This window comes from Oryctolagus cuniculus, chromosome 4 (assembly GCF_051225735.1).
Source record: "Oryctolagus cuniculus isolate XC-2025 breed Fujian yellow rabbit chromosome 4, ASM5122573v1, whole genome shotgun sequence".
Taxonomy (NCBI): domain Eukaryota; kingdom Metazoa; phylum Chordata; class Mammalia; order Lagomorpha; family Leporidae; genus Oryctolagus; species Oryctolagus cuniculus.
The window spans coordinates 31,107,973-31,396,330 of NC_142870.1; the positions used below are offsets into that span (position 1 = coordinate 31,107,973).

At 37.5% G+C, this 288,358-nt stretch overlaps 1 protein-coding gene, 1 long non-coding RNA gene and 1 pseudogene across 16 annotated transcripts; 1 reads left to right on the forward strand and 2 right to left on the reverse strand.

The window, feature by feature from the left end:
* Window positions 1–17,146: 17,146 nt before the first annotated feature.
* USP25 (ubiquitin specific peptidase 25) lies at window positions 17,147–177,378 on the reverse strand. Of its 15 annotated transcripts, none has more exons than XM_017347187.4 (27): window positions 176,895–177,124; window positions 145,003–145,080; window positions 142,301–142,445; window positions 138,321–138,404; window positions 127,222–127,345; window positions 116,164–116,326; window positions 111,433–111,519; window positions 97,702–97,839; window positions 93,953–94,029; window positions 90,212–90,285; window positions 85,089–85,237; window positions 73,918–74,045; window positions 73,146–73,241; window positions 71,848–72,009; window positions 69,131–69,357; window positions 64,294–64,364; window positions 62,936–63,164; window positions 61,804–62,004; window positions 54,265–54,404; window positions 45,857–45,970; window positions 42,643–42,738; window positions 29,922–30,100; window positions 27,550–27,628; window positions 23,781–23,860; window positions 19,643–19,766; window positions 18,073–18,268; window positions 17,147–17,752 (listed from the first exon to the last, which is right to left on the reverse strand). In XM_017347187.4, exons 1-27 carry the CDS (start codon window positions 176,937–176,939, stop codon window positions 17,580–17,582), a joined length of 3,459 nt encoding a protein of 1,152 aa, XP_017202676.1. In that variant the 5' UTR covers window positions 176,940–177,124; the 3' UTR covers window positions 17,147–17,579. The 15 variants fall into 15 exon arrangements, 14 of the variants coding, with proteins under 14 accessions (XP_017202676.1, XP_017202677.1, XP_089186764.1 ...); XM_017347188.4 differs by having other exon boundaries at window positions 17,147–17,931; window positions 176,895–177,074; XM_089330638.1 differs by lacking the exon at window positions 138,321–138,404 and adding an exon at window positions 130,613–130,740 and having other exon boundaries at window positions 176,895–177,010.
* Window positions 177,379–180,079: 2,701 nt separating this feature from the next.
* On the reverse strand, window positions 180,080–184,807 carry LOC149126942 (uncharacterized). Its single transcript, XR_016232072.1, has 3 exons — window positions 183,823–184,807; window positions 182,249–182,436; window positions 180,080–182,120 (listed from the first exon to the last, which is right to left on the reverse strand). It is a non-coding gene; the product is annotated as an uncharacterized LOC149126942 (long non-coding RNA).
* Window positions 184,808–233,043: 48,236 nt separating this feature from the next.
* On the forward strand, window positions 233,044–233,294 carry LOC108177927 (small ribosomal subunit protein eS27 pseudogene; annotated as a pseudogene).
* The last annotated feature ends 55,064 nt before the right edge of the window (window positions 233,295–288,358 follow it).

Genomic DNA, 288,358 nt, shown 5'->3' on the forward strand with positions numbered 1-288,358 from the left:
CCACTTGCTGGCCTGAATTAAGTTTGATGGGTCCAAAGATCTGATGTACAGTGGGAGGAGAATCTGTTAATTGAAAGAAATATAAAATTAGATAAGAAATTTAATGGCGTATGAAATTATAAAAATATGACAGGAGTCGGCATTGTGTCATAGTGGGCTAAGCCTCCCGCTGTGGCACCAGCGTTCCCATATGGGTGCTGATTCCAGTCCCGGCTGCACCTTTTCTGACTCAGTTCTCTGCTATGGCCTGGGGAAGCAGTAGAGGATGGCCAACGTGCTCCACCAGTGAGTTGGGGAGACCTGGGAGAAGCTCCTGGCTCCTGGCTTTGGATCAGCCCAGCTCCGGCCACTGCAGCCATTCGGAGAGCAAACCAGCAAATGGAAGGCCTTTCTCTCTGACTCTCCCTCTCTTTCTATAACTCTACCTCTCAAATAAATAAAACCTTTTAAAAATGAAAAATGTCAACCAATATCATTAAACATAGTCATCTCTATACATTTTGCTTACATTTTTAACTGCACCCCTTATGTAAAATGATTTTGTAATGAGGTGAGACTACAAAAATGATTGTTATCCTTTTTGCATGGTTGGTCAAAATGGATTCACGCTTTCTTGATTGGACCACTGAGAATACTGTTTGTTTTCTTTCCAGGCTAAGGAATGTATCAGAACACTTACTATTTTGTCCAATATAAGTGTCTTGTTCATGCAAATGTTTTCCAGTACATGATCAGAGACAGAAGTCCCCATTGAACTCTTGGAGCTGCTCAATGTGTGTCTATCCCATCACTGAAACAACTCTTGCCAAGACCTCTGATGATTGTCTTGACTGACTCTGTATAAGTAATCACTTCCTGCTTCCAGAATTCTGCAGGACAAGGGACATCAGACCTCCCTCCTTCATCTGATATTCCCTGTTTCCTTAGAAACAATCACGCTCCTCAGAACTCAGTGTAGGGCCTTCCTTCCCTCCTTGTATCTTGTCTCCTTATATGATATCACGAGATTTTTTTGGATATAAATGTATATGATTTGATGATTCTGAAAGTTATGTATTCAATCCTGGTGGCTTTATAAGAGACAGATAAAAGCAGATGTGCACATTCCCTGTCCCTTGTACGGGGTGTTCTGCACTGCGTTGGTATTCTGTCAGCAATAGGCCAACTTCAATGTGCCAAACTGTGATAAATGAATCCCCTTTAAATATAGAACAAAGTTATATATCCAAGATATATAATACTAAGATCCAAATTGGTAACTTCAACTGTAAACTTACACACAGTAAAAATTGACACATGAAATCATATACAATTAGAAGTCCAGGGAACTCGAGGTACCCATTTTCAAATTCATTTCCTCACACCTGTAAGAAAAAACATGATTCCTAACCTATAATCTTTTTCTTTGCTCTTCCTACCCATGGATGCATTCTTGCATACTTTGCTTCTATGTGTGAGGTGTTAAAGATATGAAATTGTACTTCACAAAGTTCATGAAAAGAAATACAATTAAAAGATAAGCTCGAGTACAATAATCCTTGAAATCCATGAAGATTTTTCAGAACACATCTTCCACAACCTTTTTGAAGACAACACATCCTATTACAATTTTGCTTCATTCACTCCTAACATTCAGCCATGTTGGCACTATATGTAGCTACGCTTTGCTCCTTTTAATTGCTACATAGTATTCCATTATATGAATGGCTCATCAGTTTAGTACTGATAGACATCTGCTTCCAGTTTTATTAAGAACATCGCCCCTAAGAACATTTGGTACATATAAGCTGATAAACATGTACCTAGACAGAAATTGCTGAATAATGTACTCAAGTCAGCCTTTTAAAAATGGTGCTAAACACATTTCCAAAGTGATTGCTGTATCTTACAAAACTGCCTTTATAATTGGAGTGCTTCCATTGGTGTTATTCATTGGGGGGGGGGCAATCTTATATACATTTTGTGGTATCCCCTCGTGGTTTTACTTTGCATTTTCCTGAATGCTAACAGGGCTAAGCCTTTTTCTATGTTTATTAGTGATTTGGATAATTTTTTGTGATGCACCTCTTCAGGGCCACTTCTGTTATCATGTGTTTTGTATTGTGTGTGTGTTTTTTCTGCTTCATATCTGCTGTTCTTTACTCTGCCACCTCCTCCTATCTTCCATGCTTGCAAAAAACTTTTCAGAAACTTTTCTATGTGTATTTTATGGTATATGTGAATTTATTCTAACATAATTTCGTTGAATATGAAGTCTACGGATTTTTTGGTAGTTATCTTGTTTTCACTGTTCTTTATAAAAACAATCTGGGGACACTGGAGAATGCGTGGCATAATTATCTTACCCACATCCACTCTTTACATAATTTTTATTAGCAAATTCATTTTGCATGTTGCAAATACCTTCTTCCACTAAATTTTCACCCTCTTTGGGGGAATCCTCTGGAGGACAGAATTCATAATTTTATCTGGTTATTAAATATTTCCCTCAAATGCAGTTTTATTCTGTGTGAAAAATTCATTGTTATTCTAGGGTCTTAAAGATACTTTATATGGTATGAGATTTACAGATTTCTGTGACTTAATCACCATAGAATAGCTGGTATCTGAATCATCAGTAACCATAAAACAAGATAAAAATATATGAAGCAATTCTTCAGTGCTTGGACAATGCATACCACAAGGGTGCAATATTTAAGAGTAAGAAATGTATCAGCTAAGTCTTCTTCCTACAGATATTTTCAAAATATGAGCTAGGGGAAGTACAACCCAAGTAAAAAGCAGTTGTTTTACCAGATGAAATTGCTAGGACCAGTAGTGGGATAGTGAAGTTCCAAAGTATGTTAGCCTTATGCAATTTTTATGTTTCTAACAAATTATCTAGATTTCCAAGAAATTAAATGACAGGACTTCTAAGTTCACTGAAAAAAATGGTTAAAGGATAAAAATGAAAATATAATCTTTAATTCAAAACATAAGCTCAACTAAATTCAAGACACCAGCCATTTAATTCATTGATGAAGAACTGAATGTGTTAAGAACTAAACGCTATCAGTGAGTTTTGAAGAAAAATGAATGTTCTTCAAAGAACTTTTAACATAAGGAAATAAAAAGTCAAAAGGAGCCACATGAGGATGGTAAGGTGGCTGCCTAATGATTTCTAAAAGAAACTTTTGCAAAGGTGTCACTGTTTGATGCTATGTATAGGTATTGTGGTGGTGGCAAAGGACTCTCTCGTGAACTTTTTCTAGGTGCTTTTCTGCTAAAGCTTTGCTAATTTTCTCAGAATACTCTAGTAAGCACATTATCATTCATACTGCTCCACAGTCAGCAAGCAAAATGATTTGAACATCTCCAAAAACAAAAAAACCTCCTGCTATGATGTTTGCCCTTTTGAGATTTGAGAGATGAGACACAGATAGAGAAATATCTTCAATCTGGTGGTTCAACCATAGAGAAATATCTTCAGTCTGGTGGTTCAATCCCTAAATAGCACAACAGCTAGGTCTGGGCCAGGCTGAAGACAGGAACCTGGAACTCCATCCAGATTTCTCATGTGGGTGGCAGAGGTCCAAGCATTTGAGCTATCTTCAAAGGCACACTGACAAGAAGCTGGGTTAGAAGTAGAGCAGGTGAGACTCATTTAGATTGCCTGATAAAGGGTGCCAAAGTCACAAGCAACACAGGCCCCACCTTTGCTCTCGATCAGCACATTTCTGCTTTGATTAGACCAGTTCCTCTTCTTGGAAGTCATTGCCTTATATTGTGTCATCTTCAGGATCAGACTAGGGAAAGCCATATTTCATCTCTGGTTAGAATTATTTAGAAAAACATTTCAGGCTTGAACTTTCATTTGAAAATTTTCATGGGAAGTGTTTGAAGCTGATTTAGGTGCATTTTTTTTAAAGATTTTATTTATTGATTTTAGAGGTAGAGTTACAAACAGAGACAGGGAGAGACAAAGAGAAAGGTCTTCATCCACTGTTCACTCTTAAATGGCTGCAACAGACAGAGCTGGGCTGATCTGAAGCCAGGAGCTTCTTCTGAGTCTCCCACGTGGGTTCAGGGGCCAAACAACTTGGGCCATTTTCCAATGCCCTCCCAAGCCATAAGCAGAGAGCTGGATCAGAAGAGGAGCAGCCAGGAAATAGTGCTGCAGTACTACACCACAGCACCAGCACCAAGGAGCAGTATTTCATGATACAGAAAGCTAACCCCATTTTTTTCAGCCACAATTAGGTTTACCAATTAACCAACTAAGATGTCTATGGCGTTGGCTATTGTTTCTGCTGCTGTCAGTTCTCTTCAATTAAGGATTGAACTAGATTGACCTTTTTTTCCCTTGCACATTGATGTGGGTTGCTTGCCATTGTGGGTTTAATCAACAATCTCATCACTCTATTTGTCTATTTATCTATTTGTAAACTAAGGATTTCTTCAGGAAATTGGCCCTATAAACATGAATGATTTCAGTATTTGCCAGCCATGCTTCACTATCAATTTGATGTTTGTTCTCGCATCAAGTTTAGCAGAATTCATATCACTGAGAAGGGCTCTTCAAAAACCAAATGCTTATTCTTCTTAGTACATCAAACTAGATTTCAGATGTTACAAAAAGTTAGCAAAAATTTAGTTTGCTGTACAAGTTCTGAATCCATACCTAGTTTTTTGCAAAATATGCCTTTTCCATGAACTTTGTGAAGTTCCCTTGTATGACTACTATGAAAAGCATTTCCATCAATTTTTAACATATTTTAGCCCTTGCTAGTTAAAATATTAGGTTAATTTTACATGTCCATCTGCAAGTGTGAACATAGCATAATTTTAATAATTATTTTAAGGGTTTGAGACAGTTATAGTTAATACCTTATTTTCTTACTAGCACTCCAAAAGCAGGGCCAAACAAGACATTGTTATGTTGACATATCATTTTTAAATTAATATTTTTCAATAAACTAATTCTTGTGTTTTTTTAAAAAAATAAACACAGAATAGTAGTTACTAGCAGCTGGGATGGATTGAAGAGATAGGGGGAGTTTGGATAACAGGTACCAAATCAGTGAGAATGAAGGACTAACTTCCTGGTGTTAAAAGCATAGTGGGAAAACTACAGTTCACAATAATGTAATATGAACCAGTTTAAAAAAAAAGGAGCACCAAGCTTCCAACCATAAAGTAATGTCAAAGAAGGGGAAATTGTGACTACCCTTATCTGATCAGTACACCCTAACACACATATTGAAATGGAAGTCAGTCTGGAGATTCCTCAGAAACCTGAAGATAACCCTACCGTTCAACCCAGCCATCCCACTCCTTGGAATTTACCCAAAGGAATTTAAATTGGCAAACAAAAATCAGTCTGCACCCTAATGTTTATTGCAGCTCAATTCACAATAGCTAAGACCTGGAACCAACCTAAATGCCCATCAACGGTAGACTGGATAAAGAAATTATGGGACATGTACTCTTTAGAATACTATACCGCAGTAAGAAACAACGAAATCCAGTCATTTGCAACAAAATGGAGGAATCTGGAACACATCATGCTGAGTGAAATAAGCCAGTCCCAAAGGGACAAATACCATATGTTCTCCCTGATCGGTGACAACTGACTGACCACCAAAAAGGAAACCTGTTGAAGTGAAATGGACACTATGGGAAACGGTGACTTGATCAGCATAGCCCTGTTAATGAACAACTTAATACATTATCCCTCTTAGTAGTTTTTTTGTCTGTTCTACTTAATATGACTGGTTTAATTCTGAAATTAATACACAGTTATTCTTAAGTGTTGAAAATTAATTGAAATGTGATCCCTGTTAAACATAAGAGTGGGAATAAGAGAGGGAAGAGATGTATAATTTGGGACATGCTCAAGCTGACTTGCCCCAAATGGTAGAGTTAGAAACATACCAGGGGATTCCACTTCAATCCCATCAAGGTGGCATGTACCAATGCCATCTCACTATTCCAAGTGATCAATTTCAGTTCACAATTATCATAATGAAAGGACTAAGAGTCAAAGGGAGCACATAAACAAGTCTAGTACCTGCTAACACTAACCGATAGAATAAATAAAGGGGAGAGTGATCCAACATGGGAAGTGAGATACTCAGCAGACTCATAGAATGGCAGATGTCCTAAATAGCACTCTGGCCTCAGAATCAGCCCTAAAGGCACTCGGATCTGGCTGAAAAGCCCATGAGAGTATTTCAGGCATGGAAAGCCAAGACACTCTGGCAAAAGATCTCTGTGAGTGAGATCCCAGTGGAAAGAACAGGTCTTCAAAGAAGGAGGTACCTTTCTCTGAAGGGAGGAGAGAACCTCCACTTTGACTATGACCTGGTCTAAACAAGATAAGACTCGGAGAACTCAGAGGGCTTCCATAGCCTTGGAAACTCATGACTGGAGCATAGGGAGATTACTGATGCCATAGAAAGGAGTGTCAATTGGTAAAGTCAACAACAGGAGTCACTGTGCACTTACTCCTCATGTAGGATCTCTGTCCTTAATGTGCTGTGCATTGAGATTTAATGCTATAACGAGTACTCAAACAATATATTTCACTTTGTGTTTCTATGGGGGTGCAAACTGTTGAAATCTTTACTTACTGCATACTAAACTGATCTTCTGTTAAAAAAAAAAAAGAAAGAAATTATCAATTCCCAACTTGACTCTCACTGGGATTAAACATGACAATAGGTCTGATCTGATTTCATCATCATTTTAAAAAATCATCTATTATTTTTCACTTTATGTTTCTATGTGGGAGCAAACTGTTGAAATCCTTACTTAATGTATACTAAGCTGATCTTCTGTATATTAAGATAATTGAAAATGAATCTTGATGTGAATGGAAGGGGAGAGGGAGTGGGGAAGGGGAGAGGGAGTGGGAAAGGGGAGGGTTGTGGGTGGGAGGGACGGTATGGGGGGGAAGCCATTGTAATCCATAAGTCGTACTTTGGAAATTTATATTCATTAAATAAAAGTTAAAAAAAATCATACTTAGTGAAATAAGCCAGTTCCAAAAGGACAAATACCACATATTCTCCCTGACCTGTGATAAAAATAGAGCACCTAAAAGGTAATCTATAGAGGAGAAGTTGACACTTTGAGAAGAAATGACTATGAACAACCCTTATCTCAACTGTTGAAGAACAGGTTTTTTTTTTCATACTATTTGTTTAACTCTTTACTTAACATAGAGTTAATCATATATGTACAAAGTTAATTGAAAATAGATGTTATTAAAAAACAAGTATATGAAGATAAGTGAAAATGAATCTTGATGTGAATGGAAGGGGAGAGGGAGCGGGAAAGGGGAGGGTTGCGAGTGGGAGGGAAGTTATGGGGGGGGGAAGCCATTGTACTCCATAAGCTGTACTTTGGAAATTTATATTCATTAAATAAAAGTTAAAAAAAAACAAGAATGGGAATAGGAAAGGAGAAAGAGGTGTGGGAGAGTGGGTGGGAGGGCGGGTATGGTGGGAAGAATCACCATGTTCCTAAAGTTTAATTATGACATGTATGAAGTTTGTATTCCTTAAATAAAAGATTTCTGGGGAATAAAAAAAAAAAAGAAATGTCACACTGTGATCCATAAATAGTTAATAAAAATATTAAAAAGAATTCTAAAGTGGCAAATGCCAATGCCCAAACAAGAGTTTCTAGAGGTTCTTAATGTTTTGAGCGTGAAAATTTCCGCAAATCCCAAAGCTTGAGAGTAAAGTCCTACACTGGCAAAGTTCAATTTGGGAACACTGTTTCTTAAGGAGGGCAAAGGAGCTCATTCATAAATGCATTAATACATTAAGAAGCCTAGAATCAACTAAAGAAAAATAAATTATTTAAAGTGAAATATCTATGCTTACAGATATATATATACACACACACACACACACACACACACACACACACATATATATATATATACACTTGCTGAGGGACATGAGCAGGGTGGTAAACTTTTTTTATCTTAGTAATATTAAATACTGTAAAACATCAACATTTCTTCATATATCCTATATGCTACCTATACAGACTTACAGTTATAATGAGAATGTGAATAATATTTTTGTGTCAACAAAGACTAAATAGTTATAAAACATTATAAATAGTTATAAAATAAAGTATTCCAGAAAATTCTGAAAGAAATGAGTAATGAGTGTGCATGTGTTGGGGAATAATACTTGACCTATTAGTTATGAAAGTGTGCATTATATATAAAACATTTTTAAAAAATGTTTAAACCAAATGCAGCCATAGTAATCAAATTATTGATAGTAGCTTAATAGACAAATGGAATTGAATAGAGCACTTATAAATATCAAATGCAAAATTACCTAGTAGAGGTTATATTTTACATCAGTGGGGAGAGAGGAACTATTGTTTAGTGATATGCCAACTAGATAACACTGTCAGAAAAAGTAGACTCTCAAGTGAATATAACATAACTGTCAACTACATTAAAGACTGACACTAAAAATGAAACATAAAAGGATAATAAATGTATCAGGAGAAAACATGGGTATTTTTATTATCCTGGCCACAGAAAATTCTTTCTTAACATTATGCCAAAGGCAGAAATTAATTAGCAGGTCAGTAGACTCAATTGTGTTAAAAAAAAAAAAAAAAGATACCAATAGAGAGGCTTAAATGACAGTAGAGAAAACATAAGCAATGTGTGTAATACAGGAATAATAATACCCCCCCAAACAACAAATTTATGAACTACACAAAAAAGTGTAAAGGTTATAAATGACTAGTTAACTACATGAGAACTACAAACAGGGAACTAAAACATTGAAATATAAGCACTAAAAAAATAATGCCTAGAAAACAATGTGGTGAAGTGGGTTAAGCCACTGCTTGCAGTGGCCACATCCCTTATCAGAGCGCTGGTTGGAGCCCTGGCTACTCAGTTTCTCATCCAGCTTCCTACTGTGCATGCTGGGAGGCAGCAGATGACAGCTCAAGACCCGGATGGAGTTCTGGGCTCTTGGCTTCAGCTTGGCACAGGTTGTGTCCATTGTAGGCATATGAGGAGTAAACCAGCAGATGAAAGCTCCCTTGATCACTCACGCTCTCTCTCTGCCTTTCAAACAGATGAAAATAAGTGCTAAAAAAAGAGAAAGTGAACTTTTGGTTATCACTTAAAATAGCATATGTGTGCACATACACACAAAGATGTCCAGAGATATCAACATGAAAATATTAACAGTGCCTAACTCTGGATAATAGATGGATTTGTACAGATTATTTACATGTCATTAAATTTTACTTACATACTATCCGACAGATTGTATGGCATATTGCAGGCAATGAATTTGTGAACATATAAACACAAATTCCTGATTATAATAAAGTATTAAATAACATCAATAAAACATCTAGGTTGATAGGAGCAAAAGAATTTCCATCAGAACTGGCACACTTATTTTTGAGGCCCCCAAACCAGTCTGCATAAACTCCTGAGCAGCTAGGTTTAGCATAAAACAATCTTCGAAGGAAGCTACTGTGTTAGTCACCTATCACATCTCAGCTCCAAGTGCACATTTCTATCCTCTATTTTGTCATGATGAGTTTGGGACTGGGCAAACTACATCTCCCTGACCCCTTGCTGCCTGTTAGGCTCTGCCAGTAAAAACTACTACAGGTAAGTGGGAAAGCAGAAAGAAACAAGATCTACCTCTTTGCTTTTGATTGCTAATGCAATCAGTGCTGATCTAACAAAGGCAGTTATTCTAGTCTTCAACTGCTTTCTGAACTTCTAGAGCTATCTCCAAAGCATCTCTCAGAATACCACGAGAAGCCAGGTGGGAAACCTCAGAGGTTTCAGGAACAGTGAATAAATGCTTCTTTTTTGGAGCTCCCTGTACTGGTAATTTTTTCCCTTTTGTATTCCTACCACTATAACTAATAGCTGTTTCCTCTGATGATGGTCTCTGGGCAACCTTCTAATTCCTCTGTTGAAATACCTGATGTGGGGTCTCCTGATTGGACACACTCTGTCAGCAGTCCTATTTGAACAGCAGACATAATAGTTAATGACAAAAATTGAGATATTAATGCTGAAGTCCAATTTGTTCAGGTTAACACTCTGGAGGGTGTCCGAATGTTAAAGCAATGTCAATACAGAAAGATGCTCATACTAGCAATGGATTGGAATGCATTATTGCCAATGCAATAATGGAAATGTTTTAACATGTGCTGGACAACACAGTAGCCAGTGTAATATGGTAGTTACATGTGGCTACTCAACAATATGAATAAGCAATAATTTTTAATATCAATTGGACTTAAATTGTTAGTGTTCACTGTATTACACAGCATAGGCCTAGGCTGACTGGATGGCAGGAGAATCTACAAGAATGGACTTCCAATTCTGTTATAGGCACTAGGGCTAGAAAAACAAGATAGGCATCCTCTCTCTAAAGGACTTCAGTCCAGCAATGGCAGACAGACATGTAAAAGAAAACTGCTTTGAAAATATTACACCAACAATGTGGAATATGGATTACAGAGACTGTTTCAAAGACAGGTTACTCGAGGACAAACGCTGTAGCCTAAATCGAGTGATGAGAACTCTTCAACCACAGTAGTGAGGAAAGGTATTAAAAAGTAAAGTTGACACTGGGATTAAACATGACAATAGGTCTGTTCTGATTTCATCATCATTTAAAAAATCATCTATTATTTTTCACTTTATGTTTGTGTGGGAGCAAACTGTTGAAATCTTTACTTAATGTATGCTAAATTGATCTGTATATAAAGAGATTCGAAAATGAATCTTGATGTGAATGGAAGGGGAGAGGGAGTGGGAAAGGGGAGGGATGCAGGTGGGAGGGACGTTATTGGGGGGACGCCATTGTAATCCATAAGCCGTACTTTGGAAATTTATATTCATTAAATAAAAGTTAAAAAAAAAAGTAAAGTTGAAAATAACTCCTCATTTCTGGATTCTTAATCCTACTAATGGAATATAAGAAAACCAGCTTTGGGGAAAAGTGATTAGGTTGAATGTACAAAGCCCCAAGTGCTGGGAAACACCCAGATGCCTAGGTGGAACAGACAACAGGAATTATCTAAGGGTCTAGAATTCACAGAGGAGGTTGGTCAGACAACGTGGACTCATCAGTCAGGTGGACACACTAGGAAAGCACAATCATCCAGAAGGCGAGGAGAGGGACAAGTGGGGCTAAGCACCATATCAAAGACAATATTAGAGATTTACAAAGAAGGAAACAAGAATGCAGGTGACTGTGAAAGTAGACCGGAGAGGCCTGAGGAGGTCCAAGATCCTGAAAACCAGAAGTGGGGGTAATAAACAGTAACTGTGAAAACGCTAACAATTATTGAACATCATTGTGTGGCAGGTCTTTTTAAGTGTTCTACATAGAAGTCTATATAATCTTTAAAAGGATCCTCTAAGGTAGATGAAAAAACTGAAGCACAAAACAAGTTAAATCTCTCACTCAAGTGAATCACACGGAGTAGGCAGCAGAGCCAGCATATGAGCCCAGGAAGTCTGGCTTCACAGACTGAACTCTCAACCATTCAGAAGAAAAAGACTGAAATATTCGCAGCAGCTTTCGTTGGAGAACATGACAAAATGAGCATTATCTATAGCTAAGGAAATGTAATTATAAGCAAAGGTAAGCCCTCTAACTTCTCATGTGACTCACAATAATGCAAAAGGCAAATCCTCCATGCTACATTAGTGAGGCTCAGTTTCTTAAAATTGGAGGAACAACTAAACCAAATGTTCTCAAACCATATTTTTTAAAAAGACATCTGAAAAAAAAACATACCTAAGTATTTCTTTGTGAAGCTCCTCATATGCTTTGGATGCACAACCCGGTAAAGAATATGGGTCAAACTCTCGATTACTCAAAAAGCAAAAGAATAATTTGCTAACAAACTTGTTGTACAGGCTTTTGGCTAGTAAACAGTTAAAAAAAGTGATTTTCTGGATTAGTTCTGTAAAAGAACATATACCCTCCCCCCAAAAAAATAACGGGTGTATTTTTAATTAATTTTAATTTTTGTAAGTTCATTTTACACTGCCTGATTTTAGTTACATTTTCTTCATAATATTGGGTTCCCAAAAATGCTCACTCCTGATCATGTCCTCATTGATTACAAAGAAGCTAAGATTACAGGTAGGGAAGAAGGAAGTTGAAGGGAAGATCCAATCTCATATCCCCACCCAATTTTCATGAAAAGATCTTCCATTGTGCCAGGAGCTTTCAGTAAATAGGAGGTGAAGGAAGGCGGTAGAGGTATGAAATAGAATTTTTCAAAATGTCTGTAGAAAGCCAAAATAAGTTTTGCTACAAAAACATTCATAATCCATGCACTTTTTAAAAATACACATATTTCCATGAACTGTTTGAAAGGCGCTTGTAACTGATAACTACACATGCAATGAATGAGGGGATTTCAAAATTTGGTGTGTGCGCTCATGAGTCAACTCAATTGTATAAAGTTCCCTAAATCATGACTCACTTTTGTTAACATCAGTGTTGTGGCACACATTTTCTTCTTCATTCTAACTCACTCCTATCAAAACTAATCGGAAAAAGAAGTGCAGTGTAAAGTACAGGGAGAAGAGAGAGAGAGAAGGATGTGTAAAACAGGTGGTGATTTTCATTAAAGCAATGGTCTTTCTTGTCCTCAGCTAAGAAAGGCCACCATGATTTACATTAATATGCTACATAAGGTTATCTAAACATGGAAAAATCTCTCTAGGTTGTGGATGGAGTGGAGGACAGACAAAGGTCACGGGGCAGTTTAGAATAAACATACTAGCAAACAAACATATTCACGGTATAATGTAAGCAGAAACTGAAGTCAACACATGAACAAGTACTATGAGTCAACATGAACTATTTTCATCCATTCAACAAAGATATGTTCAATGAAAATACAGAACTGACTACATGCATTGTGATCAATGTTTAACTAGGATTGCTGCAATTTTAATATAGTTTTTAGAATAAATGAAAGTTTAAAAAAAGGCAGATGCAAGAGCAGAACTAGAGAACTGGCACTGTGTCTGGAAACTAAAGCAAAGATGCTAACAATCACATTGTCATTCTGGAAGGCCAGTTTATAACCTACTAGGCAGTCACATACTGCACTGCTCTTGTACCCAGAGGAGATACTTTTCCCCACTTGATGCTTGTGGACAGTACTGAACTCTGTTTTTCTTCTATGGTAATTTAATTTGTAATGAGCACAGTAAGAAATTTACTTTTTCACTTCAAACAAGGACTTTATGACTTCTCTTTGGTATGTCGGCATCAGTCCTTTGGGGCTATTATTAAAGAAAATATGGGTAACTTGAATACAAACAGCACTGTAACACCATGACAGAACAAGATGACCACTAAGCAACTAACAGGCGGGCAGTCTATACCAGCCTTGTAGAGTGTGAATATGAGTAACATCCCAGGGGAGACAGAGTTGGACACTGCAAGATTTCATCAAACTGCTCCAAACAGCACCAAATTTAAACTGGAATTTTCCATTTAATATTTGCAGACTGTGGTTGAACACTGAAATCGTTGAAAGTAAAAACATGGAAAGCAGAAATGTGGATGGAAGTGAAGAGGCTAGTCTGCTGATACAAATTATGTGTCCCCAAATTCAGATGCTGAAACTAACTCCCATGTGACTGTCTTTGTAAATGGTGTCTTTAAAGAGGTAATTAAAGGTAAATGAAGTCTTACTGGCCTACAGCCAAGAAAAGAAGGTTTGGGGGAAACCAATCCTGCTAGCACCTTAATCTTATTCTGCTATCCAGAACTGTGAGAAAACAAATGTCTGTTCTTAAAGATGCCAAATCTATAATATTTTGTTATGGTATCACTAGTAAACTCATGTGCACAATTTAGGTAAAATTATAATGGGTGGGGCAGGCAGTGGCATAGTGAGTTTGGCCTTCACCGGGGACCTGCATATCCCAATTGGAGTGCTGGTTCTAATCTTCACTCCCTTGCTTCCTACTAGCCTCTTCCTGGAAATGCATTCTGGGAGGCAGTGAATGATGGTTCAAGTACTTGGATACCTGCCTCTCACTCCAGATGGAGGTCCTGGCTAGTGGCTTCAGTCAGGCCCAGCCCTGGATCTTGTGAACATTTGGAAAGTGAATCAACAGATGGTGATCTCTGACTCTATGTCTCTGCCTTTCTAGTAGAGGAAAATAAATCAAACATTTAAAAAATGGCAAGACCTAGAGGACACTCCTGGCTCCTGGCTTCGGATTGGCGCAGCTCTGGCCATTGCTGCCAACTGGGAAGTGAACCAGGGGTTGGAAGACCTCTCCCTCTACCCTCCCCCACTTCTCCTCTCTGTGTAACTCTTTCAAATAAATAAATCTTTCAAAAAATAGTATTCCCACGTATTTTTCCACACTATATATCCACTGTCCCAAACATCCAAGTCACTGCACTTTCAGCAAGACCCAGGGTTGATATCAAGTGTTAATCATAAGACAAGGTAACTGAATTTCTGAACAAGCAGATACAGGAGAAAACCAGTATTATGCTCAAATAAAACTACAACTAAACCAAAAACACATATGGTCATTTCCTTGCCATTTTAAGTGAGAGAAATATGGAAAAGCTTCCAAAAACAAAGGATGTGAAATGAATGGAAATTAATCAGCATGTTTATGGTGCACTCATCTGAGGGACCTTTTAAAACGCAATCCACCTGACAAGTTTCTGATTGTGTAGTTCTGAAGCAGGGCTCAGGGATTTTCAGTTCTGATTCCAGAATGCTGCTGAAGGGCTGCTCTGGAGACCACACTTGGAGAACTAGTTAATGTTGTAGGAGAATCACTGCATTTTAATGAACGTGAGAAGTATTAGAAGAGCCCCACAGGTTCATGCATGGGCACCGGGCTCCCTAAACCATTACTGATAATCAGCTCCCTGAGGTCTTATGCTGAATTTATTTGAACTCTAACCCAAATTATTTCAAAATGCAATTGGGTGCGGGATAGGGAAAGGAGGAGAAAAGGAACCTAATTTGAGTATTCATATTTCAAAAATCCAAAATATTCCAAAATATGAAATTTTTTGAGCAGCAATGAAATGTCCCAGTGGAAAATTCCACCCATGAAACTTTGTTTCAAGCACAATATTAAAAATATTGTACAAAATTACCTTCAAACTATGCATATAAGGTGAATAAGAAATAAATTTTGTGTTTAGACTTGGGTCTCATCCGTCAGACAACTCATTATTTATATGCAAAAGAGAAAACAAAACACCAGGGCTAGTGCTGTGGCAGTGCCAGCATCCTATATGGGTGCAGGTTTGAGACCTGGCTGCTCCACTTCTGATCCAGATCCCTGGGAAAACAGTAGAAGATGGTCAAGTACTTGGGCTCCTTTACCCACATGGGGGAAATGGAAGAAGCTCCTGGTTCCTGGCTTCGGTCTGGCCCAACCATGGCTGTTGTGGCCATTTGAGGAGTGAACCAGCGAATGGAAGATCAATCCATCAATCTCTCTTTCCTTCTCTCTCACCCTCTCTGCCTTTCAAGGAAAAAACAAAACAAAACAAAAAACCCAAGCACTTCTTCTGGTCCCAAGTATTTTGGATAAGATACTCAACCTGCAATATGTAGTGAAAACCAGAGTTACTGAAACTAAAGTGAAACCTGTCATAAACAACAGTTCTGTGAGCTTCTAATTCTTAAATTAATAGTTACAAACTATACTTAACCCAGTTAATTATGTAAAGAAATTTTACTCACCTAGTCTTAATACTACTTAGAAAGCCAGTATGAAAACAAGTTGTTTCCCCAGGTCTTAAAGAGATCACTTCTCTAAATGAGTTCAGACTAGTTATTAGGAATGAACAACCTGGCTTTCAAGTAAAGTAAATTCAGTAACAATACATACCTTTATCGCAAAAGCCACATGATTCTTGGATGAAACTTTTCAAAGCAGTAATTTCATATGGTATCTGAGAGCTTTCTGTCTCAGCAGTCAATTATACACACAACACAATTTTACACTTATGGCAAAATATCATAAAACAATGAAGTTACTTTACAAAAGTTGTAATGATACATATGATATTTCTAAACTTTAAACAGGAATTGAAACCCCTTGTAGAATTCTTCTCAGTAGGGAACTTAAAACCTAAAACCCAAACATCTTGATGGCTACAATATGAAACTTTTAACTTTACAACGGGAAAACAACCAAGTCCTTTTCACAAATATCTTAGCAGTACATCAATACCTTTATAAAGAACATCATATAATAGCTGGACATTTTTTGTTCTTCTTCCATCCTGGAACTTTGTAAGAGGCACTAATAGAAAGCACTAGGTTTTGGCAATGCTGTATCAAGCATATACAAAATATAGTGACATATTTTACTATGCTAACAAAGTATCATAAAGAAATTGTTATAAATCAAAAATAGGTTGTTAACATTACTTTTAAATCATTGATTTTGATTTTCAGTCACAATATTAACTTCATTAAAGAGCACTTTTCATCTACAAAATGTTCTATAGTTGTTTCCTTTGTGTAACAGAAATAAAAGCAATTAAGATACTCATAATTTCTAATTAAACAATATCAACTTCATTTCACAGCACTGATTAATGAACATTTTCAATTAAAGTGGTATACAATTTACAAAAATAGAATGATTATATAATGCAAAACATTGTCTTCCATGTCACAGGAAGAATATATATATATGTATGATTTAGTGTGTATACATATTTCACTGAAGTTTCACAAAAAGCCATTATTCAAGTACTTTTCTCAGGTTTCACCTGAAGTAATCATCTTGCTATTTTACTTGTGAATACATAAAAAAAAAAGGTCAACCTAAGAAAAGGTTAAAAGTTTCAGTGTAGCTTGACTTAAAAATCATCTGCTTATTTCAATGAAATATAGCTGAATTCAAAACAGATTTAAGTGCCATACCAAGTTTAACAACTTAGTAAAAATATATATACTTAAATGTCAAATACTCAGTAAATTTCCTATGTGCTGTCATAAGAGACAAATTAAGATGGTATTAATCTATTCATCGCCCGTCTTAATCCCCAAAATTCATGTTATGACTAAAATAAAACACTAATATACAATATACCTGCTTACAAACACATAGGTAGCCATAAATAAAACTTTATTCTTTAATTTCATTTACAAGCTACCAAATATGTATCGTACACAGTGCTGAACACTTAAATGGCTGTAATTGTGGAAGGATCCAGACTAAATGAAAAGCTGTTGATAAAGAAAAGATAAAAGCAAAGTAACACTGTACCAGAAGGTGGCAAAAGCATAGTTTTGCCTTCATAAAATCAATTAGATTCGTAATTACACATCAGTTGTGGTTAAAACAAAGTCTGAGTGCCATGCGATTCTCAGCTTTATTGTCTATCATCTGGCTAAAGTCTGTATACTCATCTTGTCTCTTGCGGTTATTAAAATAAAAAAGTTAAAAACTATAGCAGCAACAAGCAAACCCTGTGACAGGAAGGCAAGGGTTAAGAACTAAAAAAGTTTATACAGTGTATTGAAGGAAAGTGTGCAGTTTATCTTCCATCAGCAGGAGTTCGACTGAGGGACAACATGATTCGGGCAAATCGCTCGCAGAGTTCATGCGTGGAATATGCAGGTAACTTGGGCGGCTCGTGGAAACCTTTAATTTCCGTTGAACAATCAAGCAATTTGGGCAGAAAATCCGTCAGCTTTTCTTGGAGGTTTGCTGCAAAAACAAATTACTAAATGTAACTAACGATAGAAACTATCAGATGAGTGTCTTCATCAATTTGATTTATTCACTTGTAGGGGTTAGCTGATATTTCCTTTCCAACAAAGGAAAACAACTGCCATTTGGGGGACTCAGTGAAAATATGAATGGCAATGGTACTGTGCACTGTTCAGCTGGAAAATAAGAAAAAACATTAACAATGGTAAATGTGGAAATAATACAGAAAATTTAAAAATAGTAAGAATGCATAACACCTATTTTAACTGCTTTTAATATCTACAACTCGGGTGCCCACCAGCATTTCTTAAACTTACATTCCATTTCTTGTCCAAGGTAGGAACACCATCGATTCCTCATATCTTCCACAGCGAGGATATCCTTCTCTTCCATTTCATCCACCAGTAATAAGGGCAAAAATGGGACAATAAACTCATTCATGATGGTCAGACCATGGTTTACTTCTCGATCCTCTCCAGATTCAAACAGTTCTGCAGCTTGCTCATTTAATTTCTTAATGCAATGAGAAAAAGAATGTTTTGTTTTATAATTATATAAAAATTTCTACCTGCAAGTCTTAATACTGAAAAGAACATAGTAAGTTCACAAAGAGTATCAGGACAAATAGTGGTCAGTAAAAGCAATCTCAGTCTCATCTAGCACTCAGATACTCTTAGACAAAGATTCGCATACAGCAACAACAGAAACAAAAGCAAAAATGGTGACAGTGTTGTGTTTTTAAATTTCATGTTCGACTGAGATTAGTTTGATCAGCACTACAAGGGCTTGGCCATTTTAACTTCCCAGATATTAATTAACTTCCTTCAATTCGGAAATTTATAAGATATGTGTGTGTGTGTGTGTGTGTGTGTGTGTGTGTATTTGACTTATTTTATTTATTTAAAAGGCAGAGTTACTGAGAGCAGGAGAAACAGAGTGCTCTTCCATTTTCTGGTACAGCCCCCAAGTGTTCCCAAAGGCTAGGGCTGGGCAAGGCTGAAGCCAGGAGCCAGGAGCTACAATATAAATAGAGTGATGTTAATAGTTTGCTGAGAATGGAATCTGATTTGAAAAAAATCTCAAGATGGAATGTGTGATTAAATCCATGAAGGTGGCTCACTTAGGGATCATGAATAAAGTTTCCCAGGCATCTATGGTTAAGTAAATTGTTGCAAAAATATTGTTCAGTGTGAATCAATGCTATAATTAGTACTCAAACAGTATTTTATACTTTATGTTCTGTGTGGTGCAAACTGTTGAAATCTTTACTTTATACTAAATTGATCTTCTGTATATAAAGATAATTGAAAATGAATCTTGATGTGAATGGAATGGGAGAGGGAGCGGGAGATGGCAGGGTTGTGGGCGGGAGGGAAGTTATGGGGGGGAAAAAGCCATTGTAATCCATAAGCTGTACTTTGGAAATTTATATTTGCTAAATAAAAGTTAAAAAAAAGAGAAATGTTTAAAACTTATTAATGATAGTATTTTGGCAAATAGTAAATATATTTGAGGAAAGCAACTACAAAATCACCAGCTGCAAGAAAGGATAGAATATGATAATGAATGTTTTGATATTATGTACAGAAAACAAATACCATTTATAATGTCTCAAAGAGACATTATTTATTATCAAGAATATCTCCAAATTTATTTGTTTTCAAGAATATTTCCAAATGCTCTATGTCACTCTTCCTCTCCCACTAAAAAAGACATGGTAACGTGACAGAAATGTAAAAAATGTGATCCCTTCTTATGAACATTTCTGGTTTATGAGCTGCAACAATATATACAGATCTACAAGCATAATCAGTCACATAGATTAGTTGGAAAAACCTTCCCAATGTAAGAGAAAATGCCAAACGTATTTTGCATGCATTAACTTACTAGTAAACATTCTCTTCTATAATGTGATATCAGTTCTTCATCATGTCCTCTGTACAGGCCTTTGGATAATAGTTCCTTGTTATTCTGATAAGCACAGATGAGGAACAGCAACGAATCTATGTAACTTACAAATTAAAAAGAAATACAGTATTACTATCTCATCTTTATAAAAAAGTCAACTAATTTATAAAATATTTTAAGTACACACATACATTTTAGACATCTAAAACATAATTAAGTCACCTGATGCACTTTATGCCTGAGTGCATCTTTGTGTTTAGTAACAATGATTTCTGAAACCAGAAGACAGTTATATTTTAAAAATAAAATGAAATAGGAGCTATGATTGGTCATTCCTTCTTCAGTACCAATTTTCATACTGAGGTCTATGTAAACTAGAAATCAGGCCTGATGTCAGAGCCAACAATCTATTCATTTAAAGGATATCATTATTTTTGCATGAAGTGAGGAACAAATTATTTTATGATCACAAACACCATCTGGTTCATTCAGTGACTGTTTCTGTATGTTTTTTTCTGTATGAAGACACAGTTCTAGTCATTGAGAAAATGCAAGATAGAAAGGAGAATATCAAAAGGAGGTGGAGAAAGTAAAAAGGAGGAAAAAATAATCTAAAAATTAAGAAAAAGTCTGACAGGAGTAGGCTCCTGTGTTATATTAATACAGATAAACCTAGATGTTAAAGAGTTCAAACATGTATAAAAGTGAAGAGAAAATGTATAACACAATATTGTTTGCCTTTAAAATAATTATCTTGTCCTAATATGCTAGAGAAAAAAATACAGCCCTGTTTGGTTATAATCGAAATACAAAAAATATTTTAAGGTATCTCCTTTGTCTTAGCTCTAGGAACACTAACTTATCTGCTCACAGACTGACAGAGAAAAATGTAAATCCCAAGTAAAATAAACACAATTTTGAAACTCTAGGCTACCCTGTCAATTAGTGTTATACTTTTTATTTCATGTGCTTATCTATAAAAACATATCCATTTTATAACTCAAATGTTAAAATAATCTGAAATTTAATGTATATATTGAAGATAAATAAAATCGCACACACAAACTATCATTATAAGTAAATTTAATCATTTTTGAAAATAGCTTTTTTGTAAGAATTTCATTTTAAGGAAAATTTCATATGAAATTTTATGTTTAATAATGATTATATTTAGTAAACATCCTCAAAGATTGTGTTTTATTTACCAAAAAGAAAGTGAGTGTAATATTAAATGCTGTTTCACACATTAGTTTGTTACTTAATAAATAACTTGCACATCTATCTTGTCTTTGTACAGCTATTAAGTTTCCTGTTAAAAAGATCTTCCTGAATGACATTTATATCTGGCCTTGTAGACTTAAATAATCTTTACAATAACAGTTCAGACACCATGAATTTGTTCCAATTTTCTACTGAGGTAATACAAAATGTTCCATATTTCAACAATCTTTAAAGATCTAATAAACATATTTTCTTATTCATTTATTTATTTATTTTGACAGGCAGAATGGACAGTGAGAGAGACAGAGAGAAAGGTCTTCCTTTTTCTGTTGGTTCACCACCCAATGGCCGCTGCAGCTGGTGCGCTGTGGCCAGTGCGCTGTGGCCGGCGCACCGCGCTGATCCGAAGCCAGGAGCCAGGTGCTTTTCCTGATCTCCCATGTGGGTGCAGGGCCCAAGGACTTGGGCCATCCTCCACTGCACTCCCGGGCCACAGCAGAGAGCTGGCCTGGAAGAGGGGCAACCGGGACAGAATCCAGCGCCCCGACCGGGACCAGAACCCGGTGTGCAGGCGCCGCAGGCAGAGGATTAGCCTAGTGAGCCGTGGTGCGGGCCCTAATAAACATATTTTCAAATAAATTCAGCTTAAGGTTCAGAAGTCCTGTTACATTATTAAGTAAATTAATATCTCATAACCTTTTTTTAAATTTGAGAGACAGACACACTCTTGCTATTTTCCACTTACACCACTGTAAAACTCTGGTTTCTAAAAACATGGTTTCTCTTCACTATTCCTAGAGTTGACAAGCGCCTATCAGTGAGTACTCAATTCAGGGCTTTTAGCTGCTAAATTTCCATTAAAAAAAGTTTGATAGAAGCTTCTGGCAATATTTTATACATGGAGAGCTATGGTACCTGCTATATTTGTGATAGTAAAACTGATAAATCTTTTTCAGATATTCCATAATATTACTTGTCACCACTCCAAATATCTAATTGATCGTTCCAGGTTGATAAACACTATACCAAAATACTGACTTGCTGAACAAGTATGTGTTTGATAACTGGAATTAAATTATGAAATCAAAATATGCTTCACATTATCTTAAAGTCTTCAAATAAATGTTAACTAGGAACAACTAAAACAGAAGCTATACAAGTAGCCACAAAGTAAGATATTATTAAGATATTATTGAGTGATATAAGTGAAGTACAAGAATACGGGCGTCTCCATATTAATTTATCTCCCTGTAGTTATTTTTGTGAGGTGTGACCTTAACCAAGTTACTACCTTTCTGTGGAATCTAGTTTTTTATCTGTAAAATTGAAATGTCTTTTTGATCTTAGACACTCTATTCAATCATAGAATCATATTAATATTTTCTTCACATCAGCACAAGTCTCAGAAGCCCTGAAAGTAAACTTGAATATTTCTATTAAAGAAATAAAGCCCTGACTAAAACAGTAACTTAAATAAGGAGCAATTAATCAGTTAAATCTATTTCAAACACCAAAATGAATTATCTCATAAAGAACACAAGAACCAAGATTTCAATAACTTGTATCTAAGTATTTGGAAACCAAATCAAAATGTTATTTTTCTTTTTGTGTGATTACATGTAAAATCTTGATAATCATAATAATATAGCTAGTATTGTGCTCTGGAACAGTTCTGTCCAACATATTTTTGACAGTGGTGTATGGAAATTGTTTTTCTTTTCATGAAGATTTATTTTATTTATTTGAAAGAGTTACAGAGAGAGGTAAAGACAGAGAGAGAGAGAGAGAGAGAGAGAGAGAGAGAGAGAGAGATCTTCCATCTGCTGGTTGACTCCCCAAACAGCCACAATGGCTGGAGCTCAGGTGATCCAAAACCAGGAGCCATGAGCTTCTTCTGGGTCTCCTACATGGGTGCAGGGGCCCAAGCCCTTGAACCATCTTTCACTGCTTTGCCAGGCACATTAGCAGGGAGCTGGATCAGAAGTAGAGCAGATGGGATGCTGGTTCTGCAGGCCAGGGCTTTAACCTGTTGCGCCACAGTGTCAGTTCCCTGGAAATGTGTTTTATATCTATATGTCTACTGAACATCTGATATGTGGCTATTACATTTGAAAAACTGAATTTTTCACTTTAATGGCTTTAAGTTGTTACATATGGTTGGTGGCCACCATGTTGGGCAGTATGACTCCAAAAGAAAATAATCCATTCTATCACTTAAAAAAAAAATCATTACCCAAGTAGGGGTTTCCTTTACTTTATCAAAAGCAGAAAGTATTCAATAGTCCTTCTACTTGGCTGCAACTAGATACTGTCTTGAAAAAAAATAGGATTTTTCTAAGAAAAAAATTCATTAGTCAATTAATACAAAAGAATGTGAAATATGTTGATGTGTAAGTAAACAATCCAAAACAGAAAGTCAAATCCATCCTTTCTTCTTAATAACTGGAGTTGTAATGATACTATGGTTAAGAGAGTAGAAACCCCGGGCTAGCGCCATGGCTCACTTGGCTAATCCTCCGCCTGCAGCGCCGGAATCCCATATGGGTGCCGGGTTCTAGTCCCAGCTGCTCCTCTTCCAGGCCAGCTCTCTGCTGTGGCCCCGGAGTGCAGTGGAGGATGGTCCAAGTCCTTGGGCCCTGCACCTGCATGGGAGACCAGGAGAAGCACCTGGCTCCTGGCTTCAGATCAGCACAATACACTGGCCGCAGCACGCCGGCTGCGGCGGCCATTGGAGGGTGAGCCAATGGCAAAAAGGAAGACCTTTCTCTCTGTCTCTCTCACTATCCACTCTGCCTGTCAAAAAAAAAATTATTTAAAAGTGCAAAGATGATATCATATCTCAACACAATTGTCTGAAAAGCAAGCTCTTTTTTCATACTTGTTCATTTTACCTTACCTTTCTCTCTGAAAGTTTTCAAGTCCAATTATAAGATACATAGTGGTTTCCCTGAATTTCCTATAATCCTGATGCCACTCCTATAGAAAATATTCAAAAAATCCGGAGTAAGATTTTAAACATTTTAATGAAACTTTTCATAAACTTAACATATTGTGCTATTTGAATCAGTAGAAATACAGGACTTCAAAATGAATATAAACTACATCTAAATCAAATTTTCTGATATAAGATACATATTAACATGATTAAATTATTAGGCATTACTGAATTAGATAAGATCTTACTAGAAAAGTCAATAGAAATACAAAGGCAGCATAATCAATTAGGTTGTCTTCCTTTCAAAATTTCTTCAGCATAAAATCCTATTATTAGAATTTTAATAGAGTACAAGCCAGGTTTCCTTTATCTAAAATGCGTGGAAATAGACGCACTTGAAGCCATGGAGTTTTTCTACATTGACTGAGCATCTTTAATCCCACTTGAGCATCCTGCATCCCTAATTTGAAAATCTGGACTCTGATGTGCTCCAAAATCTAAAACATTTTGAGTGCCATGTAAGTGCTCAAAAAGTTTTGCACTTCAGAATATGTATCAACATCACACTGAAGGGAGGCTGTGAATGAATTTATCACTTTAATACTGACTTGAATAGTGTTGATACAGAATTTTAAGAAACTAAAGATACTGTAATACATTTAGCCTTTTACTTGGCCAAACTTATGAGAAACTTTATTTTAAATGTGGTAGCTGAGTAGTTTAGGAGAAAGGATAGCTGCTCTTCCTATTTCACTGCTCTTGCCTCCCCAAAAAACAAGTATAGGTCACGTAACAGAACAGATTCTGAGATGATACCCTATAACCCTTGAAGATAACAAGACTTTAACTTAATGAAGAAGAAATTTGATACAATAAAAACAAGTGAAATACAATATAGGATTAATCTAAAAGAGAATATTGATCATGAAGTGTTAAAGCATATATGTACACACATTACAGCCAATGAAAAGAATAAGTAGACAAGTTTCTTGGCCAACTATATTCTCCTTTAATATGAGCTATTTAAATTTTTATTTAATTTTAATTTTTAATGTATTTTATTAATATTTATTTATTTGAAAGTCAGAGTTACAGAAAGGAGACGACAGAGTGAAAGATCTTCCATCTGCTGGTTCACTCCCTAAATGGCCACAACAGCAAGGACTGGGCCAGCCTGAAGCCAGGAGCTTCTTCCAGGTCTCCCAGGTGGGTGCAGGGGCCCAAGCATGTGGGCCATCCTCTGGTGCTATCCCAGGACATTAGCAGAGAGCTGGATCAGAAGTGGACAGTTGGGACTCAAACCTATGCCCATATGGGATACTGGGGCTGCAGACCAGGCCCAGGTTTAAACCCATAATTTTTAAGGGTTTAAAATGCATCTACTGAGATGCTGAACATATTCCTTCCTAAACCTTTTAATGCAAATATTTATCTCTTTAATAATTTATTTATTTATTTGAAAGAGTGGTAGAAACAGGCAGAGGCAGAGAGGCGAGAAGGAGGAGAGAGGTTAAGAGAGGATTAAGGAAGGAGAGGGAGAGAGGATCATCTCTCTACTGATTCATTCACAAAATATCTGCAACAGCCAAGGATGGGCAAGGAAAAGCCAGGAACCAGGAACTCCATATTGTTCTCCAAGCGTGTCAGGTGCCCAAAAAGTTGGGCCATCTTCAGCTGCTTTCCCAGGCAGATCAGCAGGAAGCTAGATTGGAAACTAAGCAGCCAAGACTGGAATTGAGACCCTGGCACTCCAATATAGATGCTGGCACAATAAACAGCAGCTTAACCAGCTGTGCCGCATCACAGGCCCAATAATTTACCTACTCTTATGCTAATATTAAAAAGCTCTAATGGTTAAGACAGTGAGTCCAGATTTCTAGCAGAACAAGCCCGTTCACAGTTGTCTTCAAGAATGTCTTGGCAGATTAGGATCTTTTCATTTCTATAAAATTTTTTGAACAGACTATCAAACTCTACAAAACATCTTGCTAGCATTTTCATGTGGAATGCACAGAATTTATAAATCATTTGTAAGAAAATGACATCTGTAACAACATCCAGTTTCCCAAACATCATTATTCACATACACAAACCCCTCCCTCAATCCTTTTTAGATCTTTTTTAATGTCTTCCAGTAAGCTTTGCAATTTTCTCCATTGCTGTCATAAAGATCTTTTGTTAAATTTATTTCTATGTACTTCTTAGTTTCAAGGTGTTATTGGGTCATTTTTAGAAGTTTCATTTTCTAATTATATGTTACTGGTATATAGAAACCAAATTAATATTTGGCATTGATTTGCACACTTCCTAGCTCTCTAATCCTAATAAATTTAGCTATAGATTTTCTTTGAATTTATAGATATAAAATCTACAAATAATGAGTTTTTCCTTTTCCAATTTTTTTACTTTTTGCTTACTATTCCTGTTGTCTTACTATGTCTTTCCTGATCACAAAAGTAGTTTCAAGGTTCACAATTCTATATGTTTACTGTACTTGTTTATTTTTTATTTTAGACATGCTTTTAAATGGATTAGTTATGTTACACTACAGGTTAGCTAGGAGTTTTCATAAAATATTGAGTGTTTATTTCTCTTCTTTGTTACTGTAATAAAATACACTGACTACTTAAGAAAATCCAAAATAACAATTTATAAATAGGAGTAATCAAAGTCATTCAGGAAATCAGCTTAAGTCTATAAATTAAAAACACAATGTATAATGTTAAAATGTAAAAGCTTGAAGAAATACTGGTCAATTCCAATTAAGTGCTAAAATCAGAACCAAAGGAAATGCAGAGAATTTTATCACATAAATGGCGTGTAAGCATTTGCACAAATGCCTCTGTGTGTGCTCTCTGTCTCTCACTCGCTCTCTCACATCCAACACTGTCTCATATGCCAAAAATATATGGCATAAAACATATGTAGCCAAAGCAAATCTCTAAATTCTAGTAAAAAATAAATGAATCATATTGAAAGAAAAAATACAGCATGCCTTTATTGCAGTATAGTAGTTAAGTATACAGTTCTGTCAGCCAAATTATAAACTTCTAGCTGTGAAACCCATAGATAGCTTCACCTCTCTATGCCTCATTTTCTTGGGTATAAAACAGAACTAAGGATACTAGCTACCTCATGGTACTATCTTAAATAAATCAACTAATACACAAAAAGTTTAAAAGACTATTTGGTACACAGTAAATAAATGTTAATAAATATTAGCTGTTGTTATAATGTAACAGCAATTTCAAAATGAACAATATAATTTGTTACATTATTTTTAAGGTAGAAGAGTTCATTAGGAAAGCAGTTGGGGGCAGGTTTTTTGCACAGTGGTTGACTGCTTAGAAAATTTGTATCCCACACTGGAGTCCTGAGTCTGAGAACCCAGCTCTGCTCCCAGTTCCAGTTTCCTGCTAATGCACACTCTGGAAGGAAGCAAGTGAAGGCTCAGATAACTGGGTTCCTGCCACACCCAAGGAAGACCTGATTGGTTCCAAACTCCCAGCTTTGGCCTGGCTATTGTGAGAATTTGGGGAAAAAAAGTTTTGTTTTTGGTTTTAACAATTAACAAATTGATCCTAAAATCATTTGTAGAAATATTAATAATCTGAATATTGACTTAGAATTTTTACTTTTCATGAATAACTGATTCCAACTTAGTTGTGCTGAAATGAAAGGAACATCAGTGAACTATCAAACTAGTTCAGCCTCTCAAAAAGCAAATTACCTCATATTCTTCCAAATTCACTTCTTCAGGTTTTATCATTTCAAGTTTGGCTTGAGCCACTTTCATTATATTGTGACACCTTCAAATTAAAAAAAAATACATTTTTAAATCAAAAGGAAAACCCATAAAACCAAATTCATGTTACACAAAACTAAATTAATGAACATACATAAAAGTGAAATCTATTATTATGGAACTTTTTTTTTTAGAAAATTCTCATACAAGCTTATGTGAAATATCTTTCTTGGACTAGTACTAAATATTTACAAATAAGACTGCATCAATAATTAAATTCAAATGTACTGCATCATAATTACATGTGGTTTTTGAAGTATATTTTGTTACTATAGCTTACATAGTGAAAAAAATCAAACATTTTTTATGATTACTAAGCAAATACAAAGTGTACTGTATTTTTTTTTAGCAGGTGGTTTTTTTTAAGATTTTATTTGAACGATGGAGTTACAAAGAAAGCACAAGAGTCAGAGATCTCTCTCATTGGCTGGTTCACTCCCAAATAGCTACAATGATGGCGGCTTCACCCATGTCTTCACACCATGGCTATAGGGGCCCCAGCACTTGAGCTGTCTTCCACTGCTTTCTCGATGCATTAGCAGGGGGCTGGATCAGAAGTGAAACAGCTGGGACAAAAACCAGAACCTATATGGGATACCAGCATATGTATTTTCTTTATCTCCCAAATAGCTGTATACTTAAATTTAAAAAACAAAAACAAAACAGAAAAAAAATCACAAAATGTGCCTATCTTTTCAGGTAATAATGGAAACATTCCAATACATTTATGATCATAATCATTCCTAATGAATTCCTACCAAATATATTTAAGGAAGGCATTTGGCCTAGTGGTTGGGACATACACATCCCATTTCAAAGTACATGGATCAACATCTGGTTCTGGATCCTGATGCCAGTTTCTTAAACCTGAGAGGCAGCAGTGATGGTTCAAGTAATTGGATTCCTGTCACCAGTGTGGGAGAACTGGATCGAGTTCCCAGCTCTGTGCTTTGGGTACCCACCCCCAGTTCCTGCCATTGCAGGCATGTGGGGTATGAACAAGTGGATGGGGGAATGCTCACACTTGCTCCCTCTGTGTGTATGTGTGTGTATTTCTCTGCTTCTCAAATATTTAAAAAGAAAAAAAGGAATGTGCTGCAAAATATATTTAATTAACCACATGCACCTAAATACGGTAAATACAAGAGACATCAAATATCTAAAACGTTAACCACTTGAGGTCCTCACAACAGACAATTCCAAAGGACTGCAAAATCAATGTGATTACTTCCTTAACCTCTTCCCTAAATTTAGCAGTCTATAATCACTAGAACATAGTGTACTGACAGTCCAGAGAATGAGGTCATAATCAGTCTTACTCCTGATTTCCCTGGCAATTATATATGACCAAATAGGTACAGTTCATACTGCTACTAACACAAATAGAAACAGCCAACATTTAGTGAGTGCTCAAGTGTATACTAGATACTGTTCTATTTGCTTGTATCCTTTCATACAAAACTACACTGCAGGGATCCTAGATACTTTGTGTCTCATAGTCTCCTCAGCTCCACACTTTAAACTCAGTATATGAGAATAATTTATTCCAAAATTGAAAAACAGTTACAAGGAACTTCAAGACTGCATATGAATGTTTCTTGTATATTAAAATAACTTTCATTATTTTGGACTTTTTCCTGAAGTCTAATGTCTTTAATGTCATACATTCTAATTAGATTACATTTTAATATTTAACATTAGTAGTTTTATAGTAGTTAAGAGAAAATATGTCGGGGTGAGCCAAGTTAATTTCATCATTATAAGCTTTCTCTTTATGCCAAAAAATTTAATTATTTCTATATATGATTAAAAATTTTTCTCCAGTGATTCTTACAGAAGGGTGATTTTTGCATTCACAGGAGTCATTTGGTAATACTAGGAGACATTCTGGGCAGTCATAACTTGGGGGAAGCTACTAGAATCTAAAAGGTGGATATCAAGCATGTTGCTAAATGTCCTACAAACAAAGGTACTACTCCCCAACAATGGAGTAGTACAAGACTTAAAATGTCCAAATTACATAGGCTAAGAAATCACTTTTTTTCCTCTGAAATACAGTCTCATTAAGTTAATGATTACAAGATTCACAACTAATCTAAATTATTTTTCAGTTCAAACTTTTAAAGGCTTTGATTACTGACTCCAAAGAAATAAGAAAGCAAATTAAAAAGGTAAAATTTTGTGCTGTATTTATTGAGTTTGTGCATGCATAAAATAAACATAAAAATTACAATGGGGATCTGCAAAAAAGTGAGAATCTGAGCATGTGAATTAGATATTTTATATTTTCACATTACCTTTCATCAAAACTCAAATTTCTATCTCCAAATTGTTCCAGCAAGGTTTTCTCAATGATTTTCTTTGGTGCCTGGTTCTGGATAAAGTAGACCACTACGTGATGTAAACGATAATCTGTTTCTGGGGGGGTGTCTTCTTGGGCCAACTTAACCAACCGTGAATATTCCAACTTAATTGCCTAGAAAATCAAACAACAACCACAATGTTGGTCAATTTTAATAATTAAATTCCTTCAATATTATACATTTAATTCCTCTTGCATTCAAATTTATTTTATAAAGCATTGCAAACAAATCCATAGAACTAAGAATAGTTGCAAATAATTTTCTAAAGAACTGACCAGGTGGGTCCTTCTTTGTTCATTTACCATATATTCATTTGGTTTCCACACACTGAAGTGGTAAAATAACAACTCTAAGCTTTCAATGTGATTAATTTTGTGAAATTCATCAGAACCTTGTCAAAGTCTATTCAGAGGCATCAACAGATGGACATGGTAAGTTCTCCTGTCTCTTTCTAGCATTTGGTTTACCCAAATTCTAGAACTGAAATACAGCACCCTAGAATATCCTTAAATCAAAGAAAATGGCTGAATCTTAAATGAATAGTAATACTACCATAATTAGCTTTTAGTTGAAGGGCCCACAAATAAGGGATGAAACAGCAAGTCCTGAGGTTGTAGTTATAATTCCTCCTTGCTTCAACAGTACTTGAATTTTATTTATAATAAATTTATAATAAATTTATTAATTATTATAAATTTATAATAAATAATAAATAAATTTATAATAATGAGGACACAGTATTATCAGCTTGATGTTTGGGCTTATTCTTTATAAACAAACAGCACATTTACAATTTTAATGGCAAATAATAAACACTAATACATGTTTCCACACATTAGGAAAATTCTTGACTACATAGAAATATATGATTTATGCATATAATTCCATTTTACAAGAATCCTATAAAAAGATAATGTTTTTAAGAATATTAATATTCTAGCTATATTAACCATAACATATTTTGAGCTTCATGGGAAGCAAATTTAAAAAAATCTACTCAGAGAAGGAGTTTTTTTAAATGCACTCATTTCTTAGGTAATTCTTGGCCATTCATATGCTCCCATCTCTGTGGCTGTATTTTTCAGAAGGAAGGAAAAAGTAGTAAACACTAAGTGAAATATTCTGGTTATTTAATATCATATTTCATCAAAAGGAAGGCTAATAAATCCTTTGCATACCATATTACCACTATGAAGAGAACTGTTTTTATAGTGAACACAAAATGCTCTGACTTTGAAAAAGTATAGCTTTTATTCTGGATATACATATTTTCCCAAAGTCTTAACTGCTGTGGTTAATTAGCACACACAAACATTTACTTAAAGCCCTTTAAAGTTTTTATTTTTCTAATTTGGAAAAAAAAAGAAACAGGTTCATTTTAGTAACCAAAATATAAAAAAACTTAAGAATAAATCTACACACTTAACAAACAATAACTGTTTTTTGTTATGTCCCTTAGATAATGATTGTTAAAAACTATGAGATGATTTTTAGACAACAAATATTTCACATACCATGCTTTCCATCAAAGTTTATATAATCCAAATAACATTTTACTGCCTCCATTAATATAACACTGCTTTACATACAAGTAATCATTAAGTGGCTACCACCCTACCTTCAAAATAAAAACTGGGATTTTTTTTAAGTAAACAGAAAATTCAACTTCTTACATGCTAGGATTATATGTTTACCTCTTGATTTTTCTAAAGATTCTCCTAATTTCCTCAAGTGAATGCCAAAATCACAGTACTTTTCAATGGATGGGTTAAACCAGCAGAGGCAGACAGGCACCTCTAAATTTCTAGCAGGAATTTCTCAAACACCACACACATACAAAACACTTTTGCCTGCATAAATGCACTCTCAGCTGTTTTTTATGAACTTCCTTAAAAAATTTTATGACTTAAAATATGCTGGAATGATGTCTATTCAAATTCCCAACAGATGTTCCACATTGCTGTATTAGCAGAGCTGTAGAAATCTGCCATTATGAGTACAGTATGTTAAGCTTGTATTATACTATCTCCTCGGTGTCCTTAAAATTGCAATTGTTCATTTTTGATGCCTACATTTAAATTAATGTAGATATTACAACAAAACCACAATAACTTTTCAACATGAAATGTGTGATACTTGTCAGTAGGTGATGGAACTATTTGTATTTAGTTTAACTTTTTCATCACGTCTTTAATCAGACCGAACCCTACCCTGGGCAGTCTTACTTCCTCCTCTTCAGTCAGGAGCTTCTTCCACATAGGTTAACTCTGTCTCCCAGCAAATGCACACATGCCTTTGTTTCCTAAGTTTTCTCCAAGTGTTAAGTTCCTACTTGTTCATTTCCCATCTATCTATAGATGACCCCATTAAACTATTTTAAATTGCTCTTTTGAAATATTTTTTAGTTCTAAAGATCCAAATTATTTTTATCTAAACATTTTCCTACTTTTCTAAATTATTTTATAAAACCAAATCTTACATTTATGACTTTCTATAGATTTTACTTTGATATAACTATACATAAACACTAGAGAATATAAAATATCCCAATGTATAGTATTTCCTGGATGCAGTAAGATCTAAGAACAACTAAGTTAAGATTCAGAAAGGTACACAGACTACTAATTAATGGTGGCATAAAACAAGGCCTATAATCATTTAAGTATAATACTCATTTCTGAATGTGTGTATGTATACAAAAATGCATTAAAATGTTCATGGACCATTTTAAAAAAATGACAGTGTGCCAGGAGATGAACAAAGACTAATTACAAATTACAGAGGACTGAAATCACAAATACCATATATCATTTTACCACAATGCAATGCAAATAGGAATTAAAAATAAAAGACAACTGCCAAGCTAACACTTGGGAATTTTTTTTTATTTCAGAAACAACTTTATTCACAACACAAATTTTTAAAAAATGCCTGCCCCCAGAAATGAACTAAACACACACACACATACACACACATACACACAATTCATCTCACACCTCCCTGCACCCACTTCTTCCCATTCTCTCCAAATAAGAAGAAAAAAAAGGCAAAAGGGAAAAACAGAAAAACAAAACCCACACAAAACAAGGTAGCACATTTCTCCAGGGGAAAGGGGAATTTACACTCAAGCTGCAGGGAGCTGAACAGAGGTCTTCAGGCTACAGAGACCTGCAGACTCTCAGATCAGAAAAACAAAAGAAAAGGAAATAGAAAGCCAGGCAATCTGCAGCGGCAGAAAGCCAGAAACACAGAAAGGCTAGCTGGGTGGCAGACCTGGCAGTACAGGAGCAGGCAGGAGGGGGCTGTGAAAGGCAGGGAGAACACAGAGCGAAGGGAAGAAGCAGAACAGTTGGGTGTCCTTCCAGAGACAACTGGGTAACAAAAACCCTCTTAACAACCTTCGCCCAGATAGCCTTGAGCAGCCTCCAAGAGTGAAGGGAGCCAGGGAAACATGGGCTGCAGAATCCCAGAGTGAATGAGCAGCCCTTTGCCTGCCTCCCTGGGTTCTTCCCTACTAGCCAAGGCAGCTTCCTCCTCAACAGGTACTGGATTCTCCCTCCTTCCAGTTTTTTAGGTATTTTTCCCCCTTCTTTCCCCTCTCTAATACACACAATTTTTTTTTTTCTTTAGTAAGGGGAATACCGTAATGTTGCTTGGCCTACTGCCTGTGGATGTGACCACAGTGCCTGCTGTTAATAAACCCACTGTACAATGCAGAGCCAAGAACTGTTAGCTGGTGGTCCTGACGCTGCCAGCAAGCACATGCGAATTAGTCTTGTGCTGACACCTAGTCTGTGGGTTTGCTTTCGGACCACCTTGACTTGTCTTCCTATAAACAGGGGCTCATCTAAGGCCAGGGAAGCCCTCAACGCCTCTCTGAGAACTCTCTATACGCAAACCCTCTGAACTCTAGGGAGTATGGTTACACAGTTGCTTGAACCACAGCCATGAGAGTGAGCTTCCAGCTCCTGCTATTGCACTGGAGTCCACACTGCCAACAGAGCGGGAACCAGTGCCAGCTTCCGTCCTCTCCTCCAGACATGATCCCTCGGCCAGCACGGCATGGAGGCACACTCACAGTCATCTGCTTCTCTACCTCCTTTGGTAGCTCCTTTAGCTTCTCAGCTTCCTCCTCCACAAGGACTTTGATGGCTCCCAGCCCGCATCTTCAATGGCGATGTCCCCTGGGTCTCTCTCAGTCTCAGCTCCTCCCTATTCCTCCTGGCTGCCAGGGTCTCTGGAGCCAGGCCTACCCACCCATCCTTGAGTATAGGATGGTGCCACCACCCTGGAGCCCTGACTGCTTGCAGCCCACACTGATTCTGCCGCTGCTACCATCACCATTGCCAACACTTAGGAATTTAAAACTGACGTTCTAAATTATTCTTACTATATCAATATTGCGAATACAAGTTAGCAAACCTACAGGAATGGCAGCCAAAGTAAAATTGTGCCTTGAATTATGTAGAATAAAATATACTTCAACAATTTAGAAAAACAGAAAATAAACTAAAATAAAATAGGAGAAATAATGTGACAAACTGGTAGTCAAAGGTTTTTTCTTTCCAAAAGAAATTGTATGGAAGATCAAGAAGAGGGAGGTAACTCAACAGCAAAAATAAGCGATGTAAAAATACGTAAGTACAAAAAGTCTTAAAATTAAATAATACAATTTTATCAATAAACTATAGTATCTCACTTAAATAAATGATCACTTAGAAAAATACAAGTTACCAGAACTGCTTTAAGAGACAGAAGAAAAGAAGCTTCAACTGAACCACAGAACATATACAACTGCCCCTAGAACTGCAACCAACAAAAGATTCAGGCCTATATTGTTTTACAGATGTACTGTGAAGGCAAATCTTCAAGGACTAGAAAACTTCTACATCTAAATTAACCCAGAGCCCAAAAAAAGAGAAAGCTGCCAGTCCAGCGCTGTGGCATAGAGTAAAGCTGCTGGCATCCCACGGCGCACTAACCGTGGTGCACTAGGTTAATCCTCCACCTGCGGTGCCACCATCCCATAGGGGCACCGGGTTCTAGTCCCAGCTGCTCCTCTTCCAGGCCAGCTCTCTGCTGTGGCCAGGGAGGGCAGTGGAGGATGGCCCAAGTGCTTGGGACCCTGCACCCGCATGGAAGACCAGGAGAAGCACCTGGCTCCTGGCTTTGTATCGGAGTAGCTACGGCCCTTGCAGCCACTTGGGGAGTGAACCGACAGAAGAAAGACCTTTCTCTCTGTTTCTCTCTCTCACTATCTGTAACTCTACGTCTCAAATAAATAAATAAAAATCTTAAAAAAAAATTTAGGAGAATTCTTAATATGGGCGCTGGTTTGAATCCTGGCTGCTCCACTTTCCATACAGCTCTCTGCTAATGCACCTGGGAAAGCAGTGGAAGATGGTCCAAGTACTTGGGCCCCCACACCCACATGGGAGACCCAGAAGTTATTGGCTCCTGGCTGCAGACTGGCCCAGCTCCAGAAATTTTGGCCATTTGGGGAGTGAACACATAGATGGAAGATCTTTCTCTGTCTTCCCCACTCTCTCTCTGTAATTCGTTCAAATAAATAAATAAATCTTTAATAAAAATAGCTCATTTAATAATGAGACTTCCATAATCTAAATATCAAAAATTGACAAATATATTTAAAAAATATAGATCACTAAAGATAAATTTTGTCTACGTAAAATTACAAAGCCTTACTTAAAAATATAAATGAGAATGATAAAAGTGAAAAAACTCATGATGTTCTTTTTGGGGAAGAATCAAAATAGTTAAACAAAAACACACCATTGTTCACCTCAATCTAAATTACTATGTTAGTATAATGCCAACACAATTAAGTTCTTAAAGTTTCTAGGATTTAACAACTAATTCCAAAGAATCATCAAAACAGAATAAGGGGCTTGACAAACTTTTTTTTATATAAAAGAACATAAACTAGCAAGTATCCTTCCTAAAATAGAAAGAGCACATAAGTTAAATTTATTTATTGTTCAAAAATTTGTAAAAAAAAAAAAAAAAGATTGATGGAAAACAGAGATCTAATACAAATCCTCTGTAAACAAAGTTCTAATATGCGGTAAAAATGCCATTCAAATCAATGTGAAAAGGATACAATGGTAAAAATTTTATTTGGGGATTCTTTGGAGACTTTCTCCTTGGGGAAAACTGAAATCCCATACCTAAATAATCTAAACAAAAAGTAAAATCATGAAAGTAGAATTAAATATTTGTATAATTTTGGATGTGATTGTATAGTCCCAAACCACAAAGAAAATATTGCCATATTTTACAAGCTAAAAAAAATTCTTCACAGGACTCCAAAAGTAAATTCATATAAGATAAATTATAAACCATAAAATATAAATTGCAAATTATAACTGGGCTGGTAACTTCCTGAATCAGAGTTTAACCTGGGCAAATTCATTTACAATGATCTAAATTTCAATCTCCAACTTTGCTTTTTAGCTGACAGGTTCATCACAGGGTTTTATCCCTAACAAACAGAGTATTAAAAAATTGGTCTAGTTTTAATGCATCAGGAAATCCATATTTAAAAGTACTTAAACAGGCACAGAGTTGAAAAGGTTTCTCTCAGTGAAAAGTTAATGTAAAACAAACTTGATTTTTTGGTAATGTGCAGTTCAGAAGACATACAAAAATTATTTTTTCAATGTATAATAAACCAAAACTAGTAAGTACAAATATAAAATACAGTAAATTTAAATCAGGGGAAATACAAAGACAGGAGAACCATCATATGTCATATGCTGTGCTATGGACATATTCTGTGAATTAATACCAGATGCAGACAATGATTAGAATCAATTGCCAGAAAAACAGAATATATAAATATCTAAATAATTGTGTAAGGAACCAAAAAAAATATGTTGAAAGATATACCACCCAAAAAAGGGGGTGAACTCTTTGAGTTTATGTGTGAGTTCTAACTTACTGTTATGTAATAAGTAATTTCCTATGCTAACTACACTAGACCTGAAGAGAAACAGGAAGGCTGTCAAACTCACTTAACCTAACATGGCCATGGTAGTAAATCTGATGAAAAGAGCACACTCACAAAAAACTAAACACCAAATTAATTTTAACATAGAATGCAGAATGCCCCCCACCAAACACTAGTGAGCTAATTTTAAATAGTATATATTTGAGTTTATAAAATAAAAACTAAGAAAAATATACTTAGTAAATAGCAAGGAAGATTTATATAAACTAGGGATAAAGTAGACCTTTTAACAGTGCAATGAAATTCGAAGATTCATAAAACAAGAGAGAGAATTGAGAACATAATGTTAAAAAATTTATTAATAAAAAAGGTATCATAAACTAATTCAGACAGAAATGACACACTGGAGAAAAACACAGACACTTGTCCATAAAGAGGAAATGTAGTAAAGGAAAGTATATCTATACCATGGAATATTAATATAAATGAGAGTACCTGTATACCACAGAATAGTAAATGGGGCTAGTAAAGATAATATTATAGGTATGCTATCTTAATTTTTTTTATTATTATTATTTTTGACAGGCAGAGTGGACAGTGAGAGAGAGAGACAGAGAGAAAGGTCTTCCTTTGCCGTTGGTTCACCCTCCAATGGCCGCCACGGCCGGCGCGCTGCGGCCGGCGGTATGCTATCTTAATTTTAAGAAAGATATTTCTGAGTGATAGAAGGTAGAAAATTATATGAATAGTAAAATCAAGAATATTTCTCTATAGATGAATATTATTATTTTACAAAACAAGAACAGGAAAGATTTATGATGCTAACAGTGGTTATGACAGGGCAGTGGCAGATACTGCCATTCTAAGTTTTATTGTTTTATATTTTTGTTACTAGATGCATTTTATATGTATTATTTTTGGTTTTTATATGATGAATTTTTAAACAATCTTTTATCAATAGTCTATTATCAACTAGAATTTCCCAAATACTAACCATTTACCTTTATCAAAATACACATTACAAACAGCTATTTATATAAATTTACACAAAAATATACTCAATTATAGATAAAAATGTACACAGACATAAATAATAAACACAAATACAATAAAGAGACAAAAGTTACAAGGTTTTGTAATTGAGCTGTTTGATTAAGCACAAGGGAGATCAACATAACCCACTCATGTATTACACAGTAGTGAGTATGGATATTAATGTGCTGTGTACTTCACTATGAAAAATAAAAAACAAACTAGAAGGTAGGATTTTGGATATTTTCATTATAATGAAGTATTAAATGATCCTTTGCCCTGAATGGAGATTACACAATTTATATGTGTACCAATGTATCACACAGTACCCCACTGGTATATACATATCTGTTCAAATTGTTTAAATAAAAGTATTTTAAAAACCAAAAACAATAAGACTCCCACCGCTTTTCTAGATGGCTATTCAGAGGGGCTGCAGTCACCAGAATGGTTCTAAAAGTCGCTCCCTTTCTGGGGGAGATTTGCACCTGCAGTTCAAGTACACAGCTAGTGTGAACAGGCTCTCTCTGAGGCTCCCCTTTAACATTTTCACAAGAAAATGATACTGGGGCTAATACTTGCCCCAGACAGAGATTGCCACAGATCTTCTTCTGGTAACTGTTATCTGAGAAATTTTATCTGCATAATAGGACAACCTTTATTCACTTTGTTTTCCTTTCCTCAATCTCCTATACTTGAAGTGGTTCACTCTCCAAATGGCTGCAATGGCTGGAACTTTGTTGATCTGAAGCCAGGAGCCAGAAGCTTCCTCCCGTCTTCTGTGTGCGTGCAGTGGCCCAAGCACTTGGGCCATCCTCTACTGCTTTCCCAGGCCATAGCAGAGAGCTGGATGGGAAGAGGAACAGCCGGACTAGAACCAGAGCCCATAAGGGATGCTGGCTCTGCAGATGGAGGATTAACCTACTGCACCATGGCACCGGCCCCTAAAACTGCTTTCTTACTGCACATCAAAATCAGAAGGTGACCCAAAATATGTGACATACAGAAAATACATGAAGGTAAACATGCAAAGTCAATCTAGGATGACAGAGGAAGTCTTGAATTACTAGCTATCCTTTAGGAGTAAAGAAAAACCAATCTAGATCAGAAAACATCACAAAGCTTTGGTACAGGCTCCCCAAAATGGTTCAACTGGTAGTGGTTGAGTAAGATGCCATTTAAGCAACTGGTGGAGAGGTGAACCAATGATACACATAGAAAACTAAGCAAATGAAAAACTAAGCAACTAACTCCAAATAATAGCTAATGGGGCCGGCGCCGTGGCTCACTAGGCTAATCCTCCACCTAGCGGTGCTGGTACACTGGGTTCTAGTCCCAGTCAGGGCGCCAGATTCTGTCCCGGTTGCCCCTCTTCCAGGCCAGCTCTCTGCTGTGGCCCGGAAGGCAGTGGAGGATGGCCCAAGTGCTTGGGCCCTGCACCCCATGGGAGACCAGGAGAAGCACCTGGCTCCTGCCTTCGGATAGGCGCGGTGCGCCAGCCGCAGCGCGCCAGCCAGCGGCCATTGGAGGGTGAACCAACGGCAAAAGGAAGACCTTTCTCTCTGTCTCTCTCTATCCACTCTGCCTGTCAACAACAACAACAACAACAAAAAAAAAAAACAATAGCTAATGGGAAAAGTGGAAGTGACATTTACAGTTTAGCTCAATTCCTACTGCAATTCTAGATTTCTGATATAATAAAAGCTACAAGATGTGTGTGTTGTGTGTTTGTTATACAGATGACTGGAACGTGTGGATGAGTGTACAAAGAGCAGAAGAGGATCATCATTCATGTTACACAGAAGAGAATTCACAAGGACTGTAAAAACTAAGAATCATAAAAAAAAAATCTATTCAAAGATATGCAATTAAAGGCAAAAGCATTAACAAAATAATTGAAAGCTGTTATCACTGGGGGAGGAGGGTGGGTGATAGTGATCTTTCAAAGTATATGCAGATATTAATTGAATAAAAACAAAATTTCCAATTAGACATAAAGATAACCAACTTAACCATAAATGACAATGGCATTGTATACTGTCCATAACTTTTCATTATAAAACAAATGAAAACATCAGAAGACTTTGGTTATATCTCGCTATTCTCTCCTAGCCTGTAGGGTTTCTGATGAGAAGTCTGCTGTAAGTCTAATTGGAGCTCCTCTGAAAGTAATCTGACATTTCTCTCTTGCACATTTTAGAATCTTTTATGTTTCACTGTGGTGAGTTTGATTACAACGTGTCATGGTGAGGATCTCTTTTGGTCATGTTTGTTGGGGGTTCTATGTGCTTCCTGTACTTGGATGTTTCTTTCTCCAAACCTGGGAAGTTTTCTGCTAGTATCTCACAAAAAGGCCTTCTAATCCTTTCTCTCTCTCCATGCCTTCAGGAACTCCTAGAACCCGAATGCTGGGTTTTTAAATAGTATCCTGTAGATTCCCAACAATATTTTTTAGATTTCTAATTTCCTCTTCTTTTCTTTGGTTTGACTGTATACTTTCCTGTGTTCTGTCTCCTAAGTCTGATATTCTCTCTTCTACCTCACTGAGTCTGTTTTTAAGGCTCTCAAGTGTGTTTTTCATTTGTTCTATTGAATTCTTCATTTCATTTTGATTTCTCTTTAATATCTCAATTTCATGTTCTACTAAATTCCTCATTTCATTTTGATCCCTCCTTAAGATTTCATTTTCATGAGAGAGATTTTCTGTCCTGTCCTGTATGGATTTCTGTAGCTCATTCATTTTTTTTGATAACTTCTAAATGTTCTTATCATAAATTTTTTGAAATCTGTATCTTGCATTTCTTCTATCTGATCATCTTCATAATATTGTATTGGAGTCTCATGTTCATTTGGGAGCGTCATGATGTCTTCCTTGTTCTTATTTCCTTGGTTTCTGCGTTTTTTGTTTGGCATTGTGGAGATATTCTTTGGTTTCTTCTTCTTTTTTTTTTTTTTCCTCACAGAGGTGGCTTTTCTTGTTACACTATGACTCTAGAGTAAGTGGTCTGCTTTTGGTGAATCTCTAGAGGCTTGTGGTGATTGTGGCCAGAGAGCTCTGTTCAGTTCTTCAGGGTTAAGGGTGTGCCAAAAGTGACACACCCAGGTTTGGCTTGGTTAATCTTCTCTCTCTCTCTTTTTTTTTTTTTTTTTGAATTCAGAAGGGAAGTAATTCCACTCAGCTGAGCTCTTCTCCTTGATGGCAATCAGTGCCTGAGCGCTAGCCCCAGTGGGTATATTTGTCTGCTCTGTCCCAAGGACGATCTGTGCAGTCTTCAGTGTAAGCTCAGATTCCCCTGCAATGTCTCACTGGGTAGCCAAAGCTGCCCAAATCTGTGGCGTCTCCTACTGAGACTACTCACATCTCAGCCACACTGTTGAGTTCTCCCACACACCCTCAGTTTTTTTTTTTCCCCCCACAGTCCTAGTTCGTAAGCTCCACACATTCACTAGGTCTTAGTCTCCTGTTATTTCTCCCCACCAGAGTCAGGTGTTTCTGCTTGACTGAGGGCAGGTACAGCCCTGAGCTGGCACAGCTGTTACATATGTCCAAAATGGCACCTGCTCTCTTGTCTTGCTCGCTTTTGTAAGGTGAGTGGAGAGAGAGAATCATGTCCATACTGGTCTAGTTTCCCCCACAGGGCTTCAAGCCTCATTCCCTCTAGGCTCTTCCTGCTGCTTTTCTGCCAGTGTTTCAGGCTACTGAGTTTCTGCCTCACCTCCCTTTCCAGTGCTTTCTCAGCAGCTGGGGTCCCGAGCCATGGGCGCCTATGCCCTCTAATTCCGGAAGAGTTCCTCTGCAGTTTTTTCCCCTAACTCTTCCCTGAGACTACAGTATCTCCACTTTTATTAAACTATCTTTTCCTGGACTATCAGTGCACTCCCTCCCTATTCCGCCATCCTGGAGCTGCCTCCTTGTTAGGTTGTTTTTAAAAAAGTAAAAAATAAAAAGCACTGGAAAGAGGAAAGTAGTGAAAAAACATTGAAGATTTTTGGTTAATCTAAGTAAAATGACAAAACATACATGATGCTTTCATCTTTCTAATATGTAAAAGATAATAATGTAATACTGTCATAGAACTAAAGAGAAGTGGTCATGGAATGCACATTGGCATGACACTCTCCTAAGCCTTAAATATAAAAATTAATTATGATGAAGACATATGAATAGAGTAAGAAGCATAAAAGTATAATAAATTATCAAATCATTTTTAAAAAGTTCAATGAAGTAAGCAATTTAGTGTCAAGTGATAATAAAAGTAGAGGAAAATGTCATATTCACCAATGGTCTGAAGAGGAGCAAATAAACTATTGTCAGAAGCAATTACTAAGTTCCTAGTCTTTTTCATCAATAACCTTATTACCTTCAAATATAAAATACAATTCAAATTTCTGCTATCAAATTAGAGGCAAATTATTCGGGAAATTCAAGTAAAATGCTTTGCTTTTCCTTAATCATCTTAATTAAAAGAATCATGTCTTAGATTCATGAATAAAAGAAGAAACTCCCAGAAAAACAGGTGGCCATATCTAAGATAGGAAAATAAATTACATTAAGAAACCAAATTTAATTAAAAGAAATAAAACATATTAAGAACCATAACTTATGAAAAAAAAAAGAAGCAGCAGCAAATAAGATGAAAATGTGAATAGTACCTTAAAGAACCCTGCTTCAGGGCCACACCTGTCATATACATTCCTGGATTTACCTATCGCCATGATAATACCTTGCATGTTCGGTGTCAGCATGATCTGCCACAGGGATTTAAAGTAACAGTTTTTGAACAGTTAACATAAATTAAAATTTAAAATCAAAATAATTTCATCACATGCAAGTTAAAACACTTTTGTTATCTACTATTAATAAATCCAATGATGTATATATTTTTAAGTAGCAAAAGTTAGCCAGTATGCATGTAGGCATCTTTCAAATTCATCCATGCACTGCAGGCTCATAGGTGCAAACTGCAAAAAGGCAACTCTCTCTCAACAGGGAAATTTAAAAAGGCACTCCCTTTTGGACAAATAAATGAGAAAAATGTGTTTTCCTCTCAGAGAACTATTCAGAGGAAGAAGCATTCCTTTTTTACCAAAAAGGTGCTTCTTCCTCAAGGCTTGGGGACCTCAGCACAAGACCAACTGAATCCCATTTCTCCCTCTGAAGTGAGGCACTCCCACAGAACTGTACAACCTGTACAGCAGTGAGCAGCAGTCCTGTATCCACATAAGTCACATTTAAAATTCCAAGACACATGCACTGTTGAACTGTCACTTCAATAAATTAAAACAAAACAAACAACTCTGCCAATAGCATAAGCATTTGCACAAAATAGTGTTATATGATTAACCTCATTTCTACTTTTTTTTCCCTAAATGCAAGAAAGCTTACCCTAAAACAAGAACTTGGGCACTTGTTCAAAAAATTTCAATCTTAGGGACTATACTTTGGCACAGTAGATTAGGCTGCCACTCAGGATGCCCACCCACGACCTATTTTTGAAAGCCTCAATCAAGTCCCACCTCATCTTCTGAACCAGCTTTCTGCTAATGTACCTGGGAGGCAGTTGATGGCTCAAGCACTTGGATCCCTGCCACCCTCATGGGAGTCCTTGGTCAAGGTCATGGTTCCTGGCTTCTGCCTGGCCCAGTCCTGGCTGTTGCACACATGAGGAGAGTGAACCAGCAAACAAAAGATTTCTTTTTCTGTTTATCTCTTTCTTTCTGTCCTTGGGTCTTTCAAATAGTATTTTAAAAATTAATAGTTTATCAAAATACACTAGTTTCAATCATTTTCAAGAGCCAACATGGTAATAAAAGTTAATAGGAACAATGTATAAAGGTTAAATTTGATACATATGAATTATTTGTATATTAGCTTACTAAACGTTTATATCAAAATATCTACAAAATGAAATAGCTTGAAGCACTATGAAGTTATAACAATCAAGAGATCAAAAAGGCTTCCATAGTCTTGGAAACTCATGACAAGAGCCTAGGGTGATTACTGATGCCATAAACAAGAGTGTCAATTTGTTAAGTCAACAACAAGAGTCACTGTGCACTTACTCCTCATGTAGGATCTCTGTCCTTAATGTGCTATACATTGTGGTTTAATGCTATAACTAGTACTCAAACAGTATTTTTCACTTTGTGTTTCTACGTGGGTGCAAAGTGTTGAAATCTTTACTTAATATATACTAAACTGATCTTCTGTATATAAAGAGAATTGAAAATGAATCTTGATGTGAATGGAAGGGGAGAGGGAGTGGGAAAGGGGAGGGTTGCGGGTGGGAGGGAAGTTATGGGGGGGGAAGCCATTCTAATCCATAAGCTGTACTTTGGAAATTTATATTCATTAAATAAAAGTTAAAAAAAAACAATCAAGAGATTGCATTATTACCATTACTCATAGTATTTATTTTGTATTATAGACCAAAGGTCATGATATATCAAACACTGTCTGCTTAGGAAAATCCCTCTGACTAGTTCTTATTCCACAAATGTGCTTCTGAGTCTCTTCATGGATGATGGTTTCCTACACTGGCACAGTGGTATTACAATCTTTATGACACTTCTGATTTTGGTGACTAAGTAAGTCAGTTCATGATTAAAAAGTATTTATATGTGTGTGTCTACAAATATAAATTCTATAGTAATTATAACCTTAGAATAAATCTGCAAAAATATTATCTGGAAGAAGTATCATATATATTCAGTCTCATTCATACCCACAAAATTATAAAATCCAATAAACATTTTTTCCAAATCACTCCTCTTCTACATAACACAGTTTTCTCTTTTGTTACTTTTGAGAAAGAGCTTTACTGAAACTCCCTAGAATATGGAAAAATCAGCAGGAAGAAAACCAGAAAATAGCTATTCTGATGACAAACTGATGGACCAGGACATCATATCTTGCAGATTTGGTAAGAAGTCTATAAGGAGAAACAAAAATGCCTCCATACTGCCGGAAAACTAAGTAGATGAGAATTAAGCTGAGTGAAGAGACAAGAAGAAACAAGATAGAAGTGCCACAGTGTGTAAAACACCTGTAGATGGTGAGAAACAGACCATTTCACTCACATTCACATGTGTATAGGTACTAGCAAAAATATCAGTTTTCCATCGTCATGATGCATGACGTACTGGTAGGTAAGGGTGCACAAAGTCTTACAACACATAATGCAAGCAAAAGAAGAAACACTTGTTTTGAATGTAAAATTCTTTACTATTTGGCCGGCACCGTGGCTCACTTGGCTAATCCTCCGCCTGTGGCACCAGGATCCTGGGTTCTAGTCCTGGTTGGGGCACCAGATTCTGTCCGGGTTGCTCCTCTTCCAGTCCAGCTCTCTGCTGTGGCCCGAGAAGACAGTGGAGGATGGCCCAAATTCTTGGGCCCTGCACCTTCATGGGAGACCAGGAGAAGCTCCTGGCTCCTGGCTTTGGATTGGTGCAGTGCACCGGCCATAGCGGCCATTTGGGGGGGTTAACCAATGGAAAGAAGACCTTTCTCTCTGTCTCTCTCACTAACTCTGCCTGTCAAAAAAAAAAAAAATCTTTACTATTTAATCAAACAAATATTACTGTACAATCTATGAACATGAGAGTAAACTGACCCTACTTCTAAATAAAAGAATTAACTCCAGAAATATAAAATTATTCTTTTGACATATTCTATAAGCTTTCTTCTTAAATTTTCATTTGAAATCCAAGTTCTGTTAGTAATTAGGAAGGTAATTTCACATCATGGGTAGAAAGCTGAATGTTATGCAGCAACAGAAAGAAGTGTGAGGGTGCAGGCATGCCACAGTATTTGTATTAAATTACAAAAACTAAGCAAGAACAGCACAGAGGACTATATTAAAGGTACCTCATCATCATAACCCCCCTCCTTTGATTCAATCATAAATTTTCCTATATGAGGAATCGCCACCTCTAGAACTCGCTGGTTAGAAATTGGTTGGCTTGTGGTATTTTCAGGTTTCTGTAGAAGAAAATTATTGGTATGAACATTAGAAATGAAAACAATGAATGAGGGAATCAAGATTAAGCCCATAGAAACATAAATCTTAGTAAACTGCCTGCATTTGCTAGGTATAAAACTAACTACAAATGGAAACAAAAATCAAATACATTATTCCAGAGGCAATATAAAAATCTATAATGCTCCTCTACTCCTCAAACACTTAAAACTAGAAGTATTTTGAATTCCAAACACTTAAAAAATAATAAATATTTCAGGTGTAATTCCTATTATCTGTCCAGCTGACAATTTTATTATTAACATCCAATAATGCCAGAAAGCCTTTCTTGGTATATCAATATGACCTCTTCTAAACTCAAGAGTCTGTAGGTTATTTTGCTTATGGTTTTACCTTTCTATCTTTCCAAGTAACTAACATGTATCCAGTCACAATTGATACTGTAGTGTGTGTAACCCCCTCTATTCCAGTACAGTACATGAATCATTTAATCATTAGCATCCACTGAATTCTTGTTGGGAATAAAAAAAAAAAAGCTGTTGGTAATGACTTAGATTTGTTCCTTTTTTCTTAAATTCCATGCATTACACTAATTCACACTAACAGGAAGTAATTGCAAAATTTAGAAAAGCTCTCTCAAAAACTCAAAAATGATTCATTCAAAATACTGTTCAGACTCTGTATAGTTTTAGGAGGGCAAAAAATGCTAGTGAAAAACTGAGTTACTAAACTTGAAATCCATGCATATGAAGTATTCAAAAAGTTCACTAAACTCTATATTATGAAAAACTATATGCATTGATTTCAAGAATCTTTTTGAAGATTTATTTATTTGTAAGTCAGAGTTACACAAAGAGAAGGAGATGCAGAGGCAGAAAGAGAGAAGTCTTCCATCAGCTGGCTCACTCCCCAACTGGCTGCAATGGCCTTAGCTGTGTGGATCCAAAGCCAGCTGCCAGGAGCTTCTTCTAGGTCTCCCACATGGATAGAGGGGCCAAGGGACTTGCGCCATCTTCTACTACTTTCCCAGGCTATAGCAAAGAGCTGGATCGGAAGTAAAGCAGCCAGGCCTCAAACCAGCGTCCATATGGGATGCCAAAACTGCAGGCAGTGGCCTAATCCGCTACGTCACAGTGCTGGCCCCAATTTCAAGAATTTTTTGAGAAACACTTTAATTCCTTTTTGCTTGCAAACTTTCTAAAGAACCCTCATTTTACTGAACAGATTTATAACTTGCATATCCACTGTTTATCTATAAACAAATGTCAAAAGTAGAAGGAGTGTCAAAGCCACAGGCTTCAGTAATTTTACTTTGCATCATAAAAAATTTTCCTAAGCAATGAAAAACTTATTTTTCCATGAAATGAGTAAAATTTAAAAGAAAAAATAAAGGAGTTTACTTGCATTTGAAGTATACTTAAGTTTTAGTGATATAAACATTTTCCAACTTTTCTGAAGTATACACGCAGAACAACATTAATGAAATAATAAAAGAAAATTGATGGCCAAGGTTGGTATAGCCCTTTTGAAAAGAAATGTTACTTTTGACCATAATATATTTGGGAAAAGTTTTCTTTACTTATCGAATCCTCTCTTAAAGTCCTCACATTTTCTTGAAGGAAGAACCAACCTATGTGCTTGCTAGGATCAGGACCAGAATATTCAGCTAACCTATCTATGATACATAATAGTTATTTTATTAATGACAGTATGACCAATATCATTATACTATTCTATTGTGTTACTTGAACTTGCTTATATTTGAATAATTGTAATCCAACATTACTACAACATATATTCCATAGAGATATAGTTGGTCCATGACATTTAATTAAGCATTTTTAATGTTTCTGGCTTAACAAAGAAAAATTGTGGTAGGACTCAGTCCACAAGAATGACTCTAAGCAGGCAAATAAGTCTGCTGGAGTTTGTGGTGATGATTTTTTTTATTAGCAATCCAATATAATATCTATTATCTTAAGAACAGAAAATAAAAATTTAAGGCAAACTGCAACTAGAAAATATAATACTTACAAAACAATACTCTCTTAGGAAAAAATTACAATTAGGGAAAATGTTTTATAAGACTTTCCAGGTACAAGAGTTTGAGTTTCAAAACATGAAATCTGAAAAATTATATGAGTATCTTGATTTCTTTGTAGATTCTGGTTATCAAGCCTTTATCAGTTGCATAGTTTGCAAATATATTTTCCCATTCTGTCAGCTGTCTCTTCACTTTCCTGACTGTTTCTTTCTCAGTACAGAAACTTCTCAATTTACCAGAATCTACAAAGAAATCAAGAAACTCCACAAGATCAAAACAAACAACCCACTTAAGAGATGGACCAAGGACCTCAATAGACATTTTTGAAAAGAGGAAATCCAAATGGCCAACAGACACATGAAAAAATGTTCAAGATCACTAGCAATCAGGGAAATGCAAATCAAAAACCACAATGAGGTTCCACCTCACCCCAGTTAGAATGGCTCACATTCAGAAATCTACCAACAATAGATGCTGGAGAGGATGTGGGGAAAAAGGGACACTAACCCACTGTTGGTGGGAATGCAAACTGGTTAAGCCACTATGGAAGTCAGTCTGGAGATTCCTCAGAAACCTGAAGATAACCCTACCATTCAACCCAGCCATCCCATTCCTTGGAATTTACCCAAAGGAAATTAAATTGGCAAACAAACAAGCTGTCTGCACATTAATGTTTATTGCAGCTCAATTCACAATAGCTAAGACCTGGAACCAACTCAAATGCCCATCAACAGTAGACTGGATAAAGAAATTATGGGACATGTACTCTATAGAATACTATACAGCAGTCAAAAACAACGAAACCCAGTCATTTGCAACAAGATGGAGGAATTTGGAAAACATCATGCTGAGTGAATTAAGCCAGTCCCAAAGGAACAAATAGCATATGTTCTCCCTGATTGGCAACAACTAACTGAGCACCAAAGGGGAAACTTGTTGAAGTGAAATGGACACTGTGAGAAACAGTGACTTGATCAGCTCTTGTCCTGATGGTTGATGTACAATGTAATACTTTATCCATTTTAGTATTTTTTTTTTGTTCTAGTACCATTGGTTGAAATCTGTAAGTAACACACAATTATTCTTAGGTGTTTAAATTTTAACTGAAAAGTGATCCCTGATAGGAATTTGGAAAACATTATGCTGAGTGAAATAAGCCAATCACAAAGGGACAAATACCAGTTGTTCTCCCTGATAGGTGACAACTAACTGAGAACCAAAAAGGAAACCTGTTAAAGTGAAATGAACACTATAAGAAACGGTGACTTGATCAGCCCTCACCCTGACTGTTGATGAGCAGCTTAATATGTTATCCCTCTTAGTATCTTTTTTGTTTGTTCTACTTAATACTTTTGGTAAAATACTATAATCAATACACAATTCTTCTTAAGTACTGAAACTTAACTGAAAAGTGATCACTGTTAAATGTAAGAGTGGGAATAAGAGAGGGAAGAGATGTGCAATTCGGGACATGCTCAAGCTGACTTACCTCAAACGGTAGAGTTAGAAACATACCAGGGGATTCCAATTCATCCCCATCAAGGTGGCATGTACCAATGCCATCTCACTAGTCCCAGTGATCAATTTCTGTTCACAATTGATCATAATGATAGGACTAAGAACCAAAGGGATCACATAAACAAGAATAGTGTCTGCAAATACCAGCTGATAGAATCAAAAAGGGAGAGAATGATCCAACATGGGAAGTGAGATACACAGCAGACCCATAGAATGGCTAATGTCCTAACAGCACTCTGGCCTCATAATCAGCCCTTAAGGCATGCGGATCTGGCTGAAATGCCCATGAGAGTATTTCAGGCATGGAAAGCCAAGACACTCTGGGGGGGGGGGGGGGGGGACCTAAATGAAAGATCTCCACGAGTGAGATCCCAGTGGAAAGAACGGGTCATCAAAGAAGGAGGTACCTTTCTCTGAAGGGAGGAGAGAACTTCCACTTTGACCATGGCCTTGTCTAAATATGATCAGAGTCAGTGAACTCAGGGGGCTTCCATAGCCTTGGCAGCTCATGACAAGAGCCTAAGGTGATTACTGATGCCATAAACAAGAGTGTCAATTTGTTAAGTCAACAACAAGAGTCACTGTGCACTTACTCCTCATGTAGGATCTTTGTCCTTAGTGTGCTGTACATTGAGATTTAATGCTATAACTAGTACTCAAACAGTATTTTTCACTTTATGTTTCTGTGTGGGAGCAAACTGTTGAAATCTTTACTTCATGTATGCTAAACTGATCTTCTGTATATAAAGAGAATTGAAAATGAATCTTGATGTGAATGGAAGGGGAGAGGGAGTGGATAAGGGGAGGGTTGCGGGTTGGAGGGATGTTATGTGGGGGAAGCCATTGTAATCCATATTCTGTACTTTGGAAATTTATATTCATTAAATAAAAGTTAAAAATAATTATATGAGTAAAAGTTGAAAAAGACAAGACTTTCACTCTATAATAATTCTGCAGTATTCATCAAATTTTGCTATCCTGAGATATAATAAAAATCTTGCATATAAGGAATTTCCAGATTCAATGAAGTAAAGTGCATGATTATCTTTCCTTTATTTTCAGGGCTTATATGATGACTACATTAAGATTGACATTTGAAGTAAGTTAAAAACAAGTTTGTCGATTTGTTGCAAAAATAATGAAAATACAATGATTATTAATTTCCTGAAATCTGTGAATCATAAAAAGTGATTTCATAAGAATGTTAGAAAGCAATGTAACTGGGACCAGTGCTGTGGCGTAACGAGTAAAGATGCCATCTGCAGTGCTATCATTCCATATGGGTGCCGGTTCAAGACCCGGCTGCTCCACTTCTGATCCAGCTCCCTACTAATGCTCCTGGGAAAGCAGTAGAAGATGGCCCAAGTCCTTGGGCCCCTGAGCCCATGTGGGAGACCCGGAAGAAGCTCCTGGCTCCTGACTTCAGATTGCCACAGCTCTGGCCATTGTAGCCATCTGAGGAATGAACTAGGGGATGGAAGACACTTCTCTCTCTCTGTCTCTAACTCTTTCAAATAAATAAATAATTGTTTAAAAAAAAAGCTATATAACTGTAATCCCTCTTTCCACATTAATATGCCATACGTTTTAACCCATTCAACCAAGGGGAATGTATTATAAGGCAATAGCCTGATATATGGAAATGTTTTACTTCTAGCAGCCTATTTATAATAATGTAAAAGTAAAAACAAATATACAATGGGGGAATTGGTAAATAAATAAGAATTCAATACTCACTGGAATAATAATTGGCCATTAAACATTGTTTTGCTGAGTTTATAACATGGAAAGTGGTTATAAGGTTAAGGGAATAAATGAAGAAAAGGTAACATAAAATTTTATGTGTAGTAACCCATCTACAAAAATAAATCCCAATCCTATGTACAAAAAACTAAAGAGTGAAAAAATAACATACCAACATATTAAAAATTATTAACTTTGATTGGTGAATGGGATTATTCAAGATTCTTTCTTGGAGTCTACTTTAATGTACTTTTAAAAAATATCATGAAGTATTTACAGTTAAAGATACCCTTCTAAAAGGTCAGCTGACTGAACACTGGGAGAATGTCTACAATTTCTATAGTTCCAAGCCATCCAGGAAATTCTTCTTAGGCTAACTAGTGGCTTAATCTGGTGTCTCTTTGTGAAATGTTTAGACTTGAAGTAACACAAGGAAACAGCTTACTTAGTGCTTACTACATGCCATGACAGACACTCCCAAAAATGTTCTTTAGGGACAGATACTTAGTCTGGCAGTTTAGATGCCAGTTTTAATGGCAACATCCTATAAGGTAGTGTCTGGGTTTGAATTCCGGCTCAGCTACTGATTCCAGCTTCCTGCTGGTACAGACCCTGGAAAGCAGCAGCAGCAGTGATGGCCCAAGTGACTGAGACCATGCCACCAACCTGGGAGATCTAGACTGAGTTCTCCACTCCTAGGCTTGGCCTAGCCCAGCTTCACCTGTTGGAGGTATCTGGGGAGAAAAACCACCAGATGGCAGATTTCTGTCAGTTTCTTTCTGCCTCATAAATAATCAAACAATTGTTGGAAAATTATCTCCATTAAGCCCACAATCACTTCCACTTTATGGAAAGAAAACTTGGGTTTAAAGAAACTAAGCTAATTATTCAAGGCTACATTGTTCTAAGAAATAAAATCAAGATTCAAAAACTCAGAAGTATTGGTTCCTATAGTCTGAAGACTCTTTTTTAATACGCATTTCAATTTCTAATGTATGTCATGTTGAAATGAGGAAACACAATATGAAGTGGTTATTGTGATCCTAAGCAACTGATCACAGTGCTAAGAACCAAAGGTGACATTGGATAGACACAGCTAACACACTTTTCAGACATGCTATCAAATTTAAAGACAAGGAGATCAACAACGTATGCTACTCTGCAAAACAAGTGCTATAGAAAATACGTACACTTCTTGTCTATCATATTCATTCTCTGACATTCTACTTTCTCAAGGTAAAATGAGGATAGGATCCTAGCTTATAATATCATATTCATATTGGCTGGCGCCGCGGCTCACTAGGCTAATCCTCCGCCTTGCGGCGCCGGCACACCGGGTTCTAGTCCCGGTCGGGGCACCGGATTCTGTCCCGGTTGCCCCTCTTCCAGGCCAGCTCTCTGCTGTGGCCAGGGAGTGCAGTGGAGGATGGCCCAAGTCCTTGGGCCCTGCATCCCATGGGAGACCAGGAAAAGCACCTGGCTCCTGCCACTGGATCAGCGCAGTGCGCCGGCCGCAGCGCGCCGGCCGCGGCGGCCATTGGAGGGTGAACCAACGGCAAAAGGAAGACCTTTCTCTCTTTCTCTCTCTCATTGTCCACTCTGCCTGTCAAAAAAATCAAAAAAAAAATCATATTCATATTAAGAAAATGGAGTAATGAAATTAAAGTGTTGATTTCTATAAATTACATATGACTAGCCAAATCAAAAAAAGATTCATTAAACTAGGTAATGCTAATGGTTTTCTGATATCAGCTAAAAGGATGACATTTAGTAAAGATAATGCAGGCTCTAGCAAATGAAAGTAATAAGTATCAAAATCCCTGCAAATTCATTTTTTATACTAAGCAAAAGTAGTTCTGCCTTGTACCTACTCCTCTCTCCTTTTTCCTTCCTTAAGTTTTCTTCTTCCTATTCTTCCAAGAAGCAGACCTCCCAGAACCATACAAAGCATTTTCCAAGAAAAGTCCTAGAGTTAGCAGATGTACATTTCAATTTCATTTATAGTGTCAAGGGCATTTGCAAAACTTGAAACATAAAAAAAAATTTACATTAATATACTTTAAATGATAAAATGATAAATTAACACATTTTCAAAAATTTTAAACAAAAATGAAGGAATGATTTCTAGTATTTAGTTCAAAAAATTTAGTTCATCAAAATATAATAGAATCCTAGTCATCGGAAATTTTGATAGTGGTTTTATATTAAAGGTCCCACTGTAATTAGCAGGTTACTGTTGGAATTGAGTTAATTCAGTAAGTAGAAAATAATGTGCTGTAAAATTATGATGTAACCTACTCTTCAGGAGGAGTCTCTTCAAATATTATAAGGAGTTATCATAAAACTCACATTTAGAGCTGTGTATGCTCACTAAATAAATGACAATAGCATCTGAATGGTTTTATAGCATCTCAGAATGTTATATTCACTGGTAATACAGTATGAAACCAACATGCTCAATTTACTGCTATAAAAAGACATATTTGAAAAACTATAATACAGTAAGATACTAATGACAATTTTTGCAAAGGAAAGTCTTCTGTCATGCATAAAGTATTTTACAACATTATCTTTACCTTGCTAATAACATTCTAACCTAGAGTATCTAGTTTTATTGTTAAACACATTTCATGGAATAATGAAAACTATCTGAAACTCCCAAATATTCCAATGTCATCAGATTATAGATGGAGGGAAGTGTAGGGATAGAAAAAATATTGCTTAATTTTATACTTCTTTTACAAATCAAATGGTTAATTTAGTTTAAGAGTATGATTCTTCATAATTCTATAACACTAAGATAGAAGCTTAAAACCATCTTTAAAATTAGAACTTAGGAAATGATACCCTAAGGGATTAGCTGATTTGCCCGTGTTCATGGATCACATTCATGGCAGAGCTGTCACTGGGGTCTGTCTCCTGACTCCCAGACAGTATGCTCTCTACTACACTTCAGGAATGCGTTCAGAGAGCCAAAAGAAAAGTTCTTACCGACTGCAAAACTGTTTCAGGACTTTTATCTTCATGCTCATGTGATGCCTTGGTAATTACTCGAATAGTTTCTTCTTTCAAGTGCTTTGAGAAATCACTTCTTGATGGCTGCTCTAGATATTCTGGTTCTCCTGCTTGTGCTTCATGAGAAAAGAGTCAATTGTACATCTAATATAAATCACAGAGTCTATACTAAGATAAATCTGTTATTTATTTCTACTTCTGAAGTTACACAATAACCAATTTTAGTCTTTCTATTTAATGTATATCATTCAACAGATGCACATCCCCCACCCCAGAATTTAGAAAACACCAATAAATAAATATAGAATGAAGTATACTCAAATAATTACTAAAAAAAGCACTCAATATAGTTTATGGCAAGGAATTCATAGTAAATTTTCCTCCCATGAGAAGTACCAAAATCTCATTTTAGAAAAACACCAGCAGTTTTACAGTACAGTAGTTGTTCTCCTCTGGCTACATCATCTTTTTTCACACCTACCTGACAAACCCTAACCCTGCATGAACCTAACATATCTTTGCTGAACCAGCCTCCAGTGGCTGAGTTTCGGCAAAAGAAAAGCAAGCACAGGTTGGCAAAGTAGAACCAGTATTAATTCATAACTTTAAATTCCAGCCATATGAACAGCATTCAAAAATGTATCACCAATTCCTACTTCTCATTTGAGCTCCAGACCCATGCATCCAACAATTTCCTAAGGAGACCCACTGGGTATTTCCCAGACAACCCTGACCAGGAAGGCTTTGCTTCAGTGGACCTCTGCCTTTCTCTATGCCCTCTTTGCCCAAAAATGGCCACACATAGCCTTTTTGCTCATACTTGTAACACACTGAAGGAGATGTGACCTTCCAATCTTCAGATCTTCCCACATATTTTTCCTTCTATCTGAATGCTCATCTATTCTTTCACTCTCTGCGTGTAGTAACTTCTAATCATCTTATTGTTTAAACAGTGTGGCTGATCATCCCATTTCTGGAGGAGGGGCCCCTGCCTTGGTACTATTGAGATTTTGGTCCTGTGAATCCAGCATGTCCTCATTAAATGACAGTAGTACTGCCACCTCACCTCTTGGTGCAGCAACCAAAAATGTCTCAAGTCTTAAATGCTGTGGGGCAAAATCAACTCCAGGATGAGAATCACTGTGCTAGAGCAAATTATACTTTCCTTCCCTTACAGCACTTCCCATACTTATGACTTCATTACTGCTATATTTGTTCAAAGATTGTAACTCCTGTTAGACTGTGAGATGCTCAACATCAAAGTTGCTATCTACCATTTGTATTGGTAGTTCTTTAACAGCTACCATGAGAGGTACACAGTAACTTAATGGTACAAATGAGCTAGTAACTAAATTAATTAATGGATATGAGGAATAAGCATGACCACTGAAACACTGTTCTATGTTACTGGGACCAACTGAGTCCTTGCTCAACCACCTGTTGACAAACAACTATCATCTTCTCCAGCATTTTATTTTAAACATCTTCAAAGTAAGTTATTATTAAAAAAGAAATCACATAATATCATAGTACATGGAAGGGCATTTATTTACACAGCAAATTTTAATTAAGCATCTACAGGCCAAGAGCTATGCTAAGCAGTGGGACTCCAGGTGCAACAAAAACCACCAGTTTCTGTCTCCATCAAGCTTATGGCCAACCATGGAAAAGTCAGTAACCAAATAATCACAAATATAAATGTGACAATAATAAGACAATACATTCCAGGGATGAATGGTGATTGGGTGGGAAGGGCAAATTAGATTGTGGGTTACAGGACAAAGTGAGCTCTAACCCAAACAACAAATGAGTTGTGTAGCCAGACGGAAGAATAAAGAGCCCATGAACAGCTGTGTGGCTGGGCAACAGGACAAGAATAGAAATATGGCAAGAGATGATGCAGGTAAGGCAAATCCACTAATACTGAGTCATTTAGATGTTTTAAGCAAAGGAAGTAAAGTTTTAAAAACAATGGCAATATGGAAAGTTTTAAAACCTTTATTCTGACCACATTGTGGAGAATAACATAACTAGAAGTAGTCAGTGTAAATAACAGAAGGTATTAGAACAAGATGGGAAGGAAAAAACAATGCTTTGGGATAAAATACAGCAAGGAGGTAGAGAGAATTTGCTAGATTCAAGGCATCTTTTAGACACAAAGGACTGGAGACTACGTGCAGATGACTTCCAAGTATTGTCATGAGTTAACAGGACAAAAGAGGTAAAATGAATGTAGATATGACAAGGAAAGAGCTTTGGACTGTGACATCGTTCAGTGTCCCTGCATGAAGGATAAAGCAAAGAAAAGCTTAAACCACTTCCAGTTTAGCAGTGCCATCTGCTTCTGGACAGTTTCACGACAGCTGGCTTAAACCAGCTGTTGCAGGACCTAACGGTTTTCTCTTCTGTTTGCCATACTTTGTCTCTTCTCACAATAATAAACAACATCAACAGCTGATAGTATGATCCAAACCTAATGCAATGAACAGCCAAGAAATCCATCTAATCTAACATTAGTCCAACCCACAGATACTTGGAGTTTATGCAAAATACCACCTTAGGAGCAAGAGTAATTTTAGCTGATCAACACAGGGAAATACACTTCAGCATATTAGGGCCGGGTTTCCACCCACATACAGGTTTGAATCCAAAAATCATATAAGTAGTAACAAATAATTTTGTTTAAATGTCAGATAGAACTATTTCTCTAGAGTTACTGTATACACATAAACTCACAGTAGGTTGGGTTGGCTCTGTGGTGTTAGAAGTTTAACCCTCTAGCCGGCGCCGTGGCTCAATAGGCTAATCCTCCACCTTGCGGCGCCGGCACACCGGGTTCTAGTCCCGGTTGGGGCGCCGGATTCTGTCCCGGTTGCCCCTCTTCCAGGCCAGCTCTCTGCTATGGCCAGGGAGTGCAGTGGAGGATGGCCCAGGTGCTTGGGCCCTGCACCCCATGGGAGACCAGGAAAAGCACCTGGCTCCTGGCTCCTGCCATCGGATCAGCACGGTGCGCCGGCTGCAGCGGCGGCCATTGGAGGGTGAACCAACGGCAAAGGAAGACCTTTCTCTCTCTGTCTCTCTCTCTCACTGTCCACTCTGCCTGTCAAAAAAAAAAAAAAAAAAAAAAAAAGTAAAAAGAAGTTTAACCCTCTGCCTGTGGTGTGGACATCCCAAAGGGGAGTGGGTTTGAGTCTTGAATGCTCCACTTCCAATCAAGCTCCCTGGTACTGTGCTTGGGAAAGCACCAAAAGATGGTCCAAGTCCATGGGCCCCTGTACCCATGTGGGAGACCCAGAAGAGGCCGCTGGGATCTAGCTTTGGAATGTCCCAGCTCCGGCCATTGTGACCATTTGCGGAGTGAACCAGCGGATGGAAGACCTCTCTCGCTGTCTCTTCCTCTCTCTGTATGTAACTCTGCCTCTCAAATAAATAGATTAACTTTTTAAAAAGTCACAGTAGGTAAACCTACAAAGATTCAACACACCTGGGAGATTAGAACAAGAAATTCAAACTGCATTCCCAACATGTTTATTGACCCTATGTCACTTTAAGTACTGTGCTATGTTTTAATTTATATAATTTACTCATTAAGGATCTCAATAAAATCAGGTAACTATGTACTCTATTGTAATATAATGTGCTAAATGCAATAACAAAGTTATGTACAAGGTTCTATAAAACCACTTTAGACTTAATACAAACACTTGGGATAATGTTGTATGTTAGTGAAGATTTTCTAGAAGAAACATGAACTGAGCAGAATCTTGAAGGATTTGTAGAGATTATCTTCAAGATGAGAAAGGAGAAGGCTCCAGGCAGAATTAAGAGCACATGCAAAAGCACTGTAAGGACAGATAAAAAAAATAGAATCCTTTATATTGGTAAGCAAGTGAAAATATAAGTACAACATAAAGAAGAATGTTATAAATTTAGTAGTGAAATTAGACCAGGATTGGAAGGAAACGGATAATAGCTGCTGTGGGGTGGTGAGCTGAGAAGAGTTCATAAAGACTCAGAAATATGAGGAAGATCTTTACCATACTGGTAACAGGAATATTTCTGCTACACAAGAGGGAATGAGGATTAATCTGGTTTAGGTGAATGAAGGAAATAGCCTTCTTTCCCCTCCCTCCCTTCCTCCCTCCCTCCTCCCTCTCCCTGGCAATTCTGATGCCTACATCTTTGGTAATGCGGTATGGCCTAGAAGTATCAATGGGACTGGAGGATTAATGCATATGCATTTCTTGGTCAAGACGACAAATACTAATTTGATCAAAAATTGGATATTAATCTTCTTATGTCACAGAATTATTGAAAAGATTTTTCAAGGAGGTAAAGAAAAAATCACTCTACTGGATTTTATGAGCAACATTTGCTTGTATTACTTCTATTCATCACTCATTATCCTCGTACACAACAGAGACTTAAATACACATTCTTTCTGAGGTCCTGGAAGTATAATACCAAATGAAACAAATTACTTTGAAACTATTTAGAGATGTAGGAAAAAGATGATTTGGGCATCAAAATAAAAATTTCTATACTAATGATGGTAGATAAATCATTCTAATAAAACATCAGCCTTACTCAATTGTGATATGCTAAATTCCCCTATAGCAGAGAATCGATTACTTAATTCAGTAATAGGTAGCAAACTTTTAATAGTAATCTTGTTTTCCAAATTTATAGACTTGGAATTCTATTGCTGTTAAGTCTCACAAAGTACATGTTTCCATCAGTTCTATAGAAGACACAATGTTCCCTTTTGAAAGACTATTTCCCCAGCTTTCAAAAAACCCAGCCTGGAAGAGAATTATCTTAACTCTCATATGTGAATTGACCACATCCACCTCTCTCTTAGTTAGCATGCCTCAGAAATATACCTGTACTCTCTTCATGTTTGCTTTACATAATAAAAAGATATATGAATATATATGACCAAAACCCAGTGGCAAACATTTTTAAAGTTATAAAACAGCATTTAAAGTATGGAGTGGGAAGTACTGTTCATGGGGGAAAAAAAGAAAAGGAAAGGAATGCAAGGCATGCAGTCTGTCCTTTTTACAGAGAATAATATGACACATGCAAAAAGTAAAAAAAAAGATGACAGACATAAAAAAACAGGACAAGGCTAATCTTTACCAGATAGGTGTACTGGTGGTGAGTATGAACTAGTTTGACTTAGTACAACAAAACAGTTAACTCTGTGAATTTGGAGAGTCTTATGATAAAAAACAAGATAAAGAGAGGAAGCTGCACAGAATTTATAACTTTGTTATACAAAATATAAGTATGCCAAGAATAGGAGCTTAATCAATAAACAAAGGATTCATTGTGAATGCTTAAGTACTACTTACTATCACTTACAGCAATGATGCAGTCCCTTCCATTCAGGGTAACAAGACAAGAACAATTCCATGAAAATGAAGTATGAAAACACTATGGGGAAAACAACATAGTGCCTCCATCTTGTGACAAGTTTTGGGGAGTGGTTTGGGACATATATCACAGAAGACAAAGGATGAAGTCATCCGGGGGTGGAATTGATTTAAAAATGCAAAGAACTATAATATAGTTACTACATGTGATTTGAGTCTAAATATCTCTTGATATCCACTGAAACTGTATTGTTGTGCACCCATAGCTGGACCCTGGATGTATGCATGGAAAAAAGCTAACTTTGAATAGTGGTAGAATTCACCAGTCACTGTGATAGTAGATTGTATGTTGTGTAAGTAGTGATATGTTAGCATCTTTGCTTGTATAATATCATTATTGTGGTCTTTTAAAAATTCTGATTTATTTATTTCAAGATCAAAATCAATGACTTTACATTCAATTTACATGAAAACCAAGTTACAAATCTGGACAGATCTGTGCATGCCATATTGTGGTACTGTGAATTTTCTATTAAAGGAATAATTCCGTCTTATAAAAATGATAATGCTAAAACCCACAAAAGTAATCCTGCATGGAAATCTGTTTATAAGAGGTGAAATTAAACAATCAAAATTCTGAATGGTTTCCTTAAATAAAAACAAAACACACACACCTTCTAAAAAGAAAAAAAATCAAAATGATCAGGTTTTTTTGTTGTTGTTAAAGACAAATGAGTTGGAGGAAAACATCTGGGTTTAATTTTTAGCTTCTTGTTTATTGAACTACTACAGGGAAACAACATTTTCTCTTTTACAGCAGGAAATATGCTGCTGTAAAATATATTCACAACTTAAATGATAAAATTATTCTTTCAAAAAATCAAGACATTCAATTTTTCATTTTGATAGAATATATTTCCCTCATTTTTATCCAGTGCTAATTTTAAAAACCATATTGCACTCATCAGCTAGTAGTTTATATGATAATGACATTTTCATATTTATTTTTGAGTATTTAGCACTCAAAAATATCTTACAGTTCTATAGATTTTCACTTGGAATATATCAAATACTTAATTTTGGCTAAAATCAAATAAATACTCTAAGTTAAAAGTGCTATTTTAGTATTATATAAAAACAGAAGGGTATATTAGCAGTATTATTTTGCTCCAATTTGAAGTTACTAGGTCAAGTTCTAATAGTGCCTTTGTTTTTGTTGCCTGATATCGTCACAGCTTTTTCTGTTTCTTGCCAAGAAGAGTCGATTACACTCAAGAGTAGGCAGGATAGGTAGAGCCAGCAGAATCATCTCATTTATCCAAAGATAAAAAAGTTGAGCATCATTAATCAGAAAATCCAAAATCTTTTTTAAAATTTTTTTTTTTTTTTTTTTTTTTTTTTACAGGCAGAGTTAGTAAGAGAGAGAGACAGAGAGAAAGGTCTTCCTTTTTCCGTTGGTTCACCCCCCAGAGTGGCTGCTATGGCCGGCACCGTGTTACACCGATCCGAAGCCAGGAGCCAGGTGCTTCCTCCTGGTCTCCCATGCGGGTGCAGGGCCCAAGCACTTGGGCCATCCTCCACTGCCTTTCTAGGCCACAGCAGAGAGCTGGACTGGAAGAGGAACAATCGGGACAGAATCCAGCGCCCCAACCGGGACTAGAACTCTGGGTGCCAGTGCCGCAGGTGGAGGATTAGCCTAGTGAGCCGCACGGCGCTGGCCAGAAAATCCAAAATCTAAAAAGCTCCAAAATTTGAAACAGTTACTGAGTGCCGATATGATGCTCAAAAAGTTTTCAAAATTTGAAATATCTGGCATTTCTCATTTTTGGATTTCAGATATTCAATCAGTAAAAGTTATGCCAATATTCCAGAATCTGAAAAACTACAAACAACTCCTAGTCCCAAGTACCTAGCACAAGGGTTGCTCAATATGTATATGCAGACAATGGTATCTGCCAAAGGGGAAAACAAAACTGTTAGCTGGGAATATCTCATTACTGATGATTTTGACTAACCTGTTCACACTTCCAGATGGCTAAAGATTTTTTTCCAGCAAGTATATCCAATTTTTATTACAAAATAATAATAAATATAATGATGTTGATAATTAAATACAGCTTAATAAAAATGGACAAACCTGTTGTCACAGAAGGCTCAGACTCCCTCAATTTCTGCGATGCTAAAAGTTTTTCCTGCAAAGCTTTCTGGGCAAGTTGTGCATCCCATTCTTCCAGTTCTTTTTCAAATCGCAGATTGTCTTCCTCAACAAAATCTCGCAAATCTGGTGGTAATGTTTCTATTCCAACAAGAGCCTGCCCAGTTTCTTTATTAAACTCCTCTGCAAATCATATTTCAAAAACTAGTATAAAATTAAGAATTAAAGGAAAAATGCAAAGTTCAAAATAAAATACATTTGAAATGGGATTTAAACTATGAATTGTATAGCAAATCAGTATTATTCAAAATTTTTCTAAAACATAAATGTTCAGAAAAACACAATATATACATATATATATCTGATAGTCCATTACAGGTAATGTTCTCAGATTTTTTTTAAGCTGAGTAAAAATGATATTAGACAAACTATTTTTTTGCTATTCTACATTGATAAAATAACATTTCCGTAATTGTAAGAAAAAAGTACATTTGATTACTCAGGAAATTAATCTTTTCATAACATAAGAAACAGTGACAACCTTATAAAGTGTGAAACAGAACTAAAATTGTTTTTCATCTGCAGCAGTTAAGTATAGCCATAAAAATATACAATTATGAAAACAAATCAACATAGCCAGATTTTTAAAAACATTACAAAAATACTATTTAAAGGATCTCCTAAACCTCTACTATACACACAATATCAACTTTACCTTTTCTATTATTAATGGATTGTCTAGCTGGTTTTGAGAATAGATACATACAAAAAGAAAGTTCATTTTATCAGTTTCAACAAACCTTTTATTAAGAGCTTCCCATATGCATATTAGAATAGAAGAAATAAAACAATTAAAATATAGTAAGACATGGAAGCTACCTGTGAGAAAATCAGAGTGAAATACACATCAAAGTCCACATGGAGTTCCAACAAGAAATGCCCAATACATGTATGCTACAAGAGTATAAGGAGAGACACTTTTCTGGAAGGTCAAGAAAAACTCTGTAGGGGAGATGACATCTAAACCAAATCTTATCAAATGAGCAGAACTGGGCAAAAAAGAATGCTACTTATTTAAAAGCCATATACCGCCCAAAATATTTCACATTCTTACCTTGTATTAAAAATTGTGCCTTATCATTTATGTACATCAAACAGTATGCGCTGGCATTTCTATAGCCACCAAAAGAGTCCCTCACTAACTCTTCCCATGATGACTTTGTCACAGCAATATCATTATACTTCATCCACCTGTTTTCACGATGATCAAAAATGTAAGCCCAGTAGTGCCCAGCATTAGCTTGGCCTTCGTGAACCAAAACAGCATGTAAGCGATAAGGAACCTAAATGTGGGGAAAAAAGAAAAGAAAGAAGAGAAGTTGATCTGTAATTACATTTCTATTATATAATAGTCCATAAAATCCACAAACTACATATTTGAAGGCAACCACATAATATATTTTTTAAAACAGAAGAAAACTAGATTAAAATTTTTTGAAGAATTAAACCAAAAAATTAAGCAAGAGAAGTTAAATGAGCTAAAGATATATAAAGTAGACAGGTATATATATAAGATGCTTTTTGAAAATCAAAATGTTATTTGTTGTATATATATTTATTGAACTCTTTCTTCTGAATAAAGAACTTATGGTAAACAGTTCATATACAATACATGATTTATCCAAATATTTATAATCATAAATTGACAGCTTATTAAATGAATTAGATAATGTATACCAGAAGTTAAAATGTAATGGAGACTTAGAGTTCCTCCCAAAATCTTGTTTCCTTAAACAATCATATTTCTTTTCTACTATAAAAGTTTAATAGTAAATAAGAACTTTTGGAGAAGCTTGATAAACTTGCGGCACAGTAGGTAAAGCCGCCATCCTATATGGGCACTGGTTCATGTTCCAGCTGCTGACTTCCAATCCAGCTCTCTGCTTATGGCCAAGAAAAAGCAGCAGAAAATGACCCAAGTGGTTGGACCCTGCTACCCATGTGAGAAACCAGGATGGAGCTTTGCCTAATCCTGAAGTGCACCTTTAGATGGAAGATCTCTCTCCTTGTCTCTTCCTCTCTGCCTACAACTTTCTCAAATAAATAAATCTTTAGAAACAATTTAAGAAATAAAAAGGAAAATGAAGTATGAGAATACAACTAAGTGAGGGAAATGTGTTCTAATCTTGTTAGAAAACTTTCTTCTTCATTCAGTTTTACTCTTAAATTATTAGTTATCCTTTTTCCTAACATGTTTATGTCATTTTACAACATAATTACCAAAATTTCATAGCAAAACATAATAAAGAATTAGGTCAAGATAAATACTATAATGATAAATTAAGATACATATGCATTCTCTCTCTGTCTCTCTCTCTCTCACTGTCCACTCTGCCTGTCAAAAATTAAAAATAAAAAAAAATACATATGCAAATACTGTTGACAATGATACTAGCTCAAAATCTCACTTACTTGGATCATAGACTTGTCAGAGTACATTAGTTCAATCGTTCGATGGATTCTGGATATGCTTTCCTGCAAATCTAAGGATATAAATCAGATATAAGCTAGTGATTACCATCAGTTGCATTTCTACTGAGACTTACAAACTAGGGACTAAATTTCTTCTTATAAGCATGGTAGAGGTACAAGAAAACTTTCCCCTAAAATTCTTTTAATAGCATCACATTTGGGAGTCCAATGTTGCAGCATAATCGCTTAAGCCACCATCTGCAACACTAGCATCCCATATAGGCACTAGTTTGGGTCCTGGCTGCTCCACTACTGATCTGGCTCCTTACTAATGCACCTGTGAAATCAGCAGAAGATGGCTCAAGTCCTTGGTTCCCTGCACCCACGTGGGAATCCAGGAAGAAGCTCCTGGCTATTGGCTTCAGCCTGGCCCAGCTCCAGTTGTTGCAACTATTTGGGGAGTGAAGCAGCGAATGGAAGATCTCACTCTATGTATCTCTAGCTCTCTCTCTCTCTCTCTGAAATTCTCTTTCAAATAAATAAAGTAAATCTTTAAAAAAAGATAACATTATATTTGGACACATTTGGAACCTGAATAAACTGAGATACAGTTCTCCTTAATAAAAGGCATACTGTGAATACATAATTAAATAACAAAATAGGAGCAGGGTTTGTGTGCATCAGGTTACCAGTGGGGAGATCTGCATCCCACATCAGAGATCGAGTTCTAGATCAAGCCTAGGCTCAAGGCTCACCTTCACTTCTCATACAGATTCCTGCTAATGTACCTGAGAGGCAATAGATGATGGCCTAAATAACTGGGTAAGTCATCCACATGGGCGATCCATTAAGAGCCACTGGCTCCAGCTTTAGACTGATTCAGGCCCAGCTATTGTAGGTATCTGGGGAACGACCCAGTGGATAGGAGAGCTCTGTCTTTTTCTCTCTGCTATTCTCCCTTTCAAATTAATACATAAAACATTAAAAAGTTAATAAAAATGTTATTCATCTAGAAAATATTCAGAGTCAATAAAATTGAACTTTTTCCCAAATCTACGTAAGCAGATCTCAGTAAGACTTAAAACTAAATCCCATTACATATTGATATAAAACAGGAAAACTTAAGGAGAAAATAACTTCACCACCTATCTTATGACTATGAGTATACATATATGAATGTAATATTATATAAAATAAAATTTTGGTATTTCCATTACCTATTGCTTCTATTTCTAATAAAAATTAATCTTATAAAATTATTCAGAGATTAGAATGTTCACAGCTATAATGTGCATAATAATTTTTAAAAGGGGGAGCTTATCTAAATATCTGTCAGTAGAGAAATGGATTATAATATAACCACACCATAGTGTGAGGCCATGGAACAGAATTTGGAAGAAACCATGAAAGACTATGAGAAAATATTACTAGCTTTAGAATGTGGAAAGACTTGTCTAGTGACTAGGAGTGGGTATTTTAGCCTAATGGTTTCAATCCCAGAATCCCACACTAGATTGCCTGGATTCAATTCCCAGCTCTACTTCCACACTACAGCTCCTGCTAATGCTGATCCTGAACAACAGCAGGGATGGTTCAGGTGATTGGGTTTCTGCAACCCAAATGAGAAAATTAATTTGCCTTTTCAGCTGTCAGCTTTGGCCCTGACCATTGCAGGCATTTGAGGAGTCTATTAGCAGATTTGAGTTCTCTCCCAGTCAGTCTCTCTCTCTCCCAAACTCTCTCCCTCTGTCTCAGCACCATAAAGGAAAAGATAAGACCCTCACACATAAAACTTATAAAATCTAAATTACCATAACTAAAGACAACATACATAAAGAAAATAAAGTGAAAAACTGACTGCATATACTATTGGACAAAGACTAATATCTATAATGCATTAAACTTTCTACTAAGCAGTAAGAAAAACACAATACAAAAAATTACCATGTTACAAATTAGAGATTTACATGACAATAAAAATAAACAACTACAATTTCACTCATCATTAAGGAAAGACAAATCAAGACACTGAAATATATTTTTACCATCAGACTACCAAAAATTAAAAAGCACCAGAGATAGGGTATTAGCTGGCAGCCTTTCTTATACACAGTTCACAGGACTGTAAACTGACTCAATGTTTTGAGGGGAAAATTTTTTAAAGATTTATTTATTGGGGCCGGCGCTGTGGCAAAGTGGGTAAAACAACCACCTGTAGTGCCGGCATCCCATATGGACGCTGGGTTGAGTCCCAGCTGCTCCTCTTCCAATCTAGCTCTCTGCTATGGCCTGGGAAAACAGTGGAAGATGGCCCAAGTCCTTGGGTCTCTACACCCCTGTCAGAGACCCAGAAGCAGCTCCTGGCTCCTGGCTTTGGATCGGCTCAGCTCCAGCCGTTATGGTCATTTGGGGAGTGAACCAGCAGATCAAAGATCTCTCTCTCTGCCTCTGCCTCTTTGGAACTCTGCCTTTCAAATAAAATAAATCTTTAAAAGCTAGTGTCACAGGAGGCAGCTTAACTGCTGCAACACAAAGGCCACCTTGAAAGAAAATTTTAAAACAGTTAATTCAAATTTAAGTTAAATAGATGAGAAATGGCACTTTTAAGAATATATCCTGAGGCCAGTGTTGTGGTGCAGTGGGTTCAGATTCATACTGAGATGTGGAAAATTCCATATGAGTGCCAAGAGTCCTGAATGCTTCACTTTGGATCCAGCACCCTCCTAATGAACCTGGGAAAGCAGCAGATGATGGCCCAAGTGCTTGGGTCCCTGTCAAACACTTGGAGATCAGACAGGGTTCTAGAACCCTGACTTCAGTCTGGTCCAGCCCCAGCCATTGCAGTCATCTTGGGAGTGAACAAGCAGATGGAAGACCTCTCTCACACTCTGTCTCCCTTCAGTTCTGTAATTCTGCCTTTCAATTAAATAATAATATTATATATAGATAGGTATGAAAACCTAGAGGATATAAGCATGTATGCAGAAGGCCAGGGAATGTTGATATGAAAATTAAATAAATTCTATCACACAAATATATTGGAGTACTACACAATAATTAAAAATAATGCTAACAGCTACTATCAACAAGGAGGAAAGTAAGGAAATAAATTTCCTAAGGAAAACCTTTCCTGACCTATAGTATTATATATGCAAAGCTTATCTATGACTGCCCCTCAAGCTTCTCAAACTTAAAAGGGACCAAAGTGAACTCATCATATTCCCACCTCCTCCCCAGAGGTGGGGTGGGGGAGGTCCATCACTTTGCTCAGGTGCATTGATCTCTATTTCGTTACCAACACCATTATGAACTAAGGAGATACTCCTGACTCCATCCTCTCTCATATCCATAGTCAACTGATCAATATCAGTAGTTTCTGAAGAGCAATGCAACTATTTCGGTTTTAAAAGCTTCCTAGCTTCCATCCTCTGAATTTAACCCCATAAAAATAATTGGCCATGCCTAGCAGAAAATTACCCCAACAGTTAGCAGTGTTTGCTAAACATTCTATGCTTAATTAATATTTGTTAATAAGTTCAAATACAAAAAAAAAATCTCAGGGGTCAGCATTGTGACATAGTAGCAACATCCTGGAACACTGGCATCCCATAAAGGCACTGGTTTTGAAACCCAGTGGAAAACTTCCAATCCAGCTCCCTGATGATGTGCTTGGGAAAGCAGTGGGGGATGGCCAAGTGCTTGGGTTCCTGCCTCCTAATGAAAGACCCATAGGAGGCTTCTGGCTCCTGGCTTCAGCCTGGCCCAGCCCTGTCTACTGTGGCCATTCAGGGAATGAACCAGAGGATGGAATATCCATCTCTCTTTCTCTGTCTATCCCTCTCTCTCTCTGTGACTCTGGCTTTCAAATACATTTAAAAATAAATAAATAATTCCTCATATATAGAAAATATTAAGGAAAATCTTTACAAGTAATAATGCTTGTTATTAATCATAATTCCCTATTTACTCACTTTTTACTTTGCTCTTTATTAATATAAAGTTGGTCACATAAAATTCAACAACCAGTATTGTCAATAAATTCCAATCTTGTAGTTCCCACATTTTTTTTCACAAACCAACAGAACTGTCATAACATAAGGGGATTATAACAAAGCATTTTGATAAATAAAAAAATTAATTCACAAAATCTATGATGAAGTATTAACATCATTTCATTTAAAACAAACATACATCTTTACAATAGGAAAGTGGGAAACATGTAAATTCAATATAAAGGAAATTTCTTCAAAGAAAGAACAGATTGGGAACTTAATACACATATACTCTATAGAGCATTGTCCTTATCTTTCTCATTTTGTTTTTTGCCAGTTAAAATTCTGTAACAGATTAACACTGTGTCCATAGGTCACAATTTGAAAGATTTGTTATAGCAGATTTAAAAATTAAAAATTTCCTTTCTAGTTCTTAAGACTAAAGAAAATTTCTCTTAACACGCTTCTTTGTTAAGCAAACATCAGGTGAAGGACAAAACAGATACATACAAACTTTGGTTCTGTATGACATTTTACCAACACAGAATCTGCAAATACCAGTTTGATATAAATTTAGAGCTCTAAACCAGAAAATCAGACCATCTGCTAAGTCATTAATCAGTTACCTAATCCAGGGAAAATCTTTTGGTTCCTATGAACCTGATATTAAGAATATAAAAGTGAGGAGTCACACTACTTCATCTTACATAAAACCTTTTCTCGGAAAAAAAAAAATGACTCTAATATTTAAATATGAAATCCAGAAGTGATTTTCTGTCTCAGTTTTAACATTATACACATCTGAGGTGACAGTAGCTATGCTACCACGACCAGAAGGTTCTTACCTCTGGTGTCATTTTCTATTTCTGTCCTCCAACGATGTAAACAGCTTTCTAGTACAGAAAGTTCTTCTTCTGTTATGTGCCTTGGAGCTGGATGCATGGGCAAATCTGGAGGTATCCGAGACTGGGTGAATGGTTTGTGTATCACTGATCTTGACGAAATGGCAGCAACTGATGCAGGTGATGTGCTTGGCAGTTCTGAAGAAGGGGCTCCCTGTGGCTCTGCTGTGCTATATTTTAAAAAGCATAAAATATTTGCTATCAAACTTTCAAACTGAAAATCTTGACAAAGATAATGCCAAACACACAGACATTAAATTAGCTCTAATTTGAAAAGGAAAACATTTTTAAAAATAAATAAATGGGGCCGGCGCCGCGGCTCAATAGGCTAATCCTCCGCCTAGCGGCGCCGGCACACCGGGTTCTAGTCCCGGTCGGGGCGCCGGATTCTGTCCCGGTTGCCCCTCTTCCAGGCCAGCCCTCTGCTGTGGCCAGGGAGTGCAGTGGAGGATGGCCCAGGTGCTTGGGCCCTGCACCCCATGGGAGACCAGGAAAAGCACCTGGCTCCTGGCTCCTGCCATTGGATCAGCGCGGTGCGCCGGCCGCAGCGCGCCGGCCGCGGCGGCCATTGGAGGGTGAACCAACGGCAAAGGAAGACCTTTCTCTCTGTCTCTCTCTCTCACTGTCCACTCTGCCTGTCAAAAAATAATAAAAAAAAAAAAAAAATAAATAAATAAATAAATAAATAAATGGAGTGATCTAATATCCTAATAAGATTCTTACAATATAAGGACTAAATTATTAAAAGGATGAAATTGTGGCTTTACAGTAAAAATAATTAATTTTTTTAAAAAATTGACAGCAAAAAAATCTACTGTGTGCTAAAATTATAAAGACCTCCAGACCTCCCCTTGCTAATACTTGCCAGCTCATATTAAAGAAACAGCAGCTCAATTCACAATAGCTAAGATATGGAATCAACTCAGATGCCCATCAACCAATGACTAAGAAAATGTTGTATACACACATGATGGAATATTACTCAAAAATAAGAATGAAAGAAATCCTGTCTTTTGCTACAAAACAGACGCAACTGGAAGCCATTATACTTAGTGAAATAAGGCAGTCCCAAAAAGACAAATACCATATGTTTTCCCTGATCTGTGGTGCACTTACAGAGTACAAAAAAATGTAATGTATATGAGCAAGACTGACATTCTGAGGCTTGTTTACAGCCCTTGTCTCTACTGTGATGGGACAGTGATTTTTTATTTTGAATTCTTCAATTAGTATAGGGTTAATCTTATGAGTATAAATTAAACTGAAAGTATATCATTGTAAAAATTATAAGAAAGAATAAAGAAGGAAGGAGGCAGGAGGGTGAGAAGTATCACTATGCTCCTAAATCTGTTTATATGAAATTTGTTCACCTTAAAAAATAAATTTAAAAATACAAAAAAATTATTTGAAAGGCAAAATTAAACAGACAGGGAGAGTCACACACAAAGAGTAAGATCTTCCATCTACTGGTTCACTCTCCAAATGGCTACAACAGCTATACCTGCGCCAACACAAAATCAGAAGCATGGATCCCAATTCAGGTCTCCCATGTGGGTGGCAAGGACCCAAGTATTTGGATCATCTTCTGTGGCTTTCCTAAAGGCATTAGCAGAGAGCTGGATCAAAGTGGAGCAGCCAGGACATGAAATGATGCTTATATGCGAGGCAGGCATCCCAGGCTCCAACTTTACCTACTGTGCCACAACATCAGCTTCACAAATTCCGATTTAATAGTATTATTTTCATGGATAAAGAAAGACTGAAACTGGGACAAGGGGTTTGGTGTAGCAGGATAACCACATCCATACTAGAATGCCTGGGTTCAAGTCCTGGGTTCACTTTTGATTCTAGGTTCTTATTTATTTATTTATTTTTTGGACAGGCAGAGTGGACAGTGAGAGAGAGAGACAAAGAGAAAGGTCTTCCTTTTCTGTTTGTTCACCCCCCTCCAATGGCCACTGCGGCCGGCACGCTGTGGCCGGCACACCACGCTGATCCGAAACCAGGAGCCAGGTGCTTCTCCTGGTCTCCTGTGCGGGTGCAGGGCCCAAGCACTTGGGCCATCCTCCACCGCACTCCCTGGCCACAGCAGAGAGCTGGCCTGGAAGAGGAGCAACCGAGACAGAATCCAGCGCCCCCACCAGGACTAGAACCCAGGGTGCCAGCACCATAGGCGGAGGATTAGCCAAGTGAGCCACGGCGCCGGCCATTCTAGGTTCTTATTAATAGGCATCCTGTGGGGCAGCCGGTAATGGTTCAATTTGATGGATACCTGCCACCCAGATGAAAGAAACAGATTGTGTTCCAGGTTCTCAGGCTCCAGCTTTTGCAGGATTTGGAGGATGAATCAATGAAATGTATCATTTCAGCTCCCTCCCTGCTTTTCAAATAATTTTCTAAAAAAAGTTGAAACTTACCTTACTATATACCAAAACAACTTGAAGTACAATTTTAAATTGAAAAAAATGATGAAAATGTAAATCTGTAATCACAAAATATACTTACATAATGAAATAAGAAAACCATCCAAAAGATGTACAATAAGTGAACCAAGACTTCGTTACAATAAACCACAGGATGTAATTACCTTTGAAGGCCTCATTATGTTATTACGCAATATAGGTAAGACAGATTTCTCTTTCATCAAGAAAACCTTTTACCTTGGTAATGTCTGTGCTGGTACAGAACCACTGGGTGGGGAAGTAGCATCAATATCATCAACTGGAGAGGTGCAAACAGGCTTACTTGAAGCAAATTCCAAAGCATACTGTAGAACATCTACCAACGGGAATCGCTTGGGACCTGAACCATAGCTTAAATATCTGTGAATTATAACAATATGAAGGCTTTTACTTATACATACAGTACATTTGGGTTTGCAAAAAATAATTCTTGTAAAATATGGTACACCACTTAAATAAATCATCCTCAAAAAGGAAATGCATTTGTTTTCAAACATCCAAGATATAATTAAATATCCTTCAAAAAAAGAAAAGGGATTAATATTGAATGTATTTATATATTCTAATAATTTCTAAATGCTGCTGTAAAATATGACTCAACAGGAAGATGAAAACTGACAGTCCTAATGCCTTCCTAAGACTGTTTTTATTTTTAGATCTGCCATTTGATCTCATGAACAAGGTAATGAGTTTCATTCTCTTCCTTTTAGCTCTGATCATTTTTTAATATGATGCTACTTTTCACGATTAAAAAGTGTTGAAATAAGATACATTACTTTGTATGAAAAATCTTAGGGTTTTAATTTGCAATCTAAAATTGAGAGAATACAAATTTGATCAGATGTTACAAACTGGAATCCCTCAGGCCACGTTTCTGCCAACAGACTTTGTCTTACCTGCATGACACTTAATAGTTTAGATTCTGAATTCTTTTAGAAGTAACCAGAAGCTACAGACAACAGTGAGACCATAGCTATGTATAAATGCTGTATGTCACTCCCTCTACACACAAATGTGCTCTCTTGACAACCCTGTACCAATCACTCTATACCTATGCCAATTCCCTCCTTTTAGTAAGCTTTTGTGAAGCAGAGAGGTATCTGAATTTGTATTCTCTGCAAAAGGAGAAAAATTCAGCTACCATTCATTTTAGTGGAAACCTCAAAAGTAACATTTAGTCATATGCTAAAAGAAAAGTCCCATACTAGATTCATTTAATTTTATTTCTATTTTCAACACCATATATTACCTGTTGACAATGATATATGTGATTTTAAATACTAAGTCTTCTAAATCTAATTATAGATTATTATAATTATCATAGTTCTCAGATAAAAAACTCAGAAATAAACTATTTAGCCAAAATCTTTTAAAAAGACAAGATCTATTTCTAGACTTGTAAGTCATTCAAGGTAAATTTAAAATTAAAAACCTAAACAGTCACCAATCCCATGACTTCCCATAGTTATCTCATAATTTCATAAAAGTTAAAATACCTTTCTAATCTTTGCTGTAATACTGTAAGATAATCTTTAAGTCTCTTGATCTCGTCTCTCTTAATTCTTGTTATTTCTCTGTTTCTGTGCATGTATCTATTAGGAGAAAAACAATAAATATTAACATTTCCAAGGACCTTATAATTAGGGACAATATTAAAACTAGCTACCACTAAAAAAGACTAATCCAGTTGAAATTTTGTAAGATATCAGATAATATAAACTAGCATTTTTATAAGATTTATTTATTTATCTTAAAGGTAGAATTATGAGAGGGAAAGCCAGAGAGAAAGAGATCTTCCAAGCGCTAGTTCACTCCCCAGTTGGCCATAGCAGCCTCGGTTGCACTGACCCAGGCCAGAGCCAGGAGCCAGAAGCTTCTCCTAGGCACCTGGGCCAACCTCCACTGCCTTTCCCAGGCCACTAGCAGGCAGCTAGACTGGAAGTGGAGCAGCCACGAGTTGAACCAGTGCCATATGGCCGACAGCTTTACACACTCTGCCACAACACCAGCCCCAAAAGAGCGTTTATTTTAAAATTCAATCAGAATTTTCGGATTACAAAAATATTTTATTTCCATATAATATTATGCCAGTAATTATATTTTTCTAACACAAAAATAAACTATCTCTTTGACAAATAGTATTAGTTTAATACTTAGTAAAGATTAATAATAAAAAAGCAAAATTAAGCAGAATTATCCTCTAACTATAAAAATTCTTCACTTGCCTACTAATTTCAAAACCAAGTCATATAGTGTATCAAACCATACCTGTCCAGATATAAAACTTGGGGAAACTCTAATTTGTTGTGAATTTTTTCTGGTCTTCCCAAGGCCTGGTTAAATTCAAATCTTGACAATTCAAATGTTAACACAGGTGGTAGTTCAGTAAACCAATGCTAAAAGAAAATAGAATAAGAAAATAGTCTTAATACCACCTTTCTGTTTCCTCCATTTCAGTTTTATGCAGAGGATGCTGACCTGACAATATTTAAAAACTTTCATTTCTTTATTTTCATTTTATTTGAAAGGCAGATTTTAGAGATATAGAGAGGGAAAGAGAGCACCTATTCACCAGTTCTTCCTGAAGCCAGTTGCCAAAATTCCCTCTCAGTTTCCCATATAGGTAGCAGGGACACCGTGAGTATTTGAACTATCACCTGTTGCCCACCAAAGTGCATGTAAGCAAGAAGCCGCATTCCAATATGGGCGTAGGCATCCAAAACAGTAACTTTAACTGCTGCATCCAACACTTGCCCCTCAGGATACATTTTTACTTGCATCATCACAAGCTGACAATCCAAACACTGGGCACATAATTTGGACAGATGTCAACTGCTGGGGCAGGTGCTTAGCCTAGTGATTAATATGTAAGCACTGTGTCCCAGCTTTGACGCCTGACCCCAGCATCCTACCAATGCAGACCCCCAGGAGGCAGCAGGTGATGGTTCCGGTAAGGAAAGATGGAGTGAGTTCCTAACTCCTGACTTTAGCCTGGCCCAGCCCAGGATGTTATAGGTATTTGGAGAGTGACCCAGCAGACTGGAGATAACCTGTATTTCTTTCTCTTTGGCTCTCTGCCTTTCAAATAGATAAGACAAATAAAAAAAAATAATAGGTGTGTGTGTCATCTATTCTTTTTAAATTCATATTAAGAATTAAAATAATACCCTATATGGCAAAAAGAAAAGTTTTTTTCACACATATACAGTAAATTTTGAAGTAAAAACAGATCATAAAACTTAACCATTGGTTTGACAAAGATATTAAAACAAAGTTTTACAAAACTATAGTTGCAGCAATACTGCAACATTTCTTTTTTGTTTGTTTTTCAAATTTTCACTCCCACATACAAGGGTAAACATGCGGTAGTTGCCTTTCTGAGTCTGGCTTATTTCACTCAACATGATGTCTTCTAGTAGTGTCCATTTTGCTGCAAAAATTTCATTCTTTTTATACCTATTTGCTATTTATTTAACCATTCATCTGATGATGGACACCTTGGTTGATTCCAGATTTTGGCCATTGTGAACAGTGCTGCTCTAAACATGGTAGTGCAGGTCTTTCTTTGATGCCATGTGTTCAAGTAAAAAGAAAAAGTTTTGATGGCTTAGAAAAATACTGATCTTCATTTCACAATATTCAACTCAAGTATACTCCAAAAATTCTTACCTTTCTATTTTATTACAACACTTAAAAATGTCATCACTAAAATTAAATAGGTATTTTCATTCATTGGATTCTAAAATGGTCATGGGAAATGAAATGACTCAAATAGTGATCTACTTTAAGACAGCACAATCATAAAATGTTATGTAATAAGTTTGTTATGAATGTGTTTACTCCACCTGCAATGCTAAGATTTTCATACACAAGACTAGAAGGATTTCATTTTCTTATTCTAAAGCTGTTGTGGACTAGATGAGAAAACCAAGCAACCACTAATTTTTAAAAATATAAATGGTACATTTAACAGCTCTACAACATTAATATTGTGATTATAGCAGTATACATTTAAAATTAAAGAAACACAAGAAATTTTATTAAAAAAAACTTTGTCACTCAACAGAAAAACTGTATTTACATCTCTGTAATTTTATTGGAATGCTATGCTTGTGAGAAAGAGGTCATGAAAAGTCAAACTAACACTTTTCCTCATTACCTCTAAACACATTAATTTTATTGTATTGTATAATGAACCAATAGAAGGAACATATTTCTGCACTTGCTGAATAAAGAGCTTACATAATCAGTATTGGCAGCATTAGTGTTCCTGATTTTATCTACAAAATTAAGAGATTTAAAGTGTTGAATATATCTGATTTTTGCATAAAGATTATACAAATATGGAAAAAACACGCAGACTAAAAGTGAAAGGATGGAAAAAGATAGTACATACTAACTGAGAGCAAAAAAGGAGATAGTATAGCCATCTTAATATCAGACAAAATAGACTTCAACACAAAAACTGTTAGAAGAGACAGAGAAGGGCAGTATGTAATGATTAAGGGATCAATTCAACAGGAAAATGTAATTATAATAAATGTACATGCACCCAAATACAGGGCACCTGTCTATTTAAAAGAAATGTTAATGGATCTAAAGGGAGCCATATACTCCAATACAATAGTAATGAGGGAATTCAATATCCCCTTTTCATCAATGCACAGAACAATCAACAAAGAAACCAAATGGACATAATGATAGCTACAGAACTTTCAACCCACATGCAGAATACACATCCTTCTCATCAGTGCATGGAACTTTCTCTAGGGTAGACCAAATGCTAGTCCACAAAGTAAGTCTTGGCAAATTAAAAAAAAAAAAAAAATCAAAATCACAACATGCATCTTCTCTGACCACAATGGAATGAAGCTGGAAACCAAAAACTCAAGAATATCTAGAACATATGCAAATACATGAACAACATGCTCCTGAATGAGCAGTAGGTCTCAGAAAAAAAAATCAAAAACTTTTTAGAAACAAATGAAGATTACAACATAGCAAAACTTTTGGTATACAGCAAAAGCATAGTTAAGTGGGAAATTTATAGTAACTGTTTGGATAAATTCCCAGAAACTGAAAAGGCACCAAATAAATGAGCAATCAATTTATGTCAAGGACCTAAAAACCAACAACAAACAAAACCCCAAATCAGTAGAAGGAAAGAAATAATTAAAATTAGTGAAAAAGTAAACAAAATTTAAACCAAAAAAATATATAAAGGATCAATGAAATGAAGAGCTTTTTTTTTGAAAAAATAAACAAAATTGAAACACCACTGACCCAACTAACCAAAGGAGGTGGGGGGAGGGAGAAGACTCAAATCAATAAAGTCAGAGATGAAAAAAGAAATATAAAAATAGATACCACAGAAATAAACAGAATCATCACATATTATTACAAAGAGCTATATGCCAACAAATCAGGAAACCTAGAAGAAACAGATGACTCCTGGACAAATACAACCTACCAATTTTGAGTCCTGAAGACATAGAAAACCTAAACAGACCACAACCAAACAGAGATTGAATCAGTAATAAAGACCTTCCCAACAAAGAATAGTCGAGAAACAGATGGCTTCACTACTGAATTCTACTAGACATTTAAAGAACCACCAATTTCAATTATTTACAAGCTATTCAAAACAATTCAAAGGGAGGGAAGCCTCTCAACCCCCTTATATGAAGCCAGCATCACCTAAATTTTTAAACCAGAAAAAGATACAACAGAGAAAGAGAACTATAGACCAATATCTCTGAAGAACATAGATGCAAAGATTCTTAACAAAATACGAGGTAATAGAATACAATCACACATCAGAAAGATTATTCCCCCAGACCAAGTAGGATTTATCCCTGGGATGCAGGGATCTTTCAGTATTAGCAAATCAATAAATGTGATACATCACATTAGCAAACTAAAGAACAAACACCTTATGATGATCTCAATAGATGCAGAGAAAGCAGCTGATAAAATATAACATCCTTTCACGATGAAAATCTTAAGCAAATTGGGTACAGAAGTAACATTCCTCAAAACAATCAAGGCAATCTATGACAAACCTACAGCCAGCATCCTATTGAATGGGGAACACTTGGAAGCATTCCCCCTAAAATCCAGAACCAGACAAGGATGCCCACTCTCATTACTGCTATTCAATATAGTCCTGGAGGTTTTAGCCAGGGCCATCAGGCAAGAAAAAGAAATCAAAGAGATACAAACTGGAACGGAACAACTCAACTACCCCTATTTGCAGAACACATGATTCTTTATATAGGGAAACCAAAAGACTCCATTCAAAGACTGCTGGAATTCATAAAAGAGGTTGGTAAAGAGGAAGGATATGAAATTAACACACAAAAAGCAACAGACTTGTTAAACAAGACAATGCCATGGCTAAGAAAGAACTTATAAGATCAACCCCTTTCATAATAACTTAAAAAAATACCTTGGAATAAATTTAAACATTATCTCTACAAATAAAATTATAAAACATTAAAGAAAAAAGAAATTATATATAAAAATTGTATATAAAAATGGAAAAATCTTCCATGTTCATGGATTAGAAGAATCAATATTATCAAAAAGGTCATACTACTGAAAGATTCAATAGGATCCCAATCAAAATAACAAGGACATTTTTCTCCTATCTAGGAAAAATGATGCTAAAATTCACATGGATTCAATGAAATCCCTATCAAAATTCAAGGAATTTCTTCTCAGATCTAGGAAAAATGCTAAAATTCACATGGAAACAAGACAGACCCTGGAATAGCTAAAGCAATCTTGTACAACAAAAACAAAGCTGCAGGCATCACAATACCAGATTTCAAGACATACTACAGGGCGGTTATAATCAAAACAGCCTGGTACTAGAAAAAAAAAAAAAAAAAAACAGATTTGTAGACCAATGGAACAGAAGAAAAACTCCAGAAATCAATGCACCTATCTACAATTATCTAATCTTTGACAAAAGAACTAAAAATCATATCCTAGAGCAAGGACTGTGTCTTCAAATAATGGTGCTGGGAAAATTGGATCTCTGCGTCCAAAAGTACAAAACAAGATGTTTACCTCATACCTTACACAAAAATCCACTCAAAATGGATTACAGACCTAAAGCTAGGAACCAATACCATCAAGTCATTAGAGAATACTGTGAAATCCCTGCAAAACACTGGCATAGGCACGACTTCTTGGAAAAGACCCCAGAACCACAGACAAACAAAACCAAAACTGACAAATGAGATTACTTCAAGCTGAGAAGCTTCTGCACTGCAAAAACAACACTCAGCATAGTGAAGAGGCGATCAAAAGAATGGGAAAAATTATTTGCAAACTATGCAAATGAAAAAGGATTAATACCCAGAATGTATAAAGAGCTTAAGAAACTAAACAACAACAAAACAAACAATCCAGTTAACAAATAGGCAAATGACCTGAACAGGCATTTTTCAAGAGAGGCCAATAGACACTTGAAATAATGATCAGGATCACCAGCCATCAGAGAAATGCAAATCAAAACACAGTGAGGTTTCACCTCACTCCAGTTAGAATGGGTCTCACACAAAAATCAACAAACAACAAATTCTTGTGAGGATATAGAGGAAAAGGTACTCTAATTGGTGGGAAAAGGTATCCTACTGGTGAGAATGTTAACTGGTACAGCCACTGGGGAAGACAGTATGGCCTGTAGATTCAGAAATCTGAATCTACGGGCCATATTCAGATTTCTGAATATACGGGCCACGGCTACAGTGCAGCAGGTAAAACAGCTGCCTACAGTGCCAGCATCCCATACGGGTGCCAGTTTGAGTGGCTGCTCCACTTCCAACTCAGCTCTCTGCTATGACCTGGGAAAGCAGTGGAAGATGGCTCAAGTCCTTGGACCCTGCACCCACATGGGTGAACCAGAAGAAGCTCCTGGCTTCAGATTGGCACAGCTCCAGCCATTGCGGTCATCGGGGAGTGAGCTGGTGAATGAAAGACCTCTCTCTGCCTCTGCCTCTGTGTAACTCTGCTTTTCAGATAAATAAATAAAGAAAAAAATCTGAATATAGATCTACCATATGACCCAGCCATCTCACTGGGAATTTACCCAAACAAAAAGAAATCACCATATGAAAGAGTGATTTGTACACCCATGTTTATAGCAGCACAATTCACAATAGCTAAGATATGAAATCAACCCAGATATCCATCAACTGAAGACTGGATAAAGAAAGTATAGTATATATACTCTATGGGATACTACACTACATTTAAAAAAAAAAAATGAAATCCTGTCGTTTGCAACAAAATGGATGCAACAGGAAACCATTATATTTAGTGAAATAAACCAGTCCCAAAATAACAAACACCAAATGTTCTCACTGATCTGTGGTAACTAATACAGTACCTAGAAGGTCATCTTATAGAAGTAAAATTGATACTTTGACTTGATTGTTGAGGAACAGTGTTTTTTTGTTTGTTTGTTTTTGTCTTCATATTATACTATTTGTTGAACTCTTTACTTAGTGTAGGGTTAACCTTATGAGTATAAAGTTAACTGAGGGCTAGTGCTATGGTGCAGTGGACTAAGCCTCCACCTGTGGTGCCAACATCCCATATGGGTGCCAGTTCATGTCCAAGCTGCTCCTCTTCCAATACAGCTCTCTGCTACAGCCTGGGAAAGCAGTATATGATGGCCCAAGGACTTGGGCCCCTGCACCCCTGTGGTAGAACCAGAAGCTCATGGTTCCTAGCTTCATATAGGCTAAGATCAGGCCATTGCAGGCATTTGGGGAGTGAGCCAGAGGATGGAAGGTCTTTCTCTGTCTATTCTTTATGTCTGTAACTCTAGGTCTCAAATAAATAGTATCATTTTTAAAAAGATGTATTTCTTTGGAAGAGAGTGACAGAGAGTAAGTGTGATGGAGAAACAGAGAAACATCTTTATCTACTGCTTCACTCCCCAAATGTGTGCAATGACCAGGGCTGTAGCATGTGGAAATTAGGAGCCAGGCCATTGCACCTGGGTCTCCCATATGGGTGACAGGGGCCCAAGTACTTGGGTCATCATCTCTTGCCTTCCCAGGCACATTAGCTGGCAGGTGAATCAGAAGCAGAGTAACCGGGACTTAACCCAGTGCTGCATTATGGGATTCTGGTTTTGCAAGCAGCAGCTTAGCCTGCAACACAACAAAACTAGTTTCCCTCACTTTAATTTTAAAAGATAAACTTCCCATATAACTTCTACACAAATCTAATACTCACATGGAAATTACTGCTTTCCTAATGGAGTTTTTAGAGTAAAAAACAAACAAACAAAAAAAACTTCTTCTAGAACTATACTATAATGTGGTACATATTTGCATAATATCCTATTATCCAAAGATTCCACTTCTAAATGTTGTTCATTCCTAAGGACACTGCATTATTCAGTTTTTCCTTATTCTACAATACCTGACAAGAACGTCTTGGGAAGAACAAAGGTTTATTTGAGTTTACACTGTCCAAATATCAAGTGATCCCTTGGTTCAAACATCTAGGGACAACCAAGGATGGTGGAGGGATAATCACATTGTGAGCAGCATGAAGGTACATGGAGGTACAGGGAATACACTTTTCATCCACCTCTATGTGGTCTATTTAAAGCTTCATGACTTGAATATGAGGCCCCACCCTTTTAACATAATCCAATCCAATCACTTTCCAAAGGCCAAAACCATCAGACCCCAGCACTGGATCAAGCCTCCACCCTAAACCACCAATCATTAGCATTAATCTATTATCTTTAACAAAAGATTTTTGAGCTCAAATGTTTGCATGAGTTTGGGGACCCAAATCCTGGTCAATTCATAGAAAGGATTTATGGAAGGGCAGTCATCAAAAAATTCTTTTTCTATTACCTTATGGAATTAAATAAATTCATTTTATAAATACAGACCATGTGCTATCACCCAAATTTTAAAAAGAATGGTGTAAAGTGCAAACTTACATGGAAGAAAGCAGGAAAAATACTGTTAAGTGAAAAATCTGTCTCAAAACAGTATGAACAGGCAGATACAAATATTTATATGTGCAAAGTAATAGACTAAAAGAATGTGCAACATATCACATACAGTGAATACTCACACCAGAAGTTAAGCATGTACTGTTTGAAATTATTTTCCTCCAAACTGCAATTTAAAAAGAGCTCTGAGTTTCCTGGGTAGCCTCACTCATCTCCAAATTGTATTCTGTTTAGTTAAAATTTTAAATTTATGATTTAAAAAACAGTTTTAAGTACATTCTTGTGCTGAATGTATTTTGGTCAACATTGGAGGGCATATCTGGTCAACAATGGAGGGCATATACACGAGATTATCATGGAGTTGAAAAATTCCTACCACTTAGTGATCTTATAGCATGATGACTTCATGGCATAGCACATTACTTACCTGTTTGTGCTGCTGCTGGTGTAAACAAACCTATTATACTGGCCAGTGATGTAAACTTACAGCCCATACAGGGCAGGCATTTGCTCCAGAGGTTGAGGAGGCTGAGATGCTCACACTCCACAGTGAAGGGTCTAGGTTTGATACCAGGCTCCAGCTCCTGACTCTGTCATCCTGTCACACAGTCCTTGGGAGGTAGCATTGAAGGCTCAAGTATTTGGGCTCCTGCTATCAATATGGGAGACCTGCATTGAATTCTTAGCTCCCAGCCTCTGCTTTAGCCCCAGAAATCAAGGGCATCTGGAGGGTAAAACTGATGGCAGCTTACTCATTCTCTCTGCCTCTCAAATTAAAAAAAAAATTATAGAACATGTATCTACTATACAATAGCTTATAATAATAACCAATAATTAATATTAGTTCTTATTCATGGGGTATATATATTCTTTCTACTTACCAAAAAAAATTTACTGTAAGACTGTATGGCATCTTAGGCCAATAGCAGCCTCACACATCTCATGTTTATCATATTTCTTAACTGCATTAAGAAACCTTGTGTAGTGATTGACTTACACTATCTAGCCTTGTATAAATACATGCCATGATTCTCAGCAATGAACCTCCAGAGTGTATCTCGATTACAACCACATTTCATATATTATTTCTTAAACTTATTTAGTTGCTTCTTGGTATAGCATTTCAAAAATTTATATTCATATAGACCACTAGATGTATTCCTTCATTTTATTTTACTTCCATTTTGTTTGAAACACAGACAGAGACAGACAGGTGGAGAGAGAAAAAGATCTTCATCCACTGGCTCACTCTCCAAATGCCTGCAACAATGGGTCTAGGCCAGGATGAAGCCAGGAGTATGGAATTCAATCCAAGTCCCCATGTGAGTGGCAGAGATCCAAGTAGTTGAGTCTTCATCTGAAGTGAGTTAGCAAAAAGTTGGATATGAAGTAGGACTCAAGCTAGGAACTCTGATATGGATGTGGGTGTCCGAAGCAGTATCTTAAGAACTGTGCGAAACACCCACCTCAAGACCACTGCATGTTTGGAGCAATTCTAGAGATTGAAGGTCTTCCTGTATTAGTTGGGTACAGCTATTTTAGCTAGAGTTGTTTGTTGTACCAAAGTAAAATCAACAATTATTAGCAAATAATAATGTGGAAAAAAAGCTAATATTTTCAGGGATTACTATAATTTAGAAATAGTCTAACCTATTATTTACTGGTCTTCAGAGACTCAAGAAGAAATAAAATAGTTATTCTGAAGAACATAATAAGACTATAAGTATGATTCAAACTTTTAAGATATTACATCCAATCATTGACAGTCTCTTAAACCACATTCCCTCACTGAAACTTCTATATCCAGCAAAACTGTAAAACTTGTAGTAAGAATCACAGGTGACCAAATATATCATCACTGCGATTGGTTAGAAACTACTAATTCATAAAAGATTACAGACCATTTTATTCCTTAGAATAAATGGGAAAACTCAGGCAGAAAATATATACTGTACCACAGATCACTTAGTGTGTGAAGCCAGCAAAAAAGGGAGAAAATAACATTCTAAATAAATAAATAAATTCAGGTTCTATACAGGATAACTAATTTTTAAAGCTAAGAATATTTTTAGAAAGATTATTTATCAATAGACCATATTGTATTTCACTTAAAAGCTGCTCTTCCAAAATAAGGAAAATGTTATTTCCTGGCTTCCTGGCCAATCCACTATCCTTTTATTTGACAGCAAGCATATCAGACAGACTTCAGGGAGTTTGTCTTCTTGCTTCCTAGGGAAATCTCAAAAACCCCAATGTTTAGAGATCCTTTTCTGTATCAATGAATCAGTTGATTTTAAATATTCTTAATTAAAGAATTGTATCAAATCATTCATGACGCTAGTGTCCAGGTTCCTATATCTCTACCCTAGATTCTGATTTGATAGCTTTGGAATGGGATATCAGCATCTACTGTGCATCACTAATTAGATCATCTATGATAGAGAAAAACTATTTCCAACAGATCCCCCTCTTCCTCTTACATAAAACACCCCTAAAAACCCAGCACATATTAATTTTTGGTACATTTGTTTGGTGATGGGGAAAGACAAAGAAGTGAGTATGCAACTGACAAGAAAGGGCTAATATATCTTTTTAAAAAAAATCTAGATGAACACAGTTTACTATCAAACAAGAACCTAGTCCCATTTTAGATGAACACAAAAGTATTATCACTTAATATTTATTAAACACCTGTTCAGTATAAAGACATTAGAAGTTTCTCTGATGAGCACTGAGATGTTTTATTCACTTATTTAATAAATATTTGTTATGTAATTCTACTTATAGTCATCACAGTATCGACTAGGGATATAGTGGTTAATGACACAGATGAGAACGCTTATCCTCAGGTACAGAGCTTACACCTAGGCAACTGTCAGCAACTGCTTAACAAGCTGCTTCCTCTTGTACTGTCAACACTCCTAGACAGGCAAATACATGAAAAAAATGTATATACATATGGAGCTAGGCAGACAGATGAAGAGACAGGGATGGGTAGATGGAAAGAGGCCAGCAGAAACAGATAAACAGGTTTACAAAATATGAGGTTTTTAAATTATTTTTTGGGAAAGCAATCCTTCCATTTGACCCTATGGAATCACACAGTAATTATACCCCCACCCCCCACTCACCCTGCCAAAAAACAAAGGAGTCAGGAGTTACCAATATAGGCCTAGACAAATTCTAACAGTATTTGGTATAAGTAGCATATACCTATGTAAAAAATCCACCCCAAATCAGTGTTTTTCTTTTCAGCTTCAAGGACTGCAATGCTGCTTATTCATGACTGCTCCTTGATTGAGAAGTCCAAAAATCTTTCCAAATGTATTTTTCTAAGTATCTTCTCAATCACTAGGTAACTACATAGTAAGGGCCTTATACTGTGCTTTATAGCACTGTAAGAGAGACCTGGGAAAAGAAGGAGATATGAAAACACTAAACTCACCTCTTGGCCTGATTTTCCTGAGTTCTCTGAGTGTAAAGACTCAATTTCTCCTTCAATCATTGCAGCTTCTAGGCACTCATGCAGATCTTTGAACCCATTGACCTGAAGTGGATACTGACCAAACATTTCAGTGTTTTCAAATTTTTTACCTATAGGAAGGGGTAAATTTAATTAAATTAATGTTCCTCAATATGGCTTTTTAGCACTGGAAAATAGGTGTATATACAGATTCTCTTCTGAACCTGAAACCCTGCTGATTATGTTCCAGAGAATATTGGATGCTTATGATCCAGAGAAGAGTGAAATGGTAGAATGTTCCTGCTTGTTCACACATGTAAATTTACAATCAGTCACAGATATTAATTACACACCATTATGGACATATGTAATTACACACTTATATATGTCTTTGTAGCTATTTTTACAAGAAGCACTTTCCAAGGACAAGATAAGGTGGTCAACATTGAGAAGTGAACAAGAAGGCATTATCCCTGAGCTGAGGAAACTCAGCTTCATTTGTAAGAAAAACATTACATATACACATTAACAGCAAGTATAGATAGGAGCAAATGTTTATTACTAGAAGTGCTGTGAAGGGTAGGGGGAGACAGAGTGCTGTGAGAGGTTATGAAAAGGAGAGCTTTCTTAGTCTTCAGGGGGAGGGTACAGCAGGGACAGACTTCCATGGCAAAGTGACATATAAGCTGAAACTTGAATGGTGAGCAGAAGTTGAAAAGAGCTTTAAAACTACAGAGAATTTGGCATGACTGAGGAACTAAAGTAGGTTAATTGTGCCTTGGAAGAGCACGAAGAAGTGACAATGAAAAATTAGGTAGGAGGTCGAGATCTACAAGGTTGTATAATGTTGTTAAGACTTCTTTTTTTTCAATATTATGAGTATAATGAAAAGTGAATGGACAATTAAATCTAAGAATAGGATCCTATTTGTGCTTCTGAAATAGCTTCATGGTCCCTGTAGGAAGCAAATGATAGACTGTTAAGAGACTACCGCAGGATCTATCCAGAAATAAAGGTAGTGTGAATAACAGTGTTAATAGTAAGAATATACAAAAACAAACACACATACTCATATACACCAGACTGCACACCAATAGGGCTTGACTGACTTGTAAACATTATTGGAGATAGAATAAGGAAGCTATCAAGAATGACACAAATTTTCTAGCAATATTGGATTGATTTTTTAAAAAAAAACTTTTGTTAAATTTATTTTCATCTACTTAAAAGGCAGAGTCACAGACAGAGACAGGGAGACTGATTTTCTTCTACTGTTCACTTCCCAATTGCCCACAATATCCAAGACTGGGTTCAAGCTGAAGCCTGAAGCACAGTACTCAATCTGGGTCTCCCACATGGAGAGCAATGTCTCTAGCACTTCTGCCATCATTTGATGCCTTCCAGAATATATCAGCAGGAAGCTGTGTGGGAAGTGGAGTAGCCAGGACTCCAACTGGTTCTCCATATGGGATGGGGATGTCCTAAGTGGCAGCTTAACCTACTATGCCACAACACCTGTCCCTGAATTGATTTTTACATACTGAAAGCAGTACTACTGAATGAAGAACAGATAATTTTTTTCCTTTAGTTTTGAGGTAGCAGTGTTGAAACTATTGGCTTGGAATGGTCCATGACATCTCAATTTGAGAAAAGAACTGGATATATGAGTCTATAGCTAAGATTAATATTTTGGCCTTAAGATATAAACGGCTGGAGAATTGCTGGCTTGTTGACAGCAGAAATTCAAGGCAAGGATGGGACTGCCAAGGGAGTGAAACAGGAAAACAAACAGAGTTGTCTCAAGGACCTCCTACTTTTAGATGCAAGAAGAGACTATAAATTTAACTTCCTCAGAGGAAGGGAAAAAGCCAAAAGAATGTTATCGCAGAACCACGTAAGTGTGCCTTTAAGAAAAGATAAAGGAAAGAAGGAGGAGGAGTGAAAAGATTAATAGCATTAATATTTGATAAAAGTTCAATATGAAAATTGAATGAGATCCAATGAATCTGATCACATGTAGAAAATCAATGACCTTGGAGACAATCCCTTTTAGTCAAGTTGTTGGCAGAAGCTAGAGTGGGGGCAGGTTAAATAAACTAGAAGTAAAAGGTTTCACCTTTTCACAAACTCCTCCCTTCAAAGGGGTTTGACTCTGTTACAGGAATGAACAGATAGCTCATTCATGGGAAAAATAAGAGTATGGGAAGGGATAGTGTTTTTTTGTCAACTTTAAGAGGTGAGACAACCTACCTGACTAAATACTGAGAATAAACAATGGCAAGGAAAGAGCTGCTGACACAGGGAGAGGGGGACAATGGAGTAAGATCTGCATGAGTGCAGGAGGAGATGGAAGGAATTCTGTGCACACACAAAAAGAACAGTCTGATATAAAACTATGTCATTCCTTTATTGTCTGCAGGGGCAAGTCAGAAGAATATCACACAGGTAGGAATAGATCTAGGCAATTGAACAAGAGATTCATATATTTGGGGAAGTCATTTTTAGGAAATATGATAAAAAATTACCACCATAAAATTAGATTCAAGGTCTTAGACAGGACTCATGGTTAAGTTTCATTAGTTTCACAGTAAATCCATGAAATATGAGGTGAGATCTTTCTCAGAATGATGAAGACACAGGGGCTGGCATTGTGGTGCAGTGGGCTAAACTACAGCTTGCCATGGTAGCATCCCATAGTGGAGGGCAGGGTGAAGTCTTGGCCTAGCCATGGCCATTATAGCTATTGAGCAGTGAACAAACAGATGGAGGATCTCTCTCTCTCTCATTCTGTGTGCGTGTGTGTGTGTGTGTGTGTGTGTCTGTCTGTCTCTCACTCTGTCATTCTGCCATTCAAATAAATATTAAAAAAAAGTATGGTGAAAATGAAGAAACAAAGAAGTTAGTGGAAACAATGAAAGAGTTGTTGCAGAAAAATGCAAGAAAGGCCAGTGATTTACACAAAACAAGTGGGGTTGCAACGTAGGGTGATAGGAGTGGGGGCTGTGGAGCTCAGCACAGTTGCCTCCCCACCCCCAATCTGAGGATCTGTGACTTGCCTTTCCATGCTGTCACCACTAATTTACGATCTGTTGCAGTTAGCCCATTTGTGTCACTTTTTCACAACAACAAGCAGGCACTCAGAACATGCAGAAAAATGCCAGTAGCTAATGAGAGTCAGAGTCTCATCAGGGAGATGCTGCCACAGGGAGTGAGGACAAGACATTTAGGTATTTACACAGTGATCTTAAGGATGAGCAAGGGAAGAAATACAGCAGAGCAAAGGCCTAAGAGAAACAAACTTGTAGAAGCCTCAACAGACCAGAAATTCTCAAGAGTTCAAGTGATTTTACAGTGCAGGTGCTTTAGCAACTGATAATCACCTGGATAGAGAACCACTGGTCTTAAAGACAGCATTAGGAAGATATATGAAAAAAAATGGCAAGAGCGAGCTATAAAATAAGTATTTTTATAAAACATAGTTTGAGTGGAAATCTATTGAAACCACTTTACACAGCACAACAGCTTTGAAGCAATTTACCAATACCAAGGACAAAGACTTCACGTCTGACAAATTATGTTCATTAGCAACCATTTCTAGGAATGCAATATAAGTAGATATGCTCAAGCAGGGACAACCTCACCAGAGCTACTCACAGCTTCAGAGAGTATTCTACCTCAAGTAAAATCAGAATGATAGTGTGGATGACCTGACATAACATACCATGTAAATATTCCACTTAGACAATGAATATTTAGCATTTGAACCAAACGAAAATGTACTGCATCTCAATATAAACTTTTAAATGTTTGACTACTTTTTTCTGAATCATTAACTATCAAATTGCATTTAAAAAAAACTTCATGGGGATCCATTTCTCATACAGGGAAAACAGTTTCCCAAATTTTTAAACTTTATATAATCTGGAAAAAATAATTTTTAAAAGTTGAAACATTTAGACAACTAGAGAAATATATGTTTTCAAAAGTTTATGCTTTGAGACTTACTATTACTACCATATCAAGTTTTGTCTAATGAGTCCATTTCCCTTCTCTTGTTAAGCAAAACCAAAGAAAAACCAGGTAGGCCCACATTTTAATTCTAGGTATTAGCATAGATGAAACTACCACTCTCAGTTGATTTTTCAAAAGACAGAATCTAAAACTTTCTTGAAAACTACTATCTAAAAAAGAGAACACTGGGGCTGGCATTGTAGTGCAGCAGATTTAAGCCATCCTCTAAAATGCTAGCATCCCCTGGGTGCCAGTTCAAATCCTGGCTGCTGTACTTCTGATCCAGAAACCTGCTAATGTGTCCAGGAAAGCAGCAGAAGACTGCCCAAGTGCTTGGGCCCCTGCCACCCATGTGGGAGATATAGATGGAGTTCCAAGTTCCTGGTTTCAGTCTGGCCCAGCCCCATCATCGTGGCCATTTTGGGAGTGTACCAGCAAAGGGAAGATAGATCAATCAAGCACTCTCTCTCCACCTCACTCTCTATAACTCTGCCTTTCAAATAAACAAACAAATCTTAAAAAAAGAGAGAGAATTCTGTGACACCTTGATTATGCTAATTTCAATATGAAAAAAAAAATAAAACTAAGCATCATCTCCAGCCCAGTATTCCACTGTAATACAGACTGTGTATCACTCATCTGAAAGGCCTGAGGCCAGACCTGTTTCAGATCTCAGGTTGTCCAAAATTATCATTATTTTGGAATGTGTACTAGACTTCACTAAGCATCGCAAAATCTGAAATCTGAAATACAAAATACTTCCAAATCTGTAACTCTTGGAATATCATTGTAGCAATTGTCCCAGTAATCTCTAAATTCCGACAATTTAGATTATCACAGAAGTTCTCTCCCTGGAAATAACATTTGGATAACACGATGTAAATATCAATTAGTAAGTGACAATGAATTCAGTACCTCCCTTTTCATTTACTCAAAATTGTGCAGAGTATTATTTAGAGTCATGCAACCAGATTTCCTAGAAATATTAAAACAATAACAAAAAACATTCAACAAATGCAGAATCATTAGCAAGATACAGGGAGTAATGGATAACAACAATCTATTTGTAATTTAAAGTAAATGGGTAACTATACCTTCAAGTACACCCACAGCTAGAAATCTTCCATAGAACAACTCTACCATGGGGTTCTTTGGCTTCTCTTCATCACTAAAGCAAGATAAGAAATATAAATATGGCGAGAATTAAGAGACCTATAAATAAGAGACTATAACAATTATGTAAATATCACACATGTGGTTCTCTTATTTACTGTGTCACCTTGGACAAAGAACTTATATTCTTCCATTTCTTCACACATCAACTGAAGATAATTATAGTAATTAAACTCACAGGACTATTATAAGAGTCAAAATGAGTTAGTATGTGGAATGAGATTAGAGAAAACATGACACAGTCTGGGCTCACAAAGTGCCTGCCACTCTGTTATCATCATAAATTTCAAACTCATATTTGAGTCTGTACAATACATGATTATCTGGACTTGCTGGGAAGGAGAAAAGGCAATATGAATCAGGATAATTTTATACAAATTGGTGGGGTTTTTTTGTTTTTTTGTTTTTTTTTTTTGACAGGCAGAGTTAGATTGTGAGAGAGAGAGAGAGAGAAAGAGAAAGGTCTTCCTTCCATTGGTTCACCCCCTAAATGGCCGTTACGGCCGGCATGCTGTGGCTAGTGCGCTGCACCAATCCGAAGCCAGGAGCCAGGCACTTCCTCCTGGTCTCCCATGCGGGTGCAGAGCCCAAGCACTTGGGCCATCCTCCACTGCCTTTCTGGGCCACAGCAGAGAGCTGGACTGGAAGAGGGGAAGAATCCAGCGCCCCAACCAGGACTAGAACCCGGTGTGCCAGCGCCACAGGCGGAGGATTAGCCAAGTGAGCCACAGCGCCGGCTTTATACAAACCTTTAATATGTTAGTCCCTGAGTTTACATAAAAGTGCATACAATCTTAAAACAACAGCCATCACCAATATCAGAACAGCTTCAAACCACACTAGCTAAAGAGCTGCTCCATCCTTCTTTGATACTTTGTTTCACTAGTAAAATTAATAGTTTAACTTTCCAAAATATTTAACATATTAACACTTTGGGTCAATGTTTTCCAAATGTTTTAATGTTACTGGTAAGCAGACAAAACATGAGGAGAACTCTGGGATAAAATGATATATTTGTCATATGATCAGAGAAATATGGTGAATGCTCCCAGATACCATACTCTAGCTTGCCGTGGCACACCAAATGGAAAGAAAGCTCTGCTCTAGATGATAAAATCATACTGGTTCAAAATCAATTTATCTCCACAAAAACAACAAACTGAAAATTACTGAGAAATAAACTAAGAAAAGGGAATTTTCCAAATGAGAATATTTTAGATAAAACAGAAAACTTCTACCTTCTTTTAAACATTTTAGAAAAAAGGGAATTAACTTTAATAATTACCAGAACTACAAAATATGACCAGGAACAAAAGAAATTTAATTTTAATAATAGATAGTAAGCAAGATCTCCTCAGTCAGAACAAATTCACACCTTCAGATAAAACAAGTAGTAAACAATAAAGCAGGAAGTTACAAATAAACAGCAACTATGGAATCCTGTGTTGAAGGTAGAGCACTATATAAAACACTCACAAAAAAACCTGGGTAGATCCGAGTGGATAAACTAAGAATTTCAGGGTAAAACAGTCCAGTAATTGAGAGCTTCAATGGGACACAGTTAACACAGGTAGGGACGCAGTGCTCATGCTCTCAGGGAACATATTCAATCTATTTTTGGCAGTTGAATTCTAAAGAAAAGTACAAGACAAGAGAAAAAACAACCATGCCAGCAAGTTTCCCAAGTAGAAGCAATTCCATAGTAAAACTCAGTGCCAGAAGCAGGCATTTAGCCTAGCAGTTAAGGTCACAGTTAAGCCATCAGTGTGCCTGGATTTGACTCTGAACTCCAGCTTCCCACCATTGTGGATCCGGGGAGGCAGCAGTGATGACTCAAATAACTGGATGCTAACAGGGGAGACGTGAATTGTATTCCTGGCTCCTGGCTTGGGCACCAGGAAACCCTCCCTCTTTGTGGGCATTTGGAAAGTGAACCAACAAAAGGGAGATACCTCCCTATCTGTCTGTCTTGACATACGCTCTCTTCTTCCCAACAAAACAAACACAGTGCCCCTAGCCATTATCACTCACATACACACACACACACACACACACACACACACAGATTTAGAAACAGATTCTATTTAATGTATCATGGCAGACGCCAACTGGGTCTCACTAAGAAACCACCAAGAGTTTTGGAGGACAGGAAAAAAGAGCACCTGATAACCAGGGAAGCCAGCAACATAAATTTCTAAACATTCCAAGAAGAAAGTAGCACAGTTTGCAAAAAGATGGAATTTTTTTTCCAATATTATAGTCTTAGTGCTAAGTTAGTTTCTTGAAAGATTTCTCTCAGCTTGGTTTAAGTTCACAGATAACTTTGTGCAAAGAACTGGTCCTTAACTCAGGTATCCTCTCAGAACTAAAACCAAGATGATTTTCTCAGTTTATGATATTATCCTAAGTTTCTGCTACTGTGTTTGGCAACAACTTGAGTAGAATTACACTAAGTGTTAGAAACAATATTATTGTTGGACTGATCACAGATTAAAGTCTTGGCTTTTGTTCCAAAATTCCAAAGGTAAAAGACAAATGTTAATCATGTGTGTCCTAATATTACCCTGAAATACCCTGAAACCTAAGGTTAATGAATATGAAATTTAACATTTTAAGTACTGAAGGAACTACACATGTATAAGTGAAAGTGCTGGCTGTAGAATCCAAACTCTATTCAGACACAGAAATTACATTCTTGTAGCTGTTACTACACTATCAGTCTGGGAAATGATTCTTTTCTTTGTTAGACCTCAAACACAGACTGCAAAAAACCTGATTTTCGCATATAATTTTTCTGAACTTTACCCTCAGAAGACCAAGGGTTCTATCACATAGAAATTTGACTTTTTTTCCTAAGGTTTGATAACAACAGGGAAGAGTGTGTCTATATTAAGTTTGGTAGCATCTCTGGATTGTTAACACCGAGTGATCAGAATATCTTTAATCTCACTGCAGAACACATTTATTGGACCTTGTTTGGACAATGAGATTGGCGATAAATTAAAAGCAGAAAAAGACAGGAAAGAAGTTCCAATCTGGATTTATAGCTTATATGCTAAATGTTTACTTAATTTCTTGTCAAAGAAAATGGTCCACCCACATTTCAAGGAAATACTCTAGGAACAATAGGTAGGTAGATATGAACAGAGTGGCCTCATGAGGGTGGAAGAAGGACTTCCCTGAAAAGTGTCTTGACTTTCTCCTCTATGGAGATGGGAAATGTTTTTTGAATAACTGAGGTTTTAATAAGTTAAGTATCATGGGCAGAAAATAAGCAGCAGTGAATGTAAGGAACAACTTCCCATCTCTGTCCTGTTTCCAGGTCAAGGTTCTTCATATCAATTAGTACCACTGGCATCTTTCCCTTTCACTAACCCAATCCTCCTAATGAAAAGTGATTATTGAATCTACGGAAAAGAAGTGGACCTGTAAGTTTAGCCCTTCCAGGAATCACATTTTAGATTTCTGACTTGATTCAGATCTTAAGTTAGAACCTAAAGCTACCCAGTATTCATGCCCACAAATTCCAAACATCTTGTCAATAATACAAATATTACTGGTATTCTCAAAGGCAGGATTGACAAGGACCAACATAGAGGGAAAACTGAGTGTTATTAACTGACTTCCCAAAAACCCCAGACTTAAACTTCATGGCAACTTACGTCTCCTCTTCAGCTTTCATTTGAAAGGCATCTTCTAACCAATCCAATAATTTATGTGTAAACTCACTCACGTCTTGCTGTGAAAAAAAAAAAATTCTTGTTGAAATTTGAGCTTGCTAATAAAAATACATGTTGCAACATAAAACCTATAGCCAGTCATAGAAATGCATAATTATCAACTCCCAACAGAAGTATCATGTAAAATATTTCATAAAAATGCAAGAAAATGTTGAAATTAAAAATTATAAAATAGTTTGAAAAAATCATCAATGTTATTGATTATTCATATTCATATTCATATTTAAACTTAGAAATTAGATTTAAAAAGTTAACCCCAACAGGAATTTGTAATGAATCTTTATAAAAAGAAAGACTTGTTACCAAAATGTTGTTCACTTTATTTAAATAAAAAAATCATTATTGGCTTCCCTCACAGAAGGAAGATTAAGACTTAAAGACAATTCCGTTTTTTAATTCAACTTATACATATAACCATTTAGGCCAAATGCAATTAAGACCTGTTTGCCTGGACATGTTAAGTACTCACTCCCTGACTACAGACTGGTTCATGAGCAAGCATATGCATCACCTCTCACTATCCCTTTCTTTGGTCTTTGAACCTCTATAACAGAAAAAAGAGGTTTTTGGCACCTACATTTATCAACTATCATTATTGTTTAAATAAAGTGAGTTATAACACAGAGGTTCAAAGAGAACATAAGGAAAAAATAAATCAACCCTAATGAGACTACTGAAAGATAATTTGTATAAGCAATGTGCCTTTACTCAACAAAATAGTCAACTGTAAAATGAACTTACTATCATATATTTTTCCAGCAAGACATTTTTCAAGAGCACGCAAACCAACCTATTCACCTTAAAAACCTTGAAACTAAGGTATAGGAAGCTTAAGTAAATTACTCCAAAGCAACATAGCCAAATAGGATTACAATCAGCAGGAAAATCAAAAAATAAATATCTAAACCACCAAATACTTTGTCCACCTAAGAACTCAGAATGTGATCATACATGAAATAAGGGTCTTTGCAGTTAGAAGGAAGGAAGGGATCTCCAGACGATACCATCTTGGATAATGACCAGTCCTAATTTAAAGGAAGGGTGTTTTCTTAAAAGAAAAAGGAAAATGAACACAGAATATACAGGGGAAAAGGCCATGTGAAGACAGGGAAACTGCAGTTATCCTGCCACGAGCCAGGGACTACCACAAGACACAGCTATCAAAGGGAACATGGCTCTGCCAGCTCCTTTATTTTGGAACTCTGGCCTCTAGAACTGCTATAGAATGCTTTTTATTGTTTTTAAGTCATTCACATTATGGTAACGGTTTTGCTATGGCTGCCTTAGAATAATACCGTAAAACAACTTTCATACCTTTCTGTAACTTTACTCATCTTCAAGATTCTATCTAATAGAAACAAACAGGTTTCCTACTTACCACAAACCCCTCTGGAAGAAGTTAATTACTGTCTTTTGAAGCAAGCATTCTAAAATTTACAATTATAAAATGAAATTTCTACCTACTTTTATCCAAATAATAAGGTATTTACTGTAACATTTTCTTTTAACCTAAATCAAAGGTATGATTAAAATTGACAGCATGACCACATATTAAAATGTCTCCCACAAGACTTGTGCATATCTCAAAACACAATACATTTGAAATATTTAGAGAAAACGTAAAATGTCAGTACAAATTCACTTTTTTAAAAAAAAAATCATGATCCAGGGTGTTCAGTTTGGCATTTAAGATGTCACTTGGTACACTTGAATCCAATGCAAGAAAGCTCAGTTTGAGCTCCATCCCCACTCTGGATTCCAGCTTCCTGCTAATGCATGCCCTGACAGACAGTAGGCGATGGCTGACATACAGTTCCAGCCACCCACATGGGAGATCAAGACTGAATTCCCAGCTTCTGGATTTGACCTGGACCAGCCGTAGCTGTGGCATGTATGTGGACTGTGAATCAGCAGATAGAATATTTATCTTTTAAATAAAATAAAATAAATAATTAAATGATGATGTTTACATCATTTATATATTTAAACTATGTTACAAATATGAATTTCAGATTCAAGAATAAGGAGAACAGAGAACAATTAAACCATTATCACCCTAAATGGATATATATCAACTTAAAAGACCACTAGAGAAAAAGAATCAAAAATGGGTACACTAGTTAGTCTACATTGTCAACTCAAAACAAAGTGGCACTCAGGAACACATTATAGCATGTCAACTACATGTCTCCATCTTGACTGTATTTCAAACAGAAAAAGCCCATACCTACATGAGAGGTATTCAAAAATTTCATAAAAATACATATTGTGAAAAATTATGCATGATTTGATTTGCATCAAACTATCATTTAACTCCATTTTCCACAACCATTTTGCTGTCCTATATGAATCCATATGAAGTTTATACTGTTTCACCTTTAAATATAAAAAAGATACCCTAAAGACCATCATACATCTATGGAAAGCCTCTACAAAAGACAACCAAGAAAAGCACAAGGAGAAAATAATTCCAGACAGAAATTACACTTGAGGGAAAAGGCAATCTTGCTGAAATTTAATCATATACTTAAGAGACACCGGAAAAGACAGTACACATTTAAAGGAAGAAAAGAATCCAAAATAAACAATGAAAACACATTTAAAATCATAACAAGTGACCTACAATGGTGGCCTGAGTTCCTTTTTAGGATTATGATTAATTTTCTGTTGGTGTTACTGTAACAGACAGTGGAAGTAACAAAGCTAAGTAGACAGTAAACGTAAGAGGCACCAGACCACTATTAGAATTATTAATCTTTAAGAAATATTCTGATATGAGTACCGTTTTTGTTCATTTATCTTCATCATACAAAGTAAACTTACAAAAAGGAAGAAAAAAGAAGCATTGGGAAGAAGGTGACAAAATCTTTTAGGACCCTCATCCAAATACCCTCTGCATGCATCCACCAGCCACCACAGGGACAAAAGGGGCTTTCAAAGAGTTAATGGAGAATGCATGTAATGGAAAAAACTGTGCATGAATTTAAAAAAAAAATGTGCAGCAAAATAAACTTTTTTTTTTTTTTGTGAGCTCTCAGAACTTTCCTTATATATCCAAGTAGTACAAAACCTACACAGAAAGCATAGTGGCATTTTGAACCTCTTCTCAAGTGATGCTTTGTCCTCTGCCCATTACTTCCCCACAGCCATCTTTTTAATACTATTTTTGTGCTACTTCACTTTTTTTAAATTTCTGACTTTTCAAATTATATATATGAAAATATCAGTTTGTTTATAATAATTTTCTATTTTTATAGGAAAATTCCAAATGTTATTTTCAGGAACTGGACAAAAAGGTACCAATGTAGCACTCTATAAAATAGAAAACAAACGCAACAATAATCAAGATTCTGTTGTTCAAAACTCTTTTAATTAAAGAAAAATACTCCCTGTCATCCAAGGCAGCAACTGGATCATCACACATCTGTTAAGATTTTCAACTACTCATTTGTGAACCTTCTTATTTTATCCACTATATTCACTTACCAACTTCAATCATAATATAAATTTCAATGCCATTTATTTCAACACTTTTAAATGGCATCAGGTTATTTTTAATGAAGCTTAAATTACTTAAATTTCATGCATTTTTTTTTTTTTGGAAAAGCTACTTAAAGATTAATCAGATTAAATAAAATACAACTGGCTGATAAAGAAGTATAAAAAGCTACCTGCTGTGAGTCATTTGATTTGAAGGCATCCTTAAGAATTTCAACTGCTCTTGATGGATCAACATATTTCCTTTTGGTACCAACAAGAAGTGCAAATAGATACCTCAGCTCTCGCATAAAAGGCAAATTCCGATGTTCCTATTTTTAAAAAATAAAAATAAAAAAGCTGAAGGGAAGATTAACAAAATTCTTATTGGTAAACATATTCATGTTAACAGTGTCCAAAATTTAAACTAACTGATACCGATTAGGGATGAATCCCGCACTCTGTACCACAACCAAAGAGAAAAGAATACTGATGTCATCTATGTGGCTCAAAAAAGTCAAACACACACAGCACAGGACCTATGCTAGGCTCACAATTTCAGCATAAATGGCACATATTCACAGCAAATCATTTCATTTCATAGTCAAGAGTATCTTCACTCAAGTCAGTTTATTATAGACCTTCCCACTCATCAAGGCCCAGTTGCCACTGCGGAGCGCAGCAAGGACAGACAGCCAGCATTCAGTGAGTGCTCACTCCCTGCCAGGCACTGCTCTGGACTACTTTACCCCAACAAACCCATCAATGCCAAAACTCTCCCTCCTACAGGGAACCTTTCTAGACCTCCCCAAGTTACCAATTCCTTTAAAGTTCCACATCTCCTGGGGGAATGCCTTTTAAAGAACAATGGATGGATCAACAACTGCCACTACATGTGATTATCCTAATTATTAGACTAATATTAGGACCTCACCTATTAATATTTAATAATTAAATTTATTTTAATCATTTATTATATTTCCACAAATCACTTGGTTATTTAATAATTATTATAGTTAATATGACTTAATTAAAAATTATTGTAGCTTCTTAATTATTTAAGCATTGCAATATATCAGACAAAATAGGAGGCTAATATATCATCCTCCAAGCAATCCTGAAATCTTTTTTTTTTAATTCACTTTCAAATATATATTTTTTTTATTTTTCTTAAACTTTTATTTAATGAATATAAATTTCCAAAGTACAGCTTATGGATTACAATGGCTTCCCCCCCATAACGTCCCTCCCACCCGCAACCCTCCCCTCTCCTACTCCCTCTCCCCTTTCATTCACATCAAGATTCATTTTCGATTCTCTTTATATATATAGATCAGTTTAGCATACATTAAGTAAAGATTTCAACAGTTTGCTCCCACACAGAAACATAAAGTGAAAAATACTGTTTGAGTACTAGTTATAGCATTAAATTGCAATCCTGAAATCTTAATTTTGCTCTTAATATTCTGTGAGCTTCTTAAAGACAAAGACTTCTGTATCTCTTGCACAGATTTTTGCTACACAAAGCAGGCATTCAATTCTTACTGGCTGATTTAACCATACCCTCCAGAAAAAACAAGAATAACTCACATTGCCAATCACTAACAATTTACTTTAAAACAAGATGATGACATAATTCACATTATTTAGAGAAATGCTTCATGACAACAAATCAGACAAGTAGTTCTAACATAGTTCTTGTAATAACAATTTAATAAACTTAAAAATACTATTTAAACATAAGAAAATTTTCCCAAGGTCACTGAATTGACATTCTCAACACTATGAAAGTACAGGAGTGTGTACATGTGTGGTATGTAACTGTCTTTATATAGCTGTTCAGAACATAATCCATATCAAAATAGTTGCTCTCAAAATACATCCAAAAAGACTCCTAAAAAGAATAGTTGAAGGGAATAAAATTAGTACCAAATACTTGTTATCTAATCCAAAGATTACATTCACCATAAAAATAATTACAAAGTGCACTAATTCTGAAATAAAAATACTCTTATATAAAACAGCTTTTAGTTATAATAAATTCCATAATGAATGACAGAGTTTAAATGCAAAAATTCTAAAATTAGAAAATTAATCCACATTTTTTCTCAGGTACTCCCTATTCCTCACCAACTACCACATATAAATAGGTTTTTAAATTAATACAATGAACTTTAACCCACAAAATAAGTTCCAGAAATAACTTTAACTTCCTAAGTTTCATCATTTATCACTGCAGCTAAGTCAATGCAGTTTGAGACAGTCCTTGCCAACTAATAAAGATGAAAGTAATGATTTTTGAAAATTGAGTAAAATTCTGCTGAGAAGCATATTTGAAAAGCAAAATTTAATATAATCAAACATTTCTGTCTCATCCCATTCTTGTGGCAAGAAATCATTTTTGGAATTTCAAAAGGCTAAGCTGTAAATAAAAGGAAGCTACTCAATTTAGCTAAATCATGAAAATAGCATCTTATAGAGAATTTGACCACTATTTTACTGTTTATAAAAGATTTGCTGAGGTATAACTGACATATACTACTTGTTATGATTTCAAAACTTTACACCAAATGAATTTACCTTTTAATTCTATTTCCACAAACTTTGGAGTATTCTTGTATACAGTACATTAAAAATGTACAATTTCTGACCTTTACACATGCATGAATCCATCAAAGAATTAACACATTCAAGATAACACATTTACTCCTGACCTACAAAAGTTTCTTCATCCCTTGGTCCCTTCCCTAATCATTCACAAGCAACCATACCTACTCTGCATTTTACAGAAATATATATAATTGAACCATATATTAAGTACTCATTTTAGTCTGGTTTCTTGTAATCAGCATAATTACATTTCACTCCATCCATATGGCTGTGTGTATTAATAATTCATTCCATTTTGTTGTTGTGTGGTATTCCATTTTATGAATATGGCACAATTTGTTTTTCCATATGCCTCTTCCAGCGCAGTAGTTATTGATGTACGAGACTTTGGACATATGCCTTCATTTCCCTAAGTAAAAATCTGAAGAGGAATGCACAGGCTAATAGTTGATATTTATAAGAAACTTTTTCAAAGGTATTATAAAGTTTTTTATATTTTCACTAATGGTGAAACAGAGTTCTAATTGCACATTGTACCAGGACACAGATATAGTCTACCTTCTTAACTTTATTTCTTCTAATGGGTATACTGCAGCATTTCTAGATTCACCTAGAATTTCCCCAATGACTCATGTTAAATAACAGTTCATACAGTTATTGACTATCTGCATATCTCTTCAAATAATTTTCTCTACATTAATAGGTTGCTTGTCTTCTTATTGACTTGTACAAGTTCTACATGTACTCTGCATACAATTCCTTTACTTGACATGAGTTTTATATTTTTTCTCCCTGTCTGTGGCTTGCCTTTTCTTCCTGTATGAATCTTCCAAATATTATTTAACTTTGATGCCAATTTCTTTTATGTTCTATGATGATTTTTTTACTTTATTTATTGCTTAAGTACACTCAAATTTTCTTCTATGTTTTTGTCAAAATTTTTATAATTTCAGTTCTTCCTTTCAGGTCTATCATCCATTAAGAATTATCTGATGTTAAAGAGTGTTAGAGGTCAAGGATTATTTCCCAATATGTGACTTCATTAACTGAAAGTATTTTACCCACTGAATTATAATGATAACTGTGATTAAAACAAGTTCACCTTGCATGTGTGTTTCTGTTTCTGGACTTTCTATTCTACCTCATTGTGTGTGTGTATAAATATATATAAAGTTTTTTTGGCTGATAACAGTGCTAACAGTATTTTCATCATTGTAACCTGGTAATCCCTTCTGCATTTTTTTCCTTTTTGAATTATCATTATTCTACATCATTTAAATTTCCATATGAATTTCAGAAACAGCTTGTCAATTTCTGTGAAAAGGACTGCTGAGATTATGGTCAGGATTATATTAAATCGATAGATTAAAACCTGGGGACAACTGATGTTAAAAATATGTCACAGAACATAACATACTCCTGTATCTCTATTATTATTATATTATTATTACTCTCAGCAAGATTTTGTACTTTTCTGTGTACAGGTTTTCCACATATACCTTTCATCTACTATCTTAGAGATAGTATACTTCATATTTTTATGGTATGATACACTTTTTTGTTAAAAGATTTATTTATTTGAAAGGCACAGTTACAGAGAGGCAGAGGCATAGAGAGAAGGAGAGGTCTTCAATCTGCTGGTTCACTCCCCAGATGGCCACAATGGCCAGAGCTGCACTGCCCAAAGCCAGGAGCTTATCCTGGTCTCCCATGAAGTGCAGGGGCCCAAGGACTTGGGCTACCTTCAACTGCTTTCCCAGGCCATAGCAGAGCTGGATAGGAAGTACAGCAGCCGTGACTCAAACTGGCGCCCATGTGGGATGCTGGCACTGCAGGCAGCGGCTTTACCTGCTATGCCACAGCGCCAGCCCCTTGTCTGATGCACCTTTAAAATTTAAATCCAAGACAATCAATGTGATACACCACATTAACAGACTGCAGAAGAAAAACCATATGAGTATCTCAATAGATGCCGAGAAAACATTTGATAAAATACAACACCCGTTCATGATGAAAACTCTAAGCAAACTGGGTTTGGAAGGAACATTCCTCAATAAAATCAAAGTAATTTATGAAAAACCCACAGCCAACATCCTATTGAATGGGGAAAAGTTGGAAGCATTTCCACTGAGATCTGGTACCAGACAGATCTCACCACTGCTATTCAATATAGTTCTGGAGGTTCTAGCCAGAGCTATTAGGCAAGAAAAAGAAATTAAAGGGATACAAATTGGGAAGGAAGAACTCAAACTATCCCTCTTTGCAGATGACATGATTCTTTATTTAGGGGACCCAAAGAACTCTACTAAGAGACTATTGGAACTCATAGAAGAGTTTGGTAAAGTAGCAGGGTATAAAATCAATGCACAAAAATCAACAGCCTTTGTATACACAGACAATCCCATGGCTGAGGAAGAACTTCTAAGATCAATCCCATTCACAATAGCTACAAAAACAATCAAATACCTTGGAATAAACTTAACCAAGGACGTTAAAGATCTCTACGATGAAAATTACAAAACCTTAAAGAAAGAAATAAAAGAGGATACCAAGAAATGGAAAAATCTTCCATGCTCCTGGATTGGAAGAATCAATATCATCAAAACGTCCATTCTCCCAAAAGCAATTTATAAATTCAATGCAATACCAATCAAGATACCGAAGACCTTCTACTCAGATCTGGAAAAAATGGTGCTGAAATTTATATGGAGGCACAAGAGACCTCAAATAGCTAAAGCAGTTTTGTACAACAAAAACAAAGCCGGAGGCATCACAATACCAGATTTCAGGACATACTACAGGGCAGTTGTAATCAAAAAAGCATGGTACTGGTACAGAAACAGATGGATAGACCAATGGAACAGAATTGAAACACTAGAAATCAACCCAAACATCTACAGCCAACTTATATTTGATCAAGGATCTAAAACTAATTCCTGGAGCAAGGACAGTCTATTCAATAAATAGTGCTGGGAAAATTGGATTTCCACGTGCAGAAGCATGAAGCAAGACCCCTACCTTACACCTTACACAAAAATCCACTCAACATGGATTAAAGACCTAAATCTACGACCTGACACCATCAAGTTATTAGAGAACATTGGAGAAACCCTTCAAGATATTGGCACAGGCAAAGAATTTCTGGAAAAGACCTGGGAGGCACAGGCAGTCAAAGCCAAAATCAACTATTGGGATTGCATCAAATTGAGAAGTTTCTGTACTGCAAAAGAAACAGTCAGGAGAGTGAAGAGACAACCGACAGAATGGGAAAAAATATTTGCAAACTATGCAACAGATAAAGGGTTAATAACCAGAATCTACAAAGAGATCAAGAAACTCCACAAAAACAAAACCAACAACCCACTTAAGAGATGGGCCAAGGACCTCAATAGACATTTTTCAAAAGAGCAAATCCAAATGGCCAACAGGCACATGAAAAAATGTTCAAGATCACTAGCAATCAGGGAAATGCAAATCAAAACCACAATGAGGTTTCACCTCACCCTGGTTAGAATGGCTCACATGCAGAAATCTACCAACAACAGATGCTGGCGAGGATGTGGGGAAAAAGGGACACTAACCCACTGTTGGTGGGAATGCAAACTGGTCAAGCCACTATGGAAGTCAGTCTGGAGATTCCTCAGAAACCTGAAGATAACCCTACCGTTCAACCCAGCCATCCCACTCCTTGGAATTTACCCAAAGGAATTTAAATTGGCAAACAAAAAAGAGGTCTGCACCCTAATGTTTATTGCAGCTCAATTCACAATAGCCAAGACCTGGAACCAACCTAAATGCTCATCAACGGTAGACTGGATAAAGAAATTATGGGACATGTACTCTTTAGAATACTATACCGCAGTAAGAAACAACGAAATCCAGTCATTTGCAACAAAATGGAGGAATCTGGAGCACATCATGCTGAGTGAAATAAGCCAGTCCCAAAGGGACAAATACCATATGTTCTCCCTGGTCGGTGACAACTAACAGAACACCAAAAAGGAAACCTGTTGAAGTGAAATGGACACTATGGGAAACGGTGACTTGATCAGCATAGCCCTGTTAATGAACAACTTAATACACTATCCCTCTTAGTAGTTTTTTTGTCTGTTCTACTTAATATGACTGGTTTAATTCTGTAATTTATACACAGTTATTCTTAAGTGTTGAAAATTAACTGAAATGTGATCCCTGTTAAACATAAGAGTGGGAATAAGAGAGGGAAGAGATGTATAATTTGGGACATGCTCAAGCCGACTTGCCCCAATTGGTAGAGTTAGAAACATACCAGGGGATTCCAATTCAATCCCATCAAGGTGGCATGTACCAATGCCATCTCACTATTCCAAGTGATCAATTTCAGTTCACAATTGATCATAATGAAAGGACTAAGAGTCAAAGGGAGCACATAAACAAGTCTAGTATCTGCTAACACTAACCGATAGAATAAATAAAGGGGAGAGTGCTCCAACATGGGAAGTGAGATACTCAGCAGACTCATAGAATGGCAGATGTCCTAAATAGCACTCTGGCCTCAGAATCAGCCCTAAAGGCATTCAGATCTGGCTGAAAAGCCCATGAGAGTATTTCAGGCATGGAAAGCCAAGACACTCTGGCAAAAGATCTCTGTGAGTGAGATCCCAGTGGAAAGAATGGGCCATCAAAGAAGGAGGTACCTTTCTCTGAAGGGAGGAGAGAACTTCCACTTTGACCATGGCCTTGTCTAAACAAGATAAGAATCGGAGAACTCAGAGGGCTTCCATAGCCTTGGAAACTCATGGCTGGTGCATAGGGAGATTACTGATGCCATGGACAGGAGTGTCAATTGGTAAAGTCAACAACAGGAGTCACTGTGCACTTACTCCTCATGTAGGATCTCTGTCCTTAATGTGCTGTGCATTGAGATTTAATGCTATAACGAGTACTCAAACAATATATTTCACTTTGTGTTTCTATGGGGGTGCAAACTGTTGAAATCTTTACTTAATGCATACTAAACTGATCCTCTGTAAAAAAAAAAAAAAAAAAAAAGAAAAGAAAAGAAATTATCAACTCCCAACTTGACTCTCACTGGGATTAAACATGACAATAGGTCTGATCTGATTTCATCACCATTTAAAAAAAATCATCTATTATTTTTCACTTCATGTTTCTGTGTGGGAGCAAACTGTTGAAATCCTTACTTAATGTATACTAAGCTGATCTTCTGTATATTAAGATAATCGAAAATGAATCTTGATGTGAATGGAAGGGGAGAGGGTGTGGGAAAGGGGAGGGTTGTGGGTGGGAGGGACGGTATGGGGGGGGAAGCCATTGTAATCCATAAATCGTACTTTGGAAATTTATATTCATTAAATAAAAGTTAAAATAAATAAATAAATAAATAAATCCAATTGTGTGTTGCTACTATTTAGAAATATGAGTACAAGTGATTTCTATATGTGAGTACTTCAAAAAGTTTACAGAAAATTTTGCTGCAAAAAAAAAAAAAACTGAAATCCATGAATATAAGGAGTCATCAAAAAGTTCATGAAAAAACCAAGCATGTATTCCAAACTTTTCCCCATAACATCTTTTAATTTCACTTTTCCATGAACTTTGTATGTTGACTGTGTATCATGTAACCTTATGTTTTATTGGTTCTAACATCTTTCTTTTTTTTGGATTTTCTGCATAGATGATCAACTCTTATAGTCACTGTTTATTTCTTCTTTTCCAGTCTGTGTGCTTCTGATTTCTTTTCTTGCTTATGGCACTGGTTAGAACTAAACTTCAATGTTTCAAGTCTGAAGGCTAGCAACTTGATTGCGGCTTGTGTGAGTTAAAACATTCAGTCTCTTAAGTACTACATTAAATGCGTATTTTTTTGTAAATGAGCTTTATCAAGATAGAGTGCCATGTTTTTTCTTCATACTATTTATTGAACTTTTTACTTAATAAGCTGAAAATAGATCTTTGCAAAAATTAAGAGTGGGAATAGGAGAGGGAAGAGGAAGAAGGGTAAGAGCATGGGTGGGAGGGAAATTAGGGTGGGAAGTACCATTATGTTCCTAAATCTGTATATAGGAAATACATGAAATTTGTATACCTTAAATAAAATTAAAAAAAGATAAAGTTCCTTTTTATTGCAGGTTTCTGGAAGATTTTTGCCTTAAACAGGCATTAACTTTTGTGAAATCCTTTTGCTTCATTAACTGAGACATCACACAGTTTTTCTTCTTTAGCCTGTTCACAGGGAGAATTATATTGATTGATTTCTGGATAAGTCAATTTTGTATTCCTGTATAACCTCCATTCTCCAAAAGTATTGGTGTGTGAGTGCATGTGTAGGGGCAGGAGCAGGGAGGAGGGTATATTTTGCAAGACTCAATTTTCTACAAACTTGCCACAACTTTTTATTCCCATATTCATGAGAAATATTGATCAGCAGTTTTCTTAGAATATATTTGCTACTCTTGGTTTAATCAAGGGTAATGCTGGTTTCATAGAAGGAGTTGCAAAGTTTTACCTCTTCAATTACGTTCTACAAAAATGTATGGAAACTGGTATTAAGTCTTCCTTACACGTTCACTGTAATTCCCTAGTAACATTATAGGATGTTGAATTTTTTGGAGGGCATTCCACTTTGTTTAATATAAGCCAATCTCAGGTTATCTATTTCTTCATCTGTGAACACTGATAGCTAATAGATTTTATAATACTTGTCTTTTGCTTATAATAACCCTTTATTCTTTTATTACCTATATAATACATAGTGATATACTCCTTTATCATTTTCTATATTTGTAATGCAGGTCTTTATTTTTTCATGCTCAGAAATTCAAGTTTCACCATCTGTGATCAAAAAGCAGCTTTGTGGGACCAGAGTTGTCACACAGAGGGTTAAGCTGCTACCTAAAATTCCAGTATCCCATGTGGGCACTAGTTCAAGTTCCAGCTGCTCTACTTCTGATCCAGCTCCCTGCTAATGTGCCTGGGTAAGCAGTGGAAGATGGCCCTAGTACCTGGGCACCTGGCATTTAAGAGGAAAACACAGATGGAGTTCCAGGCTCCAGGCTTTGGCATGGCCCCGCCAGGTCTGATGTGGCCATTTGGGGAGTGAACCAGCAGATAGAAGACCTCCAATTTCTGTGTGTTTCTTTTTCTCTGTAACTCTGCCTTTCAAATAAATAAAATTAAAAAAAAAAAAAAAAAAAAAAAAACAACTTTAGGTTCCATTAGTTTTCTCTATTGTTTTTCTGATATCTCATTCATTAATTTATACTTTTACCTATATTAATTCCCTTTCTTTGCAATCATTGTGCCTTTTCTTTTTTTTCAAATTCCCTGATGTGTAAGCTGCTGTCATTATTTTGAAATTATTTTTCTTTTCCAAGAAGGAACTTGTTTCATATATATTCCATGAGTCATTTGTCTTAGCTGCATCCCTCTAATTTTGATATTTCATGTTATAATTGCCATTCAGTTCAAAACATTCTAAAATATTATTTTTATTTATTCTTTGTCCCTTTAGTTTTGTGGGGTATATCATTTAGTTTAGTTTCACACTGTCTAGAAATTTTCTAGATATAATTCTGCTGTTGATTTCTACCTAATTCCACTGTAGTCAATATATTTTATATATTTTGAATCCCTTAAAATGAATTGAGAGTATTAAATCCAGTCATTATACCTTTATTACAGCTAAAGACAGAAACTCCAGAATGTCTCTTATATAAAATTCAAAATTGTTCCAGGATTACAGTATTATACTCAACTAAGCACATTCCTTTCTATATGATTCTCACTTCTAAGCAGTGGCAAGTGGAAAAAATAACATTTAATTTGAAATATTTATCCTAAATCAAGGTTAACTAATACAACCTTACAAATTAATCAGGCTTTAGCTAATTTCTAAGAGTTCCACTAAATATAATTTTATGCATCATCTTTTTCCCCTCAAATTTAATATATTTTACTAACAGTTTATTAAATTTAAGCCAAAAGGGTATCTGTCATATAGGAGGAATGATTAATATTAAAAAGTTAACAATATTTTCCAGTAATATCACGACTCCTAGACATTTAAGTTTATAAGCAGTTCAAATAAATGTGTATAAAAGTAGTTTCAATTTTTTTAACTTTCTTTTTTAAGATTCATTTTATTTATTTGAAAGACAGAATTACAGAGAGAGGTAGAGACAGAGAGAGAGGTCTTCCATCTGCAGGTTCACTCCCCAGGTGGCCACAACAGCTGGAGCTGCATCGATCCAAAGCCAGGAGCTTCTTCCTGGTCTCCCACATGGACTTGGGCCATCCTCCACTGCTTTCCCAGGCCACAGAAGAGAGATGGGTCAGAAGAGGAGCAGCTGGGACTCAAACCAGCACCCATATGGGATGCCGGTGCTTCAGGCCAGGGCTTTAAAAAGCTGCTCCACTTTTTTAATTTGAGAGGCAGTGAGACAGAAAGTGAGAGTTCTCCCACCTGATAGTTTCTTCCACAAAGGCCTACAACTTACATAAGTCAGACAAGGCGCTGAACCACTAAGCTGGGAACTCAACACAGGTCTCCCACATTGCAGGCAGGAACTCAATCACTTGTGCTATCACCACTGCAATTTTGGGTCTGCATTACTAGGGGGCTGGAACTGGGAGCCAGAGCCAAGTATCAAGTCCATTACTCCAATAGGAGACACGGGAACTCTAATTACTATCTTAACCATTAGAACAAACACCCAACAGATAGTTTCAATTTCTAAAGTAGTAATCAGTCTATGTGGCAAGCTTTAACTGCTAACAAAAACTATTCTGCTTGGGTGAGCATGCAAATGACATCACTGTGACTTGACTAAAATGATCCCAAGTCTATTCTGAATCTTAACACATTAGCTTTCAAACTCAAAGATGCAGTACATATTTCATGAGTCAGACATAAATTAAGTATAAATAAGTGACAAAACTCATACTGGAAATATAATCCTTCCATTACAAGAAATAAGATTTTCCAGAAAGGTGCTGTTGGTGAGAATTAATAATCTCCCTCAGGGCCAGAGTTCTGGCACAGTAGGCTAAGCCTCCACCTGCAGCACTGGCATTGCACATGGGCACCGGTTTGTGTTCTGGCTTCTCCTCTTCCAATCCAACTCTCTGCTTATGACCTGGGAAGGCAGTAGAAGATGGCCCAAGTGATTGGCCCCTGCACCAGTATGGGAGACCCACAAGAAGCTCCTGGCTTCAGATCAGCTCCACTCCAGCCTTTGCAGCCAACTGGGGAGTGAACCAGCAGATGGAAGACCTTTCTCTCTCTTTCTCCATCTCTCTGTCTATAACTCTATCTCTCAAATAAATGAAATATTTCAAAACAAACAAAAAAAGAATTTCCCTAGTATTCAGCAAACATTCTCACAACCTCAACTAGCACTGGTATATTAGCATGGATACATAACATTTTAAAGTAAGATTACAAAACTGACTTGATCTTATTAAACCCTATAAAAACAAATTAAAATTCTGTTCAGGAATGTGAAAGGTCAAGATAACATAATTACATAATTGGAAATAATAATTAGAAGTGCTATGCAAATACTTCAACTGAAATGAGATGACAGAAGAGTTGTTGATATTAGCCAAGTACTGTGATAGAGAGAGGCAATAATCCAAAAAGTTCTATGTAAAAACTGTAATGACTTTCTCTGGGACAATCAGGAGTTCTCTAGTAGCCTGGCTCCCTTTTGAAAAAGAGTTGTTTAGGGGCCAGTGCTGTGGCATAGTGGGTCAACACCCTGGCCTAAAGCACGGGCATTGCATATGGGCGCCAGTTCGAGACCCAGATGCTCCACTTCCGATCCAGCTCTCTGCTATGGCCTGGGAAAGCAGCAGAGGATGGCCCAAGTCCTTGTGCCCCTGCACACACATGGAAGACCAGGAAGAAGCTCCTGGCTCCTGGCTTCAGATCAATGCAGCTCCAGCCATTGCAGCCAATTGGGGAGTAAACCAGCAGGCAGAAGACCCTTCTCTCTCTCTCTCTCTCTCTCTCTCTCTCTCTCTCTCTCTCTGTGTGTGTGTGTGTGTGTGTAACTCTTTCAAATGAACAAATAAATCTTAAAAAACTTGAACTCTGTCTTTGCAACCAGTCAACTTTAGGGCCACAGGGATTCTTTTGGACAAGATCATTAATACCTTGCAACTAAGGAAATCAGCTCCATAATAAATTTTTCTCCATTAAGTATAAGTTTATGCACAGGTAAGTCTTACAATTTTCAAATGTGCTACCTTTAACAAAGTAATCAGGAATTCATTAACAATATCTGACATCTATGTGTCAGGGACTTTTAATCCCTTTAACGTGTTTTTTACCTCATTTTAAAAAAAATTCGTATTTATTTATTTATCTGACCGGCAGAAAGACAGAGACAGAGAGAAATACAGAGCAAGAGAAATAGAGACAGAGAGAGAGTAGGCCCCTACTTGGTGATTTACTTCCCTAATACCAGCATCAGCCCCCATCTGAGCCAGAGCCAAAGCCAGGAGCTAAGAAGTCAATCCACTGCTCTTACTTGGGTGGAAGGAACCCAACTACTTGAGCAATCACCACTGCCTCTGCCTCCTAGGACATGCATTAGCAGGAAGGAGTCAGAAGACGGATTTGGATGTCAAATTCAGGCACTACAATATGGGATGTGGATGCCCTAAATGGTATCTTAAACACGGAGCAAAACAGCCACATGACGTTTTACCTCATTTAAACCCCATGGGAAATCTGTGAAGTAATTGCTGCCATTACTTACATCAGACCCATAAGGAAACTGAAAATCGAGAGACTGAATGAGTTGCTTTAGGCCCACATCTACAACTCAAGCAATCCAATTCTAGCATCTGTATTGTCTGTTAGTTTATATTGTCTATTCCTAACTAGAAGGTATATCTAGATTTACATGCCAAAGAATACTAAACTAAATTTTTAAAGGGCTATTCTGAACAATCAATTGAAAGGAAATTTGATTTCCACACATTTTTCAGGGGACAACTGAGGACAGATCTTAGGCTGTAAATTACAACCTGTGACATTTACTAAAATTCTATGGTCCAAAAGTAGAGGAAAAAATTACTGAATTGACATGAAAACCTGAAACATCATTGTGATACTCAGGTGAAGAAAAACTGCTATTTACAACATATTAAAGACAAGAAGCTACTGTAATAATTGAGATTAGTGATTTGAGATTAAAATTGAAAGTTTCAGATTTAATAATACAAATCAATGCTTCCAAATCAAAGAGAGCAAAGCAAATATAAAGAACATGTATATTCTGTTCATACAGCTGTTATAATTTTACCTTTTGGTTGCGGGGTAAATCTTGGGCATTTGATGGAGGCTTGTAATTCAGAACTAATCTTCTAAATTCCAAAAGATTGAATAATGACTGAAAAAGAACAACAATTTAAGGGACTATTCTATGAATAAAATGAGAGAATTACTTTTGACAACTAAACCACTTATACACAGAACTGTTGAAATTTAGAAAAGCACTTTTCTCCCAGAGATTAAAAAACCACATTTCTTATATTGTATAATACTATTCTTTTTAATTAACAATATTAATTCTACTGAAACAAAATATATACACAAAAATCACCATGTATTGAATTATTAAAAGTTCTTTCTTAATATTACTATGGCTTAACAAGCAATCTCCTCAAATAAAAGTACTCAATGCAAAATCAAACTTTTTAGACATATTAACTCTACCATGAATTATCTAAAAAATACAAATAAATTTATTCACCAGATGCTAGAGATAAAATAAATAGTACCTCTATGCTCACAAAAATATACAATCTAGAAAGGTGATAAATATAAATATATATATTTATAAAAAAATGATACCAGATACAGTAAAATTGGTCACACCAAATTATAATGAACACATATGTACCTCTAAATAACTACTTCATTCACTAACACTCTACTGGAGAAAGCAGTAGCAGAAAATCAGTACTTAACAAATTTAAAAGAAAAGGATTTATTTATTTACTTGAAACATAGAGTTGAAAGAAACAGAGGGAGAGACAGAGAATCTTCCACCTGCAGGTTCATTCCCCAGATGGGTTCAATGGCCAGGGCTGAGCCACATAAAGCCAAGAGCTTTATCCAGGTCTCCCATATGGGTGACAGGGTTCCAAGCATTTGAGGCATCTTCCATGCTTTTCCCAGGCCATTATTAGGGAGCTGGATCAGAAGTGAAGCATCCGGGACACAAACTGGTGCCTATATGGGATGCCAGCATTGCAGGTGGTGACTCTATCCATTACACCATGACATCAGCCCCACAATCAGTACTTTCTACACAAAAGTCCCAACTAAAAAGAATAAAAATAATGCTCACTAGATAAGAGGTTGATGTCTAGCCCAAAGCTAATATTACTAGTGTCCAAAGATTATTTAAGTTATTCTCTGTATAATCTTCTTTTTGTGCTTATGGTCCCTTTCTGATATTCCGGTCCCCTTTTCTCCCAAAATATTAGTCTCAGTACCTAAAAGACCATATATGGAAGGTTACACCTTTTGTAGTCTTCCCTAGCTACCAGCCTAAAGTCAGAGGTTTACATTCCCAATAAACTTCTATAATTTTTAATGTACTCATAAGCAATAAATTCCCAAGGATTTCCTATAAGTCTAGCCAACTAAGTTAATTCCATCTGTGAGAAAATTTTACAATTTAAACATTATAGTACATTTATGTCATAGTTGGAACGAGTTTCAAATCACTTTGGAAAGCAATTAAAAACCCCAGTACTAATGCAGGGATTTTGCCCAATTTTCTTTCATAGTGAAAAGTTCCATTTATCATATAAGCTGCTGTACCTTAGTTTATATGTCAGAATTAGCAATAGAGAAAGAAAATGAAAGGAAAAAATATTCTAATTACTAATAAAAACAAAAAGCTACTTAATAGAGTCTAATAGCCTTTAAAATTACAACATAACAAAACTGCAAGTGATCTATAAGCAGATTTTTCTGCCAGCCTACAACTTCCCAAAATCTGAAGCTTACGTTTTCCACCTCCCCAAAAGATAGTTTCTTATTAGGCCATTATAATCTCAAATTTTAAGGTTAGAGGTTACTTCTCCTAGGCATTTAGATTTCTCAAAACAATAATAATAACTTCTAATACCATGTACTTGCCAATGAAATGATTTAAATATCTATTTAACTTAAAATTGTAAAAGTAGTAAAATTACATATTAAACTATTTTAAACTTAAACTTATTTTAAACTTACTTTAAATTAAACAATTTAGTGGAATATTAAGCCTATGACCATAATAAATTAAAAATGTTATATAAAAATTAAAAATATGAAAAAGTAGCACTTCCTCATGAGTCTTCTAGAATTATACCCTTTTTTATGTATGTATGCTCTCAAATTCAATGTAAAATATACTAATCTAGTCACAAACATAAAACTAGAAAAATTAGCTGTTTTTAACAAACAAGAAATTTTGAAGGAGACAAGCAATTTTAATAGTCTATTTCCTCTCCAACAAAAATGCCAAAATTTGAAACAGAAAGCAAAAGGATAGCAAACAGAATATAGATAGAAATAGATGAACAACTGTATTGTTTGAACTGAATTATGGGAAAAACTTCATTCTATTAAAACAAAACGTGGTGAGCCCTATAACTACTAATAACAATTTAGTTATCACTTCAAGCAGGCTTTTCTTATACACATGGTATGGAAAACAAAGAGCATGTATTCAAACTAGCAAATATTAATTATTCGCAAGTGCATTCTTTTTATACTTTTCAAAGAGAAACTTTCACTCGATGAGCCTCATTAACTGGCCACAGTGGCTTTGAGATAGCTCCTAGTCATGCACAGATAGGCAGCAAACCTATGCAAGGACACTCGGATCACAGACTTAAAGCTGTACTTCAAAGGGCCCATAAGCCTCCACTGTGGCGCTAGCATCCCACATAAGCACCAATTCCTGTCCCAGCTGTTCCTCTTCTGGTGAAGCTCTCTGCTTATGGCCTGGGAAAGAGGTGGAAGATAACACAAGTGCTTGGACCCCTGCATCCTACGTGGAAGAACCAAAAGAAACTCCTGGCCCCTGGCTTTGGATTAGGCCAGCTCCAGCCATTGTGGCCACTTGGGTAGTGAACCAGCAGATGGAAGACCTTTCCCTTTCTCTAACTCTGCCTCTTAAATAACTAAAATCTAAAAAAAAAAAAAAAAAAAAAAAAAAAAAAAAAAAAAAAAACTGTACTTCATATTTTGAAATGTCTAAATTATGAAATAAAAACCTCAAATATTGTAATTAAAGCGAGATAATCTATTAAGAAGATCTAAGAGATTTTAAGATATCAAAAAAAACCCTTAGGTATTTTTATGTCCTAAATGTGAATTAATAACACATAATCAAGGCCGGTAGCAAAAGTACTTCTACAGATGTGTTAATCCAGGTACTCTTTAACATATTAATATCTTGAAAAAACAAATAACATGTTACTTTATCAGTATGTACTATAACATATTAAAGAGTGAAGAATAGGGCCAGTGTTGTGGCACAGAGGGTTAAGCTGTGGTCTGCAGCACATATATCCCAACTGGGTGCCTGTTCAAGTCCAGTTGTTCCACTTCTGATCCAGCTCCCTGCTGATGTGCCCGGGAAGGCAGTGGAGGATGGCCCAGGGGATTGGGCCCCTCCACCAACATGAGAGACCTGAAGAAAGCTCCTGGCTTCGGCCAGGCCTAGCCCTGGCCTTTGCAGCCATTTGGGGAATGAACACTCTTTTTCTTTCTCTCTCTCTCTCTCTCTATTATATATATATATATATACACACACACACACACACATATATGACTTTCAAATAAATGAATACATAAATCTTTTTTAAAAAGTGAGGAATAAATCCCAAAATCCAAAATGAATCTAATCATAAATTATTTTTGCTAAATGCAAAAACGGGGTGGGGGGGCTCAACTGTTAATACTAAAGCAGAAAATTAAAATTATAAATTACTTTCATAGGGAAACAATGAAGCTTGTAGAAAATAAACTGAATAACCAAGTAGCTGTTTAATATCATATGAAAATATCATTCATTAGGCTAAGAAAGTGACAAAATGAAAAGATAGTTTGCATATAAAAAGAAATAGATCACCAACGACTTAAAAACCACTCATCTGGAAAACAAAATAATAAACTACAATTCAGTACATTACAAAAATAAACACAAAAATATGAGCAATAACTGATTTTTCTTAACAGTAATAAAAATTAAGGGCATATTACTACTCATAAATGGTTTTACTTAAAGTTTTATATTCTGATTATCAATGTCAACTAAAAGTAATAAAGAACTGACAACTGCCACTATCAAAAAATTTCTAAACAAAAATTATGATCAATATATTCAATGCATATTCCAAATAATTTAAACTATATAATATATAAACAATATAAATTATATAAACTATATATGCAAATATCTGTTATTTTAGATGCATTAGAAACATTTCATGAGGGGCTTCATAGTTAAGAAAATATGATATTCTTTATCAATATTTATTCTTTAGATCATTCTCACATATTCAATATGAATATTTGTAATTATATAACAAATACCTACTTCATATTAAAATATTATTTATGACTATAATTTTTTTATTATACAAAGAAATCTGATTATGACCACAAAAAGACAGTTCTGGTTTCACATTTGGGTTACAATGCTTCCCTAAATTTACAGGAAATATATAAAAAAAATTTCTTTCCAACTCAACAGCAACTCCTAATGGCAAGGAGAATGGACATACTAACTCCAAGCAAGTGAAAAGCATGGACATCTATTGCTGAAATTCCAATCTAGGATGATGACCAAAGCTGGGTTAAGGGATTCTGCAATCTCACTAGTTTATTAGGCAGCATATATCTTACTAGTTTATTAGACACCATATTATAAAAAGCCAGCTAAACTACCCAGCCTGAAAAAACACAACCCAAACCGAATGCCATTGCTCTAATATCCACCAAATGAAAGCTGCATGAAGATGCTTACCTGAATAACTGCACTAAACCAACAAGTATTGCCAACATTCTTTAATCCAACGGGAGCTTTGTCTTGCCTTTTTCTATCATAAGGGTTTCGAGAATCTCTCCAAACTTCAGTAGGTGTCCTCTTCAAACATGCTTTGTTTTCTGCTATACTGGCTTCAAGAACTCTTCAGAAATGGAAGAAAATGATAGAAAAAAAAACTTATTATATAATGTTGTGCTCTACACCACAGCATATGTAAATTCTAAGTATTTTGACTATATAAGTTCTGACTAATGTACTCGGGAAAATAATATTTAACACTAAATTTACTCAAATAGAGATTATTTTTCTTAACAAGAATAAAGTGGAAATACCAACAGATCAAGGCAAGTGTGGTATCTTTTCCTATGAAAAAGAAAATATCAAACACAAAAAGTTATATACATATTAAAAAAACATGTCAAATTATATTTCAACAAATAGAAGTTTAGTACCAAGAATATAGCACCTACATAAATTTTCTGAGTAGTTACTATATTGCAGTACATTTTAAAAATATAACATAATGACTACTTTTTTAACAATTACTTCAAATCATAAAAATTAAAAACTGAACAAATTATACTGTTACATCTCTGACCCTTAATTCCCCCCTCTATAAGAAAAAATTAAATGAGGTAAATTCTAGGGTTCCTTTCAGTCCCATGACTTTGACAGCTAAATAAAGAAAAATAGTAATTATATGTTCACTTCTTAACCCAAAATCTTGCCTAGGAAAAATTCTAATGAATACATGTCAGAGCAATAAACTTGTTCCAAATAAACTCAACTATTTTTAATATTTTAAATATCGAAACATGGCAAAAGTACTGCCACTTTGCTTAACAGATACTTCTATTCTATTGCTCATGAACATGCAACAACATACCTACAATCATTACAGGAAAACCTTAATTTCCACATATGAACTAACCAAGCATTTTGCCTTCTCAAGAAACTGGTTACTTACTATTCTAAATAAGGATAAATGATATCCAGATTTCTTAATTTGTCTGTGTGTGTATTAAATATCAAAACCTCAGTAAGATAAGAATAATTTTCCCAACTTTCTGGCTTTTTGAGAACATCTCATTCATGTTACACCACCTTTATTGTAAAATATCTGTCCTATCAGACTAATGTCAAAATAGTATTGTTTTGTATCAGCAGTATTTACAACATAACATCAGATACAATGTAATATGATTCCGAACATCACTGCATAAAAATGAGTAAAAATGTTAAAATGTAAAAATGAAAGTAAACTCATACACTTAAAAACCTAAAACTTTAACATCTCTGTGCCTCTAAGAATGTCCCAACATTAACAGCAGTCTGATATGGTAATGGTATGGTTTCAGATAGTTCTGGAGCTTCAAAGGGATGCACCTGGTGATGACCTTCCAGCCACAGAAGATGGCACAGCCTGAGATGGCACAGACCATCACAGCACAAGATAGGGATCCTGTATGCACATCTCTGGTTTATCTTTCTCTTCCTACGCAGCATCAGTATGTACTCACTGAACGCCAACATTCTGATAATCTTACCTAATCCTAACAGCCCCAAATGGCCCCACCTCCTTCACTGTAGTTGAACTAAGTTTCTACCCTCTTTATACTGCACAGTGGGAATTATACCTCAACACTTGAAGCCACGTGAACTGTGAATTGAATAAAACTCTTTATAAGGTCACTCAGCCTCACTTATTTTGGTATAGTAATACAAAACAGACTAACATATACTCTTTTTCAAAGACAAACTCTCCTATGAAATGTAACCTTTTTTCACTATAAGAGTAGGACAAATTTGTATATTTAGAAGTCTAGGTAAAATGAAATTTATATTTATTTCAGTAAAGAGAGATGAATGAGCCAAAATACAAAATAAATTCTGGAAACGGTAGAAGCAACACAACACATAGGAAAGAACAAGTGGTACAACTTATCACGAGATAGAAATGGTGCCCAGCAAATGATCAATACTGGTAGACATAAACAATAACTAATTTTATTCATATCACCACCTCCCCAACAACTCACCCCAGCCTCTGGTAACAACCATTCTATTCTCAAGTTTTATGAGATCACTTTTAAGATTCCATCAGTGATGTCACATGGTACTTCTCCTTCTGGGACTGAGCTATTTCACTTAACATACAACCTCCAGTTTCACCCATATTGTCACAAGTATCAGGGCTTCATCTTTCTTATGTCTGAATGTTATTCAATTTCATATATGTACTACATTTTCTTTATCCTTTCACCAGCTGATGGACACTTTAGCTGTCTCAATTTCTTGGGTATTGTGAATAGTGTTGCGATAAACATCGGACGGAGTGCTGATGTCTCTTTAATAGACTTGATCTCATGTCCTTTGGATACTCACGTACAGGGGAAATCTGAGATCATATGGTCGCTCTATTTTCAACATTTTTAGAAAACTGTATATTTTTCATAATAGCTGTACTAACATATTACAACAGAGTGCAATTTTTCCCTCTTCTTACGTCTTCAACAGCACTGGTTACCTTCTGTCTTTTTTATAGTAGTCATTCTAATTGGACTGAGAGGATACCTTACTTAGGTTTCAATTTCCATTTCCCTGTTAATTAGTAAAATTGGACATTTTTTCATGTACCTGTTCACCATTTGTCCATATTCCTTTTAAAAATGTCTTTTACCATCCATCCATTTTTAACTAAATTATTTGCTATTGAGTTTAGTTCCTTTAATAGTCTGGTTATTAGTCAGACATATAATTTAAAAATATGTTCTCCCAACCGAAGGCTGTCTCTCCACTCCCCACTTCCTATTTTTAAAATTTCAGGTTTTATGTAATCCCATATGTCTACCAGTTTTTGTTTCCTGAGCTTTTGAAGTCTTAGCCGTAAAATCCTTGCCTAATCTGAGGCCCTGATGTCCTCTTTATTGCTTACTTCTACCAACTTCATAGTTCTGTGTCTTAAATTTAGGTATTGAATGCATTTTGAGTTTGTTTTTAATACAGTGAGAAGAGTCTAATTTCATTCTTCTGCATGTGTATATCCAATTTTCACAGCAACATTTATTAAAGACTACTCTTTCTCCAATGTGTTTTCTGATCACTGCTCTGCAAACCAGATGACATTTAGGTATTATTCAGTAATTCTTCCATCTTCTGATGTTTTCTTTTACTTTTAGTGCCTTATTGGGTTTAAAAACTCCCATAAGCACTTATTTTATGTATGACAGGCATGGTGGTAATAAATTCTCTGAACTTTTGTCTGTCAGAGGATGTCTTTATCTCTCTTGTCCATATCTAAAATATAGCTTTGCTAGATATGGTATTCTTGTTTGGCAGTTTATCTCCTTTAGTATTATGTAAATTTCATCCCATTCTCTCCTCGTCTACAAAGATGATGCCAAGAAGGTTTGCAGTCCAGCAAATTGGAACACAGTTACGTGCTGTTTCTTGTCTCTTACATCTTTGAGAATCCTCTCTTAATTGTACATCTTAGCAAACTTGATTATGATGTGTCTTGGGGTAGACTTAAATTGAGTCGAATCTGGTTGTAACCTCTGTATGCCTATATCCAGATAGCTCTATCTTCCTCCAGGTTAAGGAAGTTCCCTGTTGTCTCTGAATATCCTTCCTACCCCATGGTATTTTCAAGTTTTTCTTGAGCCCTCAGTGAACTGAATATTGGCTCTTTTAATAATGCAGACTCAAAGTTCCCGTAGACTTCTTTATTCTACCACCTCCTTTTTTTTTTTTTTTTTTTTTTTTTTTTGCTTTTCTCCTCCAAAGTTCCAATAAGACTTCATTCCTCTTCATATGTTTTCTCATTTTTCTTCTGTGTATTTTCATACAGGCCTTCTCCAAGCTCACTAATACTTCCATCTGGTTTGGTCTTTTGATGACTTCTATAATTTTTAATTTCACTTAATGTACTTTTCAAGTCAAGAATTTGATTTTTTAAACTATTTCCATCTCTCTGTTAAGTTTACCTGTTAGAATATTGATCATCGTCCTATGTTAACTTGAAATTCACCGAATTTCCTTAAAATGGCTAATTTGAGTTCTGAATTTGAGAATTTGCAGGTATCAGTTGCTATCTAATGAGCTTCTGGCACCATATTTTGTTTACTAATTCTTGATATTTGATGTTATGCGTTTGCACCTGTACTTTGAAAGACTGAGAATTTTTTCCAGTATTCCTAATATGATTTTATATGTACATGTCCTAGAAATGCCAGGCAGTTTATTTTCTGTGATTCTATGGGCATTTCTGCTATTTCAGCACTAGATGGCACCCTAAGTTGAGCTTTGCCACAATTCCACCTTTGATCTGTTGCTACAGTTTCAGCACTAGATGACACTCCATTCCATGCTACAACTGATATCCAAACATCACTCTGTGAGGACTAGATTGGGGATAGAGATTGTGTGGCTTTAGCTTCTCACTTTAGCAGACCCAACAGCAAGCTCCAACACAAAGCCCTGAGCTCTCCTCCTTCCCTAACTCCAGGATCTAGGGTTTTATCCATTATCTGCCCAAACTTGGGGTAGAGGTGAAACAGGCAGTCCCTTGATCACTTGGCTAAGACCCTGTTTCATACTAGTATTTACCCTGCTGGGCATCGTCCTGTATGTATTTGAAGTATGCTTTTAATTCTTTCTCTACCCTCTAAGCAGGAGACAAGCAGATTGCAGGCTACACTGCATGGAGCTTAGGGAGGGAGGACTTGGGCCCCTCTTTTCTTCCTACTTCTAGAGTAGTCAACAGTCTGATAGTACTATACTCAATCCTGAATCTCCTTGCAGATGAAGCCCTCTCAATTATATTTTAACTACTACAGTAAAATACTAATAAAAAAAATCACTCTTCTTAATGCCAACAGATCAGATCACATATATCATAATGAGCAATCAATGGATGATAAGTTAATATCCATTAACTAGGGAAAACTTGAGGATATCTAATTTCTGCAAAGAATAAAACCCATGAATCACATTAGCTAATAATTAAGTGGGGCTCAGAGTAAAATTGGCTTGAGCAAAACTAGGTCTCATGTTCCCCCCACCAGGATCAACTACCCAACTCAAATCTACCACCCTACTATCACAATTCAATTTTTTTCCAGATCTCAGTAACACTGCTATTCAATCTAGTCTTGGAAGTTTTAGCCAGAGCCATTATGATGTGGGAAAAGTCATGGAGACAGATTAATCTCATGAGCTGGAGGCAATACCAACCCCAGCCCAATGTAATCCTATCATCAATCACATGACCCCTCCCCAATTAATTTCATGAGCTGGAGGCCATACCTACCCCAACCCCAGGTAATCCTATCATCAATCACATGACCCCTCCCCAAGATGCACCTCTCCTTACCTGGGACTTGGGGACAGTACTATATAACCACTCCCCTTTTCGAAGCTCATCAGGCAGGTGGGAAGGGGGCTCTCTTTCTATTTTGTGGACCCAGGACAAGCACAGCAGGGAATGAAATCCCCTCTTTTACCTTTCCTTGCTCACTCACCCTAAATGAAGCCCTCATGTGCCTTTGTATTCTTCTCATTTTAAATAAAGCTTACCATGCTGCATGCTGTGTTTGTGCCTGTACTTAGAAATTTTCTCTAAGAAGAGAGGGGCCGGCACTGTGGTGTAGTGGTTAATGCCACCACCTGCAGTGCTAGCATCCCATATGGGCGCTGGTTCAAGTCCCAGCTGCTCTACTTACGATCCAGCTCTCTGCTGTGCCCTGGGAAAGCAGTGGAAGGTGGCCCAAGTCCTTGAGCCCCTGCACCTGCGTGGGAGACCCCACAGAAGCTCCTGGCTCCTGGCTTTGAATCAGCGCAGCTCAGACCATTGCAGCCAGTTGTGGAGTGAACCAGACAGGAAGACCTCTCTCTTTCTCTGCCTCTCCTCTTCCCTCTGTGTAACTCTGATTTTCAAAGAAAAAATAAATACTAAAAAAAAAAAGGAAAAAGGCAAGAGCCTGGGATATTAATTTTGGCCCAACCTAGCCCACAAAAATTAGAAAAGAAAAAGAAATCAAAGGGATACAAACTGGAAAGGAGGAAGTCAAACAACCCCTATTTGCAGAGGACATGATTTTAAATATAGGGAAATCAAAAGACTCCACTAAGAGACTACTGGAACTCAGAAAAGAGGTTGGTAAAATATATAAAATTAACGCACAAAATTAATAGCCTTTGCATACACAGACAATGCCATTGCTGAGCTAGAAATTCTAAAAATAACTCCAATGACAAAAGCTACAAAAAAAATTTAACTATCTTAAAAGATCCCTATGATGAAAATTACAAAATATTTTTAAAAAGAAATAGAATAAGACACCAAAAAATGGGAAAAATCTTTCATGTTCATGGGTAGGAAAAATTAATATCATCAAAATGTCCATTATTTCACAAATCAATTTACAAATTAAATGTGATCCCTATCAAAATACCAATAACATTCTTCTCAGATCTAGAGAAAACGATGCCAAAAATCATATGGAAACACAGGAGACCCCAAATTGTTAATCTTATACAACAAGAACAAGCTGGAGGCATCACAATACCAGATTTCAAGACACACTACAAGGCAGTTCTAATCCACATACCTTCCTAATGCAGTTCGCCCTCAGAGCTGCTTCCTGAGTATTAGTCAAGATGAAAAGGAGTTATACGCACCTATTTGTAAAATTCCAAATTCTGCCCTGACTATTCCTGGACAAGATACTACTTCTTTCCCTCATTAGTAACTGTTTGTTGTTCTGGTTGGTAAATCTTTCTGGGGGGCTGCTTAAAACCTTAATTCCAGTTCACATGTCTAGATTCCAACTTGTAGAAATGAGTAATCTGGGCCGGCGCCGCGGCTCACTAGGCTAATCCTCCGCCTAGCGGCGCCGGCACACCAGGTTCTAGTCCCGGTCGGGGCGCCGGATTCTGTCCAGGTTGCCCCTCTTCCAGGCCAGCCCTCTGCTGTGGCCAGGGAGTGCAGTGGAGGATGGCCCAGGTGCTTGGACCCTGCACCCCATGGGAGACCAGGAAAAGCACCTGGCTCCTGGCTCCTGCCATCAGATCAGCGCGGTGCGCCGGCCGTAGCGCGCCAGCCGCGGCGGCCATTGGAGGGTGAACCAACGGCAAAAGGAAGACCTTTCTCTCTGTCTCTCTCTCACTGTCCACTCTGCCTGTCAAAAAAATTAAAAAAAAAAAATACTACTTTGTCAACTAATGAAGGAATACCAATTAACATAGCTCTAGACTACCTCTAATCATCTCTTTCAATTTTTCTACATATTTTCCATTTTAGCCAGGTGAGTTACAGGATAGTTAAATTTCTTCTGATGCATTTCCCATACTAATGGTGCCTTCTTTAACTGTTTCTAATCTGCTATTTAAGGCTGCATTTTGACTGTTGTTTTGTTTTGTTTTCACTTACTTGTTGCTCTAATTTTCATTTGCAAAATATATTTACTTTTTAAACATGTTAGTTTTTCTCACTTCCTTTAAAAAGCGAAGGCATTCTGGCACAAATCATTATATCTGAACACAGAGGTGCCTTTTTTCCTGCCTGTCATTTCTGCTGATTCTCATGGTGAGTTTTTCCTCATATATGCTTGCTAATTTTGATTAGCAGTGCTAGTAGAGCCTCAAGGGTTATTTCAGGGTATTCATTCAGGTCTAAGATAAAAATAACTTCCTGGCCGGTGCCACGGCTCACTTGGCTAATCCTCTGCCTGCAGCGCCGGCACCCAGGTTCTAGTCCCGGTTGGGGCGCCGGTTCTGTCTGGGTTGCTCCTCTTCCAGTCCAGCTCTCTGCTGTGGCCCAGGGAAGGCAGTGGAGGATGGCCCAGGTGCTTGGGCCCTGCACCTGCATGGGAGACCAGGAGGAAGCACCTGGTTCCTGCCGCGGATAGGCGCAGCGCTGGCCATAGAGGCCATTTTGGGGGGTGAACCAGCAGAAAAGGAAGACCTTTCTCTCTGCCTCTCTCCCACTGTCTAACTCTGCCTGTCAAAAAAAAAAAAAAAAAAAATCTTCCTAAGAATCTATTTTTGATTCAGCAAGGACCCAGAGATAACAAAATTCTAATACCATTTAACACTAAATTCCCAATTTGAGATTTATTGCACAACTAAAGTAACATAAATTTCAGCTGTAAAACCATGATATAAGCTCTCAGGGGGCAAGTCCCCACAGTTTTATCAAAATGACTATTCTAACTATCTCTATGGTACTCCAAAGTCTATGAAGGAAAGAAATGTTTACCATTTACCTTTATTGTATGGCATCCTCCTGTGTATCAATTAACAGAGGCATGATCTCCTATCCCTACCTTATACTGACAATGGTCTCTGACTTCTTTTGCCCCATTCATCAAGTATATCAAAAGTGAAGTTCAAGTTTATACACAAAGGCAAATACTAACAAGGGAAGAAGCAACTTTTAAATGCTTTGCAGTGAGCTCCTGCTTTCACTTTGGTTTTAGTCCTTGATCTCAGTTTTGATTATCTTAGCAAGCTTCTACTTTTAAGAATATTTTAAAATATTTTATATTCAATAAAAATCACATTCTTGTTTCCAGCAAACAGTCCTGATCACCATTTCTTGAAACAGATGGAGGTGAACTTTTTACAACTATCTTAATTACAGCTTAGCCTTACCTTCCACTAAGCTACTTTAAATTCATTTTATGAGGTAAGCCATTCTCATGGAAAAATAGGCCATAAACACAAACCAGTCATAATATAGTTTATTAGCAAGTTTCAACTATTCATACTTCACCTGTGCCTAGCAACAATAACCACGAAAGAACTGTAACAAACACTTCCAATTTGACTGTTGAAAAAGATCACATTTAACATGCATACTTTTAAAGTATACTTGATAAATCTTCCATAAAATAAATAAGTGCCTAAATAAAGTTTAAGATTGTAAAAGGATAAAATTATGTGTAATAAATTGTATTATTAATGTGTGACTGTGTGACTGCATATTAAATTATGTCTACTAAAATATAACAATAGTCAAAAAATTCCAAGATTTCACATAAGATTTTGCCATATGAACTGACTAAAAAGAGTTAAATTTACATTTTAGTATGATAACATAAATTTCTTCCTTAAAAACACATTTCTCTTTTGAATTTAGAATCTCTAGATTAATAAAGACCATAAGAATAAAAAATATCTCTGCCAAATGTTTAGCTAAAATTCTCACATCCTCTTTTCCTGCTATAAAGAGATTTACATATGTACTCACTAAATATACACAACATTATTTTGTTAATTGCAAATTATGAAATCCACAATCACAAAAATATATTTTGCAATGGCAAATTAATACAACTCTTTTACTTTTGGAAGGTATTTTAATGACACATCAAACTATACTAAATCTCTGTAATGTTATCTAGAATAAAAACATTTATTAAATATTTACTAATTTAAGATTAAATTTAAAGAACTAAGAACAAAGAAGAACATTATAAGATATTTTTCCAATTTGAAAAAACTATACATAAAATATATATAACATATACTGGTATACTACACTGAACTTAATAGCAGATTAGAAAGTCTTATCTTTCAATTTTAAAATTATATTTATTTTACTGTATAATTAGTTGTTTTCATTAGAAAACATGATATAAAACTTCTAATACTCAGAAGTATTAAGCTTCCAGACTTTCTTATATCCATTAACTTAATGTAAATTCATATATACATCTACTTTTAAAAATACTTAAATCAAGTATAATACCTTCTATTTTCTAACTTCTTTTTCACATAATAGATAACAATGTTCCTTAATTATTAAATCCAACTTGTATATTTTATGTTTAACACTATTTCCCCCAGAAAGTTTAACTATTGTCAAGTTTTATAATTATTCAAGAAAGTTATTCATTCCAATCAATATTTTAAAACAGACAAAACATATCCCAAATCCTTCAGACAAAAAGCCAAACTAAAATGTCCAAATATAGGCTGTTCATTTTTTGTTCTCATCTAAATTATTAGCATTAAACATCTGCCACAACTAAGAGAGGTATAATAAATTTATTAAGCATTTACACAATATAAAATCTTAAAAAGTAGCCTCAAAAGTAACATTTAAAGACTACAAAAAACATCAGTGAGAAGAAAAATTTTGTGGCTTGCTAAATAGCATTTTGAGGTAACTCCTACCCCCACAGTAATCTCAGATTATTTAAGAAGACATATATCATTGATATTATGCCAAAAGAAATTATCTGAGAAAGAGAAAGCTGGTGGTAACACACTGCTGCCAAACACCTCTATACAGTAAAAAAAAAAAAAAAAAAAAAAAATGTGGGGGAGGGCTATGTGCCAGGGCAAGGTTTAAACCAGTATTGTTTCATGATAAAACTAAATTTATTTAATCCTTAGGTGGGTTACACTAAAACATTTTGCTTATTAAATCAAAAAATTCTATCAAACATTTCATAACACACACACAAATACACATACAGATACATACAGATACAACCACACATATATAGATCAGTGGTATGTAAACTACAGTCAATAAAATAAATCCTGCTGGCAGCCTATTTCTGTCAATCAAAATTTATTAGAATATAGCATACTCATTATATTATGTATCAGCTGTAGCTGGTTTTACTTCAAGAACAGTTTTAACTATTTATGGCAGGAAACCTACAACCAACATAGCCAAAAATATTACTGGCTGTTTACAGTAAAAGTCTGCTGATTCCAACTACAAATTATTCCAAATAGAAGAATATATCCATGAAAGTCAGGGGAAAATGTTAAATATTAAAAGACATTTAAAATAATATTCTATTATGCCATTCCAAATTTTTAAAAATCCAAGCTTCATTTATAATCACAACTAAAATATAAAAACTTTGGTTACATAAATATACAAACTGTAAATACAGAAGCATCTTAATAGTTTGTTTAGAAAAACAGTGTATCTCATTGCCCCTTAAAAATAATTAAAGTCAATTATGCTATAAATAGTATTTACATTTGCTATTATACAAATTACGTTGTTACCTGCTAATGGCTTGCTCCTCATCAGTTATCCCAGTCTCCCTGAATGCCCTGTTTGATTCCGCCAAACTCAAGGCAATTGCTCTCTGAAGATCATCTTTATCATCTCCAGTAAGATCAATCACATCTGAAAAGCAAAACTATCTTCCTCAAAATTAAAAGTCAAACAGAATGAAAGGTAATTTTTATCATGGAGATTTATACAAAATATACTCTTTCAAGCCAAAGTCAGAACTACCGTACTTCTCTAGGTCTTCCATAAAAGACTATTTAACAACAACAAAAAAATACACTTTAATTGGTTACATTTGACAATAAAATAATACTCTTATCTATAAAATACACCTAAAGCATTAAGAACAGAAATATTTTTCTTTGCAAAAGAATCTCAATATTTACTGAGGTCTGCTGTTAAAGCTAATAAGGAAACGACTGAGAATGGTTTATCAACAAAAACAGAAGCAATACATTTACATTTAGATTTTGCAAAGCTAACAACTATATACACATTACATTCTGTCCATCCTACCAAATAGACATTATCTTTAAAATTATAATAATTAACAACTGAGTCCTCGGAAATTTATGCCAAACAGTAAATGGGGGTTAAGACTGATGCAATAGAGAAGAAAATGTGTAACGATCTTTCATGTCCTACTTTAAACCCATCTATATGCCATTTTAACTACTTAATACACAGTTATTTTAAGTGAAAACAAGATTCTCGTTTTACAAAAAGAAACACACAAAATGAAGAAAACTGTTCCTCTTCCAACAAAGCAGTTCTGGTTCTATAGATATTCTATTTCCTACGAAGAAAGGCTACACTACTATCACCCCTCAGTAAAACCACTTTGTAATCCAATTTTACATAATCCAAAAGGTGTTAATGATATATTCCCACTATAATTTAAACAAAAACAGAGACTATAGTATTCTATTTAGGCTGGGGAAGGGTACAAGGTTACAAACATATGATAAGAAAGAGAAAAAATATGTTAATAAACTTCTTTGGGACCCTTTGCTGCCTGGACATGTTTTATATTCATTTGGCTATCTGCATTTCAGACGTGTTAAATTTTTTTCTTTCCCACCACTTACAGATAAAGGGAGACTGTTTGGCTCAGCAGCTAAGACACCAGTTGGGTCACCCACACCCCATATCAGAGACTAGGTTCATCCCCCAGCTCCACACCTGATTCTAGATTACTGCCACTGCACACCCTGGGAGGCAGTGGACTCAAGGATTGGAGTCACTGCCACCCACACAGGAAGCCTGGATTGACCTGCTGGTTCGCTGCCCCCCCGCCTCGTTCTCTTCCCTACAAATAATTTTTAAATGGCTATAGGATTTTTAAAATAAGAAAATGGCAATATAAATTGGCCAATTTTTTTAAATTTATTTATTTATTTGAAAGTCAGAGTTACACAAAGAGAAGAAAGGCAGAGAGAGGGAGGTCTTCCATCCGATGGCTCACTCCCCAGATGGCTACAACGGCTGGAGCTGTGCCAATCCAAAGCCAGGAGCCAAAAGCCTCCATCGGGCCTCCCATGAGGGTGCAGGGGTCCAAGGACTTGGGCCATCCTCCACTGCTTTCCCAGGCCACAGCAGAGATGTACTGGAACAGGGGCACCCGGGCCTCGAACCAACACCCACATGGGATGCCAACGCCCACATGGGATGCCAGCGCTTCAGGCCAGGGTGTTAACCCGCTGCGCCACAGCGCCAGCCCCTAAACTGGTTAATTTAAATAGGTTACGCTGTATGCATATGTGGAAATACTATACTCCATAAAAATATGTAAGTATTATGGTAATCAAATACTTAAATAAAAAACTTTTTAAATGTTATTTTTTAAATAAATGTTATAAAACTATTTTTGTAAACAATATTACATGAGAAAAATAAACAAAAATGAGAGGATCAAGTGCTTCTATTTTGCCATTTGACTATAGGGTTTTATATAGATACTAGAATATGTCATAGTTTAGAAGAAAAAAAAGTTTATTGATGGTTTCAAGTCTGCTTTTACTTCTATACACACTTCTTTCTCCACATAGTAGCTTATGGGAATACTTCAAATATCAGAAAAAAACAGGGGCCAGCGCTCTGGCGTAGAGGGTTAGGCAGCAGCCTGCAGTACCGGCATCCCACGTGGGTGCTGGTTTGAGTCCCGGCTGTTCCACTTCCGATCCAGCTCTCTGCTATGGCCTGGGAAAGCAGTAGAAGATGGCCCAAGTCCTTGGGCCCCTGTACCCGCATGGGAGACCCGGAAGAAGATCCTGGCTTCTGGTTTCAGACTGGCACAGCTCTAGCCATGGCAGCCATCTGGGGAGTGAACCAGCAGATGGAAGAGCTCCCCCTCCCTCCCGCTCCCTCTCCCTCCCTCCCTCCCACTCTCACTGCCTCTCCTTCTCTCTCTGTGTAACTCTGACTTTCAAGTAAACAAATAAATCTTAAAAAAAAAAAAAAAAAAAAAAAAAAAGTAGTTGACCATAGAAAGCCTAACAAAAGTTGCTATAATAAAACCTCATGACAATATAGTAAGATTTGGGCTGGCATTGTGGCATAGCAGGTAAAGTTGCCACCTGCAGTGCCAGTACCCCATATGAGGCCAGTTTGAGACCCAGCTGTTCCACTTCCGATCCAGCTCTCTGCTATGGCCAGGAAAAGCAGTGGAGGATGGCCCAAGTCCTTGGGCCCCTGCAGCCACATGGGAGACCCGGAAGAAGCTCCTAGCCACTGGCTTCAGATTGGCACAGCTCCGGCCATTGCAGCCAATTGGGGAGTAAACCTCTTTCTCTCTGCCTCTCCTTCTCTCTCTAAATCTTTCAAATAAATAAACAAATCTTTTTTTAAAAATGTAATAAGGTTCAAGAAAAGTCATTCAAGTAAAATGTGGAACAAGTTATACAGAAAGTCACTGGAACAATGGTACATCATACATATGCCAGCAAGCCAAAGTTTTTGTGAGTCTGACTATACCACCCACGTGTACTCAGATCAGAGGTGAGTGGGATAAACCGAATGTATCTTTCCAGTTTAGCTTTTCAAACAGACGAAAATGATGCAAGTACTAGAGCATTTAGATGTACTAGATTCGAGTACTTATCAGCTTTAAAAGGGTAGGAGCTATTTTGGTTATTCAAATGACCAGAAGTTGAATAAGCAAAGCTGATAAGGAAAAAGAGAAGAAATAATTTGAAAGTCAGAGATACAGATGTTTAGAGATACAATAAATAAGCCTCTCAGCTAATTGACTCTCTCGATTCTCTCACCCTCCTGTGTGCCTTCTTCAACTATAGACACTGGAAAGATTCATAAAACAAAACAAAAACAAAACAAAAGTTCCTTCAGAAAAAACTTGAGGTTACATTAATTGGATGCACTAACATGAGATCTGGAAGGCAGAAACAAAGGGATTATTCTGGTGCTTCGGGCCGTTTTCTCCAGCATGACTGAACAGATGTCCCTTGTTCCACAGCAGCATTCCAGTATCCAATTTCCAGCTAGAGGGATCTCTAGAGAGAGAGCAGAAGTGGCAACTAGACTCTGCATTCCAATGCCCAGGCACAGCTCACTGGCAGTTGCCTAATCTTGGCTTCCTATTCCCTGAGCTGCTGCTACGGAGGGATGTTCTTGAACTCTGGATTCCAGATGCAGCCTTCCTGACTGCTGGTAGCAGGAGCAGTAACTCCCAGCTAGTCAGTCCTGCAGTGACCTGAGAGTCATTTCTGAAGGCTGAGCTGGAGATCCCACCCTCTGATCCTTCTGCTGATTTCTTAAGCTTCTTTCAAAATCCCTAGAGTGTTTTCTGTTTTATGACTAACCAAATCAGCTACAGCGAAAATTCTTATAAAAATGCCAACAACTTATATACAACAGTTTTTCACAATTTAGTAATTGTAGTTCAAACAATACAAAAGAAAGAAACAAGATGGGTCTTTAATATATTTCATAAAAGATAACAGGTTCTCAGAAATGAAGTGTAGTGTAAGATAGAGATAGAAAATGGTACACTAACATCAAATTAAAAATCTCTCTTAAATACAGTGGTCTTTCCGCCTCACTAGCAGTTAAGTGTGATCAACTGAATGCTTGGGGTCCCCAAGGCCTTTTGAGGAAGTTGATGCCTTAAGCAAAAAAAATATAATATTAAGGTGTTTTCTGTCCCTTCTATTTTGGTCACATCTGCACCAACACAGCAAAACAATAGTGGTTTTACCCACTGCAACTTAACACAAATCAAGGCAGCTGCATCATTATACAATTAATTCACAGTATTATTTGAAATTACACACACCATTTTGAAAAAGACAGTTTTATATATAAAGTTTTATATATAAGGGACTTCTGCTGTATCTCTGATATATGCTATTGCTAAATAAAAACACTAACTATTACAATGTTAGAGTTGTAATCGGAACTGATTTTTCCAGCTATGGGACACTACTTTGGCTTGAAAAACAAGCAACAAATTACATAATATGATTATTCACACTTCAGTTCTTGTTGACTATGAATAATATGGAATTTTCAAACAAAATTAGAATTTGGTAAAACTTGTTTTTGCTAGTGTAAGACTGATAGTTTTCCAATCCTTGAAGATTGTTTAATAAAGGCAGCATTGATACTAAGATTCGATTTTTTAGAATATAGTAGACAATCTTCCAACATTTGGAAGAAAATATTCTCCAAAGTACCAATCAATGCACAGTATTACAACACCATGTGGGGTTAAAAATTTATTCAAATACTAAGGTAGACCAATGAATTTTAATGTAACACAGTATGAAAAGGTCACTGGTATTGCCAAAGAATTACTGATGTGATTTCAAGTTTCACATTGCAACTAATCTCAAACAAATTAACAGCTGTCAAATTTTAACACAGTATTACAAAGAATATCCATTATTTCCCAGTCAGTCAGGATACTCGTTCTTGGGCAGGCATTTAGCCTAGGCACTAACACACCAGTTCAGATGCTTGCATCCCACATCAGAGTATGTGTGTCCAACACCTGGTTGTAGCTACTGATTCCAGCTTCATACTAACATAGACCCTTGGGAGTCAAAGGTGATAGCTAAAGTCATTAGGTTCTTGGCTTTGGAATAGAAACTCTGGATTAAGTCAATGGCTCAGCTAGGGCTTCAGCTCCAAGCCAGCTATGGTCAGGTATGTGGAGAGTAAACTAGTGGATGGGCGTTCATTCTCTCTCTCTCTCTGTCTCTCTTGCTCTCTCAAATAAATAACTGTAATTATAATCACTCTTTCATTTTATAAATCTATATTTAGACATTTTCTACACATACTTCAACCCAAACAATATTGCAACAGAAAGCAAACGGAAGCAGATCTGGTACTCTAGCTCTTCTAAGATAGAAATTAGAGATTTAAAACAACGTAAAATAACATCTTTCTCAATTACTGTTTCAGAAATATATTTTCACAAAAATATTTTATCTATTAAATGGATTGATATTTTCAAATGAATTAATATTCTAAGCTTTTCTCAGCTTTAATATCTCCCTAATATACTAAATTTTTAAATAGTAAGACAAAAACTCATTGAGGTCCTCAGTAACCTCAATTATTAGGACCGCAAAGGGATCCTGAGATCAAAAGTACAAGAATAACTATGCCACATACTTATACAAACTTCTTATAAAATGAATCATAACTGAGGATTATTTTCCTTTGCTTTTACAGTGAGATCTAGGAAGCTTTAATTAATTGGCAAAAGATAAAGATCCAGATAATATATGTGAAAACTGGGTATTTCTTCCTTCTCTGGGGAAAAAAAAATCAGAAGACCAGGCCACATGATTCCCACATGGCAATAACATGGTGATAAGCCAGTGTGTAGTGTTAGTAATAGCAGTCTTTTAGATAGAACATCCACTATTCATTTGCACTTGTTCCAAAGACTTGCTGATGTTTTACACTTAGCTACATAAATTCATATTACCTGCAAACATAAAAAATACTTTTACCTAATGCTGGTATAAAATAAAGCTGCTTGTAGCTGGGAACGACCACATTCAACGGCTCCAGCTACCCAGGCCTCTCCCAGCGTCTCCAATAGTCGAGGGGTTCAGTATTTAGCCATACCTATAATGTGATTGGGAATTTGAGCCTGCAACCCTAATATGGAGTAACATTAGTCTTTAGTGCTAGATAGGTTGGGAGATCAGAGACCACCAGTCCTTAACTGAAAAGAGGGAACATTTTCCTTTAAGAAATGAAGAAAATTTATTCAGTGTTTGTAATTACAATAATCTTTTCCATGATGTTCTCAATATTGCTTAAAGCTGATTCTTTCCATAAGACATTTTAGAACCACCTAGCAATCCTGAGAGAACATTATAATCTACCCATATGAAATTCATATGCTTTTAAAAGCAGATGTTAAGGAGGTAAAATTTTATTTCAATAGAGCTAATGTGCCTGGATGTCTTCTTTTTCTGAAATTAAAGCAACAATTATTTCCATAAAGCACACAAAGAATGCACAATTTTACAATGAAAATGAGCCCTCTGATTGTCTCACATGCTCACCAATGGAACGGAAAATAAGTATAGCTATAAACAAGTTCTAATAGGTTGAAAGCCAATTATAAGATTTAACCTTTGTAAATATTCTATTCAAATGCCAGAGGAAAGCTGTTTTTACAAATCCTTGGCTCTAGTATTAGTGAGTTCATACAGAATTCAATAGCACATATAGGGAAGCGTTAGTTGGATAACAGCTGAATACCATTTTATAAAAATCACATCAAAAAATCATAGTATCCAAATTAAAACATTTTTCCTGTAAAGTTAGAAATACATATATGAAAACATGATACTGTTACAAATCTTTCACTTTCCAAGGAATTATCCCTTGAGTAAAACTTATACCAACTATTAATCTGATAACTTCAAAATATATGCAGTCATCAGCACATGAATTCAAATGGATATATTTGTTCATAATTCATGAATCACTTTCCCAAAAAATATTTTATTTCATTACATGAGGTTTCTAAGTCAGATCACAAGTCTAATTTAATTGCAAAATACAAAAAGATATTGATGTTAGAAGGAAAAATGGAAGTTCTTCCCCTGTCCTTATCTACAGTGGCTAAGCCTAGGAAAAATACTGGTTTTGTTTTTGTTTAAATTAGCCAAGATGGGGCCGGAGCTGTAGCGTAGTGTGTAAAGCTGCCACTTGCAGTGCCAGCATCCCATATGAATACCGGTTCGAGTCCCGGCTGCTCCACTTCCAATCCAGCTCCCTGCTATGGCCTGGGAAAGCAGTGGTAGATGGCCAAAATCCTTAGGCCCCTGAATCCATGTGGGAAGGCCCGGAAGAAGCTCCTGGCTTCAGACTGGTGCAGCTCTGCCCGTGCAGCTCCGGCCATTGGGGCCAATTGAGGAGTAAATCAGCAGATGGAAGACCTCTCTTTCTCTCTCTCTCTCTCTGCCACTCCTTTTCTCTCTCTGTACTCTTTCAAATAAATAAATAAATCTTAAAAAAAATAATTAGCCAAGATTATTGTTACCACTAGCAAGGATTTCTACGTAGCAAAGTGACATAGGCAAAAAGACTGTGGAGTTGAGAGAGAAGTGCTGAACAAGAGTCTGACAAGAATTGCAATAATACTAAAAACCACGCAGGAGCAACTAAAGGAAAACCTGTACACACACAGGCTTTTAGAACTGTGAAATAAATAGTTGTTTAGGTAGATAAGGTGATGTATTTTAAAAAATGGTAACACTCAGGCCACTAGCAAGTTGGAGACACCCTTAAGACAGGAAGGACAAAAATGAACATGGGATGTTCAAAGATCAGAAAGAAGGGTATTGCCACTGCTATCCTCACTCACTCAGCTTCAACCTGGTTGCATCCTCAGTATTAATCTCAGAACACAAACCTACTCACATCTCATTGAGACTCAGCCCCTGTCATCACTCAGGCATCTGTAAAAATGTGACCTCAGACAAGAGACACTGCCTGATCACACATCTTCTATGCCCAACCTGAACCTCACCTCCTCTCTCTGCCCAGCTCCACTGCTCTTCACGAACCCCCTAACGTCAGACACTGTTTATGTATTGTTCACTGTCTGTCCTGCCCCTATGTTAACTGAGACTCCAAATGTTTTCTTTTCTTTTTTTTTTTTTTTTTAAAGGGAAAGGGTTTATTGGGGAACACCCTACAGACCGGAGTGAAGGAGCGGCGAAGGAAAAAGAGAGAAAGAGAATATAAGAGAGAAACAGAGAGGAGAGGAGCTAGCAAGGAGAGAAGATAGAGCAGAGCAGAGGAGAGAGGAGAGCAGAGCCAAGAAAGAAGAACCAGGAGCCAAGAGAGCAGGTGTTCAGGAACAGGCCCTTTTAAAACATTGCCTGAGGGCGGGCAGGGAAGCAGGAGCAGTGAATCCCATTAGGATGGGGGTGGAGCCTGGCTCAGGTAGCTAGGCCATGCAGCCACCTGGCTAAAACTGTGCCAGTTTCCTAACATTCCCCCCTTTTGTTTTTTATAAAGCAGGGTTTGTATGGGACTACACTAGTCCCAAAAGTCCAAGAGGGGTAGAGGGACAATGATCTGTCTTTAGAGCTACTTCCTGCTGACATGGGGCGATGATGTACTCTTCGTTGGCAAGGGGCAATGTCTCAGGCCGCTGTCTCCTGGGTGGGAAGCCGAGTACATCCCTGTAGCAACATTTGGTTGACCGCCTGGTTGCTTAAGGCCTTCGTTTGTTCCATTATAACCTACTGTAAACACTTAGACACTGTAGTATAAAAGACAGGGTGAGAATAGTAACCAATGATCCTAAGAGTAGCATTAACCAGGTAATGAGAGGATTTCAGAGAGGAAATGTGTGTGTGGGGGGGGGGGGGGGTCTCTGGACCCTTATGGGGACAGGATGTGCTTTCAGCTGATTCCAGCCAAGACTGGGAGAAAAGCCACTTAACTTTTGCAGGTAGTGGGGTTTGTCTGTAGAGAAATTTTGAACAATCATACAACATTAAATGGGGAAGAGGACCATCAGTACACACAGGTTGGGAGTAGAGCCATTGGTGGTAGAGTAGAGGCTATGGTTACAAAGGAATGAGGCTCAAGTGGGCTAGATACAGAGGACAGAGTTGTTAGAGAACCTAAGAGAGGTGCTGTCTAAGCTACAACTAAGTTTTCTGATTGAGAGGCAAATAGAACCTGACAGAAGGGGCTTGATAATAATCAGGTGGGCTTTAAAGCCTTGTAAATTATGAGGCTCAGACTCATCTATCTCTTCATATAGCCTACATCCTAATGGAGGTGTGAACCTCCTTGGGGAAGGCACCCTGTTGACTTAAATTACCCAGCTGGCCAGGTAAAGGCAGGTGGCTTCTCTAACAGGAAATTTACAGTTCTGCCTGCAATGTTGCTGACCCTGGTTGGCTGTCCCCTCAGCTGCAGTGGTCACTTTGGAAGCTGGGCTGAGTGAAGGGCTTTTCAGCTTAGAGCCATTGTGTCCAAATGTTTTCTAATGGCCTGCAAAAGCACCTGGTATGTATCAAGCAATTAGTAAACATTTGTTTAATAAATAGAGGATAATACCTAGACTATGGAACAGAAGTAAAAATGAGTGAGTCACCTTCACAGGGGCACTGTACACAATCCAACCAAACTTTTCTTTAGTAAGTGAAAGTATATATTGCATAATAAGATGTCATATTAAAAGAATACTTAGGGGCCGGCAGAGTGGTGCAGTGAGTTAAGCTAGCATTCTGGATGCTCTCATCCTGTATTAAGAGAGCTGCTTTGAGTTCCAGCTGTTCCACTTCTCATCCAGCTTCTTCCTGCAATGCACCTAGGGAGGCAGCAGATGATGGTTCAGATGTTTGGGCCTCTACCACCCAGACTGAGATCCAGGCTCTTGGTTTTGGACTGGCCCAGCCCTGGCTGTTGCAGGCATTTGGGAAGTGAACCAAACAATGGAAGATGGATTCATCAATCAATCTCTCTTATCTCTCTCCCTCTTGCAATTAAATGAAAATACTATAAAAACTTTAAAAAAAAAATACTTAACAAATAGCCTGGCAGTTACGACAACCAACACTTGGATGCTTGAGTCACACATCAGAACACATGGGTTCCATTCCTAGCAAATGTCCTTGGCCACCACTCTGTCCTAGAAGTCCTAAAACTAAAGAAAATTAAGTTGCACAAGTCATTCTATAGGTAATATCTACCAGAATGTTCATAATCCATTTCAAGAACCTAATTGCATCTAATCAATAAGAAATGTAGCATCACATTTTTAGGCTTAACCTTGATTTTGGTGAATCATCAAAACAGTTTTAAGCATCAGAAGTTTCTAAAGAAAAAAATTTCCATTGCATTTTTTTCCTTATCTGAAGTAACTTGTTTATGAAGTTACTTGTCTAATAAACTTGGGGAATGGTGAAAGTTCAGTGTTCAATTAATGAAACCCTTAGCTGGGAGGGTAGGGCAGTGGTGTGGTGCAGTGGGTTAGGCCCCTACTTGGGGCCCATCAGAGGGCCAGTTGGAGTCTCAGCTTCCTTTTTTCCCATGCAGCTTCCTGCTAATGTGCCTGGGAGGCATCAGATAAAGGCCAAGTATTTGGATTCTTGACACTCCATAGGAGATTCAGAGAGTTCCTGGCCCCTGGTTCAGCCTTGGTTGTTGCAGGCATTTTGAGAGTAAACTAGCAGATGGAAGATCTCTGTCTGCTTCTGTCCCTCTTTGTAACTCTACCTTTCAAATAAATAGAATTTCAAAAAATGAAAAAGAAAACACTTAGCTAACCTAAGTGTTTTAATCGCTGAAGGGATCAGAATAGAACTAATCTATTTATCATTTGTACTTTAAGTCATTATTAGTCTGGCCAATGAATAGAACTATAACTAAAATTCTAGGATAGAATATCAAGGATTTTCTCACTTTCTATGCAATCTTTTCAAACATTTCAACGTGTTTTTTTTTGGAGGTAGGGAGGACTCAGATTATAAATTTTTGAATGGCCTACCCTTTGAACACTCATTCCAATGTGTTACACCAATTTCTCTAAAACTTAACTTATTACATGCTACTACTTTCTGTTAAAATTACCTACCTAAATCCCTCTTATCCTTTGATCCAAATTTTGATTGCTCAATTGTAGTGCATCTTGTTCTGGTGTGCATATACTGTTTTTTTCCTGTTTTAAAAAAGTTCAAAAGAATTTAATGGTCATAGGATAAAGAATATTACTATAAGATTTCAAATGGGGCAAAGCCTTGCATTGTCACATCATGACAGAGGTTACCATGAACCAAAAACTTTGCAGATTTTCTCCTCTATTAAGTACATTTATTATATGCAGCACCTTGAATTCTGTCCTATTTCATTCATGTTTTTGATTGCAAAACTCTAACACAATTTTATTTCTAACTGAAGGCAGGAGGCACCCATTGAAAATCTGTAACAGCCGATCTCAACAGATCTAAGTAATAAAAAAAGTTGTCTAGATTTTTGCTAACTATACTACAAATGATTTGGACCTTTCCCAGGAATCCAACAGAATATTAACTGACAATATGGACTTTTACCAAGTAATATAAACAGAACAGATACACTATTTTTAAATTATTCTATAACATACACACTTTCCTTTAAATGGTTCCCTTTTCTCTAAAAAGTGAAACATGCACTAAAGTTATAATGATTGTCCTACTATTAACAATAATACATCTTCACTACTAAATAAAGGTTCATAAGCATAATTGTTCTTCTAATCAAGTGACATAATTTACTCTGGTTTCTAATATATAAGAGTATACATAAATGAAAATTTCACTACATGACTTCTAGAAGATACTAACCTAAAAACTAGGGGCCAGCACTGTGGCACAGCAGGTAAACCAACAACCTGTGGCACCAGCACCCCATGTGGGTGCCAGTTCCAGTCCTGGCTGCTCCACTTCCTATCTGGCTTCCTGCTAATGTGCCTGCTAGAGCAGAAGATGGCTCGAGTGCGTGGGCAGGGGCCCACATGCAAGACCCAGAAGCTCCTGGTCCCTGGCTTCAGATTTGCCCAGCTCTGGCTATTATGGCCATCTGAGGAATGAACCAAGGGATGGAAGATATCTCTGTCTCTGTGACTCTGCCTCTCAAATAAATAAATAAATCTTGAAAAAAAATTTTTTCTTGTCATAGAAAAAAATGAATTGTGTTTTCTTCAAATGGAGACAACTCTAAGCAGTTATATTCCAGCTTATATCAATAAGGAAAGATATTTATTTAGTATGAGATGTTTATTTCAAAATCCAGATGTTTTGTCAGCCTGCAACCAACAGATGACACACTTTAACTTAGCATGACCTTTTTTAATGCTGATCCTAGTTGTAAGAAACTTTGTACTTAAAAAAAAAGAAAACAAAGGGGAAAAAACAGACTGAAAGTAAAATCCTGCCAAATTTGCCAGAAAGTCAGCTATTTGAGAAAATACTCAAAAGGAATATTTACCTCTAGAACAACCCCTTTAGTAATGCCACTCTCCAATCATTCCATACTACTAGCCTTCAATTTTTAGAGGCCAGGATTTGAAAATATCTTCACTGGCAATTATTCTCTGTTTCCTTCTTACATGTGGGTTTTAACCACTCCTTCCAAGAACTAAAAATACACAAGACTTCATTTCTTCCCACTAATAATTGCAAAGTAATTTAAAGAGCCTTGTTTTAAATATCCGCTAAATGCATGACCTCTGCTACTACCCAGTCTTAAACCATGTAACACTACAATAGGAAACTAGTAAATTTAATTATTAATCATGACTGTTGCCTGTAGGCAACTATATACTTCTTAGCACTTCATAAAACATGGTAAGTACAAATATGTTAAATGGAAAACTACTGTTATCCTTTTAGCTATATTTTCCCCAATCTGCTACTAGCACAATCACCATACAAGCACATTAAATTTCTACAACAGCTTGCTTCTCAATAATCTAAAACCAACTTATGGACACACTAGCCCATTGAGAATCCTAACTGAACGAACAGAATACTTCATAAATAAAAAAACACAACAGCAAGCAATCATAAGTCAGTTGAGGTGAAATCAGATAATCCATTTCTCTATCTTTGATTTTAAAGGGAAAATAAAATTAGGGATACTATGCAAAAGACATACACAAAACACTTTTTTTTTTAATTATTATCTGCAATGAAACACAGGTCTTCTGAATTAGTTTGCCTGTTCCTTCAAGCCGTCTATTCAAATTCCTCTTTTTGTCCTCGACAACATTTGCACCATGCTAATCAAAAGTCTTCAACAGATGTTAATATTTAGCTTAAGCAATATTTTCTTACTCTAACAAAGCAAATGATAAATCTAATTTTGTTCACGACAGTCTTACAATCCTAACTTTCCCCTTTATACAAACAGAAAATTATCTCATGTCACAAAGTGTACTACCTGAACGAGTACTAGAGTTCGGATCTTTCTAAAATCCTTTTATCCTTTCAACTACAACACTCAAATTAGTAAATTTCCTGCTTGCTTTACTTTAACCAGTTTCCTTCAATCAAAATCAGCCTTTCCTTTTTGTCTTTTATTACCTCCAGATTATACCCTAAAGGAACCAGGGAAAGACAAGAGATGTTGCTCTCCAGCACTAGCTGCTCCTGCATTTATACCATTTCCCTTTTTTTCCAACTTCTTGAAAGATTCTCAACCTCATTCCCCGTCAAGGTTTTCAAAGTGCTTTTCTTGACACACACATTATCAAAAGTAATTCACAAAACAGTTTGGAACACAAATTATATTCAAGCAAATCAAAGCAACACAGTACTAACTAAAACACCCATTTGCCTGAATGCTGCAGAAATACTTATTCCAGAGACTACAGAAAACATCCTCCACTAATCAGTTCCTGAGCCAAATCTTTAAAACTAGAATAAATTAGGTGAGGGAGGGAAAGGTCAAAGAAGATTACAGATAGAAAGAAGAGTAAGTGAAACAAGGAGAGATTAAACAGAACTAGGTCTATCAGACTTCAAGCCATTAAGCATTTTCACAGTATAAAATTATATGAGTAAAACAGTGGGAAATTAAACTAGAAATATAGATGCAGTCAAGACCTTTGGACACCAAAAGCAAGCAGGCTTATCCTACATATGCAAAACTTCTTGCATCTTCTAGTAACTGCATGAGGTAGGAATAATCCACCTTTGGCTGACATAACATCATTTGTGAAACAAAAATATTAAGATTACCCTGAAAGTTGGAAGTGAAAATACTTTATAATTAAACAAACTATAATGAAAACCAATGAATACCTATAAATATTTAAGTGAATGAGCTCTTTCTGATTGTTTCCTAACTTTTGAAGGGGCCACAAACAAAATCAGAAATTTTCTGGAGAAATACATGCTAGTAATCAAATTTCTCAAATGCATGCATTAAAAATATCTAAACTTTATATAGAACAATTATTAAACCATAATATTACATAAAGATAATTTTAAATATTTTGAAAAAGCTGAGTGCTAATAAACATAGAACATTCTTATTATAAACAAAATATAGAATCCTGCATGAACTCTTCCATTTATCTCCAAAATACTGTTTCCAAGAGTATTTTGTTACATGGTAATATACCTTTTCCTCAAAATCTTTATATAGAAAGAGAAAGAAAATTTCATGCTAAAATTATGAGTAAATAGAAACAATAGTTTACGTTCAAAAGTAATACTTAGGCATCTACTAACACTTAAAACCCACAAAACAAATGACTGAATCCATTTAAAATACTAGATAGTTTTCATTTTATGACACATGTACCTGTTCCAAATTTCAAAGCAATGAATACTATCTGAAATGCTCTTTGAAAGAATATGTAACTTAAATAAAATCTTTTACTTCTAATCTGGGAAAAAACTATCTTGGAACAGGTAAAAATACATGCTCCTTCCAACTACACTAAAAGGAACCAAGGTTAAAGCAACCATATTTTTGTTTTTCACTTCTGTTAAGCAAAATTAATATATTACAAAGGAAAATTTTTCAGTACCTTTCTACTAAAATACTGAGAAAGAAATGAAAACTTACTTGTATCTGCTTGGCTTCCCACACTGATGTATCTGTCATTGCCAGGCAGTGCTGTTTGATAGTAAGTAGTCTCCTCCTGCTGAGGGGTCTTGGCATTCTTCGAAGTAAGGAAAGCCACTGCTAATTCCAAGTTTCCATTACTATCCTTCAAATACCAAGACAGGGGCATAAAATGTTTGGGAATAATTCTATACATTCTCATAAAATTTATCTCATTTGCTCCATAATAGCTAGTACACATAGCAAAAATAACTTTCTAGTTTAAAATATTCTATCTGATTCTAACTTTATATTATGAATTCACCAAACCTAAAATATACTATACTAACTCCTTTATTAACTAAAACTAATATAATTTTAAAATAAACTATTTTTTAATTTCACACAAAAGAGAATGCCCATTCAGTGATTCACTCCCCAAATGCCCATTACAGACCTAAACTGAGAGCTATGAATTCAATCTGAGTCTCCCAAACAGGTGGTAGGGGCCAAACAAGTTGAGTCAATACCTGTTGCCTTCCAAGGTATGTATTAGCAGGGAACTGGAATTGCGAGTGAAGCCAGGGCTTAAACCTAGGTATTCCAATATGGAATTCAGGTATCCCAAATGACTTTTTTATTTAAGACTTATTTATTTATTTGAAAGATTGAGTTACAGGAAGAGGGACAGACAGAGAGATCTTCCATCCACTGCTTCACTTCCCAAATGGCCTCAATAACCAGGCTGGGCCAGACCAAAGTCAGGAGCTTCTTCGGAGTCTCCCACATGGGTGCAGGGGCCCAAGCACTTGGGCCGTCCTTCGCTGGTTTCCTAGGCACATTAGCAGGAAGCTGGATAGGAAGTAGAGCAGCTGAGACTGGAACTAGCACCCATATGGCACGCCAGTGTCACAGGCGGCAGCTTTACCCTCTATGCCACAGCACCGGCTCCCCCACATGATACCTTAACTGCTAGGTCAAACATCTGCACTGAAATTATTCCCTTTAATGTGGGCACTGGACACATATCTAGGGGCAAACTTAACAAGCAAAATACAAAGGGCTCATAGGAAGAAAACAGCAAAATTTACTGAAGCTTGATAGTAAGAAGGAACACAGAACACCTTGTCAGAAATATTTAAGTGTCAAGATAACAATTGTAACTAAGTTAAATATATAAATTTTACATTGTTCTCACAAAAGCATACCTAGACAAGTTGATTCTCAAGTTCATTTAGAAGAGAGATGTCAGAATAACATGTAATAACACTAAATACAGTAAAACAATGAAGAGACTTGCCTGATTATATCTTTCTATAAAAGGAAAATTTAAAAACAAAAATGAAAAGCCTAACACTTACACAACTTAAGTCAAAGGAAATGTGAACAAATCTGTTTGATTCATGTTTCCCAAGCTAGGATATTCCCAGAATTTACTCTGTTGAAATGTTAGGGTGAAGACTCAACCTCAATGCTATACAATGAGAAAGCATTTTCTGAAAATAGATAATGCAATGATTTAGTCATGATATTTATCAGAATAAAGAGAGGATAAGCAATCATTTAAATGTCATGATCATAGAAAATGAGGCGCAACACCTCTGCTTCCTCTCCAAATAATTACAGCGGCTGCATTAAGCCCTGCACTGATGCTCTGAACAATACGCTCTCATCACTTTCCCGGTGGGAGAATAAGGTGAAGCAAAATTCTATCGAAGGAAGCAGAGATGGAGTCCCTGGGATCCCTAATGGTACTTCGGTTTCTATTCAAAGCTCCTCCACACAATGATGTGTGCAAGTTACTTCAATCTCACTGTTCCCTATTTCAAAGTAGGGAAGCGTGAAAAATACTTATCTCCTAGAGTTTAGAGGATTAGTTAGACACATAAATATTTAAAATAATGCCTGCTACTATTAAGTATTAATAAGTGTAGTTATTATTATGACTTTGATTATAACTATATAAAAGATAAATTTTTTGTAGAAATAAACAAAGAACCTCCAGCTCAGAATCCAGAATTATATAATTAACTTTGTCTCATAGAGTAAGGTCCAAAGTACTAGAATTGTGCATGACTATAGTGGTGAAAAGGTTTTATTCTTTTATTCTTTAGTAATAATAAACAAAATCATCTTAATACACAGTTCTACTTTTGGACATTTTTCACTGACTTGATCTCTTTCTTTTTAACGTGAATATCCATGTGAATTGACTGACCCAGGCGTCGATATGAAAAGGAAAGGCATAAAAGATACAATCAAAATGGTGCAATTGTTGCGTATTCTGAAGAATTTCAAGATGAATATGGCATAAGTTGAATAGAAGTCAATTATATTTCTCCTTCTAGGAGAAAAACATTTACGCTTTGGTCCTCTATTAATTTTCTACTTTTCCCTATTCCTTCACCTCTTCCTCTAACTCACACCATGTTGCACCACCTTTTAGTAAAATCATGGCTCCTGAGCAAAATCATTATCATGTTTAATATTCACACCCCACCATTTCATATAGGGAAAGGGTTTTTGTCACTCCCAGGTTCTTATGGAACATTAGATTGCTGAAAGCCAAGATGCTCAGTTACATCAAGTGAGGCTCTTTATCAAAATCTATTACTGTATCTGTACCACCACATGGCTTAACTAAAAAACCCAACTTTCAAATATGATACACAGTAGAGATAAGTGACTATCACAAATTGTACGTCATAGAAGAGAGGCCATACCTTCAAGGCTTGCTGTAGTATCTGAGTGTCATTAATCCCAGTAATTTCTCTCAGCTGATTCAGAAATGTCTGCTGATGCTACAGAAAGTGAAAACACAAAATCATTACACTCGGAACTCTGAAAATACACAAAGAAAAGAAAATAAATGTGAGAGGGGAACAAATAAAGTAAATCAGAGTCAAGGAGAAAAAACAAATTTCATTAAGAATAATATTGTTCTTTTAGGAAGAACAAAACATATTTTGGAGAGCTCTTATTCCATTCTCAGGTTTCCAAAAGGGAGTGCCTAAATTACCTCCTAAGGAGCACTACATTAGTTTCTGTGCCATTTTTCACACTGTCCCCATTTTATGCCTCACAACAGGAAGTGATCTGTATGACGGTTAATCCCAAGAAGACTTGGGCACCTGAGACACTTGAAAAAGACACACTTTGGCAGGCTAAGTAATAGGCAGGTGATACACCATGTAGAGCTCAAAATTTATTCAAGGAAAAGAAAGGATCATTCCATTCTTTAATCTAACCATCATAAAAGACCCTATGCTGAATGGAATATTTGTCCCCATTTGCCTCAGTTCTCTGTTGGTTGATATCATCTGTTACACTTCACTAGTTAGAAAAGGAAGAGGCAGCCGGTGCCGCGGCTCACTAGGCTAATCCTCCGCCTTGCGGCGCCGGCACATCGGGTTCTAGTACCGGTCGGGGCACCAGATTCTGTCCCGGTTGCCCTTCTTCCAGTCCAGCTCTCTGCTGTGGCCAGGGAGTGCAGTGAAGGATGGCCCAAGTGCTTGGGCCCTGCACCCCATGGGAGACCAGGAGAAGTACCTGGCTCCTGCCATCGGATCAGCGCAGTGCGCCGGCCGCAGCGCGCTGGCCACAGCGGCCATTGGAGGGTGAACCAACGGCAAAAGGAAGAGCTTTTTCTCTCTCTCTCTCTGTCCACTCTGCCTGTCAAAAAAAAAAAAAAGGAAAAAAAAGAAAAGGAAGAGGCGGCATAGGACTCCACCATCAAATCTTTCCTCAACCTTTCTGGAGTAAGAGCCATGTTCTTTCATTATACCTCTGTATTTCTTAAAGCAAGTTGCCAAAAACCATAAAATAGTACCGTGAAATAAAGAAAGTTCAATGGATATGTTAGGGAAAATAAGCTTAGTCACTTAAATTAGGATCTGCTGATCTTTCTATAAAATGGTTTGCATTTATCACTAATAATTCAGTCAGGGATCTGCAGTGGCTACTAAAACTACCAAGCAAAAGTTTTAATGAAAAACAGAACATAGTTTCAAACTTTCTCCCCACAAATTATAAAAGGATAAAGAATAACATTATAGCAAAAAACCTATCACAACCTTAATCAAAAGATTATCAAAAATCAGGCAAAATGAGTGTATGCCTCCTGATACAGTATAAACCGTGACCATCCTTTCACAAAAGCTTAACCTGAATGTATCCCTGAGGAAGCATCAGATAAATCCGAATTGTGGGACACTGCAAAATAATTTTTCTGTTATCTTCCAAAATTGTCTACATCATGAAAGAAGAAAAAATGTGTCTCCAGAGTAAAAGAGACTAGAGACTATCAAATGCAGCACAGGAAGGTGGACTGCATCTCATACTAAATGCTATGCAGGACACCATTGGAACAAGCAGAGAAATGCCAGTGTAAATATGCATGGTTAGTAAGGATACTGAATTAATATTACATTTCTGAATTTGCTAAACCTACAGTTGAATAAGACAGTATTTTCTTAGAAAATATATTTTAAATTATCTAAGTATTAAATATTAACATTTAAGAGGTAATGGGGCATGTTTACTCTTAGGTAATTCTGAAAAAATAAGTTAGGAAAGTTTTCTTACAACTTTAAATTTGAAATTAACTCAAAATAAAAGTGTTAACATGTTCTGCACTTCAAAATATGCATAACAATTTAAATATGCATAACATATACACAATCAGAAGTCCAAAGTCCTGGACAAACTACAAAACAAATAGAAGTTGGGGGGAAGAAATCTGAAAAGTTTAAAATAAAAAGTCCAAGCAGTTTTACAAAAATATGTATCAATTGGAAACTACAGTCAAGAACAGGTAAGAGTTCAATCTGTGTAACAGCTTCAGTATTCTGTGGTGTCTTGATTTTACCCTACAATACAAACTGCTGACAGTAGACAGTCCAGACAAAATAGACAGCCAACATAGTGTCTACAATCCACGTTCTTCCTATGTTGCCACTCCAAAATCCTTACATGTGCCATTTAACTAACTACATGTCTATCACTTCATGCTCTCCACCCTCCAAGCAGAAAAGCAAGGGCAAGTGACCATAGGCACCTGCAAATCAATCTGCCTTGTTTAAGGAGCCCCAACACCAGACCTCCACTTAAAGCTCCATGAGCAGAACAAAGCTGCATACCCACTCAGCTTCAGAGGTGGCTGGAAAATGAATTTATAAATGAGGGAAAAAGCTGCCACAAAAACAAAATTATAGAGTCCTGTTTAAAAACGAAGGTACACACAGATTGAGTATCTCCAGTCCAAAAATCTAAGAACTGAAATTCTCCAAAATCCGAACTTTGTGAGCACTGACATGATGACATAAGTGGAAAATCTCACACCTGATGGATGACAGTCAAAACTCAGGTTCACTAAAAATACTTTATAAAATTATATTTGGACAATATGAATAAGGTATATATGAAACAAAAATGAATTTGATTTACAATTGGGTCTCATCCATGAGTTATCTCCTAATGTATATGCAAATTATTTCAAAATCTGAAATCTGAAAAATGCTTGATGAAACCATTTCACAAAGGATACTCAGCCCTACAGGGATAGGCACTGTCAGTGTCTGTCACATAAAAGAGCTTTCATTTCCATAATGCTGAGATAACCATCACTATCTAACAATACATAATACAGTATCTAAGCAAGAAATATGCCAAGAAGTATCAACAGTTGTAGAAAAAACTGAGTTGTCAAATTTATAGGACTTAAATGAGAAAAATAAAATTCTCCTTAAATAAATCAATTTTTCTTTCATTTAGAAAATCACCAATAACTAGCAGTAGAATCATGACTAAGTTATATAATACCTAACATTACAAATTAAAAGACATACATGTCTGTCACTCTGCCTTTCAAATCAGTACATAAATAAATCTTTAACAAGTTTGTAATCTCATTACTACCAATATATGAAAGCCATTCTTTGCCTAAAGCAGTATTTCCCTCAACTGCAAATTATTAAATCCTGGATTAGGAAAAAAATGAATAGAATACCCAAAGCAAATTAGTCATTTGGACAAATAATAACTATTAGTTATGATGTTGGAAAAAATCAATACAAAGCAAACATCCTTACACTAAGGAAGTGATTGTCAAATTTTAATATGCACAAGAATAATCTGATGATTTTGTTTAATTATGAAGCTTTCTAGGCCCTACTCCCAAAGATTGCTGTCAAAGGGGTTCTGAGTTAAGGCCAGGTATTTTGATGCAGATGGACCTAGCAGTGCAGTTTGAGTTAGGCAAACAACCATCGTTTTAAAGCTGAATATATATATATATATGTATGTATGTATGTATGTATATAGGTTATCTTTACTAAATTATATTATTAAACAGAAGCAAGAATACAAAATAGTATATATCCCATTAATGATGGTAAGGTCAAAAGCAGACACAAATATAGGGCTCAAAAAGTTTACGGAGCCAATGCTAGACTCCCAGTATCCACCATTTGTCACTTTTTCACTTCCTCCCACTAGAGATACAATATACAGTCAATCATCTACATAGATGTTTTGGTCATTAATGGACCACATTTACTAAAACTGTAGTATCAGAAGATTATATAAAACTGAAAATTTTACCAAAACGTTGTAGGACAATGCATTCCCCCCATGCTTGTGGTGACACTGGTAAACAAGCCTGTGTATGTTGCTGATCATATAAAGGCACAGCACATACAACTACATACGCTGCATTAACATGTGATAATAAACAACTAAGTAATTGGTTTATAAATCTACTATACTCAGTATTATTTTACTGTTTATTCCTATGAAGGAAAAAATTTCACTACTATATGCTGTTACATGGCAACAACCTCATCGATCTTGTGTTTACTCCATCTCTTGATCACATCAAGAGGCCATAGGTTGGGGCTGATGTCATGGCACAGAAAGTTAAATTGCAGCTTGAGATAATAGCGTTTCATATCAGAATGCCAGTTCAAGTCCTGCTGCTCCACTTATAATCCAACTTCCTGCTAATGTGCCTGAGAAGGCATTGGAAAATGGCCCAAGTACTTAGGCCCCCGCCACTCATGTAAGACACCAGGACGGGGTCCCTGGCTCCCAGCTTCTGCCTAGCCCAGTCCTAGGTGTTGTGGCCATTTGGAAAGAGAACTAGCAAATCAAAGATCAATTGCTCTCCCTCTTTCATTCTGCCTTTCAAATAAATAAATCTTAACCAATAAAAAGAGGCCATGTAGAATGACTTATTACTTATTACCGTCTAGGTTCAGGTGAGTACATTCAAGATGTTTGTACAACGATTAAAGCAACTACTGACACATTCCTCAGACCATGTCCCTGTGGTTACGTGACACCCATCTGTGTTTCTCTGTGGCAATGATGACGGGCATTCCCAATTGCAAGTGAGTACTCATCTTGCCAGCTGACATAAAATATGCACACATGCGTGGGCGTGCCCTCATGATGTTCTGCATTCCCTTGAAAAACATGATCTGGGTAGGCCACGCTTCTCTAAAGAATGAGGCCCACATAGAGAAGAGCCACCCCAGCCAACCAGCTGACCTGTAAACAAGATGTTAGTATTTCAGTGTACCACTGAGTTATGAGGCGACTGATTTAGAGCGCAAGTCACCTGCATTAATACATAGTATTTTATGGAGAGAAGCAAGGTCTTTGAAATTTTCTTATGATTGATATTTATCATTCACTATAATGCCAGCCTAGGTATCCTAGAAAAAAAACCAGTTGTTACCTTCAGCACGGTTCACGTTTTCATAAATTATGACTGAAAATGAAACAGAGAAAAGGTTCAGAGAGAGGAGAAGATGCTGGGTGGGAATAAGAAAAGGTGAAAGAATTTTCCTAGTTAAGTGTGTAAGAAGAGGGAAAGAGATCAAAAGATAAGCAATGGGCGCTGGCGCTGTGGCATAGCTGGTAAAGCCGCCTGCAGTGCCACATGGGCTGATGGTTCAAGACCCGGCTCCTCCACTTCCAATCCAGCTCCCTGCTATGACCTGGGATAGCAGTGGAGGATGGCCCCATTCTTTGGGCCCCTGCACCCTCATGGGAGACCTGGAAGAAGCTCCTGGCTCCTGGCTTTGGATCGGCACAGCTCCGGCCGTTGCAGCCAATTGGGGAATGAAGCAGCGGATAGAAGACCTCTCTCTCTGCCTTTCTTTCTCTTTCTCTCCCTGCCTCTCCTCTCTGTGTGTGTATCTGTGACTTTCAAGTAAAATAATCTTTTTTAAAAAAAGATAAGAAATGAGAAAAATTCTATGTTTAAGGCTACCTCATCCACAGTTTTCCACTTTTGTTACTGACATCTTCACCTGCGCATTTATTATTGTTAAAAACCTGGGCCTTCATATCCCAAATGAAGTTTTATTAATTGCTGCTATTTCTGTTGTGATTAAGACCCTGGTCTTTCTTCTAAGGTTTTTATCTTTCCATATACCAGTCTGTGATATGCCCTGATCCTCAACTAGAAACACACTGCACAAGGATCTCTCCTGCTCGACCAGCAATTTCAAGTTCAATGTGGATCCAGTCCAATCCACTCCCATCTCCAGAGCTCATTTTCTGAGGAGTTCTAAGTTCCTCCTTGTATGGATCATTTTTTCTGTTGGATAAAAAAGGGCAAGACACAACACGCTAAGAAATTGAGTCACTTGCAAATGTCACAAAAATCAATTAATAAAGCCAGGACTATATACAGGCCTTCGAATTCTTTCTTCAACACTATTTTCACTGTGCAAAATATAGTACTAAGAGGGTTAAGGAGTAACTCACAATTTCAATATAATTTCAATATAAATTAAGAATCAAAAGATTTCACAGATTCCCTCCTTTCCTAGTTGACCCTATGTAACAGGTCCTTTTAAAATGGTCAATAAAGAAAACAGCATACTAACATAACCTTTGAAAATGCAAAAAGGATGATTAAGGGGAAGAAAGAATATAAGCATTTATTATGCTCTGAACTGTCTGCCAGGCTGTTCTAACTGCTTCCACATTCTAAATTCTCTCACTCTCCCTACTTTCTCTTTCATTCATTCTCTCTCTCTCAGATTAATCTCATTTTATAGTTAACAGAGATTTCAAGTGAAGAGACACATGAAACCAGGCCTTTCGAATTCCAATGCATAAGTCCTTTCCATATTTTCTCTATGATATTTGAAACTGAAAATTAAACCTTCAGTAACCAATGAAAACTTAGCATAAAAACCCACTATTACATTATAGTATAAAGGTACAAGAAAACTGAAACATCACTGTCTACAAAGCAGGGAAGATTTTCCTGTTAAGTGCTGAGTGACTCATAAGTCAGTCATCAGTTCCTTTAACTGAATTTCCAAATATAAATGAAATTTGGTTTAATGCAAAGAGAAGAATGGTGAAGGTGTTCATCCTCAGGAGGAAGAAAAGCTTAGAATAACCTCTAAAATAAGCTTTCAAACTTTCTAACAATGCAGAAAAAAAATTCCAACTTGAAATCTCAAACCAACATGAAACTTTAGAAACACATGCACTACAGCACTGCTAGGCACCAAACAACAGACATTTCCAAAGTCACCCACCAATGAAATGAGTATTTCATATATGCATGTGTGCAAACATGCACACATGTTTTCTGCATTTATGTGACTACACTAAATGGCTCTATTTTTAATTTTTTAATCTGTAATTTTGACTTTCATTTCCCTTCAATTATAATATTTATGACTTCTCTGAGAAATGTTCTTAACACTGCAATCCTCATCATAGGTTAAGGGCCCTCAACAAGCTATTCTCTTATCTCTGGTCTTGTCTTACACTACTCTCTCCCAAACCTTTCTTTCCTTTAACTTTGATTCCTGGTCTATAGAATACAATTCTCCTTCTGAAACAAAAGGTCTCTGCACATTCAGGTGCCTTCTGTTAAGGTTAGAGGTTCTCCTGGTATTTACATAGACTGTAATAATATGCAGCACATTACGGTTGATTATCAAATGCTAAGTCTTAAGGAGGCAATGACTGTTTCATCACTACTATTCCTGGTACCTAGTGAGTGTCTCACACTTTGTAAGAACTCAATCATTAATGACTGAATTAATGAATATAACAGCGTTTTCAGAGGTGAACTGGAACAATCAGATCACAGGAAAAGAGGCACTAATTAATGGAAAAAGGAACAAAAGCTTACATATACCATGCCAGCTAATAAGCAAATGTCCCACTCCTCTAGAGAAATCAGATCCACTTACTAAGCAAACTTTCTGTACCCTTACATTCTACCTAGAATTTCACAGAAAGCGTCATTTCCTGGTTCTGGTCCTTCCAATCGTATCTCAAGGTGAACAGTACAATACTGTAAAAATTCTCTACTGAAAATGTTTAAAAGGTAAACCAAGGCACAACAAAATTTTAAAGAATATTCTTGACCAAACAACAATTCATGAAACGGGCAGCAAACTACAAGGGTTCTGGTGAATGCACCCAGGAAACACAGGGAGAGAAGCTTTTAATAGGTCAGACCCAGAAGTACAGAAGAGAAAATACTTCACTGGCTATAGTTATATAGGTATCTTATTTGGTCTGTCTTGTTGGAAAGTCCCTAGTTATATAATCAGAAGCTTGTTGGGTATTTCTAATTGGTGAAATTTAAGTTCTGCTTTTCCTTTAGGCTTTTAAAAGAAATAGTGCAAGTTAAGTTTTATTGATTTTTGCAAATCAACCAACCTCTAGTTCATTTAAGAGGCCCAACTGGTTTTGTCTACACAGGGATTTTAAGGCCAGGTCTCCATTTTAGTTTAATTAAATACAAAGAATTTGCATCATAGGTCCACGAATGGTTTAGGGATGCTGTTATTACCTACCATCACAAAGTGAAATTCTGTTCAATATTTCTGGGTTAACAGCACTGTAGCACTAAAATGAGTCATTCACCTTTCTCAGCACATAAATCTGAAAAGTTGTTTTTTTTTTTTTTTAATGCTTTACTCTTTCTACTTAGCCTTTTGTCAGAAATTCTGAATTTTAAAAATCTCTTCTTTTTGATACAATAAAAGAGATTCAAACAAGAGTATGCATTTATGTAACCTGGAAGGAAAAAAATGCAAACATAAATGAGATACTTCAAGAGAAATCACTAGCGAAGAACAGTGGATATAGTTGGGCCAATACAAAACTGTGGATGCCCAGCTTCCCTAACCATAGAGTTCCTATCCCTACCTGTCATCCACCTTTCAACCACTCACATCCAAGGCCCTGGGAGAATTTCATAGCCCTATTAATTGGCAGATAAAAGAAATGAATCCTAAGTTAAAAACTCCAAGTGTAAGTCTCCCCAAAAATATTGTTACACAGCAATATAAACTAAATTCACACAAAATTAAATAAATTCCAAAGCCAAATAAGAACCCCACACCAGGAAATACGGTTTCTATGGGAACATGCATTTTCAGTTCCAAAAATTTAACTTGCAAAATCCTTTGGAACACATTCTGTTTTTTAAATTAGAGTGCCTATACTCTATAAAACACATAGGTAAATGAAACTTCTGTGAATTATATCATATCCTTGAATTACCAAGTCTGCTGTTTAAACAAAATTTGTACCTATCATATTTTTGGTGTGAATAATCAAATTCCTATTATAGCTCTCTTATCTAGTTAGATCTTCACATATCTCTGATTTCTGTACTTAAAATTTTTATTAACTTACAGTCAAAAATAAATAAAATTCGATTAACTTGCAGTCCAAAAATCAGTTCTCGAACACTAATAAAACACTAATAAAACATGCTCTAAGCAGAATTTTCAAAGTAGAATAGTATATAATGAATCCCTTTTACTTACATATGTCACAAGCAATTGCTTAAAGCAAATGAAGGGTGGGATCATACCAGTAGCATACATAATGTACCCTGAGGGACTATCAGAATCTCACTCATCTGGGACATATAGGTTGAAAAGCATATGATGTGCAACACCTGCTCTCTTTCCCGGACCCTTAGAAGAAGACCTCAGTAAACTTATTACCTCCACCGCGAGCATCAATCACTTCCCTTCCCACAAGAAGTGAATCCCAGACACTTGGGGATTTCCCATATTTAGTCCTTCATTTATTCTTCAGAATTTTCTTTGCCTTTTAGTAATTAATCATCTATTGTTAGATTGTTATAATAAGCCTTCTCTATTCAAATTTTTCGGTTTGTTGTATCCTAATTGAACTTTAAGTCAAATTATCCCTATTTGCAGATGATATGATTCTAAACATATGATAACCAAAAAACTCCACTAAAAGGCTATCAGAACTCATAGGAGAGTTTGGCAAAGTTATAAAATTAGCACATAAAAATCAACAGCAATTTTTCATAGAAACAATGCCATACCTAGGAAAGAACTTGTAAAATCAGGCTCAATCTCAATAACTATAAAAAAAATTAAATACCATGGGATAAATTTAGACAATGACATGAAAGATCTCAAAATGAAAATTACAAAATATTACGGAAAGAAAAAAAAAGACACCAAAAAATGAAAAAAAAAATCTTCAGAGTTCATCGATTGGTAGAAATAATACCATCATACTAGCCTAAGCAATTCACAAATTCAATGACATCCATTTAAAACACCAAGGACATTCTTCTGTAATCTAGAAAAAACAATCCTATAATCCATATACAAACGCAAAAGACCCCGAATAGCTAAAGCAATCTTAATCTATAAAAACAAAGCTGGAGGCATCATAATACCAGATTTCAAGACATAGAACAGGGCAGTTGTAATCAAAACAGCCTGAAACTAGCACAAAAATAGATATGTGAACCAATGGAAAAGATCTCAGAAATTAATCCACACAGCTACAACCAAGTAACCTTTGACAAAAGAGCAAAAATCATGCCCTGGAGAAAGGACAGTCTCTTCAACAAATGGCGTTGGGAGAAACTGGATCCCCACATGCAGAAGTATGATACAAGACCCCTACCTTACACCCTATACAAAAATCAACTCACAAATGGAACAAGGATCTAAACATAAGACCTGAAACCATCAACTTACTAGAACACATACAGGAAATACTGAAAGACAGTGGAAAAGGCAAAGACTTCTTGGAGAAGACCCCAGAACCCATAACCACACGCATAAAAGCAAAAATAGACAAATAGGATTACATCAAGTCAAGAAGCTTCTGCCCAGCAAGGGAAACACTCAACAAAGAGGCAACTGACTGAATGGGAGAAAATATTTACAAATTATACATCTGATGAAAGATTACTACCCAGAATATATAAGGAGCTCAAGAAACTCAACAACAACAAAAGAAGAAATCAAATGAAGAAACAAGCTAAGGATACAAACAGGCATATTCCAAAGGATGAAACAAATGGACAATTGACACATGAAAAGATGCTCAGGATGACCAGCTATCAGGGAAATGCATAGAAAAACCACAGTGAGGTTTCACCTCACCCAAATTAGAATGGCTATCATCCAAAAAGTAAAAGATGCTGGAAAGGATGTGGAGAAAAAATGTTCTGTATTACACTGTGGGAAGGAATGCAAACTAATACAACCATTATGGAAAAGAGTATGAAGATTCCTCAGAAATCTGAAAATAGATCTACCATATGACCCAGCCATCTCACTCCTGGGAATTTACCCCAAGAAAATTAAATCAGTATATGGAAGAATTATCTATATCCATGTTTATAGTAGCTCAATTACAGGAGCTAAGATATGGAATCAAACCAGATGTCCATCAACTGATGACTAGATATAAAAAATGTGATATATATACACTACGGAATACTACTTAGCCATAAAAAGAATGAAATCCTGTCATCTGCAACAAAATGGATGCAACTAGAGATGACTATATTTAGTGAAATAAGCCAGATCCAAAAAGACAAATATCATGTTTCCTCTGCTCTGTGGTAACTAATATGTACAGTACAAAAAAAAAATACTGTAGGGGCCGGCACTGTCACTTAGTGGTTAAAGCTGCCACCTGCAGTGCCATGATCCCATGTGGGCGCCAGTTCGATTCCCAACTGCTCCACTTCCAATCCAGCTCTCTGCTGTGGCCTGGGAAAGCAGAAGATGGCCAAGTCCCTGGGCCCCTGCACCTGTGTGGGAGACCCAGAAGAAACTCCTGGCTCCTGCCTCAGATTGGCACAGCTGTAGCCATTGTGGCCAACTGGGAAGTGAACCAGCAGATGGAAGACCTCTCTCTCTCTGCCTCTCTCTCTGTGTAACTCTTTCAAATAAATAAATAAATCTTTAAAAAAAAAAAAAAGTATGAGTGAAATTTACATCGTGAGATTTGATATAGCTCTTATCTATAATAATTCTTGAGTTGAATTCTTTATTTAGTAGAGGATTAAGCTTGTGAATATAAAATAAGCTGAAAGTAGGTGACCCAAAAATTAAAAGAAAAATAAGAGAGGAAGGAGGAGAGTCAGGGAGAGCAACAGAGGGAGGGCCGGAAGTATCATTTATGTTCTTAAAACTATATATATGAAATAATTGAGCTCTGTTCCCTTTATATAAATATATTAAAACAAAAAATTTGTATCTAATATTAATAACACAATTATTAATTTTGTAATAATTTTAAGGGACTTTTTAAGGGAATTTTAAAAATTTTTAAGGCACTAAATTTCCAAGAACAAACAGCAAGAGAAAAGAAAACCATATATGCTGACTTCTACCCTAGAACTATCACTCACTGAGCACTTATTAAAAGCAACTGAAAGGCCTTTAGAAAGTTCATGGAAAATATTTATTATGAATAAAACTATGCATGGATTTCAAAAAATGTTGCACCAAAATAAACATCATTCAACTTTCCATTAACTTTTTAAAGATTTATTTTGTTTATTTGAAAATCAGAGTTAGAAAGAGGAGAGACAGAGAGATCTTCCATTCCCAGATGGCTGCAAGCCAGAAACTTCACCCCAGTCTTCCCTGTGGGTACAGGTCCCAAGCACTTGGGCCATCCTCCTTTGCTTTCATAAGTGCATTAGCAGGGAACTATAACAAAAGTGGAGCACCTGGAATTTGAGCCAGAGCTCATATGGGATACAAGTATTGCAGGTGGCAGTTTAACTTGCTATGTCACAACACGGGCCCATCCATGAACTTACTGCTGTACTCACATACAAAGTACTGGAAATTTCTTTAAGGCATAATAGGTTGAATCATGGGCAATAAGTGTCTGAACTTAATCTGCAGGTCAAGAGTGGTTAGTTTTTCTAGCAAATATTCACCATTCTTAAATTCAAATTTATTATTATTACATATTTGAGAGGGAGACAGGGCACACTCATCTGCTGGCTCATTCCTAATGCCCACCAGGGTCCCCAGCTGGGGCTGAAGCCAGGGGCCAGAAACTCAATCTAGGACTCCCACATGAGGGGCAGGAACACAGTTACTACAACCATCATGGCTGTCTCCCAGGGTCTGCTATAGCATGAGACAGTAAACAGGAGAGAAGAGTTTGGAACCCAGATTCTCTTTTGCAGGATGCAGATGTCTTAACTGGCCCCTTAACCCATATGCTAATTCTCCCTCCATCTCAAAGCTATACAGTCTCTCTACTCCCTGGCCCCTGAGTTATATCCCTAGCATACAATGGGCAGTAAGTTCCAAAGATTTTAGGGGCTCTGTGCCAGGATGCAGGAAAAAAAGCCAAATATGTATGTTTTATTTATACCACAAGCAGCCATGTTAGGCTACCTGCAGATCACAAAAAGCACAAAATCCTTTTTCTTTGTCCTTGCTCAGATACTTCTCTTTCCTGGAATACCCTTTTACCAGTTCATTTCAATCTCCCCTCTCAGGCCTTTCCTGTTTTTCCTAGAGCTTCTCCTTAGTCCTACCTATAAAAACTTCTTCTTTTAACTTCTAATATCCTGTGTGTATCTCTGATTCCTAACACCACTAAGCTATAAGAGAATCACTTCTCTATCAATCTGCTTAGAACAGTGACTGAATGGACATGTTACTACTGAGCAGCAACTGTGTATCTTAAAGCAGAAATGTACAACAGCAATTGAAAGCCTGAATATAGAGTTTATGTAAGGATGTAACATTAAGTTTATTTTGAATGTGCAAATTTGGCACTAATAAATATAGATAACTGGGGAAATACACAATCTCAAAAACAAAAAAAAAAAGCAAAAAGCAAAAAAAAAAAAAAAGCAAAAATCAAAGGAAAATTCCCACGGTTCAGAAGTGGAAACACAGAATACTTTATTAGCAGCCAAATTCCACCCCACTGTACAACTCATATGTAAACAGTTTATAAACATGTACTTAAAAGTTCACACAGCAAAACCTGCAAGCTCATCCATAGCTTGCCCAGTAACCAGGCCTATTTGCTACTGCTTTCTTATCCAGTGATTCTCAACTTCTTTGTGTCCATAACACACTTTAAAATACAACAATTTTGGCAGCACAAATAAAAATGTTCAAAACCTTCACCCTAACACAGCACACTGGGGTGAACAGAGGTAGCAATTATTACAACACAATTATTTCTACCATACAACAGCAGTCGCGTGATGTCTGCAAAAGCAGTTGCACAGCAGGATTTCACTCTCCTGATTGCCCAGGCATTGACATATGTCCACAAGGCAAAGCACTCACAAGTTCAAATACATATTTATTTGGCACTAACTTAAAAGTAAGCTATAATTGTTACCCCTTATGCACAGCAAGAGTATTCTACTTCATACCTAATCACTCAACTAACTTACTTCAACATTCTTCCTGGGAAACACTGCTGGACCTGCTACACTTACTGAGCTGTTGCACAAAAAAAGTTCTAAATTTTGATAGGAACTTGGGAGCATATCTGTGAAGGTTTTGCAACAAAAAGGCGGAGAACAACACTCTACAATAATAGTTATCAACAGAGTTCCAGGGTCACAGATTCAGTATGGACAACTACCACAGTAAACGTACTTCCCCAGGTCTAATAGCCTATAAGAATATTCTGAAACACATACATTAATTTCCTTAGTTGAAAGTGCAAGTGTCAAGTTAGCTGCTACAAAACACTAACATCTGTCACAGCAAGTTAAACTTGTTATTTTTTTTAATTAAAATGAAATTTTAAATTAAAATGAAAGAACACTACTAAGAAAATAAAGAGAAATTCTGAAAACAGGAAAAGATATTTGCCAAACACAAATGAAGAAACAAAAGTAGTTTCTAAAGAGCCCCTTCAAATCAGAAAGAAAAGATTAAAAACCCAGAGTTGTGGCACAGCTGGTTAAGCTACCTCCTGCAATGACGGCATCCCATATCTAAGCAACAGATGTCAGCAGTCCTGGCTGCTCCACTTCAAATCCAGATCCCTGCTATTGTGCCTGGGAAGCCAGCAGAAGACAGCCCAAGTACTTGGGCCCCTGCCACCCACGTGGGAAAACCAGATGGAGTTCCAGGTTCCTGGCTTAAGCCTAGCTCAGCCCCAGGCTTGCAGCCATTTGGAAAGTTAAATAGGAAATGTAAAATATGTGTCTCTGTCTTTCTCTCCCTTTCTGTCACTCTGCCTTTCAAATAAATAAAATAAATCTTTAAAAAAAAAAAAAAAAGATAAAAAACCCAAAAGAAAAAAAGACAAGACCAGGGAAAGGAATTAAGCCTAGAAATTCAAACGACCCCTGTCCCACACTGGAGTACATGCATTCAACACTTGGCTTCAGCTCCTGACTCAAGCTTCCTTCTAATGTAAACAGCAGTGAGAGTTCAATGATTTGGTTCCTGCCACCAAGTGAGAGCAGGATTAATTTCTTGGGGCGACCACTGTGGCATAATAAATTAAGCTACAGCCTGCCATACAGGCATCCCATATGACCTCTGGTTCAGCTCCTGGCTGCTCCATTTCAGATCCAGCTCAGCTAATGCACTGGGAGAGCAGTGGATGATGGCCCAGGCTCTGGGCTCCTGCCACTCACATGGGAGACTCAGACTGAGTTCCAGGTTCCTGGCTTCTGCCTCGCCCAGCCCCAGCCATTGTGAACATTTATAGAATGAATCAGCAAACTGAAGATGTGTCTCACTCTCTTTCTCAGTAACTCTACGTTTCAAGTAAGTAAATAAATATTTTTATTAAAGAAAAAAAAAAAGGATTCATTTTCTGACTTCAGGCTACTCCAGTGAACCAATATATGGGCGTGTACTCTAACTCTTTCCTTCTATTTTTCTGTCTGCCTCTCAAATTAATTTCCTACAAAAAAAATGGACTAAACAACCAAATGTGAATTTCACAGTAAAGAATCAAAATGGTCCTTAAACCTATAAAAAGATAACAAAATAGTTTACCAGTAGAGAATGGTTAAGGTGTGTATATAAAAAAATATATAAATTAAAACAAAGTTTTTAAAGTAGTATTAGCAATCTAGGATACTTTCTCAACCTTATGAAAGGCATCTACATAAAAAAATGAAGCTAAGATCACAATAATACAAAGCTGAATGCTTCCTATATATAAATCAGGGAACAGGCATGTGACATAGTATTAGAACATGGTTTGGAATGTCCACATCCCACATCAGAAAGCTCTAAGTTCCTGCTCTGCTCCCATTCCAGCTTCCTGCTAAGGTACAGGCAGCAGGTGATGGCTTAAATAGCTGGGTCCCTGTTACCCATATAGAGTTCCCAGCTCCCCGCTGCAGCTTAGCCCAGCCCCAGCTGTTGCAGGCCTCTAAGGAATAAACTAGGAGATGAGAGAAACTCCCCCACCCCACTCCGCAACTTCAAATACATAAAATATAAAATATGCAAATAAATTAAAATTGAGAACAAGGTAAGAATGTCTATGATCAACACTTCAACATTTTGCAAGAGTGTAATAAAACAAAGAAAGAGTTCATAAAGATTTCAAAGAAAACTATTTTACAATAATAAATTTAGCAAAGTCACAAGATATCAATCATCTTAGTACATAAAAACAACTACATTCAATGTACCAGCAAAAAACATAAAATAAAATATATAATTTGCAAAAGTATAAAAACAGTAACAGAAGCTATGCAAAGACCTGTAAACTATAAAGAAATTAAAGAAAATCTAAAGAAATGGAAAACTAGAGTATGTTTTAGATTAAAAGATTAAAATATTAAGATGTCCATCCACTCAAAAATGATCTATATAATACTTCAAGTTCGTGAAAAAATGGAATTAAATGTAAGTTTATTTTGGTGCAAATAAATTTTGATACCTATTAGTTTTGCATAATACACATTTTCCATTAACATTTTGAAGTTCCAGTGTATGCATGGCTTTCAACGTTTTTTGCACCAAATAAACTTCTTCCCATTTTCCCAATAACTTCTTGAGGCTTTCACTTATATTCAACAAAACTCCATCTAAAAAGACCTAGCAGACTCTTTTCTACTCTGCAAAGTGCTTCAGAATTTTACAAAACATAGAGACCTAGAATGGCCAAAATAATTTTTAATATGAAAAAAGTTGACAAACATATAGTCACCAATTTTAAGACACATTTGAAAGCCACAATAATCAAGGCAATATGGCATAGCATATAGCATAGAGTGCAGTTCAAAAACAGAACCCCTCATATATTCTCAATTTTCTATAAAGATACTTAGGTGATTTAATGATGAAAGGTTACACTTTTCAAAGGAATATGCCAAAATAAAAAGATATTCATATGAAATAAGTGAACCTTAACTCTCAGAGTGCCCACAAAATGTAATTCCAAATAAATGACAGAACTAAGCATAAAAGCTAACATACAAAGTTTTCAAAAGAAAAATTAGGTCAAACATTAACTGTAAAAGATAAAAATGAACTCCATCAATTTTAAAACATTTCAACTTTAAAGAAACTGGTAAGAAAATAAAAGTCACACATTCAGAGGAAGCATTCGGAAATCAAATGTGGTAAAAGACACTCAGAAAATACAAAGAACTGCACAACACAACAGCAGAAAGATAATCCAATTACGAAATTGGCAAGTGATCTGGACCAGTCAAAAAGCGAACATAAAATAGTTTATAAAAAAAGACCCAGAGGGATCCCTGTCTCATCCTTTGCCTGTCTCCCACTCTTCCAGCCTCCCTTCCACCATAGAAGGCTCCCTACTAAGCCTATGGTAAAGGAGCACCAGTGCCAGCAGCCTTGGCGGAGAGGCAGGGCGGAGTGGGGAGTGGGGACAGCTGGGGTTGCTGGGGTTGTCAGCCAGCCCTGATCGTTCAGACATTAAACCTCTATCTGCTCTTTCTGGCATTAAAGGAAGGGCATCCATACACCTGAGTATGTAGGACTGCAGCTGGGTAGGTGAACATAGCATATGAAATGCCTGGGGCTGTGCTATGGTATTTGTCTTATAAGGTGGTTAGGGGGCCCAGGCTTCTTAGGTGGCCTGGATCACAACCACCTCAGAACATGCACCCTATGGTAGGGGATGTGGTCCACTTCTCTCCCCTATACACCCACCTTGCTTTAGATTGAGGACCTAGCTCTCAGTTCTGCAGTGAATTCAGCCTCGACAGCCCCTAATTATGCCCCCACCCACTTGCAGATGGAACAGTAAAAACAAAAACACAACTAAGGGAGCCGATATTAAGGCAAAGCAGTTACAGCCACTGCCTAAAATACCAGAATCATGTAAGGGAGCCAGTTCATATCCTGGCTCCTCCACTTCCAATCCAACTCCCTGTTAATGGCCTCAGAAAAGTAACAGAAGATGGCCCAAGTGCTTGGATCCCTGCTACCCACGTGGGAGACCCAGAAGTTGTTCTTGGTGCCAGCGCCATGGCTCACTTGGCTAATCCTCCACCTGCAGCGCCTGCACCCCAGGTTCTAGTCCTGGTTGGGGTGCCGGATGATGTCCTGGATGCTCCTCTTCCAGTCCAGCTCTCTGCTGTGGCCTGGGAAGGCAGTGGAGGATGGCCCAAGTCCTTGGTCCCTGCACCCACATGGGAGACCAGGAGAAAGCACCTGACTCCTGGCTTCAGATCGGCACAGCGCGCCAGCCGTAGTGGCCATTTGGGGGGTGAACCAACGGAAAAGGCAGAGCTTTCTCCTGTCTCTAACTCTGCCTGTCAAAAAAAAAAGAAAAAAGTAGTTCTTGGCTTCCACCTAATCCAGCCCTAGCCATTGTGGCATAAACCAGCAGATGGAAGATCTCTCTCTCTACAGCCCTCTCGCTGTCACTCTTTCAAAGAAAGAAAAGAAACCACAGTGAGTGAGTTTTTCCAGTTCAGATTACAGCCCTTTTCTTCCTTGTCCTTAGATGGACTAGAAACTATAAGGACTTACTCCTCCACAGTTCACCCTACCTCTTCCATTAGTGCTCCAAGTCTTTCCAAACTTCCAAAATGAAATGTAAAAGCAGTTTTGTATGTTATGAAACAAAATAGGTATCTTCAAGATTTCTGGTGTAAATTTAAATTCTTCTGTAATGAGTCTTTACACCAGTTTTTAAAAAATCGAAAAATTGTGTGGTATCATTTTATTACGTGACACACCAGTTTGTCCTGAAGTACTTTACCTTTGGCAACAACCTTAACACTTCTGCCATTTCCAAGCTTGGAAGAATAGGCAGCAATTGTTATTGCTGATCTCTGAAAATGTAAAAATGGATATGAGGGGCCTGCACTGTGGCATAGCAGGTAAAGCTGTCACTTGCAATGCCAGCATCCCACATAGGTGCTGGTTTGTGTCCAGGCTGATCCATTTCCTATCCAGTTTCCTGCTAATACACCTGAAAAAGCAGTGGAAGATGGCCCAACTGCTTGAGCCCCTGCCACCTGTGTAGGAGACTTGGTAGAAGCTCCTGGCTCCTGACTTCAGCCTGGCCCAATCCTGGCCATTAAGCCATCTAGGGAGTGAACTAGCAGGTAGAAAGAAGCTCTCTTTCAAATAAATAAATCTTTAACATAAGTAACTAAATTGGATATGAGAAGTGATATTTAAAAATCATCTAAAAAACTACCAATCAACACATGAAAAGTGTCCAAAACCTTTAGTGTTCAGGAAAATACAAATTAATATCACTATATGGACTATAATTAGTACTTTATACTCAATGAAATAACTAAAACATAAAAGATTAAAATATCAACTGATTAAAAAAATGTAGGCCAAACGGGGCTCTTATTCATTGCTAATGACCAAGTAAAATGGCACATTTTCAACCCCTGTGTATTGTCCCCACGAGAAATACAAGTATACCAATTCAAAGATCTCCCCATAAACATCCATGTTTCAACATTATATGAGTAAGAAACCAGGAACAACTCATACATCAACAACTACATGTATACATGATATGAGATATACATGTTACTCAGCAATCAAAAAAAACTGATAGCTGTAACAAAACATGCCAACTCCCAGAAACATTTTACTGAGCAAAAGGAGATGGAAACAAAATTTTTATATGATCCCATTTATGTGAAAACCTAAGAACAGCCAAAACTGAACTGCAGTGATAAATATCAGATCAGTGGTGGCCAAGAATAAGAAGGGTGGTGATAACCAATGAGAAGGGTGACACAAGTTAATGTTATGGAGTGATGGAAATCTTCTATATTCCCTAAGTTACTTAATTATATACTTTAAATCAGTGCTTTCATTTTATTCTTATAAATTACACCACAGTAACATTAACTTGAAAAAAGTTAAGAGAACAGCTAGTAGCCTGTCGGAGAAAGGGATAACTTGGGTGAGGCACAAAGGATATTCTATTTCACATTCAGAGTGCTACAAAGAACAGTAATCTTAGTATATCATTTTATGTTGCACATGAGTTTTCATATGCTTTATTTGACAAAAAAATTCTTCAAAAATCATTCATGCATAAACCAGAAAGAAAGGGAAAGATTACAACTTTAGCATATATACCCATATCCCAACTCCTTGACACACTGATTCAATGAATAAAAAAAAATTAACTATGCCCCACTGCAGGGAGCAAGTGTCACACCTGTCTATCTCAAGCTTTGGGTTCCCCTGGAGATGCTGGCTGAGAAAGCCTGAGGTAGGACACAACTCCTCTGCAAGAAGGAAGGCAGTATACAGATGAGAGAAACACCTAATATGAGAAACATAAATAAGCTTATGTATTCAGACGCTGCTCCTACATTAATAGTGGATGTACTGGGATAATTCAATCCCCAAAGAACACTGCATTCCCTTTAAACAAGTGCTAGGACACTCTCATCTTCGGGAAAACTAATTTAAGCCAGTGGTTCTCAAACTGTACGTGCAAAACCACCATCTGAGATTTTTAATAAGAATACTATACCCCAAACAATAGGTTCTGAGCTGAGGCATAGAAATCCACATTTTTAGCAAGTGTTACAAATAATGAAGATTATCCACAAAAATCACACTTTAAGAAATTCCGGGGACTGCACTGAGGCATAGTAGGCTAAGCCTCCGCCTGAGGCACCAGCATCCCATATGGGCACCAGCTCATGTGCCAGCTGCTCCTCTTCCAATCCAGCTTTCTGCTTGTGGTTTGAGAAAACAGTGGGAGATGGCCCAAATTCTTAAGCCCTTGCACACACATGGGAAACCCAAGAGAAGCTCCTGGCTTCAAATGGGCTCAGCTCCAACTCTTGTGGCCATTTGGGGAGTGAACCAGCAGATGGAAGACTTTTCCCTGTGTCTCTCCCTCTGTCTGTCTGTAACTCTGCTTCCCAAATAAATATCTTAAAAAAAAAAAATTCTGATCTAAACCTATATTAACAAAACTAAAAAATATCGCTGACCATTTAAAACATTAAGTGGCTCAGAGAACCAACGACTAAAGTAGAAGTACATTAACAAAAGGATGAATGAAAGAAAATGGGGTGGGTGTTGGATCAAGTCCCATCTCTGCTTCTGATCCAGCTTTCTGCTAACATGCGCCATGGGAGGCAGCAGATGGTGGCTCCAGAGAAACCCAGAGGGAGTTCGTGGTTCCTGGCTATTGGGGAATTAGGAGAGTGAACCAATGGATAGATCTCTCCTCTATCACTCTGCCTTTCAATGAATAAAAATTAAATAGATAAATAAGGGGCCGGCGCCGTGGCGCACTAGGTTAATCCTCTGCCATCCCATATGGACGCCAGTTCTAGTCCTAGTTGCTCCTCTTGCAGTCCAGCTCTCTGCTGTGGCCTGGAAAAGTAGTGGAGAATGGCCCACATCCTTGGGCCCCTGCATCCATGTGGGAGACTCGGAAGAACCTCCTGGCTCCTGGCTTCGGATCGGCAGAGCTCTGGCTGTTGCGGCCACTTGGGGAGTGAACCAATGGAAGAAAGACCTTTCTCTGTGTGTGTGTGTCTCTCTCTCACACTGTCTGTAACTTTGCCTGTCAAATAAATAAATAAAATCTTTAAATAAATAAATAAATCGATAAATAAAAGAAAATAGTCTGTAAAATACTCATAACATTAATCATTGTAGGAGAAGGGAGAAAACTGAGAAGTTAGTTATCCAATATACAAAACATCATGACAAGAAGAGTATTATTAGAAATCAATACAAGTCAGCCAAAAATAAATATCAAGGGTCATCCATTTATAAATTCAACTTTCACATGACCTACTTGCCCACATTATGTAGAGACATCCCTAAGCTGGCTTTTACAAGTCAACTATGCTCTGCAACACATTAAGTGATGATTACATTTGCAAGAAAAGGGCAGGCTGCCACGGCAGGTCAGTACTTACAGCAATTCTATCACCTTACAGACTAGTGGTGTACCAGCATGTCTGGGAAGAAAGACCCTGCAACCAGCACATAAGCACATCAGGGCAGAAATCAATGATCACAGAGTCGCCCCTGAGTGGGAAATGAAGGAGACCCAATAATAATAAAAAAAAAAAAAAAAAAGTGCCTTGCCTGGCTTTACAGGACCTAGGATGACAGAAGTGACTGATAAACAGGCTGTCACCCACTGAGGATGCCTGGAGTAAAAGCTTGCACAATTGTCACCAGAACCCAAAGGGAAAGTAATACAGGCATCACAATTAAAATCCTATCTTTCGGAAACTGAATCCTCTTTGTAAGTTTGCACACCTTATAGATATACATAGTATTTTAAAGGCACATTAAGCATCAAAGTAGGCAACTAACCCTTAAAATCAGCAGCAAGCAAATGCTCATTATCATCATTTATAACCAACATTTACTACAGTTGTATAAGAAAAAATGAAATTACAAGTACAACCACCAGAAGTGCATAAATAAAACTCATTATTATTCATGCTATAGTCTTGTACATAGAAAACAAAACTATCTTTGGAAAGAATGTTGAAAAACTTAGCAAGATGAATAAATATAAAATTAATGTATAGAAGCCAGTTGTATCATACATACTAGGAATAACATTTTTAAAAGAGTCACATATAGGAGCTGGCGCTGTGGTGCAGCACAATAAGCTATAGACTGCAGCTTAGGCATTCTATATGGGCACAGGTTCAAGTCCTGGCTGCTCCACTTCTGATCCAGCTCCTTGCTAATGTGCCTGGGAAAGCAGGGGAGGATGGCGCAAGTACTTGGACCCCTGCACCCCTGTGGGAGGCCCAGAGGAAGTTCCTGGCTCCTGGCTCTGGCCTGGCCCAGCCCTGGTTGTTGCAGCCATTCAGGAAGTGAACCAGCAGATGAAAGCTCTCTCTCTCTTCTCTATCACTGTAACTCTTTCAAATAAAAAAAAATTGTAAAACAAAAAAAGTCACATATGAGAGTATATGAAAGAATTTATGAAAAGGAGCCAGTGTTGTGGCACAGTGGTTTGTGCCACCACTTGTGACATCAGCATCCCTTATTTGAGGACCAGTTCTAGTCCTGGCTGATCCACTTCCAATCCAGCTCTCAATGCTCCCGGGAGCGCAGTGGAAGACAGCCCAAGTGCTGTGTCTCCGCCACCTACCTACGTGGGACACTTGGATAGTTACAGGCTCCTGGCTTCATCTTGTTCCAGTCCTGGCATTTACAGTCATTTGAAGAATAAACCACTAGATTGAAGATTTCTATCTCTTGCTGTTTCTCCTTCCCTATCACTCTGCCTTTCAAATAAATCTTTAAAAACAAATCATAAAAATTGAAATCAAAAGATAAGTTTATTCTGGTGCAAAAAAATTTCAAATCCATGCACACCTACATAAACATAATAGTTATCAAAATTAACTACCTAGAACAAAAAATGTGTAATACTGTAAGTAGCATTATAAAACCATGCCCTGCACCCACATGGGAGACCAGGAGAAGCACCTGGCTCCTGGCTTTGGATCAGCGCAGTGCGCTGGCCACAGCACACAGGACGCAGTGGCCACTGGGGGGAGAACCAATGGAAAAGGAAGACCTTTTTCTCTGTCTCTCACTGTCTACTCTGCCTGACAAAAAAGAAAAGAAAACCTAAGCACAGGTGGAAATCTATACCCTGATTATTGGTAGGAAGAGTCAATTGTTCTATAGATTCAATAAAATAAATAAATATATTTCTTAAAAGCCAAAGAGGATCATTTCATTAAACTGGGTAAGATTATTCTAAATTTCTAAGAAAAAGTCAAGTGCCATGACATCTCTGGAAAAAAAAATGTACTTTTTCAGTATCAGAGAGTACATGAAGCAACAACAATAAAGACAAGATACTAGTCAGAAAATAAATGATGGAACAGAATAGAGAGCCCAGGAAAGCAGGAGGAAAATAGGGGGTAGGGTACTTTACCGAAAATTTTAACGTATGACAAAGATCACAGATCAATACCATGTGGGAGGGAATTAACTTTTCAGTAAAAGAAAGTTAACAAAAAAAATGTGTTAATCACATATATAACTTAAATTATACCCCTATCTCAAACCATATACAAAACTCAACTGCAAATGGAATAAGATCTAAAATGTTACAAATGTAACTTTAAAACTCTTAGGAGGGGCCGGCGCTGAGGCTTACTTGGCTAATCCTCCAACCGAGGCACCAGCACACCAGGTTCTAGTCCCGGTCGGGGCGCCAGATTCTGTCCCGGTTGCCCCTCTTCCAGGCCAGCTCTCTGCTGTGGCCCGGGAGTACAGTGGAGGATGGGCCAAGTGCTTGGGCCCTGTACCCACATGGGAGACCAGAAGGAAGCACCTGGCTTCTGGCTTCAGATCAGCGCAGCGCACCAGCTGTAGCAGCCATTTGGGGGGTGAACCAACAGAAAAGGAAGACCTTTCTCTCTGTCTCTCTCTCTCTCTCACTGTCTAACTCTGCCTGTCAAAAAAAAAAAAAACTCTTAGGAGGAAACCCAGAGAGAAATATCTTTTAGGTTTCATTTTAAGAAAAGTTCAAGTTTCTTTTTAAGTAAAACAACTAAAATTAAAAACATGTACCTTCAGAAAATAGATTGAAAAAGGAAGAAACTACAGAGCGGGAGAACACAGGATTCAAGATGACGACACCCTCAAGTGAAAATAGATGGATGATAAGGCAATATTGTTAGATATACTATTATCTTCTAGCTTTCAAGTTGGGTGTATTAATTAAAAATAAGAAATATAATAAAACATTTACAGGCAAAACTGATGAGACAACTGTTATATTTAAGCCTGTGTACTTCACAACCAAAAATACTTATTAAATACATAGGTAATTTATAGAATCAGTATTACAGAAATAATGTAGAGCGGGCAATTAGCCTAGCAGTTAAGACATCCTACACTAGAATCCAAGTCTGATTCCCAGCCCCAGTTCCTAACTCCACTTCCTGAGAAGGTGGACCCTAGTAGACATCAATGATTAAGTTCAGATAGTTGGGATCCTGCTACTGATCAAAGAACTGAATTGAGTTCCCAGCTCTCGGCTTTGGCTGGTTTCAGGTATTCAGGGGAGTGAACCAGTGGATGGGAGCTCAATCTCATTAGTTTGCTCTCTCAGCTTCTCAAATGAATAAAATTTTTCAAAAGGAAATCCTAGACAGGAATGTTAAAGATACATACAAGTGCTGGTGAAATTTCTAAACTCTAAAACCAGAGAGGAAATTTTACAAGCCTATACAAAAAGTTAACAACTTCAACCAAAAAAAAAAAGGCAGATTGACATCAAACCATCAAACAGTATTACACAATAGAAAAAGTTAAAATTAAGTGATTTTTAATTAATAATTAAATGAATCAAGTACTAATAACGCATATGGAATACAATAAAGAAAATTTATTACCTAAAATTACAATTCTATATTCTGTCCCCAACACTTGCAAAAATATGCTAAAAGGTATTATTAATTAGGAGCAAGGAAGAGGGAAAAATCTGTTATTTTTAATCATCGGAAAAGGTTTTTTAAATATATTTGGTTAAAATTAAAATAGAAGAAATGTAAAAAGAATGTAAATGGCAAGAGTATAGTGGTGACACAATGAAAGCTTGACCAATCTAAAAAACTGAATACAGGACACGCAATTAATTAAAAGAAAGCCAGAAGACCATAAAAAGATTAAATTTACCTGTATCACCACCTGTGAAAAATTAAAGTCTACTAAAAGACAAACAAAAACAAAAGTCTGGATTATATCCATTAGAAATTCAAAGATGAATTTTTACAAAATCAAAATTCAAATTTGAAGAAAGCATATAAGACACATCTCTCAGAAATTAAAAAATAAAGGAAAACCAAAAGCAACTCAAACACTGGAAGTGTTCATTTACATGAATATATAAATACAGGACCCTATAATTCTCAGTGAATACACATCCTTTTCACATGCTCATCAAACCCTCATGAATTGGCTCTAAGAATGTTAAATTTCTAAAGCTATCCAAAACTACATTTTCTAATCACAATGTAGAGAAACAAAATCAATGATTAAAGAAAAATTCAGAAATGTGATCTTGGAAAGAAAATTTTAAAAAATTTTAATAGGCCGGCGCCGCGGCTCCCTAGGCTAATCCTCCGCCTAGCGGCGCCGGCACACCGGGTTCTAGTCCCGGTCGGGGCGCCGGATTCTGTCCCGGTTGCCCCTCTTCCAGGCCAGCCCTCTGCTGTGGCCAGGGAGTGCAGTGGAGGATGGCCCAGGTGCTTGGGCCCTGCACCCCATGGGAGACCAGGAAAAGCACCTGGCTCCTGGCTCCTGCCATCGGATCAGCGCGGTGCGCCGGCCGCAGCGCGCCGGCCGCGGCGGCCATTGGAGGGTGAACCAACGGCAAAGGAAGACCTTTCTCTCTGTCTCTCTCTCTCACTGTCCACTCTGCCTGTCAAAAAAAAATAATAATAAATAAAAAATAAAAAATAAAAAATAAAAAAAAATTTTAATAAAAAAGATCAAATACAAAATAAAAATCTGATGAAAATTCACCACTCAAAATGCTCTTCACTTAAGAATGATGATAAAGTTCCAAAAGTTCAAGCTATACCAATTTAATAATTACCAAAAAAGAATAGAAACTGAAATTACTAAAGACACAAAAATTAATGAGTTAGAAAATAAAAACAGAACTGACAAATCACACAAAGAGCTGAATTTGGGAAGACTAATAAAACAGATCAGCACCTGGCAAGCAAGACACACAAGAATAACAAAAGGGATATTCATATGTGGAAATCTAAATGAAAAATTTTTAACTATATTTTCTAGAACTATAAATCATTTTTAAAATTTGACTCTGGAAGAGATACAAAATCTAAAAGACAAAAAGTAAAATTCACAAAGCTTATCTAAAATTTGCTCTATATAAGCAGCTCAGCCAGCCCTACTACATATTCACCTATTTACAATATAACAAGTACCTAAGTTTACCCATACCTAATTTTTATATCAAAAGTAATCAAATGGCGTAGTGTTTAGCCTAAAGGTTAAGATGCCAGTTAGGATTCCCACATGCTGTATCAAAGTTCAATACCCTGCACTGGCTCCTGACTCCACTTTCGTCCTCGTGTAGACCTTGGGCAGCCACAGGCTCAAGTAGTGAGACCCCTATAGGAGACTTGGATTGAGTTCCTGGCTCCACTGCAGACATATGAGGAATGAACCAGTGTTTGGGAGTTCTGCATGCCTCTCCCTTCTCTACATCTCAAATAAAATAAATACATAAAATAATTTTAAAGTGATGAAAGACCCCCAATTTTGAATGGGTCAACCTAATCCTAAACTAAGCAATTCAAGAAGCATGGGAAAACACAGACAGCTTTCTAATCATTTATCAACCAACCTTATCTTGATAGCCAATATATACAGAACCATATATGTTAAAGAAAACTCACTGAAGAATATACACACATGAACACACATTAAATCCTAGCTTAAAATGTAGTGTACTGGGGCCAGCAGGTTAAGCCATAGTCCGCAGCACCAGCATCCCATATGGATGTCAGTTTGAGCCCCAGCTGCTCCACTTCCAATCCAGCTCCCTGCTAGGGACCTGGGAAACCAGCAGAGGATGGCCAAGTCCTTGGGCCCCTCATCCACATAGGAGACCCAAAGGAAGCTCCTGGCTTTTGCCTGGCCCAGCCCAAGTCATTGTGGCCATTTAGGGAGTGAACCAGAAGATGGAAGATCCCCTCTGTTTCTCTTAACTCTGCCTTTCAAAAAAAATAAATAAATAAAAATGTTTTTAAAAATGTAGTGTACTGTTTGGAAATATATTAAAATATAACATCATAACCAAATAGGATTTTATCAAAAATGCAAAGACAGTCAAATCAATAAAGCATTGTGGTCAGTGGCAGAGTCTTGAGAGTCCACCTAGTTAAACTTCCACCCTCAACACAAACTGGAGACGAAATATTGCATTAGTTCTCTAACACAAGGGAACTTTAGAAAGTTCATGGAAAACTGAGTTAAAAGATAAATTTATTTTGGTAAAAAAGAAATCTTGAAATTCATGTATAATTTTCACAGTACACACTGTACACACTGTGAACTTTGTGAACTTTGTGAAGACCCCCCAAACTACTTCCTCAGGTATAAGAAAGGAGGAAAACAAAAAAACCAGTGCTCATTTCACAAGTGGTCAGGAAGAGTACATGAAAAAATGTATACAATTCATAGCACAGTGCCTAGCAGTACACAGTAAATATTCACGCTTGCTACTATAACTACTGCTCTTATCATATCATTGACACATAAATACCTCTTCATTTATCACAAAAGAAAAAAGAAATCTGAGATGAGTCAACAACTAAATTTATTTTTGGAAACGTAAAAAATTTATGTATATAAAGTAATTTCCACATCATTATGAAACAAAACATAATAGAAACTAGCATTAATCTTAGTAATGTACTGTAATCTCAGTTAAAGCAGCAAAATAAGAAAATTAAGAAACTTGACAAGAAAGGCCTAATGATATGGTCTAGATACATAGAATATTGAAGAAATTTTTTTTAAAATATTAGAACTGACAAGAATCCATGAAAGCGGGCTGCAATTTTACTACACAAATCAAAATTAGGACACAAAAGAATAAAGAAAAAATGTACAGCTTCGGCTCTCTCTGTGGAAATCGTCTTATCCTAACTACAAGATAAACAAATTTTCTAGTAAAGATTACTCTTTTATGTAACATTTAAAGTGATTTGAATAAGATTGTCAAATGCTACATTATATATTTTTCTAGCCTCAGGTGATAGCTAAAGAACAAAATACTTCATGCTTTCTTAATTAAGAAATTTACCATGAATCCAGCTTTTTTTTTTTCAAGTGTTAACTCTGAATTTGGCTAATCTGTGACATCTCTCCCACCTAACCCTTATTATGCAGATAATTAAGTGGAAGTTGACTACAAATCCCTACAAACCCTTAGCTTCCATCTCCCACTACCTCTTTTTTGTAAACCTCTGTGTACAAAATTCTTGATTAGCTCCATTAACAACTCAGATCTAAAGTTGCTCGTGTCTAATCATGCTATCTTTAAAGCTTTAAAAGAAGATACAGAGGCATTTAATGAGTTGCTCAAGGTCACAAAAAAGTGACCTAGATCTAACCCACATCCTGTCTTTTTCACTAACACTACTACTTTCTTTCCACAAGCAATTTCAAGCTTTCAATATTTCTCAATAATTTTTAAATCTCTAAATTCAGCTAGAAAACTAAGGTAAGTACTGTACTTGATTCCTTTTAGAAACAGTCCACATTATATTTCATTCACCAAATATTTCAAGATCCCACTAAGGGCACAAAGAACTACTCTAAGCTCTAGAGTGAAACAATACAGGAAAAGCAGCTACTCTTAGGTACTTCATACTTCTTCAGTCAACTCAGAAGGATACATTGTATATAAATAGTATCCTGCTCACTTCCCTCTCTAAATTCTTCCTTGGAAGCAAACCTCCTAAGGTGGCCCTAAAGAAACCTCATTTGGAATTTAAATCTATGTATCAAATTTCTGAGATCTTAGGACTCTCACTAGGTAATTAGGAGTATAAGCACAAAAGCTGAATATACATGCTCAGCACCAAAATTACTATAGGATTTAACTGCAGCTAGTCTACTGGCAACTCCACCTCTCCCGTAGCATCCGATCCTCAGAAAAGCAACTGTGGACAATTTTACTACATCTCCTAACTGCCCAGCTTGACCAAACTTAAGCAAAGAACACAAGAGGAAAAATAACCCCTTTCCTCATCAAACTACCCAGTGACAAGTTACTTTGTAGGAGAACAAAAGCACTTTAGAAGCTTTTTGTAGCACTGGTTTTTTTTTCAAAAAGATTATTAATCTTACATCCCTCTGCAAAAGAAAAAAAAAATCTTGAAACTATAAGAAACCGTTTTGACCATCATAACATAACTGTTTACTTTAAAAGTATCACCATCTATGCAATTTTTTTAAAGAGAGCAGAAAACGAGCTGAAATTTTGGCTATGCAATATACACCAGAGTTTCACTTTTGTTTCTCCTGAAGTATGAAGCTCCCTTCCTAGTTACGAGTTTCAAGTTCACTTCCTAGTTACCACCTTATGATTTATATTTGTCAACTTATTTGAGGTGAACAATTTAAAAGTACTTATATCCATATAAGTATTTTTAAATAATTCTGAATGGCAATAATTTAATATTGAGGCAAATTAATACATTGTTTTTTAAAAAAAAAATCATAGTGGAAGTACAGACACATTATGTTGCTCTACAAAATGTCCCCAATTTAAATGATATAAAGCACACATTCATCATAATGGAAATATTTTGGTTTAACAAACAGGCAATAAAACTGGGAAATCAGTTGACAGCCATCACTTTCAGTAACTTGATTATTTATTTTATGCGTAAATCTCTGAACCATATAATAGAGTCTGCATTATATGACTTTAAGCTAAAAGAGTTTGGTCAATGTCAACTAGAAAAACAAATTAATGACATGATATGCAAGAAGTGAGCTACAAATGAAAGACAAGCTTGAATACTCAACACTGAAGATTATAAACAGTCGTATGAACATGTAATCCTTCATGAACCTACATACTTCATCACATCAACATCAAAAACTAAAGTTCAAGGTATTAAAAATAGAATAGAGAGGATTAGGAGGCAAACTGTTTTAAACTCCCATTATTAAAGCCTGAATTATTTTTCCATAAGTAAATTACAGCCCAGAAATAAACTTCTAAATTTATAGGAGCATCACCTGACAAGCAAAAGTTTAAAAAGCAACTCTGTCAAATTCTTAAGTATCTTCAATTATCTCAGGTAGTAGCATGAAATACTAAAAATACTCTTAAAGCAAAAGTAGCAGGCTGTGAGCTCAGAGACTGCCCATTTTAGGCCTTAAAGTCAAGCACAGGTAAAACACAACTGTACCAAAACTACAACAGGGTGGAACAGTCATTACTCACTGCAAACAAACTAAACACAGCTTGGGTGCTGGCTCAGAGTAAACCCTAATTACCTTCCCCCCGGAATTCCAACACAATTAAAGCAGTAGTTCCCTTTGGCTCAAAATGCTTTTCACACAAATGGTAGGGGAGACCAAAAAAAAAAAAAAAAAAAAAAAGTCCCAGCCAACTACTCCTCAGGATAGGGCATAAGCCTGAGAGCCTGCGCTTTACATTCTGAAAGCAGATTTCCTAGGGAGGGAAGATCTGTCACCCTACAACCCTAAAGACTGGAAGCTTCACAAAACAGTGCCTTTCCCCTCCGGTGAGTGACCATCGGAACGTGTGGCTACTGCGAAGACGAGAGGGTGAACGAGGGAACAAGGTCAAACTCAGGGGACACAAGATTCCTGGCATAACACGGCCAGGGGGTTGCCTTTCAGGGAAGGCTTCTCTGGTCAGAAAAAGAAACCGAAATCGGAGAGGAACCCCATCCAATCCCTCACTTCTTCACAGGGTGCACCTGGCCAAGGTACCGGCCGCACAGGGCCATTCGGTTCTGGGGAAGTAGCAGGCCTGAAACACACTTGGAACCCCAAACTGTGATCACAGGGAGGGCACCTGCCTCTCGTTTTGCTAAATAGGAGGAAGAATAAAGTTTAATAAAGCAGCCCTAACTTGCAGGAATGTGAGGGTCGCTCTCCCTTGCCCGGCAGCGCCCGTGACAAGGAAACAATCGGCAGGGGGAGAGAAGCGGACTGCACCCCGCACACTGCACCCCGCTTCCCACGCGCAGCCTGGCCCAGGGCAACCGGAGGAGCCGGGGCAGCCGAGGCCCCGGGCGAGGCGGGGAGGCCCGGCGAAGGCAGCACGGCGGCAGCCCGCGGGCGCGCCTCACCTTCTGCGCCGCGCTCTGCTGCAGCACGTTCTGCTCCACGGTCATGGCCCCCGCGGCGACGGCGTCCGGCTCCTCGCGCCCCCGCCAGCCCTGCCTGCCGCGCTCCGCCGAGCTCCAGGGAGCGGCGCGGACCGCCGGGGAGGACAGCGCCCCCGCCAGCCAGGCGCGAAGACGATGGCGGTCGGCGTGCGCCGGCACCGCGGGCAGGCGGCGAGGCGCCCACTGCGAGGGCCACGGCGGCGGCCCCACGTCTCCGCGCGACTCGCCTCAGCGCGGCTCGGCTGCCGCGGCCCAGGCCATGAGCAGGCGGCGGACGCCCGGGCGCGGGAGGAGGGCGCGGGCCGGCGGGGCCGCGTCACGCGTTCGCGCGCTCCTTCGCCGCCGGCTCGCGGGCCACTGCGGGGACTGGCGCGAGGGGACGGAGGGAGCGGCCGGCCGGAATGGCGCTGTCCTCCTCCCTCCCCGACTCCACCTCCTCCTCCCCTCCCCGCCTCCAGCCGCCGTCACGGCCCCCGCCCGGCGGCTCCTCCCCCGCAGAGCCCCGCCCGCCGGCCGCCCTAACCCTACATTGTGACCCGCGGGGCGGCGGGGCGGGGCGGGGCGGGGCCGCCGCAGAGCCCCGCCCCCTGGCCCCGCCCCGTCCCGCGCGGGCCTGGCGCTCCCTGGGTGGGGCGAGGGCGCGCGCAGCGGGCGGGGACGCGGAGCCGCCCCTGCGGCAGGTTGCGAGGCGCCCGCCTCGGGCTGCGCGAAGCCCGGAGCCCAGAGGCCGGAGTGCGGCGTCCTCCCGGCGCGCAGGACTGGTCTGATGGCTGTTTGCGCAATGCCTGGTTTCCTTCCGAGCTGGTCCCGTCCCAGCTCCCACGCAGGGTCCCGAATCCCGGCTCCTTTCGATGTCACACGTCCCCTCCCCTCGCCTTTCTAGGAATTTCACGAGCAATCAACTTTCCCCAGAAGAAAAGTCAAATGAGCAAAGGGCTGTCAGAAGTCCCCTAGCTGGGATGTACTTTTCTCCTTAATTAGTCATTACGTAAATGTATATTGACATCTGGCATCTACTCCGCTAATTCGGATGTGTGCCAGTGGCTGCTAGGCTGTGGAGGAATAAGGTTTATTTACTGAAGACTTCATATACATGCAATAAGGTCTGCGCAGCAACGAACGTGACAAAAGCAGCACTGCCTGGATGGGACATAATTCTAATTTCCCAGTCGTCAAAATAAGCAAATAATTAACTGCCATGCGTGGAATACTTGACCGCGTACGGAATTGTGAGGAAAACCTGACAATGAGAAAGCAATCTGTAGTCGCAAAAATATCTTGAGTTCCACGAGCTAAATCTGGGGACGGAAGTGAGTGTGCCGCCGCGGAGAAAGGAAGGGATAATCAGTGAATACTGTCACAAATGCAGACCCACGTGCAAGTGCGGGTAGGATTTTTCAGTTCCATGACAAGGAAAGCAAGCTTGGTCAATGATCCTTGGATGTTCCCTGACTTTATTTAATCATGACAAGTCTGTGCACTTTACAACTGGCTTTGTACCTTGGTCACACCCACCTTTTGTGGTCTTTCCCTTGAATCACGTTGGTTTGCTCGTTTGTGACAACTGGGAGCTTTTATTGATATCCCACATCTTTGCCAGAAAATCGTGAACATGTATGAAATGTTTGGAGACCAGGAATTTTCGGAATAATACAGTAATTCTCACCCAGTGACTCAAATGTCCTTGTAAAAACACTGCGACCTGGAGGATGACCTGTGAGAGAAAGCATACTAGACCCCAGAGGTCCTCACATACGGATGAAAGTTACTTCTCTATCTTGTGTTCATGTTTCTCCATATTTGGGGTTCTTTTAGAAAACCAGATTTATATGTTTTAATTTAAGAAAGTTAAATTTAACATAAAAATCTAGTACCAAGAAAAGATATTGCCAGATACTAAAGTTTAATTTCAAGAATTTGGCAATACAGTGTTCTTCTGAGTTAAAATTTTTAGTTTCACAGGAAAGGGTCTTACCAGTGCTTACTAAATAATCATCAAATAAAACTCTATATGGTAGGCATAATTACCATTGGATCACTCATTTTCAACTTACGTATGATGGTTTCTTATATATCGTTTTTAAAATTTTTTAACATTTTTAGTATTTTTTATTTGTTTCCTTGTAGAACTTTGAGAAGATAATTTTACATTTCTTCGTAGGCTTTCCTTTTTAAGAATGCTTACAATCAGGATAAATAAGATACATTCATAGAATAAGTGAGATAAATAAATAAATAAAATCCATTGCCAGGACTTCCTAACTTGCTTTTGAAATTTATGCCTGTGTTGATTCTGCTGTTTCTGAGTCAACTTTAATATGCCTGGGCATCCATGATATGAGAATCACATATGCTCACCATATAGTTTAATAACTTCTAAACTGTGGAATTTCTATAAAATGAAAAATTTAGTTGTTAACCCCGCAGTGGCTTAGTGGTGTCCCCAATATGCATGTAATGAAGACAGTCCCCCAGAGCAACAGTGTTGAGAGTTGGGGCCTAAAGAGAGATGATTAGGTCTTCAAGAATGAGTCATCGAGAGAGCGCATTCTTATTTCAAAGAATGTTCCCTTATAAGACAAGGGGTTTGGCCCCCTTTTTGCCTCTGTTTCCCTGCCTGCTTCATCCACTTACCATGGGGTGAAGCAGCATGAAGGCTCCTGCCGGATGCTGCCCCTCCATCTTGGACACCCCAGTCAATACATTTCTGTTCTTCCTAAGTTACTCACTCTCAGGTGTTCTGTTACAGTAATAAAAAGCAGACTGAGATGAACTCCAAGTCTTTTTTTTTTAATATTTATTTTGGATCAAAATGCATTTCTAATCTTCAATATTGTGTCTCTTATGTGAACCAAAGAAATCCATTTTCTTCTATGTTGACTATTCATTTCTCTTTATATGGAAAGATTTTGAAAATCCATTTCCAGATGCTAAAAGTCTGCTATGTTGCCAAAACATGTTTATAAGACATTAATCAGAGAAAAGCATTCCAATTGCAGCATAGATTTGAGCAATTTCTGTGACAAGTGTTCTTAAATCTACTTCAGTGAGGATCAGAATTCTTTCCTTGCTTTGTATGTACTGATATTTTGGGGTTATTTTATTTCCACCAATAAGGAAAAAATAATAATCATTCAAAGCAAAGGTTTCTATGATGCCACAAGTGGTCTATTTAATAACAGTGTTCATCAGTAAGAACCCTGAAGTACTGTCGAATTCACGCACAATAAAATACTTAGTGAATGACATGGACAGCCATGAAGAAAAGAAAACATGTATGTTTATGCTACAGTTCATGCCCAATTCTAACTTATTGCGAGTGGAGAGTGTGTTTTATTTCTGAAAGCTGTTTTCATTGACACAGTAATGGTACATATTCAATGGGTATAGTGTGGCATTTCAATATATAGTGTGTATGATCACATCAGGGTAACTGACATACCTATCACCTGAGACAGATAGTATTTCTTTGTGTTGGGAACACTCAAAATTCTATTAGCTCTTTTGAAATATTCAGTTTATGGTAGTAAGCCATAGTCATCCCACTGTGTTATAGAACGCTAGAGGTTATACCTCCTGTCCAGCTGCACTCTTGTATCTGTTAACCATTTTCTCTCTCTCTCTCTCTCTCTCTCTCTCTCTCTCTCTCTCATCCTTCCCAGGCTCTGATAACCTTTCAAGTGGATAAATTTTGGTACCAACAGTCCAGCCATATTGTGTTATACAACAGAACAAGTCCTTATTAGTACTGACAATAGACTCATATTCTGAGGATTCCCAGAAGTTGCTTCTTTGGTATTGCATTGGTTTGCTTGGGCTGTCATAACCAAATACCATAGATTATTATCTTAAAGAACAGCATTTTTTCACATTCCTAGAGACTGGAAACCCAAGATCAAAGCACCAGCAGCAGGGCTTTCTCCTAGGGTCTCTCTTCTTGGCTTACAGATGAGCATGCCCTTGCTGCCTTGTCCCATGGTCTTTGCATGCTCGCCTGTGCTATCTTCAACTTCTAAGGACACCAGTGATGCTGAATTATGGCTTCTCTCAAACAGCCTCATTTTAACTTGATCACCTTTTTAAAGACTTTAGTGCAAAATGTGGCTATACTCTAAGACAGTTGAAGACTTCAACATTAGATTTTAGGTGGACACAACTGAGCCCACAGCAAGCATATTCAATCAACTTCACCTAATTTTACACTTTATACCTTTGCTCTATCAAATACCTTTTTTTCCCTGCCTGATCCCATAACTTTTTAGATTGGTGAGAAACACATTACCACACCGAGGGATACTACCTTTGCAACTTTCCTGCTTACATTGACACTTGTACTTGGAATATTTTCTAGTGGAAAGGCTTCTAGAATTGAAAACAGAATCTTGTCAAATATGAACTACTGTTTGCAAGGTCTACTCAGAAAGCAAAGTTTATATGGAGAAAAACCTACATTTTATCAACTGAGAGCTGGCCTGAAAGTGGTCATTTCTTGTCTGCCTCACTAGATTTGCCTTACCTTTAACAAACACAAAGTCATACTCTCAGATGGAAGATGCCTTAGAGGTCCCAGACCCTGGTTCACTTCTTTCCTTCCATTCATAGCATACTCAGAAGATGAATTCTCTCTCTGTAGTGACAGCAACAATAAGCAATGTCTGTAAAAAGTGACACAGGCCTGGGAGACACAAGTCCAAAAACATTTACAGAGCCTTGGGATGTGTTCCAAGGTGATCCGATTTCAGCCAGTATTTATGTATTCTGTATTCCATGAAAGTAGCATTTCATTTATTATTATACAGTAAACTTACATTTGCTGGGCCTGAAAAAGTAGGATTTAGGTAAGCAGGGTGAGTTTGTACTGGTTAGAGATTACTGTGCTTAGGATATGATTGGTTATAAACACCTTTAAAGTCAAGGTATGCTGAAAAGAAAGCCACTGAGAATAGATTACACAAAGAAGAAAGAGTCGTTCAACGTTGCTCCAGATAATAAACATGAAATAGCTTCTATGTGTTCATCACCACAGTAAAGTTGACCAAGTGGAGATGATTAAAACTCTGTCCAGATGCTATTCAAACAGCTCTCCATGGATGTTACTCTTGAATGCCTTACAGGTTTTCTGGGGCTGGTTTGCTCTCAATTGTGGTAAGCACAAATTTCCCTGGAATTTTGCTATGAAATGTAATGCTGTGGGCACAGAAAAATACATATTAGGAAGTGAATAATATTGTATTTCAAGACTTCTCTCTCCTTTATTCAGAGCACATCATTCCCACATCCATACAAATCCTGAGGAACACACCACAGCGTACTACCTCTGTGATGCTGGGCAAGGAATTCAAATCTTCCCCCACTCCAGTCCTTGACTATTTGCGAACATATGCACTCCTTGACCTTGTATTGTTCTGTTCTCAATCACAGAGAGGACCACTCCTGCACACATCATGCTCTTAGGCCAGCTGCATTCAAAATGTGTTGGCTAATGAAAGGCATAGGTGAGGTGCTGGAGAGAGAAAGAAAGGGAAAACCCAGGTTATTTCTGGTTCTCATTCTCCCTCTCCCCTGGGTAGTATCTCCTTGGACTACATCTGTTTGGTGCTTCTACCTTTCCCTTGCTGGCCTAGCCTAGTTTCAGGTCTTCCCAGTGAGGCAGGACCTTGATATCTAAAAGTATTGCCTTATCTCTTTATCGTTCTGAATTAAGGGTGAGAATTTCTTGCTGTTGCTAAATCCTGACTTAACTCACTGTACTTGTTACCTTCTCAACTTGTCACCTGCATAAACAATTCTTTAAATTGACTATCTCCTGTTTGAATTTCATAGAGAATAAAGTTGTACTGGCATAACTTTTACTGATGTACCTCCTCTGCATCAGTCCCATTATCTATAAAATGAAAATGGTAATATGGAATTGTTTCGATGTTTAAATAACTTAGGACTTTTGAAGTGCCTGGAACACTGTGAGGCACAAAATGAATATGGGGAGTCTTCAAAAAGTTCATGGAAATGTGTTTTATGGCAAAACAATGTGTGGAATTTTTGCACCTACATAAATTTTCCTATAATTCTATTTTCCATCAACTTTTTGAAGTGTCCTAATATCTGATAAATGTTTGCAAGTTCTTTATTATTAGTAGTAGGAGTTGTAATAGTAGTAGTAGTAGTAGGAATTCCTTATAGTATGTAAGTTGAAAAGTTTTGGGGCCCAGGACACACCATCTCAAAATATGACTACAGGAGACCGCAATATGCCATCCAAAATATACTTAACTTGGCATACTTAGAGCTGGCTATTCTGAGAAAGTATAGACCCAAGAGTAGCTCTGAAGGAACATTTATCTCTGTTATTAGTAAAGTAACTGAATCAGGAAGACAGGTGCTACAGAGAGCTTAAAATTTTTGTTTCCATTTATTTATTTTAATTTTATTGGAAAGGTGAAGAGACAGAGAGAGACTAAGACAGAGAGGCAGAGAAAGATTTATCTACAAGTTTACTCAAATAACTACAGTAACTAAGGCTGAGCTAAGCCACACCCAGGAACCCAAAACACAATCTGGTTCTCCTAGATGGGTGGCAGGTGCCCAAGAACTTGAGCCATCATCTGCTGCCTCCCATAGTGTGCATTAGCAGGAAGCTGTATCAGAAACAGAGGAGCTGGCACACGGATAAGGGATGTGGGACTACCAACTGACAATGGTCTGAACTCCTTTGTGAAACATGCTCCATCCAGATCATTTTCATCGCCTGAGAGACTTTATCTGTATGACAAGACATCTTTTATTTATCACAAAATTCTTCCTTTTCTTCACCCATAACTTGTGGCATCACCCCCACACCCAGAAACCTCAAGCCCCTGTTCTTTTCTGTCACTCAGAATGCTGTACAAACCTCAATCATCTGATCCTTCTTGGAACTGCAGGTTTTGTGGGACTCCCATGCATAAGCACAGAATTAAATGTTTTTTCTACTGTTTCTGGTATCAATTTATTTAGTGGTCCAATCAAAGAACCTAAGAGGATAGAAGGAAGCTATTCTGTTGCTCCCCTGTAGAAGTTACACCAGGAAGAACCAGGCATCTGGAATTGAATATTTCACATCTACAAAAACAAGACAAAAAATAGAGATGAGTGAAGTCAGGCCAAACATCTGCCTGTCTAAGAAGAGATTGTTCTAATGACATTTCTGTAATATCTTAATATATCAAGTCAGGTACAAAAGATATGGTTACCAATTCCTAGGCAGCTACTTTAGCTTTGCAATTGGGCAGAATGCTCAAGGTTCTTGTCTAGCCAATAGAGGCAATATAGCCAATAGAGGCACGAAGACCACAATTCATGCTATAAGCAGAATGGAATCTTAATGGGAAATCTGGTTCCCTGAGAAATGAAGAGTTACCTGTTTTATAGGGCTCTCTCTCTCTTTTTAAAAGATTTATTTTATTTTTTTTGAAAGAGTTACAGAGAGAGGTAGAGACAGAGAGAGAAGTCTTCCATCCGCTGGTTCACACCACAGATGGCTGCAATGGCTGGAGCTGCACCAATCCGAAGCTAGGAGTCAGGAGCTTCTTTTTGGTTCCCCACGTGGGTGCAGGGGCCCAATGACTTGGGCCATCTTGTAATGCTTTCCCAGGCCATAGCAGAGAGCTGGATCAGAAGAGGTGCAGCTGGGACTAGAACCAGCGTCCATATGGGATGCCGGCGCTTCAAGCCAGGGCTTTAACCTGCTGCACCACAGCTCCGGCCCTAGGTTCTCTTTTTTAAAGAAAGTCATGCATATTCATTAAGTTTGAGGAAGATATGCAAACGGTTATACATATTTAAAAGTGGTGGGTATGCATAACCACTAACTTATCAGGTATGTTACATGCATTCCACGTTCAGGTGAAAGTGCAGATTTTTATAACTTTGACTTTATATATCACCATTGTACATCTGAGCTTCCTCAGATGCTACTTGTGCACTTGTTTCTTCTCAAAGGGAGTTTGATGCTAGAATGTGCTTTCATCCAATCAGTCGTGATTCACATCCATCTTCAAGAAATCTGCTTGATTTTAACTGGGACTGAAACAGGCTTGGGTCACTTTCTTTGAAAGCAAGAGTTAGCTTCAGACTCCATAATTATTGGTCTTATCTATACAGTAGTGGAAAAGATACAATGTTTAGATGTAAATGTCTTTAATTCTTAAAAATGCATACTAGAAATATGTATTAATTTTTGAGTAACCATGCAATTAGCAAGTAGAAACAATTTTTTTTAACAAAGCTTAAATGTTAGGAGAAAATGCTATTTATTTTGGGATTCTACATAATGACATTTATATTGAATGGGTGTTCATTAAATGCAACTGAATTGAATGTGTAGACAATAAATAAAACACATTTTAAAAAAATTCCTATTTTCAAGGCTTTCAGAAAACATTTTAGTGTTTAACATATCAAATATCTTCTTTTTAAGATTTATTTATTTATTTATATTTATTTGAAAGTCAGCATAACAGAAGGAAAGAGAGCTAGAAAGAGAGAGATCGTCTATTCACGGTTCACTCCCCAAATACTGCAACAGCTGGGGCTAGAGCAGGCGAAAGCCAGGAGTCAGAAATTTTTCAAGTCACCCACATGGGTGATAGGGTCACAAGAACTTGAGCCATCGTCTGGAGCAGAAGTAGAGGTGAGACTCAAAGTCAAGTACTCAGGTCAGAGATGGCGCATCCTAAGTCACGGTTTCATCAACTGTGCCAAAATACCTGTACCTTAGATATCATCTTATGAAGTGAGAAATGAATAATCTACGACTGCCTCAGCTTATGAGTTTGGCCTGTTTTTCTCATCAGGAACAACACATGGAATTTTTTTTTTTATGTGAAGGTTGGTTGGATGGTTCTGTAGAACCTATGATTCTCCCATAGGTTTCAGTTTGGGCTATCATTTTCCAGTAGTCTTCTCTTATCCACAGAGGATATATTTCAAGGTCCCTAAGTGAATGCCTGAAACTACCAGTAGTATTGAACCCTATATATACTATGTTTTTTTTCCTATATGTACCTGCCTCTGATAAAGTATACTTTACAAATTAGGTACATTAAGCAATTATGAATAAGTAAAAATAAAATAGAGCAATCATAAGAACGGGTACTGTAGTACAAAATACTGTATTTTTATGTTTTCATTGAAAGGAATGCCATGGCTTTTCTTTAGCATACCTGAATTTGCAGCCTCAGTATTCCTGCACTTTGGGATCTTTACTAAGTAAATAAAGGATGCTTGAGCACAAGCAGAACAGTATCAGGATGATCCATCCTGATGACTGAGATGCCTACTGAATGACTAACAAGTGGTAGCCTATACAGTGTGGGTATGCTGGATGAAGGTATGATTCCTGCTCCAGGCAGAATGAAATTGAAAGATTAGAGATTTTATCATACCACTTAGAATGGCACATAATTTAAAGCCTGTGAATTATTTCTGGAATTTTCTATCTAATATTTTCAGAGCATAGTTGACTGTGCATAATTGGCATACTGGAAAAAGAAGCCATGGGTATGGGAGTATTGTTGCACAAACACCCATAATTATGTGAGGATACTGAGAATAAATCCAGTATAAATGAAAATAGAATAACCTATTTTAAAATTAGATTCCTTGAGTTTCAATTTCAGAACTTTCTCTCCAAGATTAGCCTTCCTGTCAGGTGAGTTGGTCTGCAATTCTAGGTCTTCTATTGTGAGAGGGATATGAGAACAATGTGACACATTTAGAACCAGCTGCCATTTTGTGTACACTTTCTATGTGCCAAGATCTGTGCTAAGTACTTTGTATTTATTTAATCCTTACAGCAATGCTACACAAGTTGGAATCACTGCACTGTTTTTACAGAGGAAGAAGCCATGATTTATAATTAGAGTAAATTGCCTAAAGGCACACAACCAAAACCTGTCAAACCAGAACAAACCAGGGAGGAGGTCAAGTGACTTCAAAGCTTCTGAATTTAAACCCCTTGCACTGTAGATTCAGCCATTCTCAAAGTGTAGTTGATGGATTCCTAGAGGTCCTTAAATCCTATCAAGGGGAAACATGTCCAACTATGTGTATGTAGAATGCCGGGCTTTCTTCATTTACTTCAACCCAAGCAACAGATGGCAACAGCATGAAAGCAGAGACCGATTACAGAGAATGCCATTGTTTTCTGTTAAAGCGAAAATTTGATTTTTGCAAAAATCTAAAACAATGTTATACTTCTCACTATTTTTTTAGTTTTGGAAAATGGGGTTATTTTAAATCAATTCCATCAAGGTGGCATGTATCTATGCCATTTCACTAGTCAAAGTGATCAGTTTAAGTTCATAATTGATCATAATGATATGATTAAGTGTCAAAGGGATCACATAAACAAGACTAGTGTCTGCTAATACTAACTGATAGAATTAAAAAGGAGAGAATGATCCAACATGGGAAGCAGGATACACAGCAGACTCATAGAAAGGCAGATTCCCTAAATAGCACTCTGGCCTCAGAATTAGCCCTAAGGCATTCAGATCAGGCTAAAAAGCCCAAGAGAGTTTCTCAGGCACGGAAAGCCAAGACACTCTGGCAAAATAATAATGATAATAATAATAATAACCACCTAAATGAAAGATCTCTGTGAGTGAGATCCCAGCGGAAAGAACAGGCCATCAAAGAAGGAGGTACCTTTCTCTGAAGGCAGGAGAGAACTTCCACTTTGATTATGGCCTTTTCTAAGTAAGATCAGAGTTTGTGAAGTCAAGAGGCTCCCATAGCCTAAAACTAGTACTCAAACAGTACTTCATACTTTGTGTATCAGTGTGGGTGCAAGATGTTGAAATCTTTACTTAGTATATACTAAGTTGATCTTCTGTATATAAAGATAATTGAAAATGAATCTTGATGAAGAATGGGATGGAAGAGGGAGTAGGAGATGTACTTTCGAAATTTATATTTATTAAATAAAAGTTTAAAAAAGAAAAATAAGGTTATTTTGAATAATAATTATTATGTATAGCAAAATGTAAGGAGTTTCACTTTTTTTGTTGTTGTTGTTACAAAATAATAAGTGAGTCTTTACAATTTTTCTTAGGGGCAAGCATTTTGCATAATGCTTAAGACTCCTACTTCCCATATTAGAGTTCTGGTTCCCCCACTTCTGATCCAGCTTCCTGCTAATATACAACCTGGGAATAAAAGATGATGGTTTAAGTACTTGTATCCCTGCCATCCACATGCGAGACCCAGATTAAGCCCCAGCTTCCAAGCTTTGGCTCAATCCTGGTTGTTGCAGGAATTTAAGATCTCCTCCCTCCCTCCCTCCCTCCCTCCCTTTCTTCCTCTCTCTCTCTTTCTCTCTCTCTCTCTCTCTCTCACACACACACACACACACACACACCAACTTTAAATAAAATGAAAATAAATACACAAATACTTAAAAGTTATTTTTTCCAGTTTTAACTCCACTTGGAGACCTCAAGTATCTTAAGAATTTTAAGCAGTCTTAGGACCAACAAGTTATAACCCATTGCTGTAGACTTCCACTTTCATCAGGTGTTTTGCAAGAGCTAAATATAAAACTGGTATGACAGGGGGACCAGGAGCTCTGGTCCAGCAGGTAAAGTCACTGGCTACAATGCCAGCATCCCATATGGGCACCAGTTCGATTCCTGGCTGCTCTGCATCCAATCCAGCTCTCTGCTAATGGCCTATGAAAAACAGTGGCAGATGGTCCAAGTCCCTGGGCTCCTGCACCCACTTGGGAGACCTGTATAAGCTCCTGGATCCTGTCTCTGGCCCAGTAAGGCCCTTGTCATTGTGGTCTTTTGGGGAATGACCCAGCAAATGCAAGATCTTTCTCTATGTCTCTCAGTCTCTCCTCTTCTCTCAGTCTCTCCAGCTCTGTAACTCTTTCAAATAAAGAAAGAAAGAAAAAAAAAAAAAAGATCTGACAGCTCCTTTTGTCTCTCAGGTACGATGTACGAGGACACTTCAAAACATTTGTGAAAACTGAATTAAAAGAGAAGTTTATTTTGGAGCACAGCAATATTTGAAACCTATGTACACAGAGCTGATCTGCAGCACTAACATCCCCTTTGGACACCAGTTCGAGTTCAGATTTTTCCACTTCTGATGCAGCTCCCTGCTAATGTGCCTGGGAAAGCAGTGGAGGATGGCTCAAGTGCTTGGGCCCCTGAATCCATGTGGGAGGTCCAGATGAAGCTCCTGATTCCTGGCTCCTGGCTTTGGCCTGGGCCAGCCCAGGCTGTTGCAGCCATCTAGGGAGTGAATCAGTGGATGGAAGATTTTTCTGTCTCTCCCTTCTTTCTGTAACTCTTTCAAATAAGTAAATCTTTACCAAAAAAGAAAAAGAAAGAAAAGAAAAAGAAGAAACTCGTGCACAAATGTTTCTTTGTTTTTTTTTTTTTTTTTTTTTTTTTTTTTAAAGATTTGTTTATTTGAAAGGCAGAGTTACAGAGAAGCTGAGACAGAGAGAGAGAGAGAGGTCTTCCATCCACTGATTCACACTCCAAATGGCGGCAACGGCCAGAGCTGTACCGATCCCAAGCCAGGAGGAGCCAGGAGCTTCTTCCCAGTCCCCCATGCAGGTGCAGGGGCCCAAGGACTTGGGCCATTTTCTACTGCTCTCCCAGGCCATAGCAGAGAGCTGGATCAGAAGTGGAGCAGCTGGGTCTCGAACCGGCACCCATATGGGATGCCAGCACTGCAGGAGGCTTTAAACACTATGCCACAGCACCAGTTCAGCAATTGTTTCTTAACACCCACTTTCCATGAACTTTTGAAGACTCTTCACACTGAGGAAATTGAGGTCTAAATAAATTGGATCAAAATTGCTCTGTCTTCTTTGTACCATTCAAAAGTTAGTTAAGCTCTAAGTTTTGGAAGGATTATGTATATAGGAAACACAGCCTGGAAATGTGTGCACTGGCAAATAAAGCAGAGAAATGATTAAAGATAAAATATGTGAAAATACTCCAAAAATGCTAAAGGAAAAGTTAAATATTGGCATGTTATTATAATATTTTTGTTGCAATGAAATTGTGGCAGGAGGTAATTGATGCTGATACATAACCTTAGTGCTATTTAATAAATATAATTTTATCCTACTAGCTAATATAACATAACTGCATTATATATTATTCTAATATAATAACTTCATGTTTTTGTAAGTGTTTTATCATATGTAAATCTCTTGGACATACAGTGTGTCTCATCAGATTCCCATTCTAAGCAATGCTGTGACACAAGGCAAGGCACACTCTGTTTCTATTTTGTAAATGTGGAAATCTAGCTGTAGAGTGGTTGAGTGATTTGCCAAAGTTATACAGCAAGGATACAGTTGTGTTAAATCTTTTATTTAGTATAATGTCTCGCAGATGTTTATTGAGTTTAAAAATGAAAAAGATCTTTTAACACTAAGAGTGTCTTATGATGACTTAAAAGACAGTAATGGATTTTATAACAGTGTCTCATTTGCCATGATTACTTGAAATGAATTTGAAAAGACACATCCTGGTATTTATTTAGATTCACTTAGGCAGATCTTTGTCAGGAGAGCAATAACAGACAAAGATGATATGTATTCTTACATTAAGGACTTACATTGAATCTTCAAAAAATTTTTCCCCAACTTCAAACAGAGGATGATGTAATGCTAACTGCTTTTTTACATGGTATGTTGTGATTAACTTCCAAAACCAGAAAAACACACATGTGAGTATCATTGACATTCCAGAAGTATAATACCTTTTGCTAAACAAATAGGAATTTCGTCTATCTCTGGTATTGAACAAATCCACTTAAGACAAATTGTCTCACCCTACTAGCTCTTTAAAATTTCAGTACCATGGACAAAGATAAAAATACCACCCCCAAAGGGCCTATAGACTGGTGGGAAAACCGCTACAAAAGCCATATCATAAGGTACAGTGTGAAAAGGAAACAAAGAATAGGGAATTTCTAATGCTGAATCAGGAATATGAAAAATGGAGTATGTGATGTTAATATACACATTTATTTACAAGTTACCAGAGTTCAGAGGAAAGAGAAATGAGCCCAGTTTGGGGTAATAAAGTAAGATTTCACAGAGAAGGTGGCATCAAATATAAGCCTTAGTAGAGAAGGACTGAAGTATAATTAATTAACAGCATGGACTAATCCCAGCCTGCTGAATGAAGATACTAAAACATGAACCTAATGTGTCATTTGGAACCAATTATTTGCACATTTTGAGTAAGAAGTCAGTCAATCTCTTTAACAGTCAGTCTAGAAGAGTTTGAAGGAAAGTCCTTGAGAATAATAAGCATGCTTCTTAAAAAAACAGAATCCTCATTGCAATTAGATGCAATCATCCACAGTTGTGTTACAAATTGCAATGTCTGGGAATCCAGAATCATTTTGTGTTATCTCTTTTAAATAATTATTACCAAGAATGACCAACTGTTTGCCCATTAAATAATCTTACAATAATATTCTGAATATCTTTCTTTCCTCTTTTAAAAAATATTTATTTATTTATTTGAAAGGCAGAGTTACAGAGAGAGAGGGCGATATAGAGAGAGAGTCAGGGCAAAGCCAGGCTGAAGTCAGGATGCAGGAGCTTCCTCCTGGTCTCCCATGTAGATGTCAGGGGCCCAAGTACGCAAGCCATCCTCCACCACTCTCCCAGGCACATCATTAAAGAGTTGGATCATAAATGGAGTGGCTGGGACTTGAACCAGCACTCATATGAGATGTCAGCTTCATAGGCAGTGGCCTAACCTGCTACGCGACAACATTGACCCTCTCTTCCTTTCGTAAACTCATGTATGCTGCTGCATGTTTTCTTTCAACAATACCATTAAACTAAGCCTAGTTCTAGAAGATGCTAACACGTTACTACATATATATCAGAGTTTGTGTTCGTGTAATGCAGCTCATATCTGAATCCCATGCTTAAGCATGTAAATTTCTCTATTTCTTTTCTGTTGTTATATCTGAATATAACATAATGCGGAATTTATAAAAAAAGCATAGGTTTATACAACTTATGGTTCAGGAGGTTTGAAAGTCCAGAAGTCAGCATCTTGATCAGAGAAGGCCTTTTTGCTGCACCATGCCATGGTTGAGGCCATCACATAGCAAGACAGAGAAATCTTTGCCTAGCAGAACTTTCATAACTAAGCCACTCTCAAAACAACCCCTAAATCCATGGTTGGAATAAGCCACTCATAAGAGCAGAGGCTTCATGTCCCAATCATTTTCTAAAGGCCCCACCATCCAGTGCCTCCACAATGACAATAAAATTTCAACATGAGGTTCAGAGGAGACAAACCAGATTAAAACCATAGCAGTGACTCTTGGTCAGACATAGGGCTCCATCTACTGCTACAGAAGTCAAAAATGCCAAATACTTGCTTCTCAGATCCATACAACGAACTCTACCAATTGAATGTTCCTCGTGATGACCCGAATCTTCAGTTGAGAGACGGAGAAATAGATAATTTAGAATTTATTCTGGTAGTAGGAGTGGTGGAAGGTGGGATCATGGTGTTCATGGCTTCATAATGGCATTTAGTATCTATCCAAAAATGTAGCAACATATTCATTGGTTGATGATAATCATCTGTTTGGCCAAAGTTCTAAACCCCTACCCACTTTCCAAGATAAATTCTTCACCCTTCCTTTTATTCCATCAGCTGTCAAGCAGGTTTCTAATACATTTCCTTCTTAAAGGCAGAATTGATTTTGGTTCCTTTACAACAATGAAGGCTGACTGGTCTAGTTTTTCCTAAGTAACAGAATGTATAATGCAATTGTATAGAGTAACATTTCTAATTAGACAATTTTAGTGGGAAATGAATTTTTTAAATGTCCTAAAAATTTCAAGTGATATATAATGATCTCCCAAGGGAAGAATGTTTTCATGAATGAGTATAAAGGAAAATACATTTGAGTAGCTCATTTGTACTCCCAAGGGGATAAACTCTTACCAGACCGTGGAATGCTCAAAGTTACCAATTACATTCCAAAACATAGCTGGTTAATAGACAATTTGTTCTCCAGTTAAGATTGGTTAAAGGAAGAAACAAAGTTAAGGCATGAGAATAGCCCTTGGTTAGCAGAAGGATTAACAATAATTAATACTACATAAAAGGCTGCATTAATTAATTTATTGATTCAAAGAACATTTGAGAAGTGTTTATGTGCTCAGAAAAGAGAAATACAAACTGAATCGAGAGGAGCTCAGCCTTCAAATAATGTGCCATGTGGGTTGTTGTGAAGAAATGAAGAGTTAAGACTCTCAGCATGTATCAAAAAGGTAGTGGGACACGGATTTTCAAGGGTGCTTTCCATAGCATGAACAAATGTATTCTTCTGAGAATTCACCAGAGGAAGGGAAGACGAGGAACCACGGCACTCCTGGCATCCGTCACTCCAGAGAGAAGGAACCTCTAGTGACTGTTAGATCTGATAATTACATATCCCCATGACCTCAGTCCTAGCCTAGCTTTGGATCTCAACAGTTTGCTCTTGCAGGTATCAGGAGTTCAATTAGTTTGTGATTATGTTCTTCATAAAATGAAAGTTGGCTAGAATATCATACATTGCTACCTACTGGCATTTGGTCTGGCAAAATCAAAAGTGAAATTTTTAATGATCTAATCTTGTATGCTGAAATGTATTTCCAAATTCTTTCCTCATTATAATTGCAATGCAATGGGAGCATGGTAGTTGTACTTTTACACAACTCTTTGACAATAGGGAGCATAAGAAATGCCTTCCCTGTCTCCCGTCCCCTCCAACCACAGTGTATTTTCCTGACTGGAGGGATAAACGTTTTATTATTATGTGAATATCCCTTAAGGGAAGGCACTAAGTGGTGAGTGAGAGTTAGACACTTAAAAATTCAAGTGTTTCAGCCAGATTTCAGAGACTAACTCAGTAGAGCTGAATCCTCAGCATTTGTGTAGATTACAATCATGAGATGACATATTTTAAAATTTCAAAAGATATATAGATGAAAATATTTTTCATCCAATCCTCTTATTTATCCAATCCTCTTATTTATATATGATATATATTATCACACACATATATATATGTGTGCATATATATAGCCTGGGAATAGCCTGGGAAAGCATTGGAAGATGGCCCAAGTGTTTGGGCCTATGCCCCTACATGGGAGACCTAGAAGAAGCTCCTGGCTCCTTGCTCCTGACTTCAGATCTGCCTAGCTCCAGCTGTTGCGTCCATTTGGACAGTGAACCAGTGGACAGAAGACCTGTCTCTCTGTCTCCCCCTCTCTGTCTGTGGCTCTACCTCTCAAATAAATAAATAAAATCTCTTTTGTTAAAGAAAGCTTTCAAAAGATCCAATCTAAGCCAGGATCTGCTCTTACCTACAAATAAAAATTTACCAACCAATATAAATGATCTTTTTTGTAACTTACAATACTTTTGAGATTTAATAGTACATCAAGACCTTTGTTTTAATCAACTAAACAAATGACATAAGAAATGACAAAAAAAATTTAGTCTTCTTGTTACTTTCAATTATATTTTTCATATACATATAGTTAACATAATTGCAAAAGTTTTGTTTGCAAATATTTATAATGTACAGATCCTAAACTGTATTCTTTTTCAATGGCAAGGAATTCGCCTTCTATTTGATAAGCAAAAGAAAAAAAAGTAGATATACTGGTGGCTAAGAATCCAAATCAGGAAACAATGTTATCTTTCTTTTGAAATTACTAACTTTTGTATATAGATAAACAAAAGTTTAAGAGATCCATTTTAATCTTCCAAGTGGTTTTGTTAGGCAACAACTTAGACCAAAATTAATCTAGAAATTACATTGAGTAGATGGAAAATGATTGAATAAACACACACAAACACACCCCGAAAGCCCCAGATCTTAGAATCCTTAACTAAAAATTATAAACCTGGGAAGGGTAAACAAGTTTCTATCTTACTTCAGTGAGAATTTACCCAGCACAGGTACTTTGCTGTTTAAATATTAATTAATGTGCTTAAATATTAAATAGAAAAGCTCTCTGATAGTAGGCATGCACTAAGCCAAATTAGAATTGGTTTCTGAGTTTCAGTACTGCAGTTTTCTCTGGGAAAATCTAAGAAAAAATACTTTATTCCAAAAATTGCACTTAAGGATGTTCTCAATGGTCAAAGCAAGGTATACCTAGTACATTAGGATATTTAAAAGTATAAGAAATTTTTTATAACCTTACTCCTGAACTCTAAGCAAAGACATAATAATGCAATTTCTCATTTTTGGATTAAGTGGTTGTGAAATGCAAGTAAAATTGTCACAGTTATGAAATATTGTCTTCTTTTGAAGGCAAAATATTTTTTTAATTTTTTTCTCTTATATTTTGGTCTTTTCATATATCAAGTTTATATTTGAAAAAGACATATTAATTGGATCCCCAAATGTAAGTAGTTTTTATATTTTCAATAACATAACATGCTAACTGTTAATTTTTCCATATCTAAATTAATTTTTTTACTAATACCAGTTTTTCTCTTCTCTTTCTGTCTAGAATGTATATCCAGTCAATGTCCCCAATTTAATCTTTTTTTTTTATTTATTTTATTTTTTTATTTTTATTTTTTTGACAGGCAGAGTGGACAGTGAGAGAGAGAGACAGAGAGAAAGGTCTTCCTTTGCCGTTGGTTCACCCTCCAATGGCCGCCGCGGTCGGCGCGCTGCAGCCGGCACACCGCGCTGATCCGATGGCAGGAGCCAGGAGCCAGGTGCTTTTCCTGGTCTCCCATGGGGTGCAGGGCCCAAGCACCTGGGCCATCCTCCACTGCACTCCCTGGCCACAGCAGAGAGCTGGCCTGGAAGAGGGGCAACCGGGACAGAATCCGGCGCCCCGACCGGGACTAGAACCCGGTGTGCCGGCGCCGCTAGGCGGAGGATTAGCCTAGTGAGCCGCGGCGCCGGCCCCAATTTAATCTTAACATGAGTCATAGAATGAATCTGAATAAATCACAGGGCTAGAAATAGATTTTTCCAATTTTATTATAATTCAAAAAGAACTTTAATGATCTCAAAGTTTTCATTTAAGCCTACATGAATTCTAGAGCCAAAGTGGTATGTCTGCACTTATTTATTACTGTAAATCTAAGAATGTTTTCACGTCAAAAAGATTGATAATTTTTCACAATTTTCTTTTGTTTTGAGGCATTCCATTTTATGGATATATGTTCAAGCAAACCAATCCCTAGTTTTTAGAATAAGGATTAATTCATAAATTTTTCTCATTGCCTATCAAATGTTCCAGATCATAATTTTTTAAAAAATATTTTATTTATTTATTTGAGAAGCAGAGTTACAGACAGAGGGAAACACAGAGAGAAAGGTCTTCCATTTGATGGTTCATTCCCCAGATGGCCCCAAAGGCCAGAGCTGGAATCCAGGAACCGGGAGCCAGGAACTTCTTCTGGGTCTCCCTCGTGTGTGCAGGAGCCCAAATGCTTGGGGTAACTTCTACTGCTTTCCCAAGCCATAAGCAGAGAGCTGGATCAGAAGAAGAGCTGCCAGGACCTGAACCAGTACCTACACAGGATGCAAGCGCCTTCGGTGGAGGTCTAGCCTACTGCACCACAATGCTGGCTTCTCCAGATCATACACACACACACACATATATATATCTATTTGACAGGTAGTTATAGACAGTGAGAGAGAGAGACAGAGAGAAAAAGGTCTTCCTTCCGTTGGTTCACTTCCCAAATGGCCGCTTCAGCTGGCACTGCGCCTATCCGAAGCCAGGAGCCAGGTGCTTCTTCCTGCTCTAGCCAGGTGCTTCTTCCTGGTCTCCCATGCGGGTGCAGGGGCCCAAGCACTTGGGCTATCCTCCAATGCCCTCCTGGGCCACAGCAGAGAGCTGGACTGGAAGAGGAGCAGCCGGGACTAGAACCCAGCACCCATATAGGATGCTGGTGCCACAGGTGGAGGATTAACCAAGTGAGCCACGGCGCCGGCCCTCCAGATCATGTTTTTAAGTATAAGTGTGTTTTATACCTAGGGGGAAATACTGTCCTTCTATAGGACATTATATGAGGAATTATACTTAATAACACTCTTAGAAGACAATTACCAGTATCATGCGTTACATATACCCCAATAATTTAAACTTCCCGAAGAAGGAAAGGTAAATTTATTTTCTTTACAAGCATAAATTTTACCTGAATATGTATAAAATTGTTTTGTTTTTAAAACAATTGCTAAGAATGGATTAAGATGCAGAGTAGGGAGGGTACTTGCTGCTCAAGTCTAGAAGATAGTTTTAAAAAAGTGGAAAGAGTGCAATCTCAGGGAAGAGTTAGGGAGAAAACAGCAGAAGAAACTCTATGTATGTTGGAGTAACATAGTGGACCTACGTGGAGGGCAGACACACACAACTTAGGGCCCCAGCAGCTGAGAGCCTCTGCACCAGCACTGGAGAGCAAGGTGAGACCAGATGGCAGCAGCCTAAGCCACTGGCGAAAAAAGCTGCATGAAGAGCCTAGAGGGAATCCAACTTAGAAACCAAAAAAGAGCTGATGTAGGCATCCTAATATCGGGCAAAATAGACTTTAACACAAAAACTATTAAAAGAAACAAAGAAGGACACTATGCAATGATTAAGGGATCAATTCAACAGGAAGATGTAACTATTATAAACATATATGCACCTAATTACAGGGCACCTGGCTATTTAAAAGAAATGTTTAGAAATCTAAAGGGAGACATAGACTCCAATACAATAGTAATGGGGAATTTCAATATCCCACTTTCAGTAATGGACTAATCAAGCAGACAGAAAATCAACAAAGGAAGTCTCAACAAATTCAAAAAAATCAAAATCATACCATACATCTTCTCAGACCACAATGGGATAAAGCTGGAAATCAGCTACTCAGGAATCTCTAGAATATATGCAAACACATGGAGACTGAACAACATGCTCCTGAATGAACAGTGAGTCACAGAAGAAATCAAAAGAGAAATCAAAAAATATCTGGAAACAAATGAAGATGACAACACAAAGTATCAAAACTTATGGGATACAGCAAAAGCAGAGTTAAGAGGAAAGTTTATAGCAATTGGTGTCTACATCAAGAAATTGGAAAGGCACCAAATAAATGAGCTATACATGCATCTCAAAGATCTAGAATAACAACAGCAAACCAAACCAAAAACTAGTGGGAGAAGAGAAATAATTAAAGTTAGATAAGAAATAAACAAAATTGAAACCCCCCCAAAAAAACAAATAAAAGATCAAAAAAATGAAGAGCTGCTTTTTTGAAAAAATAAACAAAATTGACACACCATTGGCCCAACTAACCAAAAAAAAAAAAAAAAAAAAAAAAGGAGGAAAGATCCAAGTCAATAAAATTGGAGATGAAAAAGGAAATGTAACAAACTTCACGGAAATAAAAATCATCAGAAATTACTATCAAGAGCTGTATGCCAAGACATTTAAAGAAGAACTAACTCTACTTCTCAGTTTATTCAAAGCAATTGAAAGGGAGGGAATCCTCCCAAATTCTGTAAAGCCAGCATCACCTGAATTCCTAAACCTGAAAAAGATACAATAGAGAAAGAGAACTACTAACCAATTTCCCTGATGAACAGACAAAAAAATCCTCAAAAAAATTCTGGCCAAATGAATCCAACAACCATGAGAAAGATCATTCACTCAAGCAACACCTTTTCATGATGAAAAGATGAAAAAGGAAATGTAATCTAAATGTAATCTAAGCTAACTGGATATAGAAGGAACATTCCTCAATACAATCAAGGCAGTTTATGACAAACCCACGGCCAGCATCCTATTGTACAGGGAAAGATGGAAGCATTCCCACTGAGGTCCAGAACCAGACTATGATGCCCACTCTCACCATTGCTATTCAGTATAGCCCTGGGAGTTTTACCCAGAGCCATTAGACAAGAAAAAGAAATAAAAAAGATTCAAATTGGGAATGAGGAATTCAAATTATCCCTATTTGCAGATGACATGATTCTATATATAGGGAATCCAAAAGACTCCACTAAGAGACTATTGGAACTCACAAAAGAGTTTGGTAAAGTAGTAGGATATAAAATTAATACACAAAAATCAACAGCCTTTGTATACACAGACAATGCCATGGCTGAAAAAGAACTTCTAAGAGCAATCCTACTAACAATAGCTACAAACAAAATCAAATACCTTGAAATAAATTTAACAAAACTGTCAAAGATCTCTACAATGAGAATTATAAAACATCAAAGGAATAAATAGAAGAAGATACAAAAAATGGAAAAATGTTCCATGTTCATGGATTAAAAAATCAATATCCTCAAAATGTTCATTCTTCTGAAAGCAATATACAGATTCGATGTGATGCCAAAATTCCAAAGACATTTTTCTCAGATATAAGAAAAAATGATGCTGAAATTCATATGGATACACAGTAGATCTCGAATAGCTAAAGCAATCTTATATAACAAAAACAAAACTGGAGGCATCACAATACCAAATTTGAAGACATTCTACAAGGCAGTTATAAACAAAACAGCCTGGTACTGATACAAAAACAGATGGATAGACCAATGGAACAGAACAGAAACACTAGAACTCAATTCAGGCATCTACTACCAACTTATATGACCGAGTAGCTAAAACCAATTCCTGGAGCAAGGACAGTCTATTCAACAAATGGTGCTGGGAAAACTGGATTTCCACATGCAGGAATATGAAGCAGGACCTGTACCTTACACCTCACATGAAAATCCATTCAGATGGATTAAAGACTTAAATCTATGACCTTATACTATCAAATGACTATAGAACATTGGGGGCACCCTGCAAAATATTGGCACAAAGAGTTCTTGGAAAAGACCCCAGAGGCATAGGCAATCAAAGCCAAAACCAACAGATGGGAATACATCAAATTGAGAAGCTTTTGTACTGCAAAACAAACACTCAGGAAAGTGAAGAGGCAACTGAAAGAAAGGGAGAAATTATTTGCAAACAAAACAACTGATAAAGGATTAATAACCAGAATATATAATGAGATCAAGAAACTCCACAACAAAACAAACAACCCAGTTAAGAAATGGGCCAAGAACTTAAACAGACATTTTTCAAAAGAGGAAATCCAAATGGCCAACAAACACATGAGAAAGTGGTCAGAACCATTAGCCATCAGGGAAATGCAAATAAAAACCACAATGAGGTTTCACCTCACCGTAGGTCGAAGAGCATTCATACAGAAATCAACAAACAACAAATGCTGGCAAGGATGTTGGAAAAAAGGTACCCTAATCCACTGTTGGTGGGGATGTAAACTGGTAAAACCACTATGGAAATAAGTTTGGAGATACCTCAGAAATTTGAATATAGACATACCTTATGACCCAGCCATCCCAATCCTGGGAATTTACCCAAGGGAAATGAAATCAGCAAATAAAAGAGTTATATGCACCCCATGTTTATTGCAGCTCAATTCACAATAGCTAAGACATGAAATTAACCCAAATGCCCATCAGCCAAAGACTGGATAAAGAAAGTATGGGATATGTACTGTATGAACTATTACACAGTGGTAAAAAAATGAAATTCAGTTCATTTGCAACAAAATGGATGAATTTGGAAAACATCATACTTAGTGAAATAAGTCAGTCCGGAAAGGACAAATACCATATGTTCTCACTAATTTGTGATAACTAATACAGCACATAAAAGACAATCTGTAGAAGTGAAATTGACACTTTGAGAAGCAATGACTTGAACAGCCCTTGTCTTGACTGCCAAGGAACAGTTTCTTTTTTTCTTAATGGAGAATGGGACTGGGAATGGGAGAGGGAGGAGGAGGTGAGGTCGGAGTAGGCATGGGAGGGTGGGTATGATGGGAAGAGTCACTATATTGCAAAAGTTGTACTTATGAAATTTGTACTCATTAAATAAATGGTTCTTTGAGAATAAATAAAACAATTGCCATGTAGACACTGTATTCATTTAATTATTTTAAAGTTTGAACCAGCGAGAGACAGAGAAGACAGAATTCCCATCTGGGGCTCGTTCCAAATGCTTGTAAGAGCTGGGGCTAGGCTGAGGCAGAGGCTGCAAACTGGGAACTCAATCCAGGGGCCCCAAACTGGAGCCATCACCTTAGCTTCCCAGGGTCTGCACTGTAGCAGAATCAGAAGCCAGAGCAGGAAATCAACCCTAACCACTTCAATGTGGGTCATGGATGCTTTAACCATGAGGCCAATGAAATTTCACTTTGAATTCTAATATTTTATATTAGAATTCTAATATATATACATATATATATACACACACACATATATATGTGTATATATATATATATATATGAAGCCTCTGTGACTGAAGTGAATGTGAGGTGCTCAGAGTCACTATCATGGAACAAAGACCTGTTTCGAGTGTTTATCATATAAATACACAGAAACAGTCAAAGAGCAGGCACTTTAGTTCTGAGCTCTAATAAGTTGAGTAAACTTTGAGAATTTAACATTCATATTCCTCAGTTTCCCCACACATAAATTGCAACTAATATTATTCATATCCATAAGTTGTTACAAGAGTTAGTTGAATTAATATATAACAGCATTGAGAAGGGTTGTCTGGCACATGGCAGTACTCAACAAATATTTGCTGATTGAACAACTTAGCAAAATAATAGGAAAATAAAAATGGGTCTGTGCGCGCCACGCTGATCCGATGGCAGGAGCCAGGTGCTTCTCTTGGTCTCCCATGGGGTGCAGGGCCCAAGGACTTGGGCCATCTTCCACTGCACTCCCTGGCCGCAGCAGAGAGCTGGCCTGGAAGAGCGGCAACCGGGTCAGAATCCGGCGCCCCGACCAGGACTAGAACCCGGAGGATTAGCCTTAGTGAGCTGCGGCACCGGCAGGAACCTAAGTCTTTTATGTCTCCCCAGAGGATTCACCTGCACTTTCAACTTCTAACTTGATATTGTTGATTATTTCTGAGTCAATCATAGGATCCAACTTAAAGCTCAAAAGAGTAAAACATAAAAATCTTCCATAGAATATAGTGAGGAGTCCTTTTATTTCAGCCAAAGGGCAGGGAATGATTAGATTTATGTTTAAGAACATCACTTAGAGCAGATACTAGAAGTTAGACAAGCCTGGGGGTGGGGAAATAAATTTAGAGACCATCAGAACAGGCCAGAGAAGAAACAAAGAGGGTAGCAGAAAGGACTGACTTGTCAACACCTGGCATTAATTGTTGGGTACAGTTGATTCCCAGGGAGAAGTCTGGGGAAGGCACCCAGTTTTCTTGTTTGGCTAAAATGATAGTTCTTGGGAACATGGCATTATCCAATATGTATACTTTGGTCTTTGTTCATGGTTCCTGACTCATCACTCCTTCTAACAAACCACAGAAACTTGGATGGTAGGTCATAATACCCCTCTTATTTCAAAGTGGGTCTTTCTCCTACCCTGGAAGAAGGGCTGCTGAAGAATTTGGACAGATGGGCTTTGCTAGAATTTCCCATTCAGGCTATTAGTAATCATGCCTATGCAATGAAGTCCACTCCCCACCGCCAGGCAAACTCCAGGAACAGTGTCCAGAGCACTGAACATAGCGGAACACTTGGAGGTACTTGGGAGTTGGTGTACCCAGAGAGAGCATGCAAACGCTGCACCCCCTTTTTTCATATATGGCCCTATGTGTCTCTTCATTTGTGTCATCTGTGACAACCTTTAAAATAATCAATAAATGTGTTTCTCTGACTTCTGTGAGTCACTCAGGTCAATTAATTGAACCCAAGGAGGGGATTATGGCAACCGTTATTTATAGCTGGTAGATCAGAAGCACAGGTAAAATAACCTGGTGTTTTCGATTGACACATGAAGTGGGTGGGAGCGTTTTTGAAGCTGAGCCCTCCATCTGTGGGATCCGACACTTTGAGCTGTGGATCTAGGTAGAGAGTGTCATATTTAATTTGAATTAGAGGATAACCACCTGGCATCAGCTGCTGCAGAATTCACTGCTTATTTGCTTGGTGAGCGGAGAAAACCTCCAGCACATCGGGTGTCAGAAGCAATCAGTATTGTGAATGTCAGTGGAAGAAACTGAATCTGAGTTGATTTTTCCTTCTATGTCATCAGAACGACCATTTGCAGAAGTAGAAAACAAATGAGAAGAAATAAGTAATAATAAAGGGGATGAAAAAAGCAAATAGCTTAATTTGATGTCAAGAAGATCAACTTTGGATGGGTCTAAAGTGGCTACTGAGATAGATACTTCTATTCTATTCTGAAATCACAAATCACAACCAGAGCTGAGAAATCAGATGTGGTGGCCATACACATGTGCATGTCATGAGGATTTACATGTTAAAGGTCCTGGAAATGAGTGAGTCCATCCAGGAGAGTACAAGCAGTAAGTTGAACACAAATTGGAGGCCATAAAGGAGACTTTGAAGGAACAATGGTAGAGGTAGAGAGAAAGCCAGAAGAGAGGATGGCAGAACACAAAGGAGGAGAGTCCTGCAGCAGTTAGGGAATGGCCAACAGGGCCGAGTTCCACAAAACATCTACGCTCCTGGAGAGCAGATCCTCTCCCATGACTCACCGAATCTGTCAACACATCATCTTCGTTCTAATCTCCCAGGACTGAGGTCTAGTGTCTTTATTTTGACTCATCCTGCTTTTTTATTCTGTATAGTTAAAGCTCCAAGATTTGCTTTCTATTCTTTGAGATCCATTCCTTTTCTTGTAAGTTTGTTTTCACATTCTGTTCCAAGTACTCCTAGATGACACACAACCTTACTTTATTCATTCGTGTGGCTCACAATTTTTCTTGCTACAAAATAAACTTATCCTTTTTTAAACTTTTATTTAATAAATATAAATTTCCAAAGTAAAGCTTATGGATTACAATGGCTTTTCCCCCCCATAACTTCCTTCCCACCCGCAACCCTCCCCTCTCCCGCTCCCTCTCCCATTCCATTCACATCAAGATTTTCAATTATCTTTATATACAGAAGATCGATTTAGTATATATCAAGTAAAGATTTCATCAGTTTGCACCCATACAGAAACACAAAGTGTAAAATATTCTTTGAGTACTACTTATAGCATTAATTCACATTGCACAACACATTAAGGTCAGAGATCCTACATGGGGAGTAAGTGCACAGTGACATCTGCTGTTGACTTAACAAATTGATACTCTTGTTTATGGTGTCAGTAATCTCCCTAGGCTCTTGTCATGAGTTGCCAAGGCTATGGAAGCCTTTTGAGTTCTCTGACTCTGATCTTATTTAGACAAGGTCATAGTCAAAGTGGAAGTTCTCTCCTCCCTTCAGAGAAAGGTACCTCCTTCTTTGATGGCCTGTTCTTTCCACTGGGATCTCACTTGCAGAGATCTTTCATTTAAATTTTTTTTTTTTTTTTTTTTTTTTTGCCAGAGCAGAGTGTCTTGGCTTTCCATGCCTAAAATACTCTCATGGGCTCTTCAGCTAGATCTGAATGCCTTAAGAGCTGATTCTGAGGCCAGAATGCTGATAAACTTATCCTTTAACTCTATTTTTCACAAACATTTTGAATTTCCCTGATATGTTAATAGCTAGGCTCAACTTCCTGAAACATTCCTTTATATGAAGCCATGTTCATTTTCTCCAATATTTTACATTTTGTTAACTTCGAAAATTTATTTTGTTTAGAAACACAAACATCTATGTATCTAGGTAGTATCTACGCATGTAGGGCAATAAGAAATGCCTAAGAATAATGAATATCAAATTTAGGGTGATGATTACCTCTGTTAAGAATGAAAACAGTTGGGGCCAGCGCTGTGGTGCAGTGGGCTAACGCCCTGGCCTAAAGCGCCGGCATCCTATATGGGTGCTGGTTCGAGACCTGGCTGTACCACTTCCAATCCAGCTGTTTGCTATGGCCTGGGAAGGCAGTAGAAGATGGCTCAAGTCCTTGGGCCTCTGCACCTGTGTGGGAGACCTAGAAGAAGCTCCTGGCTCCTGGGTTCAGATCGGCACAGCTCTGGCGGTTGTGGCCAATTGGGGAGTGAACCATTGGATGGAAGACCTCTCTCTCTCTCTCTCTCTCTCTCTGCCTCTCCTCTCTCTGTGTAACTCTGACTTTCAAATAAATAAGTAATTTTTTTTAAAAAAAGAATGAAGACAGTTATGATTATGGAAGGGATCACAAGGTAGTTCAACTATAATAATAATGTTTACTTCTTAAGCTGGGTATTAGGATCATGGATTTAAGTTTCTGAATATTTCAATAAATGGAGATATTAAGACATTTTTTATAATGACAGGACCTTGAAATTCAGATGTTTATGATCTCCTCAGTCTGAGACCCTGCTGTTTCATTTTAGTTCTTACAGTTTCCTATTGCATTCTCTTCTGCATCTCTCTATGCTGTTCAGAAAGGTTTTTGTCAAATGCATTTGTCTGCCGCCCTTTTTTCATAGCCTCTTCCAGCAATGCAATTCCACTCAATCAGGCTTTGCAGTTGTTTAAGCTCAGAAACCTTTCTGCTGATTTATATTGAATGTGATCTCTCCATCCTCTGAAATATCATGAATATGTAAAAGTGTGTGTGTGTGTGTGTGTGTATGGCATTTTATCTATCACATCCAAATCTGTGTAATATTTTTCTTACTATGTAGGTCAGTATTTCTGAATGCAGTTGAAAATAATGCAAGGAGCTCTTAAAAATATCAATGTGCAGGCCCCAACTCAAAACAGACCCAAATGACATGATTTTTTTAAAAACGTCCAAGGTGATTCTAATACCACACTATAAACTGATAAGGCCTTTCACATAGAGGCCAGGCATTTGGCCTAGCAGTTAAGATTCTGGTTGTGGTATTCATGACTCATATCATAGGGTCTGGATTTAACCCTTGGCTCTGGCTCCACAATCTAGCTTGCTACCAATGCAGATCTTGTGAGGCAGAAGGTATTAGCTCAAGTGGTTGGGTTCATGCCATCCAGGTGGGAGACCTGGATTGAGTTCTTGGCTCTTGTCCTGGCTCAGATCTGGCAGCCATAGACATATGGGTAGTAAGCCAGCAGACAGAAGATCTCTCTTCTTTCTCTCTATGTGTCTCTCAAAAAGTAAAAAAAAAAAATAAGAAAAGGTAGGAGCTGATTCTTCTTAGCCATCTCTATACCACCATAAAATTTCATTTATATGAGTTATGAGTGTACATACCAATTATTCAATGAGAGTAGGAAAAGTTAATCATTATAAGAAACTGCCACACTATTCTTCTGTTACTATAATATAAAAAGTTCACCTAACAGCAATTTGACCTTCGATAGTTCAGTGTCATGAATATTTAAAAGCAAGTTACCTAAATGCTCAAACATGAACAGCTGGACTGAAATCTACACTGTCTAGAGTGACGCTAATTCCTGGAGTCCAAGGAGGCAAGGCCATAAATCAGAGCTCATGGCTTCAGTGTTTGACAACTGACCCTCAATCCCAGAAAGGATCAAAGTAGCAGTAGATGAGTATAAAGAATATAGCAGGAAGAGTGTAGGACATTTAGAATTTGGCCAAGAGAATACACAGAATATATGAACAGTGGGAGAAAAGTAGTCTCTTTCTAATTCTTCTTAGTAAATGATCGCTTGTGTGTTGCATTGCTATTTAGTGATCAAATGGCATTTGAAGAAACTAAGTTTGTTTCATCTATTTTACTCATGTTAAAATTATATTCTTCTATTTGCGATAGTCTTGAAAGCAACAATTAGAGTATATAAGTGGCATCTCATCAGTAAAGAGAATGTATGTTTAATCTAATTCTTCAGAAGGAAAATGAATAGATATCCTAGTAAACTTTTTAAAAATTTTCCTGCAACCCTTAGAGTTCATTTAGCTAGGTTAGTTCTGTTAGGCTATCTGGAAGCTCATTGATTCTTTTCATGTCCATGGTGGATCTACTGATTAGTGCCTATCTGACCATTCCTTGTTTCTATTGCAGTACTCTTAATTTCTTACATTTCCTTTAGAGTGTTCTCTCTACTTGCAACACTCATCTGTTCATGCACATCGTCTCCTTTTACCTTAGGACACTCAACCATAATCATAATTACATGTCTGATAATTACAAAATATCTGTAATGTCTGAACCTGGTTCTAATTCTTGCTTTATCCCTCTGGCTTAAAGGTGAACATGATATATATGAGCAATATGAACTGAGATAAAATGGATCATTAGCATAGGGATTTCCATTAATTTAATTGTATTTAATGTTTGCTGTAGCCATAGTTGCTAGAAGCTTAAAATTCCTCTAGTGCCCCTCTTCCTTCTTTTTGTTTCTTTTCAGGCTTCCCGAAGTGTATATCCTCAGGAATTGTCTGGATTTTCAGCTTTTACAGGTGTAATCCACTGTACTATTGGAGGCCTGTTGGTGAGGTATGGCAAGGAGTGGGATCCTTTTACAAATTTGTATTTATTAGCTTATTTGAATTTTTATTTATTTATTTTTATTTTTTTGAGAGATGGGGAGAGAGAGATATAGATAGATCTCATCTGGTTTTTTTTTTTCTCCCAAAGAGCTAGCAATAGCCCAGGGTTGGGCTAGGTCAAAGCCAGGAATCATGAGCCCAATCCAGGTCTTCAACATCGTGGTAGGGAACTAACCACTTGAACCATCACCTGTTGCCTCCAAGGGTGCCTATTGATAGGAAGCTGGAATTGGAAACAGAGCTAGGAGTCAAATTCCAGCACTCCAACATGGGAAGTGGGTATCATAAGCCAGACTTTAAATTGTTAGACCAAATTATCACTCTTTTACATACTTTTGATGAAATTACATTGTTGAGGGGCAGGTGTTTAGTGCAGTAGTTAAGAAGCCCCTTGGGACACCTGCATCTGCTTTCACAGAGCCTGGGTTCAATTCACAGCTCTGCTCATGATTCCAGTTTCCTATTAATACTCACCTGAAGGCAACTGGTGATAGCTTTAGTAGTTGGGTTCTAGACACTCACCTGGGTTGAATTCCTAGCTCCTGGGCATTTGAGGGGTGAACCCGTGAATGGGTGCTTGCTCTGTTGGACTCTGCTTCTCCAAAAAAAAAAGTGTTTTACTGGACGTTTGTTACTGGGCTGTGATTTATACAGGCATCTCTCCAGTGATAGCTTCTCCTATCCGCAGCCTCCTATCACCTTCCCTGGCTGTAACGTCTCCTTGAAGCCCTTACCCTTTCTCCTGTTGACTATGGCCTCTTTCCTCTGCCCTCCCACTACTCTAGGATAAACCAGAGTCCTGGTGGGGGTGGGAGAGGATATGGGCTGAATTCCTTTCCATCCAATGGAAGAGGCTGTGGCAATGTCCTTTCCCAAGGAGAGTCGGCTTGCTTTACAATGATTCTTCCTTGCCTCCAGCTGCCAGTGCTACGGGCATCATAGTTGGATCTTCATGAGGACCTGGTAATGGTACTGGAAGCAGGGTCTATGAAATGTCCCTCAAGACAGAAGACAGTAGCCCACTGGTACCTTTAGATCAGACTTAGCCTCCAGCCATTCATCAAAATCGCCACTTACATGTTCCTACTTGTTTATGGCTCCCGAGGCTTCTGTTTCAACTAAGCAGGTCTCAACTGTGTCTCTCTGGAAGCACCTGTCTTCAGATTTCTGGGTGATATTTGCCCTATGACCTCATTTCTCTGATGAGATCAGTAACAGCCACTCATTTTCCATTTGTCTATTTTTTCCTTTCTGTTAGGATAACAGTGGCTTTTAAGTTCTTTACATGTCAGAGCTGAAACCAGAAACCTAGCTAAACTGTTTCCAATCATATTTGTGTAAATATGTAGAAATAATATTTGAATTCAAGATTTTAAACTATTATATTGGTACTGAATATCCTGTTGCTTAGGTATGCTTTAAAACTCCAAAATTAATTGTAAAAACTGCTAGTGCTAAAATTAGTTGAAATTAATTACTGAGCCTTTGGCAATTTTTAAATTGTTGATCAGTTAAAATTGATTTTAGTTATTTAATTTATATAGTAATTGCTTCTTCAGACATAAATGCAGCAATGTGAATCTGTCATTTTGTAAAATCTTTCTCAGTCGATGTATTATTTATGTTCTGATTAATTATGAGTTATGTGTGCTCTTATGGTATTTTGTCAAATTGCTTTGGGTATTAATGTATTCCTTTCATAACATCTGAAAACTTTGATCAGATTCTACATTTCAGTTTTGTTTTGTGTTTTTGACCTAAAATATTTTTTGTATCATATTTAGTGATACAGTCTGGAACTTATTTTGGTTGTTGAAGCTTCTTTATATTAAAGGGATATTATTATCACAAATACAGTTTTGTTTGTCATGTCTTTTATTTTTTGTTTATATAGGGTGGTCCCTGACAAATGTAGCAACAGACTCCTGTTGGCATTCTACAAGTTTAAGTGATCATTACTTTGGCATTTGAGCTGTTCTGTGAATTTGATATTTTGTCTCAGATTCCGGGGCAATTGTGGGCATTGATATAACCTTTTGTTTAAGGTTGTGTTTTCAGTCTGCAAATACTGGGAAGGAGGTTGCTTCTGTATAACTCAATTACCTTAGTGGTTTCTTAACTTGCTCTGTAAATGCAGGTTGAACTAGAAATACATTAAAATGGGACCATATTCTTAGCTTGGGCAAACCCTGAAATTCTGTTGGCCAATAAAGGAGGTATATTTTAATTTAGTTCTTCTTGATATAGTTGATGAACATGAAAACTAATTAGTCTTCCTTGGTTCTTCTAGTAGAATGGAACTTTATTGAATGGCCCACACTGTGACCTCAGGACAGGTATCTGACCTTCCTGAGAGAAGGATTTGTTAAGACTCTCATGGATCAGTTCAAGTTCCTACTGTCACAACTATTTCAAACATTCTCCTTTGCAGAAGTCTCCAACACTTGCACCTGCTTCTCATTTTTAAGTGATTACCTTGGCTCTGATTTCACGGAAAAAAATTTACAAATCTGCCAACTTGCACTTATATCAATATGTCCCATATTCTTCTGAATAGTGAAAATATCTCGTTCAGCTCCATTTTTCTTTCTCTTGGCTCCCTTTGACAGCTAATCCTTCTGAAAACAATTGTCTGTATTCCTTGTCTACAATGGCTGCCTTCCCATATTCTCTTGAAACCTCTCCAATCAGCATCCCATCTCTTTGCCTAAACAAGTGCTTTTAGTTCAAGGTCACCATTAACCTCCGTGAGGACAAATGCAATAGTCAACCCTCAGTTTTGATATTGCCTAATCTATAAACAGCCTTGGACCCAAATGAACATCCTTTTCTTCTAGAAACGCTGTTTTCGTTCCATGCCAGGACTCTCCATTCCCTTGATTCTTCTTTTACCTCACTAGCCACTCCTTACCAGTCTCCTTTGCTGTAGCTGTGTTTTTCATAATATACATATTTCATGAACATTTTGAAGATAACTTTCATGTATGGCTTTCAAACTCTTTGCACCAACATAAACTGATCTTTGAATTCCATTTTCCACAGCCTTTTTGAAATACACATTTGGGTTATATTAATTGCTAGGAAGTAGATATAAACTAAAAGATAATTTTAAAAAGATTTTTAATAGTTAATATTTCTTTGTAAAAATACAGTACCACATGATATAATTTCCTCAGTGGGAACTGTGCCTCTTTAGCCTGAAATTTCTTTTATTTTAGAGTGGATGAGCACTGATTCCTTTCCTTGTCTCTCTAAAACATGAGGGACTAAGTCTAACTTGTCATTTAAAATACTTTGGTCAGCACCGGCACTGCGTTTGGGAGAGCAGAGTGGTGTGGAGACCTGGACAATGCACTGTGACCTGGGCTTTCAGGTAGCATCTGACTCTGGGGATGTGATGTGGACTAGGGCCCCAGGCTCAGTCAGTGCCTGGGTTCCACAATTCAGCTCAGTGCCAGGGAATACATCCTTTGGAATTTGCGGCAGCTTTGAGTAAAAGCACCGAAGTGGAATAACACACTTTAGGTTGTGGAACAAAAATTAATTTCTGCAGGCAAGTGCCAATAGTGACATGGCTTTCAAGGAATATATTCTTTTTTCTGAATATTTTAAAATTAAGAATGAATTATTTGAAAGGGAGGGAGAAGGAGAAAGAGAAAGATCCCATCTGCTTATTCACCCCCTCAAAGCCTCCAATATCCAGGGCTGGGCCAGGCCAAAGCCAGGGTCCAGGAACTCTTTCCTGGTCTTGCATGTGAATGTCAGGGACTCAAACACTTCAGCCTTCATCTGCTGCCTCTCAGGCTACCCATTAGTTGGAAGCTGGAATTTGAAGGGGAGCCAGGACTTGAACTCAGTCACTCTGGTATGGGGTGTGAGTATCCCATGCCGTATCTTAACCACTGTGTAACCCACCCCAAAGAATGTAATCATAATAAGGAAAACTTTTTGATGGCTAGAGCAACAAATCCCAAAGCAGTGATAATACTAGCCTCATCTACAACCCAGTGACAAATCCCACCACAACTGACGCAGTTGGATCACCCGCATAGCTGCTGTTGCTCTAGTCTCAACCTCTGTTTCTGATTTGGTTCCTGTGTCTGTGCCTTTCCCATTTTCTCTAGCCTCAAGGACAGCCTTTTCTGAACCTACACGCAGTAGTCCAACTAAATAATAGGAGCCTGCAGAAAAGCCAGTGAGGACACCCGTGACTCCTACCCCAACACCAATTGGCAGTATATTAGGAGACTCTTCTCAGTAGGACATTTTCAAAGATGCGACATGAACGTTTATGACAGCCATTGTATGAATCGGGTCAATGGGATATGAATGGAAGAAATGATGGCAGCTCTCAGCTCATTTCCACAACCCAGACAGGGCTTACATTATTTTAATTTTATTTTACTTACCAGGTGCTTAAATTATTTTTATTCCTAACAGACTTCATTTTCTAGAGCAATTTTGCATTTACAGAATAATCACAATTACAGAGTTCCCATTTATTCCTTCTCTCTGCTCCACCCCCAAAACAGTTTCCTTATTATTAGCATCTTATTCTAGTGTGTACATTTGTTATAATTTATGAATCAATATGGAAAGATTCTTTATTATTGACTAAATCTGGGTTTATTCTTGGCGTTGTGCAGCTGCATGGGTCTTGACAAATGCCTAGTATCACTTGTTCACCATCATAGTGCCATATGGATTAGTTTCACTGCCCTAAAAATTCTCTCTGCTCCACCTATTTATCTCTCCTTATTGCTTTGCTCTGGCAACCATTGGTCTTTTCTTACAGCAGAGATTATAGCTTTGTGTTTCTCAGAAGTTCATGGAAAATGCATATTATGAAAAACTATGCATGGATTTAAACCATTTTTACATGAAAATAGACTTATTTTTTAATTCCATTTTTCTAAAAACTTTTTCAAATATCCTTGTATGGTTGGACTTATAACATGCAGTTTTTCAAACTGGCTTTTTTCATTTAATAATATGCTTTCTTTTTATTTCTTTTTTTCTTTTAAGTTTTATTTCTTTACTTGAAAGGCAGAGTTACAGAGAGGCTGCGGCAGAGAGAGAGAGAGGGAGGGAGGGAGAGAGAGAGAGAGAGAGAGGTCTTCCATCCACTGGTTCACTCTCCAAATGGCTGCAACAGCTGGAGCTGCACTGATCCAAAGCCAGGAGCCAGAGCTTCTTTCGGGTCTCCCAGTGGGTGCAGGGCCCAAGCACTTGGGCCATCCTCCACTGCCCTCCTGGGCCACAGCAGAGAGCTGAACTGGAAGAGGAGCAACCGGGACAGAATCCAGTGCCCATATGGGATGCCGGCGCCACAGGTGGAGGATTAACCAAGTGAGCCACTGCGCCGGCCCCTGCATGCTAATCTATTGTATAGATAGATGTGCCACAGTTTTGTTTTGGTTTGACTTTCATTCCTTCATCTGAAGAAGAATATCTTGATTATTTTTAATATTTCACAATTATAAATAAAGCTGCTGTAAATATTGATGTGCAGGCGTTTGTGTGGTTATCAATTTTCAGTTTATTTAGTTACATACTTAGGAGCACCATTATTGGATCATGTGATACAAGTAAGGTTTTTTACCATTCCATTGAGTTTGTAGTTATATCTAATCATTGTTTTACTAAGCAATTTCCTAATGGCATACCATGTTGAACATTTTTTCATATGCTCATTTTCTGTGTATCTTTTTTTGGGGGGGGCAACATCTATTAAGATCTTCAGCTCACTTTTTAATAGATTATTTGTTTTCTTCCTATTGAGATTAAAAGTTCTTTGTATATATTTTTTAAAGATGTTATTTATTTATTTGAGAGGTAGAGTTACAGTGAGAGGGAGAGATAGAGAAAGGTCTTCCTTCCATTGGTTCACTCCCTAAATGACGGCAAAGGCCGGAGCTGTGCGGATCCGAAGCCAGGAGCCAGGAGCTTCTTCCGGGTCTCCCATGTGGGTGCAGGGGTCCAAGCACTTGGGCCATCTTCCACTGCCTTCCCAGGCTGCAGCAGAGAGTTGGATTGGAAGAGGTGCAGCCAGGACTGGCACCGGTGCCATATGGGATGCCGGCACTGCAGGTAGAGGATTAACCTACTGCACCACGGTGCTGGCCCCTCTTTGTATATTTTGGATGCAAGTAATTTATCAGATGTATAGTTTGCACATAGCTTCTCCCCATCTTTGACTAGTCTGTAAAGGATTTTAAATGGGAAGTCCTGCAGGTAGAGAAAGACAAGCTTTGGTAGACTCCCCTCCAGCAGCTGGTACAAGACTTCTCTATTTCCCCTCTCCTCCTCCCGATCCTCCTCCCTCCATCACCACATCCTCCTCCCCCTCTTCTTGTTCTTCTTCCTCCTCCTCTTCTTCTTCTCCTCCTTCAGATTTATTCATTTATTTGAGAGGCAGCATTACAGATAGAGAGGGAGAATCAGAGAGAGAGAGAGAGAGAGAGAGAGAAAGAGAGGGAGAGAGGCCTTTCATCTGCTGATTCACTCTCCCAATGACCACAACAGCCAGGGCTGAGTCAGGCTAAAGAAGGAGCCAGGAGCTTCTTCTGGGTCTCACACATGGATGCAGGGGCCCAAGCACTGGGGCCATCTGCTGCTGCTTTTCCCAGGCCAGTAGCAGGGAGCTGGATTGGAAGCAGAGCAGCTGGGACTCAAACTGGTGCCCATATGGGAGGAGTGCTGGTGTCACAAGCTGTGTCTTTACCCACTATGCCAACAACAGCTCCCTGGACTCTTCTCTTTTCAGCCACAGCAACTATGCCAGCAATTTGCATTTTTAAGGCATCAGCCTCAGTTCCAGCAGATTAGATATGCTGCTCAACATACCCCTTCCTTGCTTTCAGCATTGCCAGCTCAGAGAGGAACCCTCAAAACCTCAGTAACTGTTGCAAGTTAGAAACTATGGGAACATTGATTCAGAAGTTAAGTGGAGGGGCACAGAAGATGAAGCTGCCACTTGCGATGCTGGCATCCCAAATCAGAGCACTAGTTCCAGTCCCAGCTGCTCAGCTTCCAATTCAGTTGTCTGTTAATGCATGAGTTTGGGAAGGGAGAAGAGGATGGCCCAAGTACTTGGGCCTCTGCCGTCCACATGGGAGACCCAGGTAAAGTTCCATGTTCATGGTGGCAGTGGTTGCTTGGGGCAGTGAACCAGCAGATAGTTCTCTTTCTCTGTCTCTCTCTCTGTCACTCTGCCTTTCAAATAAAATAAAGCTTTTTCTGAAAGGAAATTAAATGTATCAGTTCCAGAATGTGTTGGACAAGAAGGGGATGGAAGTGGCAGTGGGGGAGCAGCAGAAGCAGAATTGCGCATATGAATCACATTCAGGCATTGCTTCAGGAGCATGAGGCTGTAGAAAGTTTAAAGGCCTCAGGGTTTCTTAAGAGACTTGTGATACATGCTTCTTTTGCTTTTGAAACAGCAGTTTCTTGTTTATTTTGGGAAAAATAGTGGTAACTATTTATTTTACTTCTGTGGTATATTGGAGTAAAATTTCAGAATAATTACAGTAAGTTTGATTTTTGCCATGTCATTTTGGTCAATGTAATGTCATTTTTCCACTGTCATAATCTTCCTTGAGCAGAAATGTGTTTACCAGCAAGATGTGTTTAAACTGCTGTCTTTCTTTTCTTAAACTCACAAAATACTGACTGGGTTGAAAAACAGATTTTTACATGTGTAACTTTCCCCCATTCACTAGAAAAGGATGTCTGACAATGAAAGTCGTTAATATTATAACACTTCCGAAGACAGAAGGAGGACATAATTGTATGAGTATCTTTTATTACATCAAGAAGAAGGGAGCATGACTCTGAAAATAGGAAATCAGTGCTGCATGGCACATTACAAATACAATTTCAGCAATTTGAGTGCTCTGTCAGTTGTGTAAATGTGAGATGCAGTCATCCACATATCTCTTATATGTTGCACAGACATCTCACATCTACCATTCCGTGAGTGAATTTCTTGCTTTTCCTTCCAAACCTGATTCTCTTTAATGCTTTCTCATATCAGAAAATACGAGCGCTATTCATCCTTACCCTTACTGACTTATAAAAGCACTTTATTAACCCTTTGTCACATCTACGTAGCAAACAATTCCCTAGCCATTTGTTCGCATTTCAGTCTTCTTTGTGGTATTTCTAATATGCCAAGGATTTTAAGTCATATGGAGTGTCTGAATATGAAATCTCAATATTTTGATGCCTGCTTTATTTATTTATTTATTTATTTATTTATTTATTTATTGTGGTGCTTTGCATTGTGATCTTTACTTTTGCCTCACTAATTTTTATATTTGGTGACAAATTTTGAAAATGATTTCAGGGCTGCCACTTTGGCATAGTGAGTAAAGCTGCCTGCAGTGCCAGCATCCCATGTGGGTGCTGGTTCGAGACCTGGCTGCTCCTCTTCCAATCCAGCTCTTTGCTATGGCCTGGAAAAGCAATGGAAGATGATCCAAGTCCTTAGTCTCCTGCACCCACGTGGGATACTGAAAGAGCCTCCTGGCTCCTGGCTTCAGATCAGCCCAGCTCCAGGCATGGTGGCCATTTGGGGAGTGAACCAGTGGATGGAAGACTTCTCTCTTTCTCTCTCTCTCTCTCTGCCTCTGCCTCTCTGTAATTCTGCCTTTCAAATAAATAAATCATTTTTAAAAAGTTTAAAAAATAGTTACATATGTTTATAAAAAAGTGATTTCATTAGTTACTGTAAAAAACAATTTTACCAAACTATATTAAAATTTCAACAATATTATTTCTATATTAATATAATTTTTAATATTTCATTGAGAAGGGTGTTTAAATGGTTGAAAGGTCTTCTCTGATTTTTCTTTAAGTATACTTAAATGTCAAGAGTCCTGGTTTCAGAATTTTCTGCAGTTCTGCTGTCTCTATGTCTAGTTTGGGAGACATTTATACTTTTTTCTGAGAAAAAATTAAATAACATATAATTTGTATAATCCCTATACTAGAGTCTATGCAAAGTAAAATATAAAAAATACAAAATAATTACCTCAAGCTGTTACAATTTAGGGAGTGCAAAAAATGTTATAATATGTCTACTACACACCAACCTCTATTTTGGCTTCTAGCTGTCTTTCTTATCTCCCTTGAATGGGCACGTAACTATCACCAAAGGAACACAAATCGCTTTGCACATTGCATCTAGGCTGTTTTCCCAGCTATATGCTTTAAATAACTTGGAGTTCTTGGTGAATTAATAGGACTCACAATGGTCGTAAGTAAGAATATGGATAATGAGGAAGAAACATTTTACTAAACTCTGAAGAGGAAAATCTGTATCAGGACAAAAAAAATCAAGGGGACAAGAAGTAGAATTAGATACTTGATACTATTATCTAGCACCTTATTCATATTTCATGGGTAAAAAAATCTCTCTGGTTTCTCTCTCTGGTTTGCTATACGAGGGTTTCTCAACATGGTCAGCAACAACACTTTGAGTTGGACAATTCTCTGCTGTAGAGGCCATCTTACTCCTTGCACGATCATTAGCAGCATCCTGTTCTCTATCCACTGATTATAATAGCACCCCTTTATCCAGTCATCACTAACAAAGATATTCCCAGACAAATGTTTCCTGAAGGACTTCTTTGACCTGGGTACAGATCGAGTGTTTCTTCCAAAGTTTCGAACTGTTGGAAGATTTTCTGCAGTGTTGTGAGTGATCTGATGATGTGAGAAGCAGTGGAAACTTGTGGACATGAAGTCTAGTAGGAGGTCATTTGAGTGACCTGATCTTGGAAGGAATGAATGTAGGTGTTTTTTTTTTTTTTTAAGATTTATTTACTTATTTGAAAGTCAGAGTTACATACAGTGAGAAGCAGAGGCAGAGTGAGAGAGAGAGAGAGAGAGAGAGAGAGAGAGAGAGAGAGGTCTTTCATCCACTAGTACACTCCCCAACTGGCTGCAATGACTGGAGATGCACTGATCCGAAGCCAGGAGCCAGGAGCTTCTTCCAGGTCTCTCATGCAGGTGCAGGAGTCCAAGGACTTGGGCCATCTTCTACTACTTTCCCAGGCCATAGCAGAGAGCTGGATCAGAAGTGCAGCAACTGGGACCCAAACCGGCGCCCATATGGGATGCTGGCACTGCAGGCGGTGGCTTTACCCACTACGCCACAGTGCTGACTCCATTAAAATAGTTTTCATGAGTCCCCTATTAGGTCTCACGAGAGGGTTGTTATAGAACAAGACTGACCCTTCCCAATCTCTTCCGTCTTACCATGTGGTCTCTCTCTACCATCCAAATTGTGATGTAGACAAAGGGGCCCTCACCAGAGCCAAGCCAATGCCAGTACCATGCCCTTGACCCTTCAAAACTGTGTGCTAAATAAAAATCTTTTAAAATAAATATCCAGCCCCAATCATTTCATAATAATGAGTGAAATACAATAATTCAGGGATAAATGACTCCTGGGAGGAAAGATCATGCCTGCTCCATGTTGAGAACTATAGCACTAGACATATATATGTGGTTGTGTGTGTGTATGTGTGCGTGTGGGTAACCTTTACACAAACTCACAGCAATTCCCTGTTTGATACATAAGCTACCTAACTTTTTAGAGCTTCAGAAAATGCCAGCATCAGAAGACAAAGTGTGATCAAATTAACAATATTATTGGGGATGAATTGTGTCCTAGAATTTATGTTAAAAGTCTTATTTCCCAGTATCTCAAAACTGGACTTCATTTAGAGATAGAATTATTAAATAGGTAATTAAGGTAAAATGAGATCATTAGGACGGCCCTGATCAAGCATGATGGGTGTCCTTATAAGAAAGGAAAATTAAGACACAGACATAGAAGGAAACCACGTGAAGACGCAGAAACAAAGTGGCTATCAGCAAGTCTAGGTCAGAGGCTTCAGAAGAAATAACCACACTGACACCTTGATCTGGAAGTTTTGGCTTATAGAAATGAAGCGGGAATTTTTTTGTTTTAGACATTTGGTCTGTGGTACTTTGTTATGGCATCCCTAGAAAACCGATCCATCCTATAAAAAAAAGAAATTAGGTGAACAGATAAGAAAGAAAGAAAGAAAGAAAGAAAGAAAGAGAAAGAGAGGGAGAGGGAGAGAGAGAGAGAGAGGAGAAATATCTTCCATCTACTGGTTCACTCCCCAAATGGCTGCAATGTCTAGAGCTGGGCTGATCTGAAGCCAGGAACCAGGAGCTGCTTCTGGGCAGCAGGGTGCAGCGGTCCTAGCACTTGGCCATCTTCTGCTGCTTTCCTAGGCTATCACTGAGAGTTGGATTGGAAGTGGAGCAGCTGGGACTCGAACTGGCAGCCGTATGGGATGCCAGGGCCACAGGCAGAGGCTTAACCTATGGTGCCACAGCGCCGACCCCTAGTCACCAGTTCTACTGTGCTTCTCCCGGATATGCATTTTTCCCATTGAGTTGTGGTTCTAATATTTACATATGCTCATTTTTCTTTCAATGTGTTCTAAACTTAAACAAACTACATTATTAGATCATTAAGGAGTAACACTCTGGCCTAAGTCCAAAGGGGAAACTGTTTTGAACTCCAGTGGTTATGTGTTCGAACGTGGCTTAGAAATAACATGGAGCATATTTTACAAGCAGTGCGAAGGATCTTAAAGGGCCATGTTGACTGTAGTTCTCACTTTATTAACTGAATCCAGACCCAAATCAGCACCTGAAATTTGACTGTGCTGTAAATTACAGATGAAGAGTTTTATGTTTAGTCAGACATAAAAGCAATTCTTACTAACAAAATAATGTTAGGGTGCAACTATTAAAATTCAAAATGAATTAGCCAATGTTTTCATAAAGTATTTAGTTTATCTGAAACATTAAAAAAGAGATTACTTTTATAAAGTAAACATAATTTAGGAACCCATTTTTGGGGATTACATCAATTAGGCATGGTGCCATTTATCTTCATTCTGAATACCAGATATCTGTAGATTTACCATCAAAAGGCCTAACACTAACATGATTCTAATATGGGATCTTGCCTATCCATCTCTACTTCAAAGATGTATCTGCAAAGGCAAGCATTTATTGCATGTGCAAATTAACTATGTAGCCATCTGAGCAATGCTGCATGACCCAGCCCCTGAATCTCCAATTCACAATGTATTCCCTTTGCAAGGCATTCTGGAGTTCAAATGGGCCTGCCCATTGAATCTCTCACTCCGTAGATTCTTGTTTTGGCTAGCTCTGTGTAAGTATTTTCTTTTCCTAACAAAGTGAACTTTCATTTCAAAACCACTCTTTGTGTAGGCAGAGTGCTGCGGTAGAGTCTTGTAACTGATAAATTATTTCTCAACACCAGGAAAATAATCTTGACTTTTCAAAAAGGATGTTCCTTATGTAGAAAAAAAATCATTTCAGAGGAAGCAGAGATGATAGCTTATTTTATGTTGATAATTCCATTTGTTTCCTCTGAAAAACTGCCACTAATTGAAATATAAACATAAAGTGGAAGTTGTATTTAAATATTGTTGGCATGTTACTTTTGATGATTTATTCAGACACTCATAAAGTATTTTAAAGTGAATTTCATAACCACAATTAGTTTCTACTCCCTCCATCCCACTGTATTGTCCTGCTCCCACACTCTTTTTCAACACAATTTTTCAAATCAAGCTGGCCTATTGGCTATTACCAAACAATAGTCACAGAGACATCTGGGAGAAAACATATCTGAGAACCAGCATGAACCATCATATTTCTCATACTCCATTCTTTGTAACCAAGCTATTCATACTCTCTGCAGTCTTTGTTTATTTTTGTGATGTTAGCAGCAGTTCTCTGAAGCATTATTTGTAATATTTGAACCAAATATGTATAGGTTGAATCTGGTTACAATGAATTCTTAGACACATTTCAAATATTTTTTATTGAATGAATACATTTTTTATAGATCAACTTTAGGAATACACTGGTTCTTTCCCCCATACACACCCACCTCCAACTCCCATCCCACTTCCCTCTCTCTATCCCTCTCCCATCTCCTTCTTCATTATGGTTCATTTTTAGTTTGACTTTATATACAGTGGACCAACTCCATGTTAAGCAGAGATTTCAACAATTTGCACCCATGTACACACACAACATAGAGAGTACAGTTTGGGAACGAAATTTGCCATTGATTCTTATAGTACAACTCAAAACACAGGATCCATTTAGTTGAATAACCTTCTAAATTTAAAAAAAGACGATCTTAGTCTGTTCAATATGCTAACAAAGCACCATAAGCTGGGCAATTGATAAACAACAGGAAATTGTTGTTCACAATTCCATCAGCTGGGAAATTAAATATCAGGGCACGAGCAAATTTGGTACCTGGTGAGGGCTTGCTCCGTGCCTCATAGACGACCCTTCTCCCTACACCAACACATTGTAGAGGGATGAATAACCTCTCTCGGGCCTCTTCTATCAGAGTGCTGATTTCATTAATGAGGCTGGAACCCTCATGACCCAATAACATCCAAAGGCCTCCTCCTTTTTGATCTGAAGCCAGGAGCCAGAGATTCTTCCAGGTTTCTCATGTGAGTTCAGGGGCCCAAGCACTTGGACCATCTTACACTGCTTTCCCAGGCCATGGGCAGAGAGCTGGATCAGAAGAGGAGCAACGAACAGCTGGGACACGAACCAGCACCCATACGCGATGCCAGCAGTGCAGGCCGAGGCTTAGCCTACCGCACCACAGTGCTGGCTTCCAAAGGCCTCCACTTCTATCATCACTTCATTAGCATTTAGGGTTCTGTCGCTCCCCCTCTTCGTGGAGGAACGACACAGGACCCTGCGCTGTTCTTTTGTCTGCTCGGCCCTTCCAGGGTTTGCTGCTGGTCCTTCCCGGGTTGGCTGCCGTTCCTTCCACCTCCGTGGAAGGGTGGTGCCCCCTGCCACTTTCCCCACTTCCGTGGGGGAGCGGCACACCGCCGGCCGGCTCTCTCGGGAGCTGCTCAGGTGTTCCTTCAGATAGATGTTCCTGGTGCATGTTGTCTCTCTCCTCCTTTATAGTCCTCTTCCACCAATCCCAACTCTGCTACCCACATACTGAGTACGCTGCTCTCCTCCAATCAGGAGCAGGATCAGCTCCTGCAGGTTATTGGTCGAACTGGAGGCAGCTGTGTAAAAGTTGTTTACTCCTCTCCCAGTGCCATATTGTGGGAGAGCAGATGCATAGAATAAGTCTTAATTCCAGTAACTTAGTCTAGTCCGAGTTGCTCCCCACAGGGTTCAACATATGCATATCGGTAGGGATAAAAACATTCAAACCATAACAAAAGAACATTAGAAGCGGATTTGCATTGGAGGGCTGGAGAAGGAGGAAGAGAAAAGAGATGCAAGCGGGGCCAGCCAGGTGGCAGGAGACCAGAATCTTGTCACCCCAGAACAGAGAGGAAGAAGGAGTGAGCAGTGGTTTTAGATGTGTCTGAGAGTTCCAGAGATTAAAATCGAGAAGCATCTGCTTGATCTCAACAAAGAACTTGTCGGTATCTTTGCAGAAAGCAGTTTTGGACAAGTTTGCAGGGGGCATTTGGAACTGAGACAGATAAAAGTTGAACATTTACAGGGCATCAGAATGTCTAGAAATCTAGGGTAGATCATTCTTTAAAGAAGCCTGGCAGGAAAGGAACCAGAGATGAGGCAGAATGGAGATGTGGAGCTGGGAGAGGAATTGCAAAAAGATTAAAAACAGGAGTTGTTAGGAGCCTGTTTCAGAACAGAAAAGAAGGAGCGAGAAGAGAGGGAAAGATTGAAGACCCAACTGGAGTAAAGTATCACTGAAGCATTGAGACCCTTAGGGGCAGGACTGGACGAGATCAATAGGATTCATTTCCCTAGGAAGAAAAATTCCTGACCGTAGTGAGGCAACAGAGTGTGGAAGTTTGTCTCTAGTATCTATATTAAGACTGCGCATCTGGAACTGGGCCTTTGGTGATGCAATTAAGACAGCACTTTGGGACTCTTGCATCCCATATCAGAGTGTCTAAGTTTAAGTATCAGCTCCACACCCAATTCCAGCTTTCTGCTAATGCACACACAGGGAAGCAAGGTTATGGTTCAAGTTGTTGAGTCTCTGTGATCCCTGTTGGGGACGTACATTGAATTGTAACTCCTGTCTTTGACCTAACCCAGGCCCGGTCATTGTGGGCATTTGTGGAAGGAACCAGCACATGTGAAATCTCTGCCCACCTGTCTGAATTACTCTCTGCCTTTGGAATAAATGAAATATTTTTAGAAGACTGTACATCTGTACCCATTGTTATTTGCTATTTCTAAAACGCCTGACTTTCTCCATGCACACATCTGCTCTTAGCCATCCTCTCGTAGATAGCTTGAACATTATTAAGGCTTCCTTGACACGTGTAGTCTGCTTCAGCAGATTCTCCTTGTGCCCTCAGGTTCTCCGTGTGCATTGTTCTCTGCTTGCTTTGTCCCATGATGGACATCCAGTTGCCAGTCTCCTTCCCTTGCCTGCAAGCACTATGAAGGTAGGAGGCTGTCTTATTTGCCTTCATATTTCAGGGCCTAATGCAAATCAGAAAATCCATCTGTATTTATAGAATCAATGATCACTCTGCTTAGCTAAAATGGGTTGTCATAAATCTACTTTCTTTGAATGCTTAATCCTGGTGAGATATGGAGATGAGGTTGATCTCCCTCTAGTATTTTGCTGTGTCTTTCTGCTCTGGGTTTGACTCACAATCCTTTCTAATCATCATCACTGTGCAGTTGCTTTTCTCTCTGAGGCTGGATTTCCTCCAGGCTTGGTCAACATGGCTTCACCTACCCTCTTCCTTCGTTCTAAGAAGTCACCCTCCTACATACTTTCCATTAAACATCAAAGCTCAAAGAAGAAATAAAGAAATGTGCAGAACAGGAATCAACCCTAAAAACCATGATTTTTTTTAAAAAAAAGCAATTTATGCCGGCACTGCAGCTCACTAGGCTAATCCTCCGCCTTGCAGCGCTGGCACATGGGGTTCTAGTCCCGGTCGGGGCGCCGGATTCTGTCCCGGTTGCCCCTCTTCCAGGCCAGCTCTCTGCTGTGGCCCGGGAGTGCAGTGGAGGATGGCCCAAGTCCTTGGGCCCTGCACCCCATGGGAGACCAGGATAAGTACCTGGCTCCTGCCATCGGATCAGCGCGGTGCGCTGGCCACAGCGCGCCTGCCGTGACGGCCATTGGAGGGTGAACCAATGGCAAAAGGAAGACCTTTCTCTTTGTCTCTCTCTCTCACTGTCCACTCTGCCTGTCAAAAAATAAAAAAAAAAATTTAATAGCTTCACTGATGATCAGTCCTTATATAGGAAACTCTCACTGGCAATGTTCCTTTTTTTTCTTTTTTTTTTAAGATCTGTTTATTTTATTCAAAAGGCAGATTTACAGAGCAAGAGGGAGAATCTTCCATCTGCTGGTTCACTCCCCAGCTGGCTAGCCATTCCAAAACCAGGAGCCAGGAGCTTCTTCTGGGTCTCCCACGTGGGTGCAGGAGCTCAGGGACGTGGGCCATCTTCTCATGCCTTCCTGAGGGCATTAGCAGGGAGCTGGATCAGATATGGAGCAGTCAGGGCTTGAACGGGTGCCCAAATGGGATGCTGGCATCAGAGGCAGTGTCCTAACCCACCAAGCCACAATGCTGGTCCCAGGCTACATTCTTATGAGAACACAGCCTACCTCCTTTTGCAGGAGGTGCCCTCTCTTTATCTCTCCCCAGAATTCTTTTTGTCACTATGTTATCCTACATAGCAAAGGGGAGTGGAGCTTGGAGATGGATCTGAGGTTATTAACCAACTGATGTTAACCTAAGTAGAGCATCCTGGGTTATCTGGTTGGAGCTGATGGATCACAGGGTCTGCAAAACAAAGAGAGAGGCAGCAGCGTCAATGTCAGAGGATGCAGGGTGAAAGAGATTTGACTGAGCATTATTGACTGTGAAAATGGAAGGGGCCACAAGTCAAGAAATGCTGGTAGCCCCTGGAAGAGGCAAGAAAATGCATTCTTTTCTAGATACCTCAGAAAGCTATTCCCCTTGGCATCTTGATTTGAGTCCACTGAGAGCCCAAAAGACAAATTTGTTTTGCTCTAAGGCAGTAATTTTAACCTGTTACCAAATAGAGCACTGATCCATAGGCGCAGGATAATAAACCACATCTAAAAATTTTCTGCTGTGAAATATGTTGATTCTATTGACTGAAGATTTGCGCCACCTAAGCTCTGGCACCATCCTTTCCCAAATTAAAAAGATCATTAATAACATTTTCTTTACACTTATTTAAACAGCTGTTTGTTCCCAAGACAAATGGAAAATAGTCCTCTCATACTCAAATTGTTTTGTCATGTTAATTGTAATATTTTTTCCTTTCTGTTATTCCTTATTCAAAGAATGGTTTTAGAAATATTATACCTTTTCCAGGAAGACACTACATATACATTGGTATATAGCTACTGTGCATTGTATTTTATTGCATTTTTATTTATTTATTTTTTAAAATAAAAAACTTGGAGGCAGAGAGAGGGGAGGGAGAAAGAGCAAGAGAGAAAGCTCTCATCTGACTACAACTGATAGAATTGGGCAAAGCCAAATACAGGATCCAGGAACTCATCCTAGGTCTCCCATGTAAGTGACAGGAAATCAACTACTTGAGCCATCACCACTGCTTTCCAGGGTTTGGATTAGCAGGAATCTGGAGTCAGGATATGGAGCTAAGTATTGAACCCAGATTCCCTGATACAGGATGTGATCAATCAAAAATGATTTATTTATTTCCATTTTATTTGAAAGGCAGAAGGAGGGAGGGATAGAGAGAGAGAGAGAAGAAAGAAAGAAAGAAAGAAAGAAAGAAAGAAAGAAAGAAAGAAAGAAAGAAAGAAAGAAAGAAAGAGAAAGAAAAGGAAAGAAAGAAGGAAGAAAGGAAAGAAGGAAAGAAAGAAAGGAAGGAAGAAAGGAAGAAAGGAAGGAAGAAAGAAAGAAAGGAAGGAAGGAAGGAAGGAAGGAAGGAAGGAAGGAAGGAAGGAAGGAAGGAAGAAAGGAAGGAAGGAAGGAAAGAAAGGAAGGAAGAAAGGAAGGAAGGAAGAAAGGAAGGAAGGAAGAAAGGAAGGAAGGAAGAAACCTATTTTCCAATCTTTGGCTCACTCCCCAAATGACTGCAACAGCCAGGACTGGGCCAGGACAAAGACAGGAATTTGGAACTGAACCTGGAACCTGAATCTGGAACTCCCACAGGGGTGGCGAGGACCCACGTACTTGAGCACATTGGCAGGAAGCTGAATTGGAAGCAGAGGCCACACTCAGATGGCGGCACTCTGATATGGAATGTGGGAGCAGTAGCTTAATGGTTGTGCTAAACACTGCCCAGGGATGTGGGCATCTTAACTGCTAAGACAAACACCTACCTGCCATGGTATATTTTAAATAAGGATGCCTGAATATTTATTGAAGGGAAGGAAGAATAAATATTTTAAATATTAAATTTATTAAATATTAAATTTAAATTATTCATAAAATTTAAATATTAAATATTTAAATGTTGATTTTCTGAGTTCTTCTAGTTTGACTCTTACAATTCAGTATTTTAAAAATTTATGTATTTATTTAAAAGGCAGAATTTCAGAGAGAGAGTGAAAGACAGATACAGGGGGAAGAGAGAGAGAAAGTGTTTCCATCCTCTAGTTCATTCCCCAAATGGCCACAATGGCCAGAGCTGGGCCAGGCTGAAGCCAGGAGGCTGAAACTCCATCTGGGTTCTCCCATGTGGGTGGCAGGGGCTCAAGAATTTGGGACATCTTCTGCTGCTTTCCCAGGTGTATTAACAGAGGACCAGAATAGAATAGCTAGAGCTGGGTAGGAAAGAGACTCCAACAAGCACTCGTATGGGTTGCCAGAGTTACAGGGGGTGGCCTAACCCAATGTAGCACAATGCTAGCCCCTGCAAATCTGCATTACATAGCTGTATTCTGAAAAGGCAGAAACATTACATTTGATGAATTTGAACAAAATAACATATACAAAACAACATAAAACAAAACCCTTTCAAGATATCAAATGAGATGTCTATACTAGATGCTAATAAAATTCTAGAGCAGTAATTTCTAAGCTTTTTTTTAATATGCAAACAAGTCACCTGGGGTCCTTTATAAAATTGGTTCAGTGACAGCAGGTTTGGTTGAGGGGGTGGGATTCTGAATTTCTAATAAACCCCTAAATGATGCTGGTGCTGTTGGTATCTGAATCACATTTTAAAAAGCGAAGTCAGAGTTGACCCTGAAAGTCAGAGTACAATATATCAAAGTACAAACTCACAAGATCTCTGTTTTATACAGCAAAAAGAAAGTTCTTTTATATTATTTGGAGTTAAAAAGCTATTTAAAAAGACTTTATGGTAGTGCATTTCACTTCGCAATTGCTGATAGAATCATCCAAAAATTCTATCTCAATGACTATAAGCAGGACAAGCTCTGGGATCTCCTTAACCGTATACGTAAAAGATACGCTTCAAAATAGATTTCAACCAGCTTGTTGTAGGAGCTTGTTCATCTGCTTACCAGGAAAAGGTAGCATCAGGAGGTCAAATGCCATTAGCTAGCTTCTTTTCCCACAGCTGACCTAGCCTGAGAAAGATGCCAAGCTGTTAGCAGAAGACTTGTATTTGGCTGGGTTTCACAACCAGCTTGTTGCAGGACCGACAGTGCAGTAAACCTGATCCTGTTATTTGATCTGAAAACACACCCATGAGCCCTTACTGATGCCTATAAGATCCCCATCGCTCATAGTCTATCTCCTACTTAGCTCTCCAGTCTCATTTGTGCCAATATCTGTCCTTTGCACCGCCATCTCTCAGTACATAATTATTCTTCCAATTCTTCCAACATGACATTCTTCCTCCCACCTTAGACTTGTGTTCATGCTCTTTTCTCTCTGCAAATCCATCCCCCCCCCATATGCCTCACTTCATTTCTTAGTCATTTTTTCAAAATCAACACAAAAGTCGCCTTCTCATCAAAGCCTCCTCTTTGACTCCTCAGACTAAAGCATCTACTCTTGCCATGTGCTCTCATAGCTTCTTTAACTGTACTTAGTATAGTTCATAGCTATACACGTGGGTGACTGGCTGATCATATTACCTCTCTAGTTGACCACGTGAGTATGTTACATGAGGACAGACTCTCTGCCTGGTTCCCCATCACAGAATTCATATTACCTAGCACAGGAGAAGGTTTTTGATAAATGTTGATGATGTAATGAATGCAAAACTTGCTTGTTAAATGCATGTGAATTCGTGTAGATATCTGACATTAGAACCAGGGAAATATTTTCTCAGAGAAGAATGATTGGCATTGAAATGGAATTTTAAAACCAAATGTTTTCATTTTATTAATGACTAATGATATGTAGCCAGGTTCATGCCAATTTTCATTCATCAACAGATCTGATGCCAAGTATTGGGAATGTGATATGGACCTAACTTGGCTCCTTTCCTTGGGAAGGTGAGCCAAGTGAAGCGCTCCCGTTGATTGCATAATGCTCAAGTGATTTCAGAAACGTTTGTGTGTAGTTGTCATTTGTGTCTGAACCTGTGATTGCAGCAGGGACTATGCAGTCAGAGCGTGGTTGGGATCTGACTCATACATTTCCAGGAAGGTGACCTGGGTGGACTGCCTGCTCAGTGCTTTAAACAACGGAAAGGATAAATGTGATTCCATTGCAATGAAGTAAGATACAGTCTTTTGCCACCTCCTTCTCTCAAGTAGGTGTTGTTTGCAATTGCAACAAGGATCAGAATCTGAGTTCTGTAAATTCTTATGGAAAAACAATACTTAAAGGCTTCGTAACTCCAAAGCAATAGCAAATCTACTGTAATTAGACTTGAATACAAGGCAGACATTTTGATGTTTTCCCTAAACTCACAGAACATGATTTTCCTACAAATCTTTTTAATTTTAAAGGAAATGACAACATAAGAACTAAATAGTTTAAACTAAAATCCAGTGACTTCCAAAGAAACTTACAGTCAAGAGGCACCTTAATAGACTTCAAGATTTCACCAAAGTACCAAACTCCTGATAGCCAATTCTGAAGATTCATTCATGAAACAAATATTTATTGTGTTTACCTTTTATATCAGAATTTCTCCTGGAAACAAATATTCTTATACTCGAGGAGTTCATATTTTCATGAGGGGAGAAAGAAGACAAATGAATTAGCAAGACGATAAACGGTGATATGTATTACGGAAACAGTGTAATAGTGTATTGAGATAGTCACAGAGAAGGCAGGTCTGGCTGATGGGAAGGGCCACATGTTGCAAAGAAATTGGAGAAGAGCAAAGAGGAAAACGAATGCAGAGGACCCAAGGCAGTTTACACATTGATGTGTTGGGAAAGCCAGCTGACGGCCCAAAGCTACAGAGGGAGATGGTAGTCAGATCGTGCAGATTTCAATCATGAACTCTGTTAAAAATCACAGGAGGGTTTTGAGCACAAAAGATGTAGTGTTTATCAATTACTCTGGTGCTATGTAGGAAATGAATTATAAGTAAGCAAGACTCAGGGAGATCAATTAAGATGTTCAAAGAAGAAAGGGTGTAGCTGGAATACTAGCAGTAACCATGGAATAAAAGTAAAATTTTTGATACAAAATATAATCCTACACATGAATATGGCAAACAACTTCTAGTTAAGCAGTAATATGACACAGGAAGGCACTTTATCAGGTCACTGTCATTAACCAAAGGCCATTTTTGAGTGCATGTTAAGGTTGTAGCGGAAGTAGTGGTTTTATTCCCAGTACAGACAGTTACTTAACATACAGTACTTTGTATTCAGTCAGCCATCTTTCCAATACTTGCTTTTACTCACAAATAGATCAAGAAATCAAAAAGGGGATGGAATGATGTTATAATAACTTTTAGAAACCCCAGCAGAAAGAAACACTACTGTTTATTACAAAATGCAAAAATAACTCCTCATCAAACCACTCATTTTAAAGAAGAAATGACAACTCATACATTAATAAAACTACCATCTCCTGATCAGAGACTGGGAAGGCAGCTGAAAACTAGTGCCTGAACTATTTTATTTTAAAGGTTGTAGTGCATTCTCTAGGTACTCAAGGAAGTACTACCAACCAACACTTGGGATACAAAATAGCTTTCTTGTTATGTTATTATTTCACCCTGTTATCCAAACTGTTGCCCCAAATACTCGTAAACAACCACATCTAGTTTTCTTCTATTAGAGAGGCAAATACTGCAGTATACAAGAATCTTATGGATAAATATGGCTCACATTTTTATTCCAGGTTGCGATTAGAGCCTGTTTTACTTTAATGGTCAAGGACATTAAGGTTATTAATCATCGTTATATAACACACCCAACACTTTGTTGATGTCTCAAAATAGAATTTATGTAATGGATGTTTTACATTACCATGTTCCTAAATGAGATGGAATTTATTAAACTATTAAATTTATAAGCACCTCAGAAAAATGATTTTTACAAAGAACTGTAGTCTCCAAATAACATTTTCCATTGAAATACATAGTTCTTTATAAAATAATTATTTTTATATGTAAGAAATTATATTCAGAATCATAACCAAAGTTTCAAACTGTATGATCTATTCCTGCTAAAAAACATCTTGGGTCAAAATTTCTTCATTTTCTTTTAAAAACCAAATTCTTCATTCTTGAAGGTATACTTTTTTATTTACTTACATATTTATTTATTTATTTTTAAACTTTTATTTAGCAAATACAAATTTCCGAAGTACAGCTTATGGATTACAATGGCTTTTCCCCCCCATAACTTCCCTCCCGCCCACAACTCTCCCAACTCCCACTCCCTCTTCCATTCCATTCACATCAAGATTCATTTTCAATTCTCTTTATATACAGAAGATCAGTTTAGTATATATTAAGTAAAGATTTCAACAGTTGCACCCACACAGAACATAAAGTGTAAAATACTGTTTGAGTACTAGTTATAGCATTAATTCACATTGCACAACACATTAAGGACAGAGATCCTACATGAGGAGTAAGTGCACAGTGACTCCTGTTGTTGACTTAACAAATTGACACTCTTGATTATGATGTCAGTAATCTCCCTAGGCTCTTGTCATGAGTTGCCAAGGCTATGGAAGCCTTTTGAGTTCGCCGACTTCGATCTTATTTAGACAAGGCCATAGTCAAAGTGGAAGTTCTCTCCTCCCTTCAGAGAAAGGTATCTCCTTCTTTGATGGCCCGTTTTTGCTACTGGGATCCCACTCACAGAGATCTTTCATTTAGGGTTTTTTTTTTTTTTTTTTTTTTTTTTGCCAGAGTGTCTTGGCTTTCCATGCCTAAAATACTCTCATGGACTCTTCAGCCAGATCTGAATGTCTTAAGGGCTGATTTATTTGAATGGCAGAGTTAAATAGAGGGCAAGACACACAGAGAGAGTGAGAGAGAAGAGAGATTGTCCATCTGCTGGTTTACTTCTCAAAGGGCTGCAACGGCTGAGGTTGGGCCAGGCTGAGGCCAGGAACCTGGAACTTCATCCAGGTCTCCTGCATGGGTGGCAGGGACCCAAGTACTTGGGCCATCTTCTACTGCTTTCCCAGATGCATTAGCAGGAGCTGGATCGGAAGTGGAGCAGCTGGGACCCTGGAGGTGGGCCTTGCAGACAGCTGCTGAACCAGCTGTGCCATAGTGTTGGTGCCAACTTTCTTTATTGTTGTTTTTGGTCCCTGAAATTGTAACTCACAGATACATTTTTTAAGGTTAATTTTTTTAAAGGCAGAGTTAGAGAGAGAGAGAGAGGGAGGGGGAGAGCCATATGGGATGTCAGCATTGCAGGCAATGGCTTTACCCACTACACCACAAGCCTCCCCCACAAAATATTTTAATTAATAATAGAGAGCACGCTGGCCGTAGTGGCCATTTAGGGGGTGGAACCAACGGAAAACAAGATCTTTCTCTCTGTCTCTTTCTCTCTCTCACTGTTTAACTCTGCCTGTCAAAAAAAAAAAATAGAGAGAGCAAATCATTTTTTCTGGTTTGCATTTTTTATTTTTGAATCAAATATGAAAACTGAAATATATATTCTAAGGATTGAGTTATTCTCATCAATTATTTTCTGATTTTTGCTATGCACACAAGTGCTTTCAAAGAAAGCCAGCCAATGAGTGGAATAATAAGGATTTTTTTGTTACTTTTACCACTAAACATATTTCAAAGTGTTTCCACATCACAGTCACCTTCTGGAGGAATGTAATACTCTTTTCTAAATTAAAATCTTTATATACAGTGATAATCTTAATTAAAAATGGCTAATAGCTTTATAAAATAGTTCACGAACTGTAAGAGTCATAATATTCATGTGAGTACAGCTGGGATAATTTACATCGCTTAAAGTTCAAATACAAGAATAGAAGTCATACCTCTAGATATTAGCCTAGACTCTTAACTCTGAACACTTCTCAATTAATTTTGTGCTGCTTTGTGATTTTCTGTACTTTCAAACCTATTAATCATAAGTTCTATAATATTCATAGTATCAAATGAAAATTTAATTGTGGGAGAAAGATCCTGAGTTCCTTTTGGGACTAAATAGTGGGGTTTATGTTGGACTAACTGCCTGAAAGACAGGACTATAGCCAAAATCTTGACCAAAAACTACTTTCAAAGAATGTAAATTATTAATATTATGAGAAACAGAAAATAAACATTGTTCTTTTGTGTAAATTGTATTTTAATATAATTTTAAACTTAGTGGAAAGTTATAAGAGCTGTATAAATAATTTGACAGAGACTGGCCAACTATATTTGGTCATATTTACTTCAATCAACCTATATCTATTTATCTCTATCTGTCTGTCTATCATCTATCTATCTTTTCTGAAACATCTCAAAGTTTGTTGCAAGCTTCTTACCACTTCACACCTAAATAGCACTGTGTATTTCCTAAGAGCAAGAATATACTCTCAGATGATGATAATACTATTATTAAAATCAAGAAAATCCATGTAGATATCCTCCTATGATCTTATACATATTCTTTTGAAATTTTTCACCAATTATCCCAGCAATTAATAATGTCATTTAAACCCATTTTCTACACCTTACAACACCCCACTTCCTGTCAAAGATCCAATCCAAGGACCAGGCTTTGCATTTAGTGGTCATATCTTATTAGCCAATCTCTCTTTTTTAAATGTTTTATTTCAGAATAGTTTCAAATTTACAGAAACAGAAGTTATGAATTCTCAAATACCTCTCACCCTTCATTTCCTATTATTGACATTTGATATTAGCATGTTTGTCACAATTAATCAACTCCATCCAACTTCCCCTATTTTTTAATTGAGAAAATATTCCCCCCACGCCATCCATCCTCTAGTAATCATCATTCTGTGTTGGATTGAAGGTTTTTTTTTTAATTTTAGCTCCCACAGATGTAGGAGAACATGCAATACTTGTCAATCTCAGTTCAGCTTATTTCACTCAACATGATGTCGTCTAGTTCCTTCACTTTGGTTGCAATTGATGGGACTTCATTCTTTTTTCCGGCTGGATGGCATTGTCTTTCCAACAGTGACATCCTCCCCACATAAACATGTCTCTTGCAAATGATCTCCTCCATCCCTCTTCAGAAGAGAGGAGGAAACACAAGAAGCACCCAGTGCTGAGCCCCACTTCCTACTTCATGGGTATGAAGTGGCCAGGATGCTATATAATCACCCCAGTCTCTAGCCATGCACAAATGGTAGAACTTTTGTTTGTCAGTGCTGTGCTGTCCTTTGCTAGCCCAAAGGAGGAAAAGCAAGGCTAACAGAAGGATTTTCCTTCAGAAGGAAGCAGCACTAACAGCACTCTGACTGAAGATAAGTGGGAAACCATCTCAATACACACATTTCAAATATTAAAGAACCCTCTTTCTTCTCTTTTGTCTCTCAGTTTTGAAGAGTTCGTCAGTGTTATATGTTCCATGACCTGAATATTTTATGAGTGAAGGCAGATTATTTTATAGAATGTACTACAACTTAAGCCTGTCTATAATTAGATAATGTTAGGTATTTGATAGAACTTCAGCATCTCACCACAATTTTTCCTGTTATCAATGATGTTCACTTTGATAAAATGATAGGTTGGTGTATATAAAGGTACCACTCTCATTTTATAATTAATATGTTTGTGATGAGTGATTTTGAGATTATATAAATCTCTCATGGTTAATTTTAAGTGTTGAACTAGATAAACTATGGTGCCCCATTGTTTGGTCAAGCACTAATCTAAATGTTCCTGTGAAGACATGTTGTGAGTGTTACTAACAATTATATTCAGTTGACACTAAGTGATGAAGTTTGCATTCAAATCTTGTGGTTGCGCCTCCTTCAATTAGCTGAAGGCCTTAAGAGCAAAACCTGAGGTTTCCCAGAGAGGAAGAATCCAGTCTCAAGACTGTGACACAGAAATCCTGCCTGGCTTCCCAGTCCGCTGCCCTATCCTACAGATTTCACTTACCAGCCTCCAGAATAACATGAACCAGTTCCTTAAAATATACAATGTGTGTGTGTGTATGTTCATGGACAGACACAATACACATATATGATATATTATAGGATATATATAGGATTTTATATATGTTATATGAATATAGATAATAGATATAATAGGATATCTATATCTATATCCATATCCATATCTATCTATATCTATATCTATATCACATTGGTTCTGTTTCTCTAGAGAACTCTTGCTGATACAATTCATTCTTTAAAATATGTTCATTCACTAGGTTTAACATTCATTAATGATTCTTGCCTAGATCAAGTACTGCTATGATAGTTGCTAAATTATAATTTCTTATCATCATCTCTACATGTATTAGTTGGAATTCTAAGGAAAATTTTTCTTTCTTTCTTCATTTGCTATTTGTAATTTATATTACTGGTTTTTACCCACAGTTCCTTTCCCCAGGCATGCCATTGAAACCCACATAGTAGATCATAAGGTCTTCCTCATTTCAGAGGGGTCCTGCCTCACACCTGCAAGTTAGGAGTGCCAGGGAATCTGAACAGACAAGACTTACTGGATTCCTCACTCAGTCTATTAGCACTAGATCATACACTGTTAGTCCAGTCACACTTTGATGTGATTCTCCATGCCAATGCAATTATGTCTCCATAAAAAACCCAATACGGTAGAGTTCAGAGAACTTCTGGACTTGTGGAAGCTTGAAGGAAGATAAATGAGGACTCGTCCATATGCCAGGAGGACGGTGCATTCCAACTTCAAGGAATGGCAGTTCCTGCAATCCCGAATGGGACAAATCTTACCTTGTATTTCTCTTTATCTATGTGCTTACCTGTAACCTTTAAAATACCCTTTGTAATAACCAATAAATGTAAATTTGGTGATTTCCTGAGTTCAGTGAACCACACCAAGTCATTAATCAAACTTGAGGTGGGAGCTAGCTAGTGGGAACACCAATCTGTGGGTAGTTGGTCAGAAGTAATGGGGAAGAGGCATACAATGGGATCTGAAGTGGGCTGTCATCATGACTGACCCCTTAGCTTATGGGATCTGACACTGAATTGGATTAGAGCACCCCTAGCAGGTGTCCATGGATACAGAACTGATTGCTTGCTTCCTGGTTGGGTGAAATCCCTACAACTTTTGAGATCACAGAATTATTTTGTGTTGCTCATGGTGTGAGAGCAGAGGAAGAATGGTTGATGTTTCCCACACACTCTTTCCCCTCACATTCATATATGACATCATATAGATGCTCTTTGATTGAAGTTTCAAAATGTTTTCTAGTATTTTAATAAAATCACAGCTGTTGTTTTCTCTTATATTTTATTGTTTCCTCATCTGTTAAATAAGCCGAGAAAACATGGTTGTGGTTAATAGGTTCATTGTTTAGTTAATTTTTAATCCATACATAAAATATAAGTGAACATATTTTGTCCTCTTCTAAATTCTATATCTAAAACTTCATTTTATTGCATTTAAAATTTTTTAAATATATTTTTTGAGAGTTAAGGAGTCAGAGAGAGAGAGAGAGATAAAATGCTCCCATGCTTCCATCCAGTAGTTTACTACCCAAATGTTCACAATTGCCAATGATCAGGATTGAACTTGAGAACTGGGAAGTCAATCTGGGTTTCCAATGTCACCACTTTTTCCCAGCATCTGCATTAGCGGGAAACCAGAGTTTGGGGTCAATTATGCTCTTATGCATGTAGGCACTCCAATATGGAATGTATGCCAGGAGCATACATTAAAGATTTATTTATTTATTTGAAAATCAGAGTTACACAGAAAGAAGCGGGGGAGGGAGAGATAGAGAGAGAGAGAGAGAAAGAGAGAGAGAGGTCTTCCATCTGCTGGTTCACTCCCCGTTGGCCGCAACTGCCAGAGCTGCACGAATCCGAAGCCAGGAGCCAGGAGCTTCTTCCAGGCCTCCCACGTGGGTGCAGGGACCTAAGGACTTGGGCCATCTTCTACTGCTTTCCCAGGCCATGGCAGAGAGCTGGATGGGAAGTGGAGCAGCCGGGACTGGACTTGATGCCCATTTGGGATGCCAGTACTACAGGCGGCGGCTTTACCCTCTATGCCATAGTGCCAGCCCAGTGTACACATATTAACCAGTGTCTGAACTGCTGCTCAATACCTGCTCCAAACTCTACAAATTTTATTCTTGTTTTCAGATTCATCAATTCCTTCTTCATTCTTCCATATTGAGAGGTCCTGGGGCAACTGGCTGTATGTCCAATGAAATATCATTTTCACTTATGGCTGTCAGATGGATTCTGTATTCTTTAATCTGTTTAAATTGCACTAATTAAGTTTTAAAATTTTTACCAAAAATTCTTATTTATCTCCAATTTCTAATTTCAAGTATTTTCCACTTAAAAGTCTTAAAATTTCTTAGAAGTTTCATTCTAATAGAAGTTCTTAGCTACTGCTTTTCCCCATTAGATATTATTTGTTAGCACAGCAATGATTCCAAAGGGAACGCCTTATTTATATCAATAGCATAACCAGTGCAAAATATGCTGATCTCTCAAGTAGTTATTAATTAAAATATTAATTTGGTATTTATTCATATATTTTATTATAAGCACAATCATTGTACTCAGATTTAATATTTAATACTTAATATCCAATGATCAAACTCTTTTAAGTTGTCTATGACTAAAAATAGGCAATGATATATTTTAAACTTAGCAATAAATGATGTAAATGCCATGCTGACTTTTCTGCTTATATATTTCATGAGGTTTTTTTCTATGTATCCTTTTTGAAAAGCTTTCATAGTAATATAGGAATTACAAAGACATGGCTGGAGAATATTTTTCATTGTGACATCAATTATTCTATTCACGTAAAATGCTTACTTTGCTTCCAATATTTTTGCATTTCTCTGCTAAGCATGGTATGCGTAGGCACCTTCCCAGTATCTAGTCTGTCTTCCCAATGGTGTAAGATTTGTGTGTGTGTCTATTTGTATATATATGGTGTCAGAGAAAGTAAAGCTTTAAGTAAGGAGTATGTGATTAAGGCTCTCAAATTAATTGATTCCATCTCTCTGGATACAATGTATGATTCAACAGGTGGACATGTGGCATCAGCCAATGCAAAGAAAGCAAATCTTGAGGCATTTCTTGGGAATGCTGAGACCTATATAGTTTCCTCTAGATTGCAAATGTATTCCAGGAAACATGTTTTCTAGGAATCTGCTTCTAGTCATCATGGTATTACAAGAGGAGTCATCTTTAAAATGGAACTCAGTTCTGAAGAAGGCAGGCTGGGAAGACAAAGTAACTGTACCCTTGGTGATGGGCTTGCACAGGTGGCTCAAGCCCCACCCAAGCAGAGCCCACCTTTGGGTTTTTTAGTTATGAGACAATACACTCAACTTAATTTTTCAGCCACTCGAAGTTGGATTTTTGATCTCTTGAAAGCAAAGTATTCCGGCTGCCAGGAGCCTGTGTGCTGTTCCTAGGTTACGTCCTGCGTATGGAGTGGCCCTGCAGCAGCTGATGCTTTTTGCTTCCTTCAGAATATTGTTTCCATCTAGATATGAGTTTACAATTCATTTGATTTTCCTTTTGCTAATTTATCTGGAAGTTGTCTTAGAATTCTCAAAAAAAGCTTAGCATTGTTTATACTTTTTAAAATTTAAATCATGTAAAAATGCTTAAAAAGGCATAAAATTCTTATGCTGATTTTTTTTTTGACAGGCAGAGTTAGACAGTGAGAGAGAGAGACAGAGACAGAGAAAGGTCTTCCTTCCATTGGTTCACCCCCAAAATGGCTGCTACGGCCAGTGCGCTGCGCTGATCCGAAGCCAGGAGCCAGGTGCTTCCTCCTGGTCTCCCATGCTGGTGCAGGACCCAAGTACTTGGGCCATCCTCCACTGCCTTCCTGGGCCACAGCAGAGAGCTGGGATGGAAGAGGAGCAACCGGGACTAGAACCCGGAGTACTGGTGCCGCAGGCAGAGGATTAGCCTAGTGAGCTGTGGTGCCGGCCCTTATGGCGAATTTTATGCACTTTTGTAAATTCAAAATAGTTGGAGGTGTTTAACATAGGAATGTGTAAAATTCTAAGCTTAATTGTAGAAGATTCAATAAGCATTGGAAATGTGCCCATTATTCTGTTATATACTTACCAGTTACTTGATAAATTAATACATTTGTTTTTACCATGATCACTATGTTTAGCAGTAAACTGGCTGAAGTGATCTCATAAAACCATACCCAGTGACTCCTGTTGTTGACTTAACAAATTGACACTCTTGTTTATGGCCTCAGTAATCACCCTAGGCTCTTGTCATGAGCTGCCAAGGCTATCCTCACGTAGGATCTCTGTTCTTAGTGTGCTGTACATTGTGATTTAATGCTATAACTAGTACTCAAACAGTATTTTTCACTTTATGTTTCTGTGTGGGAGCAAACTGTTGAAATCTTTACTTAATGTATGCTAAACTGATCTTCTGTATATAAAGAGAATTGAAAATGAATCTTGATGTGAATGGAAGGGGAGAGGGAGTGGGAAAGGGGAGGGTTGCGGGTGGGAGGGACGTTATGGGGGGAAGCCATTCTAATCCATAAGCTGTACTTTGGAAATTTATATTCATTAAATAAAAGTTAAAAAAATATAAAATATATATATGAATATATATTCATACCCAGATGAAACTGACAAAACATTTTACATATATAATATGATTTAAATGTTTATCTATAAGGTAATCCAAGAGTTGGAATTTTTAATACTAATATTCTTTAAAAGTCAAGATTGATTTGATCTATTTTTCTTTTTTTTTAAGATTTATTTATTTGAAAGGCAGAGTTAGAGAGAGACAGAGACAGAGAGAGAGAGAGAGAGACAAAGATCTTCCATTTGCTGGTTCACTCCCCAAATAACCACAGCAACCAGAGATGGGCTGATCTGAAGCTAGGAGCCAGGAGCTTCCTCGAGGTCTTCCACATGGATACAGGGGCCCACGGACTTCAGCTGTCTTCTGCTGCTTTCCCAGGCACATTGACAGGGAGCTGAATCACAAGTGGAGCAGCTAAGACTCAAGCTGGCACTCATATGGGATGCTGGCACTGTAGATGGCAGTTTTGCCCACTATGCCACGTGCTGGCTTCTGATGTATTTTTCTTTATTGGTAAATTTTGGTGCTGATGGCTTTAACATGAAATTTTGCTATCTATACCTATAGTGAAATTTTGTTATCTATAAAGACTGTACATTGATTAGGCATTTGGTGAAATATTTCATTATTTTATACATCAGTATCGTTGATTAATATGGCAGCCAAACTCAGCCAAACTCAGCAGAATAGGTTTTGACATTATTTTCATATGAATCAATGTTTTTGGTAAAGAAATCCTAGTGAACCAATGTTAAAACACTAAATGACTGAAAACAGAATGTATGGGTACACTTCAAAAAAAAGTTCATGGGAAGTGTGTTATGATGAAACTGTGTAAATTTAAAAATGTGTTGCACCAAATAAATTTAATTTTACCTTTAATTCCATTTTCCAAAATTTTTCTTGTATAGAGCAGGTCATGTAAAGGTATGTGCCATTATCAACAAGTAAGTTTCTTTTGGTTGTTGACAGAACATCAAGCTGCTAAAGATCAGGAATGGTCTTTTATGTTGAACTATGTAAAAGTTTTGATTGTATAAATTATGAAAGTATTGAAATATGTGCTAATGCCTTGGTCACACCAACCCCTCTGCTGTACCACCAGATCTTCTGGAACACTTTTCCAATACTTCAATCTGGGTTCATTTTAACTGATCACTGCCCATGCTGTGCTAGCTAGTTACCAACTATTTTTCTCTCTCTCCACTACAGTTTGAATATGATTTGGCTCTGAAACTCAAAACAGGACTATAAGCCTCAAAGTCATAAATTAATAGTACCAAGAGTGTGAAAACTTAATCTGATTCTGGTGTTTAGGAGGTGGAACCCACGTGGGAGGTACTTAGGTCTTGTGGGGCATGTCCTTGTAAGGTAATTCTCATGAGAGCTGAGTTAGGTTCAACCTTTTTGCTCTCCGGAACACCATGTGCTCCTTCCACATGTGCACTGCCATTGCCATCTGCTTTATAGAGGCCAAACCAATGGACTACGAACCTCTGTGAGTCAAAATAACCCCCTTTCCTTTATAAAATTGGGCTGTGTCAGGTATTTCATTATAATGACAGAAAATTGATTAGTGTATATCCCTAGGTCAAAGTACTTTATAGGTTGGTATACTCTACCCTAAGTTATTGAAACAAATTTCAGACTGTAAATAAGCAGGAAACACTTTATTTTCAGGTTTATACTGAATTCTTGTCCTTTATAAAAACTTTTTATTTATTTTAGAGTTAGAGAGAGAGAGCGAATATGAGAGTGCTCCCTTTTGCTGGCTCACTCCCAAATTCTTGCCAGGACTAAGCTGGTTGAGGCTGAGAACCAGCAACTCAAACCCGATTTCCCATGTGGATGTCAGGGACCCAAGTGCTTGATCCATTACCTACTGCTTCCCAGGTCCACCCTAGCAGGAAGGTGGAATCAGGATCACGAGCTGGGCAGTTGGCAGCTGGCCAGGCACTTGAATATGGGATGCGGTCTCTTAACTGGTGTCTTAACAACCAGGCCAAACCCCTGCCCATGATCTTGAACTTTTGAAAGTTCCCCCACATTACTGATGGAAAAACAGTTCCTCTGGAAAGGTTTAGAGAAACGGAGGTGAAGCCACTCTCCCTGCCCCCAACAATGCTCCTTTCATTCTCTGTAATCAGGAGGAGGAGAAGGAGTCCCCACACATTCTGACACCCCTCTCACCATCAGCTAAGATAACTCCCTTGAGATTGCAGTTGAGCAATCCTGCCCTTGACAGGAACCCTTACCGATTCCTACTTTGGAAAGAACTCTGCTGCAGCTGCCTTTGCAATGACATCACCAGCTTCTCAGTAGGAGCTCCTGACACGCCTTCCACGTGAATGCCCCAGTGAATAAAAAGTTCAACCCTTCCATCTGACACTGCCCACAACCCTCAAAACTCCTTTAAAACTCCTCTGCTTCTTCCCACTCCCTCCTGGCTCACCACTACCTAACTATCCCCCACCAGCCACTGCGATTCTGTGAGATAGCAAAAGGTAAACAAATAGGAAAAAGACATGAGGGAAAAGTGGGGAAGATGTGCCTCATGTTTGGGAGACTATCTCACTGATTTTGCAAATTACTGAAATTGAATACATGTTGGCGTATGTAAAAGCCCACCCTCATCATCTCATCTGACTCAAATTCCCTTGTACATTCCTGCATCCTAATTCCTTTTAAACATTTTTTTTTTTATTTACTTGAGAGGCCAGGAGACCTAGACACAGGCAGAGACAGATGAAGAGTTTCCATCCTCAGGTTCGCACCACAAATGCCCAAATTAGCGAGCGTGGTCAGGCTGAAGTTGGGAACTGGGAACTCAGTCCAGCTCTCGCACATGGAAGGCGAGGACCCACCTGCATGAGCCATCCTCAACTGCCTCCCAGGGCGCACATTAGGAGGAAGCTGGAATTAGGAGCAGAGCTGGGACTCAGACCCCAGTACTCTCATACAGAGAGTAAGCATCCCACCCACTAGACCAAATGCTTGCCCTTGTTCCAGGCCCCATAACACTGACACCTTTTAGTTATTACCACATATAGAAAAACCTTTACCTAATTTGAAAATTTCATGTTTTTAAGAAAATCATATATTTTTTTCAAAATAATGAAAGAATGAATCCCCATATTCTCAAGGTTGGTTATGGCATGACTATAGGATGTAGAATATAATACTATAATATTTTATTGAGATAAATAGTCAAATCAGTTGCCAATCTGTAAACTACACAAAGCCTTTTTGCAAATATAGGTAGTTTATAACTTGTGTGGGTTGATGGAGGAAAATGATGGCAGAAAATGAACCTGAATAGTTCAGTCGAATGAATGAATCACACAGATATCAATGCAGGGTTCACTCTGAGTGATAACTATGGGAGTGCCTTCTGTGATCATCGAGGTTTGCAGTGCTGTCACTAATATTAGCAACAGAGACTACAAATCATCTACTAAGAATGTCTGGGCTAACGTCCATTTCTGAGTAGAGAAGTCAGAGAGGAGACTATGGATTTGGAAGAACAGGATTATTGCTAAAAGGGGTCAGAATATATTTCAGAGAGGAAAAGAGAACAATAAGGAAAGAGAGAGAGATGTTGTTTGAGAAAGACTATTTGGAAAAGTAGGCATAGGCGATTGGGATGAGCGGCACTGAAATTGTGAAATCTGTTGAGTTAGCATATCTGAGCAGAGTGAGGTAACAGGTTAGCATTCGGTAGGCCTGAGATCCCAAAACAGTAGCAGCTAATCCCCATTCAATCCACCTGAAATTTCATCCCTGCTTAATCCACAATCTATTCTCAAAGACTTTCATCAACATTTGACGTAGGAATCTATAAATTATCCCCAGGTATTTGAATCTGTAAAAGATTTACTGATTTTTAAAGATAACTCTTTAAATTGCAGTTCAAATCAGTAGCCCTGATGTAGAGCATAGTGTGCTATGCTCCAAAGATAATGTTCAAAAGTTCGTTTGAGGAACAGCATTATTATTTTTAATATACTCATGAAAGAAGAAATGATTGTCAATTTATATCTTATTGATGTAGCACAACCAAGTTGACATGTTTTTTGAAAAATCACATTGTCTGAAGCAGAGTTTTTTTTTTTTTTTTTTTTTTTTGGACAGGCAGAGTGGACAGTGAGAGAGAGATACAGAGAGAAAGGTCTTCCTTTGCTGTTGATTCACCCTCCAATGGCCACCGTGGCTGGCATGCTGCGGCCGGTGCACCGCGCTGATCTGAAGCCAGGAGCCAGGTGCTTCTCCTGGTCTCCCATGGGGTGCAGGGCCCAAGCACTTGGGCCATCCTCCACTGCACTCCCTGGCCATAGCAGAGAGCTGGCCTGGAATAGGGGCAACTGGGACAGAATCCGGCGCCCCGACGGGGACTAGAACCCGGGGTGCCAGCGCCACAGGCAGAGGATTAGCCTATTGAGCTGCAGCGCTGGCCCGAAGCAGAGCTATTTATGTATGCTCATGTGTGTACGTATGTATGTGTTACGTGTAGTTTTTCAAGATTTTAGGAAAAATGTGTTATCTTAATTATACTTATTGGCACACAAAATAAATTATTATTTCTAAGTATATAAGATAAAGTTCTATAATTTAAATGTATTGGGTTTACCTTTGATTAAATAATGAACTTCAGGATACTATTTCAAAAATAGTATTTGAAGCTAGGGACAAAATGACCAGATGGTGAAAACATACTGTTGATTTACGACTAGATTACACAAAAATCATCACTGTTGGCAATCCATAGGGATCTTAATTCAATAATTGTTAATAAATTCCTCTTGGACAGCAAATGGCTATGATTATTTAAGAGGGTACTTCAAAGAATTCATGGAAAGTAAAATTGAAATAAAAATTTATTTTTGGTACAAAAATTGAAATCCAAGCATATAAGGGGGTCTTCAAAAGTTCATGGAAATGCATATTATGAAAAATTTGCACTTCAAATTTTTACTCCAAAGTAAACTTATCTCTTAATTTCATTTTCCATATACTTATTGAAGCTGACTCATATTTTGTTAGAAATGAAAACATGGACAAAGAAGTTCTTGTCAAAAAAAATGACCTAAATGAAAGATCTTTGTGAGTGAAATCCCAGTGGAAAAAATGGGCCATCAAAGAAGTAGGTACCTTTCTCTGAAGGGAGGAGAGAACTTCCACTTTGACTATGACCTTATCTAAATAAGATCAGAGTTGGTGAACTCAAGAGGCTTCCATAGCCTTGGCAGCTCATGACAAGAGCCTAGGGTGATTACTGATGCCATAAACAAGAGTGTCGATTTGCTAAGTCAACAACAGGAGTCACTGTGCACTTAATCCTCATGTAGGATCTCTGACCTTAATGCGTTATACTAAGCAAATTAACGGTAAAACTACTACTCAAACAGTACTCTATACTTTGTGTGTCTGTATGGGTGCAAACTGTCGAAATCTTTACTTAACATATACTAAGTTGATCTTCTGGATATAAATATGATTGAAAATGAATCTTGCTGAAGAATGGGATAGAAGAGGGATTGGGAAATGGGATGGTTGCGGGTGGAGGGAGGTTATGGTGGGAAAAGCCACTATAACTCAAAAGTTGTACTTTGGAAATTTATATTTATTAAATAAAAGATGAAAAAAAAAAGAAATCCTAGTCAGTGATTTGTTTTTGAATACATTATGCCATCAGACAAGAATCAAACACAAACTTCTCAGTATGAGATTTTACCAAGTATTGTAAATGTTTCAGTCTTACTACTTGCTGGGGACTAGAGGTGGTTTGTTTCCCAAGATCCCTGTGTTAAAAGCTTGGTCCTCACTTCATTGTAGTGATATTCACAGGATGGAATCTTTAAGAGGTGTGGCCTCGCGAGAGGTTCTTGTGTGATTGAGGGCATGCACTTGGAAATGATGGTGGGACCCCAGTCTCTCCCTGGCTTCCTTTTTCAAGGAGTGATCTCTGACACACACACTCACACACACACACACACACACACACTCCCACCATCACTATCTGCCTTGAGTTGAGAGAGTCACGGGGACTCTCATAAGAGACTTCATCATGTTGTTGACATTGGCCTCCCAAACTGTAAGGTAAATAAATCTGCTTTCTTTATAAAGTTAGCCAGATTTACATATTTTGCTACCTTAATGAAAAACAGAATAATATGCTACATAATCCCATCCAGGGAGCTATACCAAAAAACCACAAATTAGTCAACACATAATCATGATCAATCATTTCTTTTTTTTTTTTAACTTTTATTTAATGAATATAAATTTCCAAAGTACGATTTATGGATTACAATGGCTTCCCCCCCATACCATCCCTCCCACCCACTACCCTCCCCTTTCCCACTCCCTCTCCCCTTCCATTCACATCAAGATTCATTTTCGATTATCTTAATATACAGAAGATCAGCTTAGTATACATTAAGTAAGGATTTCAACAGTTTGCTCCCACACAGAAACATAAAGTGAAAAATAATAGATGATTTTTTTAAAATGATGATGAAATCAGATCAGACCTATTGTCATGTTTAATCCCAGTGAGAGTCAAGTTGGGAGTTGATAATTTTTTTTTTTTTTTTTTTTTACAGAGGATCAGTTTAGTATACATTAAGTAAAGATTTCAACAGCTTGCACCCCCATAGAAACACAAAGTGAAATATATTGTTTGAGTACTCATTATAGCATTAAATCTCAATACACAGCACATTAAGGACAGAGATCCTACATGAGGAGTAAGTGCACAGTGACTCCTGTTGTTGACTTTACCAATTGACACTCCTGTCTATGGCATCAGTAGTCTCCCTATGCTCCAGTCATGAGTTTCCAAGGCTATGGAAGCCCTCTGAGTTCTCCGACTCTTATCTTGTTTAGACAAGGTCATAGTCAAAGTGGAGGTTCTCTCCTCCCTTCAGAGAAAGGTACCTCCTTCTTTGAAGACCTGTTCTTTCCACTGGGATCTCACTCGCAGAGATCTTTTGCCAGAGTGTCTTGGCTTTCCATGCCTGAAATACTCTCATGGGCTTTTCAGCCAGATCCAAATGCCTTTAGGGCTGATTCTGAGGCCAGAGTGCTACTTAGGACATCTGCCATTCTATGAGTCTGCTGAGTATCTCACTTCCCATGTTGGATCACTCTCCCCTTTATTTATTCCATCGGTTAGTGTTAGCAGGTACTAGACTTGTTTATGTGCTCCCTTTGACTCTTAGTCCTTTCATTATGATGATCAATCATTTCTCAGTTAAGCAATACTGATTATCTGTTCAGATTTGCATGTTTTTTTTTTTTAATTTTAGAGAATAAGCTTTAATGGGTTTTTGGAACAAGAAGAAACTGTAGCACGTTCTCCTACTCTTGAGAGACACTTTTTAAGTTACTCGGCTATGAAGAATATTTTGGGTGAAATAAGGCCTTTCCTTTTTAAAAAAAATTATTTTAGTCACATGAAAGAGTTACAGAGAAAAAGAGAGATGGAGAAAGAGAGAGAGAGAGAGGGAGGGGGGAGAGAGAGAGAGAGAGAGAGAGAGAGAATCTTCCATATCCTGGTTTACTCCTCAAATGGCTGCAGTGGCCAGGGCTGTGCCAGGCAGATGCCAGGAGCTTGTAGCTTCCTCTGGTTCTCCCACATGTGTCCACGGGCCCAAGGACTTGAGCCATCTTCTTCTGCTTTCATAAGTGCAATAACAGGAAGCTGGGTCAGAAGTGGAGCAGCCGGGTCTTGAACTGGTCCCCATATGGAATGCTGGTGTCCCAGGCAGGGACTTTACCCGCTACGCCACTGTACTGGCTTCTCCATTTGCTTTCTTATTCCATTTGTTGTAGTATAGGATTCATTGCAAAAATATAGGGCTAGGAATGATTTTTCTAATTCAAAATAAGATGATTAATCATAAATAGTATTTTATAATTTGTAGATAACTTATATATCTTGCTGTCTTAGCTCATATCTCTTCTTTGAAACTGAAGTAATTGTGGGCATAGCTTCCAGGTATCATGTCTCCCACTATTAGATAATTTGACTTGCCTAAGATTACTTTCTACTTTTATTTTCATGGATGGGCATAGTAAAAACCTTATTTTCAAAATTGTCATAAAATTTACAAAATACTCATTATCATGTTAAAATAGTAATTTATTTTTAAAAACCTTAAATTCATTTTAAAATCCTATTGAAAAATTTAATATATTGATAAAATTAAAAATTATTTGAATGATTATGTGACAAATGAGTTAAGGAAATAAAAATAAATTAAAAAGGGGCTGGCCTTGTGGCATAGTGAGAAAAGCTACCACCTGTGATGCTGGCATCCCACGTGAGTGCCACTTCCCATCATCACTGCTCCACTTCCAATCCAGTATCTTACTAATGATTCCGGGAAAGCAGCAGCAGATGGCCCAAGTACTTGGACTCCTGTCATCCATATGTGAAACTGGATGGAGTTCCAGGCTCCTGGCTTCAACCTGGCCTAGCCCAGCTGTTGTGGCTATTTGGGGAGTGAATCAGCAGATGGAAAATTGATCTTTCTCTTTCTCTTTGTAATTTTACACTTAAATAAATAAACAAATCTTAAAAAAAAAAAAAAAAAACAGGATCACTAGCCATCGGGGAAAGGAGAATAAAAACCACAATGAGTTTTCAACTCGCCCCAGTTAGAATGGCTATCATCAAAAATCAAAATATAGCGAATGCTCATGAGGATGTCAGGGTAAAGGTACCCTAACACACTGTGGAAATGTAAACTGATAGAACCACCATTGAAGACAGGATGGAGATTCCTCAGAAGTCTGAAAGTAGATCTCCCTCAGGACTCAGTCATCCCACTCCTGGCAATATAACCAGAGGAAACAAAATCAGGATATGAAATGGTTATCTATACCCCATCCATATTTATAGCAGCTGAATTCACAATAGGTAAGGCATGGAATCAACCCAAATGTTTACCAACTGATGACCGGATAAAGAAACTGTGGTGAGTACACATGATGGAATACTACTCAGTCAAAAAAAGAATGGAATTCTAACTTTTGCAAGATCATGGATGCAACTGGAGACTACTATACTTAGTGAAATAAGCCAGACTCAAAAATACAAACATCAAATGTTTTCTCTGATTTGTGGTAGCTGTTACACAGAGTACAAAAGAAAAGCCCTTAGTGTATATGAGTGAAATTGACATCTTGTGATTTGAGTATTGTTTATTGCCCTCCTCTATATTCATGTGGAACAGTTGTCTTTCTACTTTTTATTTGTTTAACTTTTTGTTTCGTGGAGCAGTAAACCTGTGATTTTATAGTAGATTGAATATATGTTACCACAAAAACTAAAAGAAAAAAAAGAAATGAAGGAGGAGGGGGGAAGGAAATATCATTTTATTCTTAGAATTGAATTTGTGAAATTCATAAAAACTGTTCTCTTTTTATTAATAAGAAGCATTTAAAAGAATATATAAATTAAGATACTCAATTATGATAATGAGGACCAACACTGCATTTTACTTATGCATAGCTTTAATGTTATTGTGAGTAGTTAGAAGCATTAATATGCAGTTCGGAAGGGCCCTTGTGGGAATAAGGAACCCGGTGTTTGTATGAAACCTGCCATCCATTGATTAGACAGAAGACATCGCCCCATAGTTTGGGAACACATGCCTATAGGTCACCATGTGAGAAACTTGGCTCTGGCATCACACCAGAACACACCACAAAGCAGCATGTCTTAAGTGCTTGGCAACTCAGCAGGTAGGCATCACCTGCCTTCATTGGTCAGGTAAACAATATTTCTCAACTGTCACATTTCCCAACTGGTCGACATGGTAATGTTCACTAACTGGTCGGGAACCTCAACTACTACCTGAGAGACATAGTAAAAAACAAAGCAGACCCCTGACGTACTGAAATTACGTAGAAGAATGGATCTGCACTCCCTGTATAAGCTCCCAGTACTCAGACCTCAAAGGACCCCTCCCCTGGGGACTCCTCTTAAGAAACAGTAGTCTCTGTCAGTCAAATCTGTGTTGGCTTGCTTTGCTCACTGCCCGAAACCCTCTTTGTTATCCATAACGGTAATTATTCTCTGCGAAACAAAGAACCAACTCCAAACTCTTGTAACATTATTAATCATCAGAATATATGAATTTATAAAAATTGATTTCTAAAATAATAGGTATCAGTGATATTTCTTGACTAAAAGGAAAAATAGACCCATTAGAACAGTCTGGCTCTCCCTTCCATATACAAAATCTTTCATATTCCTAGGGTTTTGCTAAAAAAGTATGAAGAGAAATTTGAGAATGTTTTCTGTTTTCCTTCTTAACATGAACCACATTTTTTAACCTGTTGCTTAAAATTTTTTCAGTCTATTTTTATTTCTTTGAGAGAGAGAAACTTTATCTGTTTATCATAAGTATACTCGTCCTTTGTCTATTTTTATTAATACTTTGACACTCTTAAAAGTTTTGCTTTAAGAGTAATATTTATTGATTTTTAAACTTAAATGTATCAGTTTGGGAAAGGGAGAAAGATGTCACAGAACTAAAGACACTTCAAAATACCATCATCCAGAGACAGTAATTTAATTTTGATGTAGTCTTCACATATTTTTCCAAGCTGAAATAATCTTGTGCAGTGTTTCATAAACTTATCCTGTTATTTAAAATATTTATAAAGTGAACATTTCCCATACATCAGGGCTTTTGATACCCAGCTACTTCTTTGGGTAATCAATTTTGGGTAATTCATTTAGTTGCTTCAAGCAATGCATTTTTATTAAATTAAAGAACATAAGATTTCATATTTGTCATAGAAATGTATGTTATTTGGGGCCGGCGCTATGGCACAGTGGGTTACAGCCTTGGCCTGAAACGCCGGCATCCCATATGGGCACCGGTTCTAGTCCTGGCTGCTCCTCTTCAGATCCAGCTCTCTGCTGTGGCCTGGGAAAGCAGTAGAAGATGGCCCGAGTCCTTGGGCTCCTGCACCCATGTGGGAGACCCAGAAGAAACTCCTGGATCCTGGCTTCGGATCGGCGTAGCTCCGGCCATTGGGGCCATCTGGGGAGTGAAACAGCAGGTGGAAGACCTTTCTCTCTGTCTCTACCTCTCTAACTCTTGTTTTTCAAATAAATAAAATAAATCTTTTAAAAAAAGAAATATAGGTTATTTTCCTTTGGATGGTTATCTTTGTTCAGCATGCTGTAAAAACATACCATGAATTGGGTGGCTTATGAAACAACATGGCCAGGGCCTGCTTTCCACCGACTCAGGAAGTGTTCTCACAGGCGTGAGGGACTAACTAGCTCTAGGGGTCATTTTTAGAAGGCGCCCCTCCCAATAATGACCTAATCGCCCTAAAAGGCCTCCGTCACTTAAGGTCATCATCTACAAGCTTAAGATTTCAGCATAAGGATTTTGAGGGGGCAGAAACAGTCTAATTACAGCAACGATCTTAATCTCTTATGTTTTAATTAAATGGATCTCTTTTTTTATAGATGTTTTGTAACCAAGAAACAGATAATGACTTCACCTGGCAAACACCTGTAGTACAGGATTAATAGGGACGGCTTTAAAGCAAACCTGTGTTATCAAATTACTACATTAAGCACCTTATTCCATCAGCAAGTTTATCCAGAACAACTTCTCACAGTAAATTTCCTCCTCTGCCAAATAGGTATAGCAACTGCTATTCCACTAGATTTTTAAAAGAATATTTATTTTTGATTATTTGCAAGGCAGACAGACAGAGACAGATAGAGACATCTTATATCCACTGGCTCACTTCTCCAATGCCTGCAACAGCCTGGGTGGGCTGAATCCAAAGCCAGGAGCCCGGCTCTCTCAATGTAGCTCTCCCACATGGTAGCAGAGACCTGGTGTGCATTAGCAGGAAATTGGAATCAGAAGTGGTGCTGGAGCTCAAACCCAGGCAATCTGATTTGGAAAAGCAGGCATCCCAAGGGGCGCTTAACCACGGCAGCAAATGCTCACTGCATAACGCAATCATTTTATCAGCAATTCCTGTTTCTCTGCCATCCTAGTCCTGACAGACGTTAAAATTGGTAGCGCAGTCTTGAATCTGTGTTTCCAGGTCTTTCAAGAATTTCATATAATTCCCCAATTTAATCCTTTTCTGCTTAAAGAACGTAGAATGAGATCCAGTTCCTCAATGGAACCCTGACTAATCCTGTCAAGTATCAAGCAATAGCAAGATGCTAATAATTCAATAATTGACAATTTAAATTATTTTTTAGTGTTTCTGTTTATACTCATATACATAAACTAAGTTCTAGAATTGATATTCTGAATTATTCTATGATTTTTCTTTCACACAACTCATAGAACCTAATTTTTAAATATTTCAGTTAGTTACTTATTAATTATTATTTAAATTTTTTTTGTTTGAAAGGCAGAGTAATGAGGTTGGGGTTGGGGGAGAGATCCAGAGATCTTCCATTAGCTGGTTCACTCTCCAACTGGACACACCATCCAGGGCTGGGTCAGGCCAAGGCCACAGCCAAAAGCCAGGAACTCTACACAGGTCTCCTACATGTTTGTGAGGGACTCAGCTCCTTGAACTGTCATATGCTGCTTCCCCAGCACATTAGCTGGGAGCTGGATCAGAAGTGGAGTATCTGGGACTTGAAACTGTACTCCAGTGTAGTATGTGTTAGGAAACTGGCACAGTTTTATCTATGGCACGATCTACACCCTGATTTACATCCTAGGCTCTAGCCCCACCGCCATTGCTGGAAGCCAGATGGCCGCATGGCCCAACCACTGTTGTCAAGCTCCACCCCCATCCTAATGGGATTCGCTGCTCCTGCTTCCCTGCCCGCCCTCTGGCAAAGTTTTAAAAGAAGCTGTTCCTGACCACGTGGCTCTCTTGGCTCTCCTGCTCTCTTGGCTCCTCTTGTCTGCTCTCTTCTCCTCTTCTCATCTCTCTTCTCTATCTTCTCTCCTCACTAGCTCCTCTCCTCTGTCTCTCTCTCTCTTATACTCTCTTTCTCTCTCTTATCCTTCTTCATCCCTCCCCTCCAGTCTGCTGGGTTCTCCTGATAAACCCTTTCCCTTACTCCGGTGTTTGGTGTGTTTTGTGACAGCCTAACAGAAATATATAGCAGTATGGGCTGCTTAACTTGCTATGCCACAATGCCTTCCTCAGTTACTTATTAATTATACGGAACCCCCTCATCACCAACATTAGGACCCCCAACTTCTTCTATTTAAGAGATATATTGAATCTCCTTATTGTTTGGGAGCCAAATTTGATCTTAATGATATATAAAATAGTTCTCATTTCTAGGCTAGCATTTTAATTCCCCCTCCCCACATTCATGTTAGTCCAAGGAATAAAACATAGAGGAGCATTTCTAAATTATTTTTGATATGCTACTAGGCTGACCTCTTTTTAGTCTGTTATCTTCTTAATAGGATGAGAATTCTCAGATGACAACCCCCAAGGACATTGCCAGCAGGGAAAAATGTTAGCCTTCTTGTTTGTGAGCTAGATTGAAGACACACCTACCAACACGCATAAATGAATCATAGCACAAACCAAAATAGATTATTTATGGTACTAGTTATTGCACAAATGCAAAAGATACATGGATAATTTATGCTGGCTATATTTGAAGGCACCTTGCTATGTTTCTGGTCATTAGGATATAGCTGGTGGCTATGTCAATGGGTATCATTTATTAAAGAAGAATTCATCAAAAATGTCATTCTGTATGCTCAATAAACCAGCAGATGGTGTATAAAAATTTCTTCAAGGTGACATCAAAAACATTCCATGAAATAATTTCTTGTTTCCCTGAATACCAATATATTAGAACATATTTTCCTTTACAAAATTAAAAAATAACCAACAATTTAATTGATTTTCATATGCAGAGATAAGTAAATTTTATCCAATATTCTTCACATATAATTTTGTGCAGATGATCTTGTTTAAAATATGTTGAGAATCATAGAACAGAGTTCTGTAAGCAGAAAAAAATGCTAACGTAGAAGAAAAAGTGCTAATCATCATATATTAATGTGGCATTTTCCTACTTAACCAGAGCTGGGATGAGATCAGTTGAGTTTGAAAATGAGTAGAAGATGGATTTTTAAATACTTTGTTTTCTCCAGAGCAAAAGAGAACAACATGGATAGCCACTACAATTCCTTAATCTTGAGTGCTTGAAGGACACTGAAATATTGCTACCATTACCAATTTTTCACCAATGCTCAGTTTTCCATGTTAGTATTAATCATATAAGACAGTTAATGCAATTTATGTATAAACTTATAGGAAATGTTTTAGGTAGGTATTTACTTTTACAAATATTGATAAGAGTACTATATGAGTTGATGACATAAGTTCAGTAACAGAATCAACATATATTCTATATATATATATTCTATATATATAAATGATTAGCAGTTATAATGAGTAAAATCTTAATAATAGACACTATATAAAATCAGGAAAAATGCAACTGTGTTATATTAAAAATTGAATATTATTGATTTTCAACCAATGCTAGGAATTGATTGTGTCATAGCTGAGCCATAAGTTTACTTTTAAGAAAAAATTTTTAGTTGCTAAAAAATTGTTTCTGACCTTAAACTCCTCAGGGGTGTGTATAATGAGTTTGTTTTTCACAGATCAGAAAGTTTTCCTCTCACCATCTTTGAACAATCTATAGTGTCTTGTTTGATAACTCTCCGAAGAGCTTTTTGAAAAACTTTGTTTTTGAATAGCCAGTAATCTTTTATTAGTCGAGCCAAGATTTAGTCCCTGTCCCCTCAATTAGAGCATTTTCAGTTAGAGTTCTCCGTGAGTTTCATTATTCATTGGTGGAGATTCTGCTGCACTTCCATGTTCAAATTCGTATTCCGCTTGTTCTGAACATCTCTGGACTAGAAAAAGGTTGTTTTGTTTTATTTTGTTGTGTGTGTGTGTGTGTGCGTCTGTGTGTGTGCATGTGTGTGTGTGTGTGTGTAGCTGGCTCTTTGTAGCACCAGAATATGATTTGCTATTGAGATTCATACTGGTACTGATCTGCCTAGACTTGCAGTTTGTCTATGGTTCATTTTTCTTTTATTTTTTAATAAATTGCATCCTTGACTTGAAATGAATCCCTAAAATTTAAATGACTCGGGCATTAGTTTTTTTTTTAATCTAGAAATAGTAATATGTCATTGACAAAATGGTTAGTGTTTTATACGAAAAAGAAAAAAAAAACAAGAATTGTGTGGGGCTGGCATTGTGGTGTGATGGGTGAAAGCCGCTGCCTGCAGCTTTGGCATACCATATGAGTGCCAGTTCCAGTCCTGCCTGCTCCACTTCCAATCCAGCTCCCTGCTACTGGCCTGGGAAAAGCAGTAGAAGATGGCCTGAGTATTTGGGACTCTGCACGCACATGAAAAACTTGGAAGAATCTCCTGGCTCCTGGCTTCTACCTTGCCCAGTCCCACCCATTTCAGCCATTTGGGGAGTGAACTAGCAGATGGAAGATCTTTCGGTATCTCCCCAGTAACTCTGCCTTTCAAATAAATAAATACATATTTAAAAAACAACAACAAAGAAATGAGGATTGTGAATACAATGTATGTAAGCCTTATCACAGAAAATTACTGCTAGTTTGCAGTGACAAAGGACTGTCTCAGATTAAATTAAAAGGATTTTTAAAAACTAAGCTCAGAGAGTGGCTATTTATTAAGACTACTTAACCCTCTTGTAGTGCCAGCAATGTAGCATTAAGAGAGAGAAGGGGGAGGAGAAATTAGGGACTACTTTGGTGTGATTTGTTTAATTACTATGATTTTGATAAAAGCGGTAGCTAACAATTTTGAATGCTTTGTTATTCAGCAACTCAGATACTGTAGGGCCTTACTCTACATGAATTTCCCAATTTAATCCCTTCAACAACCCAATGGAAGTTGAAATAACCATGTTTATATGCTCTATGGATGTTAAGAAATTTGCCCAAGGTCACACTGCTTGTAATTTCTGAAGTTGGGGAAAAGAAGCAACAGATTTGACCTAACAGTCAAGGAATTATGATCTACACTGAGTTGCATTTGTAATCTCTTTGTAAGCTTTTTGTTAATTTTGATGGGTGAGGAATTGTACTAAAGAAAACAAAAACACTGGTTCATGGGAACAATAGTTTAAATAAATTTGTGGTAACAGTCCAAAGAAAAATGCTAACTTGACATGCTAAACTAGAAAGTGCTCTAAAATGAATCATCTGTGTAATTTGCTAAGCATAAACTCTGCCAGCGATTAACACCACTGGTCTCATCACCAGAAAATAACTCATGGAAACCTGGTGCTGTGTCTTTCCACATTCTTTATCTCAGTTGAGGATGGTAGGGTTCAGACAGTGGAATAGCTAGGAAGGGGCTGGAATCATGAAGTGCCCAGCATGGAGAGATTTCAAAAATAATAATAAAACTGACTAAAGCAGTCTGTGTTTTATTATCACCAGACATCAACATCTCTAAACAATGTCAATGGGAAAAACACTCCAACAAGAAAAATATCTTGTGTTGATCTCAATTCTAAATGAGTGCTGTGGTAACTGTTGAGTTTTAGTAGCATGTATGCAAGCTTCAAATTGGCACTTTGTTTTTTATTATGGACCCTTTCCTTGTATTGTATATAAAAGTTACTCTGGAAAATTCTTTGGATAGAGCTGCTTCCCCCAGACACAAACACACACACACACACACACACACACACACACACTTTGCTAAGTTTGAGCTTGCTTTCTGAGTGATTCTCTAATCACTGTGGTAGAATATATTCCTAAATTTAAATAGTGGATCAAAATAAAAATGACAGCACATTGTCAGGATGATGAAGCAGAATTTGGCCTGCTTCGATTCTAACATTCAACGTAGCCACTTGCAAGTTTCACTTGTATTTAAAGTTTAAAGCCATAGAAAAGTATGAATTGAAAGTGTAATATATTTATTTGATAAGTATTTATTTTAGTTTATATATAATATTTTACTAAATCTAAGCAATATTTTAGAGATAAATCTATTTTAATTATTTAATTCTTTTAAAACTAAAGAAGAAATCAGATATCCATGACAATACCCTTTTGCTTCCAAAAATCCATTACTGCAATGAAAAATATTACTTTATCACTTTCTTTCTTCATTATACTATAATTTTTCTGTTTTTTTTTAAATTGGCATGTTCATATGAAGTCCATATAATGGACAAAGATGTCTTTGTGTGCTTTTGCTTTTTCTTTTCTACCCATTATTAGTGGCTCAGCTATCTGACAATTAGTAGACATTGCTATAGTTTGAATAGGATATGGCTCCCAAACTCATGCAGACATTTACCTCCCCCAAATTATAAAGTACCAGTTCTAAGAGGCTAGAAACTTCAATTCAATTATGGTGTTTAAGAGGTGGGAGGTCTGTGAGTCCCTGGGGGCTTTCCTTGAAAGGTAATGCTCCCAACAGACTTGATTATGAAAGCTGAGTTGGGCCTTGGCACCCTTTTTCGGCTTCCTGGCCTCCCACGTGATCCTTTCTCCACAAATATTCCATCATTGCAGTCCACCAGCCACACCAAATGGCTGAACCACTAGGGTCCACTACCTGTGACATCAACATCCCATGTGGGCACTGATTCATGGACTGGCTGCTGCACTTCCAATCTACCTCCCAGCTAATGCACCTAAGAAAGCAACAATAGACATAGTGTTTGGGTCCCCACCGCCCATGTGGGAGACCAGATGAAGTTCCTAGCTCCTCGCTTTGCCCTGGCCCAGCACTGGCCATTGCAACTATCTAGGAGGTGAGACAGCAGATGAAAGATCTCTCTCTCTCTCTGTCTCTCTCTCTCTCTCTCCATGTATGTGTCTTTTCCTCTCTCTCTTTGTAACTGACTTTCAAATAAATAGGTCAACCTTTAAAAAAAATCCTCCTCCTTTTACTAGTAGCCTCTGTGATGTTCTTCATCACGGTGATGAAAAGATGACTAACGTAGATCTGTTAAGGTACTCCAAGGAACACTAGGAAACTGGATTCTGTGATTCCTTGACAAATGAGATCATATCTTACCTATGCATTTCCTGAGTAGAACACAATTAAGAAATACAACATTGCTCTTTTCTTTTGGGAATTCTAAATGTCATCAGAGATGGTAAAAAATGTACAAATATTTATCAAAGGAATGTTACAGACAAATATGAGAATGTTTCAGAAGAGAGAGGAAGGAGCTATTGTAATAGGCTCATCATAACTTAGGTTATCTGATCATTAACAAATTTAGTGATAAAATGGTGCCCAATTTAACAGCTATAAATTTAAACATACCAGATGAAATAGGGAGAAGATCTTATTACCCAGATATGCTTATTTTTCAGAGTTCTAGAACATTACCTTAGCCTAGATTTTGAAATATTTGAACAAAAAGCTTTGTGGTCCAAGTCCTTGGATAATTGCATCAATTTAGTGTAGGAGGGAACCTGAGGGAGGAGAAAAGAAGGAACATGTAGATACACTCCAAAAATAATTGAAACTTCTAAAATATATGGCTTTACTTTAATATATGGTTCTTGTGAATACAAATTCTGACTACAGCTTATGTAGAATATTTTGGTAATACTTACCAAAATGCAAAATGTACATGCTCTGACTCAAAAATTTGACTTCAGGATTATTGTGTAGATAAATTTTCATATGTAAAATGGTATACATACAAAAATAATCATGATAGCACAGTTCATAAAAACAATCGAAATGCCCACCAGCAGGATTTAGTGAAGAAGTTGTTGGGATGTGTTTTATTTCAAGAAGCAGTTTAATTGTGGCTAGGAGTTCAAGATGTTACTGCACTGCTCATCCTGGCTCCACAGCTTAATACTTTGAGGACATAACTGTGTAGTTTCTCTTTACGTCTGTTTATATATCTGCAAGATGGGAGAAAAATAGTACTGATTACATTGGATTCCTGTACAGAGCATACGCATTAAATATGTACAGTGTTTGGTACAATTCCAGCACAGAGGAAGCATTAATCATCAACAGAACCCTGCCCTGCTACAAACATACGTTACAGAGGAATATTAAGAAATAATGAACTATCTGTACTAAATTCTATTACAGAGGAGCAGAGACGAGAGCAGCAACTGTATTTGAGATGCAAAGATATATATGTCAATGTAGATGGTCTGACAATGTCAAATATGGGAAGGTTAACTTCACCCAGTGACACCCTATGAGGGAAGAGAAATCATTTGATTATTTATGTAAATAGTGACATGATAACGGTGTGATGTTCAATTTGATTTGTGATTTGTTCTCCATTGGGCTATTGATGAAGTGTGTAGGAGGCAAAAGCTGTGATAAAGATTAAGTCAAATAATAGCTGGAGCACCAGTTTCTTAAGAACACTTTAGGGGGTAAGTCAATGTTGTCACATGATCCAATAACAAGAAATAATAATGATGGGAAAAAAAAAAGTTTTTACTGCATGAGAGTAATTAGCAAAGGTCATATCCCATGGATAAGAGAAAACTATTTCACAGAGATAATGAAATTCTCCAGATGGTGGTGACAGCTGTGTTATGGGCATTCCTGGGGCAGCGTCAGGTCAACAGAAGCATAGGAAAAAGTCACTTGGCAATGGCTAACAAAGTGACCTCCAGGGAGAAAGCAGAAAGCAGCACAGAAGAAGAAAAAGAAATGATATCTCAAGAATCTTTCTAGGCTCTTTTTGGACCAGATACTTGAGCAACAAGACAATGTTAATTACATTATATTTTATATAATTTATATATTTTATATAATTGTGAATTTAGATTTCTGAAACCTCAGGAAAACGCATGATTGTACCAACCCAGGTAGGTTCTTCCTTGTCTGTGTATCCTGAAATTTTCACTCCAGAAACACAACGGTTTTGTTTTTGTAACATTCTATACCATTTATATTTGGATGTTTGGTGAAAGCTATTTTGTTTAATGGAATATGGGAAAGATTAATGAATGATAAGAAAAAGAAGGGAGAATGATGTCTAACTTTAACAACCTACAGAATACATTAGTTTTTTCTTTTCCTTGTATCTGCAAAATTATACTGTCATAGATCTTTAGGGTTGATGATTTTTGAACATGGTTCCCTGAATTCAGAAAAACTAAAGCATTACATGTAGTAGCTGTGAGTAAATGAAAACATTTCTGGTGGAACTCCTTGAAATGTTTGTGCCATGAAATTTCTGAAGAAATGGTTACTTGAAGTTTTACAATAGCAGTCACTGCTGCTTTTTTGCCTTCCCTTTCTTAAAGCAATGAATAGTTTATAAAAAGAGAAACAGCGAAATGTCAACTTCAGTGAAATGAAGACACCATTCAGCTCTGACATTTAGTATTGATGTACAAGGAAGGGCGAGCCCAGGCAGTGGAAGTACGAGCAGGATAAATGAAAACAGACAGGAGGAAAGATGATGCCTTATGAAATAGTACAGTGTTTAAGAAAAGAGAAGGGAGAACGAAGACTGCTATCTATTCCTTTTGTACTGAAAATCTTCAGGGCGATTGTTTAACCTTGCAGTTTAGATGCTGATGAATACGCCTGCATCCCACTTCAGCATACCAGGATTCTATTCCTGGCTGTAGCTCCTCATTCCAACTTCAGTTAATGCAGACCCTGGGAGGTAGCAATGATGGCCCAAGTAATTGGGTTCCTACCACCCGCATGAGAGAGTTGGATTGCTTTCCTGGCTCCTGGCTTTGACCCAGCCCAGTCACAGCTGTTGTAAGCATTTGGGAAGTGAATCAGCAGAGAGAGTCTTTCTCTCTCTCTCTCTGCCACTCAAATGTGTGTGTGTGTTTATTTTTTTATATTTACTTCTCCATTTTTCTTGATGTGCTCTGTTCCCTGAAATTTCACCATCTCTGTTGTTAATATTTGCATTTATTTCTTTTATATATAATTGCTTTTATTTCACTGCAGAATCAGGTGACCATAATTCTCCAAAATTAAAAGCCTCTTGTGGTATCCCACACAGGCTGCTACAAGTTTCTCTGACATCTATTTGGAGAGATGCTATCTTTGCACTGTCTTTGTGTTGCCCTGGCATTTATACTATACACCTTTTTTTAAAAAAAAATTATTTATTTGAAAGGCAAAATTACAGAGAGGCAGAGGCAGAGCCAGAAAGAGGTCTTCCATCCACTGGTTCACTCTCCAAATGGCCACAACAGCCAGAGCTGCACTGATCCGGAGCCAGGAGCCAGGAGCTTCTTCTGGGTCTCCCACATGGGTGCAGGGGCCCAACCTGGGCCATCTTCCACTTCTTTCCCAGACCATAGCAGAGAGCTGGATTGGAGGTAGAGCAGCCAGGACTTGAACCCATATGGGATGCTGGCATTGCATGCGGTGGCTTTACCTACTATACCTCATCTAGCACAATGTGGTATTGTACCAGCTCATGTGTGGAATAAAAACTTCAAAATGGTAAATGTCCATTTCTCCTCTCCTGACCTTAAAAATCACAGATAAGGAACAAAGGAATCATCATATACGAAGTGCTGAGAGAAGGAGCTTGGTTTTGTGTATACCACATTGGAAAACAGAGCCTCAGAGACCTGAATTTAGCATGTAAAAGAAAAAAGGCATAGATTGAAAAGAAATATTTTCTTTTCTTTTTTTTTTAATTTCATGTATTTCACACAGATTTAGAAGCACAGTGATAATTCCTCCCCATCCTCCCTCCTGCCCATGCCCCCACACTCCTCCTTTCTTTATTTTTCTTAAGATTTGTTTAATTGAGAGGCAGAGATAGAAAAAAAGAGAGAGAGAGTTCTTCCATCTGCTAGTTTACTCTCCAGATGTCCACAGCAGAGCCAATACGAAGCCAGGAGCTTCTTCAGGTCTTCCACGGGGGTGCTGGGGCCCAAGCACTTGAACCATCTTCCACTACTTTCCCAGGCCATAGCAAAGAGCTGGATCAGAAGAGGAGCAGGCAGATCACAAACCAGTGTCCATATGGGATGCTGGCACCACAGGCAGAAGCTTAACCTGCTATGCCACAGCACCGGTCTCTTTTAATTTTCACAGTGATCTATTTTATTTTAGCTTATTTTATCATTTATTTAGTTTATTTTATCATAAGATTAACTCTCCACTAAGTGAAGAATTCAACAAATAGTAAAAAAAAAAGACACTGTTCCACAACAGTAGAGACAGGGGCTATAAACAATCATTGAATCTCAGAATGTCAATTTTGCTCATATTTATTGCATTTTTTAGACCCTAAATGGAGAAGTTCACCTAGACTGAGTGTGTAGGGAGGATGGGAGGGGGGAACAGACTGAGTTCTGCTGTGGGGAAAATAAGAGCCACTATGAAGGAGATGTGGGGAATCAAATCTACCAAGAATTAAGAAAAGCAGTGATGTAAGAGGACTAAAAATAGAACCAAGCTTAGGGATTAGGAGACTGTCCATGGCAGAAATATTTTTGATCCTGCCATCTTTAGATTCAGGGATGTTACAACTTACACGAGAAAATATATGTCTGTCAAACTTCTATGAATACAAGCTCTCTCTCCTAACTATGTGTTTTCATCTCTGCTGCCTAAGCCAGGATCCTACACAAAAATCAACTCTGCTTACATTTTGGTCCAGGAGTAGATTGTGAGAATGATGGCCAAAGATGAACCCAAAGTGCCATTCAGCTTGGAAGTACAGAACAACCACCAAGCAAGAAACAGGTTCCAAGGCTGGACTCCATGATGGCAATAAGGTGAAGCTTTTAAAGACGTCCACAATGCTTGTTGTCTAGGTCAACTAGGAGGATATGTTTGCCAAAGATTCATCATACTCCTAGAATTTAGAATGGCATCTCCCATCAGATTTCACCATCAACTTACCTCAAAATCAGTTGATTTCTGCCTGGATTGTAACTGTACTTTTTCGGAGTGAAAGGAGAATAAATAGAAGAGAACATGAATTAGCTACTTGTGGAAATTGAGATCAGTGACTGTTTACTTGTTTACTGGAATAGATCCTGGTTGTTCTCTGCCAATTACCTTAACGATAGGTGGGGAGCCAAAAAGCAGAGGTTAATGCTTGCACATAATTTTGATGATCAGAACATGAAAACTCAACGTTAAAATCTTTACCAAACACTAATTAAGTAAGCCCAAAAAGTGACTAAAAAATAAATGAATGCTGAGGTTGTAATGTTTCCTTGAGACTCATTTTGTCAGAAATAAGAGAGCTGCCTAGCCTATTTTTAAAGAGCCAAATCACATTTCTGTGCTTTTAAGTTTGGTGTATCTTAGCAACCCACAGAGCAGAATAAGCATGCCTGAGACCAAGAGCATACTCCTATGTGCTGTGTTTTATAGAAGTGCTAAAATTCATGGCTTTCCATTGTATTTTTTGGATGAGATAGTCCCTTTCCAGAATATGAGAAATTCATTTCATTGTATTGTATTTCATGGGAAAAGATACTTGGAGGTTTTCTTTGTTTTCTAGAATTTATATAGTATTTTCAAAAGAATAATCCAAATTTTCACTATAGAGTTTGTACAATATTATAGATTCTAAACAGGCATTATAGTACACTTGGTCTTAGTCAAAAAGCTGAGAAGTGGTAATTTGGACATTATAAAGATGAAAACGTCTGTGTTAATTATCCAACCTCATAGTCAGAGTTAATTTTAGTGAAGTTATATATCCTGGGAACAGCCATTATATCCAGATTAGTAAACTCATATTTATTGAACATCTATTATGTGTTGTGCATTGTGTAAAGGGTTACAGAGATTGATGAAAATGACAGTTTATGTCTTCAGTCTTCTTTTAAAAACAGATTTATTTATTTATTTATTTATTTGAAAGGCAGAGTGACAGGTGGAGACAGAGAAGGAGAGAGAGCAATGCGGAGAGAGAGAATTTTTAGTTGGTTGATTTACTCCCCACATGCCTGCAACAGCCAGGGCTGGGCCAAGCTAAAGTTAGGAGCCAGGAACTCTATCCTGGTCTTCTATATCCGGGCGGCAAGAGCCCAGGTGCTTGAGTTAACTTCTGCTGCTTTCCCAGGTACATTAGCAGGCACTTAGATTGGATGTGGCATAGCCAGTACTTGAAACTGCACTCCAACATGGGATGCTGGCATTGCACGTGACATCTTATCCCATTGTGCCATAATGCCGACCCTGTCTTCAACATTCTAATGGAGAAAACAAACTAAAAAATATTGTGACAGCCATAATAAAAGAAATGTATCAGGATATTGTATCTATTGAAGGATAAACACGAGAAATATATAGACCTGCAGGAAATAACTCTTCATTAGGGAATATCCATTTTTGAGCTATACTATCCTAAACACATACAGCACATCAGCAATTACACATTTGAATTCTACTTAAAAGACATTTGATTAATTTTCCCCATTAATTTGCTTGCAGAGTTATTATTATTTCTGAATATTTCAATTTGGCTTTCAAGTTATGTTATAAAAATATGTTTATCTCATGGGAAAATATATATGTGACATTGAGGGGCTCTTTATTATAAAGTCTGAAGCATAACATAAGTGCACTTGGTCTCTTTCTTTCATGGTTAAAATGCTGCCTTCATCTCTTTGAAAAAAACAACGTGTCTGAACTCTTTATTTTCAGAGTTCCCTCTGTTTAAACTCTGTCTATAGTGAAAGCTTTGTTGATTTAAGCAGACCACTTTTCTTCCTTTACTCCAGAATTTTAGCATCACTTAAACTGAAAACATTTTTCTTAGAAGTTTTGCCTTATTTTCACAGAAAGTCCTTGTAAATATCATTAAAAGAATAAATTGTCCAGTACAAAATAACATTGAGTCATAGCCATGTTTTCCAGTTTTTTTTTTAATTTACTTTTCATTGCCATAGAACAGAACAATAAATGTGAATAGCTGAGAATTATCAAAAAGACAGGTTGGACCCATGCAAAATACCAAAAATTAGTCCACTCAGTGTTTAATGCTAATAATTATAGCGAGTCATGAACATAATTCACCACTGATTTCTTAAGGTTTCATTAGATGACAAGTCATAATGTTCTCTATGTTGCTTCCTGCAGGCAGCAATGGTACTTGGTGCTCAATTAATAATTTTGCTCAGTAATGTGCAGCTTTCATATGTACTCAGTTTTCTGCTTGTCTCATTGCAGACAATAGACGTAGGGTTTGAAATTCTAAATCTGTCCACCCACTGTTGTGTCATGCAGGTGATGGCTCACTTTCACAGAACTGTCTCCAGAGAGCTTTTTGTTTAGTTATAAAGAAGGCTCCCTGCAAAATTTTCTTAAGTATGTTTTTTCATTTCTATGTACACTTGTGTTAAGTCCACTGTCTTGGTTCTGACCATCTTCCCCTCATTTGAATTAGTCCCAGGAGTCTCCCTGCCTCTGTATTGCTCAAACATTTTTCTTCTGGTATCTTAAGTGAGTAAGACATTCTCAAATCTGACTTGGGATTTTTCCTTTAGGAAAGAGAGCTGCGTTTCTCTCAGGCCACTTTCCCAGCCTGGCAGCTGCGTTGAACAGAAGCTAGAAGGTGTTTCAGGTTACTATGCTGCCTGAGTATTTCTGCTGGTGGAAGTGAAAATCCACAGTCCCACTCCCATTTCTCCATTTCTCATCTTTCTCTCTCTCTTTTTCTATCTTTTTTATTTAAAAATGTTACTAATATCATATTTCATATATTTGAGAGGGGTGCAATTACTTTCCCATGCTTAGGATTGACACATTCTACTATAATACTGCCGAACTGCTTCCAAAGTTACCACAAAGCATAATACTACAACCCATCCTCTTGTACATGTTTTAATGTACCACATCCTTGATACCAACATTCCCAGTCTTTAACATTTCCAACTGGGGCAGGCATTGTAGCATAATCAGCTAAGCTGCTGTTTGCAATACTGCCAGCATCCCATTGTGAGCACTGATTCAAATCCCAGCTGCTCTACTTCTGATTGAGGTCTTTGCTATGGCCTGGGAAAAGCAGGGGAAGATGGCCCAAGCATTTGGGCTCCTGCCACTCATGTGAGAGTCCCGGATGAAGTTTCCACCTCCTGGCATTGGCTTGGCCCAGCCCTGGCTATTGTAGCCATCTGGGCAGTGAACCAGTGGATGGAAGACTGTGTGTGTGTGTGTGTGTGTGTGTGTGTCCTTTTTTCTTTCTCTGAGATTCAAATACATAAATCTTTTTTTAAAAAATAAATTTTTCAATGTGTAAGCATGAAATTATATCCTCCTGTGGATTTTCCTGCATAGCAATGAGGTTCGGCATCTTCTAATGTACTCAGCAATCTTTGGGATTTCCTTTTCTTTGAAGCACCTATTGAAGGTGTTTCCTCATTTTTCAACAGTTGCTTATCTTTCTCAATTTGCTTTGCAAGAGATCTCTGTCATTGGAATATATTTGTTGCAAATACCTTATCCCAGTTTGTGATTATATTTTTATTTTCTTTGCAACATTATTTGATGATTAGACATTCTAGAATTTAATGTAGTCAAATTTAAAAATAGTTCCTTCAATATTTTCTTGCAATTTTGTCTTAAGAAATCCCTTTCTGAAGAACATGCAGCTATTTTTGATATTATTTTCTAAGTCATAGTTTTAAAATTTTTTGTTGTTTATTTTCAAGTGTTTATTAAAAAATTAACATTTCTACTTTTCTATTTTCCTTTTACAGCTTTGGAGAATACTAGAACAATTATTCAAGAATTAATATCAAGCTCCTCATATATATTAAGGACTGTACATTGCATTTAAGTAAATCTTGTCCACTAGCAATATAATAAATTATTTTCATTATAAATTCATGACAGTGCTAAAATAAATAATTACATAAATAACAGATCTTTCTGGAGTAACTACTATGAATTAAGTTTTGGGAACACAAAGATATATAAAAAACGGTCCCTGCCATTAAAAAGTTCACAGTGTAAAGGGGCAGAGAGAAAATAAAACAGACAATTTAATGTACAATGATGACTTTGCTGGTGGAATGTACGAAGAACGACAGGGACCTTACCAGGGTCACTTAATCTGGATTATTAGGCATGGTTTCTGGGCCAAGATAATGAGATTTTACAAAAGATTTTGAAGAAGGGAATTAATGGTGAAGGAAAGGAACAGTACAGATATATCAAACAGGCTACACAAAGGCAGACAAGTGAGACAATTTTCATGTTCAGGGAACTGCAGATAGTCTGATGTAAACAGAACTGAAAGGTACAGGAAGGGACAGCCGTGAGAGGAAAGACTAGGGACGTGGGTCAGACTGCATCATTACAGGCTAACAGGCTCTGCCAGGGATACGACTGCAACCCGACTACAATGAGGAGTTTAAGTCCAGAGTTAATAGTTATTGTAATAATTCCAACTTCAAATAAGAAGCAGAATTAAGTAAGGAAGCAGAGAAAAAGATGGAGGAGCTTCATATTACTTAGATATTGAGATGATAATTTCAGTGAGAACTGATTGTTGATCAGGTATGGAGAATTATGGAGAAAAGTGAAAAATGGTGACTGTCTTGGAGCACTGGTGATTCAGAACTAGGGACTGCAAGAAGAAGAACTGGCTTTGTGAGAGGATGAGTACTGATTCAGGAGTTTGTGATTTAACTAAGGATCCAACAGATTGCGGCACATGTGTTACTGGAGCGATCTGATCTTGAGACATGGACAGGGACATCATCAGCACCAACAATGGTGGTGGACACTGGGAGAGTAAATAGGATCCCCTAGGATGTTTAGAATATAAAGGGAAGAGAGGACCATGGCCTGAACCTTGAGGGACACCAACATTACTGACTGGATGAAGAAGAGTGAGCCTTTGAAAGAAACTGAGCAGACTGATAACAGCAGGAAAAAGAAAATCCAAGAGACTGTAATCCCAAACCTAGGAGGAGAGTTTCAAGAGGAGAATGTTTATGTGTGTCAAATACATTACCAACTGAAATATACCCAATGGATATGTAAGTCACTTGTAACTTGGTTAACCAGGTTAAGTCATGTGAGTGAGGCAAGATGACAGTGGATTGAGAAATGAATGATGAGAAGGTCAGAGTGAAGGAACCCTTTTAGGAGGACATGTAATTAGCAGCTCTAAGGATAAAGCAAGGTATGATATCTTAAGAACTAAAATATAGATATAGATATAGATTTGGATAATTTTAGCTTTATGGGAACATTCCAATGACAGTACAGAGCCCCCAATAATTCCTCCTCTATTTCCACCCTTTTTAATATCTTACATTTCCATAACACATTTGTTCAAATTATAGTCATAGTCATTAGTTCATCACTCTTATTTGAACTTCAGATTTTACTCAGACTTCACTAATCTTTTCTCTTTTTGTTACAGGATCTAATTCTGGGTCCTAATTACATTGCTTTGCCATTTCCCCTCCTTGATTCATGACAGTTTATCAGTCTCTTCGTGGTGCATCAGGACTGTGGAAGCTTTGATGACACTGGCCATGTGTGCTGTAGCCTATCCTTGAATCTAGCTCTATCTGATATTTTTCTCGTGATTAGAGTGGGCTTATTATGGGTTTTTGGAAGGTGAAGGACCCTTCTCATCTCAGAATGTCAAGGTGAACACTACCAATACTTGCCATCACTGAGGATGTTAACCTTCATCATTTGGTTAAATATATGAGCCAGATTTCTCCACTGTAAAGTTACTGTTTTTCTACTCCCAAACTCTAGTCATTGGAAGCAAGTTACAGTGTCTAGCCTACTCATAGGGAAGGGTGGAGTGGTGATTGAGTTCCATCTCCTTGAAAGAGAAGTATCTACACACATTAAATAGAATTATTCTGTAAAAAACATTTGTCTCTTTTTTTTACAATTTATTTATTTATTCAAACATTCCTCTTTTCCAGTATATATATCCATGCATATACATATTTATATTTTGAATTAGTCTTACAGTTTTTCACCTTGCATTTAAGATTTTATCTGTCTGGAATTGGCTTTTGAGTGTGATGTGAGGTAGTGGACTTGTTTTATTCTTTATATAGACAAAATTAATTGTCCTAACACTTTTCATTCATCCCTTCCCCTGCTTATCTGCAATGCCAGTCTAGTCATAAAAACATTCTGTTAAAACAATCCTTGTCAATCAAACAATTAAAAATTATGTTGATTTAATTTTTACACCCTGAATTTTTGAAGTTTCATTTTTTGTGAACTTTATTTATGGGTGTTGGGTATATTCCTCATGTCTATAGCAACTAACAATTTAAAATCTTCTAAGAATGCTTAGATTGCTTTTTAAAAAGCAAAAATAGATTTACTTGTTGGATATTTATCATGGAACCCAGGTTAAAAGTTTACCTACATTCTCTTACAGGACAGGGCTTCAAAAATTTCACGGAAAATTTAAATTATATTTCAGTTCCATTTTTCCATTACTTTTTGGAATCCCCTTGTATAGTTCATACCATTTTTGCCAGATGGGTAGTTTTCAGATTGCACCATTGAGAAAGCTGAGGTATACAAAGGAAAAATAATGTGTCTCAAATAACCTCTAATCTGTGGAAGAGCTAATTCAAAATTTTAAAATTCAAAATAACTTCAAAATTTATAGTTGATTTCTTCTAAATGCTAGAAGGGTTCCATTACTTTACAACCTAATTCTTTGGATGCAAACAAATTTTGAATGAATTAAACATTCCAAGAAATGCATACTGGCAAGGGTAGGTTCTGCTACATGTTGTCTCAACCAATATTGATTGCTAACAACACAGAGATAATTTCAAACTGAAATAAATGTACAATTTAAAGCTAAATATAGCCTGATTTGTAATAGAAATATTAAGTTATACTTGAGAGATAAAATCTGACCACTTATAATGAGGCTACTACAAAGAGTACAATTTACAAACCTGTTTAAGCAAGCAAAATTATTTTATGGAAAGCAATAAAATAAGTGAAACCATCAAGTGCATCGTGCTATTAAAACCAAAGAGAATTAAGATAAGAATAGAAAAGGATGAGAAACTAATTTACAAGAGCAATTTAACATCTTTGTGGTAATAAGACACAATTATTTCTTGGAGAGATGCTTGATTCTGGATTTTACTGTGCAGAGCACAGAAAACATTTAAGTGGAGGACCATAATTCCTGGTCAAGGATCTGTGTTGTTGACAGATTCCGTTATTGGCAAAACTTTAGCAAGACAAAAATCCTCATAGGAAATATGGAGCTGTAGTAAAAAATAAAAATGCCAGTCACTAAAAATGAGTGTTAGAAGCCATTGGTCCTAAAACAAAACACAGGGGACAGAGTAACAGCTTCTATGAGTCACTTTCCTTGGTTCTTCAGGAAACACTGGTTGACTTTTATTCTTTCCCAAGGATTTTATATTTACCAGATTATACATACTTATAAATTGCAATCATCCTTCCCTGGTTTGGAATTTTGTGTCTTATACTACCATTTAGCTAATTCTTTCCTTCATTGTTATAAATGAAACAATACATATGCTAAAGTTTAGAAAGATTTAAAATTTCCCATGAAAATAAGAATTGTTTCACAAATTTCACTGTTAAAATCACAGATGGTAAAATACTACTTTATTGGCTTATATCACCAAAGCCATATGAAGTCACAAAAGAAATTTATAGGCTATTGACTCTTCTAAAAATCAAATAGCAAGAAAATTATCCGAAAAGGTTTGCAAATGCTCTCTGCTTTGTGTGGTTCTTAAATGACAGAATTGATGGATATGGTAGGTAGAATAATGTACCCCAAGGATGCCCAAGATTTATTTCTGGAGCATGTGAATATTAAAATCCAAAAGGGAACTTCTCAGGTAGGACTAAGGATTTTCAGATCGGGAGAGTATCCTGGATTATCAAACAAGGACACCGGAGAGTTGAATTGGAGAAGATGTGACCATTGAAGCAGCAGAGTGCTACATTGTTGGATTTCAAGAAGTAGAAAAGAGGGGGACGGCGCTGTGGCGTAGCAGTGCCGGCATCCCATATGGGTACTATTCAAGTCCCAGCTGCTCTACTTCCGATCCAGCTCTCTGCTGTGGCCTGGGAAAGCAGTAGAAGATGGCCCAAGGCCGTGGGTCCCTGCACCCATGTGGGAGATCTAAAAGAAGCTCCTGGCTTCAGATTGGCATAGCTCCGGTCATTGTGGCCAATTGGGGAGTGAACCAATGGATGGAAGACCTCTCTCTCTGCCTCTCCTTCTCTCTCTGTGTAACTCTGACTTTCAAAAAAAATAAATAAATCTTAAAAAAAAAAAAAAAGGAGAAAAGAGCCATGTCCAGGGAATGTAAAGGGCCTCTGGAAATTATACAGGACAAGAAAACAGATTCCTCTAGAATCTCGGGAGAATGCAACCCTGGAGCCATGTTGACTTTAGCCCAGTGAGACTCTATCTGCCAGATGTCTGTCCTGCAGAAGGCTAGAGTGCTGGTTTGCACTGCCATATACCACTGAGATTTCTGAAAATCTGTAACAGCAACCATGGGAACTTAATACAAAGTGTTGAAGAATACATTTCATAGGAATAACTAATTTCCATTTCTTAAAATGTAGAATCTTTAGATCCTGGGGAAAGGATCTATAAAGATTTCCAGGAAAGAGTGTCTACAATCATAGTTCCTTCCGAACCGGAGCAGCAGCAACATTTCTCCCCTTTGGTCTACAAATATCAATTACTGATCCTTCTGCAAAAATGTTTAAATAGCTTTCAGCTTCCCTTTACAGTGACATTTGTCTTAACTGAAGAAAAGAGTAATTCATATTCAAATATTTACTCAGCATCTAAATATGTGCTAAATATGTGCTACATAAATAAGACAGTGCCCTCTGAGGCACGCCATCCAGCACAGTGCAAGATTTACGTATTTATTGGAAAGGTGGAGTTACACAGAGGGAAAGGTAAAGGCAGAAGGAGAGAGAAGCCTTCCATCTGCTGGTTCCCTCCGCAAATGGCCACAACAGCCAGGGGTGGGCCAGACAGAAGTCAGGAGTCAGGACTCAGGAGCTTTATCTGAGTCTCCCACATGGACACAGGAGCCCAAGCACCTGGGCCATCTTCCACTGCTTTCCCAGACACATAAGCAGGGGGCTGGAGCAGCCAGGACACAAACTGGCACCCAGCGTTGTAGGCAGTGGCTTAACACCACAGAGCCGGCCCCAGAAATAATGTTTTTTATGCAATTTGACTGAATTCAAAAATTGAAGCACTTTGATGCTTTTCTTCTCTTGTTGTCTATTTCATTAAAATACTACAGTGACATTGTTGAGTTAATTTTATTATCACAAATAGGTTTGAAAACATTAATTTAATGAGAAGGTTAAGCATGTAGAGAAATAGCTGAACTTGTCATATAGTATAACAGAGATGAAGATGACAACCGTGGTAATTATGAAGATTATGGTAATAACTAACATGTGAATGCTTACTGTGTTCACTGTTCGAAGGGAACATTGAGCAATTAAAGTGCTCTAATCAGGTATTCATTTTAGAGGAAGCTACACAGAAGCTTCCAACACCATTATAAGCATACATACCTGAGAGTTTTTAATTAACGTAAGGAAGAGCAGAAATGATTTTTCAATAGCAAAGTGAGTTGTTCTTTAGTTTATATAATCGAGTAGCATGAGAGTACAAGTACTGACACCCATCATGCACACAGTGCAAAGATGTGGCAAATGGCATTTACTAGCTTTGGGGCAGCATGCTAATCCATCAGGCTCTATTTGGTCAGGCACCTTCATTTCATTTGCTTGACCCAAACTGGAAGGTTGACTGATCTTGCTTCAGTAAGTCTTAACTTTAGTGCCACAAATTTGTAAGAAAAGAGCTTTCTTGTTAGTAAATGTTTGACAGGTCTTCATCTAAAGCCTGTTTTCACTATGAGTGTGCAGTAGGGTAGCATGGTTATATGATAAGGTTTGTGAGCCAACACCCACCTTTTTGCTAGGAGCTGTCGATATTTGACAAAAGAATCTGATGCTTATTAAATGATAAATCACCTTTCTTCAATCCCCTGCAGGCTTTACAGAAACTTGTATGTGCCTCTTAGCCGGAGTTTCTCCAGGAAAGCACTGCTCAGTACTCTGCATTTTCAACAAGTGCCCTTCCATCCCCTGATGAATGAAAATGCTTTTTGGAGGCTACAAACAAGGGTGAGCCAGGAATAAGGGGAACAAAGAATAGGGACAGCTACATGTTGAGCTCCAGCCAGGACATAAGGGGCTGGTTGGAGTCACTGTGGTTATCTGGTCCAGGTACATGTCCAGATTGTGTCCAGCTTCCTGTTGGTCATCAATGCTGTGTTCTTCAGGGAATAGTGTTTCTGATGGTCAAGTGGGCTTCCATGTTTTCTGACCTGGGCCTGAAATTCCCCTCCAGTTATATGGCCAGCTGTACCGCTCCTTCAGTCAGTGAGTCAGGCTAAGGGGAGAGGCTGGAAGACAGCATTCAAGGCACTGCTGGGAGGCTCAGTTTCATCATCAGCGCTGAAAACATGACACATCTCTGTCCTGTCATTGGCTCCCGTTCCTCAAGTCCCCTCCCTTGATAACTGCAAGTGACTTCTTGCTCATTCACCCATATGCCCAGCCCTCCTCAATCACCATGGAAATACCTAAGTGACTTCTGCTTCGTCTTCAGTGTCATAGACCTTCTAATGTGGGTACAAATGCCTGACTGCTAGTAACATGCCGTTTATCTTTCTTAGAGGTCTGAGGTTGAAAAAACGGAAAAGAGACTGAAGGAGGGAGGGCAAGGAAGGAAAGGGAGAGAGGAGAGAAGGGAGAAAAGGGGAGAAGGAGGGAGAAAGGGGTCATGGGTCTTCAGGGAGTAAAAGTCCCTGTTCCCATAGTTCTCATGCTTAACAATGAAAAGCAAATTTGCAAAGCTTTGTGATCCAGGCCTGCTAGTCCTAGGCCCTCCTTCTTTGCTCATTTCAACTCAGCGTGCTGTCTGAACAGTGTCAAGATCAACGGTTATGTTTAATGGAGAAGGAATTATCAGAAACAGATTTAAGTAAGATTCCCACTGCCCCTGCACTGGTCACTGAGCTGCGTTTTTGCTTCTGTGAGTAACGTGTGCTTAGGACACACGGGGTTTCAACTGTAGCATTAGCAAAATTTACAGAGTCAATTTTTTGGTAGTCTTTTCCAGGGTTCCAAATTTCAAGCATCCCTCTCTCCTGAGAAATGCTCCCGCCCTCTCCTTTGTTCGGAGGTGTCCCTTGGTTAAAGGTTTTCAGAGTGTCCTCAGATTCCCTTTCAGAACCCTTAAGATAATTGCCTCTTTCTGCTTGTTTGATAAGCATACAACTAATGCTCATCAACTCCTGGCTAGAGAGATAAACAAATTATTGCTACTACTGTGCACTTATGTTTACAGTAGCACGATTTTTACAGTAGCACGACTACTACAAGTCATGTGCGTCCTTTTTGGCATTAAGGCGTGCTTTGTAGAAATGGAAAAACATTATTTCATGTGAAAAGCCACTATTATGATCTATTAAAATCTTCACCACGAAATAGAAAGGAACAATTTGTCTTTTCTATCTAGAGTCTAAATCGTGGGTAGCAAGGTGCGGTTTCTAAATGTAATTGCTGCGCAGATGCAATTCATCTTGTTCGTCTCGGAGCTCCCTGAAGCATTCCTCTAGCCCTCTGCCTCTGAGTTGTGTTTTAAGAGCACATTTGTCAGTTGAGATTAAGATAACATTTCTATGAGAACACAAAAGCTGAGAAAGAATTCCAGTCACGCTGCCGGAGGAACCAGCTGTGCCGCTTAGCTCTCCCAGACAGCATGAAGGTGTGCTCTAAAACTGACGAGTCAACAGGTACAATCGCTGGGTGAGTAAGCTGTTGCCGAGCATTCCCTCAAAGCAAACACTAGGCAGGCACCAGAGGTACACCTAGGTTCCTGCTCTGCTATCGAACGTTCGGGAACAGTCCATTTTCCAAATAAGTATTAAATGATATGGGATGGGCTTCTGCCATCCTCTTTTGCTTCTGTTTATTTTCTTTTGATTTAATAGAACCCCCAGAAAGGAGAACTCAATCAGGAATTACAGAATTCTCTTGGCTCTAAAATGACCAGAGGTCTTTGTTACAGTAGTCATCTAAAATATTTCTTGTTTCTCTGGATTCCTTTGCCCACTATCTATTTTTAATGTCAAATTGAATCTTTGCCTAAAGAAATAATTCTTTCATTTAGCCAATAGTTGTTTACCTGTGTTGTGGTAGTAAATACCAGGAAAAGGTGGGGGAACAAGGGAGGAATATGATTTCTGCCTTCATGGTGTTTTTATTCTACTGACTTTTTTTTTTAACCTAAAACAACATAGCTCGAAATTCTAAACCAGGTACTCCTCACATCCTACTATATTATGTTTTCCCAGTTTCCCAGATGCTCTCTCTTAGAAAGAAAAGATATCCTATAAGGATCACCTGGGATGTTTATTAACACTGGGCTCTTAGCCTGTTAGGCCCAGAGAGATGGAGCAGGCAGGATAAACCCAAGAATTTCTGTTTCTGAAAAATCTTCTTCAATGTGTCTTGGGGAACAAATGCTCAAATATTAGAAAAATTTCATGACAGAAAATCCGAGTGAAGAAGTAGTTTAAAAGCATTTATATGGTGGATTTGGTAAGAATGGTACATCGTGTTTGGGAGAAAATTATGAAAGACAACTTAGCATGCAGCAGTAACCATGATAAAGAATAATTGCTAATCCTGTTGTGCAATGTGATCATTGGGCCCTCCTCCAATTCACGCAATAGCAATTACAAAAGCCAAATCACGCACATCAGTTTAGTAAGAATTACCAGCATTTGTGACTATTAAATGAATGCACTTTTTAAATTCTAGAAGATACTATAAAATAGCAGCTTCTTTTACAGAGCACATAGGACAACAAAGAAATGTTTCTGTAGAAGCAGATTCTACAAAAACACTCTATTACCTTCAGGAATTGACAGAGCCAAAGGCTGGATTAAGTATAAGTAACTTTCTTTTCTTCTTAGAATAATCCAAATCCTTCAATGGGGAATTATAATTAAAACCTTTGCAATGTTAGGTAGAAATTTGCCTTACAAACACAGCCTGTTGTTGCTTTAAATATCAACTTTTTTTGGTGTTTGAGGTTTCTTCTAGAAGCATATACATTAGGAAATACAATAAATAAAATAATTACTTATCTCTTTTAGTCCAAATGTCAAATTTTACCTCTTTTTTCTATTTTTTGCTTCTATACAGTCTTTTGTGTTTATACAGAAATACAGAATTCCTAAAGTAAAAAATCTAAAAAATTATCGGTTAATAATGAAAATGTTCTACAGTTAGATTGCAGTGATGATTGCACCATTTGGTAGACGCCCTAAAACCACTGAATGGTACATGAACTCTATCTCACTAAAGCTGATGGAAGAATTTTATTAGGTTTATGGTAAAGGCTAAAATACATCTGATAAACTTTTTTAAAAAAGATTTATTTATTCGAGAGACAGAGTTACAGAGAGAGAGAGAGAGAGAGGTCTTTCATCCACTGGTTCACTCCCCAAATGGCTCCAATGGCCAGAGCTGGGCCAGTCTGAAGCAAGGAGCCAGGGACTTCATCCGGGTCTCCCACATGGGTATAGGGACTCAAGCATTTGGGCCATCTGTCACTGCTTTCCCAGGCCACTCATTAACAGGGAGCTGCATTGGAAGTGGAGGAGCTGGGCTAGAACTGGCACCCACAAGGGATGCCAGTGCTACAGCCAGAGGCTTAACCTGCTAAGCCACAGCGCCAGCCCCTCTGCTAAATTTTTGGTGGTATCTCTATGGAAATAAAAAGGAAACCATTAGGGAGATTGATTTCCCCATATCTTTACCCCCCCCCCATTTTTACCACTTTAGACCTAGTATAATCATAGTACTACTCCACGAGCCAGGAATATGACAGAGCTTTAAAAAAGTTCGGTGAAAATGCATATCCAAAAGCTAGCTGCATGTGGATTTCAAAATAATTTTGCACCAAAATAAACATTTTTAGTACCACTTTCTTCCCACAAAAGGCTGTTGTTCTTCTTGTGGGAGCTTGGGAATTTTAGGTGAGGTTTACATCATAGGTAAATTTAACAAGAAGCACATATGCTGACCATGGTTATATTTTTTGTTTATTTGCCAGTGTTTTCTTAGAAGGCAATATGCTCATAGGAGGTATCCAAGCTGAAATTTCATGCCATTTGTAGAGTATGCTTTAGAAAGCATTTCTACACTGAGTCTGTGATTGGACTTAAGGACTTTTAAAGGACCTTGTGGTTTGGAATTAAGAAGACTTCAATACATGGAAAATCAGCCCACCGCAATAATGTTCAGTATTCTACCAGTAAGTGTACTTTTTAAAAAAGCTCAATAGTGTTAGAATATCTTGCAAGAAATTGACCTTTAAGCATATTAAAATAAATACATTTCCAAAGCAATTCTCCTTCATGTGCAGATAATTCAGTAAGTTCTGTTATCACTACGGTTATCCTCTCTCTAGAGTATCGCTGGATTCTCTGTGAGAGTAAAGACCTATCTGGCTTAGGAGGCTGTGGTCCCATGAGACAGGCATGCCACCATTGTGATGACACACACTGGGATGCTGCTCCCTACGCTCATCTTTGTGAGTTTCTGTAAATCTTAATTACCTGGCAACTTCATTCATGATTCTCTTGTAAACTGTTCCTCTTCCCATCCCATTAGTTAGAGTATTTTCAGGGCAGGTGAAGGAGTCAGTTTTGGTATGTGTCTTCAAAAATCCCATTTGGTGATTTCCTAAGTTTTTGGTTTGTCAACACATTTCAGGGGGAAAAAAAATCTGTATTTTAAATCTTCCACGCAGACGAGATGGTTGGAGGACCTTTAGCATTTTTCAGAATCATTTACACTCTCCTAAAAATATGACACCAGTGCCAAGATTGTATGGATTCTACAAAACCAAAATGAAGAGCATGTATTGCCAATATGAAACTGAGACAGACACGCAAAAGGTACCTTTAAAATGTCCTGACGTTAAAGGGTACTGAAGAATGTTAGATAGCAGCAGTAATAATGGAAGAACTCATTACCCAGAGGAGCGAGAAGGGAGAAACATTTAGAACAAAGTGTTAAGGGTAAGCTTTGATGATTCACTCTCTTATTTGACATCTGTTTTCGCTAAGATTTACTTAGAGAGATTCCAAGATGGTGGATTAGGGAATGACATACTGCACTAGGCCAGTGATAAATAGAAAAAAAGGAAAAGTGTAGAAAGTGCACTCCAAGGGGAGGATTGGAGAGAAAACCACACTGGGAATCCTACAAGAGGAAGAGGAATGCTGTGGACCTGTGTGGAGGGTGCGTCCATGCAGCAGGAACATGAACGCAATGCATGACTGCAACAACCAAGAACTGGAATGGGAGGTGACTTGGTGGTGTCTTGGAGATGGAGGTGAAGCTGTACTGCAGCAAACTGTGGTGATACAGCCGGAGGGACAGTGTGGCTTGAGTCTGGACCCAGAGACCTGGGGGCTAGTGGTTGCTAATGTTTGCCCACTTTATCTTGCCCCAGCTTCCACACAACAGTGCCCACTGCCTGGCTGAAAAAGGAGGGATGCCATTTTGGGTTTGGGCAGCAGCTGTGGAAAACTTTGTGCATGCACACAACAACTGCTTGACAGGACGCCTTTTCAGCAGTATTGGAGGCAGTGGCAGGGAGACAGCCATAGTGGGGCAGTGGATCTTGTGTATGCATTTGATCCAGAGTTTGTAGTGGAGGGAAAAATCAGCAGTCCAGATGACTTGGAGCCTGGCAGGGAGGTGGCTGGGCACACACATAGAACTGTAAGGTACCCCAGCCTCCCAAGATCAAGATGCCTAGGTGAAGCTGGTGTGGGGACCTTCTGCCTCTCTGTTTTCTGGACAGACTGGCAGGGCAAAGCCAAACTTCTGCAGCCAGCAAGAGCAGGAACCTGTGTGATGAGACCATGAGGAATCAGTGGTTACAAGAGAAGTTGCAGTGTGTAGCTGGTTCTCTGAGCAAGCATGGAGATCCTTGGTTACTTGGGGCAGGTCATTGTAGCAGGAACTGTACTCATGTTGAGGACTGTGCTGATCATTTGTGAGGTTCATACAGTGGTGCTGATGACTATTGAACACACTGGGGGCTAACACCCAGGCATTGCTCAGCTTGGAGGACAGGAGGTGAGGGGGTGATCATACCAACAGAGTTGACTGTTCCCTGACTTCTATAAACAAGAGGAGACCTACCATGCTCAACTTGAGTGTTATCCTGGATAGTGGACCAATCTTGCAGCACTGACCAAAGCTCCCTGGCCACACTTACCACATACCTCTTGGAATTCACTGAAAGTGCAGAAATTCGATTAAGCCACAGAGGGATAGCTCAAAGATCAAAGCCATTAGAGTAGAAAAACAACAATCAACTCCACAAACGCCTAAAAATATATGTAGAAATTCAAGAAACAAGAACAAGCAAGATAAAATGACCCCCCCAACACAAGGAAATTTCAATATTAGGATGTGAGCAGCATTTCAATATTAGAATTTGATCAGCATTTTAATATTAGAGTGTGAAGATGAAGAGATTGAGGAAATGCTGGAAATGGAATTTAAAAAATTAATCATAGGATCACTGAAAAGCAATCAGAAAAAGTCCTTGATCTAAAGAAAACCAAACATGACATGAATGAAAATTTTTCCTGTGAAATTGAGATTTGAAAGAGAAATCAAAATGAAATATTAGAAAGGAAAAATTCAACAGACCAAATGAAAAATGGGGTGGAAAGCCTTATCAACAGACTCAGTGAGGGAGAAAGGAAGAATATGTAAGTGAGAAGACAAATCTTTGGAAATCATACAGTCAGACCAAGAAAAAAATAGTGAAGCAGAAGACACTAGAAAACTTAGAAACAGTGTTGGAGATTTAAGGGATACTATCAAATGACACAACATAGGAGTCTTAAGAGTTTCTGAAGCCGTGGAAAGAGAATGGACTAGAAAGCCTATTTAGTGAAATAATTACAGAAAACTTGCCCAATTTGAAGAAACAAAGGGACATCCAAGTAGAGGAAGCAAAAAGAACTCCACATAGACATGACCGGAAAAGATCTTCACAACAACACATTGTACTCAAACTTTCCACAGTAAAACATAAAGAAAAGATTTAAAATGTGCATGAGATAAACTCCAGGTTACTTTCAGAGGATCTCCAATTAGACTCACAACTGTCTTCTTATCAGAAACGCTATAGCAAGAAGAGAATGGCAAGATATAGTCCAAGTCTTAGATGAAAAAACTGTCAACCTAGATCCTGTACCCTGCAAAGCTCTCATTTATGAATTAAGGCCAAAAAAAAAGATCTTCCATAACAAGCAGAAAGAATTTGTCACCACTCATCCAGTCTTACAAAAGATGCTTAAGCATGTGTTACACATGAAACATAGCCATCGTTACAAAAGAATATGAAGACAGAAAATTTCCAAGTAAAAGTACAAAGGAAATCCAAAGCAAATAATTTGAAAATTTATGGAAAAATGGCAAGTTCCAGTTGTTACTTATCAATAGTCACCTGGAATGTAAATGGTCTGAGCTATCCAGCTAAAAGATACAGACTGGCTGAATGGACTAAAAAACAAGATCCATATATTTGCTGCCTACAAGAAACACATCTCACCAACAAAGATACAAAAAGACTGAAAGTGAAAATTTAGAAAAAGATATTCCATGCTATCAAAAACCAAAAAAGAGCTGGTGTAGCCAATCTAACATCAGACAAAATAGATTTTAACACAAAAACTTTTAAAAGAGACAGAGAAGGGCATTATGTGATGATTAAGGGATCAATTCAACAAGGAGATGTGACTTTAATAAATGTATCCACACCAAATTACAGGGTGCTTGGTTATTTAAAAGAAATGTTAATAGATCTAAACGGGGACATAAACTCCAATACTATAGTAATGGGGTCTTTAACACCCCACTTTTAGCAATGAATAGATTGACTATACAGAAAATTAACAAAGAAGCAACAGAGCTAATCGACACTATAGATCAAATGGACCTAACTGATATCTACAGAATTCTTCATCCCACAGTTGCAGAATATACATCATTCTCATCAGTGCATGGAACTTCCTCTAGGATAGACCATTGGCTTGGCCATAAAGCAAGTATCAGCAGATTCAAGAAAGTCAAAATCATACTATGCATCTTCTCAGACCACAATGGAATGGAGCTGGAAAGCCACAACTCAAGTATCTCCAGATCATATGCAAACACAAGGAGACTGAATAACATGTTCCTGAATGAACAGTGGGTCATAGAAGAAATCAAAAAATTTCTGTAAATGATTGCAGATTATAAGACATCATATCAAAAGCAGAATCTACAAAGAAATCAAGAAACTCCACAACATCAAAACAAACAACCCACTTAAGAGATGGGCCAAGGACCTCAATAGACATTTTTCAAAAGAGGAAATCCAAATGGCCAACAGACACATGAAAAAATGTTCAAGATCACTAGCAATCAGGGAAATGCAAATCAAAACCACAATGAGGTTTCACCTCACCCCAGTTAGAATGGCTCACATTCAGAAATCTACCAACAATAGATGCTGGAGAGGATGTGGGGAAAAAGGAACACTAACCCACTGTTGGTGGGAATGCAAACTGGTTAAGCCACTATGGAAGTCAGTCTGGAGATTCCTCAGAAACCTGAATATAACCCTACTATTCAACCCAGCCATCCCACTCCTTGGAATTTACCCAAAGGAAATTAAATTGGCAAACAAAAAAGCAGTCTGCACATTCATGTTTATTGCAGCTCAATTCACAATAGCTAAGACCTGGAACCAACCCAAATGCCCATCAACAGTAGACTGGATAAAGAAATTATGGGACATGTACTCTATAGAATACTATACAGCAGTCAAAAACAATGAAACCCGGTCATTTGCAACAAGATGGAGGAATTTGGAAAACATCCTGCTGAGTGAATTAAGCCAGTACCAAAGGGCCAAATATCATATGTTCTCCCTGATTGGCGACAACTAACTGAGCACCAAAGGGGAAACTTGTTGAAGTGAAATGGGTACTATGAGAAACAGTGACTTGATCAGCTCTTGTCCTGACGGTTGATGTACAGTGTAATACTTTATCCATTTTAGTATTTTGTTTTTGTTCTAGTACCATTGGTTGAACTCTGTAATTAACACACAATTGTTCTTAGGTGTTTAAATTTTAACTGAAAAGTGATCCCTGTTAGGAATTTGGAAAACATTATGTTGAGTAAAATAAGCCAATCCCAAAGGGACAAATACCACTTGTTCTCCTTGATAGGTGACAACTAACTGAGCACCAAAAAGGAAACCTGTTAAAGTGAAATGAACACTATGAGAAACGGTGACTTGATCAGCCCTCACCCTGACTGTTGATGAGCAGCTTAATATGTTATCCCTCTAAGTATTTTTTTTGTTTGTTCTACTTAATACTTTTGGTTGAATACTGTAATCAATACACAAGTCTTCTTAAGTGCTGAAACTTAACTGAAAAGTGATCGCTGTTAAATATAAGAGTGGGAATAAGAGAGGGAAGAGATGTGCAATTCGGGACATGCTCAAGCTGACTTGCCTCAAACGGTGGAGTTAGAAACATACCATGGGATTCGAATTCAGTCCCATCGAGGTCGCATGTACCAATGCATCTCACTAGTCCCAGTGATCAATTTCTGTTCACAATTGATCGTAATGATAGGACTAAGAACTAAAGGGATCACATAAACAAGAATAGTGTCTGCAAATACTAGCTGATAGAATAAAAAAGGGAGAGAATGATCCAACATGGGAAGTGAGATACACAGCAGACCCCTAGAATGGCAGATGTCCTAAACAGCACTCTGGCCTCAGAATCAGCCCTTAAGGCATGCGGATCAGGCTGAAATGCCCATGAGAGTATTTCAGGCATGGAAAGCCAAGACGCTCTAGGGAAAAAAAAAAACCTAAATGAAAGATCTCCACGAGTGAGATCCCAGTGGAAAGAATGGGTCATCAAAGAAGGAGGTACCTTTCTCTGAAGGGAGGAGAGAACTTCCACTTTGACCATGGCCTTGTCTAAATATGATCAGAGTCAGTGAACTCAGGGGGCTTCCATAGCCTTGGCAGCTCATGACAAGAGCCTAGGGTGATTACTGAGGCCATAAACAAGAGTGTCAATTTGTTAAGTCAACAACAGGAGTCACTGTGCACTTACTCCTCATGTAGGACCTTTGTCCTTAGTGTGCTGTACATTGAGATTTAATGCTATAACTAGTACTCAAACAGTATTTTTCACTTTATGTTTCTGTGTGGGAGCAAACTGTTGAAATCTTTACTTAATGTCTGCTAAACTGATCTTCTGTATATAAAGAGAATCGAAATGAATCTTGATGTGAATGGAAGGGGAGAGGGAATGGATAAAGAGAGGGTTGCGGGTGGAAGGGACGTTATGGGGGGAAGCCATTGTAATCAATATTCTGTACTTTGGAAATTTGTATTCATTAAATAAAAGTTAAAAAAATAATAATAATAAAAAATAAATAAAAAAAGGAAAAAAATTGTAGAAGAAATAAGCAAAATCAAAACTAAAAATACAAAATATCAGAGAAATGAAGAGCTGGTTTTTCAAAAAAATAAACAAAATTGCTACATCATTGGCTCAACTAACCAAAAATAAAAAGAAGACCCAAAATAATCATAGATGAAAAAGGAAAGGTAACAACAGATAACACAGAAATAAAAAGAATCACCAGGAATGACTACAAACAGCTGTATGCCAACAAATTGGGAAACCTAGAAGAAATGGAGAAAGCCCTGGACATACCCAATCTAACAAAATTGAGTAATGAAGACATAAAAAACCTAAACAGACTAATAACCAAGATGGAAATTGAATCAGTAATAAAGACCCTCCCAACAAAGAAAAGCCCATGACTGGAGAGCATCACTGTTAAATTCTACCAGTCATTTAAAGAAAAACTAATTACAATTCTTTTATGTTATTCAAAACAATTGAAAGGAAGGGAATCCCCTCAAATCCTTCCATGAAATCAACATCACCTTAATTCGTAAACCAGAAAAAGAAACAATAAGAAAACTATATACCAATATAACTGATGAATACAAATGCAAAAATCCTCAATAAAATATTAGCTATTCCAATTCAATCCCATCAAGGTGGCATGTATCAATGCCATCTCACTAGTCCAAGTGATCAATTTCAGTTCACAACTGATCACACTGATAGGTCTAAGAGTCAAAGGGATCACACAAACAAAACTATTGTCTGCTAATACTAACTGATAGAATTAATAAGGGAGAGAATGATTCAACGTGGGAAGTGGGATACACAGCAGACTCACAGTATGGCAGGTGTCCTAAAAGGCACTCTGGCCTCAGAATCAGCCCTTAAGGCATTTGGATCTGGCTGAGGAGCCCATGAGAGTATTTTAGGCATGGAAAGCCAAGACACTGTGGCAAACAAACAAACAAACAAACAAAAAAACAGCTAAATGAAAGATCTCCACGAGTGAGATCCCAGTGGAAAGAATGGGCCATCAAAGAACAAGGTACCTTTCTCTGAAGGGAGGAGAGAACCTCCACTTTGACTATGACCTTGTCTAAGTAAAATCAGAGTTGGTGAACTCAAAAGGCTTCCATAGCATTGGTAACTCAAGAGAAGAGCCTTAGGGAGATTACTGACGCCATAAACAAGAGTGTCAATTTGTTAAGTCAACAACAGGAGTTACTGTGCACTTACTCCTCATGTAGGATTTCTAACCTTAATGTGTTGTTCAATGTGAATTAATGCTATAACTAGTACTCAAATAGTATTTTACACTTTATGTTCTGTGTGGGTGCAAGCTTTTGAAATTTTAATATATGCTAAATTGATCTTCTGTATATAAAGATAATTAAAAATGAAAAAAATTAGCTAATCAAATCCAACAACACATCACAAAGATCATTCAATTGGACCAATTGTGATTTATCCCTGGTATGCAAAAAAGGTTCAACATTCACAAATCACCCATAATAGAACACTTAGCTTCATCTGTTATGTATCTGCAGCACACTAGCAACTCTCAAATTGAGGAGAAGTTAAGAGACTTTTCCTTCTCTTAGTGTGAAATATCAGAGAGACTTCTTATAACCAAAAGTATCAGATTCATGAAGAATTCTCTCTCAAGAATAAGAGTTTAATTTATTTGGTTGTCTGGAAACAGGAACAAATTTAAAATACAGAATGAATTCGCTTCACAGGCTGTGATTCTGTGAATATCATAACACAGTGACACCTGTTAAACGAATACTCAGTAATCTAGCTCAGTAAACTATTGTATATAAAATATAATAAACTAATTAAAGTGGAGGTTTGCATTGTCTTGCAGAAGAAAGATGTCAGCAAATAATAGCTATCTCAATATCAACAGAAATTAAACAAAGATAACCATGTTCCTGTCTTGCTTTGAACCATATATTATTGGGGATCACTTTAGATGTTTTGCTTAATTTCAGTATTTGTAACAAATAAAGTATGATTTTAATGAGGAAAAAATATATTGGTGGTTATGGCAAAAATCATCATATTGAGAAGGAAATAAATCTTTTTGGAATATGTAATGTCGATATTTCATTTACCTTGTGAATTTCCAAGATTGTATGGAAAAGTTTCAGAAGCAGAAGTAAATATTTTTAAGACTGAAACTGAAAATACTAGTCAAGAAAAAGTGCTTCATGATAGGCCATTTTCAGACTGTGAATCTCAAATTTGATCACATGTATCTCTCAAATAGATGATTTCAGTAAATCATATTCCCTAAGTGACTATAAAATGCACTGGTGTTTTAGAAAGAAATGGCATAATATCACTACCCATTGTACGAAACAAGAATATGCTAGAATTTTTTACATGAGTCATCAAGGAAAAAATAACTTTCATGAAAACAGAGGAACTTTTCAAAGCCCAAGTTTTGTTCCTATCATTTTATTTTACTTTATATCATTTTTATTTTTATTTTTAAACATTGTGGTGAAGATGTACAATTTAAAATTTATGATTTGGGGGCAACTGTTGTGGTGTAGCAGGTAAAGCCATCACCCATGTCCCCGACATCCCATATGGGCACCCAACTGCTCTACTTCCAATCCAGTTCCCTGCTATTGTGACTGGACAAGCAATGGAAGATGACCCAAGAATTTGGGCCCTGCACCCCTGTGGGAGACCTGGAAGAAGCTCCTGGCTCCTAACTTTCGATTGGTTGAGCTCTGTCATTTGCAGCCATTTGGGTACTGAACCAGCAAATGGAATATCTCACTCCCTGTCTATCCCTCTCACTCTGGAAACTGACTTTCAAATAAATAAATAAATCTTTAAAAGATTAAAATTTACCATTTTAACAACTTTAAGTATATAGTGTAGTGGCATTAGTACATTCATCATTTTTTTTTTGTGCAACCATCAACGTTTTCCAGCTATAGGAATTTTTCTCATCTTGCAATTCTGAAATTCTGTACACATTAGACAATCACTCCCATAACACCCCTGAGCACAACCCTTGCCAACTACAATATAAAGCATTCTATTGGTATGAACTTGACTGCTCTGTCTACTTCATGTGAGTGATGTCATGCAATCATTTGTACTTTTATGTCTAGCATATTCACCTAGCATGATGTCTTCAAGATACTCTCCATGTAAGATCTCTGTCCTTAATGTGTAGTTCAATGTGAATTAATGACATGACTAGTGTTCAAACAGTATTTGGCAATTTGTGTTCTGTGTGGAGGCAAACTGATGAAATCTTTATTTAATATATACTAAATTGATCTTCTGTATATAAAGATAATTGAAAATGAACCTTGATATGAGTGAAATGGGAGAGGGAGCGGGAGATGGGAGGGTTGTGGGTGGGTGGGAAGTTATGGGGGGGGGAGCCATTGTAATCCATAAACTGTACTTTGGAAATTTATATCTACTAAATAAAAGTTTTAAAAAAGAGTAGAAAAAAAAAGATTCACACATGTTGGATCACATTTTGAACTTTCTCCCTTTTTAAGGCCAGATAATATTCTATTGTATGAATAAACCACATTCCACTTATCCGTGGATCTGCCAATAGACGCTAGAGTTGCTTTTACCTTATGTCTGTTGTTGGTAGCTCTGCTATGAACTCAGTATATAAATATCAGAGTCCCTGCTATCAACTCTTGAGTGCATACCTGAAACAATTGCTAGACCATATGATAATTCTATGATGAACTATGATGCTGTTTCCCATAATAACTACCTTTCTTACAAATTTTTTATTTTTTTAAGGGTTGAGTTACAGACAGAGGGAAAGAAGGTCTTCCATCCACTGGTTCAATCCCCAAATGGCTGCAATGGCTAGAACTGGGCCTATCTGAAACCAGGAGGCAGGAGCTTCTTCTGAGTCTCCCACATGGGTGCAGGGGCCCTAAGCACTTGGACCATCTTCTACTGCTTTCCCAGGCCATAGCAGAGAGCTGAATCAGAAGTGGAGCAGCCAGGACAAGAACCGGTGCCCAAATGATTGGGATGCCAGCACCGCAGGTGGAGGCTTAGCCCACTATGCCACAGCATGGGCCCCCATATCTGTATCTTTCAACATGAGCATTGGAAATGCACAAAGGTCCCCATTTATCCACATCCTTGTTAACATTTTCATTTTCTCATGTGTGTGTGTGTGTGTGTGTGTGTCTGAAATCATCTTAAGTGGTATGAAGTGGCATCTTACTGTGTTTTTTAATTGTATTTCCCTACTGATTAGTGATGCTGAGATCTTTACATGTGCTACGGGCCATTTTTTATGCTTTTCTAAAGAAATGTTGATTCAAGTATTTTCCTCCTTTTCAGATTATGTTGTTTCCTTTTCTTTCCCCCTTTGGGCTTCCTTTAAATATTCTGGATTTTTAAAAATATATTCTGAATATTCTGGATTTAATATTATTCTGGATATAAACTTACCAGTTATATGATTTGGACATATTTTCTCCCATCCCATGGGCTATCTTTTCTTTCTGTACATGGTGTTCTTTAAAGCACAAATGTTATTAATTTGGGTACAATCTAATTTGTCTATTTTTCATTTGGTTGTCTTAATATTTTAATAAAATGGCATTCAGTTTAATTAGTCAAAACTATCATTTTAGTCAGTTACACAAAGAACAGGGTTTTTCCACATAGATTATATTGTTATGCACATTATGATTGAGGATTCTGTTAGCTATGCAGCTTGCATGCTGATTAATATACAGTTTCAACTGAGTGCAGGTGCTGTTTTTTTTTTACATTTTTTTGTTTCTTTCCCCTTTTGATTTCTGCTTGCATTTTCAGAAAAAAATAGGAATATTTATTTAGGTGAGGAACAAATTTTCTGAAAGTATTTTCATTGTTACTGACATTATCCATACCTATTATATTTAGTATTTTTCAATGTCCAGAAATATCAGTGTTCAAACTGATATGTTCTATAGGCATTTCAGTTTCAAGTCATATATTGCTTAAGTACAGGTGAGGTATTGTAATATTCTGGAATTCTACCCTTCCCTGAAAATTTTTAGAAGATCTAATTTAAAAAAGTATCTGATAGTTTGAATCCATTGCATAATAATTTGGTTATAGGTAAAAGGCCTCCAGAATTAATCAAATACCTTAATACCTGGTCCAATGGATGAAGTTGGACAGTGCTCTCATCATACACACACACACACACACACACACACACAGCAGGGAAAGTAGAAATAGAGAGAGAGAGAGAGAGATCTTCCATTTGCTGTTTCACTTGCCAAATGGCCACAATGGCCAGAGCTCAGCTGATTTGAAGCCAAAAGCCAGGAGCTTCTTCTGGGTTTCTCATGTGGGTACAGAGGCCCAAGCACTTGGCCCATCTTCCATTGCTTTCCCAGGTCAGTAGCAGAGAGCTAGATCTGCAGTGGAGCAGACAGGACTTGAACTAGCACCCATATAGGATGCCAGCACTGTACTTAACCTATTATGCTACAGCACTGGCTTCTATACATTAATTTGAGCAAAGTAGCCAACATTATAGATTTCAGCAATATATTGAAACAAATAAAATGTTAGGCTGTCTCATTTTATACTTAGGTCAACTGTAAGGCTTTTCATATTTGCAAATAACTGATGTTTGACATTGTCTATGTTAAAGTAGGAAGTAGGCTAATAATACTAATATTTTATGGTAGGAGTTCTATAAATACATAGTTTCTGATAGTGTCTATGTAAGAAAAGAAAATATCTTTTAGAAGTTATCTAAGACCTATTTAGGATTTTGGAATTTCTAGGTAGGCAAAAAATATGGAGATGTTTCATTGTCTTTTGTATTTAAAATATTCCTTCTTACATATCCAATACTTGCAGTCTGAAAGAATGTTGTATTCCCATATTTAATCTCCCCTTAATGCCTTCATTCTAGTTCCTCTTTCCAGGTTGAGTTACTAATTTTTTGGTTGTTTTGTTTAAGTTGGTGCTCTGAAGCTTAATCTCAGTACCCTTTACTCTCAATTGTCAAATTTTGATAAAACACATGCCATTTTCTTTGGTAAGAGAAAGCAGGTCTTAATGTCTGCCAGAACACAATTTATATGCCTTATTGGCCCCATTAAACTTTTTAAAAACTTTTAAAAAAAGAATGTTGT

Bases quoted from the DNA above. Each gene is read 5' to 3' on its own strand.
- USP25 (XM_017347187.4), bottom strand. From the start codon at position 176,939: ATGACCGTGGAGCAGAACGTGCTGCAGCAGAGCGCGGCGCAGAAG. The intron at 97,840-111,432 runs GTAAAATTATAA...TTTTAAAAATAG, and splicing joins ATTTACCCCGCAACCAAAAG to GAACATCGGAATTTGCCTTT. The intron at 63,165-64,293 runs GTAAGTGAGATT...CCCCACATTTAG, and splicing joins CTGACAAGTCTATGATCCAA to GTTCCTTATCGCTTACATGC.